The 288,358-nt window shown below is 41.7% G+C and overlaps 5 protein-coding genes across 9 annotated transcripts; 2 read left to right on the top strand and 3 right to left on the bottom strand.

The window, feature by feature from the left end:
- Window positions 1-54,740: 54,740 nt before the first annotated feature.
- On the top strand, window positions 54,741-107,384 carry CA12 (carbonic anhydrase 12). 3 transcript variants are annotated; one of them, XM_081049486.1, is made up of 11 exons: window positions 54,741-55,116; window positions 60,212-60,232; window positions 85,799-85,978; window positions 87,336-87,478; window positions 90,106-90,201; window positions 91,072-91,135; window positions 91,365-91,522; window positions 92,816-92,942; window positions 101,961-101,993; window positions 102,862-102,949; window positions 103,682-107,384. In XM_081049486.1, exons 1-11 carry the CDS (start codon window positions 54,837-54,839, stop codon window positions 103,752-103,754), a joined length of 1,263 nt encoding a protein of 420 aa, XP_080905612.1. In that variant the 5' UTR covers window positions 54,741-54,836; the 3' UTR covers window positions 103,755-107,384. The 3 variants fall into 3 exon arrangements, with proteins under 3 accessions (XP_080905612.1, XP_080905613.1, XP_080905611.1); XM_081049487.1 differs by lacking the exon at window positions 101,961-101,993 and having other exon boundaries at window positions 54,898-55,116; window positions 103,682-107,059; XM_081049485.1 differs by lacking the exons at window positions 102,862-102,949; window positions 103,682-107,384 and having other exon boundaries at window positions 54,898-55,116; window positions 101,961-102,523.
- A 9,524-nt stretch (window positions 107,385-116,908) lies between these two features.
- On the bottom strand, window positions 116,909-144,925 carry APH1B (aph-1 homolog B, gamma-secretase subunit). Its single transcript, XM_081049484.1, has 6 exons — window positions 144,743-144,925; window positions 143,235-143,405; window positions 138,353-138,423; window positions 137,394-137,516; window positions 121,905-122,032; window positions 116,909-120,203 (listed from the first exon to the last, which is right to left on the bottom strand). Exons 1-6 carry the CDS (start codon window positions 144,853-144,855, stop codon window positions 120,036-120,038), a joined length of 774 nt encoding a protein of 257 aa, XP_080905610.1. The 5' UTR covers window positions 144,856-144,925; the 3' UTR covers window positions 116,909-120,035.
- Window positions 144,926-154,718: 9,793 nt separating this feature from the next.
- RAB8B (RAB8B, member RAS oncogene family) lies at window positions 154,719-212,881 on the bottom strand. The gene is made up of 8 exons (XM_081048296.1): window positions 212,652-212,881; window positions 171,767-171,827; window positions 169,606-169,666; window positions 164,768-164,845; window positions 163,479-163,568; window positions 162,056-162,121; window positions 159,862-159,912; window positions 154,719-159,061 (listed from the first exon to the last, which is right to left on the bottom strand). Exons 1-8 carry the CDS (start codon window positions 212,773-212,775, stop codon window positions 158,969-158,971), a joined length of 624 nt encoding a protein of 207 aa, XP_080904422.1. The 5' UTR covers window positions 212,776-212,881; the 3' UTR covers window positions 154,719-158,968.
- Window positions 212,882-244,532: 31,651 nt separating this feature from the next.
- On the top strand, window positions 244,533-247,765 carry RPS27L (ribosomal protein S27 like). Its single transcript, XM_081047523.1, has 4 exons — window positions 244,533-244,627; window positions 245,525-245,633; window positions 246,326-246,436; window positions 247,568-247,765. Exons 1-4 carry the CDS (start codon window positions 244,622-244,624, stop codon window positions 247,594-247,596), a joined length of 255 nt encoding a protein of 84 aa, XP_080903649.1. The 5' UTR covers window positions 244,533-244,621; the 3' UTR covers window positions 247,597-247,765.
- Window positions 247,766-260,965: 13,200 nt separating this feature from the next.
- Window positions 260,966-274,420, bottom strand: LACTB (lactamase beta). 3 transcript variants are annotated; one of them, XR_013993436.1, is made up of 6 exons: window positions 274,029-274,420; window positions 273,536-273,602; window positions 271,856-272,046; window positions 270,771-271,122; window positions 269,384-269,545; window positions 260,966-261,958 (listed from the first exon to the last, which is right to left on the bottom strand). XR_013993436.1 is itself a non-coding variant. In XM_081049663.1 (6 exons), exons 1-6 carry the CDS (start codon window positions 274,389-274,391, stop codon window positions 261,427-261,429), a joined length of 1,671 nt encoding a protein of 556 aa, XP_080905789.1. In that variant the 5' UTR covers window positions 274,392-274,420; the 3' UTR covers window positions 260,966-261,426. The 3 variants fall into 3 exon arrangements, 2 of the variants coding, with proteins under 2 accessions (XP_080905789.1, XP_080905790.1); XM_081049663.1 differs by having other exon boundaries at window positions 269,384-269,549; XM_081049664.1 differs by having other exon boundaries at window positions 269,384-269,549; window positions 270,855-271,122.
- Window positions 274,421-288,358: the final 13,938 nt, after the last annotated feature.

Raw genomic sequence — 288,358 nt, 5'->3', positions numbered from 1 at the left:
TCTGGCTGTTCTTCAAAATGTTAAATGTACAAGTTACCATATGACCCAGAAAATTCCTTTCCTAGGCATCTACCAAGAGAATTAAAAGCATATATCCATACAAAACATGTACGCCAATGTTCATAGTAGCATTATTCATAATAGCCAAAAAGTGGAAACAACTTAAGTGCTCATCAACTGATGAATGGATAAACAAAATGGGCCACGTCCATACAACAGGATGTTATTTGACAATAAAAGGAAATGAAGTGGTGATACATGCCAAAACACGGATGAACCTTGACAACATTTGCTAAGTGAAAGAAGCCAGTCACTAAAGACGGCAAGTTGTATGAGTCCACTCTTATGAAATGCCCAGTATGGGCAAATCCATAGAGACAGAAAGTAGATTAGTGGTTTCCAGAGACTTGTGGGTGGGGAAAATGGGAAGTGACTACTAATGAACATGGTGTTTCTTTACAGAGTGATGAAAATATTCTGGGATTAGATATTCAAGGAAAGACACAATGAAAAAAGTGTTGTAATATAAAGACTTATGTTTAAGCTAGATGTTTGAGCCTAAGAGCATTTATGAGCAGGCCTTCTACTCTGAAAGGTAGAGTGGAGTGGTGGAATAGGTCCTGCCTGAAAAAATAACTACTCAGATAACTAATTGGAATCCCAGCTCTTCCACTAACCAGACCTAAGACCTTAGTCAAATTACTCACCTTTTATCCACCTCAGTTTTCTCATCTGTAGAATGGGATAACGAAGCCTGTCTTACAGGTAATTGCATGATCAATGCCTCATACTCCACATCTAGTTGCCTCTGGTTTCCCTTTCTCATCTCTAATCTCAGAAGTCACTCATGCAATATTGGGGGTGCTTGCACCCCCTAGCAGGTGCAAGGAGACCTTTTTTACACCAGTGTTTAGAAGCTTTTCTAAGTGAGTGCTTCTCAGACTCTAACATGCAGAGGAATCATTTCTTTCCCATCACTTATCTCAAACTTTGTAGGTTAGTGACTAGGACAAAGCTTCTCACACTAAAACATAGGTCAAATCACTTGGGGGAACTTTTAAAATGTAGATTCTGAGTCTCTGAGACATAGGTCTGGGGTGGAGCCTGAGATGCTGTTGTTTCTGGTTCTTGAAAACACCAGCATAGCATAGTACTAAGTCTCTGGAAATATTAAGTGAGAATGATTTATAGAACCTTCTTCACATAGCAAACTTTGAATATCTAGGTAAGGTAGATAGAGATAAATTAATACGGGTTTCATAACTAAAATGCTTTCAAAAATAGAGTCTAAGATACTATACAGATTTTTTTAAAGTCGTTTCAGGTAGTCACAAAAATATTTATAGCCTTCCATGAGGGTCCAGAGTTGACATAGGAAATTCTATTTGTACCATAAAAATGAATAGTTGTAAGTGTTCATATTTTCCAAGTACAGCGTGCATCTAGTATCTCCTTTAAACTCCTTTACAACAGAAAGCCGAGCAAGGCCACCTCTTCTTTGCAGGGGTGGAGCTGAAGTTGGGCTGGTACTTGAAGAAGGAAGTCACTTGCAAGAGAGAGGGGAGGAGCCTTCCAGCCCGAGAAGAATGTTTTCAAAGACTCTGGAGTGAGAGGACAGGGCCGGGCCGGCCTGTAGGGCGCCTGGGGCAGGGAGGGAGTCGATTCTGGAAACCAGGTTGCAGCCATTTGTGAGGGATTAGAGTGCCCAAGTAAAGAGCATGGGTTTCTGTTGGCTTAATGGGACACTGAGAGTCTTTAAGTAGGAGAGTAACATTATAGGATGTGTCTTATTTTAACTTTTTTTGTATATTGTCTCATTGTGATAAAGACTATTACAATGAACTATATATTTAAAAAGTTTCCACTTCTAACATGTTTTTAAAGTCATAGGGTGTACATCAACAAAAATTCCCATGGGATTTTATTTATATAACCAATAATTAAAAGTAGATACATTCTGTGTATAGCTATTTTAATATAGTAACAGTATACATTTTCATTTATATCGGATTATAAACCCTGCTAAATAATTGTGAAGTCTGAGCAAATCTGCCACGTCTATAGAAGAATATGGCTTACTATTTTTACTTGCATTTTCAATTTAAAAATAACTTTTCTTGGAACAGCTTCACCTAGTAACTATTGACATGCACCTATGCTTACTGGGCACACAGTATTTTCCCACCTCTGCAGTGACATACGCAAATAACCTCGTAACTTCTATGCTTTTAGAAACAGTAGCTAAATTTCTGAATAGAAGTATTTTCTCTGGTTCTTCACAGCTCACCTTGACTATTACTTGGATATTTCTAAAACTACTTGTACCTCTTTCCCTTTCTTTTTTATAAAAAATTTTTATTAAAAAATTCAAATCTACAGAAATGCTGCAAAGATAATATAACAAACACCTGTATACCCTTCAATGATATTCACTGTTAAGAGTGAATCCATGTATTTACATTCACATACATATATGTACACACACACACACATATAAGTTTTCTTCTGAACAATTTGAGAGTAAGTTACAGATATCATAACTTTTCCTCCTTAAATACTTCAGCATGTGACTTGTAAGAACAAGGATATTCTTTTATATAACCACAATACAATGATCAAATTCAGGAAATGTAACATTAATATAATACAATAGTATGCATTCTTTAATCAAACTTCACCAATTAGTCCAACAATACCCTTAAAGCAAGTTATTTTTTTAAATCTAGTTTCCAACTCGAGATCACACATGTCTTATTGACTTTTCATTCTTTTTAATCCTCTTTATTCTGGAAGTATTCCTTAATCTTTCATGATATTGACATTTTTAAAGTTTATGGGCCAGTTGTTTTTTAGCATGTCCCTCAATTTGGATTTGTCTGACTATTCTCTCATGATTACTCCCAGTTTATGAATTTTGGGCAGAAATACGACAGAAATAGTACATCATACCGAGAGGCACATGATGTCAGTTGTATCATCATGGGTGACGTTAACTTTGATCATTTGGTTCAGGTTGTGTTTCCAGATCTCTCAACCCTAATGAGACCCTTTTCCCTTTGTAATTAATAAATAATTTGTGGGGAAAGACTTGAGACTGTATAAATATTCTGCTTCCCAACAAATTTTCACCTGATGGTTTTAGTATTTATTGAGGATTTTTTGCCCAAATCATTTATTAGTATAATAGTCACGAAATGGTGATTTTCTTACGTATCACGTCTTCTACATTTATTATTTGATATGAAGAAGAGCTTTCCTTTCCCTTACTATTTGCTACTGTTTACTTACTATTTATATATATGTATATATGTTTGTATTTATAAGCATCAGTAGGGATTAATAGATTCTTTTGATAGAAAATATGTTATAACCTTTTACTGTTATTATTTATTTTGATGCCCAAATTGTTCCTGATTTGTCTAGTAATAACTCCTTTATGGTGGCCACTGGTTTTATTTTTTAAAAAATTTTTATGTCCCAATTCAGCAATACATTAAAAAGATCATACACCATGATCAAGTGGGATTCATTCCTGGTATCAACATACACAAATCAATTAATGTGATACACCACATTAACAAAATGAAAAATAAAAATCATATGATTGTATCAATAGATGCAGAAAAAGCATTTAACAAAATCCAGCAGCCATTTATGACAAAAACTCTTAAGTAAGTGGGAATAAAGGGACCATATCTCAACATAATAAAGGCCATATATGATAAACCCACAGCTAACATCATACTCAATGGGGAAAAGCTAAAACCATTCCTCTTAAGATCAGGAACAAGGCAAGGTTGCCCACTTTCTCCACTTCTATTCAACATAGTGCTGGAAGTTCTAGCCACAGCAATCAGACAAGAAAAAGAAATAAAAAGGCATCCAAATTGGTAAGGAGGAAGTAAAATTGTCATGATATGCTATGATACTATATATAGAAAGCCCCAAAGATGCCAAAAAACTATGAGAACTGATAAATGAATTTAGTCAAGTAGCAGGATACAAAATCAATATTCAGAAATCAATTGCATTTGTATATACCAATAATAAAATATCAGAAGGAGAAATTAAGAATACAATCCCATTTAAAATTGCTTCAAAGACTATAAAAAACCTAGGAAGAAATTTAACCAAAGAAGTTAAAGATCGTACTCAGAAAATTATAAGAAGATACAAATAGATGGAAACATGCTCACGGATAGAAAGAATTAATATCGTTAAAATGTCCATACTGCCTAAGGCAATATAGAGATTCAACGCAATTCCTATCAAACTACCAAGGACATTTTTTACAGAAATAGAACATATAATCCTAAAATTTATATGGAATCATAAAAGATCCTGGATAGCCTCGGCGATCTTGAGAAATAAGAACAAAGTGGGAGGTATAGTGATACCTGACATCAAATTATACTGCAAGACTACAGTAATCAAAACAGCATGGTACTGGCATTAAAACAGACACATAGGTCAATGGAACAGAATAGAGAGTCCAGAAATAAATCCATGCCTATATGGCCATTTAGTCTATGACAGTGGAAGCAAGAATTTATGGTGGGGTAAAGACAGTCTATTCAATAAATGGTGCTGGGAAACCTGGACAGACACATGCAAAAAAAATGAACCTTCTTACACCATATACAAGAATAAGTTCAAAACGGATTAAAGACTTACATGTAAGATCTGAAACGATAAAACTCCTAGAAGAAAATATAGGAAGAAAGTTTACAGACATTACCCAGAGTAAGGTTTTTACTGACATAGCCTCTTGGGCAAGGGAAGTAAGAGAAAAAATAAACATGTGGGATTACATCAAACTAAAAAGTTTTTTTCACAGCAAAGGAAACCATCAATAAAACAAAAAGGGATCCTACTGAATAGGAGAAGATATTTGCCAATGATATATCCGATAAGGGGTTAATATCCAAAATTTATAAAAAACTCAACTCAACTCCAAAAAAACAAACAACCCAATTGAAAAATGGGCAAAGGACATGAAGAGACATTTTTCTAAAGAGGACAGACAGATGGCAAACAGACATATGAAAAAATGCACAACCTCACTAATCATAAGAGAAATGCAAATAAAAACCACAATGAGATACCACCTCACCCCAGTCAAAATGGCTATCATCAATAAATCAACAAACAAGTGCTAGCGAGGATGTGGAGAAAAGGGAACCCTTGTGCACTGTTGGTAGGATTGCAGGTTGGTGCAGCCACTATGGAAAACAGTATGGAGGTATCTCAAAAAACTGAAAACGGAACTACCTTATGACCCAGCAATTCCACTCCTAGGTATCTATCCAGAGAAATCCAAAAAATTCGAAAAAATTTATGCACCCCTATGTTTACTGCAGCACTATACACAATAGCCAAGGCGTGGAAACAACCGAAATGCCCATCGGTAGATGACTGGATTAAGAAACTGTGGTACATTTATACAATGGAGTATTACGCAACCATAAAGAAGAAAGAAATCTTACCATTTGCAACGACATGGGTGGACCTAGAGAACATTATGCTAAGTGAAATAAGTCAGACAGAGAAAGACAAATACCATATGATCTCACTTATATGTGGAATCTAAAGTAAAGAATAAATGAATTAACTAATCAGAAACAGTCTGAGAGACATAGAAGAAAAACTGAGGGTTGCTAGATGGGAAGGGGGGTGCATCTAAGGGGGAAGGTGAGGGGATTAGAAAGCACAATTGGTAACCACAGGATTGCCATGGGGATACAAAAGTCAATTTGGGGGATGTAATCAATAATGTTGTAAAGATTTTGTAGGGTATTCGATGGACACCTGTCTTATTAGGGAGACCACCTCAGGGATGATGTAGATGCCTGATCACTGCACTGTACACCTGAAGCTGAAGCTGAACAGTAATGAATGTCAACTACAAGTCTATATATATATATATACTTACAAGAAGTGGAGTACAGCATTAGGAATGGAGACAGTGGAAATGTAATGGCTGTGCGATGTCAGAGGGGTAGTAGATGGGGAGTTGTCACTGTGTGAGGAATATAAATGATAAATGTCTAACTTTACATTTTTTTGTACACCTGAAAGTAATTTAAAATTTTTTTTATGTCCCTATCAGTTCTTTTAAAATTAATCAAAGTATTTCCCATGAACATTTTTTAGCATTCCCTCATTTTCTGACCCCACAAAATTGTTCCAGCGTCACCTTGTATTTCCATGTCCTAGTCCTGGAATTGACCATTTCTCTAAGGAGCCCTTGTTTCTTTCAGTGGAGAATGGTTTTTAGAAACCAAGATTTGGGTGCAAGGTGTGGTAGAGAATATATTTTAGAAAACTAAAATAGAACTCAGCAGATCACGTGGGTCCGTGTACAGGGAGCCAGACATCAGACTTCTCCTTCTTGTCTTCGCTGGGTAGGGCACTTGGGCATCATGACTTTTTACTCACCCACGTTTGCTTCCCTGAGCTGGGCTGGATGCAAGAGGCCCGGCTACAGAAATGCTGGAGCCATTCTTTGTGGTCTCCTGTCGTCTTTTGCTGTCTCCTGGATATGGAAGTCCCTTGGGTTCCACCTTTGGTGAACCTGAGAGCTTGTCCTGCTCTGAAACTTCCCAATCTTCCCTACATCCAAAAAATTCACCCCCCTCCCAACATTTTCCAACGTGCTCCATTCTTTGGAAATAGGAATAAGATTTGGACTCAAACTCTGGTTCTTCCACCTGTGTGACCATAAGCAAGTTCATGTTTCTGGGCCTCAGTTTCCTCATCTTTAAAATGGAGGAATAATCTTCAATATCATAAAATAAATTAATATGAAAGTGTTTTGTGAACCATAACGTCTCCATAAAAATGTAAGGGGCTATGATTGCTATAAACTAAATCTTCCCATGTATTAATAGCTTAATGAGTTAACACTCCTGAGTTACCAAGGCAGCTTGAGAAACTTGGGAATTACTTTGAAGCCACAGAGATGCAGTCTGTCATTAATTATTTGTGAGACCTTGGGCAAAGTCACTTAACGTCCCTGGGTCTCCATTTCTTCATTTGTAAAATGGGATTACAATACTTACCTTGTAGTTTGTTACTGGGTGTCTGCTGAGTGACAGGGCTTGCTGGATTGACCAGAGCTGGAGGCAGTGAGGTGAGGATTGAGCTTCAGAGCAAGCGGGCACAGGGGCAGTGATTCTCAGTCTTGGCTGCACGTAAGAATTATGTGGGGAGCTTTTTAAAAATCTCGATGCCCAGGCTGCACCCCAAGCCAATAATATCAGAATCTCTAGGAGGTGAGATTAAGCATCAGTAGTTTTTAAAGCTCCCCAGGCAATTCCAATGTTACCCTGTTTCCCCGAAAATAAGACCTAGCAGGACCATCAGCTCTAATGCATTTATCTTTTGGAGCAAAATTAGTATAAGACCCTGTATTATATATTATATTATATTATATTATATTATATTATATTATACTACATTATATTATATTATACCTGGTCTTGTATTAAAATAAGACCAGGTCTTATATTAATTTTTGCTCCAAAAGACACGTTAGAGCTGATTGTCTGGCTAGGTCTTATTTTCAGGGAAACATGGTAAGTGAGCTAAAAAACCCAACTCCTGCTGTTTCTTCTCTTCTTTTTCTTTGGGACTGTGACCCAAACGGGTAGCTAATGGTGGGCACCCTAGGCCTGGGGGCAAGGTGGTGAGGCAGGGACTTCAGGATAAGCAAGCCTTTCAGATCCTCTTACACATAAGCAACTCTGCCTTGGGGCTGCCTGTTTCCTAAGTACAGTTCGGTTGAAGTTGTTGAGTGACATCATTTGAAAGCTAAAAAGTTCAGATTGCAGTATAATGCTGATGCCTCCCTCCCTCCTCACCCCCTCCCCACATACATAGGATCTTATTTTTAAAAACTCCTTAATGACAGTTATATACCGAAATGTTGTTGGAGCTGCCTGTTCAAAACAACAACAATATACTTAAATGTATAATAAGCACATCACGCATTCAACCTGGGGTTAGACAGAATTGTCATCTTGACCACATGTTATGCTGCCAGAGAGACTTCCAGGAGACCACGTGGGTGCCCTCCAGCCAGGCCTTCCCAGGCTGGTCTGGTCTCTGGCCCATATTTGAGTAATCTGGGTTTAGGAATTACAATGAAGTTTTGTGTTTATATTGTGTTCTTGCTAGCACGTTTCTCGAGTGGCTATAATTTAATGCCTCTACCCCTAAAGATGGGCGGGGTGGGGGGCAATATCACCTTGCTTTGTCAAAGGGGTGGCAGGAAGAGCCAGAACAAGATCCAGGAGTCTTGGCTTCTAGGATCCCTTTCTCCTCTTGGAGCAGATGTCTTTGCTTCTTGGAGATCCTTCCCTTTCCCAGGTAAATGTCTGGTTCTATCTATAGTGAGGCCTGCTGGGTAGAGCGTGCAACAAATAGTGCAGGTGGTTCTCACATTGTCTAGATGGCAGAAGCCCTGAAGGGTGTCGTGCTCATTTAGCTACTGTGTATTGATCACCGAGTATGTGCCAGGTGCCCTATGTGCGCTATTGTATTTAATCAGCCCGACACCCTGCAGGATGAATATTATCCCAACTTATTTTCCAATGACAAAACCAAGGCTCAGAGAGTGAAATAAGTTGCCCAAAATTCCATAGCATGTAAATTGCAAGACCAAGACTGGAACCCAGGACTCCACTCTCAGCACTGAGCTACACTGTTCCACAAGGCCCAGGTTATCAGCACCACCACCATCTTCTCTGGCTTATAGAAATATCAGGATCCATGAGCAAGTCTTGCTTCTCCGCAAAACAATCAAACCAAGAGGTAGTACTTGCAGAAGTCCTGCCGTCCTTCCAGAATGATTTCCTCTTACTTCTGCGACCACCACCACACAAATGTTACCAATAGTTACATAACAGGCAGCGAGAAAAGGCATTTCTTTCATCCTGGCATCAGGGGACTACTCCCAGTCTTCTCTGGAAAGTTCATTGCCTGGATACATCTAGAACACGCCACAAGCCATCAAGACATGTTTCTGGTTTTTGCTTTCCATGTGGTCTCTTTGCATTTGTGCCCGTCCATTTCTGGTCCCTCTGGGCAGCAGAGGCCAGAGTTGTGATGAATTTATCTTAACATCTAGTCTTGATTTTAAAAATTCATCTCTGTAGAATTATACTCACAGCATTAAAGCTGGAAAGGATCCTAAATATTACCCATTTAAATCTCCTTGATTTACAGTTGGGGAAACTGAGGTTTAGAGTTGTTTAGATACCCGCTAAGGCAGCACTGTGAATTAGTGGCCAGAACACAGTATTAACTATGAAATACTAAGTCACGGGCTCCCCATCCCCTTGTCGGCCTATCCCAGAGTTTCCTTCCTCTCTGACACTTTGATTCCTTTTCTAGAACTTCTGGGAACCATGGCATCTGTGGGTGGGTAGAGGGGACAGGAGATCACTCACCCTCAACCCTGGGTCACTGCTTGAGATCAAATGCAGCCAGGAGGTGCCAGTCGCAGAGCATCTTTGCCTCCAAAACCAGGAACATTTTGAGGCCACAACTCCACGTAGTAGGAGAGGGACAGGGCATAGGGCAAAGTCCCTCAAATGGATGCCAGTCTGAGGAAGCCATAGTGGCAGGGAAATTCAAGGCCTGGGTCCTGTTCCCCACTGGCCTGGAGGATCAGCCCTGAGCTCCTTGGGAGTTTGGCTCCAGCACAGGCCCTGATGTGTGACAGGTGCTCAGTGAATTATTACCTTTGAAACCACCTGGGGAGCCACACGAAGGAGCCAGGTGTGCTTGTGAGGTGTCTCGTCCTGTTTGGGACAAAGAACGGCATCTCACTCTTATTCTACAGATTCAGTTCTGAATGACTTTAGCTGCCTTTCAAAAATCCAATCTACCTTTGAAGAAAGAAGATTGGTTACTCTTGACAAGAATCAAAGTGCCACGGGCTTTGAAGGCATTTCTTCGGGAAGAGTTCCCAAAAGGTTTGGAGCAATGATTCTCAAGCCTCTGCCTGTTAGAACCACTGGTGAGATCTGAAAACTCCCCATGCCCTGGCCTCAATCAGAATCTTGGGAGGTTGGACCCAGCATTGCTATCATCAAGCGCCCCCTGTGGTTCCAGTGCACCAGGTTGGGAGCCCCGGTGGAGTAAGTGGAATCTCCCTGGCTACTGACATTGAGCAGAACAGCAATGATTTGAAGAGCTAAGTTCCCTTGTGATTGCTCCAAACTATCCTTAACCACCTTGTCATTTTAGTTTACCCCCGGCAGTGGGGCACGCCTGGGTCCATTTCATCGCTCTGATTTGATTCAGGTGCAGTCAGACCCTGCACCATGATTGAACAGTCCTAGATGGTCGTTCATGGATGGCTCCAGCCTGTTACATGCCTTGAGGAGGAAAAAGAGGAAAGAAATGGTCTGTAACAAATTAGAAGGGTCTTCCTGTCATCCCATTGACAGGTCCCAAGCACTGCTCTCTTTGCCTCTTCACCGTTGCTGCTGGAGAAATCCAGGTGTTTGCTGGTGATCTTGGGAAAGTGACTTAATGTCTCTGGTTTTCAATTTCTTCATCTGTAAAATACTGGAACAATACTGACCTCATAGCAAAGAAGAAAGGAGTACATGAAATTATGTTGATGAAACACTGGCCCAGTGCCTGCCCCTGGGAAGGGCACTCACTGAATAGCTGCTAAAGTTTGTATACACTGATTTGCCAGGCCCTTTATTATAACACAAAAGACTTTGAGTTTATTTTTAAAGAGGATTCTATAGCTATTCCATTTGGCATAGGAAAGGTGAAGAATTTCCACTTTTCCCCTCCTAACTGTGCAGATGTGAATTACTGAGTTCATAGTTAGCCGCTTGTAATAATTGTGTCCCTCCAGTGGATGTTGATCCAATATTTCCCTTCCAGGGGTGGTCACATTTCAGTGCCATAATGGAAAGCAGGGGGTAAAAGTGCTTTAAGACATCATCTTTCTTGATTGAAAGAAACAACTCACGTCTTCAACATACTTTCAAGTCCTGACTGTTTTCAAAGTCTAGCACAATAGAGCTGAGGGGAAGAGATCCCTATCAGCAATAGTCATATCCCTGATGTTTATCAGAGGCTTTCAAAGCATTTCCCATATTCACTGCAATAACCTTTAGAGGAAGGCAGGGAGATTTCTACCTACTTTATAGATAAAGGAACTGTGGACTAAAGTTACTCAACAGAACTGGGGCTGATGTATTTGATATTTCCAAGAAATCACACTGATTCCAGTAGCCCCAAGAGGAGAGACTGAGTGTACTCAGTAACTATTTATAGCTATGAACTATTTACTATTTATTATGTGAGCCAGGCACTGTTTGAGTGTTAGGAAGGACAGTGCGTGAGACAGATGTGGTGCTGTCCTCACGGAGCCCACGGGTTAGTGGAATTTGACCAGGATAGTCACTCTCCGTCTCCAATTTGTTCCTCTGCTCAGGGCCGTTGGTTTTTCCAACCTGACCTTAGCAATGAGTCTCTAATGTAAATCTCTGCTGGGCACACGCTCCAGAAAAGGCAGCTCCTTTTGCTCATCAGCCAGACACAGGCCTCCTCCAAGCCCAAGGCTTCTAGCACCTCCCTCAGTTTGGTCAGCTGGTGCCCTCATACGGCCCATGATCAGAGCCCCCACACATGTCGTCTTTCACGTCTCAGACGTTTGGGGTCTGTGGTGCCAATCTGGAGCCCCGTGGTCAGAGGCCCGTCCCCACTTGCCAATCCAAAGCTAACAGAGGAGCCTCCTCAGTAGATATTTCCTTCACCACAGTTTGGGTTACGGATCCTTGGCTACAGGCCCGGTGACTTCTGTGTCAGGTGTTGGAGGTGGAAAAGCAAGGGAGAAGGAGGCTGGGAGCTATTTTCATCTCTTCCAGTGGCTTAAAAGAGCAGCTTCTGTTATGCCTTATTTAGATGAATAGTTTTGCCCTAAAAAAAGTCAAAGCTGTGACTTAGTTGTGCTTCCAAGTTGCTCAGAATGGTCTGGGCTGCTGTCTGGAGCTATTCTGAATGTCTTTAGATGCTGTGAGGTAGACACCATGATTAGGCAACTGAAAGAGCTTTTGGGAATCATCCCCCCGGATTTTGAGGCCAGGATAAAAAACACTGGTGTTTGGGAACCCAATTTGTTTCTGTCCACTCTTATTTTTAAATAGCCATGGGTAGGAGTCTACTTGCCGATTCGAAGAAAAGTGTGTTTCTAGCCTTCCAAAGCAGAGGGTAGGATAGGACTTGCAGACATATTAAGGTGAGCCCAGAGACCAAATCCCACCTGGGGAACTACAAAGGTTACGAGCACCAGGAACATGCTCTCTTAGGGAAAGGAGCCACGTGGCACTGCCATGGTGGGTAAACACATTCATTTCAAAACTCTTCTCAACACCATGCTAACCTGAGGGAAGATTCTGGAATAGGGCAAGTTGGCCTTTGGTGTTCTGTTCTGCCCTCCGATTGCTGCACACCCCCTACCCTGGCCTCGCTGTTGGGTGCTGTCCATGCCCTGCTTTCCCAGACAGTAGCCTAGGCTCCAAAATAATCTCGTTGCCTTGCCACCCTGATCTCATTAAACAATTGCTTTTTATTTATGTAGAACTCTCTCCAGTGACAGGAGAAAAATGCGTTCCTCATTTTGTCCCAGTGTCCAGCCTGCCTAGTTTCAGGATCTAAGAGGGATGCAGACGAGAATAGGTAGCCTGGTGGTTCAAATCCCACTCATGCTACTTCCTGGCTGGGTGACCAAGGTCTAAGGCTCTCCACCTCTTTGAGCCTCAGTTTCCTTTTCTGTGACAAGCTCATGGGCCACAGTCTACAGAAACATTCCTATCAAAGGTTTCAGAAAAATACAAACAACAATGGTGGGCCTTGGACACGCTTTGAAATCAGCCTTTGGTCGCAATGTCAATGCTAAGACGACCCAACCATCCGCTCCAACACGGACAGACTAAGTTATAGTCAGACGGTGAGGATGGCAGTAATGCTCAGAAGCGTGCGTAGCGCGTGCAATGCGGGCTCTACAGCCAAATAAGGCACTCAATAAATATTATCATCACTAGTAGTTTACACTGTAGAGTGCTCAGATGCAACATCTAATTTGCATTTGATTTCTACAACATCCTGTGAGAGGCAGAGAGTCATATCCTTTTCACAAATAAGGAAACTCAGATTCAAACAGATGAAACATCTCACTGAAGAACAGACCCCGGGTTTTCTGACTCTAAGAACAGAGCTCTTTTGATTGTTCTCTGCCACATGGACAAAAGCACTCTTAAAACTAAATAACAAAAGCTCATTACAAAAAACTCATTAGAGTCAACGCACAGGTCAACATTTTTGAAAATTTATGTCATGGGTGAGATAAAATCAAGCAAAGGTTTAGATGTGGCTTTTGAGTGGTGGGTTCCCCACTCCAATGTTTGCAGCTTTGCAGAGCTGCAAAGTCACATATGACCTGCTAGGTGACAAAGGTTCTCTAAGGATGACCTCAGAGAGACGATAAGTTTCCCCTAAGATGACTCTTGGGAACAGTCTGGGCTCTTTCTAGGTTGCTGGTGGGTGAGAGGGTGGGAAGAGAGGTGATGAGAGGTCAGATGATGGCTTCCAACCAGCTGTATTGAGGGAGTTTCTTCACTAGAGTACCATTGCCCTTATTAAATTCCCATGTCAATTTAAAAATTAAAATTAACATATTTGGTTAAAGGCAGAATCTAATATTCCAACCTGAAAAATGGTTCCAGAAATACAGAGGAGCAACTGCAACCAGAACCCTCTGCCTGTGGAAACACCGGTGGCAAAGCACTGATTTCTTCATTCTATTCCTTCCATCCATTCCTCTTTCTTTCATCCAACACATATATATTAAGCTCTGACTGTTCAGGCCACCTCTTCAGAGCTGTGTGTGGCTCATCCAGCAGTCACAGTAGCCACAGCTAAGAACAGTAGCCCTGGCGTCTGCCCTCAGGGCCAGACCTGGCTCAGAGCGCACTGTGGCCTCTGCAGCGTGCCCCTTCTCTCCCTCCTTTCCTTTTAATCTGGGCCAGTGTCCTCAGATGTGGCGAGGATGGTGATTTCCCGAAGCACAGCTATTATTTTGTTTCCATATTCGGCCTACCTGGATGCCATGTGTTTAATTTCCAGGCACCATTGGACCCTGTTTTTTCTCTGCTTCTTAGAAACAGGTCCTTCCCTACCACATACACCCATACCCCTTCATCAGAAGAGCCCAGAATGATGTCTCCCTGTTGTCGTTGTCAGGCATCCACACCCAAGTCATGAGGCTGTCAGGAGCATGAGGCCCCAAGCTCTTCTCCACGGACAATAGGCGGAGGAAAGTGGGGGAAGGAAGGGCACATGTGAGGCGAAAATGGACTGCACACAGCACCAGAAGGCAGGAGCCCCGCAAGAAGGCAAGAGCCAGGGTGCTTCCTGGCTCTTGTGCTGGTTCTACCAGTAACTAACTTGCTCTGAGAGCCCAGGCAAGCAGCTTCACCTTTCTCTTTTTCAGTTTCTTTACCTGTGTCTCAAGGATGGGCACCTGCCTTTGGCTACAGGGCAAAAGGGGGCACGACTACAGACAAAAGGATGTCACATTTTAAAAAGTTCCAGTCCTATCTAAAAATCAGTTATTATTAATGACAGATTGCTGCAGGAACAAAAGAGAGTCCTGCTGTTTCAGATGCCTGACGCCTCCTACTTGCTTATGCTTTTTTGTGACCATGAAACAAGATGAATCACCTCTGTGGTCTCGGGCTGGAGGTTCATACCCAGATAGTTCTAGAAAGGGCTGAGAAACCAGAAGTCGGTCACACAACAAGTTCATATGACTTACGGGGCAAGTAAATAAGATAACGTGTGTTGGTATCTATGCTTGTAAAAATGCAACATGGTTTCAAAATCTTGGACAAGAATGTCTTAAAAGGCACCAGTGTGAGAATATTCATCTGTGTAGGTAGATCTTTTACACATCTTCTTATTGTCTGCGTATACATCTCTGTTTCTTCCTATTATTTATCCCACTTCATTTAGGTTTAAAATCATTTTGCCTTGTTAATCAAAACTACAATGAGATATCACCGCACACCTGCCAGAATGGCTACCATCAACAAGAGTAACAAGTGTTGGAGAGGCTGTGGAGAAAAAGGAACCCTCATACACTGTTGGTGGGAATGCAGACTGGTGTAGCCATTATGGAAGGCAGTGTGGAGGTTCCTCAAAAAATTATGAAGAGAATTACTGTATGATCCAGCAATCGCTCTCCTGTGTAGAGCAATCGCTCTACCCCCCAAATCTGCAAACATTTATCTGTAAAGATATATGTATCCCAATGTTCATTGCAGCATTATTTATGGTGGCTGAGATGTGGAGACAACCAAAGTGTCCTTCAATGGAAGATTGGATAAAGAAGATGTGGTACATACATGAGGTCTGACAATTAAGTTCATGAACTTGTTGCAATGGTGTTGCTAACCTTTTTTGATATCAGAGGGATTATTCATTATGAATTTGTACCAAGTGGACAAACAGTTAACCAAGTTTACTATTTGGAAGTGCTGAAAAGGCTGCATGAAAAAGTTAGATGACCTGAACTTTTTGCCAACAATTCATGGCTCTTGCATCACGACATTGCACCAGCTCACACGACACTGTCTGTGAGGGAGTTTTTAGCCAGTAAACAAATAACTGCATTGGAACACCCTCCCCACTCACCTGATCTGGCCCCCAATGACTTCTTTCTTTACCCAAAGATAAAGGAAATATTGAAAGGAAGACATTTTGATGACATTCAGGACATCAAGGGTAATATGACTACAGCTCTGAAGCCCTTCCAGAAAAAGAGTTTCAAAATTGCTTTGAAGGGTGGACCAGATGCTAGCATCAGTGCATAGCTTCCCAAGGGGAGTACTTCGAAGGTGACTGTAGTGATATTCAGCATGAGGTATGCAGCACTTTTTCTAGAATGAGTTCTCAAATTTAATTGTCTGACCTCCCACACAATGGAATACTGCTTGGCCACAAGAAAAGGTGAAATGCTGCCAGTTGCAACAACATGGATGGATCTTAAAATTATTATGCTAAGCAAAGTAAGTCAGACAGAGAAAGTCAAGAACAATATGGTTTCTCTCATATGCGGGATATAAAACTGGAAGCAACAAAGAAACAAAAACTCATAGACACAGACAGCAATTTAGTGGTTACCAGAGGGTGGGAGGGGGTGGTGGTAGAAGAGAGAACAGGGGAATAAATATGTAGTGATGGAAGGAGAACTGACTCTGGGTGGTGAACACACAATGCAATATATAGATGATGTATTTTAGAAATGTACTCATATATAATTTTTCATTAACTGCTAACTAAATTTTAGCATTCCCTTCACTGCTAAATGTAGGCAACAAATTATACTAATATGAGCAGTGCCGTGACTTTGTCACCACTAGAAATCACAGATTTTTTTTTTTTTATCACATTACATACAGTTAGTTCCTGCAGGTATCTAGAAACACTGTTTGTATTCATCACTATTCTGGAATTACAGTAGATATTAGATTGGCCACTGGATCTTTTCACTTAATGTGCTAATAATGAAGAACACATATTAACATAAGTTTGTTACTTAAAATATTTTGATAAGTATATTTCAATCTGATTGATTTCTTTTGTAATCCTCAGTATTTTCTCTTACGTATTTAAAAGCATTATTTTGATGCAGGGATTCATAGAATCCTGGCAAAAGAGCTTCCAGGACCAGGTAAAAATAGTGTATGTGGTGAGACTTGATCTGGTTCTGGATGTATTTTGTGGGTAGAGCTGGCAGAACTAGCCGATGGATTACGTGGGAAGTGGGAAGGAAGAAGAGTCAGGACTCCGGGGTCTTCGGCCCGAGCAGGTGGATGAAAACTGACATTGTTACAGAGAAGAGGCAGATGAGGGGAAGAGCAGGTTTGAGGGGGCAGGGAATAGAAAGTTCCATGTGGGGCATGTTGACTATTGGACTTTCAAAAGCAGAGGTCCAACAGATAGTCACATATATGAATCTAGAGCTCAGGAGAGAGACTGGGGTTGGAGATTCGAATTTGGGAGGCATTAGTCTATAGATTGTATTTAAAGCCATAGGACTGGATGTAGTGAATACCACAGCATCTATCTTCTAGATAAGGAAACTGAGGCTAAGCGCGAGGTACCTACTATGGGCATGCAGAGCCTGTTCTTTAAGCTTGGTCTTCTTCTACTAGGCAGCGCCTACTCTGCTCCAGAAGGCTGAAAATAACCTAGTGTAGTGAATCAAGCTCTGTGTATAAGGACCACTGCAAAGAGGAATTATTTGATAGAAGCAGGCCCTGTACTGAGTCTGGTATTGGAAGGATGAAATACATGAGGTTTCCTTCCATCTTGCCAGGTGAACATCCTTCTCCTAATTCAGACCTGTGGGTGCCTGTGGAGCCCATTTCATATACACTGGACTGCTCCAGCCACAACGTATTTCAGGCAGAGATTACTTTAGAAAGGTGGTAATTTAACTGCACAGCCAGAGATGTTCTCATACACGATTGCTCACATTGATGCTAAACCTCAAACACTATTTACCAGAAACACAAGGGTGGTTAGTAATTTTGTTTTCAGACACAGACGTGCAGAGCAGTCCCAACCTACAGAACTGACTGGGCCTCGGTTTCCTTATCTGTTAACCACACAGGTTCGCTGAGATGTAATGAACATCCCCAAGGCTCTAACATGAGGTTTCACTTTTCTCTGAACTCGCTTCCTCTTGTGTGAATGCCCAGCAATTCTGGGGAAGTTGTCATCCAAGAAGAGGGGAGGAGAGTCTCAGGGGAGAGCATGAGGGTTTCTGTTCCTGGCTGGTTGCTCCGATCTGAGGTAATCATTTCTACATTTTGGGGTCTCCATCCTTTTTAAGTTTCGGAATAAGAAGGGAAACTTTCAGAAGTGAGTGGAGAGATGAATTTCATGATGACAGAACACTCTGAGTGTATTACAGAAAATCCAGAAGAATCCTGTGCTTGGATCACCCTAAAAGTATTTCTCAAGTATATTGCATCACACAGACCATAGTATTCACATAAAGATAAAATGTGGTGTAGTGGAAAGAATATGGGCTTTGGAGAAAGGAGACCTGGCTCCAGTCTCAGTGCTGCCACTTTCTAGCTGTATGACCTGGGGGTGTTTCCAATTATAGCCACCACTGGGTGCCTACAATGTGCCAGGAGCTTTAAAGAAAAGGTTTCTTCCCAGCATGATAATTACTCCCATTTTACACGTCAGGATGCATTACATACAGGTCAGTGCAGGTCCCTAGCTAGTGGGTGTCTAGGATTCAAACATAGGGTTTTCTGGATGACTCCAGTTCTCATCATTACTGCAGGGAAGCCTGGGGTGGGAAATGCATGGGAAGCACCTGAGAAAGAATTATTGCTCAATGAACACCACTTTCCTCTCATTTTTGAGCTAAAACAGATAACATAGGCTCACAATTCACAATTCCAAAAAAGAGTTTTTCTTTCTTTTTTTTTTTTAAATTGGGGAAGGGGAACAGGACTTTATTGGGGAACAGTGTGTACTTCCAGGCCTTTTTTTTTTTTTTCCAAGTCAAGGACAGTTGTTGTCCTTTCGATCTTAGTTGTGGAAGGTGCCGCTCATCTTCAAGTTGTTGTCCTTTCAGTCTTAGTTGTGGAGGGCGCAGCTCAGCTCCAGGTCCAGTTGCCGTTTTTTAGTTGCAAGGGGCACAGCCCACCATCCCTTGCGCGACTTGAAGAATCCAACTGGCAACCTTGTGGTTGAGAGCCCACTGGCCCATGTGGGAATTGAACCGGCAGCCTTCGGAGTTAGGAGCATGGAGCTCTAAAGGCCTGAGCCACCGAGCTGGCCCCCAGAGAAGAGTTTTTCATTCTTTACCTACCCTTCCTTCCTCCCTTCCTTCTTTCCTTCCATCCATCATTTAATTTTCATCAGCATAAGAGTCATTGAAAAATATCAGTCCCTTGCCCAGGAGTCTACTTTGTCACCAGGAAGCTTTGTGGGTCCAGCTTCCACACCCTTTCCTTCAGCAGGGCTGGGTGCTTCCCTTGATACCCAGGTCTGCGAGAGGAGCATTTTTGCTGATCTTAGAATCAGCTCATATCTGCTGAGCACTGACTATGGGCCAGCACTGCAGCTATCATTTTGGGTGCATTTTCTCACTTTATCCTCAGAAGAGAACTGTGAGGTAGGTACAGTTGATATTTTTATTTCAGAGGTGAGGAAACTGAGTCTTACAGAAAGCCAGTCCCTTTGCGAAGGCCACACAACTCACCAGGAGTAGTCAGAATTAGAAACCAGGTTTGTCTGACTCCTAAATTCTTCATGCCCCTTAGAAAATTGACATTTCTTCGGGCAAACTGGGGTTTTCCCATCTCCTCCCAGCTGTTTTCTTTGCCCTCCCACACCCCTCTAAAACAGATTACCTCTAAAATGAAGATTTCTAGGGGTTCAGGAGGATCTGAGGCTTGCGGGTAAACAGTCACTGTCAAAGGGAAAGCTCTGCATTACGTGTCAAAAGCCACATGGACAGCTACACCCCCTGACTTAGTAATTGTACCCCTGGGATTCTGCTAAGGTTATATTTAACATAAACAAAAACCTCCATGAGTATATTTATCATAAAGTTTTTTAAAATTTAGAAGCAACATAAATGTCCAAAATAAGGAATTGGGTGAACTGCTATGCACGCCTCAAAACGACTGAACACTACGCAGTCATCAAAGTGACGATTATTTAGACTATATAAAAATGGACAAATATTTATGGACATACCATATATGATTAAGCGAAAAACGTAGAGTGTAAAATACATATGCAATATGATTGTAACGAAGCCCAGTATGTACACCTGTGGGCAAGGTCTGGCAAGGAATTAATGGACATGAAACCAGTGGGGTCAGGTTGGTAGAAATACAGGTGCTTTCGTTTATTTTTGTTTTAAAAGCAGTTTCTGCTCACGATAGAAAAAAGTTCAAACAATAAAGAAGGTGTGAAGTTGAAAGTATTTCTACTCTCCAGTGGCAGCATTGAAATTACATTTTCTTGTGCCCTTTCCATGGATGAATTTTTAAATTTAAAAAGCTCCTTAATGCCGATTTCAGTTATAAGCACAGCAAAAGAAGTCATTTTCCCTCCCACAATAGCCAGCATGTGTTTCTTTCAGATCATTTGGATTGTTTTAGTAAAACTTTACTTTGCTTATTAGCATTTTTTAATTTGAAAAATTTCAGACATACAAAACATTTAGGATATAGCGTAACGGTCATATGTATACCTACTACCCAGTATAAAAAACACTGCTGATGTATCCCCCTTAATCCCATCCCTCCCTCCCTCCCTCTTGGTGGTCATGACTCCTGAATTTGCTGTTCATCATATTTTTCTACTTTTACTATGTATATGTACCTCTCAAAATTATTTGCTCTTGTTTTGCATGTTTTGTTTTTCTATAATTTATACAATAGCGTCTGTCTCCTTTCCAACTTGCTTGTTTCACGTAATACTATTCTTGTGAGCTTTATCCATATGGATACAAATAGCTTTCATTTGTGCTGCTGTTTACGCATGTAGCAATCCCTGTTGGTGTCCCATCTGCCTATATCCCCTCAGCACTCACCATTCCCCTGCACGCAGGCCTGCCTCGCCACATCATTGCCTGAGAGGTTTATTTGGCTGCTGGGGCATGCTCTGCTCCCAGCTCCCAGGAGCGGCCCTCACCCACGCCTGAGAGGAGTGGTAGATAAATCCCTGCTCCCTCCTCCTTAGGTGTGGGATACCTCTGAGTGAGGCACATGCTCTACACTGTTTCCTAGAGTTCCAGGTGGGACTAAGCTCCACTTGGTTACCACAGTGATAACTTGTTTGACAATAGTCTCAGGTTGGGTTCTCCAGAAGGAGATGCTGAACCAGAGCTCGGGGCACAAGGTGTTTACTAAGAAGGGGGAGAAAGCAGGATTGGTCAGAGGGAGAAGCAGAACTGCGATGCAGGCCAGACGAAACCTCGGCTGGCCTACAGAGAGCTAGGGAGAGAGTAGGGGCCTTCAGAGTGTCCCATGATGGACCAAAATGGCTGGGTCTTTATACACTGCCTTGATTAGTCTCCAGCGATGGGCTGCCCCAGGGAGGGCATGACCTTGGGCTAAGCTGCTCCTGGCAGCTGAGGTAGACCCTGAAGGAAGTGACAGCTGGAGGCCATCTGCTGACCCCAAACCCAGCAGCTGGGCAGCAAGGCCTTCCTTGAGGGGGCTCTGGGAAGCATGTTGGGGAGGAAGAAATTTTACTCTACCCTTTTAGGTTCTTTCAGCTTGTCTAATAATTAAATCTACATGAGACAGATTAACAAAAGAGAAAAACCAAATTTAATTACATACATATATATTGGAACCCCACATATAAGAGAAAGTCAGAGACACCACAGACGTGAGGAGTTCAGAGTCAGAAAGGTAAAATGAGGTATATGCAAAACGTTGATTACACAATGGAAATTTCGTGAACTTAATTGTCTGACCTTCGTATATCAAGGAATAAGGTAATGCCTGAAGTTTCAGAGGGGAGGATGTTAATTTGCAGGATGATAAGAACCGTGTTTCCCCGAAAATAGAACCTAACCAGAAAATAAGCCGTAGCATGATTTTTCAAGATGCTTGTAATATAAAATAAGCCCTAATGCGTCTTTTGGAACAAAAATTAATATAAGACCCGGTCTTATTTTGGGAAAAATGAGGGTTTATTTTATATTATGAGCATCCTGAAAAATCATGCTAGGGCTTATTTTCAAGTTAGGTCTTATTTTCAGGGAAACACGGAAGAGTAGATATTCAGCAATTAGAAGTTTGCCCTGCCTTCTAAATAGGTCATAGAAGGTTATCTCTGGTAATAACTCTTACTATGGGCAAGGCCACAACTTAAATTCTTTAGGAGAGAGGTAAAAGTTTCTCATGAGCCCACAGAGTCTTGATTGCCTTCAGTTTAAAATAATCCACATGCCAAAGTAGCACATCTTGGGGAGGCCTGCCTGCCCTGAACCCCTTCACAACACATCCATGTGTACCACAGGAACACACCTTTTATTGGCTTCTTCATCTGTCACAGTTTCCTGTCACACATTTGGGATCATCTCCCACGTAAACTACTTATACTCGTTTCCTTGACTCAGGGTCTGCTTTTGAGGGAACTCAAATGAGTACAATGAATAAATCTCAGTGTACTTATCCATTCTCCGATTAATGGACATCCATTGTTTCCAAGTTTTTGGTACTACAAACTATGCTGCAGTGGACGTACAAGTCTCCTTGTGAACATGTTCTGGGAGTTCTAAGGTAAATACCTATGTAGAGGCAGAGTTCTTGGATTACAGGGTATGCATGTCTTCAAATTTACTAGGGGTTGTACCAAGGCCCTGTAGCTAAGGTCAAGATTGAGGGTGTCGATATACTTGGGGGACAGCCTTAGGTTGAAAAAGTTTTGCATCAGATGGACTTCATCACAGTCCAATCTTCATAATGCCATCTCTAGAGTTGAATTTCTCAAATTTTAACGTGCATACAAATCCCCTGGGATCTTGTAAAATTGCACATTCTAATCCAACAGGTCTAGACTGGGACCCGAAATTCTGTATTTCTAAACTTTGAGATGCTCTTCTGCTGCAACATGGACCTCACACTGAGTAGCACCCTCTAGAGAATGAGTCTGATTAGGGGGCTATCAGAATATCAAAGAAAAAGGATCTGTAGTTTGTTTTTTTATTTCTGACCACTGTTAACAGAATAGGGTGAGAAGAGATGGTATAACAGGGAACTGGCCTGTGAGATAAACCATTAAGATACTAGAGGGTGTGGGGTGTTATACTACTAAGCATCTAGGGAATACTGGTGAATTTTTGGGGTAGTGTCAATTCCAGGTTACTCTTCAACTTTTGTCATGGGAAACGTGTAGACCAGAATGGTCTTACAGGAATACAGCTCTGTCTTGTTAAATGTCAACTGATTTTTCACCTCTTTTTTTATTTTTGTCCCAGATACAATGTTTACTGTCAATTTGAGGGTGCTGTGACATTTGCCTTTGACAAGTGTGCAGGTTAGGTGGGTCAGTACTTAAGTTCTCAAGGGGGTAGACCTGCTGGGCTACTTCGAGGATTTGCAGCCATGGACGAGCCGTGTGGGAGGGGTCTCTGTCCACTCCCATAAATGCAGAGGAATATTTAACATCAATTTAAAACAATTCCATTTCTATACATGATGGCGTAACAGGATTGAATTTACCCTCCCAAAACAACTAAAAACTTGGACAAAATATTTGAAAAAATGGCAACAAATGATATGGGGAACACATTAAGTGACCCCGCAGTTACTTAGGTCATTGCCTGGAGAAAATTTCCAGGCTGTGACATATGGAAGGGAAACCTAGGCAGAGCCCAGGAAACTCTATGAGTTGAGTAAACATTGATGGGGTCCAGGGAAGCCAAGGTAGCTCATAGGGTAGAATAGCAGAAAGGAGAGAGCTGAACACAGAGAGAACTCTGAAGATCTCAGAGTTTTGGGTCCCTCCTGAGTATTCATACGAGTACTGGTCAGTCCATGCATGTGAAGAATCTTGCTGAGACCAGGGAAAAAGTCACCAAAAATGAATTTGAGGGAACAGGACTTAGAGCTTACATAGGGTCAAAAATAATGCCTGTTCCCACCAGCCAGAGAAGAAAACATAATTCAGGAGGCTGATTGGAGTACCAAGGAGGGTCTTGCCTTGGGGAAAATTTTTAACTCTGAATTAAATGCAGCTCTGATATGGCCTAATAAAATTTAAAATTAAGACCTGAAATGATCAAACTATATCCAAGTAACTTAACTGCATTCCAGAACAAACTTAAGAATATTCATATAAATGCAAAAATATTCAACATCCAACATAATAAAATTCATACTGTTTGGCATCCCAACAAAAGTACCAGGCATGCAAAAAGGCAGGAAAATACAATCCAGCATGAGGAGAAAAATCAATTAGTCAAAACTGACCCTGGAAGAATACAGATAATAGACTTCATAAACAACAATATTTCTAAAATGTTATTATGACTACATTCCATATCTCAAGAAGATGGAGGAAAGACTCAACATGATAAGTAGAGATATGAAAGATATAAAATAGACCCAAACTGAACTTTTCGAGAGGAGATCTGCAATGTCTAAGATGAAAAATGCACTAACTAGGATTAATAGCAGATTATACATTGCAGGAAAAAGAAGAGTGAACTTGAAAACATAGAAATAAAAACTGTGCAAATGAAACTTAGAAAAAAGACTTTAAAAAATCAGAACATCATTGAATTATGGGATAACTTTAAGTGGCCTAACATATGTGTAATTTAGAGATTGGAGTCCCCAAAATAGGGAGTCAGGGGGTCAAAAATATTATTTTAGGAAATAATGGCTGAAATGTTCTAAATTTTATGAAAAATATAAACCCGCAGATCCAAGAAGTTCAACAAACCCCAAGCACAAAAACATGAAGAAAACAACATGGAGGCACATCAGAATCAAATCGTTTAAAAGACAGTGATAAAGATGAAATCAAAAGTAGCTGAGAAAAAAGACACATTATTACAGAGAGACAAAAATAAAATGACAGAAGATTTCTTGTCAGAAACAAAGCAAACTAGAAGACAGTAGAATGACATTTTTAAAGTACTAAAAATAAAAAAAAGATCAAACTAGAATTCTATACCCAATGAAAATATCTTTTAAAATGAAGATGATCAAGAGAACGAGAACACAAACCACAGACTGGGAGAAAATATTCACAAGAAACACAACTGATAAACGACTGTTATCCAAAATACACAGAGAACTCTAAAAACTCAACAATAAGGAAACAAACAAATAGACAATGGGCCAAATCCTTAACAGATACTTCATCAAAGAAGATATATGAGTACAAATGGCAAATAAGCATACGAAAAGATGCTTCACATTATTACTATCAGGGAAATGCAAAATTAAACAACAAGATACCACTAGACACCTATTAGAATAGCCAAAATTTGGAACACAAACAACAAAATGCTGGTGAGGATGTGGAGCAGCAGGAACTCTCATTTATTGCTAGTGGGAATGAATAATGATACAGACACTTTGGAAGACAGTTTGGCCGTTTCTCATAAAAATAAACATACTCTTACCATGTGATCCAGCAGTCATACTCCTTGGTAGTTACCTAAGGGGATTGAAAATTTATGTCCACAAAAACATGTACATGGATGTTTACAGCTGCGTTAGTCATAATTGCCAGAACTCAGAAGTGACCAAGATATCCTTCAGTAGGTGAATGGATAAGTAAACTGTGGTACATCTAGACAATGGAATATTATTCAGTGCTCAAAAACACACGCATATTACTAAGTAAAAGAAGTCAATCTGAAAAGGCTACATATTGTATGATTCCAACCATATGACATTCTGAAAAAGGCAAAACAATGGAGATGGCAAAAATATCAGTGGTTGCCAGGGGTTGGGGTAGGAGAGAACAATGAATAGGCAGAACACAGAGGATTTTTAGGGCAATGAGAATACTCTGTATGACACTGTAACAGTAGATACACGTCATTATGCATTTTTCTAAACCCATAGCATGTATAATAACAGTGAACCCTAAGGAAAACTGTGCGTGTTGGGTGATTATGATGTGTCAATGTAATTTTATCAATTGCAACAAATGCACCATTGTGGTGGGGAATGTTGATAATGGGAGAGGTTATAAGGGGTTGAATGCATGTTTGGAGGCAGGGAGTATATGGGAAATCTTTTGTGTCTTCCTTCCAATTTTGCTGTGAATCTAAAACTATCCTGAAAAAACCAAAATCTTAAGAAAAAAGAATTATAAAAGGAAAAAAGAAAGATAGCGGAAATACTTTTTCAGATATACAGAAGCTGAAAGAATTCATCACCAAAAGACTTGTTTTATAAGAAATATTATTGGAAGTTTTACAAGCAGAAAGAAAATGATACCAGAGGGAAACCTGGATCCACATAGAAGAATAAAAAGCATCAAAAATGACAATTACATGAGTAATTTAAAGATGTTTTTCTTCTTAGCTAAATTCTTTAAAAGATAATTGACCATTTAAAGCAAAAATAATAACAACGTCATTATGTAGAAGCAAATGTATGAGAACAATAACAAAAGCCCAGGAGGGGAGAAACAGAAGTATACTGTTTTAAGGTTCTTACCGTGTTTCCCCGAAAATAAGACCTAACCGGAAAATAAGCCCTAGCATGATTTTTCAGGATGACATCCCCTGAACATAAGCCTCAATGCATCTTTTGGAGCAAAAATTAATGTAAGACCCAGTGTTATTTTCGGGGAAACACTGTATGTTATCCATGAAGTGGTATAATACCACTTGAAGGTAAACTGTGTAAGTTAAAGATGTATATTATAAACCCTAAAACAGCCACTAAAGTGGCACAACAAAGAGTTATAGCTAATAACAAAGGAGATAAAAATGAAATCACAAAAAATTTTGATTAATCCAAAAAGAGGCAGAACAAGAAGGGGAAATGAACAAAAAATAGATGGGAAAAGTAGAAAACAAATAGCAAGGTGGCAGAATTAAAGTCAACTACATAAATAATCGCAATAAAGGCAAATGGGCTAAATATCCAAATTAAAACAGAGGTTGGCATATTGGATAAAAAAGCAAGACTCAACTATATACTGTCTGCAAGAATCCCACTTTAAATATAAAAACACAAATAGGTTAAAAGTGAAAAAATGGAAAAAATATACCATGCTAACATTAGTCAAAAGAAAACTGGAGTGGTTATATTAATACCAGACAAAGAAGATTTCAGAGAAAGAGTATAACCAGAGATAAAGAGGGTAATTTAATACTAACAAAGGAGTCAATTAATCAAGATGACATAAGAATCCTAACCATTACTATACCTCATAACAGAGCTTCAAAATACATGAAGCAGAAAGTGATAGAACTGCAAGGAGTACTAGACAAATCCATGATTATTATTTGAGATTTTAAAACCTCTCTCTCAAAAACTGATAGGAGAAGTAAATAGAAAAATCAGACTTAAAAATCTGGTTTAGTTCAACCAGAATGGAAGGTGCAGGAAAGGAGTGAAAATGTTATAAAAAGTAAATTGAATGTAAAAGATTACATATCCTATAACCCCATTCATAGGAAATATCCAGAGAAGGCAAATCTAAAGATACAGAAAACAGATCAGTGGTTGCCTCAGGCTGGGGTGGGAATACGGATCTACAGCCAATGGGCGTGAGGGGTCTTTGGGGTGATGGAAATATTCTAAAACTGGACTGTGGCGAGGGTGGCACAACTCTTTATTTACAAAAGAATCACTGAGTTGTACTCTTAAAATGGGTGAATTTTATGGCATACAAATTATACTTCATTAAAACGATTTTTAAAAAGTGACTTGAGCAGATCTCCAGATTACCCAGCGATATTCCCTTAACATTTGTAAAGTACTTTATTGCGTAAAATATTTTCATATTCATTATCCCATATAAGCCTCGCAATATCCTTGTGACGAGATATCATAATGATTCTTGTCATACAGTGGGGAAACTGAGATTCAGTGTTAAGTGACTGAAGTGGAAGTGATTTAAGTTTGTAGTTCTGCCCCTGCACAATTCAGTCACCTGCTAAATCTCAGATCTATAAACACCTGTCTCTGGGTACTGTACTCAGGAATGGAAGCAGGGGCCAGACACCCATCTTTCTGGTCTGTTCTTCTGTCTTGTCGTTGAGCTGATCTTGTCTCTGGTCACCCCACTTTGTTGGGTGTGTGTTCTGCGGTGGGCCCTTTGGGTAAAGCCTCCTGAAGCAGCTGCTTCAATCCTAGACCCTTTTACTGGAGGAAGGGGGTTAATCCTTAATTGGAAAAGTACTGGGAACAAGTTGGGAGGAGTGGGTTGAGGCCAGGTTAAGGAGTTTGAACCATATTGTGTAGACCACCAATAGTTGTTAACCTCGGCTATGCCTCAGGACCATCTATGACCAAGCTTTTAAAAATACATAGGCTGGAGTCCAAGACCCGTTCTACGGAATCAGATTCTATAGGGGTTGGGGTTTGAGCATCAGAATTTTAACAGAGCATTCTTATGCTTGACAGGGTTGAAATTCTTGCTGTAGGCAGTGAGCAGTTATCAAAGGACGAGAGCAATAGCACCATTTTAGGAAAATTAATTTCGTAATTATGGGACAGAGAGGAAACTTGGTAATTGGGGAGGCAAGGAAACTAGATAGGAGGCTGTGGAAATGGTCCAGTGGTGAGCTGTGCAAAGGCCTGAAACTGGCTAGTGATGGGGAATAGAATGAAAGGGGTGAGAGTGGAAGACAGTTCAAGGTTTTGTAACATTTGTGTGGTAGGGAGGGGCAGGGAGTGAGAAAGAAAAGACCAGAAATTAATGGTTTTGAGCAAACCTACTAAAGCAAACACTTTTCTTTACTCTCTCTAGTCATTAATTCTTTATTTGGGAGAGTGAGTCCTACAACAATATAATCAGTGTTTCCTTTGTGTATTCTGAGACTCACTGATAGATTCCCAGCTTTTCAAACTGTACTATAGTTATTTTTTAAAGGTACTCAGCAGTATGCTAACAGGTGAGCAAAAGACAAAGGAAACACATGGCATCTCTCTCTAGACAGAGCTTATTTTCTCTTGAAAATTCTGGTCCTTATAAATCTAAGATCCAATTTGTTCACTCAGTCTTAGCTATTCCAGACCCAGAGCTCACCAGGCACTTACAAATCGCCATTACTGTTCTGCCTTTCCCAGAGAGTGAGGCCTCGCCATCAGAGGAAGGGGCTGAAACAGAGACATCTAGCCTCAAGGCCATTTGTCTCTCTCCCCCAACTCTGAACTTGGAGAGGGTCTCTTGTAACTGGTTTGTCTGTTTGTAAAATTGTTCCTAGTTGCTTTGAGAATTTCCAACTGAATGTTGCCTTGTTAATGGGAAGCCAGAACTAGGGATTTCAGAATTGAAAAAAACAATTTTGAAAACAAAACATATACAAAGTTTTAGCATCACAGGAGTAATTTTTAGGTGGAGAGGTCATCCAATCTCTCTGACATCCTTTTTGAGGTCTTTCATTGGGTCCAGAGATGTGCTTATCGATCCTCTGTGCCCAAGATAGCCAAAGCTTTTCCCCTCGGTTCCCCAGTTGATAGGAGCTGGCATTGGCACCCAGTACCAAATACAAAGGCAGTATACTCTTAAATCAGGGCAGTCAAGGGCCTTGTCCTATACCCACTGCTTTACAGGACCATCTGCTCTGGCCATCTTTAGCTGGGACCCTCCCCACAGAGTGAAAACAAGGAGCCAAGGGGGGCCAAGGAGGCCTTCCAGGTCAGGAGGCCTTCCTGGAATTCTCTGCTGAAATGACCTCAAGCCCTCTTCTAGGGCCTTTGATGAACTCTTCTCCAGATCCGCCCTCCCAAATGTGGGCAGTGTGTCTGGTGTGCGTGCCCAGGGGCCCAAGAGGTCGCCAGGGGGGGCTCTATGGGTGCATGCAATTGAAGTTTGGGTTGTTTGCACACATGCATTCAAGGCTGTCTGTAGTAAGGACAGAACTGAGGGTACATAGAGAAGTAGCATGAGCTGTTGGCCAGAGAGCCCCTATTTAAATTCTTGTGTTGGCCCCTGAAAATGTTAGTGTGGGCTTGCCAAGGAAGAACAAATGGGAGATGTCCAGAGAAAATAAAAAAATCATGAAACCAAACAAACAATCCAATTAAAAAATGGGCAGAGGACCTGAACAGATATTTCTGCAAAGACATACAAATAGCCAATAGACATATGAAAAAATGTTCAACGTCACTAATCATCAGAGAAATGCAAATAAAACCCACAATGAGATATCACCTCACACCAGTTAGCATGGCTATCATCAACAAGACAAATAGTAACAAGTGTTGGAGAGGCTGTTGAGAAAAAGGAACCCTCATACACTGTTGGTGGGAATGCAGACTGGTGCAGCCGTTATGGAAGGCAGTGTGGAGGGTCCTCAAAAAATTACGAATAGAATTACCATATGACCCAGCAATCCCTTTCCAGGGTATCTACCCAAAAAATCTGAAAACATTTATCCATAAAGACAGGTGTGCTCCAATGTTCATTGCAGCTTTATTTACAGTGGCCAAGAAATGGAAACAACAACCAAAGTGTCTTTTGATAGATGAATGGATAAAGAAGTTGTGGTATATATACAAAATGGAATACTATTTGGCGGTAAGAGCAGATGTAATAGGACCATTTGCAACACCATTGATGGATCTTAAGATTATTATGCTGAGTGAAATAAGTCAGACAGAAAAGGTAGAGAACCATATGATTTCACTGATATGTGGTATATAAAACTGAAAACAGAAAAAGAACAAGACAAACAAATGAAGGAAAAAAAATTCATAGACACAGACAATAGTTTAGTAGTTACCACAGAGTAAGGGAGGAGGAGGGTGGTAGATGAGGATAGATTCAATATATGATGATGGAAAGAGAACTGACTCTGGGTGGTGAACACACGATGCGATATGTAGATGAGGTATTACAGAATAGTACACCTGAAATCTATGTAATTTAACTAACAATTTTCACCACAATAAACTTTAATTAAAAAAAAAAAATCATGAAACCAACACGTTTACCAGAACTCCTGTTTTGGTGCAGAGAAAAGTATCCCCAAAGTCACTGCATTGCTAAACCTGGACTTAAAGCTTAATTTATTTTTTTATTTTAAAAAGCAGATAAAATATTGATTATTCTAATAACTGAGATTCATTTAAAAATGGTGATAATAGGTCCCCATGCTGTTGTGAGGGTAAAATGAGAACGCAGGCAGAATCTAGTGGAGGGAAGCGCTGCACGCTAATAGGATTTTTCTATTTTCCTCCAGATGGTCCCTAAGATAATGTTCAAAGCTTTACCTTTTCCTTCATTTGTCTTACACTGTCTGATGGGATATAGTTAATAAAAAACAGATACTAAAATGTTTTTAAATGTCAAGTTAAGACAAATTAGGACTTGCTCTCCCACAATATGACAGCAAACTGTAGTCCAGGATCAAAAGCAATCGTTTTTCTACTTTTCAAAGCTGCCAGAATTCCCTCAGGGGTGTACACCAGGCAACTTGGGGACAAGCTTAGAATCTGAATGATATCATTGTCACAGCTCACGCCAGACCCCAGCTAGGGGCATCTATCCAGTCTGATGAAGATATGATTTAACCCATGTTGTCTAAAAAGAAAGGAAGAGCTGTAAAACCAGGCTGATGAGCCATGCAATCCGCTTAAATGTGAAAATACACGACCTGCAGAGAGTATGCAAAGGCTAGTGAAGTTGTAGGGGAGCTGCAATTACCTGGAAGGGAGCTCTGGTCTGCAGATCTGGTGGAAGGGAATGGTCCTGAACACGTGGTACCTCTCAGGGCTTGTGGCCATATGCTCAACAAGCTCATTATGGTTGTTCAGGCTTGTTCACAGGCAGGCACCCAGCCAAATCAACGCAAGTTATCACAGCTACCATTTATGGAGTGTCTCCATGTGCTAAGTACACCGTATACATTATCTCATTTAATCCTCACAACACCTTGCATTGGCTTTATTATTCTCATTTCACAGATAAGGAAACTGAGGCTCAGTGGAGTGAAGAAATTTCCCAAAGATGTGCAATTGGAAGTGGTGGGACCAAAGGCTGTCTATCAAAGAGTCTGGTGACAGAAAGTCAGAAGTACCACCTGGGGGCGGGGGGGGGGGGGTCAGATGGTACTTTCAGGGAGCTTTATTTCATACCTGGGGTTTTCAGACTTGCAAACACTATCAGAAAATGCATGTCCCTAGGGCTACCATGCAGCCTGGCATTGGCTCCCTCACACAGTGGAGGTCTCTTGGACCAGGCCTCTTCCACACCTTCTGGCGGCCCCTCTGTGGTCACCAAGACTGAGCCTGGAAAGTGCCAGGGGCTGTCATCAGCTCTTGCCTCTTTAAGCAGCAGGTGGGGCTCCTGCTGGGGACGTGCCAAGAGGAACATGATTCTCCACAAGGCCTGTCTATCAGCCCTGTGGGGCAGAAACAATCCCCGGGGGATTAGCAGCTCTCCAGAACGAAGGCCTGCTTGTTTTCTCAAAGGACAACACATCCTTTTCCTCTGCAGCTCTGTTTCAGGCTGCCCCACTTTGCCCTGGGAGAGAAGGAAAACCACGGTGCATGGCTCCCTCCCAGTCCTGGTGGTTTTTAACCCTCTTGGAAGACAGAGAGAATACATCCCTGAGGGGGGTCAGGGTGAGCCCAGGGAGAGGGCAGAACAGGGGGTTCCAATGCTGATGTTGGGTCCTGGGCTGGGTCAGGTGGATGGAGCGTACAGGAGTGGACGGAACCATGCCAGGCATGGAGAGTGAGTGTCAGAAGGCACCAGAGGAGAGGACGGGCTGGGGGTGCAGGAGGGTGAAACTGAAGATGAGGAGGTGAGTCAGGTGGGCAGGAGCCAGGTGGAGCAGGAGCCCAGGGAACCAGCAGGCTCCAGGTGGAAAAGAAGCGAGGGGATCAAGAGTTTGGCTAGAGGAGACAGGTGGAGCTGGCTCTTCCTGGTTGCTGGGTCTGTGGATTCATCAGAATTAAAAGAGAAAGAGACAAGTCATCCCAATTGTTCACTCCTATGAGGCACGTTGTACAAGTTAAACTAAAAACCCTATAGCATTCAAAACAAACTTTTACACATCCTGACCTCCACTTTCCTTTCCAGCCTCACCTCCACCATTTCTCTTTTTCGTATACCCTACACCCCAGTCAAAAACATCTGTGTTCCTTTATATGCCACACTCTCCTACCTCTCTGCCTGACTAAGCCATCTGCTCTCCACAAAGTGCCTGTTCTCTGGCTCACTGCCTGTGAAAATCCTGCTCGTCTACCTGAACAGGCCAGTCATGTAAGAGGTACAACCAGGAAGGATATTGGAAACATAGTTATCAGACAAATGTAAATTAAAATAATAACAAGGCATCACACATGAAATCAGCTATGACATCCGCAGATTAAACAAACAAACAAAACCTCCCATTGCTGACACAGTTTTGGTTAAACACACACATCTATTACTAGTGACAATTGTAAATGAGGCCAACCTTTTGGAGAAAACAATGGAGCAATATATTCCAGGAGAGATAGAAATGTTCACGCTCTTTGACCCCCATCCATCTTACCTTGCAGAGCTTAGCTAGAAAAGGATATTAAAGAAGAAAAAAACTACGTGCATAAAGATATCCCTTACACCATATAATTTTTAACTGCGAAAAAACTGGAAGTAGCCCAACTATGTCACAGGAGGGGACTGTAAAGGAGATTACTTCCACTGACAGGTGTGTTGTGATTATACTGTAGAAATCAGCAAATGTAAGGATAAGGATGTACAAGAAAACACAGTGGAAGGAACATTGCTACTTATCAGAGTATTATTTTTATTACAATGTTGTTGATACAATAAAAATCTCCTAGAGAACATGCTACCCTTCCTTCAAAACCTGATTTAACTTGTTCTTCCCTGGTTTGTGGTTTTATTACATTATACCTTGGATGTAATTAGTATAGTGTACTCGTTTTAGCCCCCTTTGGACCATAAAACTCTCCGAGAGCAAGGACACTGTTTTTCTTTTCTTTGTCTCACCTGAACACTGGTATTTTCCTGGCACACAATAAATGTTTAATAAATATTTACTAAGTGAACTCAACTACTGTTAAGGATTATATTATGCTTAAAAGTAAAACTCAACAGATCACTCTCCCCATTCTCTTGTCTCTTGGCAAAAAAGCACTCAGATAAATAGGTATCTATAATATTTTTAAATATATTTCCTTCCTGGGAAGGAACATTCCCACTTAGAAAGTTAATATTTCACATCTGGAGTGAAACATAGATGCCACAATGCAAGCAACACGTGGGAATCTACTGAGGCTCTTGGGAAATTTTCACCTTTGCCTTTTCAACAAGATGTTTAAAAATTGAAGCCATGCTGAGGTTGGCCCCTGGGGGCCAAGTGTATCGTGGCCTGAAGGAAAACTTTCGCCATACCACTGGGACCCCCGAAGCTGCTGTGCCTATGTCAGGGTGTGTCTTGTATGAGCCTAAGTGTCAGTGCTGGTGAGGGGACAGGAAATGTGATAAAATGGCAGAAGCCTATGCCTCCCAAAGAGAATAATGAGAATTTGCCGAGGAACAATTTTTAAGTATCCAGGCTTTTTTGAATGCCAGTCGTGCTATGCACATCACAGTAAGCTCCCATTTTACAGATTAAAAACTTCAAGTTCAGAGCTATTATATGACTTACCCAAGGTCACATAGCTAATGAGGCGGGGGTCAGGACTCCACAGCAGCCATAGCAGCACCCTACCCATCAGGCCTTGCAATTCATTCTAAACAGCCCTATTTTGGCTGTTTGTCCAGGATGAAGTCTTTCTTTTCCTTTTCTCTTTTTCCTTTTTCTCATTTTTAGAAAGCCAGTTAACATTTTTCCAAGATCATGGTGGGGAGGGAACGGGTAGATTCTTACATATACAGATGTCTTCTTTAGTCACTGCCTGCAACCCAGACTGTTTCCACGTAACTTATATATTTATAATTTTTTCTTGTTTTCCTCCCGGCTTCCCGAGACCATGATTTTACTCCTTGCCCTTTGAATTGCTGTGGTCATCAGTCATTTTCTCCCCAAGAAAATCACACACTCTCTTTTATCAGTGACTTTTCCTGACACTTGAGCGTGCAATCATTTCTAGGACATGTTTTCTTTAACGGAATACAGTCTTACATATTGAGGATAGGGCTTGTAAATTCATATATGTATATTTTAAAGGAAAAGTAGTTGCTTAGACCCTAAAGGCAATTGCTTTCTGTCCCCCATCTGCAGGGTGCTTAGATTAGAAATGGACTTTTTAAGGGGATAAATAGTGGACACTCTAGGAATTTGTAATAGCAATATTAGGCAAGTGAAATACATATACATCAAAAACATATGCTGCGTCTTCCAGTACCTAATCAGTGTGTGAAAGTATGTGTCTTAAAGTACTATTATTATGAAATGGGTCCATTCTACACAAAGGATAGGAAATAAATATCAAATATCTGCGTGCCACCACCTAGCTAAAGAATATTACAGATGCAATGAAAGCTTCTCCCCATACACATTATTCTTCCTCCTCCCTCCCCAGAAGGATTCACTGTCCCTATTAGTGTTTATCATTCCCATGCATGTCCATATTTTATACATAGCTTACAATTTATATAAAGTGAACCAGCTCTATGCACCTACAACTTGCATTTTTTTTTGTTAAATGTCAGGTTTCTGAGGTTTATCCATGTTGGCGCAAGTGGAAAAACACTGGACTCTACTCTTGGAAAAGTAAGATACTTATCCTTTGAGAGTGGAGCACAGGAATCGGGACCACCCAGGGGAACAGTGGAATCATTATGCCCCATTTCATACTCAGAGAACACACAAAGTCACTTGCCCTGCTTATCCCTCTTTGCCTTTCTCTCCCTCCCTCCCTCCAGTGCAGGTATATTAAATGTATGTGGGCACAAGGTGATCCCTGTGTAATATGATATCTTAGATTGCAAAGTACAAGTCACGGTCTGTATTATGTATCTCAGCATTACCGAATGGAAATGTAATTTTAAATGCTCTAGCAGCCACATTGTTAAAAGTTAAAAGAACAGGTAATTTTAATAACATATATAAACCTAATATATGTAAAACATTATCGTTTTGATATGTGATCAGTATAAAAATTATTTCTGAAACAGTTCACGTTTTTTTATACCAAGTAGTTAACATCTGATGTATATTTTACAGTTACAGTATGTGTTGATTTTGCACTGGCCACACTTCAAGAGCTCCGTAACCACAAGTGTCTGGTAGCTACTATGCTACACAGCACAGATGTACCTTTAAAATCTGACCTGAAAATACACACCGAGTAATCTCTGATGTGTCAATTTTCATAGTAATGAATGAACATCGTGAAGGTGCTTTTATCCTTTCATGAGACTAGAGGAAGAGTCTTTGCCTGGGCGTCTCCTGGGTGTCTAGGAGGATGCAGGGCAAGCAGCACCAATGGGCTGGGGAGTCTGGTGGGAGGATCCCACACTATAATCCCCTTCCATAATCTTAAAAAGGTCACGACCTCCTAACCTTTCAGGGCCTCAGTTTCCCTCTCTACAAAATGTGAGGGTGAACTGGAATCATTTTAGAGGCCCTCGTAGCATTGATGATCCTGAACTTTCCATCTCCCATGGCCAATAGGGACAGTGGCTGGCCTTCTGCCAAAGGGATGGGCTGCTAGTCGTCTTCCCGACATAGAGTACCCGAGAGCCTTTCATTAGAAACTGACTCCTGCATGTTTCACGGAGCCTAAGCGTAAACCTTTGTTCTTTTAGGAGAACCATGATTCCACCCTAGGCCAGTCTGGCACCATAGAAGCCCACAGTCAAAAAGAACCACAGACCAACTGCCCTGGTTGGCATGGTCCCGGCGGCATCGCTTTATTTAGACGAATGCACACAGAGATGCTACAGTTCAGTCTGGGAATATGATTATATGGTTTTGATGCTGTGTAGTCTTACGGGAAGTCAAGAACACGGACTGCAAATCCCAGCTCACACCAAATGGACTGTGCCCTGCCTCAGTTTCCCTTTTTCTCAACTTGGCAGTATAGCTGTTACTTATGGCACGATGGTTCTATCCTGGCCCTCAAATCCCTTTTTAAGGAAATAAGGAGCCTTTACTCTAAACGCAACATAAATCCAAGTTTCAAAGTACCTTTGGCTGAAATGACCTTCAAAGCCAGGTGAGATCTCAGGCTCCATCCTTTTTTTTTTCTAAATGATCCAGTGATACCAAGGAGGACCTGTGGCCATGACTAGCCTGGGAGAGCCTTTGAGGAAAAGAAGGAGAAATGGTAACTTTTATTTTATTCATCAAGCTCTTATTGAAAAAGAGTTGGGTGAGTGTACCCCTGGAAGAAAGAATCCGTTCTCAGCTGCTAGCATTTTCCATCCCTTTTGAGGTGGGCACCAAAGGGATAAACTCTCAGTCATTGCTCTGTAAATCGGGGTGGGAAGGAGAAGGAAGGCTCTTTCTAATGTAAACCTCTATCAGCAATCATATGGGCCACTTGTCAGGGCACTCTGCTTCCTGGCAAATTGCCATTGGACAGAAATTTAAAACTAATGCAGTCCTACATCTGCCTGCATTATCTGTATAGAGATACATCATCACCCAAACCTTGTGGGCTCATTCAGAAATTACCTTCTCTCTGAGAGCTCATTTTCCTGCACTGGCTTTGGCTTGACTCTCAGGGTTGTGACATTTATTTTTATTTCAAAGGTAATTTAGAATTCAATTTAATTTAAAAAGTTATACACACATATACACAGATAAACACACACAAATCTGGTAAAAATTCAAATACTGTAAAAGGGTATTCCACAAAAAGTAAATGTCCATTCCATCTGAGCCAAACACCAATCTGTAACTAGTTTCCTGTGTGTTAATTCAAAGCTATTTTATACATTTGATATATACATACATTTATGTATTTTCAGACATTAACGAAAAGATGTGCTGTTTAGTTTTAAAGCTACTTTAACTCAAGACAAGGCAGAAAGTAGAAACCTGTGGATTAAAACAGAAAAAAAAAAAATAAAGAGGCCTGGGGTATAATTGTTTTAAATGATGTGTTGATGTGTTGAGTTTAAAAATATTTTGATGTGCTCCAAATCATGGAAAACAAGATGCTGTGAACCATGGACTATCCCAAATAAACTGTCCAGTATGATTATATATGTTTATGTTCACTTGGCAAGGTCATCTTAATGAGCTTACATAATAATATATAGAAAACAGGATACCAAATAAGTGGTGAGCAGGGAGGGGCGGAGAGGCACAGAAAGTAGACTGTCTCAAGGACTGCCACTTAAAGAAGAGGTGTTGGGAAGGAAAAGATGAAAGACTGGAGAGGGAGGTGAACCAAGCTCTAGGCCAGTATGCTCTTGTAAGATTTTCTGCAATGGCTGGAATGACCACACTCTGCACTGGCCAGTGTGGTAGCCACTGGTGCTGTCGAGCACTTGAAATGTGGCCAGTGTGACTGAGGGATTGACTTTTTCCTTCCATGTCGTTTCAGTTCATTTGAACTTGAATAGCCACAAGGGTTAAGTAAAAGCAGAAGAGGAAAGGAGAAGAGGAAGAAGAGAAGAAAAGTGAGAAGAAGGAGAAGCTGATGGGTCTTGCCAGAGGAGGAGAAGGGAAGAGAATAAAAGAAATGGACAACGACAAGAAGTGACGGAAGGAGATGGGAAAAGAGAAAGACACAGTGGAAAGGCACAGACAGCTGAGAACAACGGTCTTAAATGACAATGAGTGACCCTGTACCCCTGGAGGGGAGCTGCCCACCACCGGTGGCATTTATTCTGAGGTCTTTGCAACAGCAGCCCTGGAACGGCCCCTGGAGGGCTCAGTTCTGGTGCAACATCCCAGCCACATGGAGCTCGGGAGGCCTGTGGGCCTTAATGACCTAATTTATGAAGGGAGCAAGGGTCTACAATCCCAAAGACGCCTCCACTTTAACATGTAAAATAAAATAGTTTACTCCAAGTAAAACCCACAGATTTGATATACCACTAGGTGTCACCATTAACCAAAACGAGTTTTTTTTTTTTTTTTTTTTTTTTTAACCTGCAACATTTGTTGTTTCTTCTTTGAATCTATACCTGATCTACTCAATTTGGCTATGTTCTTACTTTGTTGCACCAAAAGCAAAGTGGTTTGTGCTCTGAGAGCCCATTAAACAGGGATACTCATTCTAATTTGGTTTATTTTTTTTTCCAGTTAAAAACTCTATTAAATGCCACAAGCATGATGGGTATGCATACACACACACTCATTCACTTGCTTGCTCACTCATTAAACATATACTATGTGCCACGCAGGGGCCTCATGTACAGCTGTGTATGTTGTACACTGAACAACTCCTGGGGCCACTCCTCACATAGACCTCAATGTGAATGGTGCTCCCTCAAGTTGTTCAACTCAGAAGCTCTGCAAGACTCTGGTCTGGTCCATTGAGACAAAAGCAGGGGCCCTGCTTTTTCCTTCCTCTCTGTTTTCTCTCTTAGGAAAGATTGTTAGTCTAAAACCTTCTTCGTAATCAGAAATATCTGTGTCCTGTGTTAATTTTGAGAGTTATACACACCACATGTTCCTTTACTTTCCATCCTCATAAGGACTAAACTTTCGTACCTTTTCAGAAAAGCAATATCTATCACTGAGCATATTTTATGTATAAAGCAATATACTAAGCCAGCTGGGAAAATCAAGTCATAGCCTTTACCCTTGAGGAATTCAATAAGAGGCGTGTTCACACTTAAGATATAAAACAATATCCTTAAGTTTTGCATATTTCAAGCTGACCTTTGACTAGAGGAGGAGGAGTGCAATTGAACATGAACCTCGGGACCAGACCTCTAGACTCTATCCAGAGCAGGCTCTCTGAAGGAGTGTGTACCAGTTAGGTTTTGCTGTGTCACAAACCACCTCAGAACTTAAGGGCTTAAAACAACAAACATTTCTGATTTCTCGTGTTTCTGGGAGTCATTTGGACAGTTCTGCTGATCTAGGTTGGTGTGGCAGACCTCTGAGGTCTATAGGTGACTCCTCTGGGGTTGGCTGGCCTCACTCACATACCTGGAGATTAACAGGGTGATCGGTCAAGGGGAACTCAGCTGGGATGGCTTGTCTCTGCTTCATGTGAGCTCTCATGCTCTAGCCGGCTGACCCAGGCTTCACATGGTGGACTCACCATGGTGGTCTCACCATGGTGGTCTCAAGGTACCAAAGAGCAGCATGAGAGGGCAAGCTGCAATATGCAAGAACTTTCAAATTTCTGTTTGTGTTATATTGTGTGTTTTTTTTGTATTGGCCAATGCAAGTTACATGGCCAAGCTAGAATCAATGTGAAAGGTGTTACCCGAGGATGTGGATACAGGAAAGTAGGAGCAAACTGAGCAAGGGGATTGCAACTATCTACCGAAGAAAATTAATTTAATTTCTCCTATCTCAGTTTTTACCAAAATGATAATAACAGCCTCTTTACCTATTGCCCAGGGATGTAAATAAAATAAACACACAGAAGAAACCGCTATGTATCATTCAAAGAAAAGCGACATTATAAACATTATTAATTTTAATTCAGTTTCTTCATTTACATTTCCCATGTCTCTTCCACAACATGACTAATCTATCCCACTTATTGGAACTTCCTGTTGAAAGTAAAGGTAATATCTTCAAAAGAAATTTCCATTTGCCTCATAATCTTCACCCATAAATCGGTATATTTTAAGGGCTGTGTGTAAGGATACCCACCTAATAGTGTAACTCGGAGCATTATTCAGAAGCGGAAACCCAGGAATGTCTGGCCATATCCTAACTTCCACCATTGTCCCTGTTAGACATGTTAGACTTTGTAGGTACATTATGTTCTAAATAGTTGCTCAGCATTACACAGGGTGAACACTTACTATAGCACTTGAAGGATTTATCAGATCATAAAGAGAATGACTAGGAATTTAGAGTGTCTGTTCTCATTCCTATACTTGTATATTGCAGAGTATTACTGAAGATAACCACATCTCTGCAAATTCACATCGGATTCCAGTGGAACCAAGATTAGGCAAGAGCATTACTTCGTCCTGACTAGTGACTTCTTTTTCCTGTAGTTTGTGATCTCTGTCATTTAGTTTGATAAATAAACATTCACTGAGCATCTATTTGTATGAAGAACTGCTTCAGAGAGAGAGATGAATAAAACACAGTTCTTGCCCTCCTGGAGGTCACTGTCTAATGGGAAAGTTAGATAAGTAACAAGAAACTATGAGGAGAACCTCACAGATAAGTGCTATGGGGAGCATTGGGGGAGATATGACTTACATCAATGGGATGAATTCGAGAAGACTTCAGAAGAATGAATACTGTGATTAGACATAATATGACTTGAATAAGCAAAGAGATATGCCATGTTGATGGACAAGACTCCTTAACATGTAAAGATCTCTATTCTCCCAAAGTTAATCTAAAAATTCAATTTAAATACACTCCCAAGAATTTTTTTGAGGGAATGAAAAAATGTATTCAAAAATTTATACGGAAGATATAGGGGGAGGAGGAAATTAGATAAAGGAGGTCAAAAAGCACAAACATCCAGTTATAAAACAAATAAGTACGAGGATGTCATATACAACAAGATAACTATAGTTAACACTGCCTTATGGTATAGAAGAAAGTTGTTAAGGGCTTCATCACAAGAAAAAATACGTGTATATATATATATAACCTTTTTTTGTATCTATATAAGATGATGGATGTTAGCTAAACTTACTGTGGCAATCATCTCACAATATAAATGAGTCAAGACATCATGCTGTATCTTAAACTTATACAGTGCTGTATGTCAATTTTCAACTAAATAAAAATGGAAAAAATGTATATGGAAGAATAAGACCAAAGTCTACAATTAGTTGAGTCAATTTTGAAAGAAGAGCAAAGTGGAAGGATTACCCAACTATATTCCAATGCTATATAATAAAACACCGTGGTACTGACGTAGACATACACACAGACCAAGGGTAAGAAAGTGCTCAGAAACGCATATGTGTGTGTTTATGCATTTAGGTGTGAGTGTACCTGGTGTATGAAAAAGAAGGCACCACAAAGCAATGGAGACAGGGTGGGTTGCTTAGGAGATAGTGCGGGGAAAACTGGCGACTACATGGAAAAAAATTAAGCTGGATCCCTAACACCATAAACAAAGGTGAACTTCAGATGCATTAAAAATGTGACAATGAAAGGCAACCCTACAAAACAAATAAATAGAAATATACATAAGAGAATATATGTGTGATCTTAAAAGTGGGGAAGGAGTTTTTAAAAAACAAAATCTAAAAAGAGCAAGCATAGGCCAAAAAAGAATTGATGGATTTGACTATATAAAAATTAATGATAATAATGATGGGTATCATTATTAAAATTAACTGACATGTGATAGACTGAGAAAAAAACATTTGAGACTTCTAAAACTAGTAAAGGATTATTACCTAGAATATACAAGGAAGTCCTACAAATCAATCAGAAAAAGACAGAGAACCCAATAGAAAAATGGGCCAAGCCTCTGAATATGCCACTTGCACAAGAAAATCCATTAGTGTTGCTCAACCCCACTAGTTATTAGATAAATGAAAATTAAAACAATAGCAAGATGTCTCTTTTTACCCATGAGGTTGACAAAAATTAGGAGACTGGTTTTTGTCAACCTCATGGATAAAAAGAGATATCTTGCTATTGTTTGATACCAAACTCTGATAGGGTTGTGGGGAAGCAGAGACTCTTCAGCTCCTGTCATGGGAAGCAAACTGATAGAGCTGTTTTAGGGCCTGTCAAAGATAAACAAAGCCAGACCCTAGTTAAAGAGGTGCAGGTGGGTTTTATTTAGTAACTACTGTAATAGGGAAAATGAGCGCAGAATGAGCTGAACTCAACTTCCCTGAAAACAAAAGGCTGGAGTCATTTTAAAGGCTGGGTTATGCTAAGGAAAAGGCACCAGGGGGTGTTAAGAGGGGTTAGTCCCTGTGGCTAGGCCCTCTGGATTTGTTAATTGGTGCTTATCCAGAGAAACAAACTTCTCCTTTAGGACAGGGGGGCAGTATTTCAAGTTGAAACAAGACCCCCACCAGTTAGGTCCTCATCCTCCCTCTGGGACAGGGAAGAGAGGAGAGTTACTTCCCTGAATGTTTTTACATTTCAAAGAGAAGTTTCTCAGGTCCTCCAGGAAACAGTTTGGGGCGGCTGATTCACATCTCAAAGAGCAGAAAAAGGATTTATAATTGCAACTTTCCTAAAGTAACTGCTCTAAGAGGGGGGCATCAGGGGCCTACCTGCCCAACAGCAGGATTTGGTTACAACAAATAATAAATCTTCTAGTCACACACTTTAGGTGGAGGGGGGAAGGACGGGAGGGGTGGAGATGGGGGGTGTAGGTGGGTGTGTGTGTGGGGGGAGCTGGGGTCATCCTAGGACTGTGACCTTAAGCTGCTAGAAGCCAAGCTAGAATTTGGTCAGGTCTCTTAGCGCAGGGTTTGGATGGAGTCTACGTGCCCAGAGTTCTCTAGGTCTCAGGCACAGTCTGGCAGTACTTTGTAAAAGCAAATCTGCATAGATATTATGACTCAGCTATTCCACTCCTGGGCATATGCTTCAGAGACACACTTGCCCGGGTCCTAAAGGATCATGGACAAAGATGTTCATCTCACTGTGGCCCTGCTTGCAGGGAGTCTTGAAGATGTGTGCTAGGGGAATGGATAAGTAAAGATGGTAGCTACATTTAAATGCAGAACCATACAAAACAACATCATGCATTATATTAGGTCACATACATACCCAAGAACATATTATCAAAATCATGAGGGGAAGAAATAAAACAAGAGCAGCTCCTTAGACAGATGGGTGAGGAGTGAGACATAAACTCCACCCACTGCACTTCAGTGAGAAAGACAGGGAAAGAGGGAAGGAGAGAGGAGGGGAAGAAACAGGAAGTGTGTCATCACTCTGGCGGGGTGGATGAAGAATGAGAGGCTGGGGTGGGAGAGGCCTGGGGAGAGTAGAAGGGGTGGTACAGGTGGGAGAGGACAGTGGTCACAAGTAGAGCAGAGGTGATGGAAATCAAAACAAAGAATCACCATTGATTAAGGACCTACTTACTATGTGCCTGGAGCTGTTAGATTCTTTCTTTCACTTTGGGAATGGAACCCAGAAGTTCCCTGACGGTGGGAACATTCGTAATGGATGATATGAGTACACTGAATGTGGGGTAGAGTCCAAGTTAACCTCCAAAGTCTCTAAGTTGGGCAACTGAGAGGATGACGGTGACACTAACCAAACTAAGAAAGAAGTAAGACGAGAAAGACACAATTCATGGCTTGGGCTCTCTCAGTCCATCACTTTCCCACGTGGGGGAAAGAGAAGTGACATTCATTGTGCTCTTAATAATTATTGGTATTTTTGTAACGATGAGTGCTTATTTCACATTAGGCACTACGCTTAAAATGTTGATACTCATTAGCTCATTCACAACCTTGTAAAACAGGTGCTATTATTATCTCCTCTTTATTGATTAGGAAAGTGAAACTTAGAGAAGGTAAGTACTTGCCCCAGGTCACAGAGTTTCTACCAACCCATGTCTTCTGATTCCTGAGTGCTACTGTGTGTCAGCTACCACACCACAGGCTTAATTTTCATGTAATTCTCAAAAGTATTCCATCAGAATGGAATTGTTATCTTCATTTTATAAATGAAAGTGAGGCTTCGAGCGTTTAGATGACTGGTCCCACCTCTCTCAGCTAGTCAGCGGTAGCGGGGGGTTTGAAGCCAAAGACCGTGTTCTTCTCACAAACACCTCTGCACATCTATGCTACTGCTCAAACTATTCTGCGTGCTCTGATTCAAACTCTTCCTACAGATGAAGAGTCTCAAGAGATGTAGTAACCGATTGCAAGTTATGGACCTTATGTGGAGGCCCGTTCAAACAAATGGTTAGTAAAACCACCGAGAGGACAACTGGCGACACATGATATTAAGGAATTATTATTAAGCTTTGTGAGTGATGGTAGCCTTGTGATTATGTTTTAAATATGGGAGTGTTTTTAAAAGAGAAATATGTACAGATGAAATAAGACCGTGTTTCTTCAAGTGTGGCTCCCAATTCTGCAGCATCAGTATCACCTGGAAACTTGTTAGAAATAAACATGCTCGCCCCCCACTCCAGACTAGCTGAATTGGAAACTCTGGGAGTGGGGCCCAGCAGCCTGTGTTTTCACCAGCCCTTCAACGGATTCTGTGGCACGCTAAAGTTTGAAAATCACTGAAATAATGCGATGAGTTGAATTTGCTTCAGAATAACCCTGGGAAGGGGTGTTGGGTTGGTGTGGCTAGAGATGAAAGAAGGTTGGTCATGAGTTGATAACCGTAACCTGGGTGATGGGTACATAGGGGTTCATTATAACTATATTCTCTACTTTTATATGTTTGGAACTTTTCCATAATAAAAAGTTTTCAAAAATCCACACCATTTTCTTGACAGTGCCCCTTAACTGCTCTCTCCTCCCTCCTCTTTGTCTCTTCCGTTCTAGCTCTCCAGCATCTGGAACTTCCCACTCTGACTTCAGACATGGCAGCTCTTCTTAGCTCCTTGTTTGCTTCAAGTTTTCCACAGCGTCAGGGCTCCTTCTGCTAAAGATTTTAAATGACCCATCTCTTATCGTCAGTCATCATCGCTCTCCTCTCAGTGTTCTTTTTCACACCGCGCTCTAGTTTCTGCTCACTCTGTTTGCAGAACCAGATTTCTCACAGGCACTCAGGACTGCCTGCTGTCCAGGAGTTTGTCTCTGCACTCGCCGTTTGTGATCTTTCTGCTGCTTTTGTTGGCTAAGGACGCCCTCTTCACCTTAGTCTGTTGTTTCTTTTGTTCTCTCTTAAAAAAGAAACCATTTGCCTCTTTCAGTTTTTTAAAAATTGAACTTGTGTGACTGTTTCAATTTATAACAGACTTGCTGTTTAAAAAAACACAGAAGTGTAACAAGTAAAACTGTCACCTTGTTTCCTAGGACACTGTCTTTATAGTCAGTTACTTCCTACTGCTAGGTTTGAGTTCATCCCTCCCCCACCTCTGCCTTAGGTTCCCCAAGACAGCACTTAGTCTAAGGAACCTGAAGACCACAGCCCATGGATTCTTCATGCTGAAGGATGGAGAAAGTTCAAGGGAGCAGTCAATGACATAGAGAAGAAGAGAACAAAAGCAGAGCCAGAATGAGTGTGAGAAGGATGGCTGACAGCCACCTAGAAGTGGGACCAGGAATGAACTCTCCCTCGTGAATGTCCAGCTCTGACAACTCCCCTATCCTTTCCCTTCAGTGAGTGTCCCTGGTTCTTGGTCATGGCTCTTCGGTTCTTTTAGGAGCTCTGAGGCCCAGAAGCTTCTTAGAGAGCCTATTGATGAAACACTGTTCAGCATGTAAACTTACCATGAAGACTCAGTGTGGTTTACACTAGCCGCTTCTGCCCTGGCTATGAACTTGGACCTGTCCTAGCCAGCTCCCATTCCTCATGTGGCCAGCACGATGCATGCACTCACTTCTCTTTGTCCCCACAGCCACCAAGCCATTGACTGACTTACTGTCATATTTATTTGAATCCATCAAATTGTATTTTGGTTGATTTTCTGGGAGTTTCTTGACCTTCTTGGGGAAATCACTCAAGAAACTTGACTCCCTGTTTTAAATCGGTAGTCTTCCCTGGCTTCGTGGCTTCTTGAAACTTGTCTTAAGATATTGCTGATGTCAAAATGATTACAACTATGTAGAAATGTGGGAAAGTACTTACGATCCAATGTTAGATTTTAAAGAAAGTAATATACAAAATATAGTATATTTACTTGATTGTAGCCTGGTACAAATTTTTTTTGTTGACGTGGACAAGCACAAGAATCGAACATGCAAGAATGAAATTAATGTCAGGTAGGTTGGATTAGTGGGCAATTGTTTTTTGGTTTTTTTTTTAAGAATTTTCTCTAAATAACTCTGTATATAAAAACCACTTGGCTGAGATGCTTCCCTGTTCTAGCTCGATAGTTAAAGTTCTGTTTCCATTCTTGGCCAGGCATGCTTTGTCCTGCATTAGGCTCTGTGGAATCTTCACGATCATCATGTTGCTTGTGTCGCCGGTGGAAGGCCATGGAGTTTTCCTTCCCTGGGCCTCCCCTTTTGTCTGGACAGTGGCTACAAGTTAGCACTGTTCCTCGCATAGCTTTTCTCTGTCCACTTTCCCAGTTCTTACTATTTTCCTTCTGCTGACAGCTAGTTCTATGACACCTATTCTGATGAGGTTTCTCTCACTACCTCTGAATTGATTTCTTTCCTATGAACTGGGCCTGTGTTAACTTGTGTTTTCTCTCAGAGTGTTAAAGCCCAGGGATCCTCCTTATTACACACATGTCTGATGTCTCCATTAAAAACAAACAACTCTAGTTACAAGCATCCATATACTTTGTAATTATGGGTTATGGTGTCTTTCCTAAACTACTCAAAAGAGTTTTACAAATTCTCACTGGAATTAACTGGCATAATCTCTATTACAAAAGTGGAATAGCTGAGGTGTTGGAGGTAGTTCTCCTTTCCAGTCCCCCAGTGGAAATAGACTTTGACGAGAGAGCCCAAATTTCTGGATTCTAATTTTCTGATTCTTTGAACACTCTGTAAGGACTCATTGTCTTGCCATCACTTCTATCACCCACAAAATCCTATCAAGTAAAAAGGTACATGTCACACCAAAAATAAGTTTTGTATATCAGTTAAAAAACTGAGATACGGACATAAGTAATCTAGTTATAATTTATTTCACTAAAAAGTGAGCTCAAACTCTTATTTCAAACATGGAGAATGGGGTAGGCATAGGTACGGTGGGCTCGCCATGTAGCCTCTCCTCAGGGAAGTATCTCTGATTCTCTGGTTGTGTTGTCTTGGGCGACAGAACTATGAAGCCTTGGCTGCCTACCTGGCCTGCTGGCCACCAGCTATACCTGAGCCGTTTCTTGGGGCTTGGGAGGAAGCTGGATCCTTGCCAGGGGTGGCCTCTGGCCAGAGAGGGAACTTGACTTGAATGATCTGCTGGGAAGTTCACCTGTGCATATCACAAAGCCAGAAATGTTACCTGTACCAGGCGTCTAGCCTACTAAGCTTTGTCAGGCACTGGAGCTGAAACAAGGTGGCCCAGCTCAGTGCGCCAACTCCAGCTGGTTGAGAAGCAGAAGAGTCACACTGCGTGTTCCCAGTACTCTAGAACCAGTGGAGACGAGTGCAAACTGAGATGCAAGCAACTGGGGGTTGCTTGCCAGTTTTCATCATAAGGAATCGAAATGAGGGATCAGCTGACGTATTCCTGCAACTGTCAAGAAATAGAGTACTCAAGCAAGAGGAAATTACCAGCTTATTCCCACAGTATGTGGCATCTCTGAGCCCAGGCACACCTCCCAGATCCAGCAGTCCAGTGATCAGGCATTTCCTATAATAAAGTGGTTCTGAGGCTACTTGTTCAGAGGGCATCATTGCATCAATAGGAAGACTGGTTTGTTACGACAAAAACTACGCTCTGTGAGCTCAATGTGTAGAATTACATGGGAAAGAGATATCTGAAAATCTTCACTCATTCTTCTCTCAGGGTTCATAGATTTTGACGAGGTTGCCCAAACTAGGAACTATGGGGTGAAATGGACCCCTTCAACCAGTCAAGACCTTGCCACAGCAGAGAACTACCATTCATATAGTGCTAATTATGTGCAACTGTGCTACATTCTTTACATGCTTAGCTCATTGTATTTATTCCTCCCTATTGTTCTTTGGGGTGTATGTACTCTATGGCCCTCATCTCTTTAAAAAGTAGGAAGCTGAGACTCAGGAGAGGTTAAGAGACTTGCCCAACGTCACCTGAGTAGTGAGTGGAGGAGCTGAGTTTCAAAATCCAGGTTCAAAACCTAAAGGTCCTTTCTCTGTACCACTTGGTCTCCCTAACCCTGGGCAGAAGTTGTCAGAATTGATGTTAGGACTGTTCACTTCAGGTTGGCACCTGTGAGCTGGCTGGAATGTAATCTATGACTGCACTTTGGTTTAAAAGACGATAGTGTTTCAGACTGAGACGAAGACGAATAGAATCTGGACCACACCCCTGAGGTGAGAGGAAAGTGGATCCAACCAGCAGGCGCGAAAGGAGAGCTGCTTGTGAGAAACCCTAAGCTATCATAGTCTAATGATAGCTCTTATGCAGTCGTGGTGTCAGCTAACTATGGTTTTCAGAATAATTTACCTGCAAAGAGGCAAAACATATTGCACTAAGCTTTATTTTCCACTTAAAATAATTAACTTTCCCGGTGCATAGAATTTTGAATTATTGTCATTTTTTAATTAATCATGCAGAGTGCTTTTTAAAAGTCCCGATGGCAAGCTATTATTCCCCACTTGACAGACGAAATAACTGAAGGATTCAGGGGACGAGTAATTGGACCAGAGTCACCACAGTAACCGGTGGCAGGGGGTGGATGAAAATTTTCAGTCCCTTGTTGGAATCCAGTTTTAATTTTCTGAGATTAGTAAAGTAAGCCTGAGATCAAAACAACTTCCTTTCTTTTGTTTCAAGCCTGCTCTTGGGACTATCTTGTGTATGGCAAGTGCTTTTATTTTGTTTTCCAAAGTATTTTCACATCTCTGTTTCATGCCATACCCATGACTCTCTGTGAGGTGAGACATTCTTATTTAGACTTACAGATCAGAAAGCTGAGGCATAGACGGGGCCAGAGATTTGCTAAGAACCCAGAGCTGGCTCCTGGCAGAGCCATGAGTCTGGCATTCTTTCCTGCAGGTCACATTGCTCTTCAACTGATCCTGCCTGAAACTGAGCAAGGTAGTAGCTAGGGTTCATGCAGAGGTTATGACTCCGAGCCACAGTTGCAGAAGAAGCTGTGAAGAGACCTCCAAAACTGACTACATTTTCGAAGACCTGGAGATCGGTACGGGGATCAACGCATCATGCACATTTGGCCTAGGGGTCCCCCAGCCATTGCTCAGTCCAAGGAAACTCCTTGACCTTTTCCTTCTCCCTTCTTTTCCCTCCCTTCCTCTCCCCTCCACTTCCCTTTTTTCCCTTCCTCCTTCCCTCCCTCCCTCGCTTCCTTTCTCCCTCCCTTCTCCCTTTCTTCCTTCCTTCCCGCCATACCCCCTTTCCTTGGTCAAAGCAGAGCTCATTAGTAACACAAAACTATGCAGTTGGGCTCACATTCTCTTTCTCCTTTACTGGTCAACTGTGCTGAATCAAAGCTCTGTGGTCTCAGGTACCTCCTATGACATTTCTGCGGATACTCTATGCATTGATCAGAGTGCAGGGTCCTCAGTAACCCCATGGAGCTTGGGGAGGAGGACACAACCCTGTCCCATGCTGAGCATTATACAATGGCCAGCACTGGCACTTTGTGTTCCTGATTAACAAATAACCGGGCCCAGCCTTGAGACGACTGGAGAATCCACATCTCAGAGGGATCCAGAAACAAAACGCCCCCATTTGAGGCATGTATTAGGACAGCTGTAGAAAGAGCCTGCCTGGGTCTTGGACACAGAGAACCATGTGGCTGAGAATTCAGTTTCTGTAACTCAAAAGCCTCCTAGAAAATGGAGGTGAGCAAGGGTCCTATGATGCAGATAAAGGTATTTGTACAAGAAAAGGATTTCACTTCTCCAAGCCTCAGATTTCCTCATTGGTAAAAGAGCCAACCTAACAGTATCTCCACAGGTTGTTGTAAAAATAAAGTGCCAAAAATAAAGTGTCAGGCAAACAGTAGGTGCTCAATAAATGCTAATTCTCCTCCCACCAGTCCTTTCTTTAGCCCCATACAAGGGTGAATTGCCAGTTGAGTGACATTATTTGAAAGTTAATTCTAACCTGAAGAAATAAAATGCTCTGTACTCTAACCGTTACGCCTGAAAGGCCAGTGCTTAGCTTGTGCAAAGGGCAAATACTGCCACAAGGCAGCAGCTTTGAGAAAGAAGAGCCTGGTATTAGCTGTACATTTCAAAGGTTTCACAAAGTGACAGAATCTAATTCTTACACTGATGTCTTCCCTCACCGCCCCAGGATAGAATGCGTCCCTCCTGGTTATAGATCTACCTTCTATCACATTTACTACAATCATAATTATGTAGTTATTTTTGAGATTTTGTTTTGTTTGTTTTATGGTTTTACACTCGCCAAGAACAAGGACTACCTAGCACCACGCCTGGTACATAAAGGGTGAATGAATGAATGGACAGAAACTTTACCACTCGCCTTATCTCATTTCAGCCATATATCCATTCTGTTAGTGACCCAGGGCCCAGGATTACAACCTGCATTTTACAGATGAGGAAACTGAAGTTCAGAGGTGGCACCACTGTCAAGGTTATCTAGTAAGTGGTAGGGCAGGCACTTCAGCCCAGATCTTCTGACGCTAAACCTCACGTTCTTCTCCTGTATGCGCCTTTGCCCTTTGACTCATCAGCCTTGCCCCCATGTAAATTCAGATGGTGACGTATGTAAAAATTGAAGTATAACTGACATATGACATTATATTCATTTCAGGTATACAACATAATGATTTGATATTTGTATATACTGCAAAATGATCGTCACCATAAATCTAGTTACTATTAACCACCATACAAAGGTATAACAAATATTTTTTTTCCTTGTAATGAGAACTCTCAGGATTTACTCTCTGGCAGTTTTCAAGCATGAACTACAGCATTATTAACTCTAGCCACCATGCTGTATATTACATCCCCAGGACTTACTTATTTTATAATTGGAATTTTGTACCTCTTGACAGTCTTCACCCATTTCACCCACTTCCCAACCCCCCTCCCCGTTAGTAAGCACTGTTCTGTTCTCTGTATCAATAAGTTTTGTTTTTTTTATTTGCTTGTTTTGTTTTTTAGGTTCCACACATAAGTGAGATCATATAGTATTTGTCTTCCTCTGTCTGACTTATTTCACTGAGCATGATTTCTTCAAGGTCTATCGATGTTACAAATGGCAAGATTTCATTCCTTTTCTGTGTAGTACTCCATGGCTGTGTAGTATTCCATTCTGTGTGTGTGTGTGTGTGTGTGTGTGTGTACACACCACATCTTCTTTATCTACTCTTCCATTGATGGACAGTTGTTTCCATATCTTGGCTATTGTAAATAATGCTGCAATGAATATGGATACATATATCTTTTTGAATTACTGTTTTCATTTTCTTTGGATAAATACCTAGTAGTAGAATTACTGGATCATATTATAGTTCTATTTTTAATTTTTTGAGGAACCTCCATACTGTTTTCCACGGTGGCTGCACCAATTTACTTTCCTATCAATAGTGCACAAGGGCCTCCTTTTCTCCAATGAGTGTCCACTCACTAACATTTGTTATTTCTTGTCTTTTTGACAATAGTCATTCTAATAGGTATGAGGTGGTCACTCATTGTGGTTTTGATTTGCATTTCCCTGATGATTAGTGATGTTGAACATCTTTTCATGTGCCCATTGGCCATCTGTATGTCTTCTTTGGAAAAATGTCTATTTGAATCTTCTGCCTATTTTTAAATTGTATTTTTTTTTTTTTTGCTATTGAGTTGTATGAGTTCTTTATATATTTTGGATATCAACCCCTTGTCAGATGTATGATTTGCAAATATTTTCTCCCATTCACTGAGTTGCCTTTTCATTTTGTTGATGGTTTGTTTTGCTGTGCAGAAGCCTTTTAGTTTCATGTGGTCCCATTTGTTTATTTTTGCTTTGGTTGACTTTGGTTTTGGAGTCAAATCCAAAAATCATCACCAAGACTGATGTCAAGGAGCTTATCACCTATATTTTCTTATGGGTATTTTATGGATTCAGGTCTTACATTCAAGTCTTTAATCCATTTCCAGTTAAGTTTTGTGTGACGTGTAAGACAGTAGTATAGTTTCATTCATTCCATCCATTTCTGTTTGTTTTTTCCCCCCTCTGATCCCCTAAGATTAAAAAAAGAAAAAGAAAACTCACCCAAAGCACTTAGGGCAATGGGTGTCAGTCTACAGTCTCAGTTCTCTATTAATTGCCATCCATTCTTTCTAATTAAACCAGGTCACTGACCTAGACATGCAGTAAACATCACAACTCTCTCCTTTCTTCACATCAAAACCCATTCACAATCTTGCCTTACTGTTCTGTTAATTCCATCCCATTTTTTAAAAACCTCTCCGTCTCCAGGGATCCCTGGAAAACACTTAGAAGTGCATGTTTGAGGAGAAAATGAATTAATGTTTAGCCAGACATAATGGGAGTAACGAAATGAGTGCACATGGCCTGGTGGACCTTTAACTAATCTTGAGATGTGGGGAGAGTGATTTTACCTCCATGGGTCCAGTTATGCGCATCTCTGAACAGCAGTGAGTGGCTCCTTCCCACCCTCCTGTGTTCCTGTAGTACATTTCATCTTCTAAAGCCCTTGATAATGAATTAGGGACATGAATGTCTTAACCACAAGCGAAAGGCTCACTCAGCACTTGGGAGCTCACTCCAGGTCCTTTATTAGGGGTTGCGGGAAGAAGAAGTCATCCTTAAGCCTGCTGAGGTCTGGAAGCACTTGTAACGAGATTGTCTTTGTAACTACTTCCTTAACAAGACTTCCAAAAGCCCTTTATGAACCCAAACAAAAGCTGAGCTAATAAGGACAGAACAGTCACACTCCTTGAAATATGGGTGGTAAAAAAAAAAATGAAAAAGAGAAAGAAATATGGGTGTCATGTGCTTCCTGAAGGTGGCCCTCAGCAGAAGCTGATCTATTCCTCTAAAACCACCAAGGACAAGTGGCTTCCTTGGTCACTGAGGCCATCCTGAGAGTCCACCTAGGCTGTGGTCACCACAGACCTGAGAGGTAAGGGCTGGTCAGGCCACTGTGGCCGAGAGAAGAGGGCCAGATGGGTCAGGTCACAAAACCAGGGGTATGTTCCAGGACTTGGGATGGGCACCCTTCAGCAGACCACGTGGTCTGAGCAATATCTGTAGGCAGCAGAACAGGCAGGGTCACAGAGCAGGAGGGGAACTGAGTCCAGCACCAGGAGAGTGCAGAGACACCCAGAGGGCCCAGGGAAGCCAGAAACACCCATGACAAGGGTGGTGGGAACAGCACTAGGAAGACATAGGGGATATTGGGGAGAGCAAGTTAAGTAGACCTTTGATTCAATAACTGAGCATGGATGACATACAAAGGGGATCACAAATGCATGCAAAATGACTGGATGCATGGATACACATATTTACATGAATATGGATACGTGAGAAAAGTGGGCAGAAATGAATGACGGGTGACAATAATATGCACTGGAAACAGAACTCAGTCACTGCGCTAGACCACGATGCAAAATGCCTCGTACAGTGCTCGACACATACCACGTGCTCAATAAACAATGTTAAATCCCTTTCTTCCACTGCTACCCCAGAAGGGGACCCACCCAGCTCCACCCCCTTTTCCTAGAGAATGGATGGGTATTATGAACTAGTATGAGACGTGTCTACTTACCTGTTACTAGGGGAAAGTCTAATTGCTTAGTAAAGCTGTTCCCTTGTACCCCACGGTGCTATGGACCTATCCTTAATTAATTCCTTAATTAATTCTAAATTTCAAAGGTGAGAGCTCATCAGGATGCAGTGTACAATCCACAGACATTCTGAATTTGGATGCAGCCTCTCTGCTATCTTGTTCAGTCACTAAGGAGTGTCCAGTCCCGGCAGGCACACGACTTGGGCCCTGAAGAAGGCTCTTTGTCCCTATGGCATTTTACTGAGGGGGCTTCTCAGGAAGGGCCGTGACAGATCAAGGCCGTGGCCACTGAAGCCGGTCCCTAGACGCACGCACCCTTTTCCACGGGGCCAGGGCAGGCGGATCTCACCCACACCCACGGGCTGCTCCCGGGGAAAACTGGCTTTCCAGGTCAGCCGCGTTTCTGGGCCACTGCCCCACAGAGCGCGGCTGAAGTCCGGGCGACAGCATACCTCTGAACTGGGGAGCCAGACCTCATGTGGCAGGGCGTCCTCCCCCCCCACCCCCCACGATGACATCATGTGTTTGGGGCTGAGTCGCTCCATAAAAGCAGCTCCTGGGGAGCCAGGAGCCCAAAGAACAGGCGTGCTCGCACGGTGCCCGGGCTCCGCACACGCGGTCCCGGTGCGCGCCCTGCCGGCCCCAGCGCAGCGACCAGATCAAAAAGGAGCAGAAGCCCTCCCGGGGCAGCCTGCGCCAGCCGCCCGCCCGAAGATGCCCCACGGCAGGCTGCAGGCAGCTGCGGTCCTTCTGCTCCTCATCTTAAAGGAGCAGCCTTCCAGCTCAGCCCCACTCAACGGTAAAGTTTCTGCCTCTTTCCTAACAGCCACACCTGGATGGAAGGATTTCCAGTGGGGGTTAGAATGGTAACGTGAAATCATGTGTGTGTGTGTGTGTGTGTGTGTGTGTGTGTGTGTGTGTGTGGCGCGGGGAGGGGTGCAGGGAAGGACCTGCATAGTACCAAACTGCACAGTTTTATAAGGGGTGCTCCGTTTTCCTTCGGAATGCATGACCTGCTGTGGTTGCAGAGCACGCTCTCCCTGTGTTACAATGTTTGCGTATTCTCCCAGCACCCCCAGTTCTAGAGGTTGCTTGGGAACTTGCTAACTGGGGAGGAAAAGCAGAACCAGGATGTACAATATTGTGCCTCGACCCTCTTGTAGATAGTTGAGAAGTAACTGTGGCTTTCGGAGCCGTGTCACTACCAGGAAGAGTTTGTGGTCGCCCCAGTGCAGAATCCTCCGACCGTGGTGGGTACTTTTCTTTGCAGGACGTGCTCTTTAGCATTAAGTTTTACCTGCAAGTCCAAGGGCTGATGCATCCTATCCTTAACCATTGTGTTTATCCAGAAGGGCTCTACTATCCTGAACATACGTGTGTATGCACCCAAATGAGCATACACACCTTATTTCTGAGTGTAATTAGGGCCTTTACACCCTGAAGGGCTGGAGGCTGAGGGTGCAGGGTGAGGTGGCAGGAGGGGGGGGGGTCCTGAACTGTAGACTCAGCAAGTTGCAGTAAGAAGCCAAGTTCAGGTTAATCAATCCTTGGTAACAAGAGGGCGATACCAGGCTTTTGCCTGCCTCTTCAAAAGCTGGGTGAGTGCTTCCTGGGAGAATCAATGGTGACTTTTGTGGAAACTTTCTGGGTAACTAATGGTGGCTCCCACCCTTGACAGAGTTAGCCCTGAGCTGTAGAGACATTTGTAGGCGCTATAATTCCTGGATCCAGGTTAGGTTGAGACATTTATAAAAGGGTCCAAAGTGACCATAATGGCTGAAAATCTATACTCCTTGGCTAGGCAGTGGTGGTGGGAAATTGGTCCTGCTCAGCAACGTGAAAGCTCAGAAATCAGTGTGCCAGTGGCACAGGGCAAGGGGAAGCAGGGAAGCTGGGCTGTCAGCAGCTGTGGCATGACTCGGAATTTAATTCCAATCCACTGGCTGGCATGACATGCTTGATATTATCTCCCTCCGAAAGAAATAGAAGGTAGGTGGGGGAAAGGAGTTACATAAAGGTGGGAATTAATTTATAAAACTGCAAACTTTGACATGTATTCCTCTCTAGAGAAAGCTGCACTGAGACCTGAAATTTCACTAGAAATCTCCCTTTTAGTTCCAAGCTGCTCCAAGACAAAAGAGAGAAACAGCCATTCATTGTCTCTCCAGAAAGCCTGTTACTCCCCACTCTCTGGGGGCAGCTACTACCCCCTTCTCCTTCTTCCCCTGCCCAATTTCTCTCCCCCTCCTCCCCTGCCCTCCATGCCATTTCTTCCTCTCTTCCTTCCCCTTTCCTCCTTGCCCTTCCTCCTCCCTCCCTTTCTCTCCTTCTTTGCCTCCCTCTTTCCTCCCTATTCTCCAAGTTAGGATGAGAGAAACTTGCAGTTAAAAAAAAAAAAAATCCACTTTCGCCCCATACTGAGTAGCCAGCCTGCCTACCCCTAGATTCTAAGAACACAGTTTTTATTTTGTTATTCCTCATGAGGTTCTTGGCTTTTAAACTACCTTGGGGATAAGGTCAAAAGAAAACCCACTGAGGTGTAGAGTGTCAGTATTAACCCGAGATAGGGGATAAAAAGGGGTTAAACTGAGTGAAGGGGTCAAAGTGTGGTCTGCCCTCTGCCTGGAGTCTTTAAACTTCCAGCAGTGCATTGGTGAATGTCAGGAAAAAAATGTCTGGGGTCAGGGAGGGAGGGAGCAAAATAAGGTGAAGTCAAGTGTTTTCTGGAGAAAACCTTGTAATTCTTAGTTCCTGTGGGGAACATTTTAATGAATTCTGCAGAGCCTGCTCTGCCTAACCCTGGTGTGGAGAGCTGGGCAGTCCGGGACAGGAAGCAGACAGGGCCCCCAACCCTTGACCTGGATCTTTGTAAATACCATGTCCTCAGCGAGCACCCCGGCATTGTCCCTCCCAGTACACACTGGGCCTGCAGGTTCTAACAGGCACCCACCTGAGACTCCCAAGTCTGATCTCCTTGGGAAGATAACAGTTGCCCTCCTGAAGGGTCTGCTCCCTCAGGAAGCCGGCAAGGTATAGCTCCTGGGGACCCTGTGTGGCCAGTTCAGTCCTGTTAAGATCCCTGCCTCTAAAGCTAGACTTGGGGAGCACCCACATGCATGCTTCCTTTACAAAGTCTTCCTGAGGTCAATTCCAAGCTGATGATGAACCAGGCTGGGCCCTGACCTTCGCTAATGAACTTCCTGACTCCGATTACCCTCCCCTTCATTTTACATTGCTTCTTTTCCCCAGCCTGCAGCTCTTGAGCCTCTGCAGACACTGCCATTTATACCCAAAGCACCAAATCTTGAGGATCAAGCAGGTGGAATCGAGGGGTAGGCAGGCTGGCTCTTCAGTGTGGGGCAAAAGTGGATTTTTTACTGCAAGCTTTCCCCACCCTAACTTGGAGCATAGGGAGGAGAGAGGGGGACAAAGAAGGAGAGAAAGGGAGGGAGGAGGAAAGGGGAAGGAGGAAAGGGGAAGGAAGAGAGAGGAGGGCAGGAAAGTTTGCTCTGGATGTTGCTGCTTTTCAAGAATAAGTCCCGTCCTGTGTCACCACCCAAGTCTCTACAGCCCTGGATGTCCACTCTGCAACCTTGGTCCTGGAGCTTTCCAGAGTATTATGCTGATGCCTCATCTAAGAATGAGCACTGCAATGATAGGAAAAACCTCAGCTTAGCAAGTCTTGGGGAGCAGAGCAGATGTAGGATGTTAGGGCTATGATTTGATTTGGGGGAAAGTACAATTAAAACTACTAGCCAAGCTCAACTGCTCAGGGCAGCAGCTGTGTTGCTGTTGGACCCATCCAAGTGGACTCTCCAGGGGAGCAGTGAGGATGAACTCCCATGCTACTTGTGAAACTTTCCATCCTGGGCCTCCAAGTACTCTCTGCCTGGCTAACTGACAATAACCTGGCTTCTCTGTCTGAGACCCATATTTGTATTTTACTAGTGAGCCCTTCAAACAAAAAGCTGAGGGAAAATGTTCACAGAAGAGATTTGATGTCTTCTGGAGCTTAATTCCAAGGCAATGCTTTCTTTGTGCCTTTTCACGATTATTTCAGTGAAAGGGCTACTGTAAACTTGGGGGTCACATACAAGTTTGGTTTCCCCAAGGTTCTAACCGTCTTCATCGAGTTGCTAATTCAGGGGAGGTTAATCTTGGGACTGTTAACTTCTGTGGGATACATAACAGGTTTCAGGGGTCTGTGGACCTCCTGAAATTAATTGTGCGTGAACTTTTATGTGTCTAAGTATACGGGCATTTTGACGAGGAAAAGGTCCACAGTACTCATCAGATACACCAAGCAGTCTGGACTCCCTCCACACCCACTACTCTGAAGATTGAGAAGGAGACTCAAAGATTCCCCAAGTTAGTGGGAGTTTAGGAATGGGATGTCAATAAATGCTTAAACCCAAACAAGTCATTAAAGAGCAATAGAGGCACATGTTATAGAGATATGGAGCTACTACCAAAATACCGTGTTTCCCCTGAAAATAAGACCGGGTCTTATATCAATCTTATATCAATCAGCTCCAAAAGACGCTTTAGAGCTGATTGTCCGGCTAGGTCTTATTTTCCGGGAAACATGGTAATTTTTTTAAAGAGTATTCAAAGTGGGTGCCTTAGGGAGCAGGCAAATGACAGGGGTGTCAGGGGACTGACACCCTGTATAACCACCTGACTCTTAAATCATGTACAAGGGTAATTTGATGAAATGACCAATTAATTTTGAAAATTAAAAACAAAAATTCATTAAAAGCACTGAGTCCAAGAAATGAAATAACAACAAAAAAATGAAATTAGACCAGCTTAAAAAAAAAAAAAAGTCCTCTTTTAGCTTTTAAAAAACTACCATTGGCTTGAGTAGGAAACGCCCAGTTGTGAGATTGCTGGTCAGTTAAGTTTTACTGTAAATCAATTCCCAAGAGAGAAAGGGGATGTGAAAGCCTTCTGTTTCCAGCTACACACCGGGGGCCGAGAACCAGAGCATTGGGAGAAGCTAGGAGAAAGGGACTTAGGATTTGAACAGTCCCCTCACTGTGACGTGTCCCCTGAGATACCCTGAGTCTAAATTCAGGGTCTCAGTTTCCTTCTGGAGGTGAAGAGGGTGATGTCAGGCAGGGTAATGAGAACACAGCTCTGCAATGACTTCTGAAAAATATGTTTTGATGTAGGAATGAAGGACTTTTATGCGTGAAGGGTGTGGAGTACGAAGTCGTAGGTGACTCTCGTTATACTCCTGGCAGAACTGCTCGTACACATTCCTGCCACCCCTGGAATTCTAACTCAGGTGAGGGAGGCAGCTTCCCCAATGAAAAACTTTCCTTTTGAGATTATTTTTCACCTCTTTGTGTACTGATGTGAACTGTTCTCCAGTACGTTGTCAAGTGGGGAAAAGCAAGATGTGAAACGATGTTTCTAGTGTGCCAACATTTGTGTGAGAAAAAGAGGGGAAAGAACACAACTACACATGTGTGCGGTCATACCTGTGAAGGGCTCCGTCTGCTGGTGGCACTGACTGTCTCTAAGTGAAGCAGGGAGACCCAGTGGAAGGAAACGCTTTCACTGTATACCTTTTGGGTTTGGAGCCTTGTGAATTCATTACCTATTCAGATAACAACATTTGGCTTCTCTAAGAAGTGTCTGTGTGTGGGGAGGCTTCTACTCAAGCCTCTTCCCTAATCCATAAACTGCATGAACTCGCCGCCTTGGGCCTTCCTCAGGAGCACCGTCGCTCTGAGAAGCAGTTGTTCTGACATCGACTCTGGAACAATTTTAAGCTCTGGGCATCCACCTCCTTTTCAATCTCATCCATTTCAAAATGAAATCGGTAGTGTTTCCTCTGACTTGTTCAAGCTCCGTTGTACTTACTTGCTTTGTTTTGTTCTTTGCAGGATCCGAGTGGACCTATTTTGGTAAGTAGAGATCTTAATTTTTTGTTTGTGTGTTTGAGGAGATAGCTGTGTTTAATGAGAAAGCCAGAAATGTCGTGACCTGTGAAGATTATTTTGGGAGGTTGAAAAGAGCAGTCTGGCATTGTTAAAACAGGGCACAAAAGCCTCTCTGAAGACTTTCCACATAGCTTGCATGCAGCACTTTCCCCAGGCACACGTATCTGCTCTGTGCACTTGCACTCTGACTCATAGTTCTTCTGGATTCCTGTTAGGATTGCTACCAAATCTCCCAGGTGAAGATGCCCAGGGTACTTCCACATGGTAATGGCCCTGAGCAGGAGAGAGACTTTTCCCTCCATAGGACATTTATCCTACAATAAACGAAGAATAAAGGGCTCCTTTCTGAAAGTTTGGCTCATGCCCCAGAACTTAAGCTGTCAGTGTATCTAGAATTAACTTCTTCTTGCCTTGTTCGTAAGCAAGCAGTGGACAAAGCAGTGAAGGTCCGTTCTTAACGAAAGACAGATGCTTGTCTTAAATGGGGAGAGAGGTACGTCAAATGTGCAACAGGGTTTCTGTGGGATTGGGTCAAGAACGATATTAGCCACTTCTGGCAGGCCTGCAACAAGCAGCTTGAAATCGCCTTAGCTGGTGTGTTGCAATGAATTGGAAATTTGGTCATCAGCTGAAGGGAGAACGGGAGGGCAAGCACCTGGGTCCATGGGCATGAGCAGGAATGTTAACGCAGTAGTCCCTCCTTATCTGTGGTTTCTCTTTCCGTTACCCAAGGTCAACCACAATTTGAGGATATGAAATGGAAAATTCAGGAATAAACAATTCATCGGTTTTAAATTGTGCACCATTCTGAGTAGCATGATGAAATCTTGAGCCATTCCACTCTGTCTTGCCCAGGACGTGAATCATCCCTTTGTCTAGCACATGCTCACTGCCTATGCTACCCGCCCATTAGTCACTTTATAGCTGCCTTGGTTATCAGAGAAGGGGGAGGGGAGACGACATTCACATAACTTTTAATAGAGTATATTTTAATTGTTCTATTTTATTATTTTTGCTGTGAATATCTTACTGTGCCTCATTTATAAATTAAACTTTCTCATAGGTATGTATGTATTGGAAAAAGCATACTGTGTATAGGTTTTGGTATTCTCTCTCTGCGGTTTCAGGTATCTACTCGGGTCTTGGAATGTATCCCCCGTGGATACTGTAATGTCTTGTTAGGGATAGATTTGCAAAGGATGTGCATGATAGACTGTTCCAGTGAGCAGCAGGGTAGAACTGGCCTCACTGGCACAGGAGGGACGGTGACACGCGGGGAAGTTGATGACGACAGTAGAAGCAGAATCCCGAGAAAGACCTGGCTCAGATTTGCAAAAGTTAGCCTTTGGATGTTAGCAGCATAGAAAAATCATTGATCTAATCAACCAGCTACCTATAGCTAGGTCTCTTTGGCTCCAGCATTGTATGGCTCCATCATTACTAACACCCTTCTGTATTATGTGCAAGGCACGTTGCTAAGTGGGTGGGTAATTAGAGGAGTAAGCTGTGGTCTGTAGCTGGGAATTACTTTTAAAGGTCACAATTCGTAACAGAATAGGTAATAACAGATAGTAAATGGTTCAGTGCTCTGATGGGTCAGAGGAAGGTAAGAGTGCTAGGGCTGGATGGTCAAAGCAGGCTTCCTGGAGAAGGAAGGCTTTCACCTGGACCTTGGAGGATGGGGAAGATTGAATGTCGCAAGGAGGAAGTGCTGTTGGCCAAGATGATGAAAGCATCACATAAGTGAAGGCAAGAAAGAACAAGGTGGTATTGGAAGGAAATCACGTAGAGAAGGAGTTATAGGGAAACAATAGACTCTGAGATAAAAAAGATAGGTTGGGTCAAACAGCGGGCATGGAGGGGCCCGCCAGGCCCTTCCCACTTTGTCCTGTACATGGTGGGGTAGGGCAGGGAGTAATCTGTGTTTTAGGAAGAGTAATATGGTGATGGGATTGGAGTGATGCTTTTGTAGAGTGTTTGGCTTTTGTAGAAATCCCGTTGTGTCCAAACATGCAGTTTACAGTGATGGCAGTAAGAAGGAAGGAAGGGCAGGGGACAAGGCCTGACAAAGGAAGACTAGACACAGTCAGGGCCTCAGGGCTCCTTGGGCACGTTCAATGTATGGGAAGTGACAGGAGCAGGGCAGGCGTGGGAAGAGGGCAGGACTCAGGTTCTGGGCCTTATTGCATATGATCTTGAGTAAGCCATTTGAGCCCTCTGGGTTTCACTCTCTCCCCATCTGTAACCTGGGGAAGGGGTTGTCTAGATTAGTGTCCCTCAAACTATAGCTTGGGGTCACCTACAACAGAACCACCTGGAACGCTTTCCAAATATGCAGATTTCTGGGCCTTAGCCTGGACCTGAAGGAGGGAGGGAACCTGAAAAATTGTCTATTTCATGTACTTCCCAAGTGATTCTTATGCGTACTTTGTTAGAGAACTGCTAACCAAATGGTTCCCAAGACCCTTCTAGCCTGAGTCAGGGGACACTTGCCCCACCTCTTCTGCTGGCTTCCCTCGTATAGTGGAAACGCAGCTCGAGTCTCTCCAGGGCTCGCTGCCTGGGTGTGACAGCCCCCAGGGCAGAGTGAGATGATTACAGACAACAGAGAAACATCGCGTCAAGAAGGTATGGGAGGAAAATCTTACTGCCCCTTAGTTGTGACATGGCCTTCCACACGGGAGGGCTTCTCTGAGCAGCCAGACCCACCAGTCCAGAAGCATTTCTTCCTGACCACTAGCTCTGGCCAGCCCTCTGTCTCACTGTCCTGCACAATCTGAGCAGCTCTTTGCTGAGGAAGCAGAGGTCAGAGTCTAATGATGCATGTGGGGGTGGGAGGGAGCACAACAGCAAATCTGGCTTTTCATTAGTGAAATGAGCACATGTGATATGGTGTCAACCCGCAGTGGGGGCCCGTGAAGGAAGGCAGATGGAGGACAGCCGAGGAGGCAAACAGGTTCAGGCTAGCAGCTGCCACCTGGGCTTAGAGTTGCACAGGTAAACAGAGGACTTGGCATAGGTGCTGGGGGAAGATGGTTTCCAAACAGTGAGGGCTGCACTGAATGGGGCAAGTTCAACCAAGCGCCATGTGGTTTTTCCAGGGCGCAGACCTCAGCTACTTTGCACGTAGATGCTGCTGAGTCATCCTGATCCAGGGACCTCCCACTGCCTGGAACACATGGCAAGACTTCTAGAAGCACATGGAAAGAGAACTCTATCCCCATCTCCCTCCACACTGAGTCACCAGACTGACCTCCCAGATGTCACCCCCGCCCCCGGGGACAGGAGGACCATCTAGCAGCCAAGATGAGGCCAACCCAGCACCTCTGCACTCCCCCCGGGTAGCTGAATCAGCAGCTGGATATGTGCTGGGTTGAGAATTGCTGAGTGGGACCTCCCCACTGGAAATCAGTCCTTAATTAATTCTTTTGAGCCTGGCAGCTTCACCAACTCTGATCTGGGGGGCAGCTGCAAGTCAGGTTGTCATGTGAGCTGAGGATAAATTCCAGCTGCTACAGTGAACCTATGCTGTCAGAAGTCAGGATAGTGTCCTCAGGGGCTGGAGGTGATTAGAAGGAGGTATGAGGAAGGTTGATGGTCGTATGGATGTGGGTGCTGGGTTCAATTTGTGAAAATTCATCATGCTGTTTACTTATAGTAAGACACTTTTCTGTATTCATATTATATTCAATAAAAGCATTAAAAAATTCCAGCTGGCTGGGAGAGTCATCCTTACCCTGATAGGTTTTTTAGCCCTTCCTCAAGAAGAACCAAAAAAACAAAAAAAGCCCTTAGTGTATTCAAAACAATAGAGCAACCAAAAAGAATGACTGTATTGGAATTGACGACTCAAGTACACGTCACATGAGCAGAGAATGGACACTGTGCTCCCGCCTGAGGATAACCAGACATTGCTTTGGTGCTCCTCAGATGTGAGTTAGTCAGAAATCGACAAAGACCAGTGTGTGCTAGAGATTTGGGAGGAATAAGACAAACTTTCAAAGAACATGGGATGGAAAGGGAACATGGAAGCCAAGCCCGCCTCCTGGAGGGTGAGTCCCACCTTTCCCCTTGCGGGGCCCAGCGAGGAAGCCACCAGACTAGCCCTTCCATCCTACTGCAGGGAACTCTGGGATGATGGTGGCTTGGCTTAGGGGCTCCAGGCAGCAGGCTACAACTGCTCATAGGCCTTCTTGCCCACCTTCTTCACAGTGGCTAGACAGCCCTCAGCTCCGGCAAGACTCCGTGTGACTGAGGAATGCTGCTGCTCTCCTTTCTCCCAGTCTATAGATTCCCTGTTTTAATGAATTGCCTTTGGGAATTAGGAAGGGCTCTTCCATCAGGCAAACCTCATTGGTTCTCCATGCTCCCGCCTCCACCCACCTTCTGTTCTAAATCTGATGGAATATTAAGTTGCTATAAACAACCTTTCCTGGGGGCTCGGAACATCCTTCTCAAACCATTCCCAAACTCTAAGAACTAGATACGGAACACATGGAAGGAGGCTAGGAGGAAAAACTCTGCGTTCTATTCTTTAGTAGTGATAAAGGCACCATACGTCTTCACACTCAAAGGCAGTCTGCAAAGCAGACTAACTTAGAGTGAAAGGGAGAACTTAAAACAGCAGTTAGGGAGCATGTGCAATTCAGAGGCTGACTGAATTAAGGACCAAAGGTAGAGAGGCTTAGCCAAGTGAAACCCCCCCGCCCCCAGTGACTTGTTTCCTTCTCTAGCTGCCCTCCTGAGGATGAATGAGAAAGACACAAAGGCCAAAACATGTTTTTCATACCAGGAAATCCCTGGGGATTTCCCTCCAGACTCAAAATCCAATCCACTACCATTTATTAACTCTGAGCTACAGTTCCAGTTACTCATAACTGAAGTTGTGACAGCTGGGTCTGACTAGATGTGGTATGATCCACCCACTGGTAACTGTTTCTCATCTTTCCCGAGTTGCAGCATTGAGGTTTCTGTGTCCTGGAGAATCTTGGCCTGTAGCTGCCCAAATGCCTGCATGTGAGTGTTCACAGACGGCCTTACCAGCTAGGTAAAACAATAGGGAAGCTAACAGTAGTTCCTAAAGCCAGGTGTAGCGTCATGGGTGGCAAGGTGAGACAGAAAACCAGGAGGAAGAAATGGAGAGTGTATGGAGCCCCAAACCAGGCAGACCTCCATGGGAATATCTGCTAGGCTACTTTCTGGCTGAATGACCTTAGGGAAGTAATGCAATCTCTCTGAACGTCGGTTTTCTCAACTACAAAATGGGAGTGACAGCATCTACCCCAGTGTTTCTCAAAGTGTGGTTCCCGGGTCAGCAGCAGCAGCATGACCTGGGCCGCAGGATTCCCTTCCCAAACACTCAGAACAGAAAGGAAACACATGGAAGGGAACCTGGGAGGAAAAAGCCAAAGCTTCACCTGTTTTTTAACAGCAATACAAGCACCGTATGACTTTGTTAAAAAGGCAAATTCTCCCCCATCCCACGTCTACCTATGAATCAAAAACCCTGGCACTGGGCCCAGCGCAATCGAGTTCAACATGCCCTCCAGGTGATTCCGATGGGTGCTCCCTCAAGTTTGAGAACCACTGCTCTGCCTCACAGAGCTGTGGTAAGGATTAAACAAGATGATACTGCAGGATTCGATAAGACACACGTTGAGTAAGATGCCATAGCAACTCATCTCTTATTTATATCAATTAGCCTACGGTGCAATTGGATTCATTGTACACCATTTTGCTTAAAGTCGCAGAACCTATTGATAATGTGAAGTGAGGACTTGCTGTATATGGAAGGAGCTCACCGTGCCTGGTTCATAGCAAGCACTCAGCAAAGCGAAGCGTCATTTTCTTTCCCTTCACAGAGTTATGGTAGAATCACGTTAACTAGTATATGAGAGAGTCCCTTGTAAACTCCACACTACCAAACAAACGCGTCTCCACGTTTGTCTGAATTGCCTGAGTTTTTAACAGCAAAGAGGTACTCCTTTTATAGCCTGAACAAACAAAAGGCATTTCCTCCTTGAGAAAGGGACTGAACAGAAACACAAGGGCTCCAAGCCTCCCAAGGGCCTCACAGGCCAAAATGCTCTGTCTATCCTTGTCCTTCAGACCAGGGTGAAGTCAGATCTAATCCCCGTGGTGCTTTCCTGGCCTGCAGGGGCCACATATCTAGTTCCATAGCCACGGCCACCTCCGTGCCATGCAGTTGAAGTCATGGGAGAGGAGCCCACATCCCTTGCCTCTCTACCCCGCCCATGGGTGCTGGGCCCCACTAAGTGCACCTGAGCCTCTGGGCTGAGCCTTGACGTAGGCCTAAACCTGGAAAGAAAACTGGGGCTCTGAGATACATGAGCCCAGGCCGGTGCAGGGACCCTCAGCGACCTGAAGAAGACTCAAGCTTTGGAATTGTAGAATGAGATCTGGCTTGGAGAGCTAGGAGTGGGTCCTGCCAGGGGCCCTGCCAGGCTTCTGCTTGTGCTCAAACTTGCCCCTTCTGCTTCTTGCTAGTGTGGAGCCTCAGGCCTTTAGGTGAGGGCAGGGCATGTAGCCCTCCAGGAGCTGGTTAGAGCCCTTGGCAGTCCTTCCCCAGCAGGGAGAGAGAGGAGCCCGTGGGGTCAGTTTCCAATTACCTGACAAGCATTTGATTTATGCCTACCAGGAAGGAATAAAGACTGGTTTCCACCTCCTTGTGTCTGTAAATGTTGACTCAAAACTGTTGTAACTCTAAATAAAATGACACACTGAACTCATCTTAACTTTGTGAATGATTTTGCAGTCTTTAACTTGTGACAAGATCAGCTGTGTGACTTCTGGGTGAACTGGCTGAGACGCGTCCAGATTGCGTAAGGATGCTTGCAAGTTCAGGGCAAACGGTTCATGCTGCCCTGACCTTCTGGGACAGGTGGCCCAGGAAATGCTCCTTGGTTATGAAAAGAATGAGATTTACATGCAGCAACAGACAGTGACATTGGCAAATGGTGCCTGGTACTTTCATAGGGTGGTTCCTCCTTGGTGCCCAATCCTCTGGGAATTGCATGAGAAGTGGAGAAAGCAGAAGAGGTGGCTCTGAAGGTTGTGGAACAAAGACGTTTTATAGCAAGTCTGAGGCAGCCATGCAAAGCACTGTTCTGCCTTTTGGCTTTGGCCACCAGGAAGCCCATAGGCAAATTGGTGGCTAAAACTTGAGTAACTGTCTATTCTCCTCTGACTTGCAAATCTAAAGAGTCTCCCTTGATATCACCTTTTTAGTTTATAGGTATTTTCCCTGATCCTGAGCCAAAATGTTATAACATAGATTTCAGGAATTTTTATCTAGAAGTAGAACCCTACATTCTAATTGCTCTTGTAGTCTGCCCCCTCCATTGTTTAAAAGATTTGTTTTAACAAATTAATATGTTAATGAAATAGTTAATTTTTCCCATTTATTAATCAAAGACAGATATGAAAGTCAAAATCTTCAATTATCCCAAGATAATGGGTTGACATTCATTCCACAAATATTTACTGAGTAAATACTGGGTGCCAAGCGTTGGGCTAGATGCTAAGGAAATGATGAATAAGGCACGGTCCCTACTATTATGGGCCTGTGAATCTGGAAGGAGACAGTGAATCAGGCCCTTACAATACAGAGAGATGAAGCATGGAAGAGAGAGATCTTACCTAGTGTTTTGGGAAAGAGCTAAAAAGGGCTTCCTGGCAGAGGTGATGTCCAAGCTGATTCCAGGAGGATACATAAGAGCTGACCAGGCAAAGGGACAAATTGTGCAATGATCACCTAAGCTGATACATTCTAGGGACTACCAAGGACTTCAATGAGGAGGGAAGAGGCTGGGGAGACAGGCCAGAGCCAGAATGTGAGGCGCTCATGAGGCAGCTGAAGAATTGGGACCTCATTCTTTTATGCAGCAGGGAACTGTTGGAGCATTCTATGTAGAAATTTGAGATGATCAGATAAGCATCTTTGTATTGATGTCCTGGCTGAAGGGTGGAGAGTGAATTGAGGGTGAAGCACTGGAGGGAGACCAGAGGAATGTGGGAGAGGGGGGTCAAGGAACTGAACGAAGGGAGGGGCAATGGAGGTCCTGATTTGTTTAATTCAGTCGGAAATGTACCACCTAACTAATTGCCCAGTGCAGCCTGGTGGAGGACGAATGCCTGTCTGTTGGGCTTCACGAAGTATTCACATCGGCAATCAGACTGCCATTATTGCCTAGGTGGGACCCCAGATGGGGAGTGCTGATGTAGCCAAACCGCACCCCCACTTTAAATGAGGCAAGGGACACAGACTGTCAAGTTGCCCAAAGAGGGCATGAGGGGCCAAGTTAGGACAAGAACTGTGTCTCCTGACTCCCATGCCATGCGCTTTCCTGGTTATTTGGAGAATGCCTGTTTTACGGCAGTCACTACATGCCCCCCCTACACTACATATCACCAGGTTGTGTAAAAGTCATTGAGGAAAATGCAGCAATTTTTTTTTTTAAAGAAAGCAAATAATATAGATTTGCCAGAAACAAATTATGCCACATTAACTTGCTGATTTCTTCCCCACATCAGGCTTAGTGGTTAAAGAAAACACGTGGCCTTAATACCTGCTGACATAAACATTTGATACGGTTCCTTGTGACACAACCCTGGGAAATGTGCATCTAAGACCAGTGTGGTTGATAGGGGAAAAAATCAATAGAATCCAGTCATTGTTACTGTCGTTACATGGCTGGGGAGATGTCAGGGTTCCTCTAGGGACAATCCTGAGTCAATACCCTTTTTGGATTCTTAGGAATAGGGTAGACAGCTACAAGCCTGTGGTGATTGGAATTTGAAAGATCAGTGTTGGGCAGGAGAACAGGCAGTAGGGGACAGACAGATGTGCAGAAGCAGATCAGAGTGGGCTGCACTCTGGAGGCAGGAAGTAGCCGGTAGCGAGCAAGTGTCATGTGAATGCAGCGCACTGCAAGCCGAGGCCGGGCTGCAAAGACCGGATGAAGAGGAATACCTGCCTCTGTGCTCAGTCCTTCTGGTTATCCAGAAAGGTTTTACACACACGCACACACACGCACGCACGCACGCATGAGTGCGCCCACATCCGTATTCAAATGTATCTACATTCTTAAAGGTGTCTGTACCCCTCCACACTCACACCTCCATCTCCTACACCGTGAGCTTGGAGTAAGCCTCTCAGCTGCTTCCTGAGTCATGGGTATGTGTTCATATCTCACTGCTTGGAGCAGAGCTTAGGTGAAATCTTGAAGTGACTCCTCTGTGCTTCCTTTTGGCAGTTCCCCAGCGTCTCCCCACCTCCTGACAAACCTTTTAGTGTAATGATGAAACTTTTCTACCAGCAAGGATGAAGTAGCGAGTGTCCCATCACTGAGTAAAACTGAGTGTGCAAGGTGTGCAAGTAAGACTGAGTGTATGAAGATGTCTGGTCAGAAAACTTGTTACGCCCTGGGAAAAAGATTGAGAACTGCGGGAATGTAATGCTCTCCTTTCGTGGAACTGCCTAATGAAGCAGTTACCTCTTGAGTTAATAACCAAGTGCTTGCTTTCCAGCTAAGGCTCACTTGTCAAATTATCGCAGAAGGCTTTTTTTCTCTCGACGGTGGTTTTTGAGTATGAGCCTGCTGCAAGCAGGGCAATGTTCCAGGACCTCTGAGGGGTACAGGGATGAGCAAGGAGACATTTCTAGCCTCAAGGAGAATTATCTAGAAGGAGGAGACAATGCACAGCGAGTGGAGAATGACGCCCTTCCCATAGGGGCAGCTTGGGCAGATGCACGGAGCCTCTTCCAGGAAGGGGCTCGGGAGACATTTCTTACGTGGAGGAAAGAATGGTTTGTTCCTCTATTTGTTTTTGGCTCTGGGAGTCAGGAAGACACTAGGGAGAAGGTGGCACTTGATCTGGGATAGTAGGATTTCAAAAGCAAAACCAGTCTGAAACAAAATGCCGCATCACCATGCATTTCTCATTAGAAGTAAAAGGAGACACACAGGGTAACCTAGATTTGTTTTCCAGTGAGGTGAAAGGGGAAACTTGCTTGAAAAGGTTGGAAAACAGTCTCTAAGAAAGTTCGTGTGTTTTATCAGATGCCCTCTTTTCGTTATTTCTGGACTCCCCAGGGAATGTTTACAAGGTCACAAATCCCTCCATTGCTGCCTCTCCCCTCTAGCTCTGGACCATCACCCAGGGCTGACCTGCGGTCACCTCGCATCACCTCAGCTGTTCACAGCTGTCACTGGCCAGGCTCTGGACCCTCCAAAGCCCGCTGTGGTGGAGAACCTGAGGTGCCAAGGTCAGAGCCCAGCCTTGCTGTCACAGCCATACTGTGACTTTGGCCACATCACTCAACCTCTGTGTCTCAGTCACCTCATCTACTAAATGAGAACATACTCCATATGCCGTTTAAATTAAATTAATTAGTACATGTTAAGCGTATAGAATTGGGGTTGACAAACTATGGCCCATTGGCCAAAGCCAGTCCACCACCTGTTTTTGTAAATAAAGTTTTCTTGGAGCACAGCTGTCCTCATCCGTTTGCATTCTCTCTGGCTGTGTTTGCCTTACAAGAGCAGAGTTAGGCGGTAGCAGTAGCACAGAGAGTATATGAATGGCAAATATTCCCTATCTGCCTAAAATATTCCCTAAAATATTTCCTATCTGGCCTTTGCAGAAAATGCTAGCCGACTTCTGATACAGAAGGACGCCCCGCACATAGTGGGTGCTCATTAAATAATGGGTTTGAAAAAATATCCACAACGCATTAGGCCTTGTTGTTTAATAAAATTTGATTGAGGTCCTGGGATGACACACGGCAATTAGAGCCTAAAAGAAAAGTCCAGAACAGTATCTCTGTCGTCAGTACTCCATGAGGGCAACAAGCATCCCTTTTCCCAGGGGTCCCCCACCATCATGTTGGAGGCACGAGCTGTGTTCTCCTGGCCTGGAGTCCTCCTGATTGTGTTTCCTCCTCCCTGAGGCCAGGCCTCTGGTTTTTTTTCCTGCCCCAGAATGATTGACAGTGAGAGCACCCAATTCCTTTGAGAAGAACTTCCTCTGCAATGTGTGACCTGGTCCTTACTTCCGCGTGGTCCAGATGACATATCACAACAGTCTAGTCCAGGGCTTCTCAGACGCTGCACTATGACATTTTGGGCAGGATAACTTATTGTTGTAGGGGGCTGTCCTGTGCGTTGTAGGATGTTTAGCGCCATGACTAGCTACTACCCACTAGATGTCAGGAGCGAAAATGTTTACAGGCATTACCAAATGTCCTGAGGGGCAAAATCATTCCTGTTGAGAACCACTAGCTTAGTCTGAAATAACATCTCAGGCGAGGCAACAACATTCCAGTTCAGAGCATCTAAATTCATGGTTAGAAAAACGTTCTTTGCGAGGGCGCAGACCTGTTAACGATGCCCCCAGCGTGTATTGGTGGGTCGCTCAACAGAGCGCTTAGCCTCTCAACCTGAAACACGAGCATCTGGACTGTTCCAGCTGGGGCTGCGCTTGTGCAGAAACGCTGGGTAGTGACCGGCCTCATGTCTGTGTAACTAAGAAGGCTGGTCAAAGTGCTCTGTCCCACAACGTGGGTAGGACCTCCCCAAGGACAAATTTCTGGTCCCTCCTCCAGAATGGGGGAAGTGCTTATGAACCCCAGCCTATCCTGCCCCTGACTCCATGCCAGTTTTCCAGCTTCTTCAGTTTTTACATCCAATTCCACCTCAAGTGATGAAAAGAAATTGCTGGCAGCTTGAAAGTAACAGTTTACTGACTGATTCACTTATTCTGTCTACCAGTCCTTAATGATTCCCTTTGTGGGCTGGTCACTGAGCATCAGAGACAGGACAACGTGGCCCTTGCCTTCAGTGGGCTGACAGTTGCGGGGCTAGCACACATGTAAACAGGGAATTACAACGGAGCAAATTAAGTGCTATGATAATGTATATGAGACACAGAGTGGGGACAAAAAGTCTTTAATTTGCGGGGGAAGGTGGCTCTCAGGCCTGCCTGAGCAGCTGATTCTTGAAAGACAAAGGAGTTAGCAGGGCAAGGAGAGTGTGTGAGTGAGCTCCTGTGCGTGGGTGGTATGCATTGCCGGGATCGGTTTGGTCTCCCACTGCAGGCAACAAAGGTCCCAAAAGCAGGCGAGAGCATGGGGCACAGTTAGAGAACCAGGATGGCAGCAGCCTTGTGTTTGAGGAATGGTGTTGGGAGACTATTCTCTACAGGTCTCATGTTACATCATGTGTGTGAACCGAGCTTTTGTTTCAGACCGGCTTTTTCAAGGATGTTTATGTAGCAAATCAGGGCAGAGAGCAGAGTTGTTTCCTGTTCAGTAAAAATAAAGATAATGTCTCCCTTGGGAGCAACGGTTGGTCAGGTTCCCTAACCTCCCCCTTTACAAGATTGGGGTTTCCTAAACTCAGAGTTCCTCAGCCATAATGCTGAGCAGTTTGTATGTGCAGTGTTACCTGGCCTTCCTTAACCTGGCCTTCCGAGGATTGGGGCTTGGGAAACAGGCACAAATGTCATTCTGCCACTGTTGTGAGCCCAGCAGGTCCTTAAATCATGCCATTTCATTAAAGTCATTTTTTTATAATATGGATGAGATGCTGTAGAAACGTAACTCTTGTTTATATCAAGTAGCCTATAGTAAAACTGGTTTCGTTATATGTTGTTTTACTTAAAGTTACAGAACCAATTGATAATGTTAAGTAAGGGCTTACCTGTATTAAACTGTCCTTAGTCTATGACTCAGGAGCCTGTTGTCTTCACCAGTATCCATGAAACTGTGGCAGGCTAACTTGTTAGTCTGGGTGAAGTCTTACACACCCATCGCCCCAGTTTTTGACAAGTGGTGTGGGGGAAGCAACGGCTAAAGAGGGGCGTGGGATTGAGTGTCTTGGGAGCTGCGTTACAGACCCCGGGATTAATCCTGAAGGCTCAAGGAGCCCCTGAAGAACTTTCAGCAAAGAAATGTATAGATCTGGTGTGCATTAGTGTGGAGAGTGGAGGGCTCTGAGGTAAGCCTGGAGAAATGAGATCAATGAGGGGTACAGATTATAGAGCTATGGGTCTGAACAAGGGCTGTGCTGGAGGGACAGACGAAGGCCAGGTTTAAAGAAAGTCACTATGGTGCTTGATAGCCTTGTTTTTTCCTGAACCAGAAGTCAATCCAGATAACCCATGGCATTTATTTTTGGTGTCTCATAGACCTTTCATGCCGTGGCATTTCTGAAGCACATAGACCAGTTATTTCATAGACTCTCCCTCAGTTTGGGTTATCTGAGGTTTTCTCATGAGATTAAGGTTGTGCATTTTGGTATGAATCCCACAGAAATAACGTGTCCTTCATGCGTTAGGTAGGAGGCCACTTGATTTCACTTGTCCCATTTTTGGTGATAATTTTGATGTCTGATACCTTTGTCCACTTTAATGTTACCATTTTCCCCGTTATAAATAATAGATTATCTGTGGGAAGATCCTTTGATACTGAGTGTAAAAATTTGAATATTGATTTTATATGACAGTATTATATTAACTGTAAAAGTTCCTGACTTTGACCATTGTCCTGTGATTATGTAAGAAAATGTCCTTGTTCTCAGGAGATAGACCGTGAAGTATTTAAGTACGATAGGACATGGTATCTATAACTTTCTCTCAAATGGTTCAGAAATTATAGCATGTGTATGTACCTATAGAGAGGATAATAAAGCAGGTGTGGCAAAATGTTAACAACTGGTAATTCTAGGTGAAGAGTAATGGAAATTCATTGTGCTAGTCTTACAAATTTTCTGTATATGTCAATTTTTTCTCAAAATAAAGATTTTTTAAAAAGATACCTGAAAAAGTAAAATTGTTACATCTCCATGGCTAGAAGTGGGCACCAAAGGAGAAGAAAAAAAGGAGTCCATTGTGATTCCAGGCTTTTGGTGTGGCAGGTGGTACCATCAGCTGAGATAGATAGAGAATGATGAAGGAGGTAGAGGAGGTTTTGGAGGGAGAAGGGTGAGAGAGGAAAAGATGATGAGTTTGGTTACTTTTTGTTTTTTTGCTTGTCTGCCTCCCCCTCCAGCCATGTCTGATTTCAGGAACCCACAGAGCATCCAATGGGGGTGTCCACTAGGCAACTTGTCTGGAGCTAAGGAGGAAACCCTGGGCAGGGCAGAGGTGGTGTTGAAGTCATCCTATTCCAAAAGTGGAATAGGAGCATCCCAGGGGAGTGTGTGTGAGAGAGAAGAAAGAGCCACGGACAAAATCTCGAGGACAGCTTACATTAAGGGGCAGGTGGCTACAGAGAGCTAAGAAGGGACAGGAGAAATGGGAGGCCAACTCAGACAGAGCAATGTCTCCAGAAACCGGGACAGGAGAGGGTTCAGAAACGAGGGTGGGGACTGGAGGGCGACACCAGGGCCAAGGGCTGTAAGAAAAACAAGGGCTGAAGAGTCTATCCGAATTCAGTGGGATATGGGCTGCAAAGTCGGAGTCTCAGACTGAGCTCTGAGTGGGAAGAGAAGATGCAGAAGTGAGCAGTGGAGATAATTCTTGTGAGATGTTTGGCTGCAAAGAGGAGGTGAGGAATCAGAGTGGGAGCAAGAGGGGAGGTACTCGTCCTAATAAATAGATATCAAAAGTTCACAACTAAATAATTTGTTCAGGGCCACATTCAACTTACACATCCAGGATCGTCCCCCACCTACCGTCTAACTGCTGAATCAAGTCATGGCTTCGCATCCAAGCCAGCCTCACACTTTTAACAAGGATGGGTGCTGAGAAGGCGTATGGTGAGAGAAGAGCAGCTGGACTAGACAGTTATACCAAGGATTAAAAGCACCTGTGACATTTTCAAATGTCTCTTTGCCAGGGAAAGAGCCTGTCACAAAGCAGCCTCTGCCCACATTATTTGCTCTCTCACCCATTTCCTTTTAGTGCCAGAGAATATTGCTACATCACCTTGTATGGAGTATGCCTTATTATCATTATTATTTGAAGTTTTCCCTTTTCATTCAGGAGCTTGTGACATATAATAGCCTCACCGGCCCCTAGATTCTCCTTTCCAGGAAACCAGGCTGTATTTTCTCCATCTTTCTTTCATGCCAGCTCTGTTCACAGCTTATTTTCTGAAACCCACCCAGGAGAAACACCAATGCTTTATCTCAGTCAACAACTATTTTACAGAAGAGCATAGCAATTTAACCAGAGTCACATATTTAAACTACAATAAAAAGCAACCCTATGAATGGATAAACAAATCGTGATCTATCCACACAATGGGATATTTCTCAGCCATAAAAAGGAATTAAGCACTGATCCATGGTACAACATAGATGAACCTTGAAAACATTATATCACACGAAAGAAGGCAGAGACAAATTGTATGGTTCCATCTAAACGAAGTATCCAGAATAGGCAAATCCTTAGAGACAGAAAGTAAATTAGTGGTTGCCAGGGGCTGGAAGTATGGGGAGGGGGAGATATGGGGGAAGGGAAATGACTACTTAATTGGTGTGGGGTTTCCTTTTGGGGCGATGAAAATGTTCTGGAGCTCAATGGCGGTGAAAGTTGCACAACACTGTGAATATACTATATGCCACTAATGGTAAATTTGTGTTACGTATATTTTACCACAATAAAAATTAATTACAGTTGACCCTTGAACAACACAGTTTGAACTGCACAGATCCACTTATACATGGATTTCCCCCCTATAAATATACACTCGGCCCTCTGTATCCCTAGGTTTCAAGTCCACAGATTCAACCAACCATAGATCAAAAACAGTATTTTCGATCCATGGTTGGGAATCTGCAGATACAGATGGCCAACTCTATGCATTGTGCTGTACCATTTTATATAAGGCACTTGAACATCTGGGATTTTGGTGTGAGGGAATGTCCTGGAACTAATCCCCTGCAGATACCGATAGAGGACTGACGTTTTGGGAGAGTTAAAAGTTATAAAAGGATTTTCAGCTGCATGCAGGGTGGGGTAGTCAGTGCCCCTAACCCCTGATTTGTTCAAGGGTTAACTATTAGTATGATTTAAAAAAGAAAAAAGCAACCTTACCTGACCCCGGAGAGGAACAAGCTCTAGCTCGAACCACAACACCGCTGATCTAATGAGGAGGGCTTTCCACTAGCTCCTCTTAACTTTGGCAGCACATTGGAATCACCTGGACAGCTTTTTAAAGCCTCCTACATCTGGACCCCACCCAGGATCTCAGGTTGGGCCAGGGACAAAGTTAGGAGTTATTGGAGATTCCACTGTGCAGCCAGGGTTGAGAAATACTGCTCTAGACCAGCAGTTCTCAATGTGTGGGCCCCAGACGTGCGGGATCAGCATCACCTGGGAACTTGTTAGAAATGCAGACTGCGGGGCTCTACCGAAAACCTACCGAATCAGACACTCTGAGGGTGGGGCCCAGCCATCTGTTTTCACAAGCCCTCCAGGGGATTCTGATGCCCACTAAAGGTTGACAACCACTATTGTGAGTTCTCTTCAAGCAGTGAGTTTTACTGAGCATCTACCATAAGTTTGGTAGATGTGAAAATAGAGACCTACCTTGACTCTCCTCTGTAGCCCGTTGGTTAGAGTCTTGGAAAAGAACGTGTACATTAAACTGAGATGAGTCTTTTTTATGGCTGAATAATATTCCATTGTATGTATATACCACATTTTGTTTATTCACTCCTGTGTTGATTTGCACTTGGGTAATGTCGTGCGGGGTGTCCGGCGGGCGGCCTGCGGGGTCTCCGCTCCCGCTCCCCACATAAGAACGCAGGACACGGTGAGGCCAAAAAGGAACACCCACGGAGCCATAGATAAGGAAGTCAAACGAATATATTCTCGCTGGCGGCTGGGCTGGACACACAGGAAGCAGGATCTACATAATCTGCCTAACAGCAGTCCGCGCTTGCCAGCCACCATCTTCTTGCTAGCCCCCATTTCTTTCTGCTAGCGTAGCCACAGCAGTTATATTAGTGGCCAGTGGCTTATGGGTTACAGCTAACGGCCATCTGATCACAGTTAATGGCCATTTACTACCCGAGCCAGCACCTTTCTATGTGAGGCCGAGAGCCTGGAAACTGTTTTTTGGGGCTTTGTCCCCACAGGTTATTTTCAACTTTTGGCTATTATGAATAGTTCTGCTATGAATATTGGTGCACAAGTATCTATCTGAGTCCCTACTCTGAATTGCTTTGAGTCTCTATACCTAGGAGTAGAACTGCCAGTCATGTGATAATTCTATGTTTAACTTTTTAAGGAACCACCAGACTTTTCACAGCGGCTGCAGCATTTTATATTTCCACCAGAATGTGTGTTTGGGGTGATGGGAAATGTTCTGGAAATGGATAGTGGAGATGGTTGCACAACAGTGTGAATGTACTTAATGCCACCGATGTCACTTAAAAAAAGGTTAAAATAAATTTTGTTACGTATATTTTACCACACACAAAAAAAGATTAATGAAATAAGCCATGAAAACAGGTTTAGAAACAGTTATGTTCCTTATGGTCAACATTGAATAAAATTCTTTTTCAAGATGGTAGAGCAGGGACGTCATAGAAATTGCAGCGTGAGGTGAATCTCTTGAAGATGGTAGAACAGGACACATGGCTCTACCGTGGACTTAGCGTTTTCACATCTACCACGACTCCTTTGCGAGGAGATCAGAAAAGATCAGAGAATAACATGTAGTGAGCCCTGACTGATGACTTGGGCCTGGCTGGGTTTCATTCTTAAGGTTAGGCTGTTACCATTTTAGAAACTTGTCTAACTCATTAGTGGTTTGTCATCGTTGTTCTTCAAGAACCATTTGTTGAACACTTTGTCGTGACAGGCTCTGTAGTAGGAGTCAGGATACAAGAGTGAATGAGCCGAGAGCCTATGCAGTGGTTCTCAGTCTTCAGAGCATCAGAACCCGGTGGGCTTGTTCAATGACAGATGCCTGGCGCCACCTCAGAGCTTCTGATTCGCAGGTCTGGGGCACAGCCCGAGAATCTGCATTCCGAACAAGTTCCCAGGTAGTGATGATGATGGTGGTTGCCCAAAGACTACACTTTGTAAGCCACTGGTCTACTGGGTAGAAAGGCATAAAATATTATTTTGGTAAGTGTAGGTGCTGCTAGGAAAAAGACATGCAAAGGGCTCTACAGGAGCACCGAGAAGGTGGTGAGAGGGGCAGGGAGAGGGTGTTTCAGGGAGATGGGAAGCAGCTCGGTGTGTCTGAAGAATGCTAGCAGCTCAGCACTGCTGTAATAAAATGTAAAGGTGAGACCAGGCTCAGAGAAGTCCAGAGAAGCAGCAGGACTCCGCAATGAACAGTCTATAAGGCCAGAGAACCTAAGAGGGTGGCAGAGAGGGAGGAGAAGAAGCAAACAGTTGTCACCCACTTACCTTTGGCAGCCTGGAATCCCCACCCTCCTCCCTAGAAAAGCCTTCCCTTCAGAAAGAACCTGGCAGAGTTCTTATTAGAGAGGGAAGGCCTGTCTGGATATGGCAAAGGGGCGGGGGAGGACTTCCCAAGGGCACGGAGAGAGTTGAGCTGGCGGCCCGTCTTGCGGCTTACCTCCTCTCCCACCAGCCTGCACGGTGGGCCTCCTCTGCCATGGCTAAATCGGAAATGACGCCAAGAGCTGCTTGGGAGGACTCACGGAGACACAGTCTCAGCCCTCCTCCTCAAGCTGACCCAGACAAAACTGAAATAATGGAGACAAATTTGATATCAAGTATGGATAAAAGCATCTTTAGAAAACATTTCTATTTGTATTGATCTATAACATAAATTCCAAGGAAGAAGAAGGGGCCCACTGTGGCAGTTCAGCTTGAAGCTTTATAAATAACAAGTCACCCTGACCCTCTAGCCCTTGCTCATGCCCTGGCTCTGATTCTTTTGTGACACGAAAAGCTTCAATGCCAGTTTGATTCCTTGGCCTCTGTTTGTTTATAATAAAATCATAAGACCTTATCCATCAATCATTAACCCACACCCCTGCTAGTCTCCTTTCCTTCTGGGCAGGATCTTGGGCTTTATGGCCATGACTCCCCACTGGACCGGCAGGAAAACAGGCAGAGTTAGCAGAAGGTACCCTGCAGGGGCCCAGAATTCAGCCAAGGTGGACTCCATATTACCGACAGGCTGAGCCCACTGGACTTTTATGAGTAGCTGTATATCTTTTAATCAACGTCAGAAGTGAACTTCAGGAGCTATAGCTATAAAGTATATATTAAACATATTTTGGAAATGTGGTCTCCACGTCCCACAACATCCTGAGGTGTTGGTACTGAGATGGATTTAGAAAGGACACGAAGTCTGTCTTCGGTTCTGCAGTCCTGCAGCTTAGCCTTGTTCTCTGTGGCTGCAGCCACAGGACCACAACTGATGGATGGCCGCCAGAGAGAGGTGTACCAGCCCCCTGAAAGAGGATCTTTCTAACAGAGGCGTGTACCTGAACAGCTGCCAAATGGTTCCTGCTCAGGCTTGTCGTAGGGCAGCACCCAGGCTGGCCAAGGGGAAGCCAGATGAATCCTAGGTTCTCTCTGAGTCTTTACATCACATACACATAAAATATACAAGCTCTCTGCTGCTGCAGGGCCTCAGAGCTTGCTGTGCCTTCTCTCTGACATGCTGCTCCTTGGGTTTTGCTCATGATTAGCTTGAGTCCATCCTTTAAGTGTCAACTTTAATGGTAGCTCCTCTGAGAAGCCTGTGCGCACCATCTGGTCTATCGTGGTCCCTCCACTTTTCTCCATCACGGCCCTTGCTAATTTCCTTCATGGCACAGTGATTGCAGACTGTACTTATTTATGTATTGGTTAGCTTGTTTACCTATTTATAATTTCTTATCAGTGTCTCCCACTGGACCATAAGCTCCGTGAGGACAGAGACCAGATCTGTTGTATTCTCCATTGTATCTTCAACACCTCATACAGTGCTTGGCACATAGTAGGCACATTTGTTGAATAAATGCATGTATTAACTTCAAAACTAAATAGCACTTCAAGGAAGGTATTTAGCGATTTTCTCCTTCATTCAACATTTGAATACTCATTTTTATTGCAAATATGATGTATTTTATTAAATGTGTGTTTGAATTGGAGACACAGCCTACGATCACTTTCAAATATACATGCCAGGACTAGCTACATTTTCACTATAAGTCAGATCCTCTAATACAAAACAAACTTTGGGGGCTGACCAAAAGCTTTTATTGTACTGAAATTTTGACTCCAGGTGTGTCAATATCCAGAATGTGTACACTTTAACACTAGTTTTATCCATTGGGGTAAGTTTTGATCTGACTGTGCTTTGGTAGCCAGTCCATAGAGTCATGCCCTAGAGCCAGTGGTCCAGGACTGACTTCAGGCGCTGCTTGCTCAAGCATTCACACAGACACTCAGGGGATCGACCTCAGAGTACAACCAGCAAGAAATGCTGGGGGCAGCTGGTAGTTCTGAGAGGCTGATTTATTAGAAGGGCCCAAAAGGACAAACCTCAAGTAGAAGCATCATAATGTGCTATCTTGTTTTGGTCCAGACTCATCAGATACCGTTCAAGTTACAAATAATATTTATTTTCATTAAAATTTTTATTATTCTTGAGCACACGGGATGCACAGTCAGTGAGGAATAGGAATCAGTGAGAACTAGTAATCAAACTGTACCAGTAATTACACAGTTCTCGTCTTCTAAGGAGCTCTATGTGCTTTGATTAGCACAATAATGTGTAGGTACCAGGTGTATAAGAAAGTACTCAACCTATAAAATTTTTACTACCTGAAACTAATATAATATTGTATGTCAACTGTAATAAAAAAATTTATTTATTTTTACTTACCCTTATATCATGTCTGCAAAAATGGTCACAAAATAATAAAATTATCCTTCATTTACTTGCACAAATTATTTGCCCAAGACAGTAATGAGCGTGTGTGTGTGAGTGTGTGTGTGTGTGTGTGTGTATATTAGGTACCCCATGTTGAAGAAAGATAAAAGAGGGACTTATAAATAGAAACTTAAGAGACATAGTAATCAGTCACAATACGTGGACTTTATTTGGACTCTGACTCAAACTGTTAAATAAATTTGTGAGACCACTGGGCAAGTGTGAACACTCACAGATATTTGATGACATTAAGAAATTATTAGCAGTTTGTAGATGTTAAAAGGATATTGTGGTTATTTTTTTAAGGGTTCTTTTCTTTAGTTATACGTAAGCGTCCATGGAGTTTTTTCAGAGTAATCCAACGGAGGGAGAAATGGATGGGGGGATTGATGAAAGTAAACTAATCATGAATAGACAGGGACTGGGGGGCATACTGTTTATTTCTGTATCTGCTTTGGAATTTTCTTTAATGAAGTTTTAAAATAAGACACAGGTATATTAAGGAAAAGAGCCAATATAAGTTCATTTGAAAATTTCCCTGAAAAAATTCTGGTCCTTGGGTGATACAAGTCTTGCACCCTGAGCCTCCTAATTCCCAATCAGAAATCACTAGAGGCATTTTGAGCTGTGCCGTATTAATCTCTTGTTACATTTCAAAACAGAAATCCGGTCCACTTCTGTTTTGCCTAAAGCAGAAAAAGTCATGAACTGGAAAGACATAATGCCTCGATTTTTATGTGAAAAACAAACTGGGAGATACACATGATCTCCTTTATCACGATCATGGGAGGAATCCAACCCACTGAGGAAGCAAAGTCAAAACTCAAGAGACAAGTCACATTTTTACGGTAGCTGGAAATAAATGCTTCTCTTGGAAGTCAGTCCAGTCCTAAGGGAGGTCTTCTGGCAGCAGAGCACATGGCATGAGTGTGAACACAAAGCTGAGACTGAGTTGAAAAATTACAGCCTGAGCTGTAGCTGCCAACGAAGAGGCCAGTGTCTGTGTGGTGGCGAGTCACACCTTGCCCAGGCGGAGTCTGGGGGCAGAAAGGAGTCTGCTGCCGACACCCTGATACTGGTTGTCCTGGTACCCCCCCCATGTGGCACCTCTCCCACTCATTTACAAGCCTCAAAGATGGAGGCTGCTTTGATAATGTTCCCAGCCGTGCAAGAAGGGGACAGCAGCTACCATATGCTGGTGGAGGGTCCTATGAACTGCCACGAAGCCTCAAACTTGGCAGGCCATCTCCCAGGCTATAGGTCAGCAACCAGATTTCTTTTTCAATGAGTGGTCCCGAACAGGACAAATCCTCATGCAGGTAAACCAGAGAGCTAGGAGAGTAAATTTTGAACTTAACTGACACCATTTTCCTTTTCTTTTTTGAAGGGAAAAAATTATATTGGGGAATGGAAGGCTAGGAGAATTAATACAGGTGCGTGCTTCCCTGGTGAGGAATAAACACAAAATTAGCAGGAGCATCTAGCTCAGTAAACATGAGAGGGCCTGCTTTTTGTGCCAGGCATTGTGGGTAAGGCAGGGATGATTAAGACATGGTCCTTGCCTTCAAGGAGAGCACAGGAAAGGGAGGAGAAAGGTGCCCAAGATCTCTTGAGTAAATATTGAAACAGAAGGGCATGTAAGTCCTGTGACCCAGGCAAGGTAACTGTTACTAAGCCCAAGTCTAACTTTGGGCAAGTCAGTTAATCTCAAAATTTTCATCTATAAAATGGTTAATTCTTGCCTTGCTGATCCTGTAGAGTCGTAGAGTTGTAAGGACCAAGACTACTAAAATAACAACAACATGAAGGAAGGAAGGAGGGAAGGAAGGAAAGAAGGAAAGAAGGAAAGGAAGAAAGGAGGGAGAAAGGGAGGGAAGAAGAGAGGGACAGGGGTGGGGGGGGGGGAGGAAGGAAGGAATAAGCGTCAGCAGCTGCAGGAGGAGGAATCCAAACAGCTTTTCAGACCCTCTGCCCTGAGAGCCTGACTGACGCTCAAGGACGAGGGCCCCCTGTGGCCGGCAGCCAAGACCCATGGCAGGTTCCTGAAGCAGACGCTGCCCACTCTCCAACCAGCCCAGGGAGCAGCAGTGCCCTGTGCCCTCATTCCCACAGCTGGTTCCCACTGGCACCTTGTCACATGCCCAGGAGCTGCCTTGGCATGAGCAACCCTCTCCAACTCGTTCAAACTCGCCTGCTTCAGAGTGTGAAGGCGCTTAATCCTAGTAATCTCAACAAACCTCGGGGTTTGAGAGCCAGCAGGAAGTTCCGGAACAGCGTGTCCAATCCTCGCATTTGTACGAAGGGCAAAGGAGACTTAGGCAGGGAATGTGACCTGATGGAGGTCACTTACTGAGGAGGTGGGACAGCAGGTGCTGGAATCTTGTTCCCTGGACTCTCCTGGTCCAATAGAGCTGCTTCACTTTCCCAGGACGATTTTGCCATCACTGACTGCTTTTATAACCTTGGTCTTTCCTGTCCCTAAATACAGAATGTAGCCTAACATCCAAGAAAGAATACTTAAGGCAAAATAAAAGAGAACAGTTCCTCCTGATAACCCTTTGCAAAGCTCTCTGCTCTTTGGGGTCTTTCATTCTTGGGGAAAATGTTTCCTAAATGCATTATTCATGTGACCCTAAATCACAACATGAGTTCACAGAGACGACAATGAGATGTCCTGGTCCCCAAGGAGTTCTTGGTTTAGTTATTACTAAAATGCCATCTTCATGAAACCTTTTGGAACCCTTGCTCTGGGAAAAGAAAGTCCTTCTAACCCAGTTCCCTTTAGTCATGCATTCAAGGAGAAATCTTCTCATTGCTATGCCTCCTGACTGCCTGTGTTTCCATTCATGCTTGTCTGGCAGCTTCTGCCACCTTGACTGTGGGCTCAGGTTGGTATTGTGAGCACAGAAAAGACTGGCAGCCTTGCTCTGGAAGGCTTACCATCCGTGCATGTCCTCTTCCTGACCCTTAGGGTTTGCATGATACCTCCGGATTGCTTCATCTCTGTTCCCTGCTGTCTCTAAAGAATTTGGTTTTGTCTCAGCTGAATAACTGTCTTCCTCCAGTTTGCCCCTGGGGTGACTGCTTTGTGTTCCCCAGCCACTTTCTCCCGTAGTCATCTTGGTGTAGTTGAATTGCCTTGAGTCTAGGGCTTTGAGGCCTTGGAAATAAAAACAATATAGTTCAGTGGAAACTCTGACATATGCAAGTAAGAAAACTGATATCCAGTGAAGAAGGTTGGACTAGAGATTCTGAATTTCCTTCAAGCTCTACTATTTCTGGAAAGGTATTTCCAAAGGTTGACAGCCTGAAAACAACTAGTAGGGTTCTACTGTGTGTGTCCAGACCTAGGACCAATTCCTAGCACCATTTTCAATGAATGTGGGCACCAAGTTTTGCTTCTGAGTCTCCCTATTCGCAGATGAGGTCCCATTATTAGGGAACAAGATGTAGGAAATAGTGGGCCAGTATGTACACTTACACACTTGTGAAATGGTGCTATTGTCTGTGGAAGGGTTCCCAGAAGTGGTGTGCCTTTCACCTCTGCTCTAGTTAACACCCTTTCTTGTACTAAATTACTAAAGGATGGACCCCAGATAGCAATGCTTGGTTCCCAACTCCGAGAGAGCCCACAGGTCACCACGGTTCTATTCTAACGAGCCATGACATGCCAATTATTTGCTTTTCTGGAGAAACCTCAGCTTGAAAATCCGTTTAATTACCATGGGAGATAATCTTTTAAATATAGCTTTACATTCTTTGACGACTTTTCCCTGTTGGAGTAAGAAAGTTTATCTGAACATGGGATTGGATTGTTTATTTTCATTTCCAGAGGAAGGACTATTACCTGGTAGTTAGCAAGAAGCCTGAGCCCTGGAGGATTTATTTTTTAAGTCTCTTCCTTCTCACTGATAGTTTGCCAATTATATTGTAATAATTCGTTTGTAGTATTACCATACTTTTTCCCCCAGCATCAACCTTTCATTTAGCTCTGTGACTCCAGGCCTATCCTTGATATTTCTCAAACATCCCTTTCAAGTTGGATTCTACACTTACCTTAGACATGGGTATCAAGAGCCAATGTCCTCAAGGATTTCCTCTCAAGAAGATCATACCTGTAAATCCATTCGCCTCAAAGATCTACCTTGAGTTACAGTCAGTCAGACACTAATTTTTGCAACCTGGAACTTCCAGTGGATTTATTAAATTCTTCCCCACTAGAAAACAAGTTTGGCCAGAGGGGTCCTGGGGTTGTGTTCACCTTGGAAGCCCAAAGACCCACAGCAATCCCTGTTCATAAGAGGGTGTTCAATAAACAGCTGCTCAATTGCCGAAAGTCAGCAGGTCTTCACGTATGGAGGATGTGTCTTGTGTCAAAACATGAACAATGTACAAAATGAAGCAGAGCGTGGTAGGCGCTCGTCCCTGGCATGGGGCTGCTCTCGTCCTCTTTTCCCTACATCACTTTAAGAGCAAGTGGTCTTGAGGCATTTGCTGGGCCTGATTCTATAGGCTGAGATCGCTGGGCCTTGAAGAATATACCTCTGCAGATTAAGAAAAGAGTGACTGCATTGAACATGGAATTAGAAGGTGAGGGAAAAACAATTTGTGGAAAACTGATTAAATCTTGGGCTTGAATCTCTTTCCAGGTCCTGACAGGGAGAAGAGCTGGTCCAAGAACTACCCATCATGTGGGGGCCTGCTGCAGTCCCCCATAGACCTGCACAGTGACATCCTCCAGTATGATGCCAGCCTTGTGCCCCTGGCGTTCCAAGGATACAACGTGCCTGCCAACGAGCAATTTATCCTGACCAACAATGGCCACTCAGGTGAGGGAGACACCTCAGAGATGTGCGGGGGCGATGTCTGAGCTTCCCTCAGCTCCCTCTTCAATCTGCCAGGGAGGGAGCTTCACTGAGGGAGGAGCAGAGGGGAGCCCTTGGGGGAGGCCCAAACCACTCTCTCTAGGGAGTGCTGGAGGCCCTGGGCTCGGGCTGTGCTGCCAGGGCAGCACCTCTCAGAGGCATATCGCTGGGATGGGAGGGGGGCAGGTCTGAGCCCCTTGGCCCGTTGGCTGTGCTGCAGGAGTGGATTCTTAGGCGTCATGCACGCAAGCAGCCACACAGCTCACGTGAGCGCACAGCCAAGCTTTGGAGTCAAACCAACCTGGATTTCAACCGCAGCTTGACTATTTAGGAGTCATGAGACTCTGTGTAAGAATTTTAACCTCCTTGAGCTTTCACCTGGAAAATGGGCATATTGGTGGGTACTCTGAAGACTAGAGATTATGTATGTTGGGCTCTGGCATAGAGTAGATGCTTTATAAATAGCAATTATTATTGTTATAGAATCTACATCTTGGCAGGTACTTCATTAAAGGTTCTATCTTCATAGCCAGGTGTGTAATACACAGATATATAAATAAACATCCATCCCGTCATCTAGTATCAGTGTTCCTGCCATCATTTCTGAAAGGGAATCAAGAAGGGGATGGGGGCCGGCACGGTGGCTCAGGTGGTTAGAGCTCCGTGCTCCTAACGCCGAAGGCTGCCAGTTCGATTCCCACATGGGCCAGTGAGCTCTCAACCACAATGCTGCCAGTTCAACAACTCGAGTCCCACAAGGGATGGTGGGCAGCGCCCCCTGCAACTAAGATTGAACACGGCACCTTGAGCTGAGCTGCCGCTGAGCTCCCGGATGGCTCAGTTGGTTGGAGCGTGTCCTCTCAACCACAAGGTTGCCAGTTCGACTCCCACAAGGGATGGTGGGCTGCGCCCCCTGCAACTACAACGGCAACTGGACCTGGAGCTGAGCTGCGCCCTCCACAACTAAGATTGAAAGGACAACAACTTGAAGCTGAACGGCACCCTCCACAACTAAGATCGAAAGGACAACTTGACTTGGAATAAAAATCCTGGAAGTTCCCCGATAAAGTCCTGTTCCCCTTCCCCAATTAAAAAAAAAAAAAAGTTTAAAAAAACAAAAAAAAGAAGGGGATGGGGGGATGGTACCTCTGGAATTGCTTCAGTGAAATAGGTATATTCCCAGGGAAAGATGCCAGGTCTGCGGGCCCACAGGCTGTATTCCTGGTCTCCACCTTGCTGCATCTACCTGACCTCCCCCCCCCCCCACATCTGGGCCCAGGGCAGGTATTGTCTCTGAAAACTACCCCTCCACTCCCCACAGTGAAGCTGAAGCTGCCCCCAGGCATGCACATCCAGGGCTTCCGGTTCCGCTACAGTGCCACACAGCTACACCTGCACTGGGGGAACCAGAATGAGCCCCATGGCTCCGAGCACACTGTCGGTGGGAAGCACTTTGCTGCGGAGGTGAGTGGGGTGGCCAGGCTGGCGGACACTGGCTGGTGGTGGGTGGCCCGGCATCCTTCCACTTGGCTGGTATGCAGACAAGATCAGAGCACGGGGGAGGTGGGGGTGGGAGCTGCCTTCGACCTCCACACCCACACCTGGCCCTCAGGAGCACAGGAGGGTGCAGCCACTCTGTCACCCTGCAGCTCCTCTGTGGTGTGGCCCTGGTCCCGTCCCTCTCCCAAACATGCTGAGGCTGTCCTACGTTTTTTACTGAGTAATGCTGCTCAGAAGGAAGAGTGCTCCCAGGGAGCACAGTGGGACACACGGTCCTTTTCTAGACCTCACCCTTCTCTTTGCAGACTAAGATCTCACCAGCTTGTCTGGCTGATGCAGCCCACTGCTGAATCATACTGGGCTAATTGCTCCCCCAGCCTTTTTTCCCATGCCATGCTGTTTGCATAGGTCTTTCCCAACCCATCTTTCCTTTTCCTGGACATGGATTATTCATAGGACTTGGAGACCCAGGGCCAGAGCTAGTCTGCCACAAATCAAGGGATGACTGGCATCATAATATACAGGGCATCATGGCAACCAGAGACTCACTGAGGATAGCTTGGGACATCAGCGTAGCATTGTGTGATGTCGCCCTGAGGCATGGACCCAAAGTGCCAAAGGAAAACAGGAAGAGACTCAGAGCTTTGGACCTGCACTACAAGTGTGCAATGGGGAGGGGCATGGAGTTGCTCCATTTCAGAGCTCCTGTGGACTTGAACTTGGGGGTGTGGTTCTGAATGTTTACAGGGCAATACAAGGAGATAAATGCTACTGATCAGCCCGTGGAACCCACAGTAAATAATGACATGACCACTGTCCTCTGTTCTTAATTGCTGAACTGCTTAATGTCTCAGGCTAATTATAGGTTGAGTTACAAGGGTAGAGGGACGATAATTGTGCTCCAAAATGAGGGCACTACTGGAGGTGCACATATTTCAGACCAGGCCCCTCTCTACGTTTCCAGGTCTGCGATTTCTTCCAGGCTACTTGCAACGTGGAGGCTTCTACTTTCCCATGGGGAATAAAGAAGGAGTTAGGTGTAGGCTGAGAGGGTTTGGACATTTAAAAATATTTCTAGTTATCATATTTTCTGCTATTGAGTCACATCATCAGACTGAGAGTCTGATGAAGATGGACCGTAAATGGCAATGATAGAGAAAAATGCATCAAGTTAACCCTAGAGTGGCAGATCCTTAGAGCGGATGGTCTTCTTCTGGATTGAGTCTATATAAGAAGATTCTCTTAATCCTCTCAGCAGGAAATTCCCTTCTGTTTGTATTCGTCTTCACCTCCTCTTCATTTAAGCTGAACCTAGTGAGGAAAGTGCTAAAACAGACCACAAGTTCAAAGGTCAGCTGTAGAAAGAAATAAGGATGAAGGACCTCTGGGGTTTTACCCACATAGAATTCTGCTCCATTCGTCCGAGTGATGCCAGGCCAAGATGTGTCTGCGTGGTGGGGGGTAGGCGGGGGGGGGGGGGGGCAACGCCGGAGGTTACATCGTTCAGGGGGAACGACGGTGAAGTAGGAGCCCCTAAGACATCCTTAATCGAGGACCACTTAAAAGGAGCAATACTTTGATATAATTTTTAAAAATTAGAAAGGGCCACTTGAAAATTGGGGAACAATGAGCTGTAGTCAATAAAATATTCCTGAATTCTATTTATAACCACAGAAGATGGGAAAAGAGATGAATAAAGAGAGATAAAAATATCAGTGTGTCCTAGCCCAAAGAGGCAAATAATCAACAAAAATGCACGTGTCATATCTATAAATGTATCTACTAATGTAGTTTTTTGAAGAACAAGTGACACCACCTTTAGGATTAAAAATCAGGTTAAACATTGTCAGAATTTGTCATAATAATGTCTTCCTGCTTGCCAAGACTCTTTAAACGTAAGGTTTCTCAAACACTCCTCTCTCCCTCACTTTAACAATGACAAATAATTTCTGCTTTGAAAAACAGAGGTTAGAATTGTATTTTGTAAAGGTAAAAGTCTGCATTCATGGAGTAACATTCCTGCTTCATGGCTTTTCAAACATGGCGATAAAACCTTTATAAAAGCCATGCTGTGATTTTCTCCATCTGAGGGATAAATATGTCCTGCTCTGGGTACAAATACGATTAAGTTACAGTTGGAGGTTTGCCGTCCCCACCCCCACTGCTTCCAGGTCAAGGGCAGAGCGCCCAGGCTGAGGCTAGGCGAGTCACACGAGACCATTTTGCCCCAGAATCCAGAACAAGTAAGAAAAATCAGAAGGAAGAAGTACTCCAAAGTACCCAGGCTTTGTCATGGTGGCTAGTATAAAACCCATTCATTCATTCATTCATTTATTCATTCATTCAATATCTATTATGCACCTGGTACTTTCCAAGCACCATATCAGACACTGGGATACAATGAGTGAACAACATGGACAGTCTACCCTGGCGAAGTCTGCAGTCCAGAGGACTGAAGGAAAAGGGAAACTGGGGAGGCCTCATATACCTGGGAGGGGGTCTGTCCTCCCCGTTGGATTCTACTCTTCTGCAAAAGCAAAAGGTTCCCATGAGTTGCCCATCCCTTATGAGTGGCTTCTCGCCCACTGCAGCTGCATATTGTCCATTACAACTCGGACCTGTACCCCAATGCCAGCACTGCCAGTAACAAGTCAGAAGGCCTCGCTGTCCTAGCTGTTCTCATAGAGGTAAGAGATATTAAGGGATTTTTGCATGAAATTTGAAGGTGGGATGATATCCAACTCGTCATTTGGTTCCATGCACACCCATCTGTTGGATGTATGTAGCTCACTCCTGTTTTGGCTATGTCTTGCCTCTAGAGCAGGGGGTGTTCTCTGATAGGGTTCTTTCTCTCTTGGCCTGGAGATGGCATTTTCTGCATCTGGGCAACAGAAATAGGCATTTCCTTTGTGACACTAGAAAAATGAGCCCTAGTCCCCAATCCTATTGCATAATGCATGGAATTGCCCAGTTGAATAGGACCTGTGTGTCAGAGGGGAGGGGAAATCATTCAACGCTGCCCCATCAGATGCCTGAACCCCTGATACAACCCCTGGTACCCAAGTTCCATCCTTTACATGGACCCTGGAATGAGCTCCTTCCTTAATCCCAGGAAATGGGAATGTCTCCTGATTCACTTACACTATTTTTCCCTAGTGAGGAAATATGTATCTTGTTTCTCAACACGCTTACCTGCCTGACTTGTTTTGCATGAACTCAAGCTCCTTAAGTTCTGGTTAGAAAACGTGCTAGTTGTGGCCTTCAGGCTCACAGCCAGATAACAGGAGCATAAGCTATATCCCTTGCCCTGGGATACTAAAGCCCCAGTGCCTTGAGCTGAAAATAGGATGTCCTGAGATGCAAGGGGGCAGTGCCATTACACCAACCCCCTCCCAGCCTAGTGAGCCATCACAATTGTGCCAGTAAAGTGCGTCCTATAGGAAGGGCCTGGCAGTGGGGACCACATTCCCCCGGCCCAGCCTTCCCATTAGCAATTGTCAACCCAGGCTCAGCCAATAGAATTCTGTCAGCATTCAACAGCCCTGACTCTGTTGCAGACGGGCTCCTTCAATCCATCCTATGACAAGATCTTCAGTCACCTTCAAGATGTAAAGTACAAAGGTGAGTGGTCCCGGATGCTGACTCCAACTTTGCTGGAGAAGGATGTAGTCAGCCCTGTATGGCCTGGAGACGAATGAATGCAGGGGGCGGTGGCTGTCTGTGACCAGGCCCTTGGGTCCGAGGGCCCAGAGAGGGACTAGTTCATGTTTCTAGGCTGAATCATATGTTCAGCTGCACGTCTGCCATGGGGAGCAGGACCGACACCAACCCCCCCAACATGTCTCTCCAGGCCAAGAAGTGTTCATTCCAGGTTTCAGCATTGAAGAGCTGCTTCCCGAGAGACCCGCTGAGTACTACCACTACAAAGGGTCCCTGACCACCCCTCCTTGCCACCCCTCTGTGCTCTGGACGGTTTTCAGGAACCCTGTGCAAATTTCCCAGGAGCAGGTAACTGGTGCCCCTCCAAGTCAGAGACCACGGGCTAGCACCCAGATCGTAATCCACGACTTGGTGTCCTTAGAATTTCACTGGCAGCTATTCAAAACCTCTCCAAATACCGCAGGTACTTGGAAGTGGAAGTGAGCTTCAGACGCGGAGCTATCAAACAGAGCTAGGAAAATGAATCCATCTCCACAGTTCTTTAAAAAAAGAATTGCTAAACTATATTTCCTAATATATCCCTCAGTGGGTGATGTTCACCTCCCAGGCAGGAGAGAGCAGGGTTCCTTTACAGAGGCAGAATAAAGATAGGAGTCACTTAAATTGTTTAACCAACCAGGGAGCTGGGATTGTAACAGTGAATAAGTGAGAGTCTCTGCCTTCAAGAAGCTCACAGTCTAACGCAAAGCTGGGGATCGGAATCCCTAGCAATCATCTCTAACCCTCTCATTTTGTAGGTGATGAAAATGAGGGTTAGAAAAAAAGAAACTCGCAGGGTCACCACTGGTTAGTGACAGAGCTAAGACCCAAAGTCAGATCTGAGTTCCAGGTCACTGCCCGTCCCTCTATGCCACAGCCACAGCTCATCAAGAAGAAAAAGGGCTTCCAGGAGCTGGGCGGCCAGGGGCAATGCTGCACACGGGTTCATGGCCCATCCCAGCCTTTATCCTAATTGTCGCTCCTGCGTTTTTATACGAGCTACTGATCTGTGTAACCGAGATAAAGGGCAGCTAGTAGGTGGACAGGAATAAAGCCGTGATGCATCAGGAGATACAATGTGCAGGGAAAGCAGTAACATCCTAACCTGGAAAGTGCCTTGGAAACAGGTTATATAATCTATGTAGATGGAGGAAAATTCCATGGGCCTAGCAGTCAGATGACCTGTGAAACTCTTGCTTCCCTCTTTTTATTCCTTCTGAGGCACCATCAGAATAAGCCCCCAATCCCCTCTGATTTAGAGTTGGGTTCCAAATCAGGCTCAGGAGAGCAGTGCAATCTCCAGGAGAGGCTGAGGAGCCCCTCTAGCACCCCAGGTTCCCCTCCCTGCAGGGCAGATTTCAGGTGGTAACAGCACTAACCTTCCCCCAAGTCTCGGGATGTAGGAAAACAAACCAGCTCAGCCGGTGCCCAGTCACCCAGACGCCCGCAGGGTAGCAGAGCAGTTCTCCGGCTTTCCCACTGCTTTCTACTGTCTCCTGCCTAGGCCCTGGAGATGAGAGCTGGCAGTCTCTTCCCCACTGAAATCAGGCAAGGGACCTGTCACTCTGTCTACAGGGTGTGTTTCTGTTCTTCTTTCCAAAGTTGCTGGCTTTGGAGACAGCTTTGTATTGCACGCACAAGGGTGACCCATCCCCCAGAAAAATGGTCAACAACTTCCGGCGGGTCCAGAAGTTTGATGAGAGGCTGGTATACATCTCCTTCCGACAAGGTAAGGAGATGCAGTCAGGGAGGGGGGTGCGGTTAGGGGGTGCGAACAAGTCCATTTTGTATGAAGTCCGATGCCCCGCCCTCGGGCTTTGTCCCCGATGCCCTTAGATGAGTTAAGAGCACTCTGGCTGCCCAAGGAATCAGGGTACATGAGGAGCTACTGGGTGTGGGTTTACTGAGGTCTCCCTTCACTGCTCTTGACTTCCCTGAGCCTTTGCAGGGCAGCACGAGGCAGAACCTCCAGGTGCATGGACCAGAGCCCTCATTAAGACTGGGAGTCTCCCACAGATGGGGAAGAGAGGCACTTCTGGGGGACCTGTCTGCTCTGGAGAACTACCCCTTCCCCTAAGACAAATGCCAGGACCTTTTCATGAGATCATACTGCTAACTTCTTATCTGAGGCTTTCTGGCATCAAGGCCCATCTTCAGTCTTCAAGTGACCACCAATGTCCAGGGACGCTCCTTTGTAAGGAGCCACATCTGTGGCCACAAGCTGCTCATGGTCTCATGTAGCAGGTTCATCAGGCAAGAAGCCATCGGCATTCCCTGCCTTTTTGTCTCAGCTTCCTGAAACTTGCTTAAGCACAAGCACACAGGGTCTATCCTGAATGAACCACAACAGTTTGGTGTATCCCGAATGCTATGAAATCTCAGCTCTTCCTTTTAAATCCATACCCATAACTCCCCAGAAGGACATTTAACATCATTACCTGCTCAGGACCCACATCCGTCCTGCAGGAGGCGAGGGCCGGGAAAAGGGTAAGGGAGCTCTCTTGGGCCCACACCCTTCTTCAAACCTCTGAGTTTCCTTTCTCGCTGTAGATGCTTGAGCTGCTCCCAGAGTTTCAAGTGGTCAGCAGCAGCTCCATCACCTTACACATCACATGACTGCACTGGCCCAGGTGTCCGTAGTTAGACGGCCCATTCACCCACTTGTCAGAGAATCAGCTCTCCTCGTCTCACCCGGTGCACCTTTTTTGTTGTTGTTCCTTTCTTCTTGGGTGAGATTATTACTATCGCCTACTAAGCTTAGTTGAACATATGAAGATTCTATTCCAAAGCCCTGGCCAGAAAGCTTTAGAAACATGCCCGTCTGAATTGATCCATACATACGATCAGAGTTACATTCTTCTGGGTCAGTTACTTAATCAAGAGCTGCCCAGGAATTTATCTTTTGTGTTCTCTGCAGATACTACTAGTCAAGGTCATTTCCCTCTTTTTCTCCCTTTTCTGGTCTGAGAACTGAATCTGTGAACAGTGAACCTCCCTCAAAATTGAGAATGGAAATGATGATGACTGTGAAATCGTCTTTCCTGGGAAATGCCTCAAATGTAAAGCATTATCCCTTTGTGATCTATTCCGGATATAACTTTCTTTTTTCTTGTTCCTCTAAGTGGAGTATGTAGTAGTCAAAGGTTAAATGGAAATACTTTAACTCTTAAATAAAATAAAAAGCATAAAAGCTCTGCCTAGAGACAAGGGGCTTTTGCCCACACAGATCAGGTACAATCTTGCTTGAGATTCAAGGACAATAATCAGCTCTGTTTTCTGGGCTAGTCTATGCAAGTCACAGGGGCAGGGTGACAAATACTTCCCCTATAGCCAGGAGACCTAGGTTCAAGGCCTTGCTTTGCTTCTTCCTGGTGGAATGATGTGGGCAAATGATGTCCCTTCTCCGGCCTGGGTTTCCTTAGCCACTGAAGGACAGGTGGGACGAGGTGAGCTAACGTCCTTTCGGTGCTAACATGTTATGATTCTAAGTGGACACTAATAACTGCCCATCCTGACTTTACATTGCAGGGACAGTGAGTGAGGGCAGTTACAGAGGATCAGAAGAAACCATGCAGGAACTTGAGTCTGACATCTCAAAGTAACCCCCACTTGTGATGATGGACTGGGCATTGGGAGTAATTAGCCATCTTCTTAGACCAGTTCAGGTCTAAGTGGGCGCTTGTAGAGTGGGCAGTGCAGCCCAGCATGCTTCATTAGACCCTCCCAGCCTGGCTAAGGGTACTTGAGGGGGGCCCTAGGCAGAAGGCCCCAGACTACCTCCTGGCTTAGGACACCAAGATCAAAGGCCAAATGCAGCTTTGCCACTGCCCCTCCTGCACAGCTCATCCAGAGCTGCTGCTTTCAGGAGCCCAGGTTGGGCTCAGCTCTCTCCTTGGAGTGAGAATCCATGGCAGTCCAAGGCAAACTGGTTCATTTGGAGGCTGATTATAGAAACTTGGCCAGAATTCTGCCCTCCCTCTCACTTCCAAAAGATGCAGGCCCAAACAGGGCTGCTACCAAAGAACAATGAGGAGGCAGCCCCAGAGGAATGACGCCCAGCCCCACTCCCCAGGGGCGCTGCATTTATAAGGGCCTTCTCACACCAGCCTGAAGCAGGCCTCAGACATGCTGTTTCCGGTTTATGGGGTGAGCCTGCTTGTCAGCGTGAACCTTGAGCAACTTGGACTCAAATATTTGTACCCTTTGCTGCTGAGGCATGTTTGTAACTGGGTCTAGTTTTCTCAGGGTTTTCTTTGGAAGTTATCAGGAACTATGGAGTTGGAAAATTTCGTCAGGAGAAAAGTCATGTTAAGGAAATCCTCTGGGAGAGAAAGTGCATGGACTTTGAGGTGTAAACAAATTGAAACAATTGGGACTGAATTGTTGAACTTGACCCTGGTTTGTCCTCAACTGTACTTAGAAAAGGAGTACAAGACCTGGTTTCTGTCCTCAAGAGGTATATAGTGTAACCAGGACTTAGCCCAAGGGCAGGGTTTCTCAGCCCTTGTACTAACTGACGTTTGGGGGCTGGACACGGCTTGTTGTAGGGGGCTGTCCTGCGCACTGCAGCCCTGGCAGCCTCCCAGGCCTCCACCTGCCAATGCCAGTGCATCCCCCCATTTGTGACAGTCAAAAATGTCTCCAAACATGGCCCAACGTCTGCGGGGGAGGACAGGCAAAACTGCCTGCTGGAGAACCACTGCCCCAGGGACTATATGACTTTCCTAGACCCAGACTGATTTTTTCCACTCATATCACAGGATTCTAGAGTTTTATATTATATGACCTGGTCTTTATTCTATTACGGCATGACATGTTCAGTCTGGTGATGGTCACCCCTGAGACGATACGGGTAGAGTTACTAAGTTAGAACAACCAAACCCAAGAGAAATTCTGGGCCCCACCTTCCTTTAGAACGTCAGGACATATTCTTATATAATTGCGTATGTCCAAGGCTAAGAGAAGAGGATGAGAGAGAACGATTCACCCTTAAGATTACAACTCCCTTCATCAGGGTTCCAGACGCCTCTGAGGCAGCAACTATCTCCTTCGGAATCCGCTCATCATTTTTCTCCTCCTTCCCTTTTGTACACGTTTTTCTCTCATAAATTTTATGTTTCTTTTTGCCCTTGGTTAAAATGCCCACTCTTTATAGAGAAGTGAAAGTCATGCCAGATACTTTTTTTCAGCTCTAAAAAGTGCCCCTTCCAAGTGGCACAAATGGAAAACTTGAGCTGAAGAGGGGAAACAAGACTCCTTATCTTCAAGATTGGATCCCGGAGAGGGGAACACATCCTGGGACCATTCCCGATCTCATAGGAAGTCAGGTGTCCAGTGGGAGGAAGAAGATGACAGAGGCAGGCGTACAGTTCAAGGGCCCAGTTCTTGGTTCCTTCTGGTTGAACTCTTCCCAGCCAAAGATACCAACACCAGGTCCAGATGGTGGTTAATAAAGCAAGAGCCCATCAACGCTAAATACTAATGCTATCTAGCCCTGTTTCAATATGTCAAGGGACCTTGAGGGACAAGAGGTAGCCAAAAAGTTTCTATAATCATGTGTTTAGTGGGCTTGCTCTGAGCAATGCATGTTCCCTGCCATAGAGCCCAGAGCCAGCTGAGGCGCTTACACAAGAGCGCTGGACACTAGAGGGGTAGGACTCTCACCCACCATTAGAATCTGCTTGACCCTGAGGGAACTGGGTAAATGTATAAAACCTTTAAAAAAAGAGATAGAAAGAAGTCTTACAAAGCTAAGATGGCTAATTATCTAATTTTTTGAGACTCGAATGTATGCTTTGTGGTTATTGACCTTGTGTTTCTAAAAGTTCCTATTTATAAATAAAACCTATTAGATGCAAAGATATCAGTTCTTCCAAAGTATCCAAATGGAAGCCCAGAGGAGTTCCTCTTTTCCAGTTCCCCCTGGCCATAGCGCACTGCATCATCAGGAATAATCATCAGACACGCTAAGCAGTGAAGTCCTTCATCTAATGGAACTCAGCACACCACGTGCTTCCTGAGCACACCTCAGGTGAAGCACTGGGGGACCAGAAAGCCCCCCCCTGGACATTACACTGCTCCTAACACCGAACCTCTGGCACACAGCACATCCTGCTCAGGAAAGACAATGGGAAAAGAGGTCGGGCACAAGGCTGGGACCACCCTTTGTGAGGTGGCCCCCACTGACCTTCCCGGCACTATCACACCCTGGCACCATCCACACCCTGGAGGGCCTCCCTTAGCCTGGCAGGTGCTTTCTTCACATGTGGACACTATTTGCTTTGCCCACACTCTTCCCTTTGTCTAGGATGCCCTCACCTCTTCCAGCTGGAGAATTCTTTCAAGCCCCGATTCTACATGCCCTCCCCATCCCCTGAAAGCGACTTAGGTCTCCTTCAGTGCGGCCGGAACAACACGCTCCTCTCTTTACGGTTCTTAGCGCACCACAGGGTGAAGATTTATTACAACACAGAAAAGGAAAGAGAGAAAACATGCCCATATTATCCACACACTGCCAGCCCCCAAAGGACCGCGCTGGTGAACACTTTACTCACTTTTCGTGCCTGGCATCATGTCTGGTGCTCACGACAAGTCTGAAAGAATGCAACCGACCCGTCTCCCTTCCCCTCCTCTCCCGAGTGTCTTCTTTGCAGAAGGATTAGAACATAAGCCTGACCGATGGTCAAATGTAATTTGATTAAGTCTTATTTTGCTTTGTTATCAAATTGCCCACAGCATGAAAATCAATCCATTTGTTTAAGGTAAATTACAGATCAACTTAGCGGTCAAGTTTTGAAGGTGTGGGAGGGAGTTGCCTAGAGGTGCTCTCAGGCTTTCCATTGCTCTGATCAGGATAAAAGGCCCCAGTCTCACCCTCCATCAGCCCTTCAGCACAGTCAGCCCAGCCACCAAAGGGAGCTGAGAGTAACCGGCACTCACTGCAGGCATCACAACCCACGCCTACTGCCCCAAGACTTAGGCCCCTCAGAGCAAGGTAGCTCTTTCTTCTGGGCCGCATTCCTGCAATCTGGAAGGCAAAGCCCTCAGTCCCTATCATGGCTAGAGAAAACCAGTTCCCTCATGTAATCCGCTGCTCTCTTTTTGGCAGATGTATTTGTAGAAAGCATTTCTTTACTGGGTTATTTCTGTATAGTGTTAATAAGGAAAACGCCTCAGTTAAATACGTCCTGCAAAGATAGTTAATGTCCTGTGGTCATGGAGGACATTGTCCTTGCTTTTCTCACCAAAGCATCATCCAAAGAGAGGACTAGCATTTCGGTTACTTGAGTCTAGGACTTGTAGTAAGCATAATAATAAGTTTTTACTATTCAAAACTGGATTACCAAAACTTTCCCTGTCTTTTCTACAAGAGTAGAGGCTGTTAAAGACATGTGTGTATATATAAATATACATCTAAATCACTATGTCACCTATCAAGACAGTCCATACTTTAAAATAATATCTTGAAAGGAAAAGGATTATATTCCTTGTTATTTGAAATTCTGTTTAAATAAACAGAATTGCAAGTAGACTCAGAAAATGCTAGACTTGTTCCAGGAACTGCAAGCTGTGTCAATGAGCTGCTTGTTCTTCCCGCTGGACTTTTCTGTGTTTGCACTTGAGGCTTCAGAAGACCTCAAAATCAGTTAACCAGCTTCCCTCGGTCCAGCAAGATGCCAGTGGAAGACGTGGCTCCTGAGCCAGCCCGACCAGGTAGTGATGCCCTTCCAGCAAGCAGCTCGCCCATCTTCGCCGGGGGTCTGTACCTTCCTGGGAGATGCATGTGTCAGTCAATTTCTTCTGTATCTGTGTGTTTTCTTCTGTGTGTTGTATTGCCCCATCTCTGCTCGCCCTGACACGTACGGGAGCACTTTATGAATGGATGGCTCCCCCACATCTGCACAGCATGCACCCTCTTACCAGCCAGCTCAGGAGCCCCTTCATTGCATTCTTACCCCGTAGCTGTCGTGGGCCATCTCTGTCAACCAGCCTATCTCCATTTCTCCTATCTGTCCCGTTGTTCTTTAGTGGGAACCGCCTGCCTTATTTGCCGTTCATAAACAAATGATTTCTTTGCTTAATCTGGTTCTGCCCTTCCCTGTACCATCTTTGATGCCTGTTCTTTACAACATCCCAGAGGTTCTGCTGTGATGCAGGCTTTGGCTTCCTTCTCTGAGCTCTAGTTCTCCCAACAGCTCTCCCTGTACCCCCAAATTCTCTCTGACTTCCCCTCTCCCTTGAGTTAGTACACGCTTTGGCATCTAGTTTCCATGGGCCCCGAGCCCTGTGGGTTGCGTCCAGCTCTGTAGAGAAGCCCTGCTTCCTTGATGGTTGGTGCCATCTCAACTGGCAGGGGCTAGCATGCCAACATCTTCCTGCCCTGCGCTTCCTGTGGGGTGGAATTCTTTCTTAGCAGGTGATACTCTTGCCGCCATTTCTCTTCCATAGTAGCCTACACCCTTTGCTTGCTCAGTCAAGCTGCTTTGTTTTTGCTGCATCAAAGTCTTGGCTGAAAGCATCTGTCCCACTCTCTGGGGCTTTCCTTGTTTTTGCGGCTGCTTGGTTTCCTTTCATTGTTTCCAAGGAGAGGCAACTTAGGTCCTGACGAGTCGTCATCCAGGAGCAAGGAACTTAGGCTAGAGCCCTGGATTAAAGTAGGCTGCTGTTTATGGGGCCTGATACAGCCAAGGGCACTGCTCCGTGAACCAGGAAAGCCAGACTCTCCCTCCAGATAAGCCACCAAGCTGGGCCACGTGCTCTTGAGAAAAACCCCAGGCCTGGAGGCCTTGCTTCCTTAAGACTTTGCTCAGCTCCCTAAGACCATGGCCCAGGGGCACCTCCTCCATCCCCAGAGTGGTGCTGCTCAGCTGTCTGGGGGCCTTGTGGTTCTCAGGATGTTTGAGGGGCCTGTGAAAGCAACGACCTGACACACGGTCCAGTTTGGACAGCTTAGCCAAGCGGCGAGGCTTACCTGTAAGTCTTATGTGGTGAAAACTAGTTTGGTACCACAAACATCTGGGGTTTTAGGAACAAAGGACAAAAGTGTATTTCATCAAAAAGCTTGGAAAGGAAACCATGACTAGTTGGGATTTTGGGGGCTTGTTGTTTTTAAGATCCTGGAGGCTTTGGTCACCTCTAGAAACCTTAAAAAGAAAAAAACCCAAAGTACCAAATTCTAATGTGCAGTGGCCACAGCTGTGCAGGGAACAGAACACATGGTATACAAACACTTGATGTTCTCCCCAGGGGACTCATGTCCTGAGCCTCTCCCCAAGCCATCGGTGAATCCTTGTGTTCAGGTGACACGAGGAGGCCTGAGGCAGGGAATCAGGCCAGGAGAGCTGCTTTTGTTGCCACTTGGGAGGCCATGGGCTGATGGTGGTGGCCAACAAGAGCTGAGATCAGGCCACCCTGTCCTGTGTGGACAGCTCCTCTCCATACCTGCTTTGTTTATCCTTACAATGGCCCAGGGCCACCTGGGGCCAAACCAGAGACTTCTAGGGGCCAGCATTGGACAGAGAGGCTATAGGCTCACCATGAGATTGTAGAAGAGGACAGTAGGGAAAGGACATAGGGCTGATAGCTCCAAGGGAATCAGCCAGATTCTGGCCACTTGACAGGAGAAGGGGGTGAGCAAAACCTCATCCTGCAGTCTCAGGTCTGGTTCCCTGGGTGTCAAGTGACCTGAGGGTGAGTCCCTGGCCCTCTGCTGGCATCTCACACTTGGTCAGGGCTCACCCAGGGTCTCAGTCGCCACAGTGGGCTCTGTGGGCACAGGCTGTCCTGAGTGTTGGGCTGGGTAGCCACAGTCTGTACAACTCTGACTTCCCATGGGAACTAGGATAAGCAGCCCCTCCCCTACTCACACACACACCTGTTAGAAGTTTCTACTGAGGCCAGAAAACCACCGGACAAGAGAGTATATGTAAATAGAGATTTCTTTAGATGGAAGACCTGATTGAGAGAATGGGGACTAGGTCTAAGAACCTGGAAGAAGCTGGCTGAGTGAGTCACCAGGGGACCTCATGACTGGCTCCGCTGTCTTCCTCAAGAAGATGGAGTCATCATGACCCTCCCCCAGGGAGGTCCCTCATAGGCTGACTCTGGGATTTCTCCTTAGATGGCTGGGCCCTATTTCAGCCCCACTGAGGACACCTAACTCACCCCATTTATCTCCAATATTAACTCACTGAGAGAAGCCACAACGCTCTGGTTCCACATAGCAGAGAAGGGAGACTAGTACGGCGGAGGGCTTCCTCCAGTTTATCCAGTGGGGACAAAGCAAAAACAGCACCAAACCGTGATAATGAGACTGGTGGGGATGGGGCAGAAGTCTGGTGACAGGTTCCAGCTAAGCACTGGCAGCCCCAGCCAGCCAGAACATGGCAGGTTTCTTGCTGAGGAAGAGGGGTGGGTACCAGAGAAGCAGGTAACAGCCTGCCCGAGTAACTCTGACTATCCTTCCTCACTACCCACTTTGGCCGCTTTGTATTGAAAGCTGAAGTCTTGCTCTAGCAAAAAGACTGCTGTGATTAAGGCGCATCGGAGGGAGGGGGCCCTGTGTGGGGTCCCCTAGGTGGGCAATTCCCTCTATCATATCAGGCACCTGGGTCAAAAGTGAACACCCCTAGAAAGTCTGTATAAGCCTAGCACCTCCAAGCAAACAAAAGACAGAGCTTCCACACACTGGTCAAATCCACCATGGTTTGACTTGGTTAATTTCCAATCTTTTCCTCCCTCTTTGAAGTGCAAGACCTTACCCACGCAGGACTGAGTCTGGGTATGTGGCCGGCCGGCCGTGCATGCTGTAGCTGGGTGATGGCTGTGATTCTCGGTGTGATCTGGGCCTGTGATACTTGCAGCCCATCCTCTATGCTTTGGTGTTGTCGCTCTGGCTCCTGGCCCCCTCTTACTGTGGGTCTCACCCTCACCTCGCTCTCTGATTCAAAGATGAACTGCCAATCAAACGCTCCCAATGAAAGACCTAATCACTGTACACAGCACGAATACATTCAAAAAGCCTATCCAAGACCTTCTGTTGGCCATGGTGGTAAGCCATTGCCTAAAACATGCCTGAGCCCAATGTGGAGGATGGGTGACTGGCTAGGAACCTTGGAAATGGGCCCCTGGTTGTTTTGGATTGCTAGGACTGTGCCATGGCACTTGGGAGCAGCCCTGATAAAGAGGCTTCCCAATGGGCCTTAAAGCCAGCAAGCAAAGACCAAGTGAATTCTATTTCTGTAGCCCAGGGTTTCTCAAAATGTAGAGCATGGACCAGGTACATCAGCAACAGCTAGAGGTGTTCGGTAAAAATACAGATTCCTGGGCTCCACTCCAGATTGAATCAGTTTCTGAGGGTTGGGCTCAAAAAAAAAAAAAAAAAAGTCTACATTTTAAATAAGCTCTTCTGATCCTGGTGCAAGTTTGAGAACCCCTGCTGGATAAGGGCTACCATTTGCAAATGGCTCCCTCTAAGTATTCCAGCCAGTCCTGCTAAACCAAAGACCAGAACCTGAGAACAGAGGTGGGGAAATTACACCTTTCTGTGGATGATTATGCAACAGTCACTTGCCGTCACAGCCATGTGCTGTGGGATGGGACGCAGGGGAAGGTAGGACTATAATGTGTGTCCGCTGCCTCTTCCCCAGGCATCATCCTATCGGTGGCCCTGGCTGGCATTCTCGGAGTCTGTATTATCGTGGCAGCATCCATTTGGCTTTTCAGAAGGAAGAAGAGGTGAGCTGGGTTTGTTTGGAAATGGGAGTGGGTGGTTTATGTGTCCGTGAGGATTCTTTTGTCTGGGAAGGTGGCCTGCAGAAAGAAGAACCTCTGTCACATGTAGCAACACTTATCCTGGGAGTGCTGGTTCCCAAACACCACTAGCTCAGAACTCCTTTGCACAAGACGCTGGTCGTTCAAGGGTCATTGTGCTCACAGTGGGAGGTGTGTCTGCTAGCCTTGCTGCCATGGCTAAAACCTTGGATGAGTCTCTTGATTTGGGGGGTGGGGAGGTCCTATTTGCCTAAGTACAAGTACCAAGGCTGTTTACATCTGTTTTTTGTCTGAATCCAAAAAGCAAAGTGAAGGAAAACTTGCCCTTTGCTCATGTTTTTATTGTCTTGTTTATTTTTTCCTAAAACCTTATTTTTCCTGGTCTGAAAAAGAAGATTGCCAAGAATGCTGTTGTGAAATCAAAGGTTTGAAGCAGGGACGGCAATGGGACCTCTTCAAAATATAGGTCTAATATTGTCAGGCGTTAAAAGAGAACAGTTGGAAAACGAACAGTTTCCATTTTGATTAATGCTGTTTGTGTAGCCATTCCCTCCTAAGAGCAACAGAATCGGGGAAAGGTCTCCAGGAGGGGAATCTGAACCCTAGAATTTGCCTCATTCCATAGCTGAGTCATGCTGCTTTCTGCCTCTCTCCTCTTTCACTAACAAGACTGGTGTGTTCTTTTTGTCCCCGTAGCAAAAAAGGTGACAGCAATAAAGGAGTCATTTACAAACCGGCCATCAAGAAGGAGACTGAAGCGCATGCCTGAGGCCCTGGCACTCCGGCCTGTCCAAGGAAGGACTTTGCTATGGTTCCCTGGACACTTGAAATACCTGAGCGTTCTCTGGAGCTCAACCTGCAAACACCCCAGGTCCTTGGGGGGGCCTCCAGCTGGGCGCCTCGCCACCCCAGTGCAGCTGTGAATGGGAATTGTGTACCAAGGAGGCAGGAGCTCTGAGTTATCCAATTCATCTCTGTGAGCCCAGTACATGGCCTGGATTCTCAGGGCCAAAGCCAAGTTGCCTGCTGGGGGCTCTTATTGATTGAAAAACACTTTTATCCAGGGGTTCACTCAAGTGTGGTTTCAAGTAATCTCAGAACTCTGCTGGACATTCTGCTCCTTGTCCAAGCTTTCAGACCAGGATGTGCTTAGGTTTTGCTTTTGAGACTCAGTTTGTTTTCTGAGGGAAGGTGGTGTTGTCTTCCTCTGATTTCCTCCTGCTGTGACAAAACCTTTAGTTTGACCTTACAGCTGGGGAGGTTGGTGGTGGTGGTGGGTGGGGGGGTTGGAAGTATTGATACAGGAAGGGTCAAGGTGTCTGAAACAAAAAGAGAACGAGAAGTTCTTTGAAAGGCACTAGAGGCATCTTCCTATCCTTTGGATCAAATGCACTGAATGGGCCTTAGAGGGAGAATGAGAAGATACGTAAGCTCTGGAAGAGTCTGAGTTTGGAATCAGAAGTTGTTTGCCAAGCCAGAAGTGTGAGAAGGACAGAATATGAAGCCCAAGCCTAGCCTCCTATCAGCGGGGCAGTTGTGTTTTATATTCTACAGATTTTAGAATTAGGCTATTCCTTGAAAATGTGCTGCTACTTGCATCGCCTAGAGCTGATGTGAGTTCTGAGATTACCCAAACTGCTTTTGAGTCTAGAGAAAATAGACAGAAGCAAAAATGATTGAAGAGCTTAGCCTCTTTTGCTCAAATTTCGTTTCTGTACCTTTGTGGTATCAGGTTGACAGCAGGTGTCAACCTGGACTTGGAACTTACCTACTTCTCTGTCTTTGAAGATGTCAAGTCTCAGCTTAGTTAAAATATATATTTTCAAGCTATAAAAGCAGGAAGTTATCTGTGCAGGGGCTGGCAGTGTGGTATCTAGAGACCAAAATAATGGAATGTTACCAAGTTTCTTCATGGTCTTCCCCCCACGTCACAAAGACAGCTTCTGAGAAGACTTAACTCCTTCACTCTCCTCCCATCGATGTAAGAGCCCCACGGAGATCCGTTAGTTCCATGACTGACAAGGTCCTCCATCACCCACCTCTCAAGGCCAGCAGCTCGCAGTTCACAGAACTTTCTGATTCACAGTCTCACTCTGACAGCATGGAATGTCCTCCTGAAGCACAGGTTTCTTTATAGCAATCTTTTTCCTTTTGCTCTTCCCTTCGACTCTGAGAAGTCTTCTTCCTTCTCTACTGTCCCAACGTTTTGTAGTGAAGGCAAGCCCTGTGTCTTTGGAGCTTGTTTGCTAGGCAGGTACAAATGACCTAAGGGAGACGTGGACATGTGTGTGCACAAGACCTCTGGCAGCCTTGAGCCTGGGGTGGCATGCTGACCTTGCCGTTGGCACACCTGATGCCGATCCCGTGACAGCAGGGAGAACCCATAGGACTGAGCAATGTGAATTACGTAATGCTTTCTTAGCCTCGGCCCAATGCTGCCAATCAGAAACCAACATAAACCACTCCAGACCTGTGGGACTGACTCAAAAAGCTCTCTGCACCTTTTATGGATAAATTCTGTGAGAGAACAGAGAGATCGTTGTACCTGGCACAATGTCTGTTCATAAAAAGGGAGATTTACTAGGTGGTGAAAACAGTGGCATTTCTCCTGCCCTCTTCCCCCTCAGCACAGCCCAGGCTCTCAGCCCTCATGGCTGAGACAACACCAAGCGAGGGAGGCAGACAAAAGGCTCCAAGAATCAACTCTGTCCACTTCCCTGCTAATCCTTATGGGACTCCGGAGGATCCCCCTTTGGAACCGGAAACCCTTCCTCAGGTTCTCCCTCATTCTATTGACACCAGTCGCCACTAAAGGAAACCCGCGTGGTGGTGCTGCAGGCTCCTCTGCCTCCCCTCAGCCCTGGAGGGCCCAGGACAGGAGAGATGACAGACACAGGTGCGGGCTGGGGGCCGGACACGGGAGGCCCGGCTTCTCTGCCTCCCACTAACGGGGGAGCGTCAGTCTCTCTGTTCTCTTTCTTTAGTACCATCTGATAAAAACAGTAAGAACCTATACCTGTTTCCTTAATAGACATTCTAGGATTTTGTTGCATGAATCACATTTCACGTTCAGACCTTAACTTCTTCTCCCCTTCACTCAGCTCTCTGAAGGCCTCCTGGCTGGCTCTTGGGGAGCACAGTGATCTGCAGCACCCCTCTGTCCCTGTGCCTTGGTTGGACCATAGGCACGGTGACGACGGTCCGTTTAGCACTTCAGTATTTATTGTAAGAATGATTGTAATGAAGACATACACTGTAAATATGAGAAATTATAAATAAAAAGTTTTTCACAGCAGAGTGATGTTCGTGGAGGTGAGGTTAAAGCATTACTATTGGCAAAGCACTTTGTACTCCCCTATCTGTGGTGACAGGTAACCAAGCACAATGAATAATGTCATTGGCATCTAGGTCTTAGAAACTGGCTCTCAAGGAAAACACACTGAAGTAATCGGTGTTCCGAGGACGGAGGCCGAGGCGTGTACATGCCCAGGGTCACACAACTGCTCAGGGAGAAGGGGCAAACCTGAGCTGGGCCTTGACGAGTAAGTCAGCTTTGGAGAGATGGATGGAAATGAGGGAGACATTCTTAACCAAAGTGCCATGCGTGAATATAGAAAACTGGTCTTCTGTCTCTTTGCTGTACCAGGTACTGCACCTAGTAGGTTGGTAGCCTCTCTTGGTTGCCCGACTATATGACATTACTCTGGATTCTTTTTGCAAAATATGCTATCACCCTCCATATCATCTTTTGTCTAAATCCAAATTTCACATTCTGGTCTGCTGAAGGAGGCAGACCTGTTTGTTTATTTAGAAAAGCTTCCAGTTTTCACTTCAGTTGCCCTAAGATGGAGAGAGATGCCACAGAAGTCCTCTCCCTTCTCTCTCCACAACCTTTCTCCCCATTATCTGAACTCCCCATTCATCTGGGCTGATGACAGCAAGTGTGGTGGTAAAAGCCATGGGTGGCAAGCACTCAAGTTCTCCTTCACTTTGATCATCACCTCCTCATCGAAATCCAGCCAAATGGACAATCAAGAGTGCATAGCCCAGTAGAAATACAATAAAATATAATGCAAGATATGAAATTTTAAAGTTCTAGTAACCACACCAAAAAAAAAGTAAACGAAACCACTGACATTAATTTTAATTTACTGTATATAACCCAATAGATCCAAAATACTATCATTTCAACATGTAATCAATATTTTGATATGAAATATTTTCAATCTTTTTTCTGTAGTAACTCTGAAATCTGGTATTTTACACTTCTACCACATCTCAATTCAGATGCAAATTCTCACTGAAAATATTTGATCTATATTTATTTAGCCTTCATGAAATTTACAGTTAAAAAAGCAGATTCACATAGCTGCTCCAAATAAAAGGTTTCCAAATAACTAAATCAAGTATCAGCTCTTAAATTTAAATTTATCAAAATAAAATAAATGGAGTTGCTCAGTTTCATTAAGCAAATTCCAAGCGCTCAGCTGCCATGTGTGGCCGCGGCCAGCACAGCCACTGTGCACATACGGAAGGAACGCTACTCTTTTCCTTGGATATACCCTTTGGGAGGGTTAAACCTAAAGGGCTTTCCCAAAAAATAAGCCCCAGCAGAAAGCTTTGCGGGGTGAGGGATAGAGGATGGAAGACAGAGAATGGGGGTATCCGTGGAGGCCCATATGGAGGGGGGTAGAAAAGAGGGCAGACAGAACACACCAGCAGGCCTTAGGCACGGCTCCTCTCTCCTTACACCTTTCCCTCGGGACCAGGCGTGCCCCAGCCCTCCCTGCCCTGGCCACGCCCCTCGGCCCTGCCTGGGGTCTCAGTTCTTCTCAGCAGTGACTCCAGCCTGGGGTGTCCCAGGGCCTCTGCCAGAGCCTGGGCTGTGAGCACAAGCTTGCCTGGTTAACTGTGGGGCCTGGCCAGGTGCCAGGCGCTAACTGCCGACTCCTGCCCCTCCCCCATCGCCTCCTAATGCTCCTGTCAGGGAAGAGTTATCTCCACTCTTCCAGAGCGGGTCAGCCCAAAGAGGGGGAATGCCTAAAACCTGAGTCTCGAATTGTTATCTGTGCCCCCATTAGAACGAGTCCCCTTCCTTTCTTCGAAGTGTGGGAAGAAGTCTTAAGACCTACTTACAAGAGGAAACAAGACTTCCGGGGCTGCCTGCCAGGGAGCAGAGGCACCACCTGCGCAGTGGGCACTGTTATGGCATATCTGTTATGCTGACATCCATGTCCACATTGGACACGACCTGGCAAGGACGCATGGCCCTCTCTGGCTCTGATTCAACTATCCCAGGGTGGAAGGTGTGACAGTGCTCAGAGTAGGGTCACCATGCCCCACACATGCCCTTTCATTATAGAGTAACTGGGCAGAGAGAAGGGCCAAAGTGCTCTGTAGTATGGAATTATTCACCATAAAAAAAAATGATTGCAATCAGGCCAGCATATCAATTATGACTGCAGGTCAACCAGGGTCTCAGTAATGCCTCCCAGTTGTATACCCTTGACTGTTTCAATGCACCTTCACTCCAACAATCCAGGGAAAGAGAACTGCCCTTACCTTCTAAGTGGGAAACTAATCAAGGACTCTGGCTCTGGGCTCAGCCAAGGCCACAAAGCTCCTGCAATGCTAGCATCTTCAATAACATGGGGTCCACCTTCCCGAGCTCCAGTGACATGGAAACACCTTCTTGTAACAGAATTGGCCATGCTTATCTCAATGACAGCCTCAGAAAACCCCACGGGCTAAAGGCAGTTGTGCCAAAGATTTCTGGAAAGTCAACAACAACCTCCTGCCTCCAATCTGATTGGTAACATGAAACCCTGGCCTCTGTTCAGGAAAAGTCTGACCAAGGACTAACCACAAGCAAGCAAAGGAGTCAGCTCAGCTCCTGGGCTGTTACGCTCACCTCTGAATTCAGCAAAGCAAACTCCCAAGGACACATTCACTGAACTTTCTTTTTTCCTAGGCTGAACTGGGGAGAAGAAATAAGTACGCACACACCGTATAATGCCATCTGGATAAAATTCTAAAAAGTACAAAGTACAGTGACAGAAAGCACATCAGTGGTTGCCTGGGGGTGAGGTGGAGAATGAAGGGATTGCAAGGGGGTATGAGAAATTGTTGAGGTGATGGATGTGTTCATTATCTTGACTGTGGGGATGGTTTTTCCACATTTGACAAAACTGTTCAAATTTTATACTTTAACTCTGTGCCATTTATCTTTAATCAATGATACTCAATAAAGTTGTCTTTTTAAAAAGGAAAAAACCAGCCCACACACAGGCAAACGATACCCTGCCCCATCCTGGCATTTCCATTCAGAGCTTATCCTGCTGGCCTATCTAGAAGGAGAAACCTGGCCAGGATGGCACACTTCCCTGGAACTCGCCCTGTGGGTGGGAGCCCAGGAAGGAGCGTGATCTCTGTTCACGTGGCTGGATATGACCTCCTGATTCTCTAAGTGAAAGTCATTATTTCAGCTTGAGTTCTCTCACTTCAAATATTAACTTTTAATTACCTACAATGAAGACAACAAACACAGGGCCTATAGGTTCAAGGGCAGCCTGAGACCTTTATGGCAACGCCGTGTCAGCGAGGACAGTCAGCCGACTTCTCGGGAAGAAGCAGAGCCCTTCTGGTGAGGCAGGAAACACAACCAGTCAGCTCATCCGCTGAAACTAGTTTCCCAAGATACCTAGACATGCAACTCTCATGCATCTTCGTTTCTCTCCTTCTCAACTACCCCACACATAACCATCAGAAAAGTTGTCTTGAACATGGTACATCCTTTCCGTGGAGAACATACATGGTCAGGAGCTCATCATTCCTTCTTAGCCACTGGGTGAAATCTGGATTAATCTCCTGTGATATTGTGATATACTAAGAAATATACATGTCATCCCTAGTTCCTGGCACAGAGCTCCTAAAGATTCCTAATAAGCTCCTGAACCATACCTAATTTTATGTTAAAGAGGTGATGCATGGAGGATGGGAGGCTGGTTACCAGAGGAACCAACCATCTGATCAGTGGGTTGTAACTTTCAGCCCTACTCCCTGACCTCTAGGGAGGGGAAAGGGGCTGGGAATTGAATTCAATCAGCAGTGGTCAATGATTTAATCAATCGTGCCTACATAATGGAACCTTCAAAAAAACCCAAAAACCCTTAAACTATGGGTTCAGAGAGCTTCCAACATGTGGAGGTGGAGTGCCTAGCAAGGGCATGGAAGTTACGTGTCCCTTCCCCATACCTTGACCAATGTATCTAGCTGTTCATCTGTATCCTTTACAATATCCTTTATAATAAACTGGTAAATGTAAGTAAATGTTTCCCTAAATTTTATGAGCTGTTCTAGCTAATTATCAGACCTGAGGAAGGAGTCATAGGAACCTGCAATTTAAAATCAGTTGCTGAGAAGTACAGGTGACAACCTGGGACTTGCAACTGGTGTCTGAAGTGGGGGCAGTCCTGTGGAATTGAGCCCTTAACCTGTGGGGTCTGCACTGATTCTGGGCAGTGGGTGTCAGAATTGAGTTAAATTACAGAACATCCATAGTTGGTGTCCACCGAGAATTGGAGAATTGTTTGGTGTGGAAAACCCCACACATTGGGTGTCAGAAGGGTTATGAATAAAGGAAAAGGCTTTTCCTTTATCTTGCTTCTATCATTCAAAGTAGTTTCCAACTGACTTTCTTTCGCATACCTCCTTATTCAAAAGCAGATTTAAGGCAGGAAAAAGGGGTTCAGATCAGACTGCGAAAGATCTTGAATGATATATACTTTCTAATAAAGACACCAAGAAATCATAAAAGTGCCTCGATTATGGTTTTGTCTGATTACATAAATAATATATACTCATTGAAAAAAACACAAATAAGTATATATAAAGCCCAAAGTCCCCCGTAATCCTACCTCCCCAAATAGCTATTCCTAATGATTGTTTTCTCTCTGCAGACTTTAAGTGTATGTGTGTGCACACTTTAATATTCATTTTACATTTTTTAATAAAATGGACTAATAGGATACATGTCGTATGCTCTATAAGGGATAAGATCACACCTGTCTATTTTCCCTCTGGTATTCTCAGTATCTAGCACGATGCATGAGAAATATTTGTTGAATGGAAGAATGGTCTAGACCTTGCTTTTGTTTTCTAATATATTGCAAATATCCTCATTCTTTTTAAAGTGTTCTTCTCTTTGAGGCAAAGCTCTATTGATAGACATTTGTTACAAACCCCTAAGGTTGCAAGACTATTAGAAGATCCTTGCGTGCTTGGATGTATTTCTATAGGATAAATTCCTAGAAAATTGCTGGTTCAAAATATGCACATCTCAAAATTTTATAGATACAATAGATTTTTCTAAATTACCACCCAAAAGGTTGTACTAATTTGCTTTCTCCTAACATGCTGTTTCCACCGTATGTTCAACACTCCTTGATAATTATCAATCTTTCTCATCTTTGACAATCCGATAATCTAAAAATTATTTGCTTGTTTTATTGTTTTTTATTAATGGTTTAGCATTTGTCTTACATTTATTGTTGTGCTTATGTTTATCTTTGTGTGTGTGAATTGTTTGTCCTTTAATCACTTTTTTACTAAATCATCTTTTTTAATTATAGAAGCTTCTTGTGTATTATAGGTGACAACTCTTTGCAATATATCCCAAAAATATTTTTCTCAGCCTTCTTTGTTTAGAGTAACTTTTGCTGTACAGTTTTAAATTTCATGTAGTCAAATCTGTCCATTTTTTCCCTTTGTGATTTGTAGCCTCGGTGTAGTGGAGAAATACTCTCCACCTTAAGATTAGTAAATTATTCTAATGTTTTTCTAGTTTTTTTTCATTTTTTGCATTTGAATTTTTAATATGTCTAGATTTCGTTTTATAGTGAAAAGTGAGGAAAGGACTTGGCTTTACTTACCCCCTCACTCCCCAAAATATAATCAAGTAAATCATCAAACAGCCCATTTATTGAAGAGCTGATCCTTTTTCCCACTGATTTAAAATGACAATTTTATTATATACTAGGTTCTCATATATTGATGGGCCTGTTCTAGAACTTTTTATCCACATCCATTATTGAAGATTTATGGTATACTTTGGTACCTAGTAGGATAAACATAGAAACATTTTAGATATGGTTTATTCTCTGAAAGTGGCATTGTTATCAATCCAATCTAGATTAGATAAATTAACAAACAGGACACAATTCACTTATCACATTAAAAATTTTAAATATTGATATCCTGGGTATTCCTTTATAGTGTGTTAAATAGACATTTAACATGGAGAATTGCTTTTGCACTCACCACTTTTTTTTTAATTGGGGAATATTGGGGAACAGTGTGTTTCTCTAGGGCCCATCAGCTCCAAGTCGTTGTCCTTCAATCTAGTTGTGGAGGGCGCGGCTCACTGGCCCATGTGGGAATCGAACTGGCAATTCTGTTGCAGAGCTCTCGCTCTAACCAACTGAGCCATCTGGCTGCCCCTGCATTCACCACATTTTGTTTGGTTATTACAGAACGGCAAAAAGTTTTGAGTGTAATAGGGATTCCATATTAACTGCCTATAACACATTTTCAATGAACATGTACATTTTTATACTTCTTTCCTTTTTTCCTGTTTGTTTTGATTTTATTTACTGAAATGTAATTTTATACTTGACTCTAATAACAAATATTTTGGGTTTGTAATTTGAATGTCTGTTCTATCACATTTTTATAATAATTCATTTTTGTTGTATTTTACAAAAGTATTGACCTGTGATGGATTAGAAATTTTTCTAAAAATAGCCCTTAACTACAGATTGAGAAGCAAACTAGTTCTAGAAAGCCAATCAATTTCCAATTCTTTGCTGTTTGTATAGACACAGGATTGATTTTTGTATGTTAACCTTGAATCCTATCTATGATCTTGCTAAATTCACTAATTAGTTCTAGTTGCCTTTTTGTAGTTTCCTTAGGATTTTCTACGCTGACAATCATATCACCTGAAAATAAAGAATTTTATTTCTTCCTTCCCAATCTGTATTACATTTATTTTCCTTGTCTTTTTGCACTGGCTAGGACCTCCATACACTGTTGAATAAAAGTGGTAAGAGTGGACATCCTTGCCTTGTTTCCAATCTTAGTGGAGAAAGTATTCAGTCTTGTATAATTAAGTGTGACCTTAGCTATAGGTTTTACATCGATGTCCCCTTTTCAGGTTAGAGCAATTCCTTTGTATTCTATTCCTAGTTTGTTGAGGTTTTTTAAAAAATCAAAAATGGGTGTTAGATTTTAAAACCTTTTTTTTGCATTATGATATCATCATGTTTGTTTGTTTTAGTCTGTTAATATGGTGAACTGAATGACATTTGTATGTTAAACTAATCTTGTGTTATTGGGATAAACTCTACTTGGTCATGTGTATTATACCTTTTACATATTACTGGATTTAATTTGCTAAAATATTGTTGAGGATTTTTGCATGTATATTTATAATAGATATTGGTCTGTCGTTTTTCCCCCCCTTATAATATCTTTGTCTGGATTTGTTATCAAGGTAATGCTTGGAAATGCTCAAAAAATGAATTGGAAAGGGTATCATCGCTTCTATTTTCTAGAAGAGTCTGTGTAGAATTGGTATTGTTCCTTTCTCTCTTTCCTTTTTAACGTTTGGCAGAATTCTTCTGTGAAGCTTTCTAGAAATATTCTTTATGAACCACAAATTCAATTTCTTTAATAGTATAGGGAATTTCTAGTTAACTCCAACATGCAAAGAGCTTGGAAGTTGTCACTCCCATACTTACAAGAAAACACTAAACAAACTGAAAAATCAATCATTTTTCTTGCACTCATTAGAAAACTGAGGTCTCAGGGCAAGCCATTACCCTGAAATGTGAAGAGACAGGTGAATCCAGAGTCTAGCTAAGATTTGCTTACCTAGAGGAAATGCCACTAGAGCAGAGCCATAAAGTGGCAGGGACAGTTAAATGCCAATTTGGACAAATTGCTGGAGTATGAGTTTGGAACAGCGTAAGAGTGAGTAAGACTAGCACACAGTCTTAGGAGCCCCACACTTTGTAGGTTTTACCTCCAGGTACCCAACCAGATTCTACTAGTGGAGAGGGTAAGAGTAATCATTGTAAACCACCCACTGTTCTCTATAACGAAGGCCTACTTTCTAGGGAAAAAGACCTTATAATAGCCTCATCTCACCTGGGGGAAGGACAGTTCTCCCATTCTAGCCGCATTTAACCTTCCTGTCTCAAGAGGGGGAAAAGGTAAGAGACACTTAGTTGAGGCATGCAAGCCCACTAAAACATTAAGATTTAATCTTAAGATTATAGGATATGTCCCCTCTCCCTCATCTTACTGCCACACCAATAGGGCTTCAATATAATAACAGTGGGTTACAGCTACAAGAGGTACAAGACATAAATTTTCTTTGAGGAGGAGCACATAGGGAAGCCCAAAGTCAGAAGTGGAGACAGAAACAAGGGTGCTAGAGGAATGTGAAGGCTCTGGCACTTAGAGCTGCAGCAAACATTCAGTACAGTCCAATGCTTGCCCAGAGTGACACAAAACTTACACTAAACACCTATTTACTTCAGTAAATACATGATATCTGGCTTTCAATTATTAGAAGACATGTTAAAGGCAAGAAAAAACACAGTCTAAAGAAATATAGAGACATACAGAGTTTTTATTTGTTTTTCAGTGAGCTTTGTTTTTTTAAAAGACATTTGTCCATTTATTTCACCTAAGTCTCTAATTTATTGACATTTTTTGTAACATTCCCTTGTTTATGTAATAATGTAGGATCTGTAGGGATGTTTCCTCCCATTCCTGATACTTATAATTTGTGCCTTCTTTCTGTTTTCCTTATCAATCTGACCAGAGCTTTACCAAGTGTATTGATTTTTCTCAAAGAACCAGATTTTTGTTTCATCGATTTTCTCCATTGTGTTTTTCTGCTTTCTATTTGATTTTTGCTATTCTCTTCACTACTTCCTTTCTTCTGCTTATTTTGGCTTTAGTTTGCTCTTCTTTTTTTAGTTTCTTAAGGATAAGCTTATGTTATTGATTTTAAACATTTTCACTTATCTAATATAAACACACAATACTCAAAATTTCCCACTCTGTCCCTCCGTGGGAACTTTGTTTTAGCAACTATCCTCTCCCCCCACCCCCACTGCATCATCAATTATTTCCCTTTCCACTGAATCACAAACATGCGGTTATAATGCTGTGTTATAGGCGGAAAAAAGAAAAGAAAAATGCTCTTTCCCCATGTCCTCCTCAGGCTGTCACACCATCCCCCTACTATAATTAGATGGTTATCTGTACTCCATATGTTGTGTCTACTCCCTTATCTCCCAAGCTCTACAATCCATTGCATTTAGGTATTCTCCCCTCCACTGAAATTGCTTTTAACAAGGTCGCCCAGCAAATTCCATCTCTCCAGATGCAACGATCAGTTCTTACTCCTCATTTTACTCATTATTCAGCAGCATTTGACATACTTTCCCGTGGCTCTCAGGCCACCAGTCTCTCCTGGTTTTCCTTCTTTCCTTCTTTTCCGCCTCCTCCCGTTTCCAACCTTTCAGTTGTAGTGACCGAGGGCTCAGTCCCCAGTCTCCACCTTTTCCTCTTGATCTACATCCATTCCTTATGTGCCCTTAATCCACTCCTAACATTCTAAGTGTCATCTATGTATTCAAGCTAGTCTATATTATTTCAAACCTCGTAGTGCATTTAGTAGTGGCCTTAAAATAATACTTACATGTTTTAATCTGGGCAGTTAGACAAAATGGTCTCTGAGGACAAAGATCTCCACCATCTTGTTATTTTCCCTCCATGGTAAGCACTGAGTAAACACTGTAACTCCACCTCTGATTTTGCTCAAGCACTGAAAAATGTATGGTTTTACTACAAGTGGAAGCAAGGTTTAAGGTGATCCACGCTTAAACAACAAGTGCCACCTACAAATTCTTGAGACTTAAAGCCAGGACCTGCTCAGAGCTCAGAAACTATCACTATGATCACCTTAGAATGTGTCAACCCCCCAATTCTTTTACTGAGACTGAGACCATAAGCCAGTTGAGTGGTTCCTTCTATTCAGCATTTTCAATGAAGTGAAGGTAAAATATACACTTCCTTCCATTGGAGGTTTCTCATGTGTTAAGCTGGTCACAGGGAAATCCCTATTCCAACTAAATACCAAACAAAGAATAATTAAACTAGAGCCACAATTTCAGTGTGGAAGAAAGGCTGACAAAATTGTACACTAATCTGGGCTCTTACCTGAGGAATACACACCGTTTCCACTGACTTACAAGTTAGGAGCAAAGAGCTCTTGGTCCCCGAGGCTATTTCACCTAATAGCACCGTCAACATAAACCCGGAGCAGCCTCCTGTCGAACCAGAATGAAGAGGTTTTGGAGTTTCATGTCATAATGATTCTCTGGAGAGCTGATGACAAAGACCAGGCTCGACCACTTAACTACACTGTCTCCTCAACGAGGAAAAACAAAACAAAGGGCTCTACAGGCTACTCACAGTCTCTGGGTACCACACTGTACTCTCCTTGTCAGCCAACTCCCATCTTTAGTCACTATTAGATGATGCTTCATAAATTCACTATTTTACAATTAGATTTTTCAAGGTGCAGTTCCAGGATCTGTGAGGATTCTCCTCCACTTGGTTTAAGAGACCTCAAGGAATTTCTCTGCACCAAATTGTTTCTGAACACAGAAATGAAATACGCCTTATGATTTTAAATCAGAAAGCAAAGATTTCTCTTTGGAAAAAGTCTCAGAGCTGAGCAGTCATAAACAATAGAATGTATAGCCAAGTTTTATAAGAGACAAAAACTGGAATAACAGATACCAAAGGATACATTATTCGAAAGAAGAGGAAACACGGGAAACAAGCAGTGCCAAACAATCTTTTTATTGTTCACTGAAAAATACACATCTGGAAAGAGTCTATTGCATTAAGCATTGAATGTAAGGTCTGATACTGCAAGTATGTATGACATAACAATATAACATATAAAATGATACATGTCGTATGTACATACAGTACCCCCCCTTTTAACACTAAATTTTAACAGAATGAAGTAAAAAGCCTTTTACTAAATGAGGAATGTAAACACTGCAATCATAAACAAAGTGCTCTAAGCCAAGAAAGGACTTTAAAATTGTTTTGCTGTGACATCTACTCCGTCTACCTGGAGGCAGGAATGGTGGGGCCCGGGCAAAACGCAGCGAACGAAATGCAGCACTCTCGAGGAATGTTTGGCAGTGCTACCAACTCTGCGGAGAAGAATAGCTAGCATTTTGGAGTGAAGCTGCCACCCTCAGCACACAGTGACATGTGCTTGAGAATAAAGATATTAACACTGGGAACTAAAGACGTTTTCTATGCAGTCCGCAGATACCATCATTTATTCCTTTCAGCCATCTTTCCATTAAGATGCACTACAAGACTATACTGCCAGGGAGGCAGGCCAGGATCGAAGCAACAAAAACTTCCCCAGTTACAACGACTAATTCAAATGAATTAAAGATAAATACAAATTCATTAGAGAGCAAGACAATCAGTCTCTGTTATTCACATGGCAACACATTTCAGGGCGGCAACAGTATTCTCATTCCAAGGCCAACTGTACTGTACCCACATTTCCCTCCCAACTGAGAGCCCCGCTGGAGGAGAACACGCGACTTCAACACCACCTCTTCCTTTCCAAATACTATCAGGGCTCAGAAAGCTCAGAATACGGAACAACAACAACAAATTGTACCTCAATCTACACACAGCAATGGAGGAAGACTTCTCTCCCTCTGCTTCCTTGGCATCAGGCAAAGCAAGGCTGGAAGGCCCTTTGCACCCACAGTGCCTAAGCGAACGTGGCAGTGCCCCCATTCGAGGAGAACCCGGGATGACAAAGTTCCTTTATTCACAGGCAGTCAAGGACTAGGAAATTGCCTGAACTAAGACAACAATCTCACCATCAATTTTCTTCTCGCCTGAGCTTTTATAAATGAGATTTTACAATATCCCCGCTTCTTTCCCTAATATTAAACTATTAATGCACAGAGGACGTCCTCAGAGCTCAAGTAGGAGTAATATTAATAGTCTCAGATTTTTCTACACTTTACAGACCAGTGAAAAGATTTGTAAGTCAATAGTAATAACTATATGTAGTTTTCTTATCCCGTGCGTCAAACGAGGAATACCGTGTTCCACCAGGAGGAAGCCCAGTTCAGCAGCATCTCGTTCCACTCAGCTCTGCACAGTACATCTCACTGTTTAGTCTCCATGTCCTTGACTTTGCCTGTGACTCTTCTAGTCACAGGAAAATCTGTATAAAGGTGGAGAACTGCAGACCCCAGCGTAAGCACTGGTATTAGGACTAAAGTAGACTTCAGGGGAATAACTACAGTTGCTCATGAGACTGTTCACAGCCTTGCTAGAAACCCTACTGCTCCTGAATCCCTAGATCAGGCAATTGTAGTCATGTAAACATGGGAGGGGATTTCGCTGAGAAAGGTCTCGTTCCCGTGTAAGGTTCTGGTCCCTGGCCAGCCCCAGTGATGAGTGGGCAGCCCAAAACGCTGGCCGCATTTCATTGGGAACACGTTCCTACTCTTTTCCACTACAGCATGGTCAAGTTCTTCCCTCACTCATGTCACTGGCGAGCCCGCCCATTGCGGCTCCTATTTATTTTGGATGTTCCTACTACACATGTGGGATTCACTTTGTGTAAGAAATTTCCATTTCACACTGTCAGCTTCCTAAAAGCCATCAACTGGGAACACTTTCTAGTGAGTGAAGGCACAAATCACTGGCATTTCTTCTTTATAAAGGAAATCAAAAGGGTTGTTTAGAAGCTGAGCAAACACCTTGGGTATTCCTATAAAGGGAGTGCTGTATCTGCTACCAAAACCCAAAGATATTTCTTAGATCCAAAGAGTATATGGATTATGTAAAAGCACAGATTTGGCAGTTTAAGACACATTTCCAATGTTACACTACACCATTTGGGGGGAAGTGCTGGTTAGTATCACAGGAGCAGATTAAAAATGCCAACACCACCCTTTTGGCTTGTTTTCCTTGTAAACTTCCTCCAGCTCCAGTGAAGCCTGTCCCAGGGTACATCACTCCACACACAGCCCTCAGAGCTGCTCAGAGATGGGACAATGGGATTCACCTCAACTAGCCCAGCAACTAGCACTCAGCTGGTAAGCACTGCTGTGGGGCAGAGCCCGGGGAAAGCCTTAAACCCAGGGGAGACCTACAGAATGGCACACAAATTCCTGGTTTTATAATAGCTTCCCAGGAAGTCAGAAAACAATTGGTTTTTGGTTAAAGAAACTGAATCTATGCTCAAAAACAAGTAATGCCTCAAAAAGCAAAATCTAAAATAGAAAAACTACAGGCAAAGACAGCTTATTAATCAATAGCTTACTTTGGCTAAATTATCATAGTAAGTCAGTGCAATTTATTATTATTGCTTTTAGAAGCACAGTCGCCCACGTTCTCATAAAACAGGGCACAGTGAAGTACACGAACGCAGTTCACAGAGACGCTAGCCCTTTAGCCTTTCGTGCCTTCAGAACTGAAAACAACAAAGGCTAACCAGATTCTGACAGATATTCACTTGCTCAGCACATGGTGAGTTAGGAAACAGCTAAACATCTGATTCTTACTCACTTACGGTGGCCCCAGAAGTTCCTATATGGACACCGATGATTCTCAACCTGGCTGCACGTCAAAGCCACGGAGGAAGCTTTGCAAAACTACCAAGTGTCCAGACCGGTGAAACCTGCCGGGTGGAGCCCAGAAGTCAGTATTCTCGGTGTTCTCCTGTGCAGCCAGGAGGCACCCTACTGATGCATACCTTTCAGAGAGCTGTTGCACGAAAGCCGTATAGTATCGAGATAGCTTTGTTTTTTTCTAAATTCCACCAGGAAAAAGGGATTTTGAGAAAAAGGCACAGTTGTGCTTCCTCTAAAGACACAGCTTACTGTTGGGGAGGCGCTGGCTCGGGAGGTTATCTGGAGTGCTGGTTGAAAAGGAGGAAGTCCTTGTCCTGACAGAGCAGGCACAGCCTCAGGCTTCGGCAGCTGCCTCCGGCCACGAAGAACGCCCAGATGCCCATGGGCACCACGATCACATATGCCGCCACCAGGCTTATTCCATAATGGGGACTGATGAAGGTCTGCAAAGGAAAATTCCATAGCACTGGTCAATTTCTAACCTACTGTATAATTTTTATTATGTCTATTGCTTATTGTCTCTCTCTCTCCCCCCACTAGATTGTCAAGGCAGAGATCTTTGTTTTCTTCACCTACGACAGGGCCTGGAACATAATACATAGACATGTTTATAAATATTTGTCACTCAATAAATATTTGTCTAATGAACAAATAGTCAGTTGAATTCATAAGAAGAACATTTGCTCTTTCATGTAACTTCCTTTCTGATGATAAAAGTATATGTTGTAGAAAACTTGGAACATGCCAAAGACTATAAAGAATAAAAGAATCCATCCAGAGATAAAAGCTGTTAATATTTGAATGCGTTCTCTTTCAAGTTCTTTTTCATGAAGATTTGGCTTTACATAGCTGCCATCCATCATATTAAAGGTAACTTTAGTTACCCAGCACCACTGAAAGGTTTTCAGTAGAAGAGGCGGTAAGACTGCATTCTGGCTGGATCAGAGAACAAGGAGCCCAGCCAGTATAAGACAACCTGATATAAACTCTAAGTGGATGGAGAGGAGAGAAACATGAGCCAGGAGACTATCAGAAGGAACCTTTAAAACGCTTTAGATGAGACATGATAAGGGTTTGGACGAGGCAGTGGTGAGGAGAATTCTAATGCAAATATCTCACAAATTGTAAAAAAAGTCAGACCCAAAGCATTCCATAGCACTTAAAAATTTATCTAGTTAAGTTTTCTTTTTAAACATTATTTATTTTAAAAACTGGCATTATAATAATGTCAAGAGAGGAGGGAATGAAATGGGTACTCTTGTTATCGATCAGATAGAGTTAAAAATGATACAACCCTTGTGGAAAGTATTTAGCAATTTTCGTCAAGGACTTTAAAAATATTCACACCATTTGACTTCATAATTCTATTCCTTGGAATCTAAACAACATATTGAAAAAGTTTTATATACAAAGATGTTCAAGACAGCATTATAATAAACAAAAGTAGAAATAGAAGTGATCAGTTAAACAAACTGTAATTTTTATGTAGTGATATAATGCCAATAAATGTATATATGAAAAGGATTTATCAAAACATGGAATTTGCTTACATAACATAAGCATAATGCAAGACTATTCCTGGTTTAACCATATCCATTAAAAGAAAGACACTAGAGGGGATGGGCCGGTGGCTTAGGCAGCTGGCGCTCTGTGCTCCTAACTCCAAAGGCTGCCAGTTCGACTCCCGCAAGGGATGGTGGGCGCACCAGCAATGGCAACTGGACCTGGAGCTGAGCTGTGCCCTCCACAACTAAGACTGAAAGGACAACAACTTGAAGCTGAACGTCACCCTCCACAACTAAGATTGAAAAAAACAACAACTTGACTTGGGGAAAAAAAAAAGTCCTGGAAGTACACACTGTTCCCCAGTAAAGTCCTGTTCCCCTTCCCAATAAAATCTTTTTTTTTTTTAAAGACACTAGAAAAAAATATTTAATGAGCTCAACCAACAAGTCAACCAACAAGTTATCTTTCTGTAGTAAGATTTAGACAACTTATCATTCATTCATTCTTTTAAACAACTTTTCTAAATTTCCTCGTTTTCCAATAAGCAGGTATTTCATTTACAGTGGAATCTACCATTTTAGATATGTAGACTTAAGTTCCAATAAAAACCACGGTTTGAGCAAGGTGGCAATACTTACCAAGGCTGACACCAGCACATGGGTCAGAAGAACTACAAGAGGGGTGTACCACTTTTTCTTCTCACAGCCGTCAAAAAATACAATGCCCCAGAAAATGTGCAGCAATATGATAACCAGCGTCATGAAAGCTGAAAGACAGTCATCCGTTAGTGCCCGGTCATGTGGACAGCAGACGCCAAAGCCCACTGAACACGCAGTCATGATATACAGGCTCGTGGGGTACATCACCCCACTGTGAGAGCTTAGCCACCATCTGACAGAAGCAGAACCTTGACACACATTTGCTCAAACGTGAACATGGAAAGCAACATTTCCGAACAAGAGTTAGGTCTGCAGCAGCTTCTCTAGGATGTGAACCTGTTAAAAGTCAGCTTGAATCTGGCTTTCAAGGAGTTTCTCTCAGGAATGCAATGAAACTATTGTGATACCTAATCAGCTTTTTCTGAATTAGCCTTCTCTACTAATTAAGACTTTTCTCAACTAAAAGGAGTAGCTTCAGTTTACACAAGTCTTTTCACTAAAGTGGAATTTCTCTTTGGATTTTTTTTTAAAAGGCCAATGGAAGAATAAAAATATTAAACATTGTAATAATTATCTGATTCTTCTTAAGCAACTGAAATTGAATTCGATTAGCACACACAAGTTTTTCTGTGGAACAGAGTGAGTGAGTGTGTGTGTGTGTGTGTGTGTGTGTGTGTGTGTGTATCTTGGATAACATTCTTTATTTAAATGGTTAAGTTCCACATATTCTGAAAGTTTTTTTTTTAATTAAATTTATCGGGGTGACAATTGTTAGTAAATTTACATAGATTTCAGGTGTACAATTCTGTATTACATCGTCTATAAATCCCATTATTCTGAAAGTTTTAACATGAAAAAAAACAGCACACAGTTTTTCCTTTTTGACCATCTAATAAGATACCATTAGTACCCACCAGTCTGGCAAAAATTCAAATCTAACAATTATCTTTCACACTGCTAGTAGGAAACAATCTAGCATTACGTAGGAAAGTTAAAAATTGGCACACTGTACTTCACTCCAGTAATTCAGCGGCTAGGTCTATACTCTGAAGCAGATCACTAGCACTTGAGAACTCGTTAGAAATGCAAATTAAGGTGACCCACCCCAGACTTCCAGAACCAGAGACAAGGAGCCCAGCAATCTGTTTAAAGTCCTCCAGTTGATTCTGATGCAGTTAAGTCTGAGAACCAGTGCTCTAGAAAAACTCTCATATATTTGCGCAAGGAGATATATATACAAGAATATTTAAATCAGCGCTATTTGTAATAACAAAAAATGTCCATCATTACTAGAATAGACAAACTATGGTGAGTGTACACATGGATCGACAATATACATGATCTCAAGAATATAGTGTTGGGGGGAGTATACTGAGGAAAAACAGCTATTATTTTACTTACACAAAGTCAAAAACACACAAAACAATATTATTATTTTAATTAATGTTTATTAGGTGATAATTGTTAGTAAAGTTACATAGGTTTCAAGTGTACAATTCTGTATTACATCATCTATATATCACATTGTGTGTTCACCACCCAGAGTCAGTTCTCCTTCCATCACCATATATTTGATCCCTTTTACCCTCATCTACCACCTCCCCCCTTACCCTCTGGTAACCACTAAACTATTGTCTGTGTCTATGAGTTTTTGTTTCCAAAACAATATTAAAAAGATGTAACTGTCATGGTTGGAGGAAAGCAAGTTGTTACATCTAGAGATAGCATGACATCATTTCTGTAATGATGGTAAATAAAGTAGAAGAGGGATTTTTTTAAAAACTTTGGGACGATGACAGACTAAACTAAAATGATGTATTTTAATCCCAGTGATGATGCTGGAAAGGGCAGTTGCCCTGAAGGTAATGTATGGTGGTGTGACGATGTAGTTGAGACCATTGAAGACACTCCGGAATTAAGTTTATGTCAAGAAAGACCAGGGTAGAATCTGCAATCTACATAGGCACAAATGTTCACACACGAAGGTTCTTCTAAATCCTAGATGTCAATCAGATGTCATGAGAAAGCAATGGCACCATTAATGTGTCATCTCTTTGTCAGCCTGTTTGCCCTCCTCTCTTCGCATTACCACGAATATTGATCCAGGCAGTCAGGCTCCTATGGTCAAGTCCTGGAGTTCAGCTACTTGGAAAATGCTCTTACTTATGAAATTTTCAGTTCATTCTCATCCAAAAGAGCATTATTCTGTGTTTCAGACAAGCAGCCTCAAGATATCACTAGCCCTGACCTTTTCTCCCCAAATTCCAGGTCCATATTTCTATTTGCAGGGTCCTCTCCTGCTAAAAAGTATCTTTGATGGATCGCTCCTATCTCCAAAGGAAAGTCTATGCCTCTGTCTAAGCCAGGCACTACTCTAGCCCTGGGGCTGTCGTGATGCACAAAACACAGGCCCCATCCTGTCAGTTTACTGTCTTACTAACATCTAACGGGGAAAGCTTCAACATTAGAGCACCGTACATCTCCACTTGACTGCTTAGTCAGTTAACACTAGTTTCTGGCTGGCTTCTGGTCATCATAAGCTTTTACTACTGCACTGCGCTACTTAGGATACTGGGATTTATTGTTTATTCCCTTTGCAATTGGTTATAGGTCCACCAGACACTGAGACATGGGTATGTAAATTATTCTGCCACATACCTGTAGCTGGAGCTACAAACATGCTTGATACTCCTACATACATACATTTTGATACTTCTAATAAATGGAATTAACTCCAACTAGAAATGAAGATTTGCTAACAGTATCTCTAGGGTACTATTGTTTAATTACAAAACCTTTCACATTTACGTTCCTAAATATAAAATTCAAAAAGTCTTTTAGTAGATAGTCAATAGTATTGTAACAGATGTCAGAGGGGTAGCAGCTTGGGGGAGGGGTGTTATCAATTTATGAGGGGTGTAAATGTCTAGTATGTTGCTTTGTACACCTGAAACTAATTTTGTTTTGAAAAGTCCTTCAGTGAATCTAATCTTAAAATTTGATTTGCTCTAATATTCTTAAAAGCAGAAAAAGAAATCTTCTCTAAATTAACCATAAGAATATCAAAATTAGTTTATAATCCAGATTAATAAAAGGAACATCCATAATTTCTAATGTTTTGGATCATTAATAGGAAGCTGAACAATTCTAATAAGTGTTGTATATCTGTGAAATTGTAGCTGTCTAGTTTGATAATGGACTTCCTCTTCTAATAACCTTTTAAGTCAAATTCTCTTGGTACAGAACGTTTCAATCTAACCTATTTCTAAGCAAAATGTTTCAGCGTTATCTTTAAGAGGCTACATTTACTGTTTGGTTCTTTTATCCTTCCTGAATGTAACTCAAATGCTCTAGCACACAGGTTCATAAATCTCATTTTCACATCTGTCTCTCTCTCTCATTCCTGATATCTACTTTTCTGTCCTTGCAAACAGTCTAAGATAGCAACTAATTCTAATGCTGGATGCTGCCAGTATGGAAACTGCTATCACCTGGCTTCCGCTGACAACTTTAGAGCATCTCTGACCATGCCAGAGAGAGCCAAGGGCTGCTGCTGGGTGGTGGCAGCAACGGACAGAGGAGGACTTCCCAAAGCCCAGGCCAAGCCTCAGCTGCCCAGAGGCAGAATGTGCCACCAGTGGGCTACTGGCTTCTTGGTCCAAGTATTAGAAACTTTTATGCATAAAATAAGTCAGGTTCTGGGAAATTTGGCTAAAACCTGTTTCAGGAATAGTGTTGGAAAACTTCAGAGTATTTCACTAAAATCCGTTACAATGTGAGCAAGTCCCCCAGAAACTATGCAATGCAGCAGCCCTGATATCAACATTCTGATTCTCTGCAGAAGAGGGAACTGGTGCAAGTGGTCCCAGCAGTGAGGAGCATACTTGGTGAAAAGTGGGCATGGAGCCTGCAGGTTGGTAAATGCCAGAACTCCCAGCACATCCTCCAAGCACAGCCTGGCGCTGCATGGAATCAAGCTGCGGTTGCTGAGGAAGGCCAGGCTGATCAATCAACCTGAAAACAGGGTGGGTTTTTCTCCCCCTTCAAATTATAAATATTGGAAGCAGTGGATAAAACGTATTCCTAGGCACTGAGTGGAGATACTATGCTAGATGATACTCAAAAAATGATATTTTTCCAATGCAAATCATCTTTACTCATCAGTGCTATAAAAAAAACATCTCTGTGAGATCACAAAAACCACCCAAAATTAAAAGCAGCAGTGGACAAAGAAAATAAGGACCAATTTGCACATGAAGAAGAAACAAGGCCTGAAAAGAATAGAGAAGCAGAAGACATTGAACTGCCTGAGCAGGAGCTGGCCACTCAGCCATGTGAGGAAAGAGACATCAGTGTGACATGGAACACACCTAGAAGAGCCACCAAGACAGTCTTTCAGTCAGACTCTGTGAAGCAATCCACTGAGCTGCTGTTTGCATACGGCCTAAAGACGGCTACCTCTGCTTTGCATACCTGATAATTTATCACAGGCTACTAGAGTCGAAAACAGGCCAAGGTTTAGTGAAAGGACATTCCAAATGTACAATTTTCCATTCTCAGTTATTTGAGCAGCTTGGAGGAAAGACTATTACACTACTGATATAAAGAAAAAATATGATGACATATGACAAAATTGATGACATATTACAGCATATGGCATATCCTTGTGTCATAAGCAGTACAGTTAGTTGTGATAATTTAAGATATTAAAATTCTAATAAATTCAGAAAAGGATAAGAATTGCAGATTAATCTCTTTTGTCTATCATTTTTTCTGTGTGATTAATAGTGTTATGTTTTCTCTACCACTTTGGAGTTGGTAATGTAATTATTTGAGACAGTCTTGCTTATAAAGAGCTTTCATTTAAAAGCCTAAACATTTAACAAACTGTCACATTGTAGAGATTACACTTAAAAATATTGTGGGGGAAAATGTGAATAAATGAAAACAGAAACTCACTGGGTTATAAGAATTTATTCTCATGCTCACTGGTCTAAAGGTTGACTGTACTTTGACTAATTAAGGCTGGGTTCGGCTGGGCAGCTTGGATGCAGGCTGTTGGTACAGCTGGGTTTGACTCCTCACTGCAGGCTGGGCCCAGGACTGCTCTATTCGTGTTCATTCTGGGGCCCTGGCTAAGTGGGCACAGGACCACCGCCCAAGAGGGCAGACCAACCATGCGAGTGCTTTCTAAGCTTCTGATTTACATCACGTTCACTAATTGGCCAATTCAAGTGATATGACTAAGCTCAAAGTCAGGGGCAGGTAAGTACATTCTGGCCACCAGGAGACCATGCAAGGGAGTGAATGTATATATTCTATTACAGAGGAATGACAAAGTGGGACGAAAATGGAATGAATCTCCCACATTCTTCTTACTTCTATTTTTCTTCAAGCTTAATATTTCTTTCTTTCTTTCTATTGTACCCCATAGGACACAGCTTCTAGATCTTTCACCACACTGACAGTGTTCTATACCAATTTTAATTCTGCAGTATTCTTGTTAAATCCCAAAGCTCAGAACTGAACGCAATCCTCCGCATGTGGTCTCACCCGTACTGATTTCTCCTTCAGAAAGGCTTAGTGGCCTTTGCGTGCCGTGTTACACTGGCAGCGGCCTCACGCATCTCGTTTACGGCATCTCCTGATTGCATCCTTTTCTCTTGTGCTTGATTAAATCTCGTGCTGTTTTGTAGTGTCATGCTGTACTGGCTTGTAGCCTAGGAGCAATAGGGCTGGACCATGTAGCCAAGGTGTGCAGTAGGCTGTACGTTTGTGTAAGTGCACTCTGTGATGTTCACACAATGACAAAATCACCTAATGACACATTTCTCAGAACACATTCATGTCGTTAAGTGGTATATGACTATAGTTGTCCATTAAGTGTCTACTCAAGTAGGACTTCCTCCATAAGCTGTGCCTCGCTTTCATTTTTTTAAAATAAATATTTATGAGTCCATGTAAAATCAAAATACTCCACAAGGTGCTGGGATATTGCAGTGAACAGGACAGACACAGTCCTTACACTTACATGGCTTCACATCTGGCTAGAGAGGACGACATAAACAAATAACTGATCAATGAATTACAACTGCAATGAGCACTACAAAGGAGAAGCACAGTACCATCTGAGCACGGGTTAGACTTGTCTTCTGTGTGCTCCTGGCTCCTCCTCCTCCTGTTCCTCATGTTTCTCACACTTTATTGTAATCAGCTGTTGTCTCTATTCCCTACTATGAGTGGAAGCTATAGACATTAACCGGGCTGTATTTTCACAGCTTGGTATGACTCCTATTGAATAAAAATGCTCAGTAGTTATTTGTGGAATGAATGATTAAATGATTGAGTGGAATTGTCCAAAATACTAAATTAATAAGCCAGGATAAGACTTGAACTTAGGACTCCAACCCCATCCTTTTGCCTCTATCTAACATTACCAAGAAATGGTAATGATTCTAATCAAAGCTAGCTTACTACACAACTACAAATATAAAGGAATTAACATATATACATATTATTTATAAACTATGCCTGCCTGTAGCATGAAAACCCTAGGCAGGTATCATACAGTGTACCATGCATATCTTACCCACATGAACAAAGATATACTAATTAGTGACCCCATATTCCTTACTTTGATCATTACTTAAGCATTCATAATGGAATACGTTCAACTAACATACAAAGATTTAACTGAAAAATGAAAACGGAGCTCATGCCTAAATAAGCGGTAACGACAGCAGTTATAAGTAACAAACACAAATATATACAAACTAGGGGTTATTTTTCAATGCAATTAACAGCAATTTCTTAAATGTATAATTCAAAGGTTATGCTCCAAAGGATGTTATAACAAATAAGAAAGTCTCACACATGATAGACTAACAGCTGTTCTTTCAGTTTAGAGGTACATATTCACAGCATGATCAGCGTGCCATCCTAACTTAGCTAAAGACATTAAAATATTTTCTTTAAATTTTCCCATGAATTTACAGAAATTACAAATACAATCCCCAAACTGCTAGCATACCTTTCTTTTACTTTCCTCCAAGAGAATCATTTTAAGCTAGTCTTATGAAAACAGCCTAGCTTACTAAAGGGAGTTAGCACCATCTAGTGAGAGAAGCTGGCAGAAAAATAAGTTCCATTAGGAGAACCAATGCTGCTTTAGAACCAAAAAAAAAAAAAAAAAAAAAATCGCTGATGTAGCAGTATAGCAGACTAACTTAGGATACCATAGAAAACAATAGCAGTAAAAGCCCCTCATGATTATGTTGTGTTCATTTACATTGGACTCTAACAGACTTTGGCTATTAATAATACATGTGTTCTACAAACCTGACACTCAGTATTAGAATCATTAAAAAATTGCCAGAAACTTCAAAATTCTAATTATGAAATGTTTAAAAGAGAATTTATGTTATAAGCACCGCTAAATATGTCCAATCCATTAATACACTTTCCTGTCCTCTAACTTGTAGCCAAATGTACAGGGCCATGACTTTACCCTATAGCCCTTGGAAAGCCATTACACATTTTCTTATAGGGAAGATTAGTTTGGTGGCCGTATACAGGATGGATTCACATGGAAAGTATGGTGAGGAAAGACTGACCAGCTGGAGGTCGATGGTAGTAACCTAGACAGGAGATGCCCAGGCTGAACTGAAATGCTCAAGAAGTGGCCAGTGGTCTGGGGATCACTACAACGTACAGAATGTCTTGGAACTTCTGCAGCAATATTTGTTTTTCAATTTGGTCTATCTCCTACTATCTTTTCTATTATTATCTTAAAGTGTATTGAAATAATTTTTTTGTCTTATTCCGCCTACTAGCGGGTAAGCTTCTTGAGGATAGACATTAATATAGATGGTAAACGATTTAAATAAAACTATGTGTGTGAGGTCCCTTATTTCAATGATATAACTTAGGCAGATAACAAAACATACAGTGGGGTTTTTAAAAACTGCTTTTAAAAGATTCTTCTTAAAATGAACATTTTACCAAAGAGACTGAAATTTTAAAAATAGAATTTCTGGAGATTAAGAACTCCATAAAAGAAATGAAGAATGAAATAGCCAGCTTAGGTAATAGAACTGACCAGATGGAGAAAAGAATCAGTCAAATCGAAGATAGATACCTGGAAATGACACAGATAGAAAATGAAAGAGGCTTGAGAGTTAAAAGAAATGAAAGAACTCTACAAGAACTTTTTGACTCCATCAGAAAGAGCAATATAAGAATAATGGGCATACCAGAAGGAGAAAAAAGAGAGAAGGGAACAGATAGTATATTCAAACAAATAGTCGATGAGAACTTCCCAAACTTGTGGAAAGACCTGGATCCTTGAATCCAAGAAGCAGATAGAACACCTAATTACTTCAACCCCAACAGGCCTTCTCCAAGGCACACTGTATTGAAGCTGTCAAAAATTAATGACAAAGAAAGAATCCTTAAGGCAGCCAGGGAAAAGAAGACAGTAACCTACAAAGAAAAGCCCATTAGGTTATCATCAGATTTTTCAGCAGAAACTCTACAAGCAAGGAGGGAGTAGACTCAAATATTCCAATTATTGAAAGATAGAAATTATGAGCCAAGAATAATATGTCCAGCAAAAATACCCTTTAGATATGAAGGAGGAATAAAGACCTTTCCAGACATACAGAAGCTGAGGGAATTTTCTAACACACGACCTGCACTACAAGAAATACTGAAGGAGGTTATTCGACCAGCATATAGAGGGATAATTTGACGCAACAAAAACTTAAAAGCGGGGAAGAGTAAAGGTCTGAACCGGCATAAGGAGAAAATAAACATGCTGAAGAAAATGGAATATTCTAAATATGAAACTTTCTTTCACATAAACTTAATGGTAACCACTCAAAAAAAAATCCAGAACTGAAATATATAACATAATAAAAGAAGAAACAGGGAAAAATCATAGAATACCACCACACTGAAATAATAGACAGCAACAAAAAGGCAAAGAAAAAATGGAGTCACAGTCCTACCAGAAAACCAAAGATAGAATGATAGGAAATCCTCTTATATCAATAATCACCCTAAATGTAAATGGAAGGAACTCAACAATAAAAACGCACAGAATAGTAATTTGGATCAAAAAACTAAATCCAACCATATGCTGCCTCAAAGAGACACATCTCAGCTACAAGGACAAGCATAGACTCAAAGTGAAAGGGTAGAAATTGACATTCCAAGCAAATGGTATCCAGAGAAAAGCAGGTATAGTTATACTGATTTTAGGTGAAACAGACTTCAGGATAAAAAAAGTAACAAGAGACAAAGATGAACATTTCATAATGATAAAGAGGACTCTACAACAAGGAGACATAACAGTCATCAATATTTATGCCCCCAATCAGGGAGCACCGAAATATACCAAGCAACTGCTAACAGAACTAAATGAAGAAACTGACCAAAACACAATTATAGTAGGGGACCTAAATACATCATTGACAGCTATGGATAGATGATCCAAACAGAAAATAAATAATGAAATAGCAGCCCTAAATGACACATTAGATAAAATAGACATAATTGACATTTATAGAGCACTTCATCCTAGAACATCAGACCATACATTTTTTTCTAGTGTACATGGAACTTTCTCAAGGATAGACCACATATTGGGACATAAAATCAGCCTCAACAAATTTCAAAAGACTGAAATCATACCAAGCATATTTTCTGATCACAAGGCTTTGAAATTGGGTATCAAAGGCAGAAAGAGAGCAGGGAAAACCACAAATATTTAGAGATTAAACAACATACTTTTAAAGAACTGGGTCAAAGAAGAAATACGAGAGGAGATGAAAAGATACATAGAAACAATTGAGAATGAAAATACATCCTACCAAAATTTTGGGGATGCAGCGAAAGAAGTTTTAAGAGGGAAATTTATATCATTACAGGCCTATCTCAAGAAACAAGAAAAATCCCAGATAAACAACCTCACGTTACACCTTAAAGAACTAGAAAAAGAAGAACAAATGAAACCCAGAGTCATCAGAAGGAAGTCATAAAAATCAGAGCAGAACTAAATGAAACAGAACAAAAAGACAATAGAAAAAATTAATGTGACAAAGAGCTGGTTCTTTGAAAAGATTAATAAAATTGACAAACCCTTGGCTAGACTCACTAAGATAAAAAAGACACAAATAAACATAATCAGAAATGAAAGACAGGAAGTTATCACGGACACCATAGAAATACAAAGGATCATGCAAGAATACTATGAAGGACTATATGCCACCAAATTCAATAACCTAGAAGAAATGGACAAGTTCTTAGAAACATACAGCCTTCCTAGGCTGAATCACGAAGAATTGGAAAATCTAAACAGACCGATCACCAGTAAGGAAATTGAATCAGTCGTCCAAAACCTTCCCAAAAGCAAAAGTCCGGGACCAGATGGCTTCACTAGTGAATTCTACCAAACCTTCAAAGAGGATCTAATACCCGTCCTACTCAAACTCTTCCAAAAAACTGAAAAAGAGACAGTACTCCCTAACTCATTTCATGAGGCCAAAATTACCCTGATACCAAAACCTGGTAAGGACATCACAAAACAAGAAAATTACAGACCAATATCTCTGATGAATACAGACGCAAAACTCCTAAACAAAATTCTAGCCAATCGAAAGCAACAATGCATAAAAAAGACCAAATGGGGTTCATCCCAGGGGCATAAGGATGGTTCAATATATGCAAATCGATCAATGTGATACACCACACAAACAAAATAAAGGACAAAAATCATATGATTACATCAACTGATGCAGAAAAAGTATTTGACAAGATACAACATCCATTTATGATTAAAATACTGAATAAAACAGGTATGGAAGGAAAATACCTTAACATAATAAAGGCCATATATGACAAACCCTCAGCTAATCTCATAATTAAGGGTGAAAAACTGAAGTCCTTTGCTCTATGTTCAGGAACATGACAGGGCTGTCCCCTATCACTTCTGCTTTTCAACACAGTATTGGAAGTCCTCGCCAGAGCAATCAGGCATGAGAAAGAAACAAAAGGCATCCAAATTGGGAATGAAGAAGTTAAATTGTCACTTTTTGCAGATGATATGATGCTATATAGAGAAAACCCTAAAGACTCCACCAAAAAGCTATTAGAAACAAATGAATACAGTAAAGTTGCTGGCTACAAAATCAACATACAAAAATCCATTGCATTCCTGTATATTAACAATGAAATAGAGAAAAATGAAAAAAAAATTCCTTTTGCAATTGCAACAAAAAGAATAAAATACCTAGGAATAAACTTAACTAAGGATGTGAAAGACCTATATACTGAAAACTATAAGACATTTTTAAAAGAAATTGAATACACAAAGAAATGGAAAGACATTCCATGTTCATGGATTGGAAGAATCAACATAGTTAAAATGGCCATATTACCCAAAGCAATACACAGATTTAATGCAATCCCCATCAAATCCTAATGACATTTTTTAAAGAAATAGAACAAAAAATCATCAGATTTGTATGGAACCACAAAAGACACCGAATAGCCAAAACAATCCTAAGAAAAAAGAACAATGCTGGAGGTATCACACTCCCTGACTTCAGCTTGTAATACAGGGCAACAATAATCAAAACAGTATGGTACTGGCAGAAAAACAGACACACAGACCAATGGAATAGAACTGAGAACCCAGAAATAAACACACATAAATATGGACAGATAATTTTTGACAAAGAAGCCAAAAACATACAATGGAGAAAAGACGCCTCTTCAATAAATGGTGCTGGGAGAATTGGAAAGCCACGTGCAAAAGAATGAAACTAGATTGCTATCTGTCACCATGTACCAAAATTAACTCAAAATGGATCAAAGACCTAAACATAAGACCTAAAACAATAAACTGCATAGAAGAAAACTAGGTACTAAACTTATGGACCTTGGGTTCAAAGAGCATTTTATGAATTTTACTCCAAAGGCAAGAGAAGTAAAAGCTAAAATAAATGAATGGAACTATATCAAACTAAAAAGGTTCTTCTGCACAGCAAAAGAAACCATTTACAAAATAAAGAGGCAACCAACCGAATGGGTGAAGATTTTTGCAAATGCCTCCAATAAGGCACTCATATACAAAATATATAAGGAACTCATACAATTCAACAAAAAAACCCCAAACAATCCAATTAAAAAATGGGCAGAGGACCTAAATAGACATTTCTCCAATGAGGACATATAAATGGCCAATAGACATATGAAAAAATGCTCAACATCACTAATCATCAGAGAAATGCAAATAAAAACCACAATGAGATATCACCTCACCCCAGTCAGAATGGCTATCATCAACAAGACAAATAGTAACAAGTGTTGGAGAGGCTGTTGAGAGAAAAGAACCCTCATACACTGTTGGTGGGAAAGCAGATTGGTGCAACCACTATGGAAGGCAGTGTGGAGGTTCCTCAAAAAATTAAGAAGAGAATTACCGTATGACCCAGCAATCCCTCTCCTGGGTATCTACCCCAAAAATCTGAAAACATTTATCTGTAAAGATATATGTGCTCCAATGTTCATTGCAGCTTTCTTTATGGAGGCCAAGACATGGAAAGAACTAAAGGGTCCTTCAATAGATGAATGGATAAAGAAGTTGTGGTATACATACACAATGGAATACTATTCTGCCATAAGAAAAGATGAAACAGTACCATTTGCGACAACCTGAATGGATCTTGAGATTATAATGCTAAGCGAAATAAGTCAAACAGAAAAAGTAGAGAGCCATATGATTTCACTGATTTCAGTATATAAAACTGAAAACAAGGAAAGACAAATGAAGAAACAAAAACTCACAGACACAGACAATAGTTTAGTGGTTACCAGAAGGTAAAGAGTGAGGGGGGATGGTAGATGAGGGTAAAGGGGATCCAATATATAGTGATGGAAAGAGAACTGACTCTGGGTGGTGAATACACGATGTGATATATAGATGATGTATTACCAAATGGTACACCAAATGGTACACCCAAAAGTTAATTGTTGTTAACTTTACTAACAATTGTCACCCCAATAAACTTTAAAAAAAAAAGAATCTTCTTGTGGAATTTCGGAGAAATCTTAATTATGTATATTACCAACTCTCAAACATGTGATCATTGCATTATAACAATTTTTATCCGGTGGATGAAAAAGCACTTTGAAATGAGTTGGTCCTTTTATGCTGCATCTTTGAACAAAAGGGTCGACTCATCTATCTTTTTTTTTCCTCTCAACTTCTTTTTAAAAGAATATAGTATGATTTATTTTTAAATGTTGAAAAACAGAAAAATTAAATGTTAATTTTCTTTCAGATACACATACGAAAGTAAAACTTTCATGTTTTACCTTCAAAACAAAACATGTACACACGTATAAAACCTAACTTTCAAACCTGCTTAACCTAGGGAATTAATGACAAAAATCAGAGCAATGGTTACCTGTGAGGAAGGAGTAAGGAGGAACAAGAGATTCTAAGCTCCTGCGAATGTTCTAGTTCTTAAGGAACAGGGGAAATGGGTTGTTATTCCTTAAATGATAGATACATAAATTACATCCAGGGATAAAGAATGGCATTGTAGGCAGTGGGAGGAAACGGGGGTTGAAAGCATAAAGGTAGAAAAAGACAGTAAGCTTGAATAATACCGATTGATCCAGTTGACTTGAAGATAAGGTATGAAGGTCTGACAATTAAGTTTGCAACTTGCGCTTACATTGGCAGCACTGTACAAACAGCTCAGGAAGGTCTCATAACCTTGGTATATCAGTGTCTCACAGCTGTGTTCCTGTCGACGTGTGGCAGTGTCTTGGTGAGTGGTGTTCATTATTGTTGTTGCATGCTTTTGTGTGCCGTCACAAGAATGTCTGAGCTTGAAGTAGAGCAACAAACATTAAATTTCTTGTTATACTTGGCAAGAGTGGAAGTGAAATCAGAGACATGTTAGTCCAAGGTTATGGGGATAATGCCATGAAGAAAATGGCAGTGTACAAATGGATTAAATGTTTTTCTGAGGGGCGAGGATGTGCCACTGATGAGAAGTCAGGGCGGCCAGCAACGAGCAGAACTGACGAAAACATTGCAGAAATTCATCGAATTGTGCATCAAAATCGTTGGCTGTGAGAAGCACAGCAGACAAGGTAAACATCCATATAGAAACGGGAAAATCTTAACCCAAAATCATGAGAAAGATGTGTGCAAAAATGGTCTCGAAGGAGCTCACACATGAACAAAAGCAAAAGAGAGTCAAAGTTTGCCAAACTCTTTTGGAGAGGCAAGACGATGTTTTGAGCCGTGTTATCACTGGTGATGAAACATGGGTGCACCAATACGACCCTGAAACAAAGCGTCAAAGTGCACAATGGAAGTCAGCCAATTCTCCATGACCCCAAAAGCTCCATCAGTCCAAATCAAGAGTCAAAACGATGTTGCTAACCTTTTTTTGATATCAGAGGGATTATGCATTATGAATTTGTACCACTGGACAAACAGTTAACCAAGTTTACTATTTGGAAGTGCTGAAAAGGCGGCGTGAAAAAGATGAAAATGACCTGAACTTTTTGCCAACAATTCTATACAATTCATGACTTTTGCATCACGACAATGCACCAGCTCACACAGCACTGTCTGTGAGGGAGTTTTTAGCCAGTAAACAAATAACTGTATTGGAACACCCTCCTTACTCACCTGATCTGGCCCCCAATGACTTCTTTCTTTATCCAAAGATAAAAGAAATATTGAAAGGAAGACATTTTGTTGACATTCCGGACATCCAGGGTAACACGACGATAGCTCTGATGGCCATTCCAGAAAGAGTTCCAAAATTGCTTTGAAGGGTGGACTAGGTGCTGGCGTCAGTGTGTAATTTCCCAAGGGGAGTACTTCGAAGGTGACCATAATGATTTTCAGCAATGAGGTATGTAGCACTTTTTCTAGGGTGAGTTTGCGAACTTAATTGTCAGACCTTGTATGTTTAAGTATGTATTTTTAGATGTATGACATTACTTCACATTAAACAAGAACCATTTTCCTCTAAATTTCAAAATTAAATTATACTGCCTTATCCAAAAACGGGGCCAACATGACAAATTTAATTAAAGATTAGGGCTTATACTAAAGATAAGCATAAACTAATAAAAACAAAGAGTATAAAGCTTATAAAAATTCTATAAAAATATATTACAATTTTACTTGTAATATATCAACTATACAGCAAAATTATTAGTATAACACAATAAAAATAAATTTTATACAAGCTAAATTCCACTCTAAAATTCTAAAATACTCTAACAAAAGTTTTTATTTTCTTAGGTCCTGTATTTTGCCTTTAGAAGGTGTAACATATATTTCTATTCACTTGAATTCTTAAGCCACGGAATTCCAATAAGCACGATCATCTAGACCAGAAGCCTGAACATTCACAACTACCAAGCACATACCTGAATTGAGGAAGAACTGGGGAGAGTCCCCACGAATGCCTACCGTGCCTGGCCCCAAGGAGTCAGACAAGGTATTAACAAAGGAAAAGACTCCACTCATGATTCCGAAGCCCAGGCCAGAAACTAAAGAGGAAGAAAAAACACTGTTAAATCCTTCATGCTATAATTTCTCTTCAAATCAAATTTCCAAGGACTAGGGAATACTTTTTGTTGAAGGGGAAATGGTGCTCGTGCTGTTAGAGAAACCATGGAAATCTGGCTCAGAAAAGTCAAGGGCCTGGCTAAACAATGAATTGAGTGAGAAAGGGGAAAGAGGAAAGGCAATGCATAGTGGTGTGTAGCAGAGAAATGCAAAAGGAGAGAAAAAAGATCTAGAAAGACACAGAAGCACTCGGTGACACAGAGAAGGATACAATGCTGAAGCTGTGGCTATAGTCTATGATAACAGAGTCTGCAGATTGAAGTTTGATAACTTAGAAGTGGGAACTGCATTTGAGGGGTGACTGTGCATTGTAAGGCGTACTCCCTGGGCCAAACTGGGGTGATTCCACCTAGAGACCTAGATCCAACCTTTAAAACATCATTTTGAAAGAAAACCAAGCAGGGGTAGTAACTGTATTAAGATGAAGAGCCCTTCCAGTACAGGTAGTCATAGTAACCACTTAGGAAAGTAACAGTAACCTCACTTAGAAACTGTTAGTTAACTAGAGTGTATTCACGTCAAAAACCTAACTTTCAAACCTGGCTAATATTTAATGGACACACAGATAAGAGTCACTCGCAATCACTTCCCTTTCCATAAGGGCCCTGGAAACCTAGAAAAATAAACAATGTAAACCAAGAGGCCAAGACAGTAATAATATACTATTTGATATCTACAACGATATAAAAGATAAAAATGGCTTTTATGCCAAGTGTGATTTTTTTTTTTTAAACGACACCATGCAGTTCTAACTTACCATAGGCCAGCAATCGCATAGAAGGTGCTGTCTCATCTGGGTTTATACTTTTCAAACCCTCATTGGCTTTTCTAAAATAAAACCACACAGATAATCTTTTTTAAAAAGAAATAGTAGTATATCAGGAAAATACACAAGATATTTCAAAATCCAAATACTTACTGAGGCTTTTGATCAAGTTATACTCTAAATCTAAAATCCATATAAATAAAAACCCAGCAAATTGTCAATTACCTAAAATCACCCAAAATTTCCAACCCACTTTTGCCTTTTATTATCTACTTTCACATAAAAGAGAAAAATAGGAAAGATATAAGTAAACAAGCTGTCAGAAAAAAAGCAACATTCTGACTACTTTCTGAGCTCAGCAAATCCTTCAATGTCCTATGGCATCTAACACTGAATTTTTTCCTCTTCCCAAAAAACTGTATCTTCAATCCCACGTGGTCGTGGTCGGTACTTTTTTGTGCCTTCTGCCTGGGCTATACTTATTCTGCCACCCTCCCTTTTAGCTTCCACTCTATAGAACCTCAGCTGTACTCACCCTTCAAAGCCTAGTTCCAGCAGTAATTTCTCAAGGAAGCCACTTTTACCAATGATTGGTAATCACTAATCTCTCCTTACTCTTTTTTTTTTTTTTTTTTTTTTTTTTTTTTAAAGATTTTTTATTGGGGAAGGGGAACAGGACTTTATTGGGGAACAGTATGTACTTTCAGGACGTTTTTCCAAGTCAAGTTGTTGTCCTTTCAGTCTTAGTTGTGGAGGGCGCAGCTCAGCTCCAGGTCCAGTTGCCATTGCTAGTTGCAGGGGGCGCAGCCCACCATCCCTTGTGGGACTCGAGGAGTCGGACCGGCAACCTGGTGGTTGAGAGCCCACTGGCCCATGTGGGAATCGAACCGGCAGCCTTTGGAGTTAGGAGCACGGAGCTCTAACCGCCTGAGCCACCGGGCCGGCCCTCTCCTTACTCTTAAATCCTACAATACCAATGGTCTGAACTCTCATATGGGTACATAATCTTATGGTCTTCTGATTCTAAAATGTTTTACATATTTGTTTCAGAGCCCCAATCAGGCTTCAGGGGAGAAATAATCAGGGGAGAATACAATGCTACCCTGAGAAAAGGAGATAAGTGAATACCTGAATGAAACATTAGAATACTGCTTAGTAGAAATGATGCTCAGAGTGGACAATTCACAAACTTACCACGAGTCCCGGCCCCCCATGCAGATGTACTAAGAATGCAAGGTGTGGCTGGCTGGTTCCAATACTGTCACTAGGTTATTACTAACCCTTATTGGCTAGAAATTCTGCAACAATGACCCTGATTCAAAGGGTATTTAAATTATATTCACTATAAATATAAATATCATTAAATTAAAGGCAAATGCAGAGTTCAACCACAATAGTAATAAGCAGAATGATACAGGTCCTTTGTTTTTCTAGACTTGAAAGAAACAATTTGCTATTGCAGTGCTCTCCGTTTGGAAGCATCATTTGGTAGCAAGGACATGAGCCAAAATTTAAGTGACTATAGTCTTCTTTCTCAGGAGCAGTAAACAACTAAAATGTCCAATTTTCCTAAAAAATAAATGTACCTGTCGCAGGAATATTGTTAAAGGCTAATTAAAGCTTAAAAAGATAGATAATAGTAATAATCTCTATCAACAAATGGATACAATGGTATAATCGAATCAATAAATTTTTGAGGATTTCTGTTTTACATGAACTGTAATGAATAAAAGATATCGCTATCACAAATATATTAAATGCATAAATTCAAAAGTTAATAAACCTCCTCTACATTACAAGTTTGTGGGAGGAAAGGTCTATGGCACTAATAGTTCACCACGCCAACAGTAGGAAATGAAAAAGTACAAAACACCATCAGTTTCCATGTTCCTGACAGATACAGCACATGACTGATAACATAAGGGATAGTGTTTTTAATATGACCATTTTACTGAAGTGGAAAATTCATTGTTTGCATTTATTATAGTTTCCAAGGACAAAAAAGAAAAAGCCCAATTTTTAAAATATAAACTTTGAAAAACTGGTAAATCATACCGTCTTTCTTGTTTGTTGTGATTCTTTTGTGTATGTATGTGTAAAAGAGAGACAGTACCAAAGAAAATGCATAAAAGTTAAATACAACATTTTAGAAATTTTAAAAAGTCTTATTTTAAGAAATTATAGCAATGATCATCTTAACATTTTTTTCTATAAATGGAAAATTTTTTTAAAATTACCAAATATTTATGGCATCAACATTAGAAGACAAAATTGAATTAAATTGCAAAAGCTTCAATCCAACAACAAAAAAAATCAAATGTATGGTTTAGACAATGTACAGGACCACAACTTGGATTTTTAAAAAGAAATTAATGTAGAAAGGGCTATCACTTGTAACCACAAGACAGTTTCTCATAGTGCAATTCTTTGCTTGGCTGAAAGTTATATTCATTCATTCATTCATTCATTCAACATGAAGTACTCGTCTTAAGGCCTTACCCATAAAATAAATTTGTATTAGACGACAGTAATAAATACTTTGATTCAAATCTATGTATGTAAAAAAAATACTAGTGCAAACTCTTGACAGTTTAATCTTGGCATCAAATTCAGACAGCAAAAATTTGAAGCAGTACTTTAAACTTAAAAATTCAAATCCTACTTTGGCAGTGGAATAGTTAAAACACTGATTAAACCAAAGTTCCTATATTTGAATGTAGTGTAGCATAAGAGAGAAACTTAAATGTATCTATATAAATTTAGTCATGAATAAAGTATAATTCTCAAATTTATTTTAACACATAACTACATAATATGCAACATTTCTAAAATTTGCTAAGAAGATATTGTACAATATTCCAAAGGCTTGTTAAAGATACATTTTGCAAAGGCAACCAAAGACATCTGTTAATACAAGTTTGTCCCACTATCTGTCTGCCAATTTCCAAGTCCTTTGGCAGAGCAAACATGGTTTCCCAAAAAGGCCAAAGAGGCTTTCTGGCATAAGAGCCTGCAGACTGACAGCCTTAATTCCTTCTGCATGTAGCTTTATTCTCTCACTGCCCGCATTAAAAATGTAAACCAATGTTCAGCATGTAGCTTTTTGGAACCACAGGTTAGCGCCAATAATGAGTTGAATCTCAGGTGGGAACCATGAAAAAACAAGCAGATACCCATTTAGCCACTCCAGGTAAGTCAGGTTTGAGAACCGAAAGTCCTAACAGGTAACTAAACCCATGTCCTAAACTGTGAAAATCTAGGTGAAATTAAGTTTGTTTCAAAATGAGAACCATTATATGTAAACATGCAAAACCAACATGAGCCAATGATATTGCTGACAGGAAAACCTCATGCCACCTGAGGCTAAGTTGTTGCGAGTACCGGGCCCACCCAGTCAAGGGTGGGAAGGGCTGGCAGGTTCTCTGCACGACCTCGATCACAGCAGGGTACTCTGCTGGTCTGGAGCACAGGGAAACTCCAGGACTGACAAGGGACATGCTTACCAACACAAAAGAACAGAGACTGGAGAAGCTCTGGAAGCCATATCCATGTCTTCTGAGGGCCAGGTGAGAAAATGAGGACAGTTTAGCCTTGAAAGAGTCAAGAGGACTATCATGTAACAGAGATTTCACTTGACTGTGTGGCAGAGGTCAGAGAGAGGGAGATTTTGCTTACCTTAACAATACTCTACAGTCAAAATTAAATTTTGAAATGTTAGTAACTGCTACATCTCAGAGACATTCAACCATGGATGAATGTCCATCTGTTCAGGATATTGCATTCCCGTGGAAACTTAAATATGATTTTTTATATTTGTTGGTTGCTTTTTAATATTTCCAAGAACTAATGGACATTTCATTTTTAAACCTTTTCTAAGATACGACCTTTGCATGTAAACAATGGCTTCATGGTTTTCAATTTGTAATTTAAATTGCTTCATTAGTAAATTTCAGTATCTGTTATTAAAAGTAACAAATAAAAAATATTGAAAGCTTAGCATATTGGTAAGAACAAATTATCAGTGGTTTATTATAAGAGATATTGTTAAGGTTCTGTCTTGGTTACATCCGTAAAATTCATGAAGTGGCTTAATTATTTCATTTACCGAAAGAAAAAGAGATAGCACATTTATCATTCTAAGTCTTACTGCATAATCAAAGCCAATCTCATGACTGCCTGAAAGAAAATATGATTCCAAGTTCGAGCTGTGTTTCAAATCAGTGGTTTCACGTGAGGTCCTCATGGATCCTACAGATGACCTACTTTCTGGCCTAAAGTTCCCTAAAGGGAACTCATGCCCATGGCTTTTTAAAAACGTGCTTTCAGATATGAAGTCAAATGAAATATCACAAAATGAACACCTATTTTCCCTAATATAGTTAAAATAATGGTAGGCATAATCTCTATAAAAATTTTTTTCTTTTAGTTGGTGGCAAAGAGAAGCTGATATAAATTCTAAAGTGGAACTTTTTTTGTTGTTTCAATGACCATTTCTGTAGCTTGTTTTTCTTCATGGCACTTACCTTCTAATGCACAGTGCATTTTCTTGTTCACTCATTTGTTGTCTATCTCAGCTATACTATAACCTCCATGAGGACAGAAATTGTCTTTTAATCGCGACGTATCCCCGGGGCCTAGAATAATGCCTGGCATTGAGTAAATTCTCAAAAAATACGTTTCGAAGGAATGAAAAAAACGAAGGAATGTTCACAAGTTAAAATACTCAATATTTTCAGGTTGGAAATTTACCAGTCCCTTGGCTTCCAACTATGTAGGAAGGCATCGGCCCTCAAATACCACACTAATGTTTGAAATTACCAAAACATAATTCAAATACAACTGGGGAAAAAAGGAAAATAAATATTTAACTTACTTTAAAATTTTGTAATATGCAAACCGAAACATTTCTTGGATAAGGACTGAGACTAACACTCCAAACATCAGCAGATATTTCTGTACTGGTCCATCTTTGTTGTCAGTAATGGTTCTTGTCATGAACCAGACAAGGGAGGAAAGCAGTAGAGATAGCAACCAGAAGAAAGCTCTGAAAATTAGGAAAAAGCAAACGTTACTAATAAACATAGGTACAGGATTAATGATACATAAGTGAAATAAGACCCTGCTTGTGAAGAAACAGATTTAATAAGGAAAGAAAAAACCAAACATGTTCATCAAATGATGTTCTGGATCAATTGTTCTTAATCAGTGGAGAGATGAACATGCAGTCCAAAAGGTATTGGGGATTTTTCCTAACAATTATTATTTTTCAGTGACTTTGCTGTTTGTAAGTACATCTGCAGACTGTCTGCCAAGGACTCTCTAGCTGGAAATTTGATTACTTGCTACTCTTCCGAGTTAATGCTTTGCCCATTGATGTGCAAATGTGTCTTTTCCAGAAAAATGTTCACCTCTCTATTGAGAGAGTGATTAGTATAAGATCCAAAAGTTGAAAGCCTGAGCTCTGATTCAGATCAGTTTTCCAGCCCTGGTTTTTACAACATTCCTGTGGATTTGAATGAATATAACAAGCTTTACAAACCTTTGGCCCAAACCTCTGCTTTTAAAATGACGCATGTGCTGCAGCACTTGCAATACAGTTGAGAGAGGTGAAAGAGCGCAGAAAAGGTGGGCGTCACTGGCCTAGCCTGGCAGTTTGTCCTGGTGGAGGGGGACTTGGGAAGGAGCCCCAGTAAGAGCTGACAGACAGATGAAAACTGGGCTTATGACCGCATTCACCACCAGAGTTCGGTATTTACCAAGCTCCTCCAAGAAGATGCACTGACAGGTGCTTCAGGGTTGGCCCCTTGACTATACACCTCAATCCCCTGGGGAGCTTTAAAAAGAAAATCCGTAGGCCGAATCCGCTCCCCAGATGTTCCAATACAGTTGATCTCGGGTAGGGGGTTGGGTATGTTTTAAAGCACCTGACACTCAGGTGCTTAGTGGTTCTTGACCCCTTTGGGATTACAGATGCCTGGGAGAAGCTGAGGGAAACTAGAGACCCCTCTCCACAAAAATAAAAGATGCATACTTGAATTTACGTACAATTTTTTTTCATGCAATTTACGTGGCTTCACGACTCACTATAGCCCACCCACGGACCCTAAGCGAACTCTCAGGAGCCAAGCACCAGTGTTTTCGGAGACCCCCCCGCGTGAGCTCCTTCCCGGAGCTCGCCCTCTGGGGTCGTGGGGCTCTAGTTCTTTTCCTGCCGACCCTTGGAGGAGGGCGAGGAGTCCAAGGGAGCTGGGTCTCTGCTCTCCCCTTCTCCCCTCCAAAGCCCAACAAGGTCGAACCGACTGGTGGGGACACTGGGGGTCGCCGGTACCCCTGGCGGGGGAAGGGAGTCCCGGTCCGGGTTTCCCGGCGCAACCGCCTCACCCGACGATGAGGAAGATGACGCGCAACGGCTCGGTGGCGATGGTGAAGATGTAGAGGGCGAGCGCAGGCCCGAAGGCAATAAAGGTGCAGCCGAAGAACACAGCCGCCGTCATGGTGACCGAGGAAGCGGGCCCCGCGGGCCTGGCAGGGACGCGAGGTGCGCTGGGCGGCGGCCGACCTGAGCGCGGGGCGGGGCGAGGGCGGAGCGGGGCGGGTCGCGGCGGAGGGGGCGGGGCGGTCGGGGGCGGGGCGTACTGGCTGGAGGCGGGGCGCGAGCCTCACCGCCCGGCTTTCAGTCCCACCCGGCGTCCGGGGCCGCGCGCCAGGCGGAGCTGCAGTTCTTGATTCCGAGGCGTCGTTAGCTGGCGACTTTAGGGTTGGAACCGTAGCGCCCCCACACCTTCCCCTCACCACAGCTACACATTGGTCAGGCCACCGTGCAGGCTGCGATGTGGCTAAGAGGAGGGGAGAGCCCCAGTCCCCCGATGGAGCCAGAATGGGGGATTCCACATCAACTAAAGGAAAACAGGGCAGGACCGAGACAGGATCCCATTTCTAAATAAAGGAGTCTTCTCTAAAGCAATTTTTTTTTATTTGCATAGTTGCGGAAACTTAGTCCTTTATCGGGTATAAAACTTAAGCTGAGATCTCGATGACCCAGATGATAACTCACAGACAGAAAAGGGATGAAAGAGTGGTGGACCAAGCTGTCCTTCTCAGGGTTGTTTTGGCTGGCTGGTTTTGTTTCCCAATACCCCATCCTCCACCAAGTCTTAAAGTTCTTTTTGAAGGCATTTTCTGATCACCCTATAGTGATGGTAACATCTCTCTTATCTTTTTTTACTTGCTCATTTGTCTCCCCCAATAAAAATACCTTTTTTTATTTGGAGGGCAGGAGCTTTGTTTTGTTCTTTGTTGTTTCTGCAGCACCTAGAAGGTGCTCACTAAATATCTGTTAGATGAATGAAATAATTTTAAAAAGCGGAACTTACATACATTTGCTATTTTATATTAATTTCACAATTTCTGAGAGATTTAAAAATTAAAACCAGAAGGTTAATTTTCCTGATTATTCACATCTAAGGTTTTCTTCATGTTCAATGGGAATAATAATAATACCTCCTGGGTTATTTCGAGGATTGTGCCTGCATAGTGAAGTGCTATCTAAGTGTTAGCCTTTCCTATTCATGTACCTCATCCTGACGATGAGGTACATGAGGAGGGGGAAGAGGGAAAAACCAAGGAAAGATATATAAATGTGTGTGTGTGTATGTGTGTGTGTGTGTCTGTGTATGAATAAAGCTCTTGGAAATTAACTTTGAAAAGACAAAAGTTGGAACCTAAATGTAGATGTTTTGTGAGTTACCTTTAAAAATGGGCCTTCAAATAATGCAACTACAAGTATTTAATTCTTATGATAAAATGTCACCTTTGCCCATTTAAAACAGACATATATATTTTCTTACTCCACAGAATATTTCTTCATTTTGAAATGTATTATCCAGAACCCATCATAACTGTTGTTGAGACAACAGTTCAAAGTGATAGAGTGAAATCACCATTAGATATATTCTTTTTGTTCTATCCTGAATCAAAGTTATCAAATGCAATTTCATTCTTTCAGCTGCATGTAGAAATGCTTTCGCAGAAGCGTAATGTAGTCGCGTCCTTGGCATAAATTAAGATTTTTATACAAGAAATGGCCATCTACATTTTTCCTGCATATTTTATAAAACTGTTTCATTATCATTGTTGGATATCTCTAATAGATTCATGCTCTACTAATTTGAGTTCAGGGCTAGAAAAACGTTTTGTTTCTCCTGATAAATGCATATGTGCAGCCTGAGAGCTAACTTATACTCAGGCTTTACCTTGACTCCCAGGAAGCTTGGAGCTAAATTTAATAGTCAATTATAGCAATTATTCTGTTTTTTAGAAGTTATAATTACTGCCATGATTCAGAATATGACTTGTTCTTTTATCCTTATTTTAATAATTCAATTACCCTAATTTTAACCAAGATCTATGTGTCTTGGTTAAAACTGCCTCAAATACTTCGGGAAGTCAGCAACTCAACACGCAGAGCTTTTAAGTCAGGGGAATCTGTATTCACGTAACATTCAGTTCAATCTGAGTCCCCAAGTCCAGTTAAAAAATGGGAAGGCAATGTGAAATGTAATGATTCTGCCGCACCCCATCTGTGAAGATGTCTTTGCTGATGTCTGTTGAAATAGAAAAGAAGGAAGCAACTAGACCAAACTGGCAAAATCACCGGTAAAACAGTCATCTTCAGTACTCCTGGTTATTTATTAGAAGAACTTATTTGAAGATTTCTCTGAATAAGGCTCCATACGTTTATATAATGCACTGCTGTTTAAAAAGCACTTTTACACTGATTTCAACAATTCTGTTTACCAGTGAGGAATTTGAGGCTAAGCAGCAGTGCTACTGACTCCTTATGTTTTTGTGAACTTACTATTAGTTTCCCCCACAAAGAATTAAAAACATAAGGTACTAAGTGATGTTGTGAGTTAAGTCCCTAAAAGGGACTGAGGGAAGGAGGCAAGTACACACTATGGATACGTATATAGACTGCTGAGAAGTCCTCTGAACTGGGTATGTGTTGGGGTGGAGGTGGGGGGCAGAAAGCAATATGACATTTTAGCAGTTTATTAAGTAAGGCTTTGATATAGCTACCAGTAATTCACAATGTATTAATGAATTCACTTGAGCTTCTTTTTCTGGTAGTGCTGATAGATTCATATTTACTCAACCACTTATTTGTTCATTCAAAATGCATATTGAATGCTTACTAAGTATCAGGCACAATGCCAGGCATTGGTAATATACCAATGAAACAGATGTGTTTCTGTCTCCATGGAGCTTACAGTCTAGTAGGGAAGACAGACAGGCAAGTATAGGGTGCTATGAGAATATATAGGAAGCGGGAAGGAAGGGCACACAATCCAAACTTGTGAGGTTTTGGTAACCATAACAAAGAGACCCATTCAGGTCTCAGCTTTGAAGTTAGCAAAGCTAGGAATTAGGGACGGAATGGAAGGACAAGTGGAAAGGCCTCAAAGTGAAAGAAAGCAGGGCATTTCTGAAGGGCAGAAAGTAATTCAGGATGGCACAGGAATCTGAGGAGAGGAATGAGATAAGACTGGAAAGGCCAGCAGGTTAGAGTTCACTTCAACTCCTGGGTTTACCTAACGGAGTGAGGTGATCAGATATCCTTTGCACAGATATGGAAAATGGGATTCCAGACAGGACATCTCTGGCACACTGCAGGCAAAAGATGCCGGTGGCCTGAGTCAGGGAGATAACAGGAGCCTGGAGAGAGGCAGACAAACTGAAGAGAGATTTAGGAATTGTGCAGATTGTAGTGACTGATGAGGTACATGAGGAGGGGGAAGAGGGAAAAACCAAGGAAAGATATATATATATATATGTATATATGTATATGTATATGTATATGTATATGTATATACATATATGTGTATATATACATATATATTAATATATATATTAATATATTGCCAACAAATTGTATACACATTTTAAGAAAGGAAAAAACTGTATTAAAATTGTGATACTCAATATATACCAATACCAAAAGATGAATACAAGTCATGTGTATACATTTTTTTGGCACCCCTGGTACATATGTATAAATTTTTTATTTTGCAATTACAGTTGACATTCAATATTATATTAGTTTCAGGTGTACAGCATAGTGGTTAGATATTTATATAATTTACAAAGTGATCCCCCTGATAAGTCCTAGTACCCACGTATACCCATGTATAGTTATTACAGTATTATTGATTATATTCCCTAAGCTGTACTTTATATCCCAGTGACTATTTTGTAACTGTCAATTAGTATGTAATCCCTTCACCTATTTCACCCAGTCCCCCAACCCCTCTCCCACTTGGCGACTAATTATCAGTTTGTTCTCTGTATGAGTTTGTTTCTGTTTTGTTTGTTCATTTTGCATTTTAGATTCCACATATAAGTGAGACCATATAATATTTGTCTTCCTCTGACTGACTTAATTCACTTAGCAAAATACCTTCTGGGTCCATCCATGTTGTCACAAACGGTAAGATTTAATTCTCTTTTATGGCCAAGTAGTATTCCACAGTATATATATGTACCACATCTTTATCCATTCATCTTTTGATTGGAGCATGTTATCCAGGTATGGATAATTATTGACAGGTATGTAGTTATTGCCACTTTATTGTTTTCTGATTGTTTTTGTATACTCTGTTCCTTTCTTATTCTTTTGCTCTCTTGCATGTTGATGACTTTCTGTAGTGTTGTGTTTGGATTCCTTTCTCTTTTTTTGTATCTCTTGTAGATTTTGGTTTGTGGTTACCATGCGCTTCATATATACCAAGCTTTGTTTGTAGCAGACTATTTTGTTGATGGTCGCTTAAGTTTGAACAAATTCTAAAATCACTGCCATTTGTACTCATCCCCTCCACATTTATGTTTTTGTCATTATTTACTTCTTTTCTCTGTGTGTGTGTTTGTTTAGTTTACTTTAGTTTACTGTTTACCTTTAGTTTACTGTTGTAATTACACATGACCTTCCTACTTTTGCCTTTTAACCTTTGTATTAACTTTAGTGTTGGTTGGTCCATTGCTTTTATTAGGTGTTTGCCTCTATCAGTGAGAATTTTTTCTTTGTTTTGATATTTTCTTATTCATTTTATTTACTTACTTACTTATCTATCTTCTTCTTTTCAAAGAAGTCCCTTTAACATTTCTTATAATACAGGTTTGGTGGTGATGAACTCCAAAGCTTTTTCTTGTCTGAGACACTCTATCTGTCCTTCGATTCTAACTGATAGCTTTGCTGGGTAGAGCAATCTTGGTTGTAGGTCCTTGCTTTTCATCACTTTAAATATTTTGTGCCAATCTCTCTGGCCTGCACATTTTTTGTTGAGAAATCAGCTGACAGTCTTATGGGAGCTCCCTTGTAGGTAACCAGCTGCTTTTATATTGCTGCTTTTAAGATTCTTTGTCTTTAAACTTCTATATTTTAATTATGATGTGTTTTGGTGTAGGCCTCTTTGGGCTCATCTTGTTTGGGTCTCTCTGCACTTCTTGGACTTGTATGTCTATTTCCTTCACCAGGTTAGGGAAGTTTTCAGTCATTATTCCTTCAAATAGGTTTTCAATCCCTTGCTCACTCTCTTTTCCTTCCGGTACCCCTATGATGTGAATGTTATTAAGCTTGATGCTGTCCCACAGGTCCCTTAAACTATCCTAATTTTTTAAAATTCTTTTTTCTTTTTGTTGTTCTAATTGGGTGTTTTCCACTACTTTCTTTTCTTAATCGCTGATTCAGTCCTCTGCTTCATCTGATTTGCTGTTGATTTCGTCTAATGTATCCTTCATTTCAGTTACTGTATTCTTTATTTCTGACTGGTTCTTTTTTGTTTTCTATCTCCTTTTTAATGTTTTCTGTCTGTTGAAGTTCTTACTGAGATCATCTATTCTTCCCTTAAGTTCATTGAGCATTCTTATAATCAGTGTTTTGAACTCTGCATCTGGTAGATTGCTTGCCTCCATTCTTTTTCTGGAGTTTTGTCTTGTTTTTTCATTTGGGACATATTTGTCTCCTCATTCGGGCTGCTTCTGTGTTTGTTTCTATGTATTAGGTAGATCTGCTATGTCTCTCAGTCTTGGTAGAGTGGCCTTATATAGTAGGTATCCTGTGGGGCCCTGTGGACAGTCTAGTCTCCCTGTTCAGCTGAGCCTAGAGCTCCAGGTGTGTCCTTTTGTGGGTTGTGTGTGCCCTCCTGTTTTAGTTGAGCCTTGATTGCTGATGGCAAGTCAGTGACTGGGATTAATTCTCTGGCTGACTGGCTGTAAGGGCTGGCTGTGACAACAGTGGACCAGCTGTTATGCAGGGGCTGTCCCCATGTAGCAGGATTTGCTTTAGTGGGGCTCTCTGGTGCCTGTTGAGTCCACCTTTGGATGTGTCATTTGTGGTGCTAATTGGGTGGTGCTGTGTAGTACTCTGAAGCTGGCCACCAGGTGTGTTAGTCCTGAGGCCTCTTGAAAGGGGCTCTGGTGCAGGCCCAGGTCAGCCACTGCCTCTGGCCTGGGGCTACCTAGTAGGAGCTAGAAAAGTGATCTGCTGTTGGGAGCTGCCCATGCTGTACTTGGAGGAACTTGGGAGTGGTTATACAGTTAACCAAGGCCAAGTAGTGCCAGGCTTGGGGGTCACTTAGCAAGAGGTACAGGGCACCCTGAGGCCAGCTGCTGCTTGTTTGGGTTTGTGAACCTTTGAAAGATTTTAGGAAAGTCTGCATCATGGGCACTGGCTATGCTTGTGTGGATTGGCCTCTAAAAGAAGTTTGGGCTGGGGGTGTGAGTTGGGTGGGGTGAGGTCTCAGAGAATCACCAGGGTGGGGCAAGAGCAGTGTTAGCCAGGTTAATGGAGACTCAAATTTGGCATCCACCTGTGCCTGTCTGCTGGGAGAGGGGAGAGCTCAACAAAGGAACAATGGTACCTGCCTGCACTTTAGTCCCAGAGAGAGCTGCCCCTCCAGCCCTTGCTCTGCAGCCAGACAATTCAGTCCCTCCCAGTATGCTTTTTGAGCTGCTGTCCATTCACTGGAGCTTAGAGCAAGTGTTTGTGAGTGAGTGAGTGTGTTTGGGGCACTTTAAGAGGACACTTGGGTTTATAGCAGCCCTCTGTCTCACCTGGATTGAGTCCCTGCTGATCTTCACAGCCAGCTATTCTGGGGACTCCTCTTCCTGGCACTGGTACTCAGGTGTGGGGCTGGGATCCCTTACTCCTCAGTGGGGACTTCTACAACCAAGATATTCCTCCAGATTCTTAACTGCCACATGTGAGTGTGGGATCAGCCCTTTCTGCATCTCCATCCCTCCTACCAGTCTCAATGTGGCTTCTTCTTTATATCCTTAGTTACAGGAGTTCTCTTCAGCTAGACCTCAAGTGGTTCTCAAAGGTGGTTGTTCTGTAATTTAGTTGTAATTCTGATGTGGTCCTGGGAGGAAGAGAGCACAGTGTTTACTTACTCCACCATCTTGACTGGAACTCTATATATTTTTAAATTAATTAACATTAATTGGTATGGGGACGTTCTTATATACCTGTGGGACTAAATTGGAAATCTAAATTTTGAAAGTAGGAAACATGAAGAAAGGGGGAGAGAGGGTTTACTCAATTTATCAACACATAAACAGCATTCTGGGTGATTTATCTTATTAAAAGGAAATTCTTCTGCATTTAATAAAGATTAAAAAGATGTAAGATATTTAACAAAGAATAAAGTAGTGTAAAGAATGAAAACCAGAGAATGAAGCTTCGTTTTTTATTGTTGTATTCACTGAGGCATTGAGGCATTTAATACAAATTTTTGTTTAAATTAAAAAGTAAATGGAGAACAAAACAGCTTCTAAATTATGCCTAGCTTTCTTCAGTGACATGTTACTTTTGAGGACTGCTGAAGTTTATTGATTCTTTCAACATTTATTAAACACCTACTATCTACCAGGCTCCTTACTGGGTACTGTGGATACAAAAACTAAAGACACAGTCCCCACCCTCCAGGAACTAAGAGTCTAGTAGGGAAAGGAAGCAAACAGATCACTCAAACCCAGTGCAGTGAGTGACTCTTGGGGCATACACAGGAGGAGCTAACCAGAGGTGGGTTGTGACGGAAGTCTTTCCAGAAAAACCCTTACTGAATCTTGAAAGATAAGGTAGGTAGTAAAAGAGTAGGAAGTCTGCAGAAGGAGCAGCATAAGCAAAGGAATGAAGTATTCGGGGAACTGCAATTGCTGGTAAGGTTTAAAATATGAGTATGAGTTAAGACATGACAAGATCTAAGGCTGGAGAGAAAGATGTGAGGTTGGCAAAAGGATTTTGTTTGCCAGGCTAGAGTTTAGGTTTTATCCCAGTGTTATGAGATAACACTTCAGGGTTAAATTTGGCAGTGACATTAAGATTCCAGTTTTAAAAACCTGTCAGCACTGTGCAAACTGGATTGGAGCAGAATAAGAGTAGACACTAGGAGACTGGGTAGGAGAGGTTGCAGAGATCTAGGCAAAAGATGAAGAGGTCTGAACAAAGACAGAGGCCAAAATAATGGATTAGTGGATAAATTAAGGAGTTAGGACTCATAAGACTTGGAGGATAACTGTTTGGGGACCTAGGCAGGTGATGATGCTATCTCCTGTGATGGGGAAAAGAGGAGAAGAAATTTCTCCTCCTGGGGCTGAGGGCTGTTGGTGGGAATTGCTGGGGAGAGGGGAAAGATGAAGCGCTGAGTCTGAGTTTCAGACATATTGTTTGATGTACCTGTAGCAGATCCAAGGGGAGATGTCCAGATGTCCAGTAGGCAGATCACCTTTGAAGTCTGGCCCTCTGGAAAGAGATTGGGGCTAGAAATACAAATTTGAAAGCTGTATTAGATTCCTATGGTTGCTATACCAAATTACCACAAATCTAGTGGTTTGAAGCAATGCAAATTTATTCTCTTACAGTGCTCAAGTCAGAATGATGAAATGAGTTGTACCAGGCTAAAATCAAGGTGTCAGGGCTGGGCTGGTTCCTTCCGGAAGCTTTTGGGGGAAAATCTCTTCCTTCACCCTTTTTCAGATCCTAGAGGCTACCTACATTCCTGGCTCATAGCTCTGCATCACACCTTTTCTCCAGCTGTTTCCACCATCACATCGTTTCATTCTAATTGTGACTCCTTCCTGTGTGTCCCTCTCATAAAGACCCCTGGGATTACATAGAGTCCTCCTGGATAATCTCCCATCTCAAGATCTTTCACTTGATCACATCTGCAAAGTGCCTTTTGCTACATAAAGTAACATTCTAGCTTCCAGGAACAGAACATGGACATCTTTGGGAGCCACTATTCAGCCGACCACAGTAGTTATGAACATTTAAGAACCAGGAAAAGAGGATGAAATTATTTTGTAAAAGTGGGGAATACTGTCACAGAGGCTAAAGGAAGAGAACATTTCTGGGGGCGGAGGGGGAGAAATATACTGGTCAAATGCTGCCAAGAAATTTCTTGGCAAGATTAACCAATTTTGGCAAACCAATCTTGGCAAATTAACCAAGATAAGGGCAGAGAACTGTCCGCTAAGTTAGCAACTAAGCCATTGTAAGCACAATGTCAGTGAAGTGACAGGGAGGAAGCCAAACTGGAATGGGCTGAGAAATAAATGGAAATTGAGAAAGTGAAGATAGTATTTATAAGCAACTCTGTGAAGAAGTTTAGCTATGACAAGAGGAAAATGAGTAGTGAGAGAGACGTGAAGCAAGGGGGTGAGAAGGTAAAAGATGCTTACATGCTGAGGGCAAAGGGATCACACAGCAGAGTTTGAAGGTATAAGAGAAAGAGCTGGGAGTTCCCTGAGAAGCAGGATAGACGGGGAGGATGACCAGAGAGGCACAGAGCAAAGCACGGACTAGGAGGAACGCCTCCGCCAGGCGATGGAGGCCACACGAGGGGAGGGAGAGGCAGCTAAGCTGGTTTCGGACTGACACTCTTCTCTGCGAGGCAGGAAACCAAAGGTCTCTCTACCAAGAATGAAAGGAAAGAAGTAGGAAGCTTGAGAAGAATAATGAAGGCTCAAAATGGTTGTGTGGGTGAAAGCCCACGCACGACTGGGAACACGCATGGCACAGGGGTGGAACATCCACAGGGCAGGGCGTCCTCAAACTGTGTTGTTTGGAAGTGAAAACCAAACAACAGAAACAAAGCTTGTGAGGACTAAGAAGGGAAGGTGATCCATTTAAGGCTGCAGTTCTGTAAGAGACCTCAGTGTACACTGAACTACGTATGAGCAGGAGATCTGGCCATTTTTCTAAGTCTTTACACACTCGAAGTCAGATATACAGTTTGCTAAAATATCCCAAGTCTATCATGGTTGGAGTCACACACCTAGAAAAACTGAAGAGAGATTTTTTAAATATGCAATCCATTTTAGGGAGCCACGAGTATTTTCATTATGTAGTTTTTATTTTAGACGAACATTATTGTAAAAAAAAGTTCACCTGGAATAAAATCCATTAAAAAAAAACAACACCACAGCAACAGTATCAGTACACAGTTAATGAATTGGCTTAAACAAGATTAACCACATAACAGGTCCACTTTATCTGCAGCTTTTCACATTAAGCCGTTTGAATAAAAATAAGATATGCTGAAACATACACAGTAGGATAATTCTATAGAAAAACTAGATATTTCTCATTAGGGGCATGATTTTAGTCAAATATTTTACGGTATTTTCCATTAAAGGAACTGCATTATCAGCTGCAAACAAAATAAAACCCATTTGTAAGGCCATAGGAATGAATTCCAATAATTAAATTCACATTTTTAAGAATGATAAGAAAATGAATCAAGAAGTTCTATTAGTTCTTGGCAATAAGAAATGCAATTGCATATGGCACAAGCATTTCAAAAAAATGAAGTAAAATTTGAAAATATCTCTAAAATAATTGTTTGCTAATTTTCATTTCTGTAAATTTCATTTAGATGTTTTTCAGAGTATGACACCCATTGATTTTATTAGTCTAAAAAACAGACTGATTCTACTGTAAAATTGTGCTAGCATTTGAAATTTTATTAGCATATCCGGTCTCTCCAGGTCCCTCTAGGACAAGGAATTTCATTTTTAGACATTCCTTGCCCTGCCCCCATTTCTTTAGATATTAACAAGAAGGAAAAAGGAATATCCTGTTAAAAGGAAAATTCTAAAAAACCCGATGGTAGAAATGACTGTGTAAAATGGGGGTTATGTAAACCAACATAATGAAGTGCTGTTTCAAAATTTTAAGCTTAGAAGCTCATCTTTAAAGATTAAGAACTAAATTTATAGAGAAATCTAAGTGATAAACTAGAAAAGAAAGTCTGCTTAAATGTATCACTTACTGTTCACAGGAAAACCTTTATGTAAGCCTTAATACAGATTCTCAGCATTAGAACCTGTAAAATGGAGTTATAGTCTCTTATTTAGAAATTTCTGCAAACATTTATCTATATTGCACAGCTAAATTTGTTAATGGAGACAGGGAGATAATACTTTTGTTTGCACTATGGGATATGACATGTATGTTCTATTCTAAACTAAACTACTTCCTACCTTTCCCAATGATGCCTTTAGCTCAAAACAAAACATATAAATTGTGTTGGATGCTTAAAGGCTGGCTCACTGTTTTTCTACCAGGTATTAGAATACTAGTTAGCTAAATGAGGTATAATTAAAAAATAGTCCTTCAAAGTATAGTCTTTTGAAAATTTATAACAAAGACTGCACAAAATGTTCATGTAAATAGTAAGAAACCCTGCAGCTCCTCCTAACTGATGCGCAGGTGGGTTATTTTCTCATCATCTGTCTGAAGTAAAATATAGTTAAAAGAAGTTCCCAGCGAAACCTTTTACAATCAACGGATTTACATGCTACTGAGTCCCAGAACATTTCCATTGTCTGAGACCCTCAGCCTCTATTTGAAAAGGTCTAGTCCAATCACTGGCAAAAATTACCACACTGATAATAAAGTGCAGCCACTGAACCACTAATACTGCTGCCAAAGTCTTCATGTACCTTATCCATAAGACGACAAGAATGTTCACACAAAACTAGATTTCTTCAGTTTCAGCAGGGAACAGACAATTATCTGTCACTAAATTCATCTACAAATAGAAAAAATAATGCACTATATGTACATTATTAAGCAAAGTGGAATATTTATTGAGTCATTTTACCATGCAGAAAGTGTATTTCCTATGGTCTTAGCTCAAATTATATACAATTTAGCAAGACTAAATGTAAGAAAATAGCAAGGACGATTTATTTCTATATAACAGAGCATACATCCCCAATTTGCTGCTACTTCAAAGAGCACTTTTAGACTCATCTAACTTTTACAGGCTCTTTCAAAGGGAAATTCATGGAGACTAGTTATTAATCCATAAAAGGTAAAAGAAGAGAGAAAGAACAAAAGTAAAGCATTCTAATAAAAAGAAAAAAACAAAAGCTAACCATAGAATATGTCAGTTTTGGTTTGCAGACAACCCCTGAGATAGAAACCAAAGTGTTAAGACACCAAATAGTCAGAGGTAAATTACTAAGAGAATTACATTCATACATGGTGTCATAGCACTTGACTTTTAGAAACTACTTTGTTACCATCCAGAAGCTTAACTGCTTGGATCTTTTTTTCAGAAAATTAGTAAATATATTTCTAAGAAATTATTTTTTCTTTCCAAAAATGTATCTAATTTTAAGAGAGCAGACTTACAACCAACTTTCAATCAAGGAATCACTTGTTGCTCAGGTGCTGGACTTTGAGCCTATAGGTAAGTACAAAAGGAAAAATCAAATCAAGGCAGCCGAAATTTATCAACCAGTGTAGTGTACCCATCAAAAATAGCTCTGGTGTATCGGCTGCAGCTAAACTGTGCATAAGTGTTCAAAAAGTAGTAAAGGTTAACTGGTCCAAGCATTCCAATGATACATCTTAATTTGAAGAAGAATTCTCTGTGGTAACAAGGAATCCATTTCTACTTTCATTTCCCATTCTTAACTATCAAGCAAGATGGTAACCTTTGTGAAACAAAACAGGCCTAACAGGAAGAATAATTATTAACAGAATTAAGTTCCCTAATCACCTTTATATCACTCCCTTTTGTGTTATGACACCGAAGGCTAGAATAACAGCAATGACATAATGATCTGAATTTGGCACGTAAGTTAACACTAAATACCTTTTTTTCTTATGCGATGGTTTCATTTACAAAAGGTATGCCAGTACCAATGTTTGATGAGAAAGGCAGCTAAGCTTTTTGTTGGCTTTGGCCCAAATGACTAGACCAAGTTATCTAACAATGAAACTGAACAGATGGAACTGGGTTCAACACATCTAACAATAGCTATTTTAAAACTAAAACCTTGCTCATGTTTTCTGTAATAAAAAGGCAAGACTTTTCCTAGAGGCTGCACTAGGTCTAATTACTTTTATTAAAAAAAAAAAAAAAAGCCCAAATAAAAACAGAACAAAAATCATTATTTTCACCGTTGCCAAGAGCTATCTCTACTAAATTTATATTCATAAACAAGTTAATCTCTCTCCCTATAGGTTAAGCTTTCTATAAACTAAAATCTAAATCTAACTCTTGTTAGCTCTTGCTGACAGGGATTATGGTAGGAATTGGGTATTGCAACTAAACCAGCAAGCTAAGGAGTAAACCTAAGGAAAAACATATTATGTATGCTAATGTGACAGAAACACAATTAAATGCTGAAATAAAACCCTAAATGGTACATCTCTCTGCCTATGTAAAATTTTAGCTAAAGTAGTTCACAACTAGAAACAGACAACCATGTTCAAATATGTTAAGTTTTAGATAACTGAGAGATTACAATAGGTCAAACAAAGAAAAAAATAGCAAATATGAACCCAAGGAAAAGTGACATTAAGGTGATTTCCAAATGCAGTTTCTATAGATTAGGCAGAGGGAATCAACTGAGAAAGTGATTTATTTAGCTACCCAGACTCTAGCAAAAAGAGCAGGAATGAAGCAAAGCTCTAAACAATCTGAAGAAATAAAGAAGTTGTGGCCTTTGATGAATAGATGGACATTTTTATGAATTTTTAAGATAAATTTTATCAGACTTTAATGATTCCTATTTAAGAAAATAACAAATCAGAGCCCTTAAATAAACACTGTCAAAGCAATAACATCTGGCCATATGAAACAGACCAAATCTCCTTTAATTTTAGTATATTAACCTCTGCTTTAAATGTTTTACTTTTTTAAACATCCCCAAAAGCACAGATTTGTCTAGAACTAACTCTCTGAAACAAAAGCGTGCAAATATGAGTCTAATTGTGCCGTAACAGGGAAAGGCTAACACCGATGTGCAAAGTGAAAAAGAAAGATAGCAGCTTCTGCAACAGGCAATAAAACAAAGAAAAAACAAGTCTTGCACGTGTCTCCATTTCATTGCTTCCATGTTTGAAAAAAGGAGCCTGTTATCTTGACAGGCCAAGAGGCTGGAATCAGCGTGGCATTCTGTGTCAAGAGGTCTAGGTTCCGTGGTGCTCTCAGCAGCGGCCTGGTGGTGTGAATCTGAGGCTGGGTGACCTGTGCTTTCAAAGAAGCAGGAAAGGGTCCTCTAGGTGTGCTGCAGTCTCTCAGAAAAAGTTCATCAAAGTAGCGAACAACGGAAGAAACTGGTCTTCTTTGATCGGTTTTCTGTTATTTTCACTGGTCCACCTGCCCCTGATGAATTGCTGTCATTCTACAAAACAGAAGATAAAGTTACCAAGGAAACAAAACTCTCATGGTTTGACCCCAATTATCTAAAAAATAAAAATATCAAACCATACCATAGATGTGGATTCAACAGAGTATTTTATTAGAAAAGGAACCAGTTACGCTCTGATGTTCTAGGTTTCTTTGGAAACGGCGGATTAAAATGAGAAAAATGTTTTTAGGGCAGCACCTTTTAGATGAGTAATATATTGGTTAGGAAGCTCCTGTTTTCAGTTCAAAGAAATTATTGCCAAGGGAGCATCAAGTTTCAAGGATAATGATGCATATTGGTATAGGCAATTCTCTTGTTAGAGGTGAGAAGAGTAGGTAACAAAGTTTGCAATTATATTCAGAATGCAGGTTAAAATAAACTTTCAAGGTTGTCCTAATGATTCATCACTGAAATCATTTCAAATTAAGGCAAACATAACTTCAAGATCATAATTTTATATAGACATAAATATGTCACATGAAAACTCAACTAGATAATTTATGGCAAAAATTTAATGTGTGCAATTATTGTTTTAATTATTCAGATCAAAATTTAATTAAGGTCCACTTAAAGAACCAGATGAAAAAACCGAAGTAGCTGCTGTTCATAAATAAGATACCCGAAGAAACAGAAATAAGAATCAAAGTTCAACCAGGTGAATATGTCAGTCAGGAAAAAAGAAAAGAGTTAATGTGAATATATTATCATCAGGCCTATCCTTGTAATCAAATAAACAATATAAAAACAAAATTTAAAATAGCATAATGATAATAAAAATTATAAATGATACAAACCATTTTTCTGTTGAGCTTTGTCATTATATCTCGTGCGAGTGTAAAAAATGCCTAAAGGTAAATCAAAAATTTCATTATTATATATTTACAATATATTTTAAAATAGAAACGTACACTGTTTTCATTATTTCATTATAAAATATAAATATATTAACGTTTTTAATTAAGAAAAGAACATAATTCTTTTTAATTAAGAAAAGAATATTATATCTTGTTTTTCAATTATATCATAAACATTTCCGGTATTATCAAACTGCCATTCATTCATTCATCAAATATTTTCTGCACCTACCATCTGGCACAAGCTCCTGATATGATACTTGCTCAGTTATGGGTGGCTTCCTCAGTATACAGAGAGCACGGGGAAGGCAGAGGCTCTGTCTGAGCCACCCCTGCATCCCCAAAGGGGGACACAGTGCCTAGTCTAGGAGATGCCGAATATCTGTTTAATAAGTGAATGAGTCACCCTATAGCTCTAAAACCTGTTTTTGTTTTTTTTTTACAAAATCTCTGCCTTTTATTTCCAATGTCCTCTCTTTCAAATTGCTTTCCCGATTAGTTCCTACAGCTCAGTTAGATCTCCCACTGTGGAAATCAGATCAAATGCAAGCAAGACAAATCTGATTAATCTCAGTGACATTTTATGCTTAAGTGTCTCTTGACCAAAACCAAACCTTTTTTAAACCTATCATCCCTTTGTTTCTATAGAGCCAAGACTCTTACGGCGTCTTCAGTTGTTTCTAGGCTAAGCCCACTGTCATGTCAGTCTCTTTGTTCCCAGCCACGCCTGATGCCCCAAAAATGTTCAGCAAAAGGATGCTTTCCAATGAAATCAAACAGAAACAATATAGTATCTACTATTCTCACTCACTGTCGGTGTCTTGTCAGACTGGTCACCTGTGAATCTAAGTTTCTAAATAAGCCCATCCCAGTTTTCAGGAGGCTAACCACACTAAGGTAAAGCTCTGAGAAAATTGCTAATTTCTGCAGAATGCTGGGCCAGAATAAGCAGCTCGGACAAATCTACTGCCCTAACTCAATGCTATTTCTAAGCCACAGGTGTGATCGGGGTAGAGGTACCAACAGAGACTAAGCCGTCTCCACTAAGCCGGTCACCAAGTTCGTTCTGTGGGCGCAACCCTGCGCGGGCCATGTCAGTGGGCAAGCTGTTCTCCTATCCTCACCATTACAGCTGACTTAAGAGGCTCCCCGCTTTCTGATGGAAGGAAATCCTTTTGTGGCAAGCAGAAGGAAGCATTTTGCTGCTTATCTATGCTGTATAAATAAAGCAGTAGAGGCTTCCTGTTTCTTAACACCCATTAGCCAACCTGAAAAAACGAGTTTTAGTTATTTAAAACAAATAAAAAGTTCTGATCAGTGTCCGTTAGCCAGTAAAGTCATTTAAGCCTCAATTTTTAGCCATGATGATATGGTGAACAGTGAGTAGCCTAAGGAAGTAAATGTTTATGAAACCATCAGTATTATTGTTAAGTGAATAACGTGTATTAGCACATATTACATGCATTATTTTTATGATCAGTTTTCAAAATGTTTCTAAAAAAATATTATCAATAATTCTGCCCTTGGTAAAGAAAATCTGTTATTAAAAGACATTAGATGATTTGGTTTTCTTTAACAGTTAACTTACTGAAAATTTATTAAACTACTTTCTGATAAATACACTTTTTTATTTCTACTAAATGCCATTGGGTTACAATGTATCACGCCAATCTACTTCACACGTGAATACCTAGGGAATCTGTTCAATAAGCTAACAGTTTAATTCTCTCTTGCAAGAGTACAGACATGAAAATAATTAAGAGTCTCTTGCTACAGGATCACGTCAACGATGATAAACGAGCAGAGGACACTGTGCTTGGTTGGCTAGTGCAGGATTTCCAGTTTCCCAAACAAAGGGCAAAACTGAACTTAAACTAAATTTGTGTCTTCTGTTTAGTGAATCTTAATTGACCGATCTAATATACCTCATGTGGAAGCTGGGTGCTGGAAATTCAACAACCAGGGTCCACATAAAAGTCAGAAGCACAGAAGTTCCCGTAATGGAGGTGGAGCTTCCACAAGGCACTCACTAAGTCAGAAAAAAATCAAGGCTTTGACACGGCTTGAACACAGACACCTAAATAAGCACTAGTGCTACTACTATATGACAAGTCCCCAAACATTTCTTTCTTACCTCTTCTACATTTGTACTGGATTTTGCACTTGTCTCCAAGAATTTAATCCCATAGTCAATTGCTAACTGAAAGACAACAGAAACATTTCAATTCAGTGTAAGTTTCTTGAACATATAAAGCATTTATAATGTCTAGGTTATTCAAAGCCCCAAAAGTAGAATATCTAGTTCAAAAGTCCTGTAGTTCTCAAATCTCTTTGCTTTCTTCTATTGAGTTTGAAATTTAGATGTCTAACTTAATCACCATAAGTAACACAGTATCACTTACACACAGAACAATTTAAGTACCTCTCTTTCTTTTCTATTATACTTTTAGTTCTCTAGTATACTTAGAAGAAAAACTGAGACACTCACCCCTACCATTAATTTGGATTCGTTCCTCCTTTTATCTGCTCTGAAAGTACAATTCTCCAACAGCTACTTTACTGACTTTTCATTATTTTTTAATAAATTGAAGCTTAATAGAACAAAAGCTTAACATATTAAGTATTCATTGCTTTGGTTTCTATTGATTGTGACAAACGTGAACTCTTCCGTATTTCGATCTACTCCCAAAGAGTTCCCAGTTCATCTATAACACCAAGATTAAGAGAATGCTTTTAGGGGGAAAAACATTTGCAGTCAGATTGAAAACCAAAATGCATTTTGCATGTATCACTGAAAAAAAAAAAGGCTAAAGCAAAATTCCAAGAGTTAAAAATTGAAGCCTCTCAAATATATGGTGATGGAAGGAGAACTGACTCTGGGTGGTGAACACACAGTGGGATTTATAGATGATACAATACAGAAATCTATGTAACTTTACTAACAATTGTCATCCCAATAAACTTAAAAAAATAATTGAAGCCTCTAAGTCAGTTTACATGTCATAGAAGTAAATATGTACATATAATAAACTCTTCTGCTTTGCAGGACACAAAACAGAGAAATGCTTATACATGACCTATAAATGACATCCATGTCTCGATGAGTTACAAGTCACAAGTTTATCCATAATGACCTAAATCTAATGTGTTGTACAATATTCTTAGAAAAAAACAATGAATTGGAAAATGATTACTGTTGAACTTCATTTGCTATTAGTTTTTTTCAGAGAATAAATTACTTTAACTTCAAAACTGGGTATTTTTTACACGAATATGGAAAAAATAGCCTGAACTCTAAGCTGCAGGAATCTGAGAAAGAACCAATTTGTATCTCCCAGAAAACAGCAAATTCTTTAGCAATGAGTCATGACTACACAGTCTATAGAGTTGGATCTCGAATACTAATTCATACCATTCAAGTAAGGATTACATCTCTTTGTTATTTTTTAAAGGATTAAAATACAGACATTTAAAAAACTTAAATCAATAATTACATTAAGAAAATTAATGCTTAATGTGAGTAGATTCCAATTTTTATGCATTCAATTCAAATTTACCTTCTCTCCTCTTTCTTTTGACACTTGTCGTTTGTCATTCATATCACATTTGTTACCCAGGATCATTCTTTCAACATCTGAAGAGGCATGCTGCAGGGAGGAAATAGTATATTATAAAAACTGGTAAGGGAGTACAGGGGTGCTAGATGAGGGTAAAGGGGATCAAATATATGGTGATGGAAGGAGAACTGACTCTGGGTGGTGAGCACACAATGCGAGATATAGATGACGTATTACAGAATTGTACATCTTAAATCTATGTAACTTTGCTAATAATTGTCACCCCAATAAACTTGAATTAAAAAGAAAAACAACTGCCCGAGAAAAACACAGCTTTTCAATTGACAAATCCTAACCTGTTAGAAACATATCCATGAATTTAATAATAAGACACACAATCTTTCACTCAACACAAAGCATGATTCAGAGAAAAATGTAAAAGATAGGAGGAGGGGAAAAGCTACAGCGTAACAGGCTACGTAAACTTTTTCCCAAAGTTTTCAGTCAGTCTCATGTCTTTGTTTTGCACATGAACACACAGAAATAAAACATGTTTCCAAATATTAGTTTCGTTCCAAATATTAGTAATGACTCCCAAATATTAGTTTGGATCAAAGAAAGAATAAAACGTGGTACCGAATGAGCCAGTGCGGAAAGTATTCTGGATTGTGAACTACTTAAAAAATAAATTCATGTTAGCTAATATAAACGTGTACAAAATTATTTCTGAGTCAGCTTTCTTTCTAAAATGTCAAGGACACACACACAAAAATCTTAATACCAATCAATCTGGAATTAAACCAAATTTCAAATATAGTAAAACTGCAATTACTTTTGCACCAACCTAATATGTAAGATGAAGAAAATGTTAGAAGGGCAAAATGATTAAGTTTGTTCAAAGAAAGACACATTTTTGCCAAACAGAATGGTGGAATGGATAGAACATGGAAATCAGATGTTTTACTCTTGGCTCTGCTTTTTAAAGGCTATATGAGTACAGGCAAGTCACTTCTTTCTGGCTTCAGTTTTCTCATGTGTAACATGGGAACTTGGATTAAATGATTTCCAAGATCGGGCCCACGTTTAAAATTCAGTGAAACTGCTCCTGTCTAGCCCCGCCCACCCACCCAAGTCCAGCAGGGCAGACAGGAGACCCTGCTGTCCCGGGACTCCTCAGTGAGGGCCTGCCCTGCCTGTGCCCTACTTCTTAGCAGCTCAGCTGCTCTTTGAGACAGAAGGAGCCCTGTACAAGCACCCAGCAGGTATCATCGTTCTCTTGCCATATATACCTCTTCAATGTTTCTGATCCAATTTTTAATATTGTCAAAGGACTTTTCATTTGTGATGTCGTAGACCAGCATAATTCCCTACAGGAGAAAAAAAAAGATCTTTATTTAGTATTTTATATATTTAAAGTTATAAAATATAATGTAAACGTACTCCTCCCTTCCAGAAACCTTTGATTTGTCCTGCATTTTTTTGGTTTTCTTTATAAAAAGGATTCATAACAATATTTTAAATTACAAAGAAGCAAAAATAAATTCTTCCATTGTCTCGCCATGTAAATGAATACTCTGTTAACGTTTTCACTGTTAACCTTTAATGAATTAGTCATTACGGTAAAGGTGATACACCCTCTCTACCTGACCTCACACGATAAGAATCGGCACCAACAGGAGCTGAAAGCGTGTTTAGGTTAAAACAGAGATAACACTGAGAGTAAGAGGCAATCACTTCTGTTGTGCATGTGTTTATTCCAAGTAGAAATTATCTTGCTTCTTATTCGTATACTAAGATTGTAATCATACTGCTTTAAAATTATTTTTTTTTAATGTGGGCTGATCAAAGTGTCAGTATCTGTCTAAATAAATCACAGCCACTTAAAATGTAATGCAGTTGCTATACAAGTTTAATTAAAGGCATTGCCATCACATTTTTAAAGGGTTTATCTTCTAAAAGTTTCAACTGACACCTGTATGCTAACTATTCTAAAATCTTTCTCACCAGACCACAGTGCTGTATTAAGTGCTAGATCCACCCACCCATCCAACAAGTATTTAGTGAGCACCTACTATGTGCCTATATATACTAAGTACTACCAGAGTGAACAGGAAGTGAACCAGAAGATAGACAATGTAGTTAACCAGGAGACAGACAAGGCCCCTTCCTTGCATGGCTGGCTAGCAAAGAAAACAATGAATCAATAATTATACAATCAATTATAATTTGGACAACTGCTATGAAGAAGCATGGGGAGCTCTGAGTACAAATGCTAACTAATCTGGCTGAAGGCCTGGGGTGGCCGGGGAAGGCTTCCTTGAGAAAATGACACAAAGCCAAGGCCCGAGAACTAAACAGACCTGAACCGGGCCAAAGAGTTGAGGCTGAAATGAGGAGGGGAAGCCCATAGTCCCTGGCACATAGCAGAACTGTCATAAATATCTTGCTGACTAGGAAGGCCCAGTCAGAACCCACTGTACTGAGTGAAAGAAAGTCAGCTTGGCCAGAGTGCACAGACCCAATGGGACGAGAGCACAAGATGAGGCCGAAGAGACAGCGGTCAGGTGTGCCTTGGAGATCACTGTTCGACATCGGTTCCCAGATGTCTGTTGTTAGTCACTGAAAATCAACTAAGCAAAACAAGAGGTTGTCTTCCTCTTCTCCAAGTCTTCCCTCCCCTCTCGCACTTTCACTTTGACGAACGACAATACAACCAGCCAGCCAGTACGAGCAGAGCCCCGGGAGTAATCTCCTTCACAGTCGGTCGGTCGGTCGGTCGGTCGGTCGGTCGGTTGGTCACTAAGTCCTGTAGGCTCAATAACATCAGTATTCCCAGAATCTGACACCCCCCAACCCCCCCCCCACGAATGGCCTTATTCATATTCTCATCAATCAGCCTTTACCTGGATTACTGTCAGTCTTTAATTGCTCTCCTTGCTTTCATCCTTAACCTACTCTAATCCACTTGCCATAATCATACCAGAGTTACCACTTTAATGCTTAAAATCCTTTAGTACCTCTCCATTGTGATCATAATTAAATGAAAATTCCTTAGTATGGTAGGCAAAGTCCTTCAGGGTCTGGTTTCCAACTTTGTAAATAAATATAAAATATAAATATAAATAATTATAAATCATATAAAACCCACATGTACACATGGATTAAAAAAAACCCAGGAAACATAACAAAATGTTAACAGAAGCTATCTCAGGGAGGTGAGATATTGGATGATTTCTTACACTACATGTAACCTTTCGACAAGCAGAAAAATATGTTGTCATTTAAGTGACAAATAATATTCTCTGCTATCCTCCTTCCTCCCAGTCTCAAATGCAAATGTTTCACTTTGGCTACACTGTAAAAAAGATTTTACAATTGTCAGTGTAAAGAACTTTTTAAAAATCAAAGTGGAGAACTGTACACTTCAATGATATATTTCGTTATGTATATTTTACCACAATAAAACAACTTGAAATGGAATCTGAGTAATTCCTGATTCAAAGTGTTTACGCGGACTGTCATACTAACATTAAGTTAAACACTGTCATAGCTCTACGACCCTTCGGGCTACAGGGACAACCTTGATCCTTACCACTGTGTGTCTCTCAGGTAGCATTCAGGGTGGGCTGTGAACACAGGGGAGTCAGTGGTTAAGGACACAGGCTCTGGAGTCAGAGGCATGGAGCCCGGTTCCACCATGTGCTGACCTGGGAGATGTTATTTTATCTCTCTCCGTCTCCATTTCCTCATTTGAAAAACGAGGACAGCACATTTTCCACACTGGATTCTTTTGAGAATCTACTGAGATACTGTGTGTAAAGTATTTAAGCTAGAACCCAGGACACAGTTTGGACTTAATAAATGGCAGGTATTTTTAATTTATAGCTTTGGTTTCAGTAGCAGGAACCCCTTGACTATTTCCAATGTTAAGCTAACTGGTATTGTGAATCAGTTGGGAATACAAACTCAAGTATACTAGTTAAAACTTTATACATCTGGTATATACTTAAAATAACAACAGCTTCCTTAGAGTTTGTCTAAGACAGTGTTCGTATATGAGAAATATTGATAATGCAATGATGCTTCTTTTCCCACAAAGCCCGACTGTCCATCGGGGTTACTGCTATGCCTGCAAATGTTGCTAAATAGTTTGAAATAGACCAAAAGACTCTGCAGACTTCAGTACAGTGCTTATCAACATGCTGCATACCTGAACCAAACAAACTAAACTTGCCAGAACCACCATTTGCTGAAATGAGAACACACCCCAATGAGAATACAATGGCCGTACATCCCACTGGAACAAATGTCCTGCAAGATCCAAGACTCAAGTAGAGTAGAATTTCCTCTTAAGAGACCTAAGATTGTTTCCAGGTCTGAAATTTTGCACTGATTCACCTTTTCAGCAAGTATTTATTGAACATCTACTATGGTTCAGGCGCTGGCATTATAGCAGCACAAAAGAGACAAAAACCCCTGCCTTCAAAATGGAAAGACATTACTACTTAGAATAGTAACACTTTCTAATTATTTGAAGTAATGTGAAGAAAGACTACACAATAAAGAAAAAAGACAGAAAATCCTCAACTCTAAATTAAGTAACACATTTCAGTGACCTCTTTCCTCATTCCAAAGGAAACGTGCTCCACATTCTAAGTGTTCCTGCCCACTCTCCAGTGAACACAAGCACGCAAGCGGTCTCAATGCATCACTCCTGGGAAACCAAAAACTGGTCTACAGAAAGATTAGGTTTCTACGATGCCTCTAATTGAAGTTACCTGTAAACCATTCCAAATCATCCCTGTTAACATGCTCTTACTTATCCCTAAAATCCTTCCTGGGGGAAACAAGCACCAAACAAACACACTTGTTCCTTGCCTTTGATTCCAGTCTAAGCAACACAGAGAGGGGCTGACAACTGTTTCTAAAATGATGACCTTTCCCAATCTTACAGGTATCGTAGGGCAAAGTACGGAGAACCCATACATAGAAAATACTTAGTGGTGGACAGTGCCAAGGTGATACCACTTTCAAAAGGAATCCCCAGTATTTTTGTGGGGATGAGTTATTGGTACTCGAATAATAGAGGGTGAGTAGTAGCAGTGGAGGAAGAAGGGAGGGCCGTGTGGTAATAAAGGGATCTGTGGATTCAGGTCACATCTTCCTGAGGGCAAGGGGACAGCTATCACCTCTATCGCTCTATCACTGACACCACTCCCAGGAGCACAAGCCTTTTAAGCAATAAGCTGGGTACTGACGGCCGCTGGTACCCCACAATCTACTAGGTTGAGCTTCATAATTTCAATTGCTCAGCCTTCCAAGACTCTGAGCACACTGGGTTTCATCATAATTCAAAGCTCCACCTGTGCTTGGATTAGGCCTAAAAGCCAGAGCTAAAGCCCTGGTCGGGGCCTGACATTCTAGGCATGGGTCAGTACAGCTCTGCTTTTAAGCTGCCTTATTTACCACTGCACTCCCAGCACCACACAGAATCCGCTCTGAGCCAACAAGCAATATAAATGGCGTGTATAGATGAAGCATCTCAGGATGGAAAACAGCCAAAGGAGGTTATGCTAACAAGGATAAGGCTAGGATGCAGGCAAAGAAGGACTTCGGAGTCAAGATTCACCAGATTCTCCGCCTCAGAGAGTCAGATCATTCAGCTACTTCCTAGCCAGCTGGCAGAACGCTGGTGGAGGAGACTCCAGAGGGCTGAGCCATTACAAGTGGAAGTTGTGGACCTGGTGAGCCATCAGGAATGACGGTGGCAGGGCTAACTGATGAGGGAGCGCAACAAATAAATACTTAGGCACAGAGCTTGCGGTTTGCTAAGATTTAGCAAAGGTATTAATAAAAGGAGAAATCACAAAAATCCACAATCACTCAGAATATGTGAGTTCTAAAACATCTACAAGCTAATTACCTGATTAATATTATGAAGACCAATGGCAAAGTATATGGTTACTAAACACAAAACATAAGAAACCCTTTAAATGTCTTGTTTTGACATCAAAAAATCTATTTTCCCCATTGTACTAGACTTCAGCTTGAGTCCTATAAACTTGACAAAAGAATATTCATGTTTTACTTTCACCTGAAGAGTTACAAAGCCCCAAAACACACTTACCATGGCTCCTCTATAGTACGCTGTCGTGATGGTTCGAAATCTTTCCTGACCTGCTGTGTCCCTAAAATTCGAAACAAAGGAGAAAGTGGTTTTAAAAATCATTACCAGCATTACTGAGGAGGGACTCTAAGCTGTAGGAGATATAATTCTGGTCTGCTCACAAATGTTTCCGGGGGAAGGGGAATGACCGACAAAGGGAGCCTGCTTGTGTCTGTGAGTTGGAGGCGGTGGTGGCCACGGGGGCCTGTCAAGAGCTCACAATGACCTGGTGAAAAACCTGGACTTGATAATAAAAGCAGCAACAGGAAAATCCAGGGCCTGCTAGGAACTGGCCTGCTGGTTTAGTCCAACCCATGTGGGAGAGAACAGAGAATAGTTCTAAATTCTTGGACCCCTAGAGGCAGTTCTAATCCTTTTATAAATGCCTAATGATCGAGGCATTTTGCTCACTTGACTGAAAGTCTGCTTTCTGTACAAAGCAAGCAGTTGGGCTAGGCTTACTGCTGTGTAAATTCTGCCTAGCAGAGCACACCAAAATGGATTGCCTCAAGAACTTTTTTACTCATAGCTACGGAACCTGTGATTAAATGGAAACCTGGAGTCCAACACATGTCTGTACACGTGCTGGGCACTTGTTTGGTATATGGTAGAGAAATGATGGGGAAATATAAGCCCAGCACCTTTAAGGTGACTAACCACATTTTGATTCTAACACGCTACTTGAATTAGAACCAGTTCTGCAGCGAGGCTGGACGGAGGACCATACCACACTAAATGTAGGTCGTGAAGACTAAACAGAGACTATTTTGTTGCTGAGAGTACTCAGAAGTAGTGCTGTGATGTTATATCAAATTCTAATTAGCTGATGACCCTTCAAACTTTTTTTATATCTTTAAAATATTTGGCCTCTTACCAAATACCAATAAATGAAAAGGGCAGCCTGTGGTAACCTTCACAATATTTCAATATTTTCCAACACCATGTACTGGGAACCACTACACTGGGCTAATACATGAAGCTGAGACACTATTCCAGGAGATTTGGGTCGTTGTCTGAGCTTTATCACTAACCCAGACATATGCCCTCAGATGGACTTAACCACTATAAGTGCTAGTTTCCTCCTCTGTAAAAGAAGGGCTAGCAAATTTCAATACAATGTTCTACTTCTATCCCTGTTCTGAGATTCAAAGAGGAAAAACAGCCTAAGAAAAATGTTCATACATATTACTTTACTACTTCCCCTGTGTAATCTGTGTAGCTCTAAACTTTTAAGCTTTGTCTACTGTTGTCATCATCACACGTTAGATCAGTAAACATCATGGAAAACCTTCCTCAAGGCTCCGAATCTGTGTGTCTTCATGGAGAATCTTGTATTAAAAGAAATTAAGCCAGCTTATAGGATGTTAAAAGAAAATCTATGGAGTTTCTGGGTTCAAGCCAAAAATATTCAACCTGGAAATCTGGAAAAACCATATTTATTCATTGTAGTTTGATCAATTCTTCAGGAATTAACCAGTCACAGTGGGTGACACTAAGGAAATCTTTGCCTTGCATATTGCAACATGACAGATGAAAGGTATGACTTCTCTCTCCCTTATTTCCCAGTCCAGTGTTCCTCCCTTTCTTTTTTAATGAGAAGAAATTTGCAAAACAATTATAGAATCTCAGAGCTGGAGGGGAACTCAGATATCAGCAGTCTACCCAGTGAATTTACAAATGAGGGAGAAAGCAGGCACTAAGAAGGGGGGCAGCTGGCCCCCCGCCCTCCACTGAGGGAGCCTGGGCCAGAACCTAGATCTGCACTTCCTGTTCAGGGTTCCTACCACTTGACTACTTTGCCTTATCGGATTTCACAGCTGCAACTGCAATGAAAACGTAACGTATACGCTAGAATTCAGTGTCTTCCCCTATAACATTAGCGGTTGGAAGAATGAGTTCTCAGATCTCTTCTGGCTGTGAGTTACTGCTATCATTCCTTACCTTCCCACTCTTTGTGGGGAGACCTTTAAATACCCATTTCTCCTTGGTTCTGCTAAAGAAAAGATGTTTTAAATATCACAGAACACCTCTAACTTATCACAATGCACATTTCAATTCCCACTTTCAATTCTTGATTGAGGCAGAAACTCTGCATGTGCATGTGTGTGTGTGTTTCACTTACCATATCTGAAGCTTAATTTTCTTTCCATCTAGTTCTATCGTTCTGATTTTAAAATCAATTCCTGCCAGAAAAAGAAAGACATGCTAAATTTCTTCAAATATAATCCAAGTCTTATTAGGAAAAAGACAAAGATTTCTATTGAAAAAAAAAGCTCTCCAACGCACTGGAAAATGTGAGCACAAGAGAGGGTGTGAATGGTATGTTTCCTCTGAATACAGGCTGAAGAAAGGAATGCTAATTACTCTGCAAAGAATTCCCACACATGTTAAATGCAATGTATTATATGCCTCATTATTCTGACATAAAGGGATCACATCCCTCAAACTTATATAATTTAAATAGATTGAAAACATGTTCCATTTCTACTTCCTGAAATACACATAAACAGTGTCCTACCCCTCAGGCCCCATCCTTCCCTAAAGAAGGCTGTGGGACCTCTTTACAATGTCTTCCTCCAGCTCCTTCCATTTGTTTCTTCAGAATGCAACTGGCTAAACACACACACACACACACACACACACACACACACCAAACCAAACAAACAAACAACCCATCTAGCTCCCGGCTCACAGCCTCTGTGCCTACTCCACTCCGACATGCAAAACCATCCAGCCCTACAGAGACTGAGCAGTGCATCAACCTCTGATGGCTGTTTTCCAGAAAGACGCTGGAAAGGGCCCTAACAAGTGTAGTCTCTCTGAGACTGAGCTCCTAAGTTTCATGAATACACACCTGGTTGCCTTCACAAAGAACCAGAAGGAACCTGGTGTCCTTGACCACATGATGAAGAAACTGGACCTCAACTGTGATGGGCAGCTAGATTTCCAAGAATTTCTTAATCTTATTTGCGGTGTGGCGGTAGCTTGGCATGACTCCTCTACCAGTTCCCAGAAGTACATCTGAGGAGCCCAGAGAGCTGCACCCAGCACACCCACCACCCCATGCAGGCCACTCCTGCGGGTAGCAATAAAACATCATCGTTTTTTAAAACCACATACACACACACATGCACACACATGTCTATACAGGGAATGGAAAGCCTGTATATTTATTTTACACAGTTAACAAGTATTTTACATACATTTTAATAAATGTTCCCAGCATCTTACTGGCTAGAGCTGAAATAAATAAAATGGTTTTTAGTTCTAGCTGCACTTTAGAATTACTTGGGGAACTTAAAACAAAACAAAACAAAACAAAACAAAACAAAAAACAACTCATAACTAGGCCTGCTCCCTTCCCCAAATTCTGAAACTCTGACTTAATTGGTCAAGGGTGGGATCTGCGCACTAGTAGTTTTCAAAACTCCCTAGGTAATTCTAAGCGGAAGCCAAAGTTCAGAAGCGCTCAACTGGGCCTGACAGGTAGCATGTGAAAGTCATTTGGGGCTCTGGCACTCAGTTCAACTCCTCCCTCACCTATTTTGAGCTGCCACTATGGTAGCTCAAAATTTATTGAGCAATTTCAACTATACAGAACCACAAAGTCCTGGACAAATATCAGCATGTTGTATCATTTATCACAAACAAGCTGCCACTCTTTCTGAAGGCACCAATCAGCGACTACAACTCCGTTGCAATTTGCAAAATCCTCATCATCTGGCTACTCAGCTTAGTATTAGGTTTTTCAATTCTTTTGCATTCTGTACAGAACCCGGGAAAGTGGTTTCCAAGACATTTCAAAAAAAAAAAAATCAATTATGTATCCTCTACATTGGCTTAAACATTAACAGCAGTTACTTGAGGCCAAGCAAAGCCTTCAAGGCTACGTTACCACAATGTTTCTACATATCAACACTAAGTACCCAAAAAACCAGCTGCTTGCCAGCTCCCGCTTCACATACACCGTCTAAGCATTAACCCAGTGGGTTTCCCCTTCTTTTCAGCATAGCACTTTCCCCTCAGAGACCCTTTTTAGGTATTCCTGTGCATCTTGCAATACCAACAATCACACCCAAGCTAATTCAGCAGGACAGCTTCTCAATCATTCTTTCTCCACACTAATAACCACTGTTATCGCTAACCATTGCAATCTGAGACCCAATATCCCCAGGTTCTCAGGCTCACATTTCCTCCAGGGTGCCTCAGTACGGCAGGGTCTGCAAAGCAAAACTTAGCAATACAGCATGGATATTATTTAGCGCCACAATGAATTTACTATGGCCATCGTTCATTTAAGACAATATACATTGATTTTTATTGTGATTTATCTTTTTAAACATCTCCAAGTCCAGTATAACAAAGACCCTCTAGGGATTCTCCACTATCTTTTATCTCTTTTTGGTCCAGGCATCAAGAACAATGCCCAATAGGAGCTCAATAAATGCTTCTTGATACTAACATTTTAAACCAATTCATTAATTTTCCAAACTCATAGAAACAGAAAATAGGACGGTGGTTACCAGGGGGCTGGAGGGAGGGGGAAGAGGAGAGTTGTTGTTTAATGGGTATAGAGTTTCAGATCTGCAAAAGATGAAAAAGTTCTGGGAATCTGTTTGACGACAGTGTGAGTATACTTAACACTACTGAACTAAACACTTAAAAATCCTTAAGATGGTAAACTTTGGATTTTTGTTTTGTTTTTTACCACAATAAAAAAGAAAAAATGCATGACCTTCAAATACTGACTTTGCATCTGGAAAATTGGAAGGCTAATGACCGACATTCCATCATTTAATAGTCATTCACATTTTAAAGAAGAGATGATATATACCAAAATGCCTGCTCAAATGAAAACTTTCCTTTTTCTGGCTTACTAAGATTATAACTCCTGTTCTTACAAGGTTGTTTTTGCCTGAAGTTGGGAGTCATGGGCAACTTTTCCACCTTCATTCAACAAAGCCATTTTGAGGTTCTCTTCAGGTCTCAGTTACTCCCCATTCATTAAAAACATTTAGGAAACTTGCTACTGACCTAGCGTTTTGTTTTTTTGTGTTTGTTATAAGGATTACCTTTCTGTTATCTGAGGAGGTTCTACCACTCAGGTCTGCGATCCTTAACCACCTTTTCACTATTCAGAGGTTTTCAATGTTTATAAGAGTTGTGAACTGGTATTTAACTTTTGTTTATGTGGCTGCAGGGAGCCAGTCAGTCGACAGACAAAGACTGTAGAGAGCAGTCAAATTAGCACAACCTTAACTTCACCAAAAACGGAAAATATTGTTTACATTATTATTGAAAAGCACTAGGCCTGCAAGTCAAAAGACTTAGATTGTAGGTTGAGTTCTGTCATTAACAACTTTTGGGTGGTTGCTTAACACTCTGAACCTCTGTATCCTCATCTGTAAAAGGCATTGAGAGGCTCTAATTAGATAAATTAGATAATTTGTATGATGGTGCTATAAGAACTCTGAAATCCCATATAAATGTAAGATATTACACATTCAGATTCTATTATCCTGTAGCTCTTGTCATGTCATGTATGGTTTATGGTAATAGCTGTCCAGGACACTGTGCCAAACTCTTTCCCTGGTCTAATTCCCCTGCAAACCATTGTGCGGATAATGTTCAACAATGGTAATGTCACCTCACCGTTCAAGAAGCCCGTGGATCCAACTTCCTCAGCCTGGCAATCCAGCCTTTCCTGCGGGATATACACCCCTCTCCTACTGTGGCCTTTTGTTTCTCTCTGTGGGCCCCACACCTCCCCCCCTGCATGTGGCATGGCCACCTCACATGGCGGCAACCTGAGGATGCCACTCTACCCAACAGTCTTCTCCCTCCTTCCTTCCTCAGCATCCCCGTTAGCCACGCCCATTCCTACTTCAAGGCCTGGCTTTGGTACAGTAAGTAATTCACTCCTCTGTTACTGGATTCATTAACATATTGTTCTGAATGGCTCTCACCTCAAGCAAGGGCTCCGTCCACTGCCAGTTAGGCTGCACACAGAAACGTGTACATAGTAGATACTAAATGAAAGGTTAAATGCTCTTAGGGAATTAAGGTTAAATTCTAAGTGTGGAGAGAGCTAAGAAAACCATGGAAGTACAAAGTTTCCTTAGTATACTCTAGTATCAACAGTAAGGGTGCTGAAAAAATCTTATTACGGAAAAAAGTGAAGCTCTTTATATTACAATTAGTTTGACAACAGAATATTGTAGAATATCAGCAGATTATATAAATAGAACATATAGTAGATTAATACTCATTTTAAAATTTAAAGGGAAGACAACTTCCTGCGGCTACTCCAGGATTAAAAAAATAACAAGTCATAAGAATAATAGTACAATTATATCAATTAGGATAATTTTGCTGCAAGTAACAGAAACCTCGAATCAGACTTGCTTAAGGTGCTGTGTTGATTCACACAACAAGCCCAGTGGTGAGCTGGGGTTCAGAGACGGCTCAGTCCGGTAGTTTCAGCTCATTTCTCTGTACCTCCTTTGGCTCCACCTTCCTGTGAACATCAATTTCATCCTCTGACTGATAGCAGTTCCTGACGACAACAGCAATACCGAGAAGAAAGGAGATCATTTTCCTGTGCGTCTTTCTTAAATGTGAGGAGACGTCTCCCCAAAATCTCTAGCGAACCTTTCCTTCATGTCTCATTTTTGGATTTATAACCATGGGAATGTATGTCGTGTTCTGGGGGCTAAGACTGAGGTCCTGAACCAGTCACTGCCATGGGCAGTTACCAAGACTGAATTAATCTAAATCTATCCCTAAATTTAGATTAATTCAGGCCCATCCCTCAAGGTCCACAGGGCTGCTAAAAACAGGAGAGTGGAAAAATTGTTGAATCAATCATAATATCTGTTAGAATAATATTACTCAAATCTAATAAAATGTTATATATTCATAGATACATGACACAGACAAATCAGTTATCCCTTACTACCCTGGCATGAATGTTTTTAGATTTCATGATCACTACAGTACTTTTCTGCAGGTGATTTCATCTAGTGTTCAGCCACGAACGTATGAAGGAAAAAGATGGATAATGAGCAGCCCACGTAGCTGCCAGGCCATCTCCACGCTAAACTGCGCTCTCACTGCCAGCAGCGTCCCTGAGCCCTCAGTGCTAAAGGCGGGGCTTCTGCTCTAGCCCCACATGATTAGAGACTGCTAAGGAGGGGGCGGTCATTCAACAGCAGCAAGAACCACAGCTCATCCATCTTGCACTAAGGGAGCAACCCCCCCTACCCCAACACACACACACACCATTTAAAAGGACTATACAATCTCAAAAAACTTAGCTTCTGAAAGGCATTACATTTTGGGTAAAAACACCCTTCATATTTCAATAGCCTTTTAGAAAACATCATTTTTTGGCAACACATTCGCGTTCAAAATGACGACCCTGAGTCATCCCAACTCATGAGCAATCCATGGGGCCCCCGGCTGCAGGCAGCCTGCCCAGCTAACAGAGCCCAACATCTACACCGCAGCAGAGAGAAGACTCCAACTTTGCTTCCATGCTGGTCGAATATGCTCCGACATTAATTTTGGTGTGGCTTGAAAGCAGTACCAGTTTTCTCATTAATATTTATCTAGTCAATAAAACAGGAAATCTCAATTATTAAAAAAACATTCCCAAGGGACTTGAAGTAATTTTCATTCTGAATACACACACACACACGTTTTTATTTTTTCTGAATTGATTCTCATGCTACACAGTTGCTCATAACTGATACGCATTATACACTGTAAAAAGGCAGGAAATCAAGTATGAAAGAAATCACAGAATTCTAGATGTGGAAAGTACCTTACAGACTGTTGAGTCCAGTCTTCCCTACGTGCCTAAGAAAACTGAGGCCCAGGGAGACAGACTTAGCAACTTACGCAGATTCACAAAGACCAATTCAAAAATGGGTTAAAATAGAATTTTGGCATTTAAAGACCAGACTTTCCCAAACAGACACGTACAGAATGTCCATGTCTCCTGAGGAGATCTTCTTATCTTTAAGGGTCATAGCAAAACCCTAGCAACAATGGAAACGTCCACAGTATGAGAGTACCTTGCTATACAAGGGAATGCTCACGACTAGTGAACAAGCGCCACGTGTATTGACATAGTGAATCTAAAACCAATGTTAAGTGAAAAGAGCAACTGCAGAAATTTACAGAGTCAAACCGTTTCTGTAAAATTTGAAAAATACCCAAACCAGCAGTATGTATCATTTTATATACATCCAAGTGTGATTCAAGTATAAAAACATACAAGAGAATGATTATCAACAAAATCAGGATGGCTGTTACCTCTGGAGAGAAATGGAAGAGGGATTAGGGGAGGGGTTCCCAGGGACTTGAACGCTATTTATAATTTATTATTTCTAAAACTGAGCAGTGGTACATGGACATGAAAGAGTTTTACATTAGGCATGCTTTTGTATACCTGAAATTGTTCATAATTTTAAAAAAAACAATGATTAGTTATCTAGAAAAATGAAATATGGAGGCATTCATTCATGGAGGTAGAAAAATCAAACCAAGTATTAGAGATAAAAGGCACTTTAGAAGATGTAATGGGGATGGAGGGAGCAGGCACCGCCCCCTTTCCCCCCTTCTTCAATATTACGAGGGCCTCTGAGCCCTTGGTGACCAAGTATGGGGTGACAGCAAGATTGGATCAAGTTCAGAAAGTGAGGGGGCATATCTGGGTCTTGGAGTAATAAGGAGTGCTGGCCACTCAGATTTCAAGCAGGGGATTCAGGGACATTTCCTTCCCTGCCTGGAGGAAAAGGAGCTTCCCTTTGGGCCAAAGACAACAGAAGAATACACATTTGGTCACTGATGAGAGTGGCGCTCTGGGAGAGGAACAAAGGAGTTCTGATTTTCTAGTCCAATGGCTGAAACAGGGGGGCTGGGGGAGGCGGCTCTGCCCTGCCTCTCTGAGGAGCAGGTAAAGCTGTACTTGAGGCCTCTGCATTGTCCAGGCTACTCACAGGAACAAGAGCTGGCAGAGACCTGGCAGCAGGGCTCCAAGGACGGCTATGGAGTCAGCATTTGCTCAAGGCACTGCTTATCAGATATTCTCTGAAACCAGTGGTACAACTGGAGGCCAGAGGGAAGGCTTTCCCAGCAGTACAGAGGGTAGGAAACTTTGAGTTTGGACCAAGCCCACAGTTAACGGACCTAACAGGGAAAAGGACCTTTGGAATGACCAGTACTGGGTCACATTTCATTCCACAAATTAGATCATTCAATGTGGAAAGGGATCAGACTGACAAAATTCTTTGACACTAAAATCAAATTAGTCAGCTAACAGATATTAATAACATAACCTTTTCTGTTTCAAGAGAATAGGAGGTTGCCCCTGGGTTTGTGAATAGGTGAAAGGATACCATTGCTGGAGTGTGGAAAGAAGAAGAAGGAGGACTTTTCCCAGCCTTCAGAGCTAACTCTCTCAGGCCAGCCAGTCATCTTGACCTTCAGCCTAAGCTGTGACTTGATGCATTTTTGCCCTGTGGGTGGTGCAGCACACAAACAGCTCTCTCTTCTATCTGGGTTACTATCTCAGCTTACTTGGGAAAGTCTGCTGCCTGGCCCTGGAAAATCATGGATGGAGAAACAGCAGGGACTTTCAACTGAGGTTTTAAACACCTGGTTCCCATTGAAGTTCTTTAAAAGTCCAATCTAGCTGCAGTCAAGAGAGCCGTGAGAAAAAGTTTCCAATTTCTGGGACATTGAGCCTTTCAAAGAATGATAGCAATACAAGATTCCAAGGCTGGGTTTAACATCAACTGAGAAAAAAATGTGGGTTATCTATCCCCTTTGACCCACTTTAAGAAGCAGAAATTTAACACTGCACTTTTACAATAAGAAAAACATGTACTTTCTTTCCAAAGTACATTTGGAAACATTTGTGATCCCAGGCTATCTGAATATAGGTTATGTGGTCTGTTTATTTCAGAGATATTCCAGACAAAAAGAAAAACAATTTCCCAAAGATTGAAATCCATTTTAAAGAAATGTTACTTCCTTACTCATATCTTTATTATTAACGATGAGGATACAAGGTAGACTGATACTTCCAGTTTTGAAATTTTGACATTTGCTTATGCTTTTTTTGTGTAGCTGACTTTAGCTAAAATCTCTAATTAGGAAAACAGATTCTTGCAAAAGGAAAAAATATGAGTCATATATTGAAGCTTTGAACTCTATATATTTTTTCCAAAATAAAGGCAAATGAAAGCTAAAAAGAAAAAAATATACCTAAATAATAGAACTAAGTAACAACGTTACATGGTGCAACTAACTGAAACAATTGATATTTTGGAGAAAATGTGTAGAAGTCTAGAAATAAAGTTAAGAATGTTACTTAGATTGAAAATGAGGAGTTTAAGGCATTGTTCTTTGGTAAATAAATACATATTCTGTAAGTTCATAAAAGCATATTTTCACCAAGTACCAATTTGGTGGCATATATTTAGGACCATTTATTTTTTGTTTCATTTATATTCAAATATACAATCTGTTTTCTTATTCAAAAATTAGAAAGTCTAAAGTGTAGGAGGAAAAACACTTTAAAAGGTAAATTGAGAAGACATTTTAACAACAGTTTGAAATGATCACTGGAAGCCAAATGTTAGTTTTGTCAAATCCAACATAGGACAAGGGGGACTTTTTTTTAAGTGGACTAACAGTAGTCTGTGAATATAATTTGCCCCTAGAAAGGACACCTGACTTTAAAAAAGGAAGATAGACTAGAATTTTTCAGATTTCTTTAGTTCTTCCATTCTGTAAACAGGAAGTGATAAATTAAACCCCATTTACGGTGTAAATCATCAGTGACACATATTACCACTTCCTGCTGAAAAAGCTGCACATCTTTACACTGTTTTATAATTTCCTACTTGTTACTGAATTAAACTCAATTCTTGGCATTCTTCACTACACAGTTGTACCCATAAAATCTAATCATACCAACAAAAGATAACAAACTCATAAACTAATTCTACAATTAGGCAGGATGTACTAATTTTTCTTTGAGCTATTGAGCTATAAACATGCATGACAGATACAAAAACAGTACAGTTAAGAATAGTTTTAAGTAATATCTATATTTGAGAGTCTCAAGGGCTTATAGATTCATATATAAACATCTAATTAACCCTTTAAATGTCTTTGGGAAATAAATGGCCAAAATAACAAATCACTATATACCAAATAATAACTACTAAAATATAACTATGTGTTGAATCACAAATTAAAGGTTTCTCAATGCTAGACCTACCAAAATGTCAAGAGAGAAAAACAGAAACAGTAAAGTGCAATAACAGCTACAATCAAGGAAGGACTGAGAATTTTAAGTCTGATTAAAGAGCCAGCAGAGATGACCCAGCATTCAGGTCACCATTTGAGAATGGCCAAATGAATGCGTGACAAGTCTCTTTCGCAAATCATGCACTTTCAAAAGGAAATGTATTTTAAGTGTTACTCAATCTGGAAGTAGCAATGTGCTTGAAGTTGTCAAAATGTAGATTTTAGAAGTTGTCAATGAACAGATGTTTTACCTTCAATAAAATTTCTTTTATAAAGAGCCCAATTTATGAACTAAATTTTCTTGAATAAAAGTTCAGAATGCCTCTGAGATTTCCATCCCTCTTTCCCTTTATTAATTCTTGAGCGGTTCAAGAACCAAACTATTCCTAAATGAAACCAGTTGCCTCTCCTGGCAGAAACAAATCTACTGTTTCTGAGAAAGTGTACCTTCATAGCAGGCGAACTCGTTCAGGATGAGTCACTACCACTTTCCTCAACCTGCAATTTCCTTGTTTGTACTTTGACAACTCAAGGTCACTTCTGTTTCATTTAAGGGTGACAGGAACATTGTAGATATTCAAAAGATTAAGATAAAAAAGCAAATCCCTGATTTTAAATACAATTGCTATGGGAAAACCATACTTCCAAATCACTGGAATTATCTCTGGAAAAAATTACAACTACATTCCAATGATGTTGCACCAAAAATGCAGTGAAACTGATCCCTTAGATCTTTCCAAGTATTGACCATGTATCACATTTTCCACATTTGGAGGAAAGTGAAAGCTAAAAAGAAAAATATTATAAAGTAACAGAACTAAGTAACAACACTACATGGTGCCACTAACTAAAAACAAATGAATTCTTAAAAGAGGAAAAACAAAAATGATCGTTACCAATGTAATGTATCAGTCAGCGACTACCATGGGGCTGAAATAACCTTTAGCTACAATTTTATTATCTTCCAAGAAAATTTCCAAATCATTAGTTTAAGAAAAACTTCAGCTTATATTGGTGTAAAATGTAAAATTTAGTAATTTTCGTCACCCAGTTAATACAAATCAACTTTTTTTTAGGGTGGGGTGTCTGTACCAAATTACTTTGGTACAATAAGGCTGAGGAGAAGAATCATCTAGTCATACTTTTCTGCAATACCCACCTCACCCCTTCCTATTCTCTTTCCCACTGACTTTTCTCTAGATTTAAGGAAAGTGATCGGAGATTTTAAAATAAACAAACATAACTAACTGCCAACACAGTGTTATGAATCTCGTTAGCAAAACAGCCTTTTCTTGATCAAAACCAACATCGATGCCACAAATGTATAGTCAAATTAAGCCGCACTTACAGCTCACTGCAGTGACAGATGGGTAATTATAATAAGCTATTGCTAATGAGTAGGGTTAAAACAAACAGATGGAGTATATGCAAGTAAAAGGATGAGACCAAAAAATCAACAAAAATGGTACAGAATGTAGTTTTTTCGCCAATCAAAAATGAAAAAATTCTACTGATGATTACATCATCCTGATTTGTAAACACAACCCTGTATAATACAAAAATTTAAGGCTAACAACACTCTATTACCTTCATGTATATAGTTAACACTTCCATGAGCTAATCATGCATTTCTCATACATATAACCATTGTCTCTAAATACTTGAGACATTTTTCTCACTTTATAGGGTGATAAAAGATTCCGCCACCTATTACTTCCCTTGGTTTGGCTTTTAAAACAGAATACATGTTACAACTAGGCTGGGAAACCCAAGACATTCTCTAACCTTTACTTCAGATGTGGTCTGGACTGATGAATGAGCTAGAACGTGTCATCTTTTTTTTTTGTCTCCATTGTCCCCCAGCTAATTGCCACTTTAAACTTCAAATACACAAAGGACGAGTAATAATTATATTCAAAGCATAAAATGAGTGGATTGTAAAAGTATGCTACCGAGGACTTCACATTTGATCATTATTCTCCAGCTTCCAAATCCTAGTGTTTGTGGGGGTGGTGGGTGGGGCGTAGAGGGAAAAAACCTAAACAATATTGACAAGAGACTGTTTTTTAAAAAGCTGTCCTGGTATTTCAATGGCTTGGAAAATCCAGTACCACATAAAATAATTTCCCTAAATTGACCAAAAAATTATTTCAAATTATACTTTATCAGCTTGTTCTTACACAACATCCTATTCAAGGCCCCACCCACGGTTAATAACTAAGAAAGAGGCCTCAAGGGTTAGAGCAAGAAACTAACTGCAGTTCCCAATGACTGGCCCTCAACCTTGGATAGAATTATTCATGTGATGTTTCTCCCAACCGCTTCTTCCAAGATAGACAGTTCTTTCCAAATCCTGGAAACGCCAGTCTTTCTCAGGCAAGTTTTTCAAAGTTACAAATACAAATTATGTTTTTTAAATAGGTCATAATCAGGCAGTTGCCCCAACTGACATGCATGTAAGATACAAAACAGTCATTTTGAAGTCTCTAGCCTGACCCAGTACCCTGGAGGGCAATGACCCTTATTTCCTCAACAGAATGCCTGGGAGTGAGTGACCAAGAGCTAAGTCTTCTCTTAAACAGGTACATCGGACACCCTTCCTTGAAAACATCATCCCTCCCAGTGCCCTTACTTCCCAGTGTGAGAGTAGCCACTGACAGCCTATGCGTCTTTTTCATCATGAAGGATTATTTGAAGCTATTAAAAGTAATCCTTGATCATAATCAAGATTATATAGAAACTTGGAAAATATTTATGTTATAATGTTATAAAAGTACCAAAATATAAAATGTGCTGTGTAACTATATATTAATAAAAAACGTGCACACGGAAAGCAACATGTAAAACAGTAAAGTAGTTATGTTAGGGTATGTAAGTTACTGTGAGATGATTTTCAACATGATGAACTTAAAATTTCCACATACTCTTCTATTACTTTCGCATTAAGCAACTTTGAAGAAAATATTACACATGCGATAGTTGAAATAGTACTCACTACAACCATCCTCCAAATTCTGGATTCAAACAACTTTGGGGGACTGCTCTTGCAAAATCTTACTGGTGAATATAAGGCTGTTTCTGTGGGGGGGAAAGTATAAGAAAGTGCACCAAACAACCAGTTCACACACTCCATCTCAAAAAGCCCGTGTTAACTGAAGACTGAAACTATTATTTACCAAACAGCTCGGACAAATTTGTCCCTCTTTCTTTAATTCCTACAGTTCCAGTTTATTTGCAATAGAATCACCCGCAATAGAATGTGCAGGAAGAAAAAGAAAGGGATGAAGAAATGTGAGCTTGCTTTCACATGATGTGCCTTTGTGGCATCTGCAGAAACAAACCCAGAAGGAAAGGCATCATTTGCAAACTTCATTTTTCCATGCTATCCCTGTCCCTAATTAACACAGATAATTCTGGGTTTGCCAAACTATAATTTATTAATCATATTCAATTAATCTAATCAGTTGTAAACCAGGAGAGGGCAACAGTGCAAGCTTTAATAAAGTCAGCTCATTAGACTTGAGAAGCTGCTCAGCTAGGGATCGCAATGAATTCCCATACACCCAAAGGGCAAAAGTGGCCTTGGTGAATAATTTGCTTTGTCTATTTTTAACTCATCTTTCTAGTCATAAGGCCCTGTATTACAATATGGATTAGAGAAAAGAAACAGCAGGAATATACAGTTGAAAAGTAAACTCGGGTACAGAAGAGAAAGACTTCTGGACTTCTGGGTGTGTAGGGGGGAGATGGAGCCAGAGTGTTGCCACACATAAACAGCAGAGAAAAAACTAAAAACAAATGACCAAGTTGAAAAATTTACCTCTGCAATTGAAAAGCCAGTGTTTTATAATGTTCAATTCACTTAGAGGGTTTTTGACTGATCCAAAAGTACAGACAGCACCCTAACTGTAGCTCTCAGTTACTAATATGAAAAACAAAAACAGAACTGTCCACTCACATGATCATTTTACAGACACACTGTCATTTCAAGGATGTCCTCAGGCAAGCCTGGGGCAGAATTTCCACATCTGGTGGTCACAATGTTATGCTTCCAGTTTGGGCGGCGTAGTCATTAGGTCAGGAAATGCATACGACAGTGATACAAAGAAGTTAAGAAACACGATACACAATGACTTTGTATTTTTAACCCCAAATGGTCTGTCAGCAGAATGAGAAGGAGGATGAAGGAAAATGTCACCGGCCATTTAGGAACAGAAAAGATCACAACAACTGGACTGCTGTTATTTGCATGAATTTCTGAATGTGAGAAAAAAAAGCAGAAAAAATGTGTACATTCAGAAAAAACTGATATTGCATTGACTTCAGATGAGCCTTTGCAGGCTTCAAGGTTGAAGTCTACGTTGCAGACTTTGCAACCCATGCTTCAGCCTATGTGTGAGTACAATCCATTACTCAAATTATAGAATAGAAACGGAGACTGCTTTATTTAGGCCAGACAAAAGATGCGGTAAATATTTTTCAACCACATATGAAAGATATAACAAGGTTTAACTTACTTAGTCAAATAAAAGTCACGCTTAATGAAAACCAAGTTGACTAATTCAAGGGCAACTTTTAATATTTAATTTGACAAGAAGCGTTGAGCCCAACATGAGCCAGACCCTGTGGTAGCTACTGGAAAACAAGGAAGAAAACGTACAGGCCTCAGGGGGCTCCTAGGCTAGCAGTCACTAAAATGTCAGAATGTGAAAATCCTACACCACACTTGAAGCTTTAGTTAAAGATACTATTCTAAGGCTTGCTCTTCCGGAGCAAGAACTAACAACAGATGATGAATCCACATGATTTCCTAAGATACGAAACTGCCTGCTTTAATTCTGTCACTCCCACAAGCAAGCATATAATTATCTTCCCAAAGGCTGAAAGTAAACAAGTGACATTTGTCTATCACAAATGGCAAAATGGTAATAGTGATTTTTTACTGTTATTCAGAAACCAATTTGGCTTAAGATTTAAGCCAGTTTCAAAAAAAAAAAAAAAAAAAGTACTCACTATAGCATCACCTTCACATTTCCTCCCAGCACTCCAGTATATAAACTACAGTCTTGGTCAAGTTTGAAATTCTCTCTGAACTCTAACAGATTTGATGACTAGCTGAAAATCAAAATGGGCAAATATCACATTTACAAAGAATGGTCATATTAAAAATTCTGACAGCTTCAAGTTACGATTAGCAAAGGCTGAGGAGCGCAGCAAACCTCTGGCTCAGATGGAGATTCTTGAGCCCCAGACTGCAATGCCCTTTGCCTGATAAATGCAATAAAATTCTATGAAAGAGCTACTGTTTATTATGTACCTACTATGTGCCAGGCATAACCCTAGGAAACAGCCATTATTATTATCCCCCATTTCACCAGTAAAGAACCTGAGGCTCCAAGAGGTTAAGTAACCTGTCCAAGACGACACCTAGTAAGTGGTACTTACTCACCTAGTAAGTACCCATGTCGCCCTAGCTCCCTTCATTACCCTGAGGAGGAGAATTCTGTGACTCAAGTGACACTCACAGGGGAATCCCCTTTCAGGGTCCTCCCTGGAGGTACGAACTCAGATTGCGAAGGATATGTAAGGAACCATTTTCAAACAGAGCACAGAAAGCTGAATCTAGCTCTAGGTCATCATTAGATCACAAAAGGAGAATGGGTCCACTCTGGGTAGACCTGAATATTAGGTATTAGTTCTTTGAGACTTCTGAGTATAGCCATCCCATAAAACATTGTTATTCTAGATTAACCTGAAATAGAGCTGATCATCCTGGCATTTTTCAAACTGGAAAAGACTCCATCACTGCAAGTTTGTTTTGAACCAAAGTAAATCTCTCCCCCAGAGCAAGGCCCAAAATAAGGGAAGTCGAGGTGAAGGGGCAAGAGGCTCTGATGACGGGAATCCATCCTATTAGCCTGAAAGACAGGGATTGGAACACTCGATGCTGCCCCAGGGAACATGGTCTTGGTTCTACAGGAAAGCTAGCAAGAACCACACATGTTTGGGATACAGAGGGTTTTAGCAGTGGTCAAATGTACTTCTTGGCTATTTGGAGGATATCTTTTAAATAAATTTCTTCCAACATGAGATGAATCTTTTATATAACTTTTCTCTAATTATAGTTGCATCTTCCAATTCTGAGTTTCTAATGAGAAAGAAACTATATTGGAAATCACTACAAATGCTCATAAAAAATGGAAACATGATCAGCGGGTAGACTGACTGCTTTGTGACATCACTGGGGCTCCAAACTCAGTGCTCTTTTTCCTGTATCACACTGCTTCGTCACACGTTTTGTGAGATAATAAAATAGGTTGTTTTCTACCATTTCTGAGACGGCCCCATAGGAAAAAACAACGTCAAAGACAAAAGAAGAACTCCTTTTCTGGAACCATGTATCTATCAGTCAGGGTCTAATCAGAAAAAAGATACCACTTCCAGAATTTACAACAGAAGGAATTTAGTACAGGGAATGGGCTGCACAGCCGCCAAGTTGCTGAGAGCCACACAGGAGACAGTAAAAGGTGTAGCAACAGCAGGAAGCCACTCCCACCCCTGAGCCTGAGAGACAAGAGAAGTCTTGAGCTGGTGTTATTGGAGCTGAAGGCCTCGAGTCACCTGACATGCGAGTGGAAACACGTGGGCCTGCTCAGTGGGAGCTAGAGCCCCAGAGGAGCGACCCAAGGCACAAAGGAGCGGGAGAAACAGCCTGGTTTCTCCCTTTCTCTTCCTCTCCAATCTCCTGCCAGTATCTCTGATTAGCCGAACCCAGTCTGCAGCCACCTGACCCCAAGGGTCGGGGCAGCGGAAGAGGGAGGAGTGGATCTGAGGGAAAACTGACTATGGACAGGATTCAACGTTAGAGGCAAGAATTAAATGTGTGCTACTGTTGGACGCCACTGAGACTGTGGGGCTGGGTGACAGCAAAAGCTGACTGACAGACACTGCCACAGACAACATCAAGCAGGTAAATAAATAAGCACACAGAAAAATCAAATAAATGGAGAATCAAATGTGAAATAATAATTATTTTCAATCATAATTTTGAGGAAAACATTTCCACCCTTAATCTGTGAGCCTGGGGCAGTGGGCAAGCAGCTGGCTCCCCAGCCACGCCCGGTCCTGAAGGAGAAGCACATTCCAGAACCTATCCAGGGGTCCCCAGCTGGCGGCGGAAAGCAGCCCTCGCCATTAGCGTCGTGCAGCTTCATAATCAACTGAGCTGTTCAATACAGGATGACCAGGTGAACTGGGGGTGTCATAGGCTGGCAAGTCCAGAGCCAGGCCTTCCAGAAAGGACGTCTGTCCCTGAGTCAGCAGTGTTGCGAAGCCCAAAGCCAGAGCCGCACCAGTACAGCTCAAGGGGCCACAACAGGGACCTAGAGGGCATTATGCTCAGTGAAGTAAGTCGGACAGAAAGACAAATACCACATGAGCTCACTTATATGTGGAATCTAAAGAACAAAGAAACACGAGCAAACAAAATAGAAACAGACTCGTGGATATAAACTGATGGTTGCCGAGGGGGTGGGGTGGGGGGGCAGCGGGAAGCTCGGTGAAAAAGCTGAGGGGATTAAGAAGCACAAATTGGCAGTTACAAAATAGTCACCGGGATGTAAAGCACAGCACAGGGAGCATAGTGAGTCAGTAATGGTGCAACAACTATGTATAGTGCGGGGTGGCTTCTAGACTAAGCAGGGGGGTCACTACATAAATTACATAGATGTCTAACCACCAGGCTGTACACCTGAAACTAATGTCAAACGATATTGAATCTCAACTGCAATTGAAACAAATAAATAATAATAAAAATACATAGCTCAAGGGTAGCCACGGACGTGACGACTCCAAGCTCTGTGCTTATACTACTTCCGTCACATACTCAGCACAGCCTCGTCAGTTACTTATAATCTCTCCTTTGTCTCAAAGGAGACTGGAAGCACCTTCAGGATGTGGGGTACCTTTTTAGCTTATGGAACCCTACAATTACCCACCTTAAAATACAGGACCCCATCCCACATACCCAACCCCCCTTTTCACAGTTCCTCAGTACATACCCTCAGAAACGCCTCCTTTATGTTCCACTCCGGTATTCCCCACCTCTAAGCATTTTTCAGGATTCCCCGACTGTCTGGAATATTCTCCATCCTTCTCATTAAAATCCTGACAGTGGTTCAAGACTCAGTAACTCTACTTCATCTGTCCTCCAGATATCCCAGTGAGCCAACTCTGCTCACTACAGAATTTAGAATAAATATCACTAGATATGTTACCTAATTATTCTTGGTTCACGTAAGTTTTGCCTTCCCAATTAGACTTCAGGCAGAGAATCCAGCACAAGTGCACATCTGACTGCGCAGGTGCTCCAAAAATGGTTAAAGGGATGAATGAAAGACAGCCCTTTAGAAGCAGGAGCCTCGTCTTTTAATTACAACACTTCTTTTGGAAACTCTCTCCTGTTTGCCAAGCATATCACAGATACTCAAAATACACTTGACACTGATTAATTACTTCTGAATACAATCAGATTCCTGTATCTCTAAACTGATCCTACTGCAATGATACATCTTAATAACTGACAGATTAAGTTACATATTTTGATAACTTTAGGTGATAAATGCAACAACATTAAAAAAGAAACATACAAACACTAAAATAATTATTGAGAAAAGACCAAATCATAAAACACAGTATCAAGCACGCATAAAATAGATGTCTTTTATTTTAGAATGGAGAAGAGACACATGCAGTCTCTCACAGAGACATGGAATTGAGCTAAAGGTTCAGTTACCACTGTCTTAAACCTAATCCTCAAAAGATCACATGTTAGTTTAGACAGACGCAGGAGTCTGGGTGACTTTCGAAAATCCACACACAATGAAATAAACACTAATTCTGTGATTATATCAGGAGGACCAATGTAACTGCTACCACAAGTGAGAAAAAAAGAATTGGTATTACACGTTGGTTAGACAGTTTTACTTTCTTCAGAAATCATAATTTTCTTAAAACTTTGGCAGCAACCACAAAACCATATGTTGTAGATGTTTCTGCTGTGTGGAAATTCCTGCCATTGCTCCAGCAACTAGAAGGGCTTCCAGGATCCACTTAGAGAAAAAGCAGAAAACCAAAAAAGGAGAGACAATAGGCTCCTTACCCCGAAGACCCTAACAAAAACATAGCAAGTCAAACCAGCAGCCAATGCCCACCAGCAACAAAGGCTTGACAGTTAAAAGGCTCAGTTTTCTTTCATGGAAAAAAAGGGATTTGTCCAATTAAATACAGCCTCCATAGAACAGGTTCAAAAAAATTTTTTTAAAGTCTTCAGCAGCAAATCCAGCCACAAGAGTAGCTTTCTAGCATTTTTGACCCATGTTTAAGAAATACCTTTTATATCACAGCACATCACATATATACATACATAACTGAAACAAAAGTTTCAAAAAATAGCACTTGACCCTTACTCCTTGTTATTCCTGTACATGCAATGGATTCTGTACTTTGTTTTCTACTTTCTTAAGTTCTGGTCTATTCTCTTCCTCTCAAAAAAAAACACAAAAAAACAAAAAAGTTGATCAGGACACACTGAATTGGCTTTCATGACCCAATAATGGGTTGCAACCCACACTGAAAAACCTTGGCCTAAAAAACATTCTGGAAGTCAACCAAACGTCACATACTAGTTCTTTCTTTTTAAAAAATCCATTGGTGATAAAGAAAGGCCACTCTACCTTCACTTTTTAATGAGAGAGTTTAAAAAGACAACTTCAGAGCCTTGCATATATAATAAGCACTAAAATACCTGTTAAATTTAAGAAGCCATTAAAAAGTGTGTGTATTTCTGTTTTGTGGGCAAAGCAACAGAAAGGAACAAGGATGCTAAGACTTAAAGGAGCAAATGGAGAATTTAAATAATAGAAATACTGCCTGGGCAACATACCCAATTATGTGATCATGACATCGCCAGAGGTTCTGCTCCCTCCATTACCTGAGATGCTTTGATCCATGCCAAGGCCAAGAAGCAAAAGAGAAAAAGGCCCATCACAAAGGGGCAGAAGAGTTCAACGTGGTTTGTTAAGTGACCTTATTTCAAATGAATGAAATGGGACTATATCCTTTAAATGAGGGAATAACTGCCCACAGAATACAGGACTCTAGTTTAAATCAGTCCAGAATGGTTAGGGCACAGATGTCCCAAAGAGCAAAATGCAGCCAAATAAAATGAGCATCAGATTCAACAACCTGTACAATGGAGTCAAATAATATCCCTCAAGATACTCTTCTGAGGCCCCTCACCCCCTCAATAGATAATGCCGTGACAGCTATAATGGGATAGACTAGGATGAATACAAATAGCTCTCACTTCTCAAGAGCCCACTTAGTGCCAAGCCCTGTGCTGGTACTTAATATACCTTATCACTGTTCTTAGTACAAGCCTGTACGGGGGCTATTACCCCTGTTTTACACAAGAGGAAACTGAGGTCCGATGGAGGATGGCAAAAGTCTAAATCAGAGATCAGGAGATTGGAGGAAGGATGGGTATTAGAAAAGAAAGGGCCCTGGGACTGAATTATGCAGACCTCAGTCTTCAACTTCCAGATCCCCTGGGGCCCAGCTGGTGCTTTGAAACAAACATGGTATTGAGCCACAGACAGCAACAGAAGGTAGCTGCCCTGTCTGGAATGGAGAAGGGGCTCAGACTTCTGCACAGACTGCAGCCGCTTGACTCTAACCTAATGAGATGGGAGGTATGAGGACATAAGAGCTCTAGATACGCTATCAATTTTAAAGACCTTAATAAACAAGAAAAAATATACAAACACTATACAGTATTCCACAGAAAATATTTTTTATTTTTTCTTTAGAAAAAAACAAAACAAAAAACCCCCACTATATGCAGTTTTTAAGTTAGGAGGATAAAAACCAGAAATGTGAACTTCCAAAAGCAGAAAACTCACATCTCAAGGGTTACACAAGAGAAATGAACTGAGGCTGAAATTGGAGGCAGGAGATCCCGCCCTGGTCACTTCTATTGTCAGAGGCACCAGCTATGTGAACTGTTAGAAACTGAGCACACCCATTTCCAAGGAATTCAACACCACCACAGAATTCTTTTTCAAACTGAAATTACGCTCTTCAAAACTGCATTAGACAGACCCTTTACCTTCCACACTGTAATACCTGGAAAGGAATGACCAATTTGGATTGTTAAGCACTGGAAATGCTGGAGAGAAGGAAACCACTTTCGTTTTGTGCTTCAGAGCATATATGACAACCAGGAATAAACGGAAAATGTAGAATGCAATTTGGAAGACAGAATTTACCCATTTTCAGTTTCCATACTCATACACAAAAGGAGTTGGAAAGAACTCAGGTAAAAAGTCCCCTTAACCAGAGGAAGACATTTTTTAGTGTCTATCTTGCAATATAAATTTAAATTTACAACTTAAGCTTTTATCATTATTTTAAAAATGAAAGCTGCATCATCTGTAGTCATAAATGCACAGCCTACTGTATTTAAAACAAGCACACATTATAGTTTTAAGTATAAGCAGAATAGCTAACTGAACAAGACATTCTTTATGTACTACAGTGGCTTTTCTGAGCAGTTGGCACTATTTGGAGGACCACGATTTACTAATAAGCATCAATCCAATGACCTAAGTCATATTACGATTGCTCTCCTACCACAACCGCTGGCTCCCTTCCCACATGCCACTTCTGTACACAACCACCTGTATTTTTTGTTTTTTGTTTTTCTGAAATAGTGCCTAGAAGACATTTATCCTCATCAGATTTTATTTGAAGAAATACGTCAGAAAGCAAATATATAGTATAACTTAGTTACAATCTCAGGTACCAGCTAGGAAGCAGAAAAATGAAAATTAATCTATGTACAGGTTGAAATTGTCCCTAGTTTTGAAAAGAGGTTAGTCAAAACCTAGAGCTTCCTTTTGATTCCAAAGGGAAGGAGGGTAAGAAAAAGGAAGAGAGGGAGAGAGGGGATAGGGAGGAAGACTTAAGACACTGAAACATGTCTTAGGTTTCTGCCAAAGTCTTACAAAAACCTAACACAAACCTCATAGCTAACCACTGACAGTGACATGTGCTTTTAATTATATTCTGAAAATGTGCAAGCAAGCAAAGCAAAATTGTATCACGGTTCTCATTTACATGTATCATTCCCTCACTATGGGAATATATAATCACATAGACATCTGTGGCTAACTGCATATGAAGATGGGCCTTTCAAGATCAAGTTTAAGAGTTCTAGCATTTTCCTTTCTATTCATACACCAATTGTGAGGCAATTCACTAGAGCTGTTTTAGTGAATAGGGAAACATGTGGGGAAGTCCAGAGGCTATCTCCCCACCATGTATGAGAATTGTACAATAATTTCCCTGATCCCACACCCTCCTTCCGACAGTGAGGTGCAGAGGTGACATTTCCTTTCCCCTTTCTGTTTATAAGAATCACTTTGTACTTTATAACACTTTTCTTTGTAAGGATTCTCTATTTTTTCCTGAGTCAAAAGTGATGCAAATTATCACTACCACATCTTGACTCTTCTGATGCTTAAACAGAATTTCCCTTCCCCTAGTTGAAAGTGACATTTTCTAGTACAAAAAATTTCCAAGCAAAATGGGGTTGGACTTGAATAAATATGAGTCACAGCTGAACATGAACTGAAACAGAAAATGTGATGGTGAAATCCCTCCCTTAAAAACTTTATCTCACAACCCCGGATGTTTGAAAACGATAAGTACAGTGACCTATGCAACAACCACCTGGATATCTAGTTTTTGTTGTTGTTTGTTTTTTGCTGTGAACTAGTTCGGCATGTTTTGCTTGTTGGGTACCGAGAATGCTTCTACACCAACTACATCCACTCAGAAGGCAGAACCACAATGCACTGTGCTAGGAAAACAGGGCTCTGAATGATGGTGAACAACCAACTGGGGGCATTTCATCATCGGATCAGACGGATATGAGCCGGACTGGTCAGTCAGTGTGTGGCAATACTAAGGAAAATGTGGTGGTTGGCCAAGACTCCACCCAAACTGTAACTGGATTTAACTGGAGATTCATTTTGAACTCTACCATACTCACTTTTACTTTTAACAAGATATATTTAAAGGAAGTATTTGCTAAATACAGTACCAAAAATTTTTATAAAGAAAATTTCAAACCAAGGCTTTCTCTTACACATTCTTTCCTGTTCAAACGGCCATCATAGTTAAATATAATAGGGCTAAACAGCCTGTCAGTGAGAGATACAGTCAGTGTATGAGCACGCAGCCTGGAGCAGAGCACAGTTATAATGTCCCAGTAAGTGATGAGACAATAATCTCCCAACCTCCCAACACGTCAAGGGGCAAGAATTCACTCAACTTGGCTGTAGTTTCAGGAACATCTGTGAAACATTTCCCCATCATCTCAATAATTTCTATACTTTTGATCTACAATGGATATTCTTATTATTTGTTCCTCTGTCAAAAAATAAAAGTTTTGCCAGAGAAGCCAAGAGATTTTAATGCAAAACACTTCAGCCAATGAAAGCAGTTCATCATTCACTTTTATTTGGGCTTTTCCAGATAAGACACACATCTCATACAAACTTCAGAATCCTCCCCTCTTTTCCTGCTTTTGTCTTCTGATATTGCAACGGCTCCAATGGGTCACCGCGTAGTGGTATCTTTTGGCAAAAGAACTTTCCTTAGGTTGAGTTAAGGCCTGCTTTTTTAAAGCTAATTAGAGTATATTAGTATGCTGTTAGAAAATGCTTGTGTATGATGTTGGGCTTTCAGTCTCTTGAAGAGACAATTCAATTTCTCATTTTTTATTTAAATACGAGTCATTTGCAACGCAAAGTCAGCCTATGGTTTAGAAAAGGATAAGAACTGGCCCACTGGTCCCCGCCCACTGCTGCCTGGCCACCATTGCTGTCACTACTCACAGCCTCCACCCTTTTCAGTAGAAAAGACAAGAGAGAAGAGGCAGTGGCACACTCTTCCTTCTCCATCCAGGCTCTTCCATGTCAGAAATCCTGCCACTTTCCCCAGGTCCAAAACGATCTCAGAGCTTTAGTGGCAAAAGTTGAAAAACGGCTCCACCGCAGGTCAGAAGCCCAAAGGTAGCAGGGGGGTTTACACCAGAAGGCCTAGTTGTGGTACCACCACCTGTCTCTCATCCAGGTTTTCTTTTGCACAATTCAAACTCAGGAACAAAAGATTTGGGTGGAGAGGGGAGAGGTAGACAAAGCAGCAAGAAAAACACAAATTTGTTTTTTAAAAAAAATTTTTTTAAAAGAATGAAAGTGACAGCCTGTATATTACTCAAAGATGGCTTTCTATTAGACACAGAGAAAGCCTCTTTGTCTGGCCAATGTTCCCAGGGCTTTGACAACTCTACAGAAGACCAGAGGCAACGAACTTGTAGCCTATCACTTGGGAGGAAAAGATCTTCAGGACCTCTTCTGTCAAAACAAAATCACTTTTCAACAAAGGTTTCACGGGAGAGTGTCAAATGAAATATGTAATTTCTCAATTTAACCACCTTAACTACAGCAGATCTTAATTCTATGCTGAGATATCTAGAATTGTGGGCCAACATTATTTTCTCTTTAAAAGATAAATGAACATTCTTAACTTGTAGTAAACAACTGTAAGTCTAATTTCAGAATCATCAGAAAAAATTCTAAGCAAGTACCTTTTAAAAGACCTGTTCCCCAAAAGATGAGAGCTTTATTTATCCAAATTATTTCATCAATATCACTCTGAAATTTCAGTTCAATGCCAATTTTTTCGAGCACTAAACATATGCCAAGTACAATTCTTGGCAATGCAAAAAACACAAAGATAAAATAACCTTCATTCCTAAAGTTACCATGGAAGTGGGGCAAATTGGGCAGGAAGAACATGGGAAATGTCATGCAGAAATCCAAAGTACTTCAGGGTTTAAAGTGCCACTGAGAAAGGAGAAAGCACCTTCTGATGGAGTGAGGGGGCAAGGAGAAAGTAACATCTGAGGAGCATCAAGAAGGAAAGGCAGGATGTCAACAGGCAAATAAATAGTAGCTTAGATGTGTTCATGGAACCATCCATCCATTCTGGGTAGTGCAGTGATTCCTAGCCTTTTAAATTCTGTGAATTAGTAACATTTCCAGAAACAAACATAAAAGGTGGTTTTAGTGAGGAGATTGAAAGAATTTAAAAGAAGTATACTAAGCTAGGAACTGTGTATTCCATAAAATTTGCTTGGGTAAAAAACTGGGCTAGAAGTAGCCTTTTCTCCCTCAGAGAAGATAGCAAAAATTGTATTCCAAGTTTTTAAAATTTGCAAATGATAGTGAGATAAATAACAACCATCTATTATTACCAACACTTCATCGGAAGCATTTTAGTTCTAAAAAATATAGGAAGCACATCATCTCAGAAACTTAAAAAAAAACAGCATTCCCTCTCACGAATGGGTCAGCTAGTAGCCTCACACTGATCAGGCGAAAGTGTGGCCACAGCCTGCCAGGTACGTCTGTTTAGGAATCCCTGGGTTAGAGTCCAGGACTCCTGCAAGGGGCAGGAGGAAATCCAGCTGAAGCCACATGGTAGGGAGTTTGGAATGGTAGACTGATGAAGATATATTTAATTAGGCAAAGTGAAAACTAAGACTTTTAAGAGGAGGAGTAAGGAAATAATATGATATACAATCAGAGCTGTGCTCTACAACTAATTTTTAGATCAAAGTGTGTAGGATGGAATGAGGGCACAGGAGGGGGGGTTCTGCCCCAGTGAGACTGGAAGAGTTCAGGCCACCTAGGAGGATATCGCAAGGACGAAGTGAGAGGTGTTGAGGGCCTAAATTAGGGTGGGAGAAGAACAGAAAGGACTTGGCAACAAATTACATGTGGGACTTAAAGCATCAAAGGTGACTTCCAGGTTTTTAAACTAGATAATTAAAAAAAATGTTGGTACTGTTAACCGATATATGAAAATTCATGTAAAGGACTAGATAAGAGGAAGAAATGAAATCATTTTAGGAGTTTGGGAAAGGCTGGGGATATAGAGTTAGAAAATTGGGGAGTCACACGTGGAAGGTTTAGAGGGAGCAAGCTTACTTCCTTCATCACTTGGGGATTTCTGAATCCTTACTATGCGCCAGGCACTGTACTAGGCGCTGGGATACAATGAAGAACAACAAATCTGGTACCTACACTCACGGAGTTGCAATCTGGCAGGAGAGACAGACACTAATACAGTAATCACACAGATGGGTGTGATTACAAATTGCATTAATGTGTCCAATTTCCAAAAGACAAAAAAAGAAAAAACAGAGAACAGATACTTGGAAAAGGACTTTAATTTGAAACGCAAAATGAGACTACCAATGGAAACAGAAGGCACAGGTAGAAGAAGAGTAGGAAGCGAATCAGAGCAGACAATTCCTGGAAGCTGGTGGAGGAACCAGTTTCAAGGACCAAGTACTAACCAGTGCCAAACGCTGCTGAGAGGCTGGGAGAAGGAAGACTTGCGAAAAGGCCACCGGCCTGTCCAATAGGGAGGACATGATGACCTGGATACAATTTTGAAGCAGGCGGAGCAGGATTTTAAGGTGTTAAAGAACAAGGAGATGGTAGAAAAGTACAGGTGACAAATACTTTCTTTCAAAAATTTAAACAACAAAGGAGAGGGGAGATGGGTGACTTGAAGAAGTAGCAAATTTAAGGGCTCTCCTTATTCGAATGGGAATGATTTCAACAGGATTGAAAGGAGAACACAAAGGGCCAGCAGAGAAAGAGAAAGACAAGACAGAAGATGTAAGAAAGAAGGGGGATGAAGGCCAGAGCCAGGTCCCAGGAGAGTAGGAAGGTATTATTACATCAAGAACATCAACCAACAGGTCACCACTGGCTCCTCGGAGAGAAGGGAACAGGAAATGCATGAAGGTGAAAGTACCCAGAAATTAGAGATGGTAAGAAAGAATGCTGAGGAAGCTCTTGTCAGGGAGTCATGGGGTCTTTTCTGGAAAATAGGGGGGGGGGTCATTTGCTGTGATCTGAGCGAGCCGGGAAAGCTGGACTTGAGAACCTTCTAGGCACTTATGCCTAGGCATAAATGAAGTTAGCAGGCATTTGTTTTTCAATTATAGTTGACATTCAGTATTATTTTATACTAGTTTCAGGTGTACAGCATAGTGGTTAGACATTTAAATAACTTACAAAGTGTTCCCCCCATAAGTCTAGCACCCACCCGGCACCACACCAGGCGTGTTACTAGAGATGAATACTCTGGGTGAAAGAGAAACAGGTTCATTTTATCGCTCTCACATCTAGAAAAAGACCATAAGCAATAACAGGTGATAATTATACGTCCTTTGAAGCTATGTATGTGCTAATGAATGAGATATCACTATTGCAGGGGCCCCAAATCCATTCCTCAGAAGAAAATACATGGTGTTCATTTACTCCACAGACAGACACTGACGCCTGAACACTGGATAAATGAGCTCTGAAGAGGCATGGTTCCTGTCCTCTAGAAAGTCACAATCAGATGTGATGTCCTGAAAGCTTCTGTTCTTCCTACCATTTGGGCACACAGCCTTGCTTGGAGCGCTAACTGAACCCACCGACACAATCTTTATGCTTCACTCAAGGCAAGACTCTGGGCATCTGAACATTTTTAACACAATACTTTTCTAGATGCAATATAATTTGAGGGAATGGTCTGGACCCTAGAGTTACAAGGCATGGTTTTTCAGTGCCATTAAACCCCAAAAAGAACTCTTAAAACCACGGCAGCTTTCAAAATCATAAATCACATGTGTCACTTCTCTGCATATGTCCTTTCGACTGTAGTCAGAATAAAATCTATCTCTATCCTGGCCTTCGAGGCCCTTCATGACTTCATCCCTGTCACCTCTTGTACTATCCTTGTATATATATTGTTTTAATGTTTAAAAACACTTTTAGGGGTGGCGGCTTAGCTCAGTTGGTTAGAGTATCGTGCTCTTAACAACAAGGTTGCTGGTTCGATCCCCACATGGGCCACTGTGAGCTGCGCCTCCACAACTAGATTGAAACAACTACTTGACTTAGAGATGATGGGCCCAGGAAAAAAACATTTAAAAAACACCCCAAAACACTTTTAAACTAGTGAAAAGCATCCCACCTCACCTTCCTAGTCCAAAGCAAGTACTGTACAAACCAAACCCAATTTCAGATTTTTGCCTACTTTGCACACGTAATCATCATGTACTACCAGCACAAGAAGAAAAAGTGTTAAAAGGGGCAAAATTGTGCTTTACACTCATCCCCACACATTTATTTCCCTAATTCTCTTGATGAGACAGTTTAATGATTAAAAAGAAATTAATAGCATGTATAGAGATTATAAAAATATAATTAATGACTTTTTGAGATTAAAGTATCATCATCTTGATTATTAGGTAAAGAAAAGCCTCTTCACTAACTTTCGAGTTGGGTAATTTACTCCATTAAAATCTGCTATGGTGCTTCAAGATTTAATGTATTGTTCAAATTCATGTATGCAAACAAACTCATTAAAATTCAGGAGACTTCACTCAGAAACTCACTGCACTTAAAATTCAGGGCCGTAACAGAGGACTTTGAGCTGGAATATTTTCATTGAAACATTTGTCCTTTCTAGACAGGGCATTCTCCACTGACTTGGGTTTTGTTTGTTTTCACCCAGAGGAGGAATTCAAGATGCCCCGAGTCTGCAGCAGCTGGACGGCTGTGAAGAGCTTCCTCCTTCCATTACACTGACATTCTGCGCCCAAGTCAAGGGCTGCTCTGGACACCTCCTTACATCAGAGGTGGCCAGGGATAATCACCTTCACTCTGGGAATAAGTTTAAAGACAAATATTCCTCATTCTAGCTTTGTAAAACGTACGTGGTCCTCAAATTTAAGAATTAATTTTCTAGAAAACTGAAGCACATCCCGTAAGTAACCAAAATGTTCCTGTTCGTATTTTTTATGGAACTCATTCTCACAAGTTACCTGGAAAAAAATAAAACACATCCCCATTTCCTGAGCCTGACTGTGTGCTAGGCCCTGCGCTAAATGCTTTATTGCAGCACTTCATTAAAGCGCCTTGCAACAATCCTCAGAGGAGGGAACTGAGACCGTGGAGACTAAGGTATTTGGTGATGTCACCCAGCAGGTAAGGGCAGTATCACAGTTCACCTTGAAGCGCCTCCTTAAAGATACCCCAACTTTTTAAAAAATAGTTTGAGTGACTATTGGGACAGAAAGGCATCGTGGTTAAAAACACACTCTGGAACCAGACTGCCAGGATTCAAATCTGGAGTGGTTCCACCACTTACTAGCCTTGTGACCTTGAGAAGTTATTCCACCATTCCGTGCCTCAATTACCTCATTCTGAAAACAGAAATAACAGAAGGCACTTCAGAGGTTGTTGTGGAAATTAAACGGGTCAATCCATGAAAAATGTTAATTCATGTAAAATGCCTAGAATTGTATCTGGTATACAGTAAGCATGCAATAAATGTTGGCTCTTAGCATTAAAAGCCTGTGTAATAACAATGATACACCCCCAGGAATTACTAAGCTGTCAGGACCTATCCTGAGTTAACTGGGACTGAGTTTACTCACACATCCTCCTATGCAATTTCATAGTCTCTGTCTCTCTCTCTCTCTCTCTCTCTCTCATTTTCTCTCTCTCTCTGTCTCTCTCTCGCTCTCACTCTTGCTCTCTGTCTCTCTCTCCCCCTCCTTTTTGTGTCTCCCATGTGCCAAAGATGTTATACACACAATGATTCATTTCATTCTCAAAAGAAAAGGAAACAAGGGAACTACTATCTTTTATCAATAATGAAAATGGTTAAATGATTTGCGCAAGTCTCTTAAATAAGAAGTAAGAGTCAGGATTTGAATTAGAGTTTCTGTCTCAAAAAGCCCAAGTTCTTTTATATATGCAATGTTATTTTGAGTTCTTATATCCACTTTTTCTATTTTGTCAGGGAGTTCATAGGTTATCATTTAGGAGCAGAGCTTTGAAAGGGCCTTCCGGCTGTACGTAGCACATTCCCTTTTTGCTTATGAGGAAATGGAAGCCTAGGAAATTTACTATTGAGCTGCCCGAGCCATATAACACATGCCATTGCTGGGTACCACGCTGCCACTTTTTCCTCTTGGATGTTGTTGGCCTGCCTTAAGAGGCCCTCCACCCTGCTCCTAATGTCTCCGGGACACAGAGAAACCAATGACTACTGTACAAATTAAGAGTGCAATGGCTAAGTGAGGACCCAGAGACTCCCCTATGAGACAAGCACATGAATTTCAGCTGGTGGACTTGATCATATCAAGTTAGCTCCTTGGGACTTTCTGCTTGCCGGCTCACGCTAGCATTCCGGAGACTCAGGGTGATCAAACAAATTAGGTGTAAGTCTAGTCTACAATGCACTGTGATTCTGAGGAAAACTTCCAACCAGGACTTTCCAAACAAAACCCAGAGTAGACAATTTCATCCTGAAAAAAATAAATAAAGGGCAGGCTAACGTGAGGTTTAAACTTGATTTGTCAAAGGAAGGAAGCTGTTCTTAGCACATTCTAGTTTAAGACCAACAACATACAAGCATAACAAACCAACGGCCCCATGTGGAGAGGCAATACTGAGATTTCTGATATAGTTCTCCTTCCACAAAAGAGTTGGATTCGTAATTAAACTCTATCCCCTCCTGCCCACATTCTGCTGTGCATATATCTGATTGCTTCCTAAGGGACTGGATTAGAGGCCAAGAGAACCGAAACCAAAAGTCCACTGACCTCCCAGGGTCAGCAGGCAACGTGATGCATATTTGTAATGAGCTGTTACTGGGGCCTGTCCAGGGAGAGGTTGATTTCATCTTCCACTCAACACACTTCTCAAGGGTTTGCTGGTTTACACAGTTCTCACAGACCACTGGAAGTGACCGCTACTACAGGCTAAGTGCCATCGCACTGAGTTCCAGGGAAAACTCCAGGACCCATTCAGAGGGGAGCAGGTTGTCACAGATAGACTGTGGTCCAGAACCCAAGTGCGAGGCTCAAGTCTTGGCTCCTCTACTACTTACTTGATTGACCAAGTCAATTACCTTCTCAGAACCTGAGCTTCCGTGTTGACAACATGAAGATGAGAATAATTTCTGTCCATGGACAGGATTATTGAGGAATTTAAATAGCAATGTAAGCGAAAGTACTTGTAAGCAGTACTCTGCAAACAGTAAAGGTCCCAGAATGAAGGTCAGGGGCAACTGACACTGCCAATCTCCTAACTGGTCTGTGTGTGTAAAATCCCCAGGGACTCCCCACTGCTCTCAGGACCAAGTCCAGACTCTCAAACAAGTTTAAAATCCCTTCACAGTTTGTCCTCTAATTACCCTTCAACTTTGCATCTTGTCGCAGGCCCCACTCACTTCACTTGATGCTTCAGCTAAACAGGATTTCCTCAAGTTCCTCCAGAGGCTCTGCTGTCTCACACCTGCAGGGGCGAGCCCCCCCTTATGCTCTCTCATTCTATCGAAATAATTTGGGCTGCGGGTTCTGATTTTACCTTAGATGTCATTTCCGCCTAGAAGCTCTCCTCTACCTCTCCTCTGTACTTTTATAAAATCTTCTATTTATCCCTTTGTAGCCCTTCTCATCATTGTGTTAAAATTGCCTGCATACTCATTACTCTTCCCCCTCTCAAAATTTTATGGATTAAATAATGTTCACTGAATGAGTGAATTTAGTGAAAATGACTTAGTGTCTGACATTATTAGCCTATTAACAAATCACTGCATCTCCCCACCCCCAGCCACTCCTTTTCCCTGATTAAAAAAGCAAAGGCAAAAAAATAAAATAAAAGACCATGAGAAGCTTAAAGACTTGTCCAAAAGCAAATGGCTAACCAAGGGCAGAAATGCAGTGCTTGGACTCGACATCTCCAAGTTCGTGCTCTGACTTTTCACCTATAAAATGTTGACTATGTCCGGATTTTATGCTATACCATCAATGTCTGTTCAAGAGAACTGAAGGCAGATGAGGTGAAAGAGAAAAGAGACTTGAAATCAGAAAACTAACACTCAAGGTCAGTCTGTGTGTGACCTGGAACAATCTCCATGCCTCTGAGCCTCAGGGTCCTCATCTGTCAAAAGGAAATGTGCATATCCATTATTTTAGATTATTTTTCACTCATGCTGTGTTCTATATGAAGAAAAGGAGATAATTGGACAATACTTTATAGATCTCTCAAAGAAATATTTTTACGACTTTCAAGTGATTATTTTTCTGGTGACGTTCAGCTTTATTATTTAAACCAAGGCATTTTTAAGGATGGGATTCAAAAACATTAAGTAGTTACTTTAGTACTACAAAAAGTTTAACTGACAAGATTAACACAGGCTTGGCTTGAATGAATTAATGCTACTACTTCTTCCTTCTGTCCTCATCTCATCAAAACACTAGTGTCCACCTGCAAAAAAGAACCCTTGCCCACAATCATTAACTAAAGAACGTAAAGGACAAACCCTTGACCCTGAAGATCCTGGAAGCTTGCACTTGGCTTTCCCCATGAGGAAACAGGCTTCGTCTAATGCCCTTGGAAACATTCACCAATTGTTTCTCAGAGTACTATATACTGTATTTTGCAACGATAAAGAGATGATCTGAACAAAAACTGTGGTAAATCATATAATGAGATCACAACATAATTTAATAATAATTGGATTTTATGGAAATGAAAGAAATTATTTGTCCTCGTCCCAGGAATAGTAAGTATAGAAAACAGGAAGTGCACTCACTCAAATTATTTTGTTTGTGGATGACACTGTAATCGGTATGTCCCTGTCCATTACTGGTGGTGACTGAGGCAAGTAGCAATTTTTTAATATCTAGTTCTAAACAATATAGGAGAGCAATGCAGTCAAAGATCACTGTCAATTTTCAAACTATTTTAGGCAGAAGTTTCTAAACCCAACAGTTCACTCCAACTGCTAACAAAAGCAAAAGACTTAACAAGTAGCTAAAGAAATCGACAGGGGAGGAGAGCAGAATGATGTTTTTCTTCTTCTCTTTCCAACACAATCCCCTCTCCCCAAAACCTCCTATGGGTGAGGTGTTAAAGGAGAAAGTGGTCTGAATCATTCCAGAAATAGAAGTTAACTCTCAGTAAAAAATCCTTTTCCAGGCCATCTCAAGATTTTATTCACAGACCTTTAGAAGGAAAAAAGTTTAAAATTCCTTACTGAAAACCATCAACAGCTACTCCATCCAAATTTATAGGCCACAAACACATTACAGTAGGGTTAATCACTGACATCCCACAAGGGAAACTCCTTTTTGTTAATGGATTTTGTGTGTTTGTGTAGTTAAACAAAAAATTTTTCACTTCCACAGCTGAGAGTCTTTTTAAAAGAAAGAGTTTAGTGGGCCATTTCTAGCAAGAAAAGAAAGGACCAGGTTCTGGAGTGTGAAGTCCAAACCACCAGCATCGGCGCCAGGTGGGAAGGAAAGGTAACATGTCCACCGTCCTGGGGTTGGTGAGCATTTTTATACATCAAGTAGGGCGAGAAAGATGTAACTTCTTTTGAAAGAATTTACATTGGCTATAGAGAAAGGGGGTGGCACGTGAAGTGGGCTAGTTCTGGGGTAGGAACAGAGTCCATAAGGAAGAAGTGTTTGTTCCTTTGGAAGGGTTGTGGGCAATAGTCTGGAAAGTTCATGTGTAAACAAGAAGCAGAGGCTCCAGGAGTTTGATGGCGCCTGGCTATCCTCTCTTCTACATAATAGCCACCTGGAAGTTAATTCAAAGTTCCAACATACACTCAGGAATGTGAGCAGTCTTGTTAGCTGGCCCCCAGCTACTAACAGCCTAAGCTCTGTCTTTCTCTCACTCTCCAGCCCACTGTAATTTAATTTAGAACATCTCAGAATTGTTTTTCTTGTCAGAGTATATGAGATTAGAATATGTTGCAATACCTACTCCAGATAAACAAATACTGCATAGGGCCATAAGAAACGAACCTTAAAACTCAGCTTTTAAAAAAGTCACCCTCTAGTTTATGGCAAAACTTGGTCATATATTTTAGAGACTGTACTTCCACTTTATACATCAGGAGAATATCTATGAGTTGCTAAAATAATTACTGCCAGGTTCTTTGCCAAAATAGGCAAAATAATAATGTGATGTGGGGACAGTCACACAAGTCCAGGCTCTGCCAGCAGGAAGCTGTGCAACACTCCACGCTGCTCAACCGCTTCGTGGTCGGTTTGTATCATGATGACATGGGTGCCACACCTGAGCCAGCTTTTGCAAATTGCTGTGAAATCCTGCAATGCTGTCACCGGACTGCAAGTAGCACTGTTAGCACTGTCATCTAGCCTATCTCAGTGACAGCAAGCCTAAATCTGATGAACGTGAGGACATGCAGAGCTTTAGCAGTTTCTCCTGGGAGCCAAGAATTAAAATTCATGCCCAAAGGTTCAGCAACAGGTAAATACTAAAGCGTCTAATTAAACTGACGCAGAATGCTACAGGTAGGACAGCCAAGTTACCCAGCTGCTGCCGGGACTATTTCCAAATTGTTCCCAAAGGAAGTCCTGAGTAACTAAGTAACAAAAAATAAAAAAGTAAAAATAAAAAGCCGGCTTATTTCTTCCTCTACAGACCACCAGGCATTTACTTCCTTTGAAGGCTCTGAATAATTCAAGTCAAAATAAGAAAAGGACTTTTTTATGTTCACTAGGAAAAGAAGAATAGGGCACATCTATATCGAATAAGCATTCACCAATATTTTTAATACTGAAATTTAGACATAATGCATTGGATAATAAATACCGTGTTTCCCCAAAAATAAGACCTAGCCGGACAATCAGCTCTAATGCATCTTTTGAAGCAAAAATTAATATAAGACCCAGTCTTATTTTACTATAATATAATATCGAGTATAATATAATATAATATAACATAACATAACATAACATAATATAATACCGAGTCTTATATTAATTTTTGCTCCAAAAGACGCATTAGAGCTGATTATCCGGCTAGGTTTTATTTTCAGGGAAACAGAGTAGCTACCTATTCACTCTAGAAAATAGACAGCATATGTGTGCCACATTGCCACCCACTCTCTCCCTCCATTGCCATGGCAGACATCAGGAATCCACGAGAGCCTCTGGCTTGCTGAGCTCAGGTAGGACCACAGAATTCTATGCAACACAGCATTCCAGGTGGTCCCCAGCAATGGTCAGTATTGGCATTTACGCTGAAGCCTACTTCATCCCGCTTTGCATACTCCTCAACGTTCTAAGCTAAGATATTGAAGTGGATCTTCAAAGAAAGCCACTTCTTTATAGTTCCAAGACTACAGTATAACCTTCATTTATACTCTAAAATGCAATTTTTTTCCCCTGTAATAAGAACAGAGAACACAACCGCAAACATTGGTTTTATTTGACACACTATGCTATTCCAGTGAGATATGTAAGCAGTTCTATATAATAAAGGTTTATATTCATCTTGTTAAAAATAGAATTTGGCTTTATTCAACCCAAACACCCAGCCCAGTTCCAATCCACTCACTACCCTGTCACTCAACCGAGTGCTGGGCAGAACACAAACACAAACACAGCTCCATCTGCTAATTAAAACTGGGCTCCGAAACTGTTAACAGGCATCTGTTGCATTGTTTGAATCTAATGGACAGAGACAAAGATGAAATGGCTCTTCCAAAGCAAATCCAGTGACTTCACTCATTTTCTCTTTGGTATTTATTCTAGTGGGGGGTTGGAAGCAGGGTGTTAAACAGCTTATTATGGAACCTGAAAGTTAAGTGAAATATCTTTCGTATTTTAAAGCATCCCTTTAAAATGATTATTGAAAAACAGGCAGCATTTTATAGGGAGGAAATACATTTTTGTGTAAAGAATTCAAGTTAAGCACTTTTAATTTTATGTCAGGTATCATCTAGTCATCTGTAGTACTATAAAAGATAATAATTGACATCCAAGCAATGCTTTACGGTTTATATAGTACTTTCACAATCCATCCATCCATCCAGCCTTTCACTCATCCAGTTGAGTGGTCATTTAATAGAGGCTTTGGAGACTTAAAAGGTGAATAAGACTTGATTCCTGCCCTAGGGAATTCACAGCAACCCTGAAAAGTTGGTACTGTATTCTTACATTCTATTCTGTATGAAGAAACGAAGGCCCCAGAAAGACAACTAATTCACTAAAGGCCAGAAAGCTATGAATGGCAGATGTCAAGACATACACCCAGATCTGACACCAAACCCATTGCTCTTCTTAATTCACCATGTTATCTCCCTAACACCAAACATGAACCAGTCCACTTCATTGGCTCTTTACATGTCAGAGGCTCCACATTATGTTATGTTCCACAATATTATTATTCACAACCTAAAACCTACGTCCCCATCCCCGCTCCAACCTTCTTCCCATCCTGCTGGGAAAAACTCTTTTCCTGCAAAAATTTTCCAAGTAGCAATTCTAACACACACAAGAGCTCGAGCTGGTCCCCAGGATGGCTTTGTGAGCAGGCAGGCAGACTCGAACTAGAACCAGCTTCAGGCTACGCCAGCAGCTAGCAACCTGGTCTTCTACTTCTGGTTCCAAGGTTCTGTTCAGATTCAGTTACCAGATTCAATTTAAAAACCAACTGCTAAAATTCTCTTTGTCTTCAAAGACTAGACTTATTTCACTCTGCGACAATATGCAAACCAATTTCCCTCCAGCTTTTTCTCAGTGGATCCAATCTTGGTGCTGCTGCCAAGAGCATCTCCTCCCTGATTTGCTATCATGCAAAACCGCTGGTCAAGCTCTTTATTAAAGTATACTTATGCTTAAAATATATCCAGATCTGTCCAAGACTCAGTTTCCCACTCCCATACTTAATTAGGTAAGTGGCTTTTTTCGTTCACTAGACCACTAAGTGAGGAGATTGGTTTAACCCTTTATTAATCGGGTACTAAATTCTACTTTTTCTGAAATAGTGTTCTTTTCAAAGCTATTACTTAGATGGGACAAAAAGCTACTGACAGCTTTGAAAGAACACAGTAACATTAAATAAGGTTTTATGTACAAAATGTTCAATTTGAAGATGCATGTTCCTTGTATATTTTTGTTTGCAAGGATGAAACCAAGGAAAACAACTGTGAAAATTAAAATCAACTTGCTCTACATATCTCGATTATGCTCAGCCAAATGTTGATATCATCTTGGCTAAAAATGTAAACATGACAAAGTTTGTTTTTCAGTCAATAAGTCTTGATAAAAGTTTTGAATTGCGACCAACCAAAAACAGTTTTTAATTTTAAGCCGGGGTCAGCAAACGTTTTCTGTAAAGGAACAGTTAGTAAATATTTTTAAGCTTTGTGGGACACAGACAGTCTCTGTTGCATATTCCTGTTTTGTTTGATTTTTAACATAACCCTTAAAAATGTAAAAATCATTCTTAGCTTATAGACTGCAAAAAACGGGCTGCAGGCCACATTTGGCCGATGGGCAATAGCTTGTCGACAGCTGATTCTGAGGAAAGTGAATCCAAGAAAACAAATGCAATGTTATAGAATAAAATGTCTACAAGCGCTCTGGTGAGACGAGGCAGCAACAATTACCAGCATACCACCACTATTAACATTATTTCATTAGTTATTTTGCACATGGAAGAAATTTTAATGACAAAATGGCTTTTGATCTCCCGAGTTGAAACTACAGACAGAAAGAAAAGAAAGGGTAAAGGAGGCTATAGGGTGCCGATATACCCCAGTATCAACTCCTATAGAACTCTGAGTCATTGTATGAGCATTTACTATTTCCCAGAACAGATCTGGCTCTTTCCTCACATAAAAGGCTATGTGCAAAATCGAATTCCTTCCTGGAAAAGGTGGTGACTTAAATTTATGGAGATGGCACACTGATCCAAAACAGCAACAGGAGGATTGTGAAAAGGGACACAGACTTGGATTTAAGGTTCCCTGGAGGCTCTGTCTGCTACAACCAGCGGCGTGATCTTGACAACTTAACCTTACTTAGTTTTCTTATTTATAAAATTGGAGCAGGGACATAAAGTAGATAACTTCTAAGACTCTTTCTGTTGTCAAAGTATGATTATACTAAAATGAAACCACTCAGGAAATACCCTCACAGGAAGAAGGGGGCAGGGCAGGAGACAGACACCAGAGGGAAGAAGCTTCGATTGTCCCGTTCGTTACAGGCCAAGGCTGAGTTTTCTTTTTGTTCTACCAGTACCTTGTTCAGTACAGGCTATTCCAAGACATCAAGATGCCCCGGTATCGATATTAAAATGCATCCACATCCCATAGGAAATATAATACATAGCTAACTGTTGCTGTTTCCTGATTGTCTTAATGTTACATTTTATAGGCATTTAATGAAATAGTAATTATGATTATGTAAGGGGTTTGAGAAAGCCAATCAAAAAACTGTGTTCAATTCTCAAACATGTGAACTAAAAGGCTCCTAGGCACTGGGCCTACCATTTCAAATGGATAAAACATCCCTACTCAACAGTTGACATATATTATCTGACTGATATACTGGAAGATTCCCAGTAAGTCGCTTGAAAGAAAATGTACCCTCCACCACCCCAACAGCAGAAAGAAAATGAGGGGAGCCAGGATATCAGAGAAGATAGCAGAACCATAGAGAAGTAAGAAGAAAGTATCTGTGAGACAACTGTATCTGTCATCAAACTGACTGTCCCCATCCTTTCATGATGGCAGAACCCCTATTAAAAAACAGTGCTTCAAGATGGCAAGATGTCCCTTTTTAAAACTACTTAAACTTTGACAAAGCAAAATTAAGACTTAAAATGTACCTTCCTAAGAAGAACAGGCACATAGAATACATATCTACCGAGACACACACAGGCGTTAAGAAATGGATCTTTCCTGTGACACATACCTTATCAAGGTCTGTCAGCAGTGCTGCGGCAGACCTTGTCAAAACCCAGTCAGAAAAACCCAGGAACTTACACACCTAGGTACTTCAAGAAATAATTATGACTGGTAAGAGATGGACCACCAACTCTTACCTCGACAACTTCGGATCACCTGGAGATGGGGTGGGGGATGAGTGAAGGGGGGTGGGATGGACACTCCAAGCCTATGTTTGTGGTCAGTGAAGAGTGTGTGGACATTTTTACTAGGATGGTATTAACATTCCCTTTATTTTCCTAACTTAATTTCAACTGCAAAGCATTCGGTTTCAGATATATAAATTCTGCTGTTTGAAGGTGTGCTACCACTTCCTGTCAGGGCTCTGGGGCTAAAAGGCATGGAAGATTTCCCCTCCTCCAAGTCAACTGAAACACAGCTCACAGCCTCTTTTTACCACATTCACCCCACAGAAAATAGAAAGATCAAGATTATTCATGAGATTCACCCCATTTAACGTCTGCCACCTGTTCCAAACAGTTTCAGGACACTGTTTTTCATGCCTTAATAGCTGCAACCCTCCATTGAACTGAATTTCTATCATTAAAAAAAAAAAAAAATCCACACAAGAAACATCCTCATCCTTCAGAAGGAAAAATAATTTTTAAAAGCTACTATTGTAAAAGGAAACTGTCACCCTTACAGGAAATGTGGGACAAAAATTAAGGCAAAAAAAGAGAAAACTAATAAAATTATTACAAATAAGCAAAGGTCGTCCAAGGGGCTTAACAGAAAGAGCCATGAGACTCACTTTCAAAGCAGGAGAACACTTCTGAGAGGGTCACACATAGAATGGACAAAAGGCTACCCATTCAACTTATCAGAAATTGTCCATTACTAAGTGCCCATTACTAACTGGAGCAGGCATTCAACAACGAAAAAGGGTTCTTCAGGGTTTTGAAGTTAGTACCAGCATCAACAAGTAATACCCTTTAGTAGCTGTAACAGCTCCCACAAACTCTCTTAGTATACTTAAGATGGGACATTTAAAATTTGCTTCCTCAGAAAAGAAAAAGTCCCACTCAAGACTGACTGCCAAGAACTTGCAATTCAAACTTCCCTAAGCCCAGACATCGTAACACCCAGGTTTCAGACCACTCAATCCGTTTGAAAGAGGCCAGAATAAACAAACCAACCATAGCCTTTCCTAGCACTTGATTTGAAGCGCACTCCATACCCAAATACTTTCTTTAGAATGATAAATTAGTCTTAAGACATACAAATAATCAAATGTACTTATTACCACAGCACAGGCCCAATAATCCCAGAAATTCATGGTGAAATATGCTGTAAGAACTACTTGAAAGATGCTTAAGTGAGCTACTATTAGAAGCCACAAACATCACCCAGACAACCAAAAGCTAAGAATCTTAAGGTACATAATTAACCTGCAGCTACTTAACAATGGCAATGATGTTAAGGTTACTTGGACAGGCAGCTTACAATCAGCTTTGCTTTGTGCTTCAGTTTATGGGAAGTTAGACAACTTGTTACCTGAACACCAAGTCTTCCAGTACAGAAGTAGGAAGGAAAGCTCCCAGCCAAGAGAAAACAAAGGAACAAACAAACAAACATAAAACCCCTAAACCAACTGAAAAGAACTGGGGGATACATTGTATGTTGTGATTCACCGAGCGAGTAATAACTAAAACCAAAGCAAAACATGCAGGGAGACAGGCAGCACCCTCAGCTGAGAAGTTATTAAATATTCAAGGCCAAGAATTGAAAAACTTGAGAAGCGTTGCTTCTCAGGAGATGTCAGCAAAGGAGTGAACCCTGTTTTCCTGATCACACCATTCCCCAGAGTCACCAATTCTCTTAATCCCCATGAACACTCACAGACCAATTCAACGCTCCACAGATATCACTCCAACGTTAGTTACCTTTTTTCTTTCCCTTGCACTTGAACCAGAGGAAGTAAGCAGAGAAAATGGTAACCAGTGCTCCCAGTTACTGAAGAAAGTCCTACTTTCCATTTCCTCCCCCTTGCCCACCTCTGGCTTCTCTGCCCAACCTCTCTACTCTGTATTCGGCTTCCCGTTTTCCTTTTTGTCTCACAGCCAGCCTTCCTTCCCTTTCTCCACCAGGTACCCTCATTCCCTCCTCCGGACCCTCGAATTCCCCTCCCACCTCCAGTTGTCTTCTGCCCCCGCCCCGACGCCGCTGCCCAGACCTCTCGCGCCCCCATCGCTCTCCTCCTGACCACTCCTGTCCCCCGCCTGCCGGGTCCTCAGCACTCTCCTCTCTCGTGTCCTGTCTCCTTTTACTTCACTTCCCTCACATTCCCCCAACCCTTCATTTCCCTCTTTCACATTTCCTTCCTCTTTCCTGCCTTTTGATCCATTTCACACCGATTCATCCTTTCTCTCTCTCCATGAGATTTCCTGTATCCCCGCACTTTGTCCCTCTCGGGCCGTTCCCTGTCATCCCGCGGCCCTTTCATGTCCCCCAACACCCTAGTCCTTGTTCCTCTGCATCCTCTTCCCCTTTCTCTGACCCCAAGTTTCCCCTTCACCTCCCAGCCTCTCGTCCCCGCCCGCCGCTCTCCCTCGCGTCTTCTTCACCCTCTCCCGCTGCCCTCGCCGTCCTGCTGTCCCCGGGGCACCGTCGCTGGGGTTCCCAAGCCCTCTCCCGGGCCCCTTCGCACCCGCCTCCCATCTCTCACTCCCCGTTCCTAGCCGCGGCCCCTCCCTCACCGATGGTGGAGATGAAGGTGGTGTTGAAGGCGTCCTCGGAGAAGCGGAAAAGGAGGCAGGTCTTGCCTACCCCCGAGTCGCCGATCAGCAGCAGCTTGAACAGATAATCGTACGTCTTCGCCATCTTCTCGCTCGGGCCCTCTGACCCGGGAGCAAGAGGAGCGGCGGATCCAAGCGGGGAGGGGGCCGCGGGCCAGGGGGCGTGCCCGCAGGGCCGCCGCCGCTCGCCCCGCCCCGCGCTCCTCCCCTTCCCTCGGAGAAGGCCTGCGCGCCCCGCCCCATATGGCCAATCCGCGGGGGTTTTGTCATCACCTCCCCGAGTCCCAAGGCTTCATGGGACTTGTAGTTCTTTCGAGGAGCTTCGGGCGTGCCCGGCGCTGGTAGTCTGGACTGCCCCAGAGGATAAAAGAAAATCCGCTTTGGACGGGGTGACCGGGTGGAGTAGGTGTTCCCACCTGAGCTAGGAAGGAAGGCCGAATTTCGAACTCTGCGCGTCACGCCGCGGGTAATTTACTTCATCGTTCCTTTGTGTGCGGGAGCCCTGCAAATCCGGGACCTCGGAATCTGAGTCCTGCGGTTCCTGCATCTCTTCCGCCGGGACCCGGAGCTGAGATGCTTTCTTTCCTTCTCGGTGCTGCGGCGCAGCCTGCGGATTATCTGCAGAGTGCATCTGGCTTCTCCAGTTCCAGCATCACCTCTAAGCCCCCGCTTGTAGCCCCTCAGTTACTGAGCTCGAAAAGAATGATTTCCGTTCTAACTTGAACCCCACTCCAGTTTTCTTCACGCCTCCAGACCAGATCCAAATACGATGGGTATTTTAGAGGATCTGCTATGCAGACTGCTACCCCCTCCCCGCAGGAGGATAGATTTTAAAAATCTGGGAATTGAAAGTATTACGGGTTATGCTACAGGTCTGTGCCCTTAAAAATTGCAAACATTACGTGAGGCAGGAACCATGGCCATGGGAATCTAGAGACTAAGATTTGAATTTTGTCTTGGCTCAGCTCCTTAACCGCACCTCGATTTTCTCATCTGTAAAATGGGTGTAAAACAAGCTGTTTCATAGGATTGTAGGGAAAATTAAATGAGATCCTGAATGTGAAAGCTCTTTGAAATTCGTAAGACATTGTAGAAATGTTAGTGGTGATGGTAAGCCCCTTCAATCCTCGGTAGGCAGGCTCTCACTTAATGGATTACAAATGAAGGGGGGGACACAGCATTCCGTCATACTCAATATAATCCTTTAGTTTCTGTCTTAGACTATTCTTTGTGTTTGTGGATGTATTGTTCAGACCTCTTTCATTCGCTAGTGGCAGAAACCCAACCAGATCAAGCTCTTGGAAACGGAGTTTACTGGCTCAGGTAAAGCCAAAGGACAAGTGAATAGCGAAGAAGGTCTGGGACCAGAAGCTTCATCCAGTCAGGGCTCTCTGTCTCTCATCTCTTCTTCTCTCTTCTCAGTTTTAATTCTGATATGTCAAATACTGACAGATAAGACCCAGATGAACAAAAGCTCTTTAGGGTCTTCAATGTTTAAAAGGATAAAGGGATCGTGAGGCCAAAATATTTGAGAACCACTGGTCTAGGCATTTACCTTAGATCTAAGGAGGTTATTAAGAGAACCAGTGGACTCAACCATTAGTGGAATAAGGAAAAAACTTGGACAGTTAGTTGAACAAGACAGCAGACTATTATAAAACACATCTGGAGTGCTGTGTGGCTTCGTGGACAATGAGAGTGATAGTCCATTCTTAGTCTTGTCATGGAAGAAGATTCAGTTGGCCCTAGTATCAGCCTTCACATTCTGTATGGAAAGAACATGAAATGTTTCATTAACTCACACCTACTGATCATATAGTACCTAGAGAGTTGCTGCGAATCAAATGTCTAATTCCTAGAGTCCACTTGATAGGAACAAACTCTAAGGAGGTCAAAGTCACAGTTTCTGCTGCCTAATCGGGAGGGAGTCTGCCCTCTGGCACAGGGTGAGCCTCCTTACCCAGCCAGGTCTTGGGCAATTCTGTGAACTTGACCTCAGTGGGTCTGAACAAATGTGGACTGCTCAGTTCTACGCCTTCATCTTCATTCTGGGAAAGAAGAACAACAAAATCCTCCACTATCAGTGGAATCTTCTTTCTTTTATAAAGTGTGTGCTGATTAAAGTAACGTGTAGTCCCACTAGCTACTTGCAACCGTTGGCATTCTCTTTCTGTATGAATAAGAAGACACTGATGTGGTAAAGAACTTAAGTTCAGAAAAGAGGCTAGAGTTAGGAATTTTAAAGTCCCTAAATTTCCTTAGGGGAATTTTGTTGATGGGAAATTTTTAAAAAATTCTGTCTTAATTTTCACTTCCCTGGTTTTTCTGTTACCAAGTGTGCATAACATTGGGACTTTCTAGTTGTCTGTGCACCACTGTTGAACCATTCAAGCATTTTGATCTATTAACATTACTTCAAGAAGAATCCAATTTTTTCCTTTATGCATTATTAAATTTCATATTTTGTACAACAATATGCTATTTAGAAATGAGATTTTGGTGGTAGTAACAGTACTATTGAATCAAAGCACTTTACTCAAAAGACTGGAAATAAGTATACTTGTAAATCCGAGGGTACCACAGGTAACAGGTTGCTGGTTGCCATTTTCTTTCCAAGTGGCATCAGTAAATCCTTTCTAAAGGAAACCACATGAATACACATTTGCAGTTGCCCAAACCCCCGTTTAAAATGCTCCATCACTGCAGAGCACTAGGTAGACCTAGCACTAGGTACATTCAATTTGATTCTGTGTTTATTGAAGTCCTTTGATAAGGTTAACATGTAGATGGCAGCTTGATTTACAGAAATCCACATGTCTAAGGAGTTTACCCTCTGTGGTTTTTGTCAGGCCAGCATTCTTTCCTTCTGTTGTTGGGAAGCTGCTCCTCCCCCACTGGTGGATGTGAATCATGGTACTTTATTCCTCCAGCCACAGAGGTCGGCATATGACCAGGCTGGGTCAATGTGAGTTCTTCCTTGTGAATTTTCTAATGATGCAAAAAGGAAGTGTGTCTGGTGTGAGGTCTGTGTGAGCTTTTGGTTTTGATCACAGCTCTGGTTCATTTTTCTGTATTCTCTTGTCGCTGCCCTCCACTATATGTTTAGTTCGTCCTCAAGCAGGCTTTCCTCATAGTAGCTAGCAAGACTGCCATTTGCACAATTCCAAAAGCATTATTCACTTCTTACAGTAGTTTATTCATCTTGGGGGTCAAAGAACTCCAAGAACAGACAAACATATTCTTGAGGGTCTGTGTGTTCTCGCAAATTTTCAAATTAATTCAAGCATTCTTCAACTGGTTTAAATTGCTCCATGACACTTGAGTACAAGAAATGTCACCTTTCTTAATTGCTTAAACGAAATTATATTTGGCTGATACTCCTATTTGTCAAGGGCTGACACAACTGATATCAGTTATTATTGGGATTTTTCTTCCCCTTAATTGTATCCTGCTAGAATCCAGGCACTTACATGGTCCTGAAAAATTAGGGGCAAAGCATCCTTTGGCCATCAGCCTGCACCCATCAGTGTTGATGTTTCTGCCCAAGCACTCTTGGGCTCTGGTCCTCTGCCATCTGTTGAGCACAGCTGTCCCGGTGAGCTACAAAGATGTCCTTCATGGTGATTATTTTCACTGACTGATGACTCAGCCATCGAATAAGTTCTCTCTCTGTTATCTAATAGTTTGTGTACTTCTTTGTCTTCTCCCTTAAATCTTGAGCTGATTGAGGAATGAGACATTGCTAATTTCTGTTTTCCCAGCATGCCTAGCATGATACCTTACACTTAGTTGTTACTCAAATTGTATTGTTGAATGAACTTCTGACTATCATTGTCTGAAGTCTAGTTATTCTGAAAACATCTGGGATACCTTATTATTTGCCGTAAGACCTAGGTATTTTTGGCCTCACCAATATCTTTCTGGTTGTACGGCATAGAGAGTTTGTATTTATATGTTACTCATTCTCTAAGTATACTATTCATTGTTGTGTTTAAGAAATCAATGTGATTATATATTATATCAAGATCATATTGAATGATAACCCCTCACAAATACTAATTTCTTTTTATCACCTGTGTACCATCCAAAAACATGCTATTTGTTTAGTGATATTCCAGTGGGATAATTCTGTAATTATCTTTATCAGAGAGGGACAAACTATACTCTTTCCACCCACTGATGTTTCCTGAGCAATCACTGGGTGAATAATGTCCACTTAAACAAATATTCATTAGGCTTACACTATAAAATCAGCTCAGCAAGGCCACCAGGAGGAAAGAACCCACAAGAGAAAAGTTTAATGATAAAAGGGAGGCAGATACACACTTCATTTATTCTGATGGGTCAGATGTCTGTTCTGATTGGTTGTTCTAATTTGGATTGATTAGAAATTAATTCTGATTGGTTGGATGTCCATTTTAATTATTTGGGCATACATTCTGATTGAGCAGACTTCCGATCTGATTGGTCAAATGTTCATGCCGAACTGATTGTTAAATATTTTGTTTATCACCACTGGATGCAAAAGTTAAATAAAAATGACATGATAGTACAAAAAAGTTGCTACGTGAAAGTACAGTATCTGGTTAATTAACAAATCTCTATAAACCTCATTTCTTCTAACAGAGTCAGCAAGGTGTAGAGGGCATGAGAGGACGCTCTGCATCCCTCAGGCCTGGGTTCAATGGACAAGACTGAATGGGAGAACATCTATGGCATAGGCCCCTAGAACATAGACCAGGGCCATGGCCAATGCCCAGATGAAGGCAAAATTCTTTTCTTGGGAGTTGGGAGGAGATACCTAATCACATAGAATACAGAAGAAGCCACCCAAGTTGCAACTCTTCTGGGTGGCCCCATTTCTGGGTAGGGTCCAACCCATAGAAAGAGGAGGTAGAGAGCTTAGCTTGCATTGAAAGTCAGCTCAGTATTTTACCCTACTAAAGAGTGGATAGAAAGGAATCCATTCTAATACCTCTTGTATTATTTCTTTCCCTGATAATAAAGTTTCTGACAATAAAATATGTTAGTAAAATTCATTCCTTTCATTAACCGAGGCATTGCTGTATAGGATTTTGTGTCAAATAGGGCCTATGCAGTAAGTACTAGGAGTTCTGAGTAGAGTTTCTTACAAGCTTGAGTGATTAAAAAAAGCCTTTTGAGACCAACTTTAAAATGGACTCTAATCCAATGGCAAAGTCAAGATGCGCTGAAATTCACAATTAGCATCATAACAGGTATAGGGAAGCTTATAGTGGTAAATAATAGAACTCTGAATGGCTTCAATAATGAAAGTATTTATTTAATCACATACTAAAATAATCAGATCTAGAACTAGTAACAGGTGAGTAATCCAGTAGCTCAAATGACGTGCCTAGGACCTGGTTTCTCTCTTTTGGTTTCTTAGCAATGCTTCCTCAAAGTAAGGGTAAAGGGGGTCAAATACAGGGTGATGGAAGAAGAACTGACTCTGGGTGGTGAACACATAATGCAATGTATAGATGATGTATTATAGAATTATACACTTGAAATCTATGTAGTTTTGTTGACCATTGTCACCCCATTTAAATGAATGAATGAATGAAATTCTTATTTCAATAGGCCAGCCCCAAGTGGTTGCAAAATGTCTTCCTGAAACTCCTGGGACTCCTTGCTTCCAGATTCAAACAGAGCAATACTGGGAATCCTCTTCCTTAAGAATTCAAATAAATACCCTAGAACTGAGTTCCGGAGGTCTTGACTGCCCTTCCATGAACCAATCCTAGGGTCCAAGAGAATGACATAGGCCAATTGGTTTAAGCCACTGGAGGTAAGTGTGGGGTCCAACTCTCCCTAAATCATAGGGCTCTGTTAGAAATAGAGAAGACAGGAAGAAACATGGCTGCATAAGCAACAAAAGAATACTACCACCTGTTTCACTGTCAAGTGCATATTGATGTTTGTATCGAGTACTGCTAAGCACTTGGTTATGTTGGAATTTCTGGAGAAGTCATGGAGTTGAATGCAGGAAAATTCTGACTTGTATTCTCTTAGACAGATCTTGGCCTGGAAAGAAGAGGCAAGAAGGAAGAAACACTGTTTCCTTAAGGAGGGTGGTCCAAAGCTAGAATTAACACAGGTACTTAGATACCTGGTCCCTTTTCTACACTACTTCAACAACCAGCTAACGTTAAACACCAGCAGCCTTGAACTTTGTAAATTCTCTGTCAGGCTCTGACAAATCTGTCCTGGGATTTTGTAATGGGCAGAGGAGTGGACTAAGCATCCGGTGACCTGGGTTTTGTTCCCGGCTCTGTCACTAACTAGCTCTGTGACCTTAAAAAAGAACAATAACCTTTCTGTGCCTCAGTTTCTCACCTATAAAATGAGGGGGAGGGCTGAATTAGATAATCCCTTTCTGTCTATAAAATCCCTTGGCGCTTGAATCCAAGCTCCCATGATCTGAGATCTGCCCTGGGGGGTTCTGGTCTCATAGACAAACAAACCCCCTGGTGAATCAAGGGGATTTATCAACACCGTCCAGGCCTAGCGGATCCCATGGAGGCCAGGCAGGGTGTGGTGCTGGGAAAGAAGCCCAAGACACCTAGTTCCTTGTTCTAAATAGCATTCAGTTCACCCTATGACTCAGTTATCAGTACTTCTCTCTTTCCAAGGAGTGCAAAGTTTCAGTCCTCTCTGTGATGGCAACAACAATTTATTGGGTTGCCAATCTATAGGGTTAAGAGAAAAATGAAATTCTGCTTTGTATTTTGAGCCATATTCAATCAGATTCCTGTCTCCAATTGCTCCCTAACATGGATAATCATTTCCTGAATAACCTTAAACACAGACTTTTTCTAATTCAACAGCAGCCAGGCCTTATAGACGGAGTTAATCAGGGAGCAAGTTGAATGCTGCAGAACCTGTGATAAAACAAACTATCTCAAGAGTTACTATCAAGCAGGACTCTTTGATTACTCATTTTTAAGATTCACAATTATAAATCATGGTGACAACCTAATCGAATGCTGATGAAATAAGGCTGAATTGGTGGTTCTTTTGGGCGAGGATGAATATTCAGATTAAGAAAAACTACTAATGAAATCCCAATCACAGAATTTCCCACATATTACTGTTTGGAACTCAAGTAGGAATAATGGGGCCTGTTTGGGAGATTATCACAACATCTTATTTCTGCAATGGATGACATCATTCGACATTTAATATTCATTGAGGCTTTTATGAAACAGAGAGGTTTCCATATGTTTCTAGAGCAAAACATTTGTGTTTGCCATCTGCTACTTGAGTAGTTTTGTAGAAAAAGGATGCAAATCGCTCGGTTCTTTAATTACTTCTGGGTTCAGCTATATGGTGGTTGGGACTGTGGGGAAGGCCGATGTACTGCTAGGAGAATACTGTTGTTTACTTAGACGCTGACTCAAAGCATTCTTTCCAAGCAAATGGCATGAAAAGAAATTGAAGCCTAAACTTATCTTTGTCCTTTTAACTCAATGCAAAGACCATTGTGAAGTGATGTGTGAGACATTTTAAAGTTGGCATTAAGGCGACACTGCCTAGGACACTGGCCTTTAAGGTCAGTGTGGCAAGTGTTAGTTCTCTTAGTCCTGACACCAAAGAAATATATAACTCAATACTTTTTAAAACATCAAAGGATCTCCTTGAGCTCAGTATCCAAAAAAAAGGTAATTTAGTCTTAGTCATCCAGGAGCTAACTACCTGGGCTTTGGACTGTGTGCCATTTGTTTCTCCTTCCTCCCTTCTCATTAGATTCTTGAATTGTGGGTAATTCTCTGGTCAGTAACATCTCCATTAGCCTATGGATACGTACCATTAGTTTTGGTTAATCAGAAGCAACTTCAACCAACAGAGTTTAACCAAAAGTGGAAGCCCTGGAGCTTAGAGATTATCTGTAGATTTCAATTATTGATGCTTTTCCTAGCCCTCCTCACAGTAAAATTTCATTTATTGGGGTTATTAGCACATAGAATGTAAGACATCGACCAATGAAAGGGACCTAGTTTGGCCACTGACTAGCTATGAGATCTTACCTCATGGATCTCTAATTTCTAAGACTAGTGTCTGCTTTAAGATGCTATAAAACCAATAAATATAGAGATAGTTTAATGTTTCCAAAGTTCATACCTCAGAATACTAAGTAAATCAGCAGATGTCAATAGGTGAAACTAGAAGAAAGGGTTTCATGTTGAAACCCATTTGAGAAATGCCGCTATCATAGCGTTTGGATGGTACAGCTTCCCAGAACCCACACTATGCTGATGTGTGACTCTCCACAATGGGGTGCTGTGCGCAGCTTTCCCCACACTCCTGCTTGAAGAAGCCCCTTTTGATGGAGCATCTTATGGGACTGGTGTCCTGCAGAATATATGTTGAGAAACAATGATTTAATCTAAACCCCATCGTTTTAGATAGGAAGATCTCAATTATTAAGTTCTCCTGTCATGATGAAAATCAGCATGTTTACAGGAAGCTGTTGGGGAGAGAGGCATCCTCCATGACCAGAGTTCCTGACAAGTGGACTGAGAACATCCATCCTTGCCTCCCAGTTTTCTCCTGAATTCCAGGGCAGGGCTCATTCACGCTGCCTCTGTCACTTGTCACACTCACTGGAAGATCAGCCCAGGGGATGAGGGCGCTGCGATGGCTGTTTCCTCCCTACCTGGGACAGCTATTTTATCCCCAAGTCCTGGGGGACTGGTAGACATTCAGCTAAATTGAAGTAAAAATCACCTTATGTGCAGAAGCAAATTTACTCAGAATTCTGAAAGTTAAAATAAAACACACTAGATTCTTAAAAAAATAATAAAATTAATAAAATTAAATTTTAAAACACTAGATTCTTAAATTGAACATTCTGGATGCTCTGTAATTTTTTTAAAAAGCAACAACAACACTAATGTCAAATAATTACGCTAGCATTCTTTTTTTTTGTATTATTCTGTATTTTGAGTGAGTTATAGGATATGTTAAAGGGTCACATCACACCAAGGCTAATTTCCTACAGTGACAGCTAAAGTTCTGTAAAATGACCTGCACAATAAAATGTTTTTAAAGATTAATTATTTATATTTCTTGAGGGCATTAATTATATTCACATTGTATCCTTAATGACTAACACGGGGCTTGGCATATATTAGACACATAGTAATAAATATGCTTGCACTAATTAGTAAATTATAATCTGGTGATTGGACTTTAATAAAATAATGGTAATAATATATTAATGGTACTAATGATATCCTATCCTACCTTTTCAAAAATCTCAAAGATAAATTCCTTGACCTGGTTAAGATTTATAAGCTAGTTAACATTCCCTATATGTAATCTTTTATTTTCATAAACAATTCCACTGGTGTGGTGTTTCTTTTAAGTAATAGTAAATAGGATCACTTCTACATTTGATCTTTAAACACGTGCACATAGACTTAGAATTGGAATGAGTCAGTAGATATCGAGTCCTAACTTCCAGTCATTATAGAATTCCCCTTTCAGCCACTTGGCCTGTATTAAACATCCCCAGAGATATCACACCTAATAATGAGCCTGAAGAAATGTGTGATCCTGGAGGGCCTTCTGAGTCATCAAAGAAGGATGAAGTAATATTGGTAAATTATAGTTTATGTTCCATATTTTCATTCATTTAATAAAATTTATCTCCATTTTAAAAACTTTTTTTAATATCTACAATCTGTAAAACAACTCGCTAGGTACTATCAGGGGAATAAAGATGGAACTAATATAGATCATCTCTTATAAAAACCTATTGTCTTGCAGGAGAGGTGGGGCACACACATAAATAATTATAATGCTAGGTAAATTATGATACGCCAGTAATGTGTTGTTGCATTAGTTTATAGATCTTTCAAATTAATTTATTTTTCATTCAAAACTAGTAGTCTATAGTTAAGCAGATTCCTTAGCCATTCTGGGTAAATGGAAGGTTATATCACCTGGTATCAGTGACATCAGGTTTTACGAGTGATCAGCTTCATCCACCAGCCATGTTTCTCATCAGATGGCAGGACACGATCATCCTCGCAAGGTCTTACTGACCAGCACTAAGTCACTTACTTTGGACATACAATTCACCTGAACCAGATGGGCAAGGAGGATGAATCAGAATGACATGGGAACCTGAACTGTGGTGGGGAGGCTGTGGGTACATTTTCATGAAGTTGGATACTTGTGTGGGTGTCAACAAAGTAGTTGATGGGCCATGTTGTCAAGTGACAACCAGAAAGGAGGTCAGTATAGGCACAAAATTGTCCCTGTTTCTGCAGAGTGGCTCTGCCTACACAGATAGTGGATCTGTGGGGGAGAAGGCGATGGGGCAGGAGGAAGCCCTGTCTGTCCACACCCCAGAAATGACTACTACCACCTGATGGTGTGAATTGGCTCTTTTATTCTGTTTTGGGCTGTATTTTTATCTCCTTTTTAAAAGCAAAAAAATTTTAAGGAACTATTTATATAACCAACATGCAAAGATCATTAAGGAAACACGTTCTTTATATATTAGGACAATGCTGTTAGAGAAGATTGGACTAGAGCCTTTGTCTGAGCCAAGAATCCAGAATGTAATGCTGTTAGCATAACACGACAACAACAAATTAGCAGCAAAATACACAGCTTACACATTTCCTTATTGGCATCTTTGGCATGAATTGATGATAAGAATACTTTTTATATGTGGACATAGTTCATTTAAAATTAAATGTTGTCAATCATTAAACAAAATTGAGATATGAGTTAATAAGAAAGGTCATCATTTTCATTCTGTTCATGTCAAGCAAGGACTGGGGTCATGACTGATTCTGAGGGAAATGATGAGGACAGAGGGGTCTATTTTGTTGGCTGACCCAAGAACCCTTCCACAAAGAGCAAGGCAGCACATGCCCACCCGGTAGCCCAAGGGGTCATGCTTCTCTTCTTCCTCCCACTTGGTCCATTTCAGGGAGGCAACAGCAAGGGCACCCACCCTGGCATCACCACCTAGAGCTTTGCTATCTGGTTTTCTATGGGAGCTCAACCTTTCCAGTAAAATATTCAATTATGGAGCTTATTCATTTCATTTCTGGCCCTTCCATCTACTGGAGACCATGCATACTGCCCAGAATAAGTAAGTTATTTGTGAGAGGCAGCAGATGAAACACTTGAAACAGTTCATACCCTTGTATTTTATAGTGGAGCAATTAGTTATGGCGTCCAGATTTGTGAAAATTCTAGTATTAACTCACACTATGATTTATTACTTGGCCAGATAGTCATTTGCTCTTAGGTCTTGGCAAGAAGGGCCCTTCCCTGTAGAAAATCCACCCTTTAGAAAACTTTATCCTTACCCTCTTCTGGTCACTTCTTCCCACTGGGTAAGAAATCCATAGGCCAAATGGATTTATTCTCTCAGAGCCATGCCCCCCTCTTCGGCCATACTCTAGGTATCCAGACCCCAGAATTCCTGCCGAAAGCCCTGCTTCCAGGATTGGCGTGGGCCTCTTTCTGATCTATCCTTCTGAAGATGGACTGTACCATTAGTGTGCCCAAGCCATGGGCAAAAAGGGGTGGTGATGTGGCCAGAGCTTGAACAAATGGGCTGGGATCCTCATCGTGTGCGTGTGTGTGTGTGTGTGTGTGTGTGTGTGTGTGTGTGTGTGGCCTTTCACGGCGCAGGTCTGGCCCGGGAGTGGGAAAGAAGGACATCGGTCCTGGCCAAGGCTGCTCTCTGTGAACCACACATCCTGCTGTGGAGCTCTGAGGGGCTGGAATATTTGAAATTCCAACTGATTTCCTAGGTCATTATAAACATGCATCTGTCAAGGTGGGAAACTAGCTTATTAGCTTCAGCTTCACTTTTTAAATATTTAGACATATGATATACGGGCCTCCATTTTGGCTCTTGCCTCAGGCCCTACATGTAGAGGACTAGGCCAGTCCTTGGAATAGGTTCCATTTTGAGTCCGTTTAAAATTATAGTATAAAGGATCTGGTAACAGTGTTGAAGTGTGGGTAGTGGGTAGGCTGCTTTCCACCAGGTCGAATGTAGCATTGCTCTCAAGCAACTTTCCAACTATGTCTCAATGTCCTTCACCCTGACCTGGCAGGAGACATTGTGCGTGTGTGTGTGTGTGTGTGTGTGTGTGTGTGTGTGTGTGTATGTGCGCGTACTTAACATCCACTGAGAATCAGCAGAATACGACTTGGTTATTTTCAGAAAATTCAAGCCCACACTGCTGCTCTGGTCTAGATTGCTGCTATTTCCCTGCCAAACAACCTTTCCCAGTTGACTTCCTTAAGCTGCTTGGAGTTAAGAGCTGGGCACTTTGAAGGCCTCTTCCAAGCGAAAAAAGAATGAACTAGAAAGGGAATTGGGCCAGGCGTCTTTGATTGAACACCACTTCACTTCAGCAAATCCCTAGGCCTTTCTATCTGTTTTGTCAGCTGTAAACTGAGCAGACTAATGCAGCCCTACCACAGAGTGGCAGGTTTAATTAATGGTGATTGGGACGGGCTTTGTAACGTCAAGTCGTACATAAATGAAAAGGAGCATTTGAGATATTTCATCCAAAGTCTGGAGTGCATGCTGCTTTCTACGGCCACAGTTAAGCCTCTAAGTCCTGATCACAGACTGCTGCAGACCTCAAGGGTGCTGAAAAGCCGAGCTGGGCTCACATTACCCGAACAGAAAGCAGAGTTTGGTAATGGGAATGGAGCGCAGAGCGAGTAATCAGTGCGTGGTTCAGATTTCTGGGTGGCAGGCAGCACCTAGGTCCACTGGGTCTAGCTGCGGCAGATGATGGGCTGGTTTCCGCAATCAAAGTACAAAGAACAGGTGTACCCCTTTGTTCTTCGGGAAAGATCCTTGAGCTCCAACGTGTCACGTTGAGGGGAGAGCTCCTTCCAAAGATCTTCCCTGCATTTCTTCCTGTTGTTCCTGGTGCAGTTTGCTGGCTGACAGCTCACGGTAGACGTGTTTTCTTCAGGGACAGTGTTTACTGAAAACATGCAACAAGGATCGAGCCTGGTTAGGATCCATTCCTTCCCTTAAAGTCCTGTGTCTTATTCTTAGGGGTCACATTCCAGTTGATTTAAAGACACGGTTACCTGATTTATTGGACGTCACAATGGTCCTGCTGAGAATCACACCTGGGAATTGTTGATTCCTTTAGCTTACATGTGATTTCTGTCTCTCTCACGAGATTCATCTAACAACATTCATATGCAGCAAATCATAACTTCTATATACTTAGTAGACATGCTCTCTCTTTCCCTTAATCTCCTGGAGCCTTTGTGTTTCTATGTAGGATGGCATATTGTATTCAGTGTTAGGTTATCAGTATATTTGTACAGCGTTTTCCTTACAATAGATGACCTTGAGCTCCTTGAAAACCCCAAGAGGGTCTGAATCATTTTCTCATTGCCCTTGACATCAGTACCTTCCTTATAGAAAACACAAAAAAATACTTGCTCATATGCATTGAAAATGAAAAGACCTAATAAGTGACAAAACATGATAGGAAGGCCAAACGTCCATTAGGGAGCTTCATTTTCAAATATTTTTTAATGTCTTGTTGGAAGATCGATCTCAGTATATTATATTGGTTAAGGTCAAAGGTCTTCAGCACACTTTAGGCTTATGTATTGGTTCTGCATGTTACCATTCGTGGGACCTTGGGAATGGTACTTAACTAGCTCTGTGCCTTAGTTTCCTCATCTGTAAAATGGGGATAACAATACTATCTATCTTATAGAGATGCTGTAAAGTTTAAATGAGATAATTCATGTAAAGTGCTTAGTGCAGTGCCTGGTACCAAATACGTGCTCAGATGATACCATCATCATCGCCATCATCATCATCATCATCATCACTGATTGTCAGGAAGGAGTCTTGGTTGCTCTCAGAGCCTAAAAATATAGCCTTCAGATGTAACAACCTGCTCCATAGTTCCCTTAATGCCACCTCATAAGTCTGAAGAAGGAACCCATTTAGGTCAGAACCTCCAGATTTTCTGCTACTAGCCCCTGATTTCAAATTGTATTCTTTGGATATTTAAAGAAGTATGAACAAGGTAGTTTTCATTGAGACATAATATGAAGGCTGTTTAAAAAGGCACTTTGCAAATTAATGACTTGTGCTTATGCTTGAGTAATTTTGTTGGTTGTAAAATATATTGTCAGTCAATGTGGATCCTTGTAAACAGACGCAGTTCCAATGTACTTGGTATGTCTTTAGTTTAAACTGGTTTCTCCCCTCGACATGTGGTCCCTAGATTTGATTATTCTACATGGAAAAAAAAGGTTGTTGTTGCGTATATTCATCACCAATTTGCTGACGCTCGTGAAGGTGTTTACAGTTAACAATGTCTAGCTAATGTTCAGTGTTTCAGGGAGAAGGCAGAGCGACAGAGAGGCCGCTTGAAGGGTGAGGACTTAGACTCACCCTTCACCCTTGCCAAAGGCAGCAATGACAGCAGCTGGCAGGGAACAGTCAGTCTACGGGGCTTGGTTCAGAACTACACCTCCTTTCCTAAGAGCTTTCCCCGTCCCTTCCCACAGTGATTCAGGGCTGGGCCCCACGAATCACTATCGCCCCAAGTGCCCACAGATGATTGGGGTAGATACTCCTGACCCAAGCTGAGACAACCAGATTCTTTCTCCAGGGCATCTGGAATTGGGACACAGGCCTTCTTTCTGGTCAGTCACTACTGGCCCTGGAACTAGGACAGCGTATAACAGGGCACTGGCATGGCCATTTCCACTATGTGCCCTGGGAGGCAGAAAAAACTGGGATGTAGAGAAAGGAGACTGAAACAGTGTCAGGGAGAAGCAGAGATGAGAAACCAGGTCACCCCTGAGAGAAAAGGGAGGTGGTAAGAGAATAGCCGTCTCCATTCCCAGCGGCCTCCCAGGGCTTTGTTCTGACCCCCATGGGGCCTAGCTGCCCTTCCTGCCCTGGCCCATGTCCAGTACACTCTCCATTTTAGCTCAGGCAAGCTTGCGATGTATCTGTTACATGAAACTCAAGGAGCCTTGGCTGAGGGAGTGAGTGAGCCGGCGCTGAAAGAGAGGCTAGGCCAAGGGTTCTGGCTGCACAGGCAGTCTGCCTGAAGAGGACCACCTGGGTGGTCCCATCACACTGGCCTGCCACAATCAGACATGCACACAAGTAATTTTTGCTGATTATAAAATTGAATGGAACAGATTCATAGTTATTCCTGAAACGATATTCTCTCTTAGTCACTTCCTGATACACTTTCTTGTGTGGGTGGCAGTAGAGATGGCACACCCAGAACTTTGTCTAACCTTGACTACTTCTACAGGGGCACATGTAATGGAAGTACCTGTGGGTGTCACCGGTCACGCATGTTGCAGCAAAAACAAAAATCACTGGACAGGTACTGGTCTCTTCTAACGGTCTGTCAGCCCCCGTGGCTGGGCCAGTTGTCAAGCGTCCAAGCTCTGGTCCTGCCCCAATTCAGCAGCATATCCTGTCTCTAGCTGGAGCTTTAAGGAGCTCTGTTCCAATAGTTCAGGGGACACAGGCTACCCTGTGACTTGTCCTGCTCTGATCCAATATCCTGGTTCTGACTTCTGGGCTTCTGCTGCTTTCATCCACTGGTCTCGGTTCTAATTCCTTGTTGCCAGACCTGAGTCCTTGATTCCTCAGGCTTCAGCCCCTGTGCCCATACGCGACAAGGACCCTGGTCTCTTCAAAATCAGGACTCTAATTTGGTTATGTCTATTTTTCCCAGTTAACATACCTGAAATGCAGACAAAGCAGGGAGCTTGCTACCTGCCCTTGTTCTGTGTGACCCACACTGCCAGTCTGGGTCACGCACTCTATTCTTCCCAATATCTCCCCACCACTGCACCAGCCCCACTTTCACCACTGCCGATAATCAGATTTGCTCCACTTATGGAACACCTGCGTTTTGCTACCTTCCAGATCTTGTTAAACCTGAATCTCTCTAAATCACCATATCACCTGTTACTATTCTGAGGTTCCACATGGTCCTGAAGCTCTGTCTGCCTGGTAGACCTCCTCCCACGGACATTGACTGGGCGCCAAGTACAAAGCCTAGCACACAGCAGGGTGACAGGGAGGCAGTGTGCTACGGTGAAATGAGCATGGCACGAGCATGGGCGTCCTGGGCAGACTTGGGTTCCAATCCTTGCTCCCCCACTTGCATGAGTTTCTTAATTCTGCTAGAACTAGGGGATTGTTGAAAGGATTATATGAGACAGTGTGTCTGGCAACATGTAGTAACTATGGAATAAAATACAAATTTTAGTATTTAATAAAATATGTCTGCGCTTGCTTCCTGCACTTACATTTTTTAACAGCTTCATTGAGATATAATTCACGTATCATTCAACCCCCTGATTTAAAGGGCACAATTCACTGGTTTTTAGTATATTCACCAGACTTAGATTCCTTCAAATGCAATTATAGCATAAGGGATATGGGGTTTAAGAACAGTTACAAAAGCAGGATTATAGTCAGCTATAAGTTTATGTAAATCAAGTGTGATGCTATTGCATTGCCCCCCCAAAAAAACCTTACGTGGTATTAGGCTGTACTGATACACATATGATGATTAGAACAAGACAAGTAATACTTCCCTATTACTCTGAGCTGGCGATGTGTTCAGTCATTGCGCCTATTTTAAGAGGGATATGGACAAATTGGAGCATGTCCAGAAAAATATGAAAAGGGTGATGAGAAACTGCAAATACTGTTTGTAGAAGCCTGTGATTTTCCTCCTGAAGAAGTAAAGCCATCCTCAATTAACTCTGGGGGTGTCATTTTGAAAATAAATGACATGTATTTTCTCTGTTTCCTTCCTAGGCCAGAATCTGAATAGATGAATTTAAGTTAAAAAAGCAAGCACATTTTGACATGGTATACAGAACAATTAAAAGCTGTCCAAAAAAGGGATCCTACTGAATGGGAAAAGATATTTGCCAATGATACATCTGATAAGGGATTAATATCACAAATCTATAAAAAACTTACTCAACTCAACTCCAAAAAAACAAACAACCCAATTAAAAAATGGGCAGAGGACTTGAGGAGACATTTTTCTAAAAAGGACATACAGAAGGCAAGAAGACATATGAAGAAATGCTCAACCTCACTAACCATCAGAGAAATGCAAATAAAAACCACAATGAGATACCACCTCACCCCAGTCAAAATGGCTATCATCAATAAATCAACAAACAACAAAACCTGGCAGGGATGTGGAGAAAAGGGAACACTAGTGCACTGTTGGTGGGACTGCAGATTAGTGCAGCCACTATGGAAAACAGTATGGAGGTATCTCAGGAATCTGAAGATAGAACTACCCTATGATCCAGTAATTCCACTCCTAGGCATCTACCTGGAGAAATCCAAAACTCCAATTCAAAAATCCGTATGCACTCCTATGTTTATTGCAGCACTTTACACAATAGCCAAGATATGGAAACAACCGAAATGCCCATCGGTCGATGACTGGATTAAGAAGCTGTGGTACATTTATACAACGGAGTATTACGCAGCCATAAAGAAAAAAGAAATCTTATCATTTGCAACAACATGGATGGATCTAGAGAACATTATGTTAAGTGAAACAAGTCAGAAAGAGAAAGACAAGTACCATATGATCTCACTTATATGCGGAATCTAAAGAAAAGAATATGTGTATGAACTAATCAGAAACAGTTTTGGGGACACAAAAAACCGAGAGTTGTTAGATGGGCGGGGGGGGAGGGGGTTGGGGATGGGGGAAAGGGTGAAGGGATTGGGGGGCAGCTGGTGACCACAGGATGACCTCAGGGTTTTTTGAGAATTACTTTGGGGAACTTATTCAATAGTGTTTGGGGATTTTGTTGGGTATCCGATGGACATGTGTCCTGTTTGAGAGACCACCTCAGGGATGCTGTGGATGCCTGGTCATGGCGTTGTACACCAGAGGCTGGACATTAATGAATGCCAACTATAATTTTATGTGTATAATGTGATGGCTCGGTGTGAGGTCGGGGTGGTGGTGGATGGGGGGTGGGGGGGTTCACGGTGTGAGGGATGTAAAAATAAAATAAAATAAAACTATAAAAAAAATAAAAAAAATAAAAAAAAAAAGCTGTCCAAAACTGGAGCAGACTGTCCCTTCCTAACCTGAAATTCTATATTTAATATATTACCTCTTCATTAGCAAGTCAGAGAGCAACATCTGATAGAGCTCTTACTCTGCTGTGTGTTGTGCTCAGGTGGGTAAAATGGTCCAGCAGGTCAACTCTTCTTTATTCAAGGCCAATCATCCAGTTTGGGTTAGACTAGTACGTAGTCCATTCTGTTTCCCATTTTTCATTTCCACTCTCTGCTTTTTGATCTGAGGAAAAGACAAAAATAAGCCCAAAATTGTCAATATGGATATTTTATCAGCCGTTCTGATGATCATGGAAATAGTCCTAAAATAAGTCTTTGGCATTACCTGATCAGGAGATTATGCTCATCTCTTCCCCACTCTGTTTCAAGTGACTTCATCTTAGTACTTGACATTGGCCATGGTGGAAACATTTATGGAAATTAGCAAACACTACAGATGAGCCTCACACTTTCCTTCCAGCTCACTTCCTAGTGTTCCACTGCTTTAGAGTCTATGCTACCCAATAACTACCTAGCTGGCATGATTAATAATGAAGACATTCTACTAGGTTTTTGGACGATGATGATGTGTTTCTATAAAAAAAATATATTTAGAGCCAATGGTGTGCACTTTCATGTAAGGGCAATTTGGAATTTAAGTAGTTTAATATAGTTAACTAGTTTCAGGTGTGTGGAATATTTAGGGGAAAATATTCGGGAGGACTAGTCCCACTCCCCACTGTTTTCTAGGCCACTTCTCTTTATCCTCTAGGAAAACCCATAACAACCATGGTCTGCACAGCTCCTTATGCAGTAACAGAGTAACAGACTGAGAAGACATCTCTAAGGCAAAGGCCCTCTACAAATGGGGAGATAAAGCTCCCTGCTGGCCAGTTCCTGTCCTGCAGGACAAGTGGCTCCTTGTGCCACCTGTTGGATTTTAAAAGAATAATCTCTCAGCTTTCCATCAAAGGCAAGACTCCAGCAAGTATGTTCTGCAGATGGAACATAGTCATAATATTCCTTAAGGCAGAACTATTGTAAAAACATTGCATTTTACAAGTCGTTATAGGGAAATCACCATCAGCCCAAGATTCCTAGAGCCAACTGATTTCTGGATCACCAACAAGCTCTAGCAATTACAGTTGGCATTTTTTGAGCACGTGCAGTATACTATTCACTTTACAAGCATTATCTCACTTTATATTCATGCAACCTTAGAAAATAGGTATGAATAGTTTCATTTTACAGATGGGGAAACAGCTTGAAGAGGGTAAGTGGATATTAGAGTTAAAAAGTTTCTGTGCTCTTAGGAAACAGTGTTTCTATTGCCTACTGCTTTGTAAATAGCAGACATTCCATAAATAGTTGAATAAGTTTTCTAATATGAATGACTAGAGCACCATTCTTCTTAGTACTTTGAACCCTTTGACCCGTTAGCCTTTTAATCAATTTTTGTCTAATGGGAAAACAGAATGATTTCATTTATTTTGCCTATACACACTGTCCAAGGGAAGAACTCAATCTAATGTCTCACCAACACTACGACTTAGAATTATTTTCCCAAGTTTAGAAACAAATTAACTGAGGTCTAATCAGAATTCAGTGGTCTTTTGGTGTTTTCATCACACCAAGTTGAGCCAGAAGAAAGATCAAAGGCATGCATCAAGAAGGACCTAGCAAAGTTCTGATGGGGAAAAAAAGGGCTATAGGTAAACTAGAAATGCAATAGCCCTTCAAGAATGACTGGCATGTCAGTTCCATTGAGTATGGCACTCAGTGGAAACATTCCTGGGCTTATTATGCACTGTACTAGGCATGTGGGGAGTTGAGACCAAATTCTGATCTTCAAAAGCCTATGGACTTTTAGGGAAGAGAAGACATAGACACAGACACGAGGAAAATGAAACTGCGGTACAAGAGCATAACAAGAAGAACCTCACAAGACAGCAGTGGTTATTAGCAATGATTAATGTAGGCAATAAGTGCTGCAGGAGTTCAGAAAAGGGAGAGATTACATTTGCATACATATTTTTGCTGACCTCAGCATCTTCATAAAATAGCATTAGTATGAGCTGGGGGAAGGCAATGAAGTTTGAGAGAGCACCTGGCCTCTCAGTAGCTCACTTTCTCCCCTGGAGACTCAGGCAGATAGTAGGAGGGTGGAGAGGTGGGGAGCGACCAGAGATCTGATCATCACAGCAGGCAACAGGGCTGGGAAACCCCACCTAACTACTGAGTCTGAACATTATGAATATTCCTTAAGAATTTTTTTCTGTCTTTCTACCTTTAAACAGGAGTAGCCTGTAGTACTTTCTAGGTTTTGCTTTTGACATTTTTGAACCCTCTGGAGAACTTAGAGCAATAGTTCTCAACCTTGGTTCCTTGTGGAATCACCCAGGTAGTTTTAATAAAATCCTGCCATCTGGGTCCCACCCCCAAATACTCTAATTTAATTGACCTTTAGGACGCTCCTTTGATGATTCCAATGTGCAACCAAGTTTGACTATCATTGATTTAAAGGGTTCCTAAACATAGTAAGAGAGAATGAGATTTGCTGGAATGAACAAAGTATCTTGGAGAAGCCAGGGAAAAGGAGAGCTTCCCTGCTCCAATTTAGAGAAATAGCCTTGACTTATTACCCTGGAGTAGAAGGAATCTGGGTTCTGGCTCCGACAGCCCCACGGGGGAGACAGGAAGACTCCACAGAGAATGACAGTGTGGTGTATCTAGGCCAGTGCTTCTCACACTGGGATGGGCACACCAATCACCAGGGGATTTTTTTTTTTCAGGGGATCTTGTTAAAATGTAGATTCTGACTCAGATCTGGGGTGGGGCCTGAGGGTCTGCATCCAAACAGTTCCTAGGTGATCCGAAAGCTGCTGGTCCACAAAGTGGCAAAGATCTGTATGGCTAGGTCTCTGGGCCATCTCCTTTAAGATTCCCACATCCGTCTCAAACCACGACCTGTTCAACCTTCAGGGTTCCACAGGCAGGGACAATGGACATCCCTGTGGTGAGCTGGTTGGATTGATGACTGGAGCAAAGCCTTCCAGGCTGAAAAGGTGCACATTCCTGCATGTGATCCCCATGTCAGGGTCCCGGCAGAGCACAGATGGCCCACTCGAAAGGGGTATTCGAAGATAGTTTCATGTAGGGACTATTTACAAGGCTGAGGCAGGGTTAACAGATACTAACCAAAGATTGTGAGGCACCGCCCCTTGGGCAGAAGGGCCGAAAGGGGAGGAAGTAGTGACTGGAATCCCATGAGAGCTGTGGGAAAGGGACACCTGCAGCAACTGATACCTTTAGAGAAACACAGCCACGTGGGAGAAAATGGGCCATCAAGGATAAATCCAGGGGAGTGAATACTCCAGCGCTGCTTTTCTGCCACTCTCTGATTTCCTACTAATGCCTCCCATTGGCCCAATCCAATTAGACACCAGAGGGCAAGAGAACCCAGCTGCTGCTGCCCATCAAAGTCAGCCTCCTGGGCATAGAACAGGGTGAAGGATGGAAAGCAGATCAGGTGGGGGACACATGCAGAAAACCTGGCAAAACCCCAAGAATGAGGTGAAATGTTCTGCCTGCTGCCTTAGTCTGTTCAGGCTGCCATAACAAAATACTATAGATCGTGTGGCTATGTCATGCAGGGTGTCATGTGCGGTCTCTGGTCCTGCTCCTCACACTAGAACGCAGGATATGGTGAGGCCAAAAAGGAACACCCACGGAGCCATAGATAGGGGAGTCATACCACTATATTATCGCTGGCGGCTGGATTGGAGACACAGGAAACAGGAGCCACACGATCCGCAACCTGCTGTACACTTCTCTCTGCCAACCAACCTCACTTGCTACTGCAATCTGCCCTGTTAACTGCAATCCGTGCTTGCTAGCTCAGCTACCATCCACTGCTTGCGTAGCCACGGCAGCTATATTAGTGGCCAATGGCTCCCTGGTTACAGCTGACGGCCAACTAGCCACAGCTGATGGCCATCCGATCAGTTGATGGCCATTTACTAGCTGAGCCAGCACCTTCCCATGTGAGGCCGAGAGTCTGGAAACTGCTCTCCTGGCTCTGTCCCCACATGCTGAAACAACAGACATTTATACCTCACAGCACTGGAGGCTGGGAAGTCCAAGATCAAGGGCATCAACAATTCTGGTGTCTGGTGAGAGCCCCCCTCCTTGTTCATAGACAGCAGTGTTCTCGGTGTGTCCTGTCACGCAGGAGACCCTACTCGCTGCGCCATTTGTCGTGCAGGGTCTCAGCTCCCACTCCCCACCCAAGAACGCAGAACACGGTAAGGCCAAAAAGGAACACCCATGGAGCCATAAGTAGGGGAGTCAAACCAATATATTCTCGCTGGCGGCTGGGCTGGAGACACAGGAAGCAGGATCTACATAATCTGCCTAACAGCAGTCCGTGCTTGCCAGCCACCATCTTCTTGCTAGCCCCCATTCCTTTTCTGCTAGCGTAGCCACAGCCGTTATATTAGTGGCCAATGGCCTACGGGTTACAGCTGACGGCCAACTAGCCACAGCTGCTGGCCATCTGATCACAGTTGATGGCCATTTACTACCCAAGCCAGCACCTTTCTATTGTGAGGCCAAGAGCCTGGAAACTGTTTTTTGGGGCTTTGTCCCCACAGTCCTCACATGGAAGAAGGAATAAAGGAGCTCTCTGGGGTCTCTTTTATAAGGGCACTAATCCCATTCATGGGGGACCCACCCTGATGACCTAATCACCTGCCAAAGGCCCTACCTCCCAATGCCATCACATTGGGGGTTAGGATTCAACATATGAATTTTTGGAAGACACAAACATTCAGTCTATAGTACCAGCCCAGAGGGGGCTCAGCCTGAGTCAGAAATTCGTTGGTATGAAAAATAAAAAAAATGACAGGGCAATCTACATCTGAGACTCTTATTTCTTATAGATGGGAGCTTATCTGAGAGTGTCAAACATCCTTATAAATGACAGATGTATTTCAACCCCTACAAAGGAGTTTTTGGAGCAATGGTTGTGACCCTGTTGGAGAACTGGTGTGTACAGAAGAGGTGGACTGTGGGGACAAAACCCCAAAAAGCAGTTTCCAGGCTCTCGGCCTCACATAGAAAGGTGCTGGCTCGGGTAGTAAATGGCCATCAACTGTGATCAGATGCCAGCAGCTGTGGCTAGTTGGCCGTCAGCTGTAACCCGTAGGCCATTGGCCACTAATATAACGGCTGTGGCTATGCTAGCAAGGAAGGAATGGGGGCTAGCAAGAAGATGGTGGCTGGCAAGCGCTGACTGCTGTTAGGCAGATTATGTAGATCCTGCTTCCTGTGTCTCCAGCCCAGACGCCAGCGAGAATATATTGGTTTGACTCCCCTATCTATGGCTCCGTGGGTGTTCCGTTTTGGCCTTACCGTGTTCTGCGTTCTTGGGCGGGGAGTGGGAGCTGAGACCCTGCACGACAAATGGCGCAGCGAGCAGGGTTCCCCGCGTGACACATGGCGTAGTCGGCAGGATACGGTGCTGGCCAAAGCTTTCCGAAGGGCAGTGGAGCAGTTTGTGCGTATGAAAGCTCAGTCTGAGGAAGACCAGGAGGAGCAGCTGCGGAAGAGCTCGATCCCCGTGGAGGGGTGGAAAGATGTGGATGGTTCCCCAACCAGCAGAGGCCGGAGAAAGCGGAGAAAGCGAAGGTTGTTGCCGCCCTGTGGGCTGAGAACTGCTTGCTGAGGCAGCCCGGATGCAGGACTTTTAGTCCCAGGAGGAAACGCTTGCTGAGTCCTCTATGGGAGATGAGGGTGAGGTCAAGGTCATCCCTCACCCCCAGGACAGCCCTGGCGAATAACTATGGACTATGGGGAATTGCCTTCTATGCCTGATTTAATGGACGCTTGACTGTTTGGGAACATACCATCATGTAGTGGGACTGGTGGATGTTTGCTTTTGTGTCTTGACTGGCCGCCATTGATAATATGTAAGCACCTTGATGTGAGCCGCTGTTGTTCCAGCACAGTACCCCGAGAGGCCCAGAGAGAGAGTGGCAGTGCCCTGAGAGCCCTGGCTGAGTCCAGGAAGTCTGGCTGTGTCCAGAGAGAGTGGCAGTGCCCTGAGAGCCCTGGCTGTGTCCAGGAAGTCTGGCTGTGTCCAGAGAGAGTGGCAGTGCCCTGAGGCCCTGGCTGTGTCCAGGAAGTCTGGCTGTGTCCAGAGAGAGTGGCAGTGCGCTGAGGCCCTGGCTGTGTCCAGGAAGTCTGGCTGTGTCCAGAGAGAGTGGCAGTGCCCTGAGAAACTCTGGCTGTGCCCGGGGAGACAGGTGGTACCCTAAGAAGCCCAGGAAGTCTGGCTGTGACCAGAAGTACTGTGGTGGTCCCCTGAGAAAACCTGGCTGTGCCCGGGGAGACAGGTGGTACCCTAAGAAGCCCAGGATGTCTGGCTGTGCCCAGAAGTACTGTGGTGGTGCCCTGAGAAACCCTGGTTGTGCCCAGAGAGCCTGGCTGTGTTCAGGATAGTGCATTCACCTCCAGGCTCCTTGCACAGGGCCCCTCGCAGAAGACGCTTGTCGCGTAGATTGTGAGGCGAGACCCTGTAGGGGTGGAGTGTGGGGACAAAACCCCAAAAAGCAGTTTCCAGGCTCTCGGCCTCACATAGAAAGGTGCTGGCTCGGGTAGTAAATGGCCATCAACTGTGATCAGATGCCAGCAGCTGTGGCTAGTTGGCCGTCAGCTGTAACCCGTAGGCTATTGGCCACTAATATAACGGCTGTGGCTATGCTAGCAAGGAAGGAATGGGGGCTAGCAAGAAGATGGTGGCTGGCAAGCGCTGACTGCTGTTAGGCAGATTATGTAGATCCTGCTTCCTGTGTCTCCAGCCCAGACGCCAGCGAGAATATATTGGTTTGACTCCCCTATCTATGGCTCCGTGGGTGTTCCGTTTTGGCCTTACCGTGTTCTGCGTTCTTGGGCGGGGAGTGGGAGCTGAGACCCTGCACGACAAATGGCGCAGCGAGCAGGGTTCCCCGCGTGACACATGGCGTAGTCGGCAGGATACGGTGCTGGCCAAAGCTTTCCGAAGGGCAGTGGAGCAGTTTGTGCGTATGAAAGCTCAGTCTGAGGAAGACCAGGAGGAGCAGCTGCGGAAGAGCTCGATCCCCGTGGAGGGGTGGAAAGATGTGGATGGTTCCCCAACCAGCAGAGGCCGGAGAAAGCGGAGAAAGCGAAGGTTGTTGCCGCCCTGTGGGCTGAGAACTGCTTGCTGAGGCAGCCCGGATGCAGGACTTTTAGTCCCAGGAGGAAACGCTTGCTGAGTCCTCTATGGGAGATGAGGGTGAGGTCAAGGTCATCCCTCACCCCCAGGACAGCCCTGGCGAATAACTATGGACTATGGGGAATTGCCTTCTATGCCTGATTTAATGGACGCTTGACTGTTTGGGAACATACCATCATGTAGTGGGACTGGTGGATGTTTGCTTTTGTGTCTTGACTGGCCGCCATTGATAATATGTAAGCACCTTGATGTGAGCCGCTGTTGTTCCAGCACAGTACCCCGAGAGGCCCAGAGAGAGAGTGGCAGTGCCCTGAGAGCCCTGGCTGAGTCCAGGAAGTCTGGCTGTGTCCAGAGAGAGTGGCAGTGCCCTGAGAGCCCTGGCTGTGTCCAGGAAGTCTGGCTGTGTCCAGAGAGAGTGGCAGTGCCCTGAGGCCCTGGCTGTGTCCAGGAAGTCTGGCTGTGTCCAGAGAGAGTGGCAGTGCGCTGAGGCCCTGGCTGTGTCCAGGAAGTCTGGCTGTGTCCAGAGAGAGTGGCAGTGCCCTGAGAAACTCTGGCTGTGCCCGGGGAGACAGGTGGTACCCTAAGAAGCCCAGGAAGTCTGGCTGTGACCAGAAGTACTGTGGTGGTCCCCTGAGAAAACCTGGCTGTGCCCGGGGAGACAGGTGGTACCCTAAGAAGCCCAGGATGTCTGGCTGTGCCCAGAAGTACTGTGGTGGTGCCCTGAGAAACCCTGGTTGTGCCCAGAGAGCCTGGCTGTGTTCAGGATAGTGCATTCACCTCCAGGCTCCTTGCACAGGGCCCCTCGCAGAAGACGCTTGTCGCGTAGATTGTGAGGCGAGACCCTGTAGGGGTGGAGTGTGGGGACAAAACCCCAAAAAGCAGTTTCCAGGCTCTCGGCCTCACATAGAAAGGTGCTGGCTCGGGTAGTAAATGGCCATCAACTGTGATCAGATGCCAGCAGCTGTGGCTAGTTGGCCGTCAGCTGTAACCCGTAGGCTATTGGCCACTAATATAACGGCTGTGGCTATGCTAGCAAGGAAGGAATGGGGGCTAGCAAGAAGATGGTGGCTGGCAAGCGCGGACTGCTGTTAGGCAGATTATGTAGATCCTGCTTCCTGTGTCTCCAGCCCAGACGCCAGCGAGAATATATTGGTTTGACTCCCCTATCTATGGCTCCGTGGGTGTTCCGTTTTGGCCTTACCGTGTCCTGCGTTCTTGGGCGGGGAGTGGGAGCTGAGACCCTGCACGACATGGACTTTCATTGCTGATTTCCAGAATTTGTTGAGAATAAGCCACATATGCTTTAAAACCTGCCAACTGGTGAACAATAGAAGGAAGAGAAAAAAATTCAGCCTTGTTATAGTTTGCTGATGACAGATTTCTGAGTTTCTCAGAAAAAATACTTAGAAAGGCAGGAGTGTGAAAAGTTATCTTTAGAGCCCTAACTCACACCCTAAATTTCTTTAAAACAAAACTAAACTAACCCTCCGACCATCCTTCTGGGGAAAGCAGGGAACAAGCCTGAGGAACTCCAACCCAGGGGAAAGTGGTATCTGACTATTTAGAACCAATCTTGGCCAGCTTGAAATTTCGCCCCAGTAAGGTTCCCAGCTTAACCCAAACACCTGTGAGTGTTCCCAGTGTCTGAAGTCGGTAAAGGGGGAAGGGAGAGGAGATGGCTGCAACCTCCGGAACTGAAGGGAGTCAGGTGCTGAATGGGAGAGTTTAGCAGCACCTTCTCAGACCTGACCAGACAGAACAGCTGGAGTTTTCAGGCAGTAAATAGAACTGCAACTGACACTTCATGGTTCTTTAGGAAGCCAGGTGGGAGCTCCTCCTGCAGAATGGGCTGCCAAGGCAAAGGGACTCTGGGTCCCTTCATCTGCCATCAGTGCAAGGGCCTGGGGACATTTTAGAGAAACTGAGCTCTGGAGGGGGAGGCAGAATTACAAATAGAGTGCAGATCTTCTTGACTTGGAGTTTTATTTCTCATGGTACCTTAGTGTCTCAGAAGTCGGAGGGTTTTAGCACTGTACTGGGCATTGTTAAGGAACTGAGGCAATAACTAAGACTGATCATTAGAAGTTGTTCTGAGACCTACTCAATATCAAGTGCCAAGACAAATTCCAGGTTAATGAAAAAATTAAAGATTAAATATCACAACAAAAGAATTAGAAGAAAACATAAGCAAATATTTAGCTGATCCTATGGTGACCAAATCCTGTCAAAACACAACAAAAAGGACAAAACAGTAGGTTTGAAATATACAGGCATACCTTGGAGATATTGCAAGTTAGGTTCCAGACCACTGTAATAAAGTGAGTATAGCAACAAAGTGAGTTGTAATCTTTGGCTGGTGGAGGATCTTGCCTTCCATTTGTAAAAAACACAATGCCTATGGAGCACAATAAAGTGAAATGCAATAAACAAGATATGCTTCCATTATAAATATGTATATATATAATTAAAATTTACTGTATGGTTTTTCAATCACTAAAAAACAAAATTAATAGGAAACAAGTTGGGAAAATATTTGGTTAATATCCTTAATATAGAAGAACACATAAGGAAGAAATAGATGATTATTCCAATAGAAAAATGCTAATGACCAATAAACATATGGAACATATTAGTACAACAGTGAAGTATGACAAAATACCATATAGTTTTTCTGGATTGACTCAGATAGGGGGAAACATAATATCTAATATTGTCAAGGGTGCAAAGAAAGGGGCGTTCTCAAACATTTTCATCTGGAATGTAAATTGGTTTGATTTTCTGGGGGGAAATTTGGCAGTTTACATTATAAACCTTAAAATGTGCAGAACTTTTAATTCAGTAATTCTTCCTTTAGAAATTTATCCTAATGAAATTATCAAGGACGTGCACAAAGACTTACCTACAAGGATGTTTACTACAGTGTTATTTTACTAGTGAAAAACTGGGGGGAGGGAGTATTGAATGTTAAGAACTGACAGCGTTAGGCGGTGGGTACACAGGTGTTCATTATTGGATTAGTTTTCTATTGTTGCTGTAACAGATTACCATATAGTAACTTAAAACAACACACATTTGTTTTCCTACAATTCTATAGTTCAGTCTGACCCAGGTGTAACGATGAGCAGGGAAAAGAAAAGGGGGGAACACACGCTAGAGTGGAGCTAATGAATTTATTTTTTATTAGTAATATCTAATCAATTTATTTAACAATATACAATAACAAAAGACAAAGGCAATTAATAGAATGTGCTAATGACAGAAATTAAAGGTGGTTAAGACAAAACTATATGCATTGATAACAATGTCACGTCAAAGGAGTACACATACACATAACTTTAAGAGATCCCAACATATGTTTACTATTGATCAAAAGTCACATGGCTAAATACACAAATAACATCAGTAAGGAGTACCCAAAAGCAGTAATAAGCTTTATAGGATAGTAACTATTACAGTAGATGCCAAAAGATCACCAAACCAGGGTGAACGGTACTGGAAAAGTCATAAATCCAAATCTTGCCAGATCTGTAGCTGAGAGAAACTCAGGCATCTCCCACACCGCTGCTTATTAGGTACCAAGAATGCTGCTGCTGTTGGCGTTGTTGTTGTTGTTGTTGGAAGTAAGGAAGTCTTCTGATACTGCAAGCTGCATACAAGTTCCCAAAGATACTAGAATGATGACAATTCACCAACAAAAGAAGTCTCTACAGTCCATTGAGGCAAGTTCGGATCTCTTACTCTGAAACAATCCAATCCTGGAACAGCGAATCTTCTGAATAGCAATGTCTTGAAACAGCAATCAATCAGTCAATCAATCAAACAGTCCACCTGAGGTCTGTCATATATATCTCTTTAGATGCACCCCAGAGCCAAATTTTGTGTTTCTGCCTCGCTTCTCAAGGAATAGCCAGTTCCGGGAGAGTCCGGCAGTCAATGATTAAAAAAAAGAAAATCTATTACTTATCCGGCTGAAGGGCTAGTTCATCCCGACACGCAATACGTACTGTTGTTGCTCGGGACCATCAGGCCCAGGCCTTCCAAAGCGTGGCAGTGTGCCTGTCACGTCGTCTTGATATATATAACTCAGCCTCAGCTACTTCATCTGCTGATGTGGGCAAAACAGACAGAGCAAAGAGGGACTTCTCTCAACCCTGATCAAGAATTCCTTTAACCCCAAGCTAACCCTCATTTCACAGCACAGACAGAAAAGCGACCTCATCTCATGTCTCCCCTGCTTGGGAAAATGAGACCAAAGGGGGAATTTACTCAACCCCGGATCACAGCACAGAAATCACCTCACATACAGGAACAGACAAGCTAATAGACAAAAGCTCACATCAACCAGTGAAGGCAAATTTTCCTCAACATCTACCCTACACCAGGTCTTACTGGGTTAAAATAGAAGTGTTGGCAGGAATGTGTTTCTTCTGGAGGCTCTAGGGGAGAGTCCATTTCCTTGCCTTTTCCATCTTCTAGAAGCCACCACATTCCTTGGGTCATGGTCCCCTTCTTCCATATTCAAAGGCAGCAACATAGTATCTCAGACCCTTCTTCATCACCGTATCTTTCTGTGATTCTCTTTTTCTATCTTCCTGTTTCACTTTTAAGGACCCCTCTGATTACGTTTGTTCTACCCAGATAATTGAGGATAATTTTTCTGGTTTAAAGTAAGCTAATTAGTAACCTTAATTCAACTTGCCATGTCGAAGGTCTTGGGGGTTGGGACATTGAAATTTTGGGGGGCCATTATTCTGGCTACTCAATTGTATTATTCTATATACATACTAATCCATCTGAAAATATGTAATACCATTTAAAATGTTAAATATTAAAAAAACCAAACCTAATTCCAATTTAGTGTATGATGAAAGGAGGCTATATATTCATACAATGAATACCATGTGTGCATTAAAAGACGTAGTTGAGAAAATATGTAGTAATATGCAACAATGTTCATTGTACAGTAAGTAGGGGGAAAAAGCAAGTCTAAAAAGGAATATGCACAAGATGATACTAATTATGTTAAAACCCAAAACAAACCTACACACAAGTGAATACAAAATGTTTGTAAGGATATAGGTCAAAATGTTAACAATGTTATCTCTGGGTGGTGATTTTAATTTTCTTCTATTTTTCTTCATTTTCCAAAATGTCTATTATACATACATTACTTCTGCAAACAAAGAGAAATATAAGGTGATTGAGAACGTCTGTCTAGGACAGTTTTCTGGTCAAGCATCTCCCTGGTTTCTTAGCTTTCTATCGCACTCTCTCACATCCATCCCTCAAGCTTGTCCTCCTCATCGAAAATGTTTAATATCTGGCTAGCTGTGACATGCCAGGTTTTCAGGCCTGAGTTGTCCGTTCTGGAAAGTTCGCCAGCACTCCTCAGAGGACAGGAAGGATCCTCCCAGTGAACTAAGCATGACAGCGAATCTGTGCTTCTAAAAAACAATTGGTAGCCACAAAATTGCCACGGGGATACCAAGGACAGTTTGGGGAGTATAATCAGTAATGTTATAAAGATTTTGTAAGGTATCTGATGGGCACTTGTCCTATTGGGGAGACCACTTCATGGACGGTGTAGGTGCCTGACTGCTGCGGTGTGCACCTGAAGCTGAATAGTGCCGGGTGTGCACTGTGGCTTAATATATATACACACATACACACGTACAGTCGTGGGACGGGGAGTGCAGCACAGGGACCGGGGTCAGTGGACCTGCAAGGTCTATGTGCAATGTCGGAGGGGTTGTAGATTGGGGGAGGGGGGCTGTCACTTTGCGAGGGGTATAAATGTCCAGCTAGTACGTTGTTTCGTACACCTGAAACTAATAATAATAAAATTAAAAAAAACACACACACATAAAAAACCTTTCCAGGGCAAAGCAAACTCAAGTTCCAGCCGCATCCCACGAAGAACTTAAACGGTACCTTGGAACCTGGATGCACAAGTACACGAGTCTGTTTCCTAATACTGCTGGTACGTGTTAACAGTATTAATTAATAATAGTTTCTAATACACAAAAGAAGGCAGCGGCATCGCCCCGCGTGCACGCCCGCAGAAGGATCCGAGAGCGGCCGGGCTGGGCGGCCGGGCCTCGGGCACGCGGCTCCGTCTACCTGTCCAGGTCCGCCTGCGCATTCCGCCACGCCGCCGGCGCTCCGTCTCCCCGGCCTAAGCTTGAGGCGACCTCCCAGCCAGGCACACACGCCTGAGCCTGGCCCCGGGCACCGCGGGTCCAGTGCGCAGCCCTACAGCCAGCGGCCGCAGCCCTGGAGCCCGTCCGGTTCGCGGGATCCGGACTCGGACTAGCACTCCACTGAGAGGCCACGCCGCCCGGAGCCCGCGGACCCGGAGGAGCCGCCCCCAGCCACCACCGAGAGGGGCGCCTAGAGTGGACGGCCAGCCCGCCCCGCCCCGCCGTTCCTCCCAGCCGCCTCTATCCCGGAAGTTGGTGCCCCGCGCCCGATCGCGTGCTGCTCGCCAGGGGTGTCGCCTCGGAGAGCTGTGCGGGCTGGGCTTGCGAAAGGATCGACATGCCTGTGAGTTGTTTACTTTCGGGCTTCGCGTCTGCTTCGGGCTGCCTGGCCTGCGGAGGGCTCCGGGGGCGGGGTAGCCCGATGGCTCCGCGGGCCCTCGGGGCTCCCCGCGGAACGCAGCCAGCGACGCTGCTGGGATCGCCCACCGCTTTTGCGCGTGGCGGACTTGTTGGGACTTGCCCGGGCCGCGCAGCTTGCTGGGCCCGGCGTGAGCACGGAGTGGGGGAGGACCGGGGCCGCCTGGGCTGCGATCTGGAGTCGGTGGCTAGGGGGGGACCTGTCCCCGGGTAACTGACTCAGCGCCGTGCATTTCTGGTGGGTGCCCGCGAGGCTGTGATCTTTGGAGTCTTCGTGCTCTCCGGGAAGTTGAGTGGTTCTCGCCCCCTCTGCCTTCGGTCGGAAGCGATTTCTTCCTTGTTTCCTTTGTAAAAACGATCTTGGCAGTTGCCTTGCATATAACTCCGTGAAGGACGGTCGCACCGGCCACTCAGGGTTCACCTCGGCTCAGACGTTGAACCCTGGGAGGCAGAAAACCCCCGGGTTGGCATCCGCCGGTCTGACCTTCCCGGTTTCTGTTCTTGGCGGGTCCGGGGGTCGGGGTCACGTTTTTTACTTAGCGCCCCAGTTTTGTTTTTACTGGAGACTCTTAATTCAGCGTAAAAAAGAACGGGGTTAACCTTACCATATGTTTCGTGGTGGTCAGAGTCCCATTACCGGGATTGAGAGAACGCAAGCATTGTGAAAAGTACTGATGAAAGTGAAGCTTTATAAAGTTAAGATGTTATTAAAAAATAACATCTGCAGTGTTGCCTCTGCTAGGTATGACTTTTCACGGTTGTAATGAAAAGTCATTGTGGTTTCATTCTAGTAGTAATAATATGTTTGTTTTTTTTAATTCAGTTGGCTAGAGATTTACTACATCCGTCCTTGGAAGAGGAAAAGAAAAAACATAAAAAGAAACGGCTAGTGCAAAGTCCAAATTCTTATTTTATGGATGTGAAATGTCCAGGTAAAATTTCAAGTTTGATTCCTTTCCCAAGGAAAATTTCTATAGGGATTGCTAGTGTAGTGTGCATATTTGGACACATTAGGACCTTCTGTTGAGTAGAAGTGGGATTACAGAAATAGACGTTTTCATAATAAACGTATTCAAGCCACTGTAGAAACTTTTGGGGGGGGAGGGTGGGTAAAGACAGGACTTCAAAAGGGTTCTGACATTTGATTTACTTTAAGCTGATGAGTTTTCTTTTTTATGACGCAATGAAACCTATGTTGATTCTTTAGTGTAAAGCTGTGCTGCCCAATATGGTGGCCATTAACTATATATAGCTACTGAGAACTTGAAATGTAGCTAGTCAACATGGAAATATTTAAGTGTAAATTATACACTAGATTTTGAAGATGTAGCGCACATACACACACACACAAATCCCTACGTATTGATTACATGTTGAAATGATAATATTTTGGAAATACTGAGTTAATAAAATATATTACTAATACCACCCGTTGTGTTTTTTTTTTAACTCTTATGTGGCTACTTTAAAAGTTTAAGTTATGTGGCTTGCTATTGCATAACTTTAAAGTACTTAATCTTTTACTAAAGTATTTAATATAAGGTCTTTACTGGAAATATGTTGAATAAGTGCTATCTTTTCTTCTGCTTTTCACTTTTAATATTGCCCCGCACCCCTTTTTTAGGTTGCTACAAGATTACCACGGTTTTCAGCCATGCTCAGACAGTGGTTCTTTGTGTAGGTTGTTCAACAGTGTTGTGCCAGCCGACAGGAGGAAAGGCCAGACTCACAGAAGGTATATCATTTGGCATTTTCTAACCCAGTGATGAGATTGTATGATTGTAAATGCCTCTATCTTAAATTCATGATAACCAAAATAATTTTCTTTCATTATGTGCTCTTTCAGTAAAGAATGCTCTGTTCAATTGGATACGTTTATACTCTTGACCTTGTAAAGAACTTCTTTAATATTAAAGAAGTTAATATTATTCTTTAATATTCTTTAATATTATTAAAGAATTTAATATTAAAGAAGTTCAAAATACTATTTTTCTTAGTTTGGAACATCTAATTCTGTTGTATTGGGTCACTTAGTTTGCTTAACTTGGCATATTAAACGTACACCAGAATGGAGCAAAAGAATAACTATGTACTATAGGAAATGGATTTTTTAAACATTGGAATTTAAAATTTTCTCTTGTTTTGTTTTATGTATTTGGTACATAAGGCTTAAGACAGTTTTTTTATATAGCTAGCTAAGCAACAGTAACTAATCTATAAATTTAAATGCTAGAGGTTTGACTTCTGTGAGTAGCTATTTAGTGGTTAATATAAAAATCTAATTTGAATTCCTCTTTCACTTTTGTGCAGTAAGAAAAAAACAATTATGTATATAATTTTCCATGGTACTACTTGTAGATTTATACTTCCATAATGACGTTTGAAATTTGCTTGTGATATTTTGGAGAGGTGTGAATTTCCATGTTGTTTTCACTGGAAGGCTTATAAGTGGATTGGCAACAAATCAAGATCTAGTTGGTGTGACCTGGTAAGATAAAAGTAGGAAGCAAGCAAACAAAATTTAAGTGCAGTATTGCTCTTAAAAATGTACTAGCAAGACTTCCAAAACTTTTACATCATGCCAACATTAAAGTTTTAACTGTTGGATTCAGGCTCATGGTCTTACATAGACTCCATTATGGCATTTGAGAAATACATAGGAGTGACAATTATAGTCACCTCAGAGTAAATTCAAATATAAAAGATTATAGCAAACTTCTGGTATAAAAGGATAAATAAACATATATGAATAATAATGTAACATTCCTAAAACTTAAGTTTTTTACTTAAGTACTTTTTGCCATTAAAACTATACCGAAGATAGAATAGACTTGTATTTTAATATGCTCTTGTGATTCCTTTGCAGGGTGTTCATTTAGAAGAAAGCAACACTAATGATCCACACAACTTCCTGAATTTGTTACATCACAGAAAGCCTTATCAGTTCAGTAATTCTAGTTAATCTAACAAGATGATGTAATTACATTTAATTTTGTAAGTATACAACAGTGATCTCCTATTTTGGTGTCAGTTTTTCAATAAAGTTTTAATTATGGGCAAATTCCTCCTTTTTCCTTTTATTTTTTAAAGTATGTATGCACATGCTACACATTTATATATACTTTGTGAATTAGGTTTAAACATTTTTTAAAAAAATGTTTTCCGATTAGTTTGTGCCTCATTTCAAGAGAAGAAACCCCAATTTGATTTGTGGTCCTTTTCTGAATTGTAATGAATGGGACTAAATAATTACAAATGGAAAGAAGTCCATTATTTGTTATTTCTAAATACAGTTTTGCTATTGTAACTATGGAAACACGTTTTAGAAGTACATATTTAATGTAGTAACAATCACAGTGTAAAGCCTTGGATTTGTGTGGCCCTACTGTACCGCATCATTAGGACAAAACAGCGGTACCTTGGTTTTCGAACGGAATCCGTTCCCGAAGAATGTTGGAGTTCTGAAATGTTCGAAAACTGAGGCACGGTTTCCCATAGAAAGTAATGCAAAATTGATTAATCCGTTCCAGACCTTTAAAATCACCCCCTAAAACAGCAATTTAGCATGAATTTCACTATCTAATGATACCATAGATCCATAAAATGATACACAATGAAAGCAATACACACAATATACTGTACTGTAAAAGCAATAACAAACAATGGAAAAACTACTATAGATAAAAATAAAAATAATTTTTTTCTTACCTGCAATGATGATAGTCATGGTTTGCACGGGGGGGTTCCCTTCAATAATCACAATAGGTGAGTGTTGTGCAGGTGTTCTGTGGTCCTCTTCCAGAATCACAATAGGTGACTTGTTCAGGTGTTCTGTAGCCCTCTTCCATAATCACTCTAGGCAACTGTTGTTCCGGTATTCTGTGGTCTCTTCCATAATTGCAATAGGTGAGTATTGTTCAGGTGTACTGTAGCCCTCTTTCAGAATCACTGTAGGTGACTCCTCTGCTGCCATTCCTTCCCTTGATTTTTTTTCACCACTGACACCTGGTTTAGACTCACTGGATCTTTTCCTCACTAAACATTTTTTTATTGACACTTGCTTTTTCCAATGTTTTATTTGTCTAAAGTAAGACAGCATTATCATAGAAAGTGTTAGAGGCATGACTTACAGAAGCTTTATCAGGGTGATATGTTTCAACAAAAATTTGCACTTCAACCCATTTTGCACACAGTTCTTTGATCAGTGCAGTAGAAACACTTTCTCTTCCCTCCTCCTCCGAAGACAATTCCTCAGTTGCCGCCTGTTGCTGCTCCGTCAGAATGTTCTGAAGTTCTTCTGTGGTGAGTTCAGTCTTGCAGTCCTCCACTAACTCCTCCAAATCATCACTACTCACTTCCCAGCCCATGGACGTTCCCAGAGACACAATATCCTCCACAAAGGAGCATCCTCTTCAATATCCTCAAATGCACATTCAGGGACAGCGTCTGGCCACAATTTCTTCCGTGCTGACTTCATTGTTCTGTGAGACACATCCCTCCATGCTTTGTCTATGAGATGTAAGCGATGTAGGATATTGAAATGATTCTTCCAGCACTCTCTGAGGGTTAGCTCTGTGTCCGAGCTCACCTCAAAGCACTTTTGGAACAGTGCTTTGATGTAAAGCTTCTTAAAATTAGATATGACCTGCTGGTCCATGGGCTGGATGAGAGGAGACGTGTTGGGAGGCAAAAACTTACGTTGATAAAACTGAACTCGTCCATCAACTCGTCCACCAAGCCTGGGGGGTGACCTGGAGCTTTATCCATAACAAGCAGGCACTTCATTGGAAGATTTTTGTCTTGGAGGTATTTTTTCACACTTGGCCCAAACACTTATGAACCCACTCAATAAAAAATGGCCTGGTTACCCAAGCTTTCCTGTTTGCCCTCCACATCACAGCACTTGTTCCAGGGGTGTTTTTGTTGAGGTCAGCATGCAAATGTAAAGCTTTTTCACAAATTATGCTCTCAGAAATGCTGTCCCCGGCCAACTGTTTTTCATTTATCCATGGGAAAAGCAATTTTTCCATTTCTTCAATTGTCTGTATTCTTTGTCTTGTGTTTTAACACCTCTTGCAACACTGGCTCCTTTAAGATGGTACAAATTGTAGATTTGGCAATACCAAACTGTATTGCCAGATCACATACAGTTTCATGTTTGGAAATAATTTCCTTCTTCACCTCTATTGTTGTTCTGTTAATGACTCTTGGCTTTGCAGCTTTTATCCATTTCTCTCAGCAAGGGGTGATCGGCAGAGGGCTCCTGAGATGACATGAACACAGATTTATTGCACAGTCACAAAAACAAATTGGTTGCAAAGATCTCCTGAGATTAGATGAACACAGATTGATGTACTGGGTTCCACACAGTCACAAAAACAAATTGGTTGCAAAAGTGCTCCTGAGATGAGATGAGCACAGATTGATTGCACACAGTCACCAAATAAGGCAAAATATAACCTCTGTGTTGCATGGGTGCTCAGGACTCAACAGCCGACAGCTAGGCCACAGGATCTTGCACTCAGCAGAAGCCACGTGACATGTTCAACTTCCGAGGCGTGTTTGAAAACCAAAGCATTTACTTCTGGGTTTATGGCATTCGTAAACCAAAATGTTCGTCAACGGAGACGACGAACAGAGGTACTACTGTAACTACATTTGGGGGTCTGAGTTGTAGGAACCTCCTTTTGGGATAGAAAATTTGATAGAAGGAATCAGGAGTAGCATGGTTTACCCTACGCTGTCCTGGTTGGGGGTGGTAGATGGTATTGAATTCTCTGGTCTAGAAAGGTAAGCATTCCTGACTACATTATGAAATGACCCTGGGGGCTTAGGAAGTAGAGTGTATCTTTCCTTCTCTAACCACTATACGACTCCTCTTTGGACTAGGGTAACTACTTCTATTTTAGTTGTTACCTTTGAGGCATGCACTTAAGAAAGGCATTTCCTATCACAATGTGTTCCTACATATACACCCCAATCTAAGAGATTGATCCTTTAACATACTGATTCATATATCAGGTATGTTGCAAGAGAACTGAAGAACTATGGAAAATTTGGGGTCTGTTTAATGTATGGAGAAGTAGATAACCCAGAGGTTCCCAAACTTCCTTGGTTTATGGCATCTTTAGTTGCAGTAATTTTTTCAGAGTCCTATGGCCAAAAGAAATACCTAACAGTTACTTTAAGTTCTAAAAACCTTAGTAGCCATTTGAAAAAAATACATGTAAATTAAAAGCAAAAGTGATCATTTTTATGTTATTCTTAACCACAATTACTAATGGAATGGGTATGCCTTTTGGGCACTGTGGAATTTCTCAAAATTGAGATCAGGTTGGACATTGAATCCTCATTTCTTCCGCATTGATTTATGCATAGTAGTATTTGCTCTTTATCACAGCAATGGCCCCAACCCAGCTCCAAAAAGACATCATCATAGGGAATGTGGTACCACCTAATGTAACTGAACTGCCTGAACTAGAAGCTTGCATGGCATTCAAAAGATGTCAAATATCGATGTTTTCCCGAGGCACCTCCGCTTGCACAGTTGGAGAACCTTGGGCTAGAAGGAGAACCAGTGGGGATGACAGTTTATTGATAAGGAGAGCAGCAAAACCTGGGATAAATCTAGAGGGCAAATCCCTGAAAATTTCCTTGGAAACAGTATTGAAAGAAAATACTGTACTTTAAAGAAAATATTTAAGGATTAAATTATAGAGACACTTGGCTCTGAGAATGGAATGGTGTATTAAATTTTACTTCATCATTAATCTAAATAGTATACTGGGTTTGAGAAATGCTCACTAGACTAGTACTTTTCTAAACTTCAAGGTCTGCCATATATTATTGTTTTTAATTAATACTATTATTTATATTGACTTAGTTTTTTTTATATAAGTGTTTTTAAAGGAAACATCTCTTCCATAAATAGAAAAACCAATTACATAAAGATAACTAAAAATAAAAGGAAATTCTTGGCTTCTGACCTGATCAGATGACAAATGGTTTCTTAGCTGGTTGTGCCTGTTAACTCATCTGATAAAGTTCTAATTTTTTTGAGATATAATATAGATACCATGAAATTCAACATTTTACAATGTAAAATTCAGTGGTTTTTAGTGCATTCACAAGGTTGTGCAACCATCACCACTGTCTAATCCAGACCATTTCATCACCCCCCCAATAAAACCCCATGCTCATTAACATTCACTCCACATTCCTTCCTTCCAGCTCCTGGCAACCATTAATATACTTTATCTCCATGGATTTGCCTGTTCTGGATATTTTATATAAATGGGATCATAACAAATACGTGGCCTTTTGAGTCTGGCTTCCTTCACTTAGTATGTTTATGATGGCCATCCATGCTGTATCATGTATCAAGTTATTTTTTTTTGGACTGAATAATCTGAATAATCTGTTGTTAAGAATACACAACATTTTGTTTGCCCATTGTCAGTTGATGGATGTTTTCACTTTTTGGCTACTAGTCTGAATAATGTTGCTATGAATATATATATTCATATATATATATATATATTCATATATATATATATATATATGTATATATATACACACACGTTTTTGTGCAGACCTATTTTAAATTCTCTTGGGTATATCCTAGGAGTGGAATTGCTGGAACATATAATTCCATGTTTAGCTTTCTAAGGAATTTCCCATTTTCCAAAGAGATTGCACCATTTTATAATACATTCCTACTAATAATGTGAAAGGATTTCATTTTCTCCACATCCTCGCCAACACTTGTTATTGTCTGTCTTTTTTATTATAATCATTTTAGTATGTGTGAAGAGTTGCCTCATTGTGGTTTTGATTTGCATTTCCCTGATGACTAATGATGTTGACTATCTTTTCATGTGCTTATCGGCCATTTGTATAGCTTTGGAGAAATGTCTGTTCAGATCCTTAGCCCATTTTTAATTGGGTTGTCTTTTCATTGTTGAGTTGTAAGAGTTTTTATATATTCTAGACACAAAGTTCTATTTTTTCTCCCAAATTATTTACCCACCTTGTTACACACCAGAGCATAGCTGTTAACTCTTGTTGCAAAACTAGCCACCTCAAAATTTATTGGCTTAAAATAATGATTATTTCTCATGATTCTGTGGGTTGATCTCACCTGGGCTCACTCATGCAGCTGCATTCAGCTGGAGGCTCAACTGGTCTAGAAGGTCCAACATGGCTTCAGTTCTCTGTCTGGCAGCTGGTGCTGGCTGGCAACTGGGGCACCTCAGGTCTCCTCCATGTGGCCTCCTACGCTCCAGTAAGCTATTCTATTCTGGATTCCGTATTACATCACAGTCTTGGGGCAGTGTTCTTAGAGGGTGAACACAGAAACTTGAAGGCCTCTTAAAGCCCAAGCTCTGGAACTTGTGCAACATCATTTCCACCACATTCTTTGGGTCAAAGCAAGCTACAAGTTCAGCCCAGACTCAAGCTAGTGGAGAAACATTCCACCTTTGGCTAAGAAGAGCGGCAAAAATCACACTGCAAAGAAGGAGCATGCACAAGGGAAAGAATTTGTGGCCATTAAACAATTTGCCACACTTTGGGAGAACTCCAATATTTATCAAGATTATTCATTCTGTAATCCATGTACATATCCACAATATATTCTTAAAGAAATGGTTTATTTGTTTGTTTCCTCTATTCTGGATGAACACAGAATATAAGTGGGAAATTTACATTAGAGGAAATCCAATTGGCCAATGAACATATGAAAGTATGTCTAACTTCACTAACAATAGGTAAATGCAAGTAAAAACAATCAGATACCATTTCCCATCCATAGTATCATCAAAAATAAAGTCAGATGTCACACTGTTGGCATACAAACAACGGAATTAGGTCTAACCATATGAAAGTGTACATATTCAAGCAATTTTGACCAACAGAAACAGCAATTTCATATTGCTAAACCAAAGAATAGAATGTTCCTTGCTGCATTGCCTATAGTAGTAAAAAAACTATCAATAAGAAAATGGACATAATGTAATATAGTCATATAATGTAGTAATTTACAGCAGTTAAAATAAACTAGATTTATATTTATCAACTTGACCAGATCACAAAAACATGTTAAAATTAAAAAGGGAATAGAAAACATGTATACTATGATACTATTTGTATAAATGTAAATAATATAATATTGTCTATTAGATATGGATACAAATACATGGCCATGGAAGTATTAAACAAGGAACTGGAAGAATATATACAAAGTGACAGCAGTTTTTCAGGGCAAAAGGAGTGGGACTTTGGGTGGTGGTTAAAGGGATCTTCAGCTTTATCTATATTTTATTATTTTAATTAAGAAAAGTGACTTAACATTTTAAATTCTGGATATTTAGATTATATGGGTATTTACCATGTGGATCTTTTATGTTTTCTAGTTGTTGTTTTTTTAAATTTAACAAAGTTAAAGATCAATTTAATACAAGGAAAGCAAAACAAATTATTTGTATGCAATGATCACCTTGACAAGTTGTAAATTTCAGGAAAAGAAAAACACAAACTTGTGTCAAGTTCTCTTGAGTTCTTTCCCGATATCAAGGATCAGCTACAAAAGAGATACCACTATGGGAGAGGTAGAAATTTATCAATTTTACTAGTATTAAGTAAGTAAAGAATAGCAATTATTTTGGCACAATATCTAAGACAGGAATTCTTAATCTGGGGTCTGTGAACCCCTGACTTTTGTACATAGGCTCATTTTCTAAGAAGTTCTAAGAAGTTTCTAAGAGATTCAACAAGAATCCTAAAAAAAGATAAACACAACCAGTCTAAAGCAGGTGCCTTGTTCCGAATATACATTCACTAAATCCAGGGCTCTTTATATTTTGTGGATCCTCCTGTACCTATAATTCAGTCACACTGCATTTGTCCCTGACCCCCAGATAATGCTTTCTTCATCCTTTTCTCAATTTAAGTATCACCCCTTTGGTGGCACCAAGAGGATCACTCTGAGGTTTGTGCAAATGTTCAAAACTTACATTCATATCACATGACCAAAATTAAAATCATATATATTTCAATATTAGAAACATTAAAAAATGACCATTAATTTGATTTGCTTTTAGTCACAATACTTAATGTTTAAAATTTAAAATAACATTAAAAGGGGTGGGTGGGTGATGAGGGTAAAGGGGATCAAATATATGGTGATGGAAGGAGAACTGACTCTGGGTGGTGAACACACAATGGGATTTATAGACGATGTAATACAGAATTGTACACCTGAAATCTATGTAAATTTACTAACAATTGTCACCCCAATAAATTTAATAAAAAAAAATAATAAAATAACATTAAAGGAAGGTATGACATTTTTATGTTTACCAAAGTGAGCATGGACTGAAAAATTTTATAAACATGAATATAAGATTTAGAGATCAGGAGAAGCCAGAAAGAAATGAGATGAAATGGATCTGTTTTAAAAAGCTGCTTTCTCTATATTTCAATCAATTCCATCTACTTACCTTTAGAGATTGAAGTGGAAAGTGAAGCAACAGGCTTAGGGCTCAGATTGACAGAAAATCCTTCTTTATTAGAGTGTATAAAAACTTTGATTTCTTTTTGAATTTTTCTGAATTCAGTGTAGTCTCCAATAAATACCATCTATGGCTGTTACAACAAAATTTCCCAATATGTAAACACTACAATGAGCTATTTGTCACCAAGATGGCTCCCAATGATCCCTACTTTCTGGCATTTAGCCTTTGTGTAGTCCTCTCCCACACTGAATCAGGGATGGTCTGTGTGACCAGTAGAATTTGGCCTAAGTGATGGTATATTACTTCCCAGGCTAGATGATCCCCAATCATCTCCACCTTCTGATATTCACACCCTGTGTAATCCCTCCAAGACTCTACCAGGGTTGGTCTGTGTGATCCAGGGAATATAACAAATGTGATGTAATATGACTTCTGAGGCTAGGTTACAAAGACATTGACTTCTGCCTGAATGGCTCCCCTCTCTCTCTCTTAAATCACTTGCTCTGGGGGAAGCCAATTACCATGCCATTAAGATTCTCAAGTAATCCTACAGAGAGGCCCACAGGGTGAGAAACAGAGGCCTCCTGCTACCAATAAGCCAGAGGACTGATTCTTGTCACCAGTGAGTGACTGAGCCATTTTGTAAGCCTTCCCCCCCCCCCCTCCGCTCCAGAGAAGCCTTTAGATGACTATAACATCTTGTTTGCACCCTCATTGGAGACTCTGGTGCCAGACCCACCCAGCCAAGCTACTCCTGAAGTATTGAGCCTCAGAAACAATAAGATAATAAATGTTTTCTCTTTTCAGCTGCAATAGATAAACTAATATACCACTTCTCATAATCCTATGTCTGTCATATTAAAAGAACAGGGGTCCAAGATGGCAGTGGCATAGGAGGATACTGAACTCACCTCTCCCATGAGCACACTGAACGATACACCCACATAGAGAGCAATTACTCCTGAGAGACAACAGAGGTACGAATGAACAGAACAACGTAAGAGACCAAACAGATAAGGCTGAGAAACTGCAGGAGCGCTACAGGAGCTGTGGGAATTCTCTGGGGTTTGAGGTGCTAGTGAGCACCATAAAATGTAGCATGGCTATGCAGCTGAAATATTTTTCATCAGCCTGCTTTCTCCTTGTAAAAATGGGGATCCAAAGTCCTCTTTTTGGATCCCGTCCTTTCAGCCTAAGTTAGCAATGTCTCTGCCAATATAATTTTTAAAAATTTTGTACGTCTCCTACAAATCTCATTGGGATTCATGCTATTAAACAAAAGCCATACCCCAAAATCTCTTCAAAATCAGCCCCCTCTAACTTGGGGTTCTGCTGAGACATTGAAGAAAATACAGATGACACTGTGGCCGTGGCCTTTGCCTTTTCTCTCTTCACTTAATCTGAGGGAAGCCCTAGGGATAGTCAAGCGTACCTACGGAGAGGCCCATGTGAGGAGAAACCAAGACCGCTTGCCTAAATCCAGTAAGTAACAAAGCCCTCTTGCCCATAGTTACATGGGTGGGTGAGCCATCGGTGAATCAGATCCTCTGGCCCCAGTCAAGCCTTCAAATGACTGAAGGCCCTGTTGACATGTTTCCTGCAAACACATAAGACCCTGAGCTAGAACCACTCAGCTAAACTGCTTCCAAATTTACGAAACAGAAATTGTGAGATGTAGTAATCTGTTATGTAGCAATACAAGTAGATAACTAACGCACATTATACTAAATGAAAAAAGCCAGACACAAAGACCACACATTGCATGATTCCATTTATATGAAATAAATACATACATACATACACACATATATACATAAATAAAAGAACTCTATGAGAACTACCTGACTCTATTAGACAGAGCAATATAAGAACAATGGATATACCAGAAGGAGAGAGCCTATTCAAACAAGTAATCAACAAGAACTTCCCAAACCTATGGAAAGAACCGGGTCCTTGAATCAAAGAAGCTAACAGAACATTTAATTATCTCAATCCAAAAGGCCTTCTCTAAGGCACATTATATTAAAACTGTCAAAAATTAATGACAAAGACAGAATTCTCAAGGCAGCTAGGGGAAAAGAAGATGATAACCTATAAAGGAAATCCCTTTAGATTATCATTGGATTTTTCAGCAGAAACCCTATAAGCTAGGAGAGAGTGGAATCAAATATTTAAATTATTTGAAAAAGAGAAACCACTAGCTAAGAATAATATATCCAGCAAAGTTATCCTTTAGATATGAAGGAGAAATAAAGGCTATTCAAGACATCCAGAAGCTGAGGGAATTTACCCCTACAAGATCTGCATTACAAGGAATAATGAAGGGTGTTCTACCTGAAACAAGAAAGACAAAAGGATACAAAACTATGAATAAGATGACAGACAGAAGCAATGCTTGTTCAAAATATGGTATCAAACACTTAAATATAACATAAAGGTTAAAGGAGGTAAAAACATTAAAAAAAGAAGAATACTGCAATTTGGAAATGAATTCACAGCATAAAAAAGGATAATTTGTGACAACAAAAACATAAAAGGGGAGGGGGCAAAAGACTTTAACTTACACAGGTGAATGGAGATAAGATGCAATAGAAGAAAAAGGACTACTGTATATATAAAACTTTATTTTGCATAAACCTAATGGTATCCATGAAAAATAAATCTAGAACTGAAACACATAACATAAAAAACAGGAAATAGAGGGGAAAAAAATCACAGAATACCACCACACTAAAACAATGCACAGAGACACAAGGGAAAAGAAACAATGGAGACACAGAGCTACCAGAAGACAAAATATAAAATGACTACAGGAAATTTTCATATATCAATAATCACACTAAATGTAAGTGGACTGAACTTACCAATTAAAAGGTACACAGTAGCTTGCTGAACCAAAAACCAAAACCCAACTATATGCTGCCTTCAGGACACATATCCCAGCTGCAAGGACAAACATAGACTCAAAGTGAAGGAGTGAAAAATGATACTCCAAGAAGATAGAATCCAGAGAAAAGTAGGTGTAGTCATACTTATATTTAACAAAATGGATTTTAAAAAGTAACAAGAGACAATGATGGATAAAGGGGATAAAACATCAAGAAGACAAACAATGAATATATATGCACCCAACCTGGGAGCACCAAAATACAGAAAGCAACTACCAACAAAACTAAATGGAGAGAAGCAGCCAGTTAGCTCAGTTGGTTAGAATTCAGTGCTCTTAACAGCAACGTTGCCGGTTCGATCCCCACATGGGCCACTGTAAGCTGCACCCTCCACAACTAGATTGAAACAACTACTTGACTTGGAGCTTATGGGTCCTGGAAAAACACAAATAAATAAAAGTTAAGAAAACTAAAACAAAACAAAATGGAGAAACTGACAAAAACACATTGGTAGGAGGGGACCTAAATACCCCAAACATTTAAAGATTTAATTTCTATCCTTCTCAAACTTCCAAAAACTTGAAGAGGCAATACTTCCTAACTCATCCTATGAAGCCAGTATTACCCTGATACCAAAACCTAAAAAGGACAACACAAATGAGAAAATTACAGACCAATATCTCTGATTAATATAGGTGCAAAGATTCTCAACTGAATATTAGCAAACTGGATTCAGCAATATATTAAAAAAATAATGTATCACAATCAAGTGAGGTTCATTCCAGGTGCGCAAGGATGGTTCAACGTATGCAAATTGATTAATGTGATATACCACATTACCAAAATAAAGGATAAAAATTATATGATCATATCAATAGATGCAGAAAAAGCATCTGACAAAGATGCAATAGCTACTTATGATTAAAACACCCAATAAATGGGTATAGAAGGAACATACTTCAACATAATAAAGTCCATATATGACAAACCCACGGCTAAAATCATACTCAATGGTGAAAAACTGAAAGCTTTTCCTCTAAGACCAGGAATAAGACAAGGGAGCCAACTCTCACCACTTATATTAAACATAGTATTGGAAGTCCTAGCCACAGCAATCAAGAAGAAAACAAAGTAAAAGGCATCGAATTGGGAATAAAGAAGTAAAACACTCACTATTTATAGATGACATGATACTATGTATAGAAAATCCTAAAGATGTCACCAAAAAACAATTAGAACTAATAAATTAATTCAGTAAAGTTGTAGCATACAGAATCAATATACAGAAATCTGTTGCATTTCTATACATCAATAATGAATGATCAGGAGGAGAAAGTAAGAGAACAATCCCATTTACAATTGCATCAAAAAGCATAAAATACCTAGGAATAAATTTAACCAGAGGTGAAAGACCTGTACTCTGGAAACTATAAAATACTGAAGAAAGAAATTGAAGAAGACACAAATAAATGGAAGGATATGTATACCATGCTCATGGATTAGAAGGATTAATATTGTTAAAATGTCCTTACTACCTACAGCAATATACAGATTCAATGCAATCCCTATTAAAATACCAATGGCTTTCTCCTCAGAACCAGAACAACTAATCCTAAACTTTATATGGTACCACAAAAGACCCCGAATAGCCAAAGAAACCTTGAAAAAAAACCAAAATGGGAGGTGTCACACTTCCCAATGTTAAACTAACTATACTACAAAGATACAATTAAAACAGTGTGGAACTGGCATAAAAGCAGATATATAGATCAATGGAATAGAATAGAGAGCCCAGAAATAAATCCTCACTTATATGGCAACTAATCTACAACAAAGGAGGAAAGGATATATAATGGGGTAAAGATAATATCTTCAATAAGTGGTACTGGGAAAACTGGGCAGATAATGCAAAAATAAATGAAATTTAACCACTTTCTTATACCTTATACAAAAATAAATTGAAAATGGATTAAAGACGTAAATGTAAGACCCCTAACCATAAAACTCCTAGAAGAAAACATAGGCAGTAAACAATTGTCATAGCAGTATCTTTTGAGATATGTCTCCTCAAGCAAGGTAAAAAGAAAAAAATAAACAAATGGGAATACATCAAAATAAGAAAGCTTTTGTGCAGTGAAGGAAACCATCAACAAAATGAAAAGACAATCTACTGAATGGGAGAAGATATTCACAAATGATACATCCAATAGAGGGTTAATATCCAAAATATGTAAGGAATTCATACAACTTAACACCAAATAAACAAACGATCCAATTAAAAATGGGCAGAGGACCAACAGACATCTCTCCAAAAAGGACATACAGATGGCCAACAGGCATATGAAAAAATGCTCCACATCACTAACCATCAAGGAAATGAAAATCAGAACCACAATGAAATATCACCTCACACCTGTCAGAATGACTTATCATAAAAAAAATCAACTAAGTGCTGGTGAGGATGTGGAGAAAAGGGAACCCTCATACACTGTTGGTGGGATTGTAAATTTGTGCAACCGCTATGGAAACAGTATGGAGATTCTTAAAAATCGAGCTGCCATATGACCCAGAAATTCCACTTCTGGGTATTTATCCGAATAAAATAAAAATACTAATTTAAAAGATATATACACCGCTGTGTTCACTGCAGCATTACTTACAATGGCCAAGATATGGAAGCAACCTAGGTGTCTACTGATAGATGAATAAAGATGTGGTACACACACACACACACACACACACACACACACAGAGGAATCTTATGCAGCAATTAAAAAGAGTAAAATCTTGCCATTTGCAACAACATGGACGGACCTAGAGAGTATTATGCTAAATGAAATAAGTCAGACAGAGAAAGACAAATACCATATGATTTCATTTATATGTGGAATCTAAAAAACAAAACAAATGAATAAACAAAACAGATCCATAGATATAGAGAACAAGCTGCTAGTTACCAAAAGGGAGGGGGTGAGGGGATGGGTGAAAAAAAAAAAAAGCAAAAAAGAGAACAATATTTACAGGTTCTTGTTAAATGAGATTTCTCTATATTGCATATTCAAAAAGTACATATTTGTATCAGAATGTTTTATTTCGAGAGTTAACATTTTTTTTCAAAAAGTAAACACAATAGTTATACTTCCCTGAGTATAAAGCACTAATCCTACAATAAAAGACAATTACAAAATTAAGCAATTAGAGGTATATAACTCTCTGCATTCAATTATACTCTAGTACAAATTTATTCTTAAAAATCTCATGTGTTTTGGAACTTTAGTTAACGTTTTAGAAAACAAAACAGTTCATTTTACCCCTGTGATATGTTAAGGTATGTCTGATCTGTCTTTATCAAATTCCAGAGCAATCTTTAAAGCAGTGCTATTGAGGCCAACAGATTGCATGTTACATATAATAGAAACAACTATTCCCCTTGGGGGAACCTTGTTATTTATAGATTCTGCATCCAGTTCTTCAGGAAGGATCAGCAGGACACTACTGGCACCCACAGCACCTCCAGTATGGGAGGCATAATGCCGCTGCTTCCTACAAGAACCATATGTTTGCTTCTTTTCCACGACACCCCATGCCATTGCGTATTTGCCCTCTTTATCCCAAGACATCTCCGTGTTAGGGACTGGTGTCCAAATCATAACCATTGTTTCTGGTTTGAGATACCCAGGTAAAAGATTTTCATTTGAGTTCTTAAACAGCCCGACCTGGTAACCATACAGCATTGCATTCCCAAATTTGATAAGGTCACCCACTGTCGACAGAAATCCACCACCAGCCCATTTATAGGAGTTATCCACGTAAGGTGTGTTGACAAGACGTCTCTTTTTATTGTAAACATAAAATCTAAAATGAAATAAGAATGGTCATTAAAAATTTAATAGTCTATTATTGACTTTACACATGAAAATGAATAGGAAAATGTATGCATCAGACAGATTATATTTCAATATAGTGATCATAATTGTCAGAAACCAACCACTAATTCTTAGTATGATTCAGATCCTAATGAAACACTGATAACTGAGTAAAGTAGTCTAATTACATGTGAATTAAAGCATAGGAAGTGGGTTGGTTTTTCTATTGGCATGGCTTTCCTATGCTGTTATCAAAACTTTCAATAACTGCAAAAAAAAAGTCATTAAACTTTTAATAAATTCAAAAATTTAACGATATTACACATGATATATTTTCCCCGTGCACATATAGAACCTCCTATGGTTTGGTAGATACTCCTTGGGCTTAACAAATCATGTCACACATAACTAAAAGTGTACATATCAGGAAAAAGGTTAATATTTGTAAGGAGACAGGTACTATTACAAACCCTATTTTACAGATGAGGAAACTGAGGCACCGAGTATAAATAACTTGTCCACATTCACACAGCTTGTAAGTGGTAGAGTTGGATTCACACCCAGGAAGTCTGGCCTCTCTATTCTATGTTGCCTCTCTGCTTCAGCATCCTACCTTGTAAAATGAAGACAGAAACATCTACTTTGCAGACTTAGGAATATATGCACAAAGCCCCTTGCATATTTCTGGCAGGTACTTAATAAGTGATAGCTGTGATTTACTCATGTACTCAGCAGTTACTGATGGAGAGCTCACCATGTGCCCGGCACTGCTTGGATGCTGGAATAAAGTGCTAAACAAGAGACAAGGCGCATGACATCACGAAGTTTCTATTCTAATGTGAGGAGACTGGACCACAAATATTCGGTAAATATAATGAAATTGGAAAATAATTAACCAAAAAACTGAAGCTTAGCTCATGAGGATCCTTTCTTTCAAGATTCAGAATAAAACGACACACTGAGGTTTTCAGTTTGCTGACCGTCTCACCTCTAATGATCTTCATTCTACTTTGGATATTTATAAGCACTGTCAGACTGGAATCTCACCATTACTTTAAACTGTTTTCTCTCTAAGGTCTCAAACTGAGAAATTTCTTCCTATCACTTTCAATTGTCCCAGCGCTCCAACTGAACACGCTCTCGGCCCTCACTGTGACCTCCACTTCTTCCTCCTGGATTCTTTCCAGTTTCCCCAGTTCTGTTACATCCTACTGATTTCACCTGCTTTTCTGTTCTAGCCTGAACTGTGCCATCAGCCATTGCCACTATTTCAGCTGTGGTCTCACTAGCACCTTCAGGTTCCTCACTCTTTTGACCTTGCTCTACACCAATCCACCAGCCCTGAATTCATCTCGGTACCCCTTTCCTTGTTTCCTTGTCTGTCAAGAAAGGCTGTGGAAATTCATATAACAAAGATGAGATATCGATCCACACTCTTGCTAAGGGTCTTCATTGCTGTTAACAGATCTTTCCATGGTCATTCCCTGGTATATTCATAACAGCTATTCCCAATCTCTTCCACCCTCAGCCTTCTACTCTACCTCAGGCCCAATCAGCAGATAACTAACTATATCCTTTGTTATACTGAGAAGATTGAGGCCATCAAAGGGAGCTGGAAACTCCCATCTTTATCTCAAAATGTATTTACATCATCATCCATTCTTTTTGCCTTCTCTCTAGAGTCACTTAAGAAATTTTCCTGTTGTTTTAAAGACTAATTCCACTACCTACATCGTTGCCTCTACAACTTTGCTTCACCAATTATACTTCTAGATTATTTCACCTCTTTGCAGTCCATTCTCTATGCAGAACCCAGAGATTATGTCTCCCTCTTCTCCCAACCATTTAAAACCCTCTAATGGTTACCACTGCAATGATAATAAAACCCAAATTTCTTACCACGGCCTATAATACAATCAGTGGTCCTCAACAGAGGCAGTACCAACCCCCCATAAGCAAAAACTGTGGAGGAATGTTTTCAGTTGTCACAAGTCCTAGAGGGCCCTGAGTGACACAGAGAGGGGCCTAAGGAGCCTGGATGTCCTGCGATGTATGGAAAAGTCCCACACAATGGTGCATCCTCCCATATGCTGCGAGACCTGCAACCATCACACCAGATATTCATGTAAATAAAAATCTGTTTATAACCAGGTGAGCTTAGAACCCTCTCCGTGTTATATAGTATAAACACAAAGTACTGATTGCGCATGTTTACTCTACAGTGAGTTTTTTTAAAAATGTAACCACTATAAAAATTGAAGACAGACTGTATTTTATTTTGTTCAAATTTTAGCCAGAGTTGGCCACCAAGGGCATGAGATGAAGCACCAATATGATATACCTGTGTTGGTCTGCGCTTACACTTGTCACCTCTACAATGCTTTTATGTATTAAGTTGCATGTGATTGTCTTCTAACGTTGTCATGAGTAAACCTTAACATTGAAACATCTACTATTATAAATGATATTCATTTTATTTCTTCTTACATTCTAGTTAGAGTACTAAGTGTCAGTTATATGATCTATGACTTTCATTTCAGAGCATTAAAGGAGGTGTTATAAAACATTTGTTAAATTAAGGAGCAGTGGGTCTAACAGCATTGAAACTCACTGTCCAAAATGATTTACCCCCTGCTTACTTCTTTGATCTCATCACTTATAACACCTTGACTTGCTTCTTTCACACGCGAGACTTATTTCTGTATTTGCAACAAAGCAACCTCGCTTTCCTTGTCATTCATGCCTCAGCTCAACTAACATGGCCTAAAAACAATGTATGTTAAAGAAATCCCACTCCTCATCCTCTCCTTGTTACTCTATATCCCATTGCCTTGTTTTATTTTCTTCATATCAATATCTGAAAATCTTAATTAAATTGTTTCCTTATATGTCTGTCTGTCTCTTCCCGTAGAATATAAGTTTCACAAGTGCAGGAACCTCATCTACGTTATGCATTGATGAGTCCCCGATCCAGAACAGAAGTGCTCATTAAATGAAAGCTGAATGAAATCATTTGTTGGCCAACTCTTTAATGGAGAGACACTGGAGAGATTAGTAAAACCACATACTGTGGTTGCTCTCAGGGGGCAACAGTCGTGTTGGACAGCTCTTAAATTTCCAAGCACCATATGAGTCACCTGGGGATTTTGTTAAAATGCAGATTCTGTTTCAGTGGGTCTGGAAAGGGGCCTGAGACTGCAATTCTAACAAGCTCCCAGCAGATGCCAATACTGCTGGCCCCTGGGTCACACTTTGAGTAGCAGGTTGTGGAATGACTAGCAGAGATGGATGCGAGGAATCCTGAGCTCAGTGAGAGAGCCTTATTACAACGGCTGTTCACAGAGGCCAGCCTGCGGATCAAAGCAGTTCAGTTTGGCTGAAGCAGAGAGCTTGAGGGGAAAAGTGACAAGAGTTGATGCCGAAGGGGCAGACATGGGACAGGTCACAAAGGACTTTCTGTGCCATGCTAGGAACTTGGACTCCTTCACCTTAATTCACAAAATGCTCTAGTTTCCTAGATCCTAAGGGGGGAAAGGGGAACTTTTATCTTTTTATCCTTGTTATATCTTCCAGTTACCAATCCTTTTTTTCTCCTCATTTACTGCCTACCTACATCACACAGTCCACACCTGCTGTTTTTTCTATGTACTCACCCTCTGCGTTCATTCAATTTCTTAAAATCTGGCTTCCGTGCCCCCATCACTACCAAACCGCATTCTGTGGGTTACTCTCTTGTGGGGTCTTCTCATCCCTCTTCCTGTCCGCATGCTGTGTGCCCCTGCAGCACTTTGCTGACACTTCCACAGCCCTGCGCTCCGAGCTCTCTAGCTCTCAGTCCTATGACTGCCCATGCCCCTCCAGTCACCAGTGGTTCCAGTTTCCCAGGCCTCTTCTATACAGATAACTATAAATCTGCATCTGTGCCTCAATCTCTGTTCCAAATTCACAATCAGATTTTCTACTAGCATTAGTCATTCTCAAACTTGGTTTTGGAGAAGGGCAGGAGAGTTGTTTATCAGAATGACCTCTGGGTTTCCTCCCTCCCAAAATTATATCCGCCCTTCAAAATTCGTAACTTTGGAGAGCCTGTGGGCATATATAGTTTGAAAAATGACTCCTCTTCCTTCCTTCAAGATTCTTATATGTCCCCTAAAAGCCCAAGTCATAATATTGGGTGAAGCAGGGGTGGCCATAGGCATGTGCTTTGAAGATTTAAAAAAAGTCTACAGAGTATCTTAATATGCTCTCTTGAGAACCAATGACTTGATATGTGGACTTCTCATGTCTCAAAATGAACATGACTAAAACTAAACTAATCTCTTCCCAACCTTTTTGTCATATTTCTCCTCTCCATTAAAGCCTTGGCTGACTCTCTTGCCCTCAACTCTTATATCCATTAGGACGCCAACTCCTATTCTTCAATCTCTTCTTTGTGTTTTGCTCTTCTTCCTTCCATTCCTGTAGCCATTATCATATTTTAGGTCCTCATTACTTTCTGCCTAAACAGTGATTACACTTGTAATTCTAAGCCAATCAAATCTAAGAGAAGCCAAATAATAGAAATACATTTTATCATTGAGACACATTCTTCTTATAGTGAACCCCAAGTTTGTAAACTAGGAGAGAACTACCGGTATATTTTGGCTAATAATCAGCTTTGTGTAACTTCCTTTTAACAGTAAAGCATTTCAAACCACTTACATCAAGGCTGGAAATTAGGACTCCTTAGTCATTCCTCCTTCAAAATAGGAAACTATGGAGAATTTCCAGACTTTCGTCTAGAGTTCTAAACTTTAAATAGCCGAATTCTAGACTTTAATCCCTTGATTCCTTTTCACAGAGGGCAAATTAATGGCTTTTCATGAAAATAAGTTTTTTCAGCTGGATGATAACTTTATTTCAAATTCTTAAGGAATTTCTTCTCTAAAAAGAATGGGATTTTGACACAAATTCTTGAGTACGTTACTAGGACATCTTCGTAACTAAACTGATGGAATGATGCCAGATGACAAACAGCCTCTTCCTACTTATTTAAGAATCTCTAGATTCTGCACCATAACATTATATAACCACAGAAATCTACATCTCTGCATTCTTTACAGCTAAGTGTGGCCTGTGGCTAAAATTCTGCCCAAAGTAATCTAAATAGTATTTTGGAGTGGGATTCTGGGGAAATACCTCGAATAGGTGACAGAGACTGAGAGGCACTATTTTAAACACACATATACACATACAGACGTGATAAAGACAACAAATATTTACTCCTGGGATACAGTAACTCTAAAAGGCCTTGGTCAGGATAGCATATCTAATTTATGATTATGACCAAGGAGTCAATAGACTAAATAACAAAGCTGAAAACTTTTGCTGGAAATTTTATAAAACAAATGACTAGAAATATGCATTTACTAAGTTTACTTTAAGGGTTTTTTAAAAAAAATGTTTGAAATGATTCCTTTTACTCCCTGAACTCTCCAAAAAAGGTGGTCCCTGTAAGCTCTTTTCAAATAATTACCAAAAAAAAAAAAAAGAACCAGAGTTGACTTTTAGAGGCTCACATAGATATTGTATTAAGTAAAATAAAAACAAAGCAAATGGACAGAACATTTTCCTAGGTAGCAATATTTCCTTCTTTTTTCTGCACCTAATTTTATTACAGCAGCCCATTTAATCTAACTAAAATGAACCAACTATCCCTTTAGCACCATAGGGTACTACCAAAATCTAAAGAAAAAACCCAGGGCAGATAGGAACCTTTTACAATATAAATGGAAACCCACTGCCTTTTTCCAAAAAATGGGAGATAAAACAAAATGAACTCTTCATCATAATCTGTATTTTGTGCAAGTCAAATTAATCACTCATTAAGAAAATAGAAAATAAATGATAACTACTCTGCAGTCTGTACATTCATAGCCTTAATTTTCAGTTAAGAAAAGAGGCTCAAGGATACATAATATTCTTTTCTCCCTTACATGCAAGTCTAGGCATTCATTATCAAATGCCTAGATCTAAATCAAAATAAGGTCATACATCTATGCCATGTTTATTAGAGAATCTTTTTTAGATTCAATTGACAACCTCTGGTAATTGTCAATTTTTCTTATGTTCCAGTAGTATATAATGTTGGACTGAAAAATAATGAACACTAATAGTCTGAACTAGTTGAGAACTACAGGCCATTTAAAAAATTAAAATTCATTGCTTGCAGCTAACCCAATTCCCTTTAGGTCCAGAAAAAAAAAAATCTCTTTCAGGCCTGACTAACAATGCGCATTTAATTCCTTTAAATAAGCTGGTAATTTTAAAATGGTAATTTAACTAAATACAACAGAAGATTAAACAAAATTAGTGTGGAGATAGGAAGATAAAGCTAAAAAAAATTCCACCATTTCATCTCTTTCAAGTACCATTAAGCCAGTTAAAGCATGTACTAATGGAAATATGCAATAGTTGATTTGTTAAATGTTACCTTTCTAACAAACCAAATAATTTGAGTAAAATGGAAAACACCGTAACCATAAAACTCTTGTTAGTCATTAGCTTTCATTTGATATATTTCAATGAAATGACTTTCACACTTTTACAGTGAAGAAACCTGGCAGGTACCACCTCAACAAGGTGATTAAAATTACCATCACCAATAATGGGACAAATTGACATCATGAGACTTCTTCTATAAAGGACATTATTGGGACAACTGACAAAATTTGAATAAGGTATGTAGATTTGATAAAAGCATCGTATCAATATTAATACCCTGAATGCCCTTGTTTTTAGAACATACACATTGAAGTATTGACAGGTAAAGGAATACCATGTCTGTAACTTATTTCCAAATGGTTCAAGAAAAAAAATATATTAATAGATAAGACAGTTAAAGTAAATGTGGTAAAATGATAACATATGGGTATATGGAAGGGTATATGGAAATTCTATATACTATTCTTTTAACTTTTCTATAAATATCAAATCATTTTGAAATAAAAGTTAAACCAATTAAAAATAAAAAGTAAACAAAGAAAGCATTAGCTTATAAAACATAAGAAAAGGGATGATTGAAAAACAAATTATAATTTGTTTAGAATAAAGAAATTTGTTAGAAAAAATTTGTTTAGAATTTGAAGAATAAATTATAATTTGTCGTGCAAATATAATTGTGCAACAGGTGCAATTTTGGTTTAATTATTCATGTGTTTAAATTATTATTGATGCTTTTCATCTAAGGATCTTGGGGGTATTTTACAAATATATTTTGTTTCCCTCACTTTATAGAGGGAAAATCAGACAGGTAGAAAACCTCCCAAAATGTGGCATCTTGATTTTGGAAAGGAGACAAGGAAAATTTGACTTTCAACTGATAACATATTATTAAGAGGTAATATAGCTAGACACACCAAAAGTATTTATTTACCTTGCTCTATTGTAAATCACTGGTTCATTTTCTTCCTGCACAGTTGTCAGCATATCCAAGTCATGGAATATTTTCTGCATATAGTCCAGATACTTACATCCTGAAGCTCTTTCAACTATGGCTGCCAGTAGGGTATAGCCAAAAGTTGAATACAAAAACTGACTACCTTGAGGCATCATTGCATGGAGGGGAGAAAAAAGAAAATGATTCATTATTATTTAAAAACATGTGAAATAATTTCCCACTGAAAACTGGTATACCTTAAAACTGGAATATTTTACTTCGGCATTTATAAAACATGGATGTTATATTAAATGTAGTCAGCTTTGCAATGGCCCTGCTTATTCCGTGTACCTAACACATGAATGAATGATGATCAAAATACTTGAAATTTCACATAAATCGACTCCTTTCTATGAAAATGAAATAAATAAATCCTACCTTAAACATCACAAAAATCCTTCAAACTGGAAACAAAATAGGAAGGGAAAGAAAAGCAAATTTGGATTCTTAAGTCAATTGTCTTGTTGTTAATATACCTACTACTCATTGTTTGAGGCATAAATAGCTGTGTAAGTTATTTTAATAAAATATATGTAGATATAAAACCGTTTCAAATACACATTAAAATACAAATACATATTCAAGTATATGTACTGTTTCAAATATATACCTTTATCTCATTTTGGGTTCTGAAAATGTACATTGTATCATTTATACTAAATATAGGTGAGAACCTTATTTTTAAGGCAAAATCCATAATTATATTTCTTTGTCCTTGTTATACCTACATAATATCTATTCATGGTAAAGACAACTTTTAAAATGAAATGGAATAAAAGTAAATAAACCTATGGTACGTTTAAAGATATTAAATGGTTTCAACAGGCATCATACCAAAAATATACAAAAACAAGGTATTTATTTTTATAGATTAGCTCTTTAGGAAATAAAATTAAGTTGAGGAACACTAATTTCTTTAAGGAATGAAGGCACAAAATAAGTTGAGCAATTTAAATTCTAACTAAATAGTAAAATACTAGCAATACTTTATCATGTCAACTTTAGTCCAAATTTTATTTGGAGAACTATTATTCCAACATTTCTCCATAATTTTTCCACAAATATCCTGATATTGAGAATCCACTAAATTGGAAGCCTCCGTGAGGCTAAATTTAAATAACTACCTGGATGCTCGGCAGGAACTACATGTTAAGTTCTCAACTATTCAGAAACACAGACAAAAGGCAGGCACTGGACTGACAGCAAAATCCATGCCACAATCTTCAGCCACATCACACGCCCTCAGGATGGTATCATTTTGGATTTCCTAACAATTAACACTTCAGTAATGATGACTTTGTTAAGAGAAGGAATTAACACTCACCAGGTTTAAAGAATAAAGGATCATTTTTAAACAATCTTAGGGATTCAATTGAATTTTCGAACTTTTCTCTCAAATATAATTCACCTTGTTCAAAATCATTTTTTTTCTTGACAGGTTTTGTATTCCGGCCTTTGGCTTCATTATCCTGCTCTATCTTAGCTTTAGCAAAGTCATTCTTTTCATTACTTTTGCCTCCTTTTTCTTTTAACTCTTTTTCTTGGTCAGAGTCCATCGTCTCTTTCATCATCTTCAAGGCTTTATAAGCTTTCTCTTCTTTCACCTTTTTCATGTCCTTTTCATAATGACGAATTCCACTTAAATGGGAAATCAATAATCTTGTTGTGACAGAAACCTAATTGTAAAAACATGAAAATTCAATTACATTATTAAATTATAATTAAAAAGTTCATAGTGTTGGAATAATGCCTCAGTAATATTCTCCATTTTAAACTGCTGCTGAAAAAATATGTCACGCACAGATCTTTAGCCTCAAATTTCAGAAAAATACCCACTTGATTGTCATCTGGATAAAAAAAAATTAACAGGGGGCCGGCCCGGTGGCTCAGGGAGTTGGAGCTCGGTGCTCCTAACGTCGAAGGCTGCTGGTTCGATTCCCACAAGGGCCAGTGGGCTCTCAACCACAAGGTTGCCGGTTCGATTCCTCGACTCCCACAAGGGATGGTGAGCTGTGCCCCTTGCAGCTAAGACTGAACACAGCACCTTGAGCTGAGCTGCCGCTGAGCTCCCAGATGGCTCAGTTGGTTGGAGCGCGTCCTCTCAACCACAAAGGTTGCCAGTTCGACTCCCGCAAGGGATGGTGGGCTGTGCCCCCTGCAACTAACAACAGCAACTGGACCTGGAGTTGAGCTGCGCCCTCCACAACTAAGATTGAAAGAACAACAACTTGACTTGAAAAAAGTCCTGGAAGTACACATTGTTCTCCAATAAAATCCTGTTCCCCTTCCCCAATAAAATCTAAAAAAGAAAAAAAAATTAACAATAATTAAAAACAAACCAAAGAATCCCATGCAACCTCTTAAATCATGTAACATGTCATTTGTCAAATGAACTGTGGGTTTCATTACCTTTTCACCCTCATATTCTTTTTCAGGGAATTCAGGAACATAATGTTGTACTGGAATATCAAGATCCAGTTTCCCTGCTTCCCACAATTTGGCAAGAGCAACCATGGTGAGGCTTTTGCTAATACTGGCAATTCTCATAACCGTCTCTGGTTTGCATGGTACACGGTTCTCAATATCGGAATAACCTAAACCTTTGGGGGAAAAAAGAGCAAACAATCACTATTAACAAGCTTCATGGTCAAAAGAGTCTTGAAAAACTGAAACAATACTATCTTAAAACATCCTGTGTATTTATCTAAAGGAAAAGGTATTCTACCTTTATAAGTTAATGAAAACTTAACATGTAAGGGATGACAGTCTTAACAACACCGACAACAGTTAAGTCCACCAATTTAACCTTATAACTAAATGGAATTGTACCTTGTGCACAATAGCAATTTTCTACCTGGTTCAAATACTAATTATTTTTAGCTTATCTTTTGGTTATTCTACATTTTAAATAAATTACATCATTGTTCTTCAGATTATATTTATTCTTGATTTTTGAGTAAGTTTCCACTGAATTCCTTAAAATAGCCATCCAATAAAAACAAATATGAAAAGGGGTCCAGCAAACCCAATCTAGCTATCAATTCAATTCAGCTGCAAACCAGAAGAAAAACAATGTACTGCTAATTTAAAGCTCCTTCTAGAAAAAACTGTAAATTCATCTTTTGCACAGGCTGAAAGTGTGGAAATCTAAGAGATACAAAGAACTGAGATCTGCAAAGAAAGAAAAGGTATACAATGATTGTTTTTAGACTGTAAATGTGGGTTATGCTGAAAAATATTTGCATTAAAAACAAAGACTTCACCCATAAAGCTGACATTTATACAATTTTTGATTATAATATTTTTCATAAATTAGATATACTGAGTAGTCTATACTTGTACTTGGGGGAAGAATAATTTTTCTTTAAATTCAAGACCCTACTGCCCCCTTTGTAAGTAGTAAAGAAGTACTACTTTGTTTAAGTGATGTCTGAAATGCCATTTCCTAAAAGTATGGCTCCTCAAAACCTGGGATGACAAGTTGAATCAATTCGTGTGAAATGGAGAAATATATCAAGTTATAAAATGTGATTTGATAAAAGTATAATAAAATAATCGGAAATCCATCTCCCAATGCTTCTAGCTTGTTGTTTCAAAAAATAGCTGACACCTCTGCATAATCAAAGAAAGTAATAAAGTTCGTAACTTCCTGTCATTAAGGACAGGAATCACGCATACACCCAGTTCTTAGTACAGTGCCTTTTACAAAACAGGTGATTCAATACATTGTAGACTGAATTTAAAAAGAAAAAAATCCTGACATTGTATCTACTTACAAGGGTTACCTACAAATATGCAGTTAATAGATTGTTTTATATACAACTTTCAGAACAATAAATCTAGTCCTTACAGAAAAGGGGGGCGTAGAAACACGCCATTTTTAAGACTGCAACTTATTCATTAGTCACATTTTAAATCTTGTTTACAGAAAACCCGATACTTTATTGTTAGACACGTTCTCTACAACAGGGGTGGTTTTATGTAAACCGAACAGCATTTCACGGGATTCACTCCAAGCAGTAAAACAGCAAGATTTCATTCACTAATTGGCACAAAACAAGCCACTAAATAACACTGTTCTGAGCCTACCTTCGGACCAAACTTCTTTGCCATCTACAGAGACTCCAACCACTATACCAGGTGCGCCCACCTCATCCTAAAAGCGAAGTGGAAAGGTACAGACAGTTCACAGACAGGCCGAAACACCTCGCTCACCAGCGCTCTCACCTGGACCAAGCTCCAGGCTCCGCCCCCTCCACCGGGGCCCCGCCCACATCGGGTCTGGCCGGGCCGGGCGCTAACGGTGAGGGGTGTGCCGGGTTGGCACCCAGACTGGAAAGAGGCGGTCCCCGAGGAGGGCGGTGACCTCCGCCCGGACTTGGGCAACCCCCCAAGAGCGCCTGACCGAGCCCAGGAGGTCAGAAAACGGGAAGTCTTTCTCGGAAGCTGGCCGCGGGAATCCCACTGCCCGGGGTGGGGTCTGCTCGGCCCGGGGAGGTGACCACCGAGGGGCCCCATGCCGGGGTGACGCCCAGGATGGGGAGCCGGGTTCCCGGTTGCCTCCGCCCCGTGGGCGCCGCACCTTGATTCTGTGCAGCAGGTCACGGCTGCTGTCGATGGCTCTGGCGAAACGCCTGGAGGTGGGCGGCGCCGGTTTCTGCGGAGACCATCCGGCGAGGGACTCCTCCTGCGGGGGCGGCCGCTCGGCCACGGCCGACGCCTCCGGGTCGGGGGCCGCGGGGGGCGGCGCGGGGGCTGCACCCCTAAGCCCGCCCGCCAGCTTCACCCCGAGCGCCAGCCCCAGCCCCAGCCCGAGGCCCCCGACCCAGCCGGGGCCGAGCTGCGGCAACCTGGCGCGCCGGTGAGCCCCGCGCCGCCCGCAGCCCCACGTCCAGGCCCCGCGTGTCGCGGCCCGCGCCGTTACGGCTGACAGGAGCCGGTACATGGCGTCTCCGGCGAGCCGGCAGCCACCGAGCTCGCACTGGCCGGGGTGGTTACAGATGCGCGAGGGAGGAGAGGAGGGGAGGGGAGGGGAGGGGAGGGGACGGGAGGGGGCGGGAGGGGGCGGTGACGGCGCTCAGACACTAGCAGTAGAGGCCCGATAGCGGAGCGCCGAGCACATCGAGCCCTTCCTCCTTTCCTCTTTTTCTCCTTTCCTTGTCTCTTGATGTTCTTCATCTTTCTCCCCCACCCCCTTCTCCCCATCTATAACTCCCCCCAGATCAAGGGTCACCTCCTTAGGGAAGTCATCCTAGTCCCTGTCCCCTTGGGAGTTTTCGCCACAGCTTGACCGACAGTGCGCACACTTCCTTGGTAACACTTAACACTTCGTTTCATTGAACTAATCTGATTGCTTACTAGCCAGTGGCCTCTCTGGAGAGCAGTGACTTTTACTTTTGGATCCTCAGCTCTTGGAACAGCGCCTGGCACATTGCCTTAACAGGCGTCTCCTTTGCCCTCAGAACTCACTTTTCTCTCTCTTGTCATCTCCATTCTTTTTCTCATTTCAGCTCGTAAGGCCCTTCTGAAATCTCTTACTTCCAGAGGCCTAGCTCCACACTACATCAAACATAGTAAGTTACATCCAGGCCTTATATTAATTTTTTTTGTACTGTAAAAAAATTAAACAAAAAAATTTGCACTTGAAAAATGTTAATAAAAAACCACATATAATTTAGTTAGTTATGATTTCTGACATCTGATAATCAGATATTCTTGTGAAATAAGAATCTAACCTCAAGTTACTACAAAATGTAAAACATGTTATCCTAATTGAACAATTAATGACAATGTTAATTTTGAACATCCACTCCAATTTTTCAATTTTTAAAAATACTTTGGGATACACACACACACACACACACACACACACACACACATTTCTGAAAGATTTTTGAAAGCTTGTTGGCCTTTAGGGGCTGGGGCAATATACCCACTGCATAAAAGCCTGTCTTTTCTTGCAGGTGGAATATATATAGAATTCATAGGCTTGAATTGACAGTCTATTGTCAGGAGAAAAAAAAAACTAAACATCTTGAGCTAATAATTGTTTAACTGGAGGAAAAGGCAATAATGGTAACCACATCTAGTCAGAAAATACTGGGGCTAAATAATTATAAGGTGCTGGAGCTGCTCTCAAAGCCCTCAACCCTCAGGAGATCAGGGTATCCTAAGACACAGGGTTTGGTAATGGAACTCAGAGGTTTCTGGAGCGCCACCTGCAGTTAGAGCGGACAGGTGCACTCTGTCAAGATGGTATTGGAGGTGCCTATCATAGGGACCCCACTCTTCTAAGCACATGACAGTGAGAGAAAACAATATAAAGAGAAAAATGTGAAAGACAGCCAGTGGTAATTACAATAAGTGCTCACTTTATTATTTTTTTTTTTACAACTGTATTCTTCTGTAACTCTCCTCGGATCAGAAATGGAATAGAAAAACAGAGCCATATAGAGAACAAAAGCCAAAGTCTGGATGGACTTCCACCAGTTTAGAAGCAGGTAGAGGCCACCCAAAGTATAGTTTCTGTGAAAGTAACAGAACAAATGTTCTCCATGCAAGCTGAGAGCCTGAGAGGCCACCTGAATAAGCAGCTAGCAGACAGACATGTTGGTGGGATCTTTACTGCCACTGTGAGGAAGGAGCCCAGGGCGCCAATAATTTAGCTGGCTCTGGACTGAGAGACACAAAAGCCAGCCAGCAGAAAATTAAGTACCAGACAGGAGAGGAGTAGGAAGACAGAAAGAGAAAGGAAAAGGAGAGGAAGGAAATGGAAGAGGAAAATAATTTTCCACTAAAAATGAACACACAAACCAAATTTCCAAAACATATGAAGGAAAATATTTCTAAGAACACCTGGCAACAGAATCAATAATCAAAAAGTGAAATCACCTTAGACAAATGAAAACAGTAGAACAATCTACAGGAAAAGAGAAAAACACAAGCCATTCCCTGGCTAAAAAATAATATGTTGATAGAAAACAAAATAAGTATGTTTTTATAAAACAACAATGAGATACACAGCACACCTATTAGAATGGTCAAAATCCAGAATACTGACACCACCACCACCAAATGTTGGTGAGGATATGGAGCAACAGGAAATCTCATCAATTGTTGGTGGGAATGTAAAATGGTATATCTACTTGGGAAGACAGTTTAGTGATTTCTTACAAAACTAAACATACTCTTATTGATCCAGCAATCATGCTGTTTGGTATTTATTTACACAAAAGAGTTGAAAACTTATGTCCATACAAAAACCTGCACATGGATATTTACAGAACCTTTATTCATAATTGCCAAAACTTGGAAGCAACCAAAAGGTTCTTTAAAAGGTGAATTGATACCATAAACTATGATACATTCAGATAATGGAATGTTATTCAACAGTAAAAAGACATGAGATACCAAGCCATGAAAAGACATGGAGGAAACTTAAATGTATATTATAAAGTGAAACCAAATTGAAAAGTGTACGTACTGTATGATTCCAACTTTATGACTTTCTGGAAAAGGCAAAATGACAGAGACACTAAAAAGATCAGTGGTTGCCAGGGATTAGAGGGGAGAAGGAAGGGATGAATATGTGGAGCACAGAGGATTTTTTTAGGGCAGCAAAACTACTCTGTGTGACACCATAATACATGGATACATGTCATTATTTATTTGTCCGAATGGACTTTGGGTGATAAAGATGTGTGTATGTAAGTTCTTTAGTTGTAACAAATGTCCCGCTCTGGTGGGGGATGTTATAGTGGGAAAGCTGTGCATGTGTGTGGGCAGGGAGTATGCGGGAAATCTCAATTCCTTCTGCTCAGTATTGCTGTAAACCTAACACTGCTCTTAAAATAGCCTATTTTCTAAAATGTAGGATGCAAATGAAATAGTGATGAATACCGAAATGAGTTCAAATTATTGCTCTGGTACTGTGTAAAAAAACAACAAATAAACCTTGTCACCCTTAGAATGTTTTCATGCCTTTCCCTGAATGTAATTATTGTACAGCTTCCAAAGCCCAACTCAAGTCCTGTCTCCTGCAAGGAAACTTCTTTTATCAATATCAGTCCTAACTGTTCTCTCCTCTCCCTTGGTCTTCTGTTTTCTAATTACTGTCCCTGTTGTTTATTCTGATTTCGATTGCAAACCATTGAAAGCATAACGTTGTCTTACACGTGTCCCTCATCTATGAAGCTCAGGACTTATTTCGTTGTTGGGTGGGTCTGAATTTGGGTGATGAATTCTGAACCTCAGTTTCTTCATCTGTAAGTCAGGGCTAATAATAACGATTAAATGTGCTTCAACCTGTAAAAAGATAAAATATGAGACGTCATCAAAATGGCAGCGTGAGGTGAGCCTCTGTAAATCTCCCCCGGAATTTACAACTAATTGAACAACTATAACTCCACAAAGGACTCCCTGCATAGCAGACAGGCAAGACGAAGAGGCCCCCTACTGAATTCACCTAAAGGTGGGCAAATCACGCGAGCAGGGGAGGAGGGAAGGGAGAAGTGCAGAGACGGAGCCCTGCGGGCACAGACACAGTGCTCTGAGCTCGCTGCATCCCAGAACTACCACTCAGACTGCTAGGGCTCCGCTTATGGCCCACAGGGCTGAGGGGGCAGCATATAACATGGCTGAACCCAACGCTCGTGGCAAAGACCTCGGAGAAAAGACCAAGGGAAGAAGGGTGAAAACGGTGGTTTAAGCCCTCACTGCTGAGCAGAGAATGGAAGCCTTAGGCACTGAGACTAGCCAACCCCTCCCTACCCTCCCAGAGCTCGCCCCGTCCCCACCTGCCCAATGCTAGAAGCGGAACAGTAGCAGTGTCAGATCAAAAGAACAGAATATTTGCTTTTCTGAGAACTGTGGACCGCAGACACAGATTCGCAGCCCAACTAGTTCCAGTAAAGGGGAGGGAGCTGTGGAAGTGGGATGGCTGTGGTGGTGGTTGCCACCATTGCTCTGGGCCACCTCTCACAACTCACCCCGCCCCTGGCCCCACCTATCTGGGCGGATCCCTGCAGGAGTAAACAGAACTGCTGAAACTTACGGGCTCTGAATCTGGTGCAGGAAGAGCTTTGGAACTTCAAAAGCTCTCCGCATACCCACATGGACACTGCATCCTGTGACGCAGATGAACTATTAACAGAGGAGAAACCCGTCTCCCAGGGAATCCCCCCATTGTGTGAGAAGTTGGAATAGTGCAGAGAAAACACAGTACTACCGTGTGAGAGAGAGAAAACAGCTGCAGTCAGAGAGAAAATAAAACATTCTACCAACAAGTACTGGAAAACAAAAGAAAAACCTCTTCCTATCAACTGGTTGCAGAAGCCCCTCCTGTAGATGTCTAGGAAGAGAAATAATAAATCAGTAATTGCCATGAATAACCAAGGCAACAAGACAGCTCAGAAAGAAAGTGAAAAGTCTCCAGAAAAGGAACTTAAAGATATGGAAATATGTGACTTAAATGACAGAGAATTCAAGATTGCAGTTCTGAAAAAACTCAATGAGATGCAAGAAAACACAGAAAGGCAATTTAATGAACTCAGAAACGTAATCAAAGAACAACATGAGCATTTTACAAAAGGGATTGAAATTTTTAAAAAAAACCAAATAGAATTTCTGGACATTAGGAACTCAATAGAAGAAATTAAGAATGAAATAGCCAGTTTAGATAGCAGAGTTGAGCAGATGGAGGAAAGAATCAGTGACATCGAAGATAGAAACCTGGAAATTACACAGATGGAAGAAGAAAGAGACTTGAGACTTAAAAGAAATGAAAGAACTCTGCAAGAACTTTCTGACTCCATCAGAAAGAGCAATATAAGAATAATGGGCATACCAGAAGGAGAAGAAAGAGAAGGGAACAGAGAATATATTCAAACAAATTGTCGATGAGAACTTCCCAAACTCTTCGACATAACTGGATCCTCGAATCCAAGAAGCAAATAGAACACCTAATTACCTCAATCCCAACAGGCCTTCTCCAAGCACATTGTATTGAAGCTGTCTAAAATCAACGACAAAGAAAGAATCCTCAAGGCAGCCAGGGAAAAGAAGACAGTAATCTACAAAGGAAAGTCCATTAGATTATCATCAGATTTTTCAGCAGAAACTCTACAAGCCAGGAGGGAGTGGAACCAAATATTCAAACTATTGACAGAAAGAAATTATGAACCAAGAAGAATATATCCAGCAAAGATATCCTTTAGATATGAAGGAGGAATAAAGACCTTTCCAGACATATAGAAGCTGGATAGTACACGACCTACATTACAAGAAATACTAACGGAGGCTATTTGACCACCATCAACAGGGACAATTTGTGGCAACCAAAACATAAAGAGGGGGAGAGTAAAGGCCTGAATTGGAATATGGGAATGGAGAAAGTAAGCGTGCTGAAGAAAATGAAATACTCTAAATATCAAACTTTCTTTTACATAAACTTAAGGGTAACCACTCAAAAAAAAAATCCAAAACTGAAATATATACTGTAATAAAAAAAGAAACAGAGGGAAACATCATAGACTACCACCACACAGAAATAATACACAACAACAAAAAGGCAAAGAAACAATGGAGACACAATCTTATCAGAAAACTAAAGATAGAATGACAGGAAATCCTCACGTATCAATAATCACCCTCAATGTAAATGGACTGAACTCACCAATAAAAAGACACAGAGTAGCAGATTGGATCAAGAAACTAAACCCAACTGTATGCTGTCTCCAAGAGACACATCTCAGCTACAAGGACAAGCATAGACTCAAAGTGACAGGGTGGAAATTGACACTACAAGCAAATGGTATCCAGAGAAAATCAGGTGTAGCCATAATGATATTAGATGAAACAGACTTCAGGGTGAAAAAGGTAACAAGAGACAAAGATGGCCATTTCATAATGGTAAAGGGGACTATACAACAAGAAGACATAACAGTCCTCAATATTTATGCCCCCAATCAGGGAGCACAAAAATATACCAAGCAACTACTAACAGAACTAAAGGGAGAAATTGATCAAAATACAATTATACTAGGGGACTTAAATACATCATTGACAGCTATGGATAGATCATCCAAACAGAAAATAAATAACGAAATAGCAGCCCTAAATGACACATTAGATGAAATGGACATAATTGACATATATAGAGCACTTCATCCTAAAACATCAGACTATACATTTTTTTGTATTTTTTTGTTCCCTGTGTACATGGAACATTCTCAAGGATAGACCATATATTGGGACATAAAATCAGCCTCAGCAAATTTAAGAAGATTGAAATCATACCAAGCATATTCTTTGAAATTGGATATCGACTGCAAAAAGAAAGCAGGAAAAAAGACAAACACATGGAGATTAAACAACATACTTTTAAAGAATGACCAGGTCAAAGAAGAAATTAAAAGAGAGATCAAAAGATACATAGAAACAAATGACAATGAAAATACATCCTACCAAAATTTTGGGGATGCAGCGAAAGCAATTTTAAGAGGGAATTTATATCATTACAGGCCTATCTCAAGAAATAAGAAAAAAATCCCAAATAAAATAACCTCATGTTATACCTTAAAGAACTAGAAAAAGAAGAACAAATGAAACCGGAGGTCAGTAGAAGGAAATAACAAAAATCAGAGCAGAACTAAATGAAATAGAGAACAAAAAGACAATAGAAAAAAATAAATGTGACAAAGAGCTGGTTCTTTGAAAAGATTAACAAAATTGACAAACCCTTGGCTAGACTCACTAAGATGAAAAGAGAGAAGACACTAATTAACAAAATCAGAAATGAAAAAGGGGAAGTTATCACGAACACCACAGAAATACAAAGGATCATCCAAGAATACTATGAAGGACTATATGCCACCAAATTTAATAACCTAGAAAAAATGGACAAGTTCATATAGCCTTTCTAGGCTGAACCATGAAGAACTGGAAAATCTAAACAGACCGATCACCAGTAATGAAATTGAATCAGTCATCCAAAACCTTCCCAAAAGCAAAGGTCTGGACCAGATGGCTTCAGTAGTGCATTCTACTAAACCTTAATAGAGGATCTAATACCAATCCTGCTCAAACTCTTCCAAAAAATTGAAGAAGAGACAATACTCCCTAACTCATTTCATAAGGCCAACATTACCCTGATATCAAAACCTGGTAAGGACAACACAAAAAAAGAAAGTTACAGGCCAATATCTCTGATGAATACAGATGCAAAAATCCTAAACAAAATTCTAGCAAATCGAATACAACAATGCATTAAAAAGATTATTCATCATGACCAAGTGGGGTTCATCCCAGGGGCCCAAGGATGGTTCAACATTCGCAAATCCATCAATGTGATACATCACATAAACAAAATAAAGGACAAAGATCATATGATGATATCAATTGAGGCAGAAAAAGTATTTGACAAGATACAGCATCCACTTATGATTAAAACACTTAATAAAATAGGTACAGAAGGAAATATATGACAAGCCCTCAGCTAATCTCATAATTAATGGTGAAAAACTGAAGCCCTTTGTTCTACGTTCAGGAACATGACAGGGCTGTCCCCTATCACCTCTGCTTTTCAACATATTGTTGGAAGTCCTTGCCAGAGCAATCAGGCAAGAGAAAGAAATAAAAGGCATCCAAATTGGGAATGAAGAAGTTAAATTGTCACTCTTTGCAGATGACATGATGCTATATATAGAAAACCCTAAAGACTCCACCAAAAAGCTATTAGAAACAATCAACAAATACAGTAAAGTTGCTGGCTACAAAATCAACGTACACAAGTCCATTGCATTCCTATATACTAACAATGAAATCTCAGAAAAAGAAATACAAAAAACAATTCCTTTTGCAATTGAAGCAAAAAGAATAAAATACCTAGGAATAAACTTAAACAAGGATGTGAAAGACCTATATGCTGAAAACTATAAGACATTTTTGAAAGAAATTGAAGAAGACACAAAGAAATGGAAAGACATTCCGTGCTCATGGATTGGAAGAATCAACATAGTTAAAATGGCCATATTACCCAAAGCAATATACAGATTTAATGCAATCCCCATCAAAATCTCAATGGCATTTTTTAAAGAAATAGAACAAAAAATTATCAGATTTGTTTGGAACCACAAAAGACTCCGAATAGCCAAAACAATCTTAAGAAAAAAGAACAAGGCTAAAGGTATCACACTCCCTGACTTTAGCTTGTACTACAGGGCTACAATAATCAAAACAGCATGGTATTGGCAGAAAAACAGACACACAGACCAATGGAATAGAATTGAGAAGCCAGAAATTAAACTACATAAATATGGACAGATATTTTTGACAAAGAAGCACAAAACATACAATGGAGGAAAGACAGCCTCTTCAATAAATGGTGCTGGGAGAATTGGATAGCCACGTGCAAAAGAATGAAACTGGACTGCTATCTGTCACCATGTACCAAAATTAATTCAAAATGGATCAAAGACTTAAGCATAAGACCTGACATAATAAACTGCATAGAAGAAAACATAGGTACTATACTTATGGACCATGGGTTCAAAGAGCATTTTATGAATTTGACTCCAAAGGCAAGGGAAGTAAAAGATAAAATAAACAAATGGGACTATATGAAACCTAAAAGCTTCTGCACAGCAAAAGAAACCATCGACAAAACAAAGAGGCAACCAACTGAATGGGAGAAGATTTTTGCAAACAGTTCCTCCGATAAGGGTCTAATATCCAAAATATACAAGGAACTCATGAAACTCAACAACAAAAAAACAAACAACCCAATTGAAAAATGGACAGAGGACCTGAAGAGACATTTCTCCAAAGAGGACATACAAAGGGCAAATAGACATATAAAAAATGCTCAACATCGCTAATCATCAGAGAAATGCAAATAAAAACCACAATGAGATATCACCTCACCCCAGTCAGAATGGCTATCATCAACAAGACAATCAATAACAAGTGTTGGAGAGGCTGTGGAGAAAAAGGAACCCTCATACACTGTTGGTGGGAATGCAGACTGGTGCAGCCGTTATGGAAGGCAGTGTGGAGGTTCCTCAAAAAATTACGAATAGAATTACCATATGACCCAGCAATCCCTCTCCTGGGTATCTACCCAAAAAATCTGAAAACATTTATCCATAAAGACAGGTGTGCTCCAATGTTCATTGCAGCTTTGTTTACGGTGGCCAAGACATGGAAACAACCAAAATGTCCTTCGATAGATGAATGGATAAAGAAGTTGTAGTATATATACACAATGGAATACTATTTGGCGGTAAGAAAAGATGATATAGGAACATTTGTGACAACATGGATGGATCTTGAGAGCATAATGCTAAGCAAAATAAGTCAGACAGAAAAAACAGAGAACCATATGATTTCACTGATATGTGGTATATAAACCAAAAACAACAAAAGAACAAGACAAACAAATGAGAAACAAAAACTCATAGACACAGACAATAGTTTAGCGGTTACCAGAGGGTAAAGGGGGTGTGGGGTGGGAGATGAGGGTAAAGGGGATCAAATATATGGTGATTGAAGGAGAACTGACTCTGGGTGGTGAACACACAATGGGATTTATAAATGATGTAATACAGAATTGTACACCTGAAATCTATGTAACTTTACTAACAATTGTCACCCCAATAAATAAATAAAAAAGATAAAATATAAACTTTAGTGAATAGACTGGATGATTAGGAGTAGAGCTGTTTATTCCCCTCTAACAATATTTTAGAACTGTTTATTCCCCTCTAACAATATTTTCAGTTAAAAAAACCAGATGTCAACTACTAAAGTCCCTAGTTCTTTTCCTGAACTAATCTTCCAGTTTATATAGTTTTTCTTCCTCCTCACATCTCTTTCCTTCAACTTGTCAACTTGTTTGGTCACTGCGTCAGTGGTTAAAAACAAAATAGGAATTCAATTCCCATCATCTGAAGAGCCAGCCTATGCCTCCCTGAATTGGGACCGATGGAGAGTTAACAAATATCCCTGTTTTGAAATGTCAGAATGATCTTTTTAAAAGAAAGCCATCGTCATACACGAGTGCATTCTGACTGTAGTTATGGGAATTTTAAACTGGGACCAAACCCTGCAGCCCTTCCATGTCTCATCTCTGCTGATGAGCATGGAGTCTGAAACGCCACTCTGTAAGTCTGTTGCTGCAGCTGACTGTGTCTCCTGAATGACAGCCGTGAGGGTGTGGTGGGCGTCCCCACCTCACTGATGAGCAAATTGTGCAGCAGAAGGGATCCAAGTAAGAGTCTTTAAGTCAGGTGATTTCTCCCATGGCCTTAATAACAACTAGCCGCAGACAGATTTGCCTCCTGGGGAAGTGGGAAATAATTTTTTTGTTTTTTTAAAATTTTTGTTCAAAAAGGCAAAGAATGAAGTAACAGACTGCTGTAGGCATCTATTTTAGTCTCACGGATCTAAACAATTTCCAGCTGCAGATGTTAAAATATCCAGAATCCATGGAGAACAGAAGAGATGACATTATTCATTCGCCTTTTCTGCTCTGAAGGCTTTCTGCAATTCAGAGCATTTGAGACTCGTGCATGGAACAACTCTGCCTGTGTTCACAGGCTGCATTCAGTTCACTTCAGCTTTTACAGAGTCACCATGGGGACAGGCTTATATGCTGGGGACATTCAAAGATGAGCAAGTGCCAGTGAATCCTCAGGAGCTCCCAGTTAGGAGAGAAGACATGTGGAGAGGCCACGCACATGGTGGAGCAGGCTCTGCCCTACACGAGGGTGTCTGGGGGCGGGGGCAGTGGGCTTAGATTCAGCCTGTGCTCCTATTCTCAAACTGTGTGTCTGGCTCTGGACGAAGCAGTGCCTTTTTCTAATATGCACAAAGGAACAATGCGTGCTCCCAGCAGCCCAGGACGGAGGTATAGGCTTAGAACTCATTAATAGAGGGCTATAATAGAGGCATGTATCAATAGCTATGGGAAGGGAGGAGAGAGCTGGTGAGTCTAAAGTTAAGGAGAGTGATAGAGAGAGAGGGACATTTCAGGAGGGTCCTGGAAGAGGAACAGGAATTTGCCTTATAGAATTGATGAAAGAAAGGCAAACAAAGCAGAAGAAACAGAGTGAGCAGAGATACAGAGGCTGACCTGTTTCCCCCTGGCTGGTAGAGGTGAGGCCAGAGGGAGGCAGGGTCAGATGCTGCCGGTCTTGGAAGCCACGCTGAGGATCCTGGGCTTTGGCTCATAGGCTGGTGGTCCTTAGACTTCAGTGTGATCTGAAACACATGGAAGGCTTGTTGTTACAAGGGTATGTGATTTCCTTGGCCCACGCCTCAGAGACGGGTCCTGATTCACCAGGTCTCGGGAGGGTCCCCAAAACAAACATTTTAAATGATTTTCACCTAGGGTTTTGCTACAGTGGTCAGAGGTGAAACAGTGCTGAGCTAGAAGTGTGCTCGAGGGGTTTAGGCAGTAGAACATCTGCTAGGTTTGCTGGAACAAAGATCACCAGCTGCAAAGTGGAGAGTGGAGGCAGCCGGGGGCAGCATGTGCCAGTGCATGCTCTTAGGAACTACCATAGGGTCCAGCCCAGAATTAATCCACCTTCAAGTGTGAAGGTCGGGTCATAGGTTAAAATGTGAGGAAAGAAGGCAGAAGGGACAAGAGGCAAGGATTTCAGGCCCAGCTCTTCCTCCTGTGGGTTGGGTCACTTCAGGCTAATCATTTCCCCTCCAAGTCTCTATCTGTACACCGACAGGAACTCAGGCCCTCAGGCCTCAGTCACACGGTACATCCCTCCCAGTGAGAAGTTCAATGCATTACGTAAGAGGATGCTGGGCAAGGCTTAAAACGAAAGAAAACACAACAAAACGAAAAATTTGGAGGGTGGAAGTTGGAATAGGCTCAGAGTTGTTTGGGGGAAGGGAAATTCTTTCTGAAACCTTCTCAAGCCTCTCTGTGCCTCATAGCACCCAGCGCAGTACTCTGCACCTAGTAGGCACTCAATACATATTGCTCAATAATGAATAGCATTTAGGGTGTGAGAGCCGGGCACAGCGGAAACTCCTCCTCTGCTGTAGCCAGCCTATGATCAGCAGGCATTTCATATGGTGACCCATGTATTATCCAGACTTTTATTAATTAGGGTTCTTAATTATCTGGATGTTTTAAAATGCCCTCAGGTAATGATAACAAGGACATAATGATAACCCCAAGGTGGCTGTAACCTGCATGTGATTGGGTGGGGGAAAGAATTAGAGATTTTAAAGGTGAAGACAAGTTTTTCTTGGACTTAAACACCCTTTAACATATACAGACTGTAGTTTTAAATTTTGCCAAATGGAGATAGTTAGGTGGCTGTTTGAAAGTATAACAGGAAGTGTATAGCAGAGAAGGCAGCCTGTAGCTTGCCTGGGAAAGTGTGTGCCCTCCCATTCCAAATCAAAAGACAGATATAGTTTCTTTGTTTATCAGTTTGCAAATTGAAAGAGACTGCAACTAGGATTAGTTAGTCCTGAACAAGGCAGTGGGCATGTGGAGCTCACTATTGGTTGAGGGAAGGGCCCGAGCAGAGCTGGAAGGCCGTGCACTTACAAGATGCTCTTAAGGCAGATGCTGTTGGTATCCTGTCCACACCCCCATGCTGCCCCGTCCAGCTGCCAGCACCTGTATCCCTGTGCCAGGGATTCTCTGGTGGTGGAGCCTGTCTGGACCATGAGTGCTACAGGCAGGAGTTGTCGGGAATTATTGCCACGTCATGCGGGGCGGCCTGCGGGGTCTCTGCTCCCGCTCCCCACATAAGAACACAGGACATGGTGAGGCCAAAAAGGAACACCCACGGAGCCATAGATGGGGAGTCACACCCTATATTCTCTCTGGAGGCTGGGTTGGAGACAGGAAACAGGAACCACACTATCTGCAATCTGCTGTCCACTTCTCTGCAATCTGTAACCCACACTCTGCCGTGCTAACTACAATCCACTCTTGCTAGCTCAGCCACCATCTCCTTTGCTAGCCCCCATTTTTCTGCTAGCGTAGCCATGGCAGTTATATTAGTGCCCAATGGCTCACTGGTTACAGCTGACGGCCAACTAGCCACAGCTGATGGCCAGCCAATCACAGTTGATGGCCATTTACTACCTGAGCCAGCACTTTTCTATGTGAGGCCGAGAGCCTGGAAACTGCTCTCTGGGGCTCTGTCCCCACACTCCACCCCTACAGAGTCTCGCCCAGCCAGACTTCCTGGACTCAGCCAGGGCAATCAGGGCACTGCCACTCTCTCTGGGTACAGCCAGATGTGCTGGACTCCTTAGGGTACCACCAGTGTCATGCGGGGGACCCTGCAGGGTCTCAGCTCCCGCTCCCCACATAAGAACGCAGGATATGGTGAGGCCAAAAAGGAACACCCACGGAGCCATAGATGGGGGAGTCATACTACTATATTCTCGCTGGCGGCCCTATAGTCTCACTGGAGGCTGGATCCACACTGTCCGCAACCCGCCATCCTAACTGCAATCCGCGCTTGCTAGCTCAGCCACCATCTTCTTGCTAGCCCCCATTTTCTGCTAGCTTAGCCACAGCAGTTATATTAGTGGCCAATGGCTGACTGGTTACAGCTGACAGCCAACTAGCCACAGCTGATGGCCATTTACTACGTAAGCCAGCACCTTTCTATGTGAGGCCCAGAGTCTAGAAACTGCTTTCTGGGGCTGTCCCCACAACCAGTCTCCCAGGGCACAGCCAGGGTTTCTCACATATTCTCCCCGGCGGCTGGTCGAGACACAAAAGCAAACATCCGCCAGTTCCATCACATGGTGGTATGTTCCCAAGCAGTCAAGCAGTCCATTAAATTAGGGATGGAAGGCAATTCCCCATAGTCCATAGTCATTCACCAGGGTATCCTGGGGGTGAGGGACGACCTTGATCTCACC

This window comes from Rhinolophus hipposideros, assembly GCF_964194185.1.
Source record: "Rhinolophus hipposideros genome assembly, chromosome: 5".
Taxonomy (NCBI): domain Eukaryota; kingdom Metazoa; phylum Chordata; class Mammalia; order Chiroptera; family Rhinolophidae; genus Rhinolophus; species Rhinolophus hipposideros.
Note: the sequence above shows the minus strand (reverse complement) of the source record. Positions and strands in the feature narration are given on the sequence as shown.

What these genes read in the sequence shown, in the direction of transcription:
- RAB8B (XM_081048296.1), bottom strand. Translation starts at nt 212,775, where the DNA reads ATGGCGAAGACGTACGATTATCTGTTCAAGCTGCTGCTGATCGGCGAC. An exon ending in AAAATTAAGCTTCAGATATG is followed by an intron (nt 169,667 to 171,766) that starts GTAAGTGAAACA and finishes TTCGAATTTTAG; the next exon opens with GGACACAGCAGGTCAGGAAA. An exon ending in CAAAAGAAAGAGGAGAGAAG is followed by an intron (nt 162,122 to 163,478) that starts GTAAATTTGAAT and finishes GTTGTCTTTCAG; the next exon opens with TTAGCAATTGACTATGGGAT.
- APH1B (XM_081049484.1), bottom strand. Translation starts at nt 144,855, where the DNA reads ATGACGGCGGCTGTGTTCTTCGGCTGCACCTTTATTGCCTTCGGGCCT. An exon ending in GTCATCTTCCTCATCGTCGG is followed by an intron (nt 143,406 to 144,742) that starts GTGAGGCGGTTG and finishes CCTAATTTTCAG; the next exon opens with AGCTTTCTTCTGGTTGCTAT. An exon ending in ATGTGCTGGTGTCAGCCTTG is followed by an intron (nt 120,204 to 121,904) that starts GTAAGTATTGCC and finishes TTTCCTTTGCAG; the next exon opens with ACCTTCATCAGTCCCCATTA.
- RPS27L (XM_081047523.1), top strand. An exon ending in TATGGATGTGAAATGTCCAG is followed by an intron (nt 245,634 to 246,325) that starts GTAAAATTTCAA and finishes CCCCTTTTTTAG; the next exon opens with GTTGCTACAAGATTACCACG. An exon ending in AAAGGCCAGACTCACAGAAG is followed by an intron (nt 246,437 to 247,567) that starts GTATATCATTTG and finishes ATTCCTTTGCAG; the next exon opens with GGTGTTCATTTAGAAGAAAG.
- CA12 (XM_081049485.1), top strand. Translation starts at nt 55,032, where the DNA reads ATGCCCCACGGCAGGCTGCAGGCAGCTGCGGTCCTTCTGCTCCTCATC. An exon ending in GACCAACAATGGCCACTCAG is followed by an intron (nt 85,979 to 87,335) that starts GTGAGGGAGACA and finishes CACTCCCCACAG; the next exon opens with TGAAGCTGAAGCTGCCCCCA. An exon ending in ATACATCTCCTTCCGACAAG is followed by an intron (nt 92,943 to 101,960) that starts GTAAGGAGATGC and finishes CCCTCTTTGAAG; the next exon opens with TGCAAGACCTTACCCACGCA.
- LACTB (XM_081049663.1), bottom strand. Translation starts at nt 274,391, where the DNA reads ATGTACCGGCTCCTGTCAGCCGTAACGGCGCGGGCCGCGACACGCGGG. An exon ending in TCCTTTATTCTTTAAACCTG is followed by an intron (nt 269,550 to 270,770) that starts GTGAGTGTTAAT and finishes TGATGCCTCAAG; the next exon opens with GTAGTCAGTTTTTGTATTCA. An exon ending in GTGATTTACAATAGAGCAAG is followed by an intron (nt 261,959 to 269,383) that starts GTAAATAAATAC and finishes ATTTCATTTTAG; the next exon opens with ATTTTATGTTTACAATAAAA.